The sequence below is a fragment of the Pseudopodoces humilis genome, chromosome 16 (assembly GCF_049639895.1).
Source record: "Pseudopodoces humilis isolate 2021_Gansu_Grassland_sample_001 chromosome 16, ASM4963989v1, whole genome shotgun sequence".
Taxonomy (NCBI): domain Eukaryota; kingdom Metazoa; phylum Chordata; class Aves; order Passeriformes; family Paridae; genus Pseudopodoces; species Pseudopodoces humilis.
Window position 1 is genome coordinate 7199038 of NC_142215.1, and position 288358 is coordinate 7487395.

At 48.4% G+C, this 288358-nt stretch overlaps 3 protein-coding genes across 8 annotated transcripts; 1 reads left to right on the top strand and 2 right to left on the bottom strand.

Annotated features, from left to right (window-relative positions):
* Window positions 1-9600: 9600 nt before the first annotated feature.
* NTRK3 (neurotrophic receptor tyrosine kinase 3) lies at window positions 9601-213760 on the bottom strand. 6 transcript variants are annotated; one of them, XM_005521588.3, is made up of 18 exons: window positions 213229-213760; window positions 180344-180418; window positions 178835-178906; window positions 160635-160703; window positions 153276-153433; window positions 150866-151008; window positions 150152-150293; window positions 147724-148020; window positions 144319-144342; window positions 143442-143512; window positions 141613-141715; window positions 99890-100078; window positions 49298-49428; window positions 45112-45284; window positions 41084-41327; window positions 30292-30366; window positions 12886-13044; window positions 9601-10031 (listed from the first exon to the last, which is right to left on the bottom strand). In XM_005521588.3, the coding sequence occupies exons 1-18, from the start codon at window positions 213474-213476 to the stop codon at window positions 9846-9848; spliced, it is 2559 nt and encodes an 852-aa protein (XP_005521645.1). In that variant the 5' UTR covers window positions 213477-213760; the 3' UTR covers window positions 9601-9845. The 6 variants fall into 6 exon arrangements, with proteins under 6 accessions (XP_005521645.1, XP_087919227.1, XP_087919225.1 ...); XM_088063101.1 differs by lacking the exon at window positions 213229-213760 and adding an exon at window positions 205493-205537; XM_088063099.1 differs by lacking the exon at window positions 213229-213760 and adding an exon at window positions 202000-202116.
* A 64891-nt stretch (window positions 213761-278651) lies between these two features.
* Window positions 278652-281151, bottom strand: MRPL46 (mitochondrial ribosomal protein L46). The gene is made up of 4 exons (XM_005521775.2): window positions 280942-281151; window positions 280392-280584; window positions 279701-279874; window positions 278652-279099 (listed from the first exon to the last, which is right to left on the bottom strand). The coding sequence occupies exons 1-4, from the start codon at window positions 281134-281136 to the stop codon at window positions 278849-278851; spliced, it is 813 nt and encodes a 270-aa protein (XP_005521832.2). The 5' UTR covers window positions 281137-281151; the 3' UTR covers window positions 278652-278848.
* A 2-nt stretch (window positions 281152-281153) lies between these two features.
* Window positions 281154-284879, top strand: MRPS11 (mitochondrial ribosomal protein S11). Its single transcript, XM_005521587.3, has 6 exons — window positions 281154-281248; window positions 281387-281497; window positions 281734-281823; window positions 282535-282664; window positions 284020-284085; window positions 284518-284879. Exons 1-6 carry the CDS (start codon window positions 281202-281204, stop codon window positions 284623-284625), a joined length of 552 nt encoding a protein of 183 aa, XP_005521644.2. The 5' UTR covers window positions 281154-281201; the 3' UTR covers window positions 284626-284879.
* Window positions 284880-288358: the final 3479 nt, after the last annotated feature.

Here is a 288358-nt window from a genome sequence, read left to right on the forward strand (position 1 = left end):
TCTTGTAGCATTTCTCTTTCTCCTGCTGTTCTGTTCCTAATATCTGTTCAGTGCCTCTCACTATCTACAGCCTTTACTGACTTCAAAGTTGTGGGTCATCAACTCCTTCTACATTTAGCCTGGAGTTGCACAAGAAAGTTCAGTTACACAGGAACAACAATTCAGTCTCTTGCTGATTTCTATTGTTTCAATCTAGCTACACAGGAATGAGGCTGGACTGGAACAGGTCACAGCCGGAATCAATCCCAACCATCTCTCCAGCAATCAGAACAACCTGCTGGGAGCTGAGTAACAGCTGAATTCTTGGTGAGAGAAATTATAGGCATAAAAACAAAATCAAATATACTCTTGTGCTCATTCAACATTTCAAAGCATATTTATAGGTACTGCTGTATGGCATCTTAAATATCGGAGTTTAAAAAGAGACTGGATCACTGCTGTTGGGGAAAATAATTTTTCTGTTCTGTCACTTTCACTATCTCTGCCCCTGATGAAAAAGGGAGAGGAAGACACTGAATTACACACCCATTCAGCCCCTGTCATCACTTCTTTGGGCTGTTTGGATAGCCCTGGGAAGGATCTGTGGAGATAAGGAGATCTGAAGGTCATCTGAAAGTCTGGAGAAACTGGAGTATGAACAAGAGAGCTGGGCAGGAGTCTGAAGCTCAATAAAAGCTGGGGATTTCTTCCTGTATGAAGTTGGCAAGGGCTTAGTAAGTGAACAGATGACTTTGCAGTCCAGGTCCTAGCTGAGTTCCTTCCTTATATTACTCCACTGTATTCTTCTCTCCCTGCACCCAAGTCCTGCTGTCATTGGGAGAAAAAGTTGAAATTTTACCACTGATGAAAATCTCTACATAGGGGAGATATTTCCACCTTACTTCTTCATTTTTTCTTCAAAGAAGACAGAATACTTGAGAATTTCTTATATTTTAGGAGGGAGAGTATCCTTCAAAAAAATTCCCAGGAATACTGAAAAATGGATCCACATTCATTATAGAGAGGTGGGGCAGAGAGCTACAGCCACCAAGGCCTGTACTTGTAATGGTCTGTGAGAAAAAGCACAGAGCAGCTAAGAGAATTTGTCTTGGGAACTGTAGTCAGTGAACCTTGGGTGGGAACCAAGTTAAATCAGCAAACTTGCTGTTGGTCCAGGATCAGAATGAGCTAAAACTCCTCTATCACATGCCTGAGACTCAATTACTGTGTAATCTCTGTGGCATAGACATCTAGGAACCTCTGTGGATAGCAGATGGCTGCTGAATGGTGAGAGCAGATGACAGATTCTGGGCAGTGCTAAACCAGAAGACCTCAAATCCTGATTACAAAATTCAGTTCTTGAGGTTAAATCAAACCAGGCACCTGAGCAGGAGAGATTCATGCAGCACTGCACAAAGCCAACACACCACCAGACATGGGAGGGCTCTTGTAAAAAGCTCCACCTCCCCTCCTCTGCCCAGCACACATTCACACATGCTGCCACATACAGTAAATAATATCAGGGTTATGTGTTTCCTGAAATATGGTTGGCTGAATAAATACACGTACAGAGAACTCTTTGTAAAACAATAGCAGAATGAGTAACAGTGCATCACTGCCATGGGAAATAAAAAGGAAAGTAACCCAACTGCAATTCAGCCAGAATCATTCCAAACCCCAAAGGTTGGCCTCTTTCTTTTTACTTTAATGTGTCTGACATTTTATGGCATCAATAATGCAAACAAAGAGGAAATCATATTTGCAGAACACTAATGCACGGATGTCTAAAGCGAAATACAATACTGATTACTTTTTAAATGAAGCCACCAGGTTTTGATGTGCTGTGGTGGTTAAATTGGTCCATCAAATTCCTTCCAAAGCAAATTCCAGTCCAAAGCAAGAGCTTGACCTTTTCTATAACCTTGGGTAGCCTTTTCAGCTGTATTCTGATTGGGGGTAATAAATGTTAGTTTGAAGGAATCTTCCTGATGGGTTGAATTACAGAAATGTCACAATTCCTTCTGAAGATGAGGGGAAACTGAAGATATGTCACCTCTTCACAGGCTGTACAAAACCTTTGGCAAATATAATGGTAAGCCTGCTATGAAGAGCTGTGGGTGAGAGGAGGGACGGGCTCTGAAAGAGATTTCTAGAAGTACTATTGGGATTTTGCCCTTAGGGCTAGTGGTTGATCTCTTCAGCACCTGATAGCTTTTCTCTTGTCTAGAATCTCCTGCAGATGACTGCAATGTCTATTGTATAGAGTAGGAAAATAAGTGTATGAATAAGCAGGTGTGAAAAAAACAGAAAGAAACTTCTCCTTCCTCTTCTATATTTTTCTTATATGCTAGTGGTTTGGTTTGGTTTTTTTTTCACAAAGTGAATCTCAGAGATGTATCTTAAGAACCACAGAAAGGATTGTCTCTGCCAGCACAGAAGTGAAGAAGCTGTTGTGGTCCTGCCTGGGAAATCCCACTGCTCAATCTCTTCTTACAGCAAAAGACAGAAGGACTTGAGGTCAGGCCTATGCTTTCAACTTATCAGCAAGAGCATTAATTTCCAGAGCCAAGGGGCTTCTTTTGCAATGTCCTCTGACTTGCACTGAGTTAACTGTGTGAATTGCTTTAATTCATGCAGTTTTGGTGTGGTGGGCAGCGTTCATCGCGTGCCTGTGTGCTGGTGAGCAGGACTGGATGCCACCATCTCACATCAGCTGGGAGTTTGTTTGCCATTTAGATCACATCTGATCAGAGCTTTGTGTTTGGGGATTGTATGTCTTGGAGTTAATCAGTGCAAGCAGCTAATTGCCAGTAGTTAACTAACTTTTAATTAGGACTACTGCTGGCTGGATACATGAAGGGAGCTGTTTGTCACTGGCAAAAATTTCAGCCTTGTGATGTAAACTCTTAGGGGAATTAGAAGGAAAAAATATAGGATGGAGCTATTGTCACTTTAGCACAGCAGATAATCAGTTTCAGCAGAACTGACCTGGATGAGGTTGGAGTCACGCTTTGCTGGGGTCAAAAATGATAGCGGCTGCTCCCCGACCCTTTCTCCTGTGCAGAAGGGTGGGACACTGTGGGCTTCAGCTGGGATTTACAGGAGATACCCCACATGCATTACAATGAGCTTTGCTGTAAAATTCACTGCACAGAGGTTAATCTAGATGTCAACACTGCCTGACAGCAGTGAAATTACTCCGGGGCAGTGCTCCTTCTGAAGTCTTAATATAACAGTCAATTCCATCCTGCCTGCAGGAAATGAAAGTTTTCTGCTTTGTGTGCGGAATCATCCGGCGCCAATTTTCTCACTGTTTGAAGTCCAAACTGTTTGTGGTCTCGGGATTCACCTCACATTAAGACTTTCACTTCATTTAAAAACTCTCCTAGTCAAGTCCTGAGAACTGCAAGGACAGGAGCTGCACAGGGAGAAAAAGAAGAGGGCATGGAGGGAGAAATCTGATCTTACCTACCACATTGAAATCAAACAGCTTCACCAGTCCTTCACGCTCAGTAAAGGGAGGGAATGCAGAAACTCAGTTACCTGAGTACCAAGCAGTAAAGACTGGAGAGGCTGAAAGCCAGCAGAGAGCAAGACAAAGCATGCAAGAAGACATTTGGACCTCCCAGAGCTACGATTTTCTTTAGAGGTATTTCAGCCCTTCCCTGCTGGGACCTTGTCCTAAGCAGCAAGTAGTTCAGCAGTTTAAACTCCTCCTCAGAACAAGTGTTCCAGTTTTCAGCAGTGGGATCAGTCACTTGTGCTGGGAGGGAGAGCAGTTCCTGTGGAGGACTCCTGACAGTGTGGGGAAGAGATGGTTAGATTTGTGATGCCTCTTTTCTCCTTGCAGAGATGCTGAAATTGTGGGAATAGCAGAAGGGAGGAGGAACAAATGGTCATTCCTTTAGTTTGAAAAGAGCTGTCAGATTGAGTCCATGAGAAACCCAAGCCACCGACACAAAACTGATCAGCTTACTTAACTGTTGGGGAAAGCTGGAATATTTTGTCCTTCCTTCTCTTCAGTCTCTTATCTCTTTCCTCAGTTCAGTTTTTCAAAATTGCAAGCAATAGGACTCAAATCACTTCTCTCAGGGAGCAGTTTCATGTCTCAGTGTTGCATTGGAAAGGAAAAAGAGGCACAGGAGAGATGGAATGCTCCTCCATTACTCCCAGAGCAGCGACTGACGTCTCTGCCTGTGTCATTTATGACACTGCCAGCCAGAACAGATGTTTTGAAAACACCTACTTTCTCCAGGCTTGAAACTCAATATCTCTACTTTCAAGGACAGCAGCAAAGGGAGAAGAATTTTTAGGATTTAGCAGCTTTGTAAACATTAAACAGGTACTGATGTAAGAGACACTGTGGTGGAGGAGTAGAGAAGGTAGCTTAGTGTTAAGCAAGTTTATCCACTCCTGAAAAGCAGAGCTGAGAGGGGAATTTTCTCTTCTTCTATGTTTGGTACTCATTTGGAGACACCACCTTTATGCCAAGGCTCTATGAGCCCACCATCCATCAGAAAGCCACTGAACATGAATGGAGAACAAAACTTTTGGGTTGCACCGAGATACTCCTGTGCAACTCTATGTGAGTCTTGTAGCAGAGGAGCCCTGTTGATGTCCAGAGCCTTCCAGCTATCAGAGGAACCACCACAGAGTGGTGTCGTAGCCAGGATCTCCTTTTTTCCCCTTGTTCATCACTGCCTCACAAGCATAGGACACACCTAGTGCTGTTAATGAAAACATTGGGTACAAGCCATGGCTGTAGTGCTTCAGCTGATTCCTGGCCAGATCAGGAAAGGATATAGATACTCCCTGGGGAGGAAGGAAATTAGAAAGATTTTTTAAAAAACTTAAGATGGCATGCTGAACAAAATAATGTCTTCACACAGACTGGCACACGAATGAATGCTGATCAAGTGTTCCAAACTACCTCTGGGTTTGGGGGCTTGTGGTGACTGTGTCTGCAATCCTCAACCCATATCCTGAACTAAGGAAACCTATACATTTGAGTTCTGGGAAATAAGATCTTTTCACATAAAAGGAAACAGCTCATAGAGTATTGTACTTCTGTCTGTGCCCCTGAAACAGCATAACATTTCAGCCCTTCTTTTAATTGCATTTTCTTACAGGAAAAAAAATCACAGAAAAGCACAAAGTCTAGTGATTTGTTTCCCACCTGCATAAACAGTCTCTTGATTTTATTGTTTTCTGCCTTCTTTTTAAACCAGCACTTTCCCAGCTTTATAGCTAACTTTTCCTGAAGCTGCAGTACATTGCCATTTTCTTTTGTTTTTGCTTGTATCCATTGTGCTACTTAAACTTCACCACACTCCCCTAACCTGTCTTTATTTCCCAACCCAAGATACTTGGTTGCTTTCTAAAACCAGCCTTTCCCTTTCCTTGGCTCCTTTATTCCTCCACATATTTTCTCACCTTGTTCCACCCACTCCTGGGGACAAGCAAACAACTCAAAGCTAACGTTGTCTCTCAAGCAAGCAGCCTCTTTAAAGGCATTCCACAGTTTTCATATTTGTCTGGGCAGATAGTTCCCAGAGTCACCCGCCTGCAATTCAACACCCTGCAGACCCAAGGATAGGCAGTTCAGACTTTTTCAGCCCCCTAAATCCACGTACTGAGGGACATCTAAAAAGGCCAGATGGGCAAGTTTTGCAGGAGACAGGATGGACTTTCAGTCTGGCAGATCTCTGCATCTCTTCCCCTTGCTATATTTCAGCTTCTGTCTTGCAACCTGTCAGACTGGGGTGGAAGGAAGAATAATGGCAGGAGAAAACAAGCCAGGTCACTGATGAGACCCTGAGGCTGAAGCCACATTCACTGCCTGCAGTTTGCAGCCCTGGCACAAAATTTCCACCTGTACCATGCACCAAAATAGCACCTTCACTTCCAAGAAAGCATCATTTCAGTGACATCCTTGGGTGACTGAGTTGGTGCAAACAATTTTAATTTTTAGGGAGCAGCATGCAGCTGGGACAGGACGACCCTATTGTCCCTTCTCAGCTGTGCTCTGGCTGGTGTTCCTTCCACCTCCCTTTCACAAGTCCCTTGAGAAAATGGCAGATGGAAGAGGCTGGGGGGTGGGAAGGTCTCTGGCCTGGCTTGCCCCAGAGCTGGGTGAGACACGTCGGTGTTCCCAGGCAGCAGGGATAGCTCTCTGCTCTGAGTAGAGGCAGGGCATAGGAAGTATCTCTCTGAGAAATAAAGAAGCATGAACTCATTCCTCTTTGACTCCAAACACTCAGATGTTGATACTCTGTGAGAGTTTCCCTCAAAATCTGCTTTTCTTCCCCTCACATATAACCCCATCGCAGAGCCCCTCTTCCTACAGGGAAGATCACCAGTCCATGCTGATGGGAAGCTCTCTTCTGCTCCAGGAAAGGTGCTTCTGGAAATGAGGTCTCAGGGTGTTCACCAGGAATGCAGCACAGCTGCTTTCCCTCTTCCCCTCCAAAACTGTCATGCCAAAAAGGGGTGCAGCAGTTTCTATTTGAACACAAAGCAATCTTCTCATCGCTCCCAACAAACCTCCATCCAACGACAGGCCAAGTGGACCAGAGCAGTAACAGAGCAGACATCATAGCACAGAACTGCAGCTTATCCAGCTCTTCTGAGCAACAGTTCACAATTAACTCTGACAAAAGGACCTTTCTCCAAGGCAGTCACTGGTGGGGCTAAGAGCAAAGCAGCCAGAGCCTGAGCATTGGTCTCAGCCACTTGCCATCTTCTGTGGAACCCATAAACTCTCCTCACAGGCCACCTAATCCTAAACATGCAGCGAGGCTCGGTGTCACACTCGGTTCCTGAGCTCACCTCATTGTGACAGTACAAAGAGGTGGTGAAAGGGACAGGGTGTGGTGCTGGGGAGGAGGGGAAGGAGGAAAGAATTGAGGGAAGGGAGCATGTGGCTGCTGTGCAGCTGTGACAAGAGAATCTCATCAGCTGGGAACCAGTGTCTGTAGGTGACTTCATAGTGTAAAAGCCCATGATGTTGGCCAAAAAATAAATGAGAGCACGGGAATGAGAGAGAGAGAGAGAGAGAGAGAGAGGGGTGGACAAAATTGTGGCCTTGCACAACCTGGCACAGAGCCTGGAAGCCACATGAGCAAGAAGCCACTTGGGGTAAGGGACAGGCTGCCCCAGAAAGGGTTTTCTTCTGGAGATGCTGGACAATTAATAGCCATTGCCTGTTCTCTTCCTGTGCTGAATCTCCAATCCTTTCAGCCAAAGCAGCCTGCACAAAAAGGGAGCCAGGCTGGGGCCAGCAATCTTTTAACCAGTCTTTTCCCCTATAATAATTGGACCTAAATAGGCAGGATATCCTCTCCCAAAAGAGCAAGATCCTGCTATGGAGAGGCAGCATGGTACAGAGATCCTGTGTGTGAACTCCTGGTGCTGGCCCACACCCTTGTCCATGACCATGCTGTCACTGGTGGTGCTGTGAGCACCTGGTGCCTGTTCAGTGGCAGTCTGCGCAGTCTGTGCAGGTCCCCCAGCACGAGTCTGTCCCACTAGCACAGATCTCTCTAGCAGCCAGAGGAAAGTTGTGCCCTTACTCCCACGTGGCTACTGCCACCCATCATCTCCCACCCCAGGCTCGCACTGCTCATTACACAAGCACAGAATAAACCCACAGCTGCTGCTGCCACCACAATCCTCCTTTAGCAGTGTCCCCTGCCTCTATCTGAAACCATCAGACAGGTCATGCCAGTGCCATGTGTGAGAGATATTGACTGTCAGGAGACATGGGGGATGGGGAGAGAATGCAAGATCTTCCCTTTCAGTGCAAGCCATAACCAGCCACCTATCTCCCCCTGCATCCTGGACATGAATATTACTCTGGCCATGGGGAAGGAGCCAAGATCCCTTCTCTGTCCCCTCTTCCCCCATTTGCATTGCCTTCCACAAGTGCCATATCCGAGCAGGCTATTTTTGTGCTGGCAGTTGTTGCCTTCTCAAAATTGCCTTGACAATGCCTGTGCCGCCCATTCCCTGCCTCCTGAGAGCAGCTGCCAAGCTGAGGTTCCCCCTCATCCTCCATTATCCATATGAAAGAAAGGCCCAGAAAGGTTTTGTATTCTCGGCCCGGTCCGGACAGGCAGGATTCAGCATCGGACTGAGTGTTTCCCCAGGTCAGGATTATTTTCCGCTCAGGGAAGATCGGCCACAGCGAGGATGCCGCTGTCTCTCCCTCCCTGTCCCCAGCACCCCCTGTTGCTGCCTGTCAGGCCCTTCCCCTCATTGAGATGCAAGGCTGGCCGCTGCGGCCATCCGCTGAGCCGTCTGCTCCTGAAGGCACCTTCCCCTCCTTCCCCCCTCCTCCCGGGGCTGCCTGTGGAGCTATTCTTCAGCCTCTGCATTTCACAACAGCTCAAAGGCAGATGCATCAATCCTTTCAGGGGATGGGGACGTGAGGAGAATGGCAAGGGAGCTGCAGGCAGGTGTTGGTAGGTTCCCAGCCATCTCACAAGCCTGGTCCCCCTCCCTGTCCCCCGCTGGCTTGTGCCTGAGGCTTGGGCTGAGGCTTGGGGCAGGAATGGGGAAGGGGAGAGGATGTGGGGGAAGAGCGCTGGGATGTGCTGACCCCACAGACATGCCCAGCAGGGTTGCAGGCACGTTCCCAGCTGTCTGCACCCTGTAGCGTTTCCCCCATGCGGGGAGCAAGGATCCAACCCTGCTCACTAAAAGTTTACACCGGGGGCCAGTTTGGCCCTGGTACAGACAGCTGAGGGCAGGGGAACAACCCCATGGCCACCAACAGCCATAAGGGTGGCAAGGAGTGGGGTTGTTCCTCCCAAAGTGCCCTGGGCGAGCAGCACTCCTGTCTCACACACTGGAATGGGTTGGGGATGATTCGGAACCGGGTCCCCAGGACCCCCCCTCGGCTCCCAGGCACAGCCACTTTGGTCCCGCTGCTGTCCCAGCCCTGGAGCAGCCGGTTCGGGGCAGGGGAGGGCTGGGGCAGGAGCCTGCGGCCTGCGGGAGGGCGGCTGCTCCCCGGGGTGTGTTTTACCCGTAGGTGCCACAATCCTTTGACTGTGTGTTCGAAAGCCTTGAGTCTATACATTTAAGAATCAGCAAATTAGAAAAATTGTCCTGAAATGTTGGAGGGAGGAAAAGGGCAGGAAGGCAGAAAGGGATGAGGGTTTGAGAGGAAGGGAGGGAAGGGAGTGGTAAAAGAGAGTTCATCCAGGGGCACTGCCCTGGCTTTGTGCCCATCACCTGCGGGCTGGCAAGGAGGGAGGGAGGCAGGGACAAAAAAGGGAGGACTGATTTCACACATTCAGTGCATATCATACAACCAGGGCAAGACTTTCTTCCTGGGGCTCCTACCCAGGATGGCATCACTGCCATAGCCAGTCTAGAGCCCTGCCCAGCGCCCGAACCATTCTCACAGCAGGGTTACATTTCACTGCTTGATTGCTCGGGGGAAAGATACCTTCTCCTTTCTTTCCCTTTTTTTTTTTTTTTTTTTTTAGTTCATTTTAATTATATATATATATTTAAGTACTTTTTCTCCCTTTTTTGTTTCTTTTTTTTTTTTTTTTTAATATATAGTCTCACAATTGTCTGTAACAGCAGCTTCTTTCTGTATTGGTGTGGAAGTTATATAGAGAGAGATATCTATAAATATATATAAGCCAAACTGCCTTACAGGTTGTTGTTCTGTGGGATTTTTGTTGGTTTGCTTTTTGTTTTGCTTTTTTTTTGTTTTCAGTGTTGTATGTGTAGCAGGCACTTGAGTTTATATGAAGATGTTTGCTTGGGAGCTGAGGGGCAAAAGGTTTGGGAGGGGGAGAGGGAAGGAAGGACGGGAGGAAGGAGCAGGGACTTCCAACAAGTGGCCACTGCTAGCCAAGGATGTCCAGGTAGATTGGTGTGGCCTTGCCCAGAGCATGGAGGATCTTGTAGATCTCCTTGATGTTGAGCCGTTGCTGAGGTTCCCTCTGCCAGCAGCCCAACATGATGTCGTAAACCTCCTTGGGGCAGACTCGGGGCCTTTCCAAAACTCGGCCTTGGGTAATGCACTCAATGACCTAAAAGAAAGAAAGAAAAAAAACCACTGAACACCAGCTGGGCTGTTTATGGAGGATGCCCTGTCCCTGATACTGCTTGGCTGATGTGGCACCAGGTAGCTAATGGGAGCGCTGAGAAGCCAAATCTCAGATCTGCACATCCTCAATGCTCACCTGCTTGTTGCTAATGATAATTTTACCACAAAAAGTTTGTCTCCAGCTGCACTTTTTCAGATCCCAAAAACCTTCCCCATTTGACACCTACCTACCTCAATGCAGCCTCCAAAGAGGAGGTCACAAGCAAATGAAATAGGTTTTAATTTATGATGTCAGTATTTCCTGGTAAATGAAGAAGGAAAAAAAGTCTTAAAATCCCCAAAGTACAGTAATATTTTGCACAGCTGAAATCATATTTTTCTTGTCTGAAAACCAAGAGTCCTTTCCATTGCAAAGCCCAGGAGAGGTGTATAAGGAAGAGTTCAGAGCATCTTTCTCTACATAGTTCTCCTCTTTCTTCCTCTTTCTGACATAGAAAAGCAACTAAAAGAATGAAATTTCATGTCAAATCACATCTGTGAAGGAGAAAAAAAATCTACAATGTTATCACTCTGTTTTGGGTCAAATTGGTGCTGCTAATGAGAAAAATGTGAGGTCCTGGATAACAGTAAAGTCTCTTTGGAGGGATGACATTGGAAAGGACTCCCCTAAGGGTCCTCTCATGTATTGTTTACTGGAAGAATGAATGAAAAGGAAAGGGAAATATGAGTTTCCAGAGAGCTGCTATTACTGCCTGGCCTCCTTGTTTGGGGTTGATGAGTCCCAGCATTGCAGCGTGCGAGCGGCCTGCCACGCTCTGCAGATAAACACCAGTCCCAAGCACTGTGTTGAGGGAAGCCACCCAGCAAGAGGGGTTTGGAGTTTATCATTTATGAATAGTAATGGTCCCACCACACAGCTCAGGGGTTCCTTATCACTGTGCTGTTTGCATACAAATACAGAGGGGAGAGATTAGGACCCACTGAAAGTGAGGAAAGCAAGACACAGCATGAAGAGAAGCCTGAATTGCCACAGAGCTGCTGGCTGCTCACTTTGGGGGAGGAGGTGAATTATGGCTCCTGTCAAGACATCCTGGACATGCACAGGAGCTCTGTGCTGGGCTCTTTCTCTCCAGGGAAAAGAAAAGGTGTAGAGGGAAGTTAATGGACTGGCTGAGTGGTGCCCTGCCTCATTCCTCTGCTCACAGTGGGTTTCTCCCAGACTTGGAAAAACCTGCTGAAAATGCTGTGGGGGTATGAGGGCATGCAGGTGGCACAGGAGGGACTGGGCATCCCAGCCTTGCCAACGCCAACACCCATCAGGGGAGATGCTAGGCCAGCCTGGTGCTTGCTCCTGGTCCAGTCCTGGCAGCCAGGAGCTTGGCACAGGCTCATTGACCTGTCCCTCCATGGGCTCTGCCTCTCCGTGGGGCTCTGGCACTGCATCTGGGCTGCCCCAGGGACTTGCTCTCATGCCACACCATCCATGAGCTGGCGGAGGTCTGCAGCCACATAGGTTCTGCCCATCCCTCCACAAACTGAAAAATGAGAGCTATCCTGGCTCCCTCCCACCAGGATACGGTGGTCAGCAGGCAGAAAGAAGTGGATACACCAACAGGTGAGGGAAGGATGATATTTTATCCCAGGGATGGTGGCAAACCAATACACCCTCAGGATTAAGAGTGGCTATTTTCAGCCCTACTACCCTGCAAAGGAAACTGAGGCAGAATGCCTGGGCAAAGCTGAGCTGTCACACTCCAGCGTGCCTATTGCCCATGTTCAAACTCCACATGCCCATTTGTGTGTGTTTGTATTTACTCTCGCAGGGAAATGCAAGAGCAGCTCATTAAACAGCGTGACAAATAACTTCTGTCGCTGTCGATTCCATTGTTTGTGCCTCTAAAATGTTTGCGTGTGCTACTTTGGGATATACAGTCAGGCCCCATTGAGCACACGAATGGGCAAGTATTAGAGCTGTAAAGCTACACCTTGGATTTGCCATCTCTGCAACTCACTTAATTAAGGGATCTCTATCCAGAAAGCAGAAAATGCACATTTTTCATTACAAAAGGTGAAATTTCTGAAATCCATTAGATACACAGTAGGATAAAAATGTTCAAGGTTCCCACACACTGCTATGTCAATGCATCTTTTTCCTCTTCTATAATACCTCCTGCTATTCCAAGCAAAAATCTTCCAATGCATTTCTGCTGATGTGCCTCAAACCTCAGCAGTGACACCCTGCTAATCCCAGCCAGCCTTCCCTCAACATTTTTACAGTGCAGCCCTGTCCTGGTGGGCTGCAACTTTTGTTAGTCAAAGAAATTAGAAAGGCAAACAAGCTCCCTGAGTTCCACCCTCAGTGAACTGGGGCAAACCATATTATAGATACCCCAATGGCAAAATCTCCAAGGAAATGTGCCACATGCAGTACATCAGGCTTAAATCAATTTCTCACAAACTGGAGCCTGCAGTAGGAGCTTTAGCTACGAAAGGAGAAACCAGGGGAAATTCAAGGCATGACTTAGATCCCAGCAGTAATTTGGGTATCCCCAGTTCTGGCAGCACCCCGAGAGTTTATGAGATGTGACAGATACGTCAGGAACTTAGCAGCAAGGGGCTGAGGATTAGCGAGTACATGGCTTTGGCAGAGCTCTTTGATTCCTGCAGGCCTCAGTTTTCCCAGTTCTTAAACTGAGATAATGACATTTGTCCTATGGCTTCACCATGGGGGTGGCAAGGAGGGGACCATCCACGTACGAATTTCTTTGCAAACAACCTGGAAAGGAGAGATGGCAAAAACTACAGTTTTCAGCTGAGGTGTCTCAACATTGTTGTACCTCTGTGTTTGAGAGCTGGAACCAGGGCTGCTTCCCATATGTGAAAATCTCCCAGAGGATCACCCCGAAGCTCCAGACGTCACTCTCTGTTGTGAATTTCCTGTACATGATGCTCTCCGGAGGCATCCAGCGGATAGGCAGCATGGTGTGTCCTCCAACCTGGGTGAGGACAAAGGCACAGGGAAATCTGAGTGGTGACAGTCCTGAGGAAGGGGTCACACAATTAGATCATTGAGTCAAGCTCCTGGCCCTATGCAGGACACCCCAATAATCACACCCTGTGCCTGAGAGCACTGTCCAAACACTCCCTGAGCTCTGCCAAGCTCAGAGCTGTCAGCACTTCTCTGTGGAGCCTGTTCCAGCATCTGAGAACCCCATGTCAAGTCAGCTCTGATATGATGTCCACAATCTCAGGGCCTCCCTGGCAACTACAGCAACAAGGAGCTGTTCCAAAAAGCTGGGCTGGCTCCTGCCTCCCCCACCACTCATGGGTTTTCCCACCAATCCCACCTGGTTAATGTGAGGCATAGGGAGTGAAATGTATCAAGATAAATTGCATCCTCTCTGCCCAAAATGGGCTGGTAAGGCAATCAAATGCAAAATGCCAAGAACATACTCCAGCCCTACAGTCTGCTGAACCTGGACACAGAGCAAGAGTGGTCAGCAAAACATTTCAAGGCCTCAATACTCTGAGGCACCCACCAGAAATACAGCATGAGGGCTGTTCCTCTTCAGAAAGGTTCTCTATGCCATGCACAGGCATCTGTGCATCACCTAATTGCATGAAGGGTTTCGTGCTCAAAAAGCTGCTACAGACCTTTTCAGAGCGCATTCAATATGTAAATGACTGCAGGACCACACTGCAAATATTGGTCTGTTGGTAAAGAACAGGCTCTTATAGGCAGGGATATGCCCATCACTTAATGGAGGAGGGAAAGCCAGCCCCTTGGAGAGTTTGGAACTAGGTGTCTAAAATTGGAGTATGCCAAGCCAGGGAAAGGCGTTTCCTCAGGTAAGTCAGCTCTTCTGCAAGGCACATGAATCCAGCAGGGGCACAGGAGGCTTGCAGGATACATGCAAACAGTTCCAAAGCAGATGGATCTACCTTTGGATTCACTAGAGATTCCTAAACAAGTTTCTCTGAACAGCACAAGTGTTTTTCTGTTCTATCCTTCTGCACAAGGAGCTCCATCTGTGGGGAAACAGCTAATTGCTACGACCAGCCAGTGCTGGAAGCAGCAGGGCTGCAAGTCTCCACACTTGTTTCTGCTGAGGGTAAAGTGTCTGAGGCTTTAGCGGTGATAAGAAAAGTGCTTTTGTGGAGCTGCTTGGAAGACTGCTTGTCTCATTAGGGACACCAAAAAAGCAGTGCTAATAACTTTGTAGCACTGCAGCTGAATCAAACAGGCACAAATCTTTCTGGTCCTATGAAGGATGAGGGGAGATGGTATCTGCTATCCAGGGTTCCAGCATATGTGTGCCTATTCCAAGTAATGAGATTGTTACGCTCGCTCGGATGGAAACATTTCTTTTACAAACAAAAGCTCTCCTCTGAGCTGCCAGTTTTTCCACAGGTTTCTTCGACTGATTAAAGCAGAACTAGTGTGGGGAAGGGTCAGCACAGGGACATTGCAGTGCTTGGAAGCAAGAGGGAGGTGTGTTGGAATAGGGTGTGAAAGGGGTAGGATGCTCAGCTGGCTTTCTGCATGAAGGGGTTCAGATTTCTGTGGGGTTCGACAGAATTTAGACTCAGGTTTGCAGTGTTGTACTCAAATGGCTGCAGACCAGCCCTTTCCTTTACTCTGAAACAGACCCTCCCTCAAAAAAGAGGATTTTTAAAAGTCTTGGGGAGATCTTTCTTTCCTAAGTGCAGACCCTTGAAGATAAAAAGCTCTTTGCAGCTCCACACCTCCTGTTCAGGGGCGGCTTGGCTGGTGTGTTCTCAGCTTGCTGCTCTGAACTCCCAAGAATGTTCCACTGTAGTGGAAATGGAAATATGCTTTTCTTTGTTTGTTCCTTCAAAACCCTGGCTGCAAATTTAGCTCTTCCCTACATTCCCAGCTTTTACAAGTTACTTTCCCCTTCTTGAAAAGGGCTCTAAGGAAATGTTATAAGCAGAACAGGACATACATCAAACTTGATTGTTGCAAAAACTGTTTTGTGCTAATGCTTATTTTATTCTCCTTTAAGTAGCACTAACTCTGCAGTTTTCCAGCAATCTCAAAATGATTACTTGTTGAAAAGGTCTCTACATGTGCAATATCCTGAGTCTTGCAGGATCATTTGTGATTACAGGTAGTACAATGCACTGAGCACAGTTAACTCCCTTTTGCACAGCTCTTAGAGCAGTTCAGAACGTGTGAACCAGGCCCTCAGCTTACACAGACAGCATCACAGCAGCACTGCTCCAATGGGAGGGTCCTGATTTACACCACTCGAAGATCTGGCTCTGAAAGCAGAGCAGAGAAGCCAGTAATGCCATCTCAGTTCTAATAAGCTAAAATAAAGTCAAGGTCTTTGGTCTCCTCTAGACACACCCTGGTGAAGATCTGCCAGCAAAATGACATACACAGTCAAGAGCTGTCCCAAGGATGTGACACAACCCTGGCTTAGCTCATAGGTTGAAGTTCAGGAACAGCCAAAGCATTCCTCCCAGCCATGTGAGACACAGCTTTTACTACAAATTAATCTGGTAATAATTAATAATCAAATCAATTTGGGGAAGAAAATTCAAACAAGCAATGCCCAGAAATCTGTGGATCCCAAAACACAGCCCAGATATGCTCAAAGATGAGAAGGTGTTCCTTGCAGAGGCATCTTTTGCATCTTGAACAGAGTGCCACATTTTTGAGAGCAAAGATAAAGCCTTGCACTTACCAGCCATAAGCAGAACAGGCATCAATTAAACTCCACCATAAACCCACTCCAATGTCTAACCTAGCACATAAGGCTGACTATTACACTTTAAAGGATTGCCTTTGACTATCCCTTACTGTTTCCCTTGCAAACTGATTAGGATTAAAATTCCCATTTCACAGATGAGAAAACAGATGCAGGAAGGCAGGGAAAGGTCCTGCTCTGAAGCTGTGCAGTAAGTGAGCACCAAGTCCTCTTGGTCTGCAGTCAGCCATACCCTGTTATTTGGTGATGTAGCAAAATGATTTAGAGCTGAGCACAGAGGGATTGTGCTAGCGATGCCACAGGAAGCAGAGTGTGTCCAGGGTGACAGAAATCCTTTGCATAATGTGTGGTGATTGTGAGCTGGGTTCTGCCACTGCAGACTGGCACGTGATTCCCACAGCTACATACTTGTTTTACAGGACCAGCCATTGCCAGAAGCATAGAAGCAAAATGATGCCATTAAATCAGGCTGAAAAACAGGGTGCTGTTTTCCTCTTGCAGTGCCAGCCTAGAAGGCATATCCTTGGCTTTGGAAATAATTATTATGCCTTTAGGGGGAAGGTGAAAGTTTATTTCAGCCTCTGCTTGCTTAGAGCTGGGTCTAGCAGGTTTCAGAAATAAGTGACCATGCAGGACTGGTTTTGTTAAGAGCATGCTACTTCTGAGACTCCTCTAAAACAGCCATGTCATCTTCCCACACCATCTTCTCCATTTCTCTTGGGAGCTAGGGATGGGAGAGCCCTGCTAATGGGTAGGCTCACCTTCCCCAAGGGTAAAATGTCCTGAAAGACTGGCATTACAACATCTCCCCTGAAGACACTCCATGGCTTGGAAGAGGGCTCTGCTTGCAAGCAAATAAGACAAGTAAATCCTCTTCTGCTCCTCTCTTTAAATCCTATGATGCTGCCAAGCTTGCCCTTTTGCCTTGTTATTTTAATGCTTCACAGACCTGCAGACTGGCCTCTTTATCCCATTGCCATGGCTGTCTAGCTTTGTTTGACATTTTTAGCTAACTTTCTCTCCCTAGATCAACACCCCATGCCCACACTGACATGTTATTCCCACTGCTCAGCTCTTTCTGTTCACAATGCTATCCTGGTAATAAATAGAGCAATCAGTGCACATCCTCCGAGCAGCCAAAGTTTTCTTCTTCTCCATTTCAAGATAGCAGTATCACCTACTCAATTCCATCCCTGTGTAGTGGCTGCTCCCAAGGGCATAGCCTGATCCACAGCCCTGTTTCTGATACTCCAGGGCACCTGGCCCCTGCTCTGAAGCCTCATTACACATCCAAGCCCATGGACTTGCAAGATAGCCAGCCACTCCCTCTGAGCAGCTTATTGCTGGATTAGATATGAACCTCGAGGAGCTGGGGGAGGTTCATGAAAGGCCAGCATTAATGGCCATTAGGGAGAGAGATAATTACTTAATGCTAGTACAGAACTTTGAGGATGTAAAGCTATATAAGTGCTATATACAAGTAGTATTATAAGGCTTGAGGTTTGTCTGCTACCAAGGAAAGCTGGTGTCTGGGGGAAAAGTTCTCCTTGTCCCAGCTTTCTGAATGACATTCAGCTGATTAGGAAAGGAAAAGATGACATGTTATCCCCCTGTGAGTCTGACAGTACAGCAGCAAGTAGTGGAGCAGCAGTGTTCAGCAAAGACTGTGCAATAAATCCACAGTTTGGGCCACCAGCAGAGATAACCTGGAAAACAAAACCTGAGTAGGGCTGAAAAAGCCTCATGCAAATTTAGGGCTGTTGGGAATAGAGATACTAGCACATTAAAGGCAACTTTTGGTGGGAAGCATTGTTTTTCCCCTTCCCAGCTCACATGCCAGCACCAGGTCTGTAGCCCAAAGCAGATTCAAAGGGGATCTACTGAGCCATCTTTTCTACACCCACAGCTGGAAGGCAGCTCCATGGATCTCAGCTGAGAATGGGATTTGGTCTCCAGCACACTCTTAGCCTGTGTCTTATTTTTCTTTTTGTGCAGTTTCCGTTGCAGTGTTGAAATAAAAATCAAACCAAACAAACCCAAAAAAACCCAAAACGCACCAGAAAAACCACTACCAACAAAAACAAAAACCCAGTGCTTTTGTTTTCCTTGGTCACTTGACATTTGCTTTCCAAGGTCATTTGACACCTTGCCTCCTGCCTCTGGCACACTTGATGGAGGCTCTGCTCCTGCCTTGGGAAGATCACAACAACCACTGTAGATGTCTTTGTACTGTGCAGCATTATTTGAACTTCCCATTTTTGTGCGGGAAGCAGAGACATTTGAGTTTGTACAGAATCACGTAGCAGTAGTGGAGACCTTGGTAACATTGCTCTCCAGGAAATTCCACTCAACCCTTAATCCACTCAGCCTAGTGATAAGACACACATTCTCTGATGCCATCTCTGTTCCTGCTGCTGTAGGTAGGGGAGATCTGGGATCTTCTTTCATTGCAAGCCTGGATGCCATCCCAGGCTGGACCACACCAAATCATATGTCCTTTAGAGCTCAGCACTAGGAGCTGGGTGATCCAGCTCTGAGCCTTCCCCCAGCAGCCAGCTCTAAGTCCCCATCAGGACACACTGATTGCTGCTGAAGGCAGGATGTGGTGTTAATTCAGCAGCTCTGGACAGCCTTGTATGAAAAAGAGCCACAGGTGGCTCTCAGGGTCATCTGGGAGGATGTAAGGACAAAAAAAAATAAATAAAAGCAATGAAAGCAAGAAGGAGGAAATGCTGCTCTGTTTGGCTAAGCTGAGCTCTTGGAGAACAACAAACAAAACTGCTGTAGATAGTGCCTTTGTGAGTCAATGTTTTGTCAGTCCAGGTTGGGGCACAAGGAGATGACTTCTCAGGGTGATGCAAAGAGCAGCACATGCTCCTGGCTGGGGATCCAGGAGGAGACACTCCTTCCTTGCCTTCAGCCTGGATCCAGCTGCACTGAGAAATTTTTCAGATGTGCCAGTATTTTGCTGCTGTGAGTCCTGACAGATTCCTGGGCACCTTTTACAAAGCAGAGGGATTAACTCTGACATGCCAGACAGAGCTGAGCTTTGCTGAACCTTAGCTGTCCCCACTTCATAGTTTCAATTGTCACCTTAGTAGGCTCTTAAGTACCCAAGTTTAGATCAGAGGTTGCTGAATTTAACTTCAAATTATGACTGGATGTGATTCCCAAGTGCTTTATCTGTAATTTCCTTTCAGTTTATCCAGGAAGAAAGCTCCTAGCTATATCTAAGACTGCACCATTGCCAGAATTACCGTGGCCTCCAAAAATCCCCAAGGTGTTCTCCTGATGGAAAGGCATCGTGTGTTAGGCCTGCTCCAGCCCACGGGCTGAGCCTCTTCTAAGCGATTCAAAAGCCACCAAAGCCCTGTCCTTGCCTTCACCTCTCGTGCCTCTGCAGTCACTGCTGTCATAGCCAGTGCTGAACGTGAGATTAAACAGCCAGCAAACAACAAAAAGCTTCCAACAAACTTTTCAACTTGCTTGACTGTGTTCTCACCACACTCCACTCTCTGGGAACAGCAGATGTGATCCTCTCACAATTCTCAGTGGCTACACCAACCATCTCCTCCACTGCAGGCTCTGACAGTGCCACAGCAAAAGGCTGCCTGCCTGCCTCCCTGCATGCCAGCAACCAAAGATCTCACAACAGTTTTCTAGGCATTTCTGAGATTTACAGAATGCACAAAGCAACCTGGAGCTGTTTCTTCTACTTGTGTGGAGCTCTTCTGTGTGTCCCAGTCTTACCCAAGGAAAGGGACATGCTGTTGCCTGCTGCTAGAGGCAAGGAGATTGGATTTACCCAGAGAGAACACGGGAAAAGGAACCGAATGTCCCTGCCATGAGGTGATGTAAGGAGCCAGATGGACTTGTTCAGGAGCAGGAAACACAGACCAGGCAGGGTTAATGTGAAACCAAGAAAGGGGTGAGAGCTTCCTGCTGTCAGTAGGACTGTTTGGCAAGGGACTGTTTGTTCCCCCTAGATGCACATACTGTGTTTAAACATGAGTCTAAAAATAAAACCTGCCATTGACATTGTTTTTCCTTACTTCATTTAACAATCTAGTTGCTTTATGACCTGTAATTCTGAATCACGTTGAATCAAGCAGTGTAATTTGCAAACAGGGACATCGGCCTTTTCCCCCCCACACCCCTCGTCTCTGCTCCACTGAGTGTGTTTTAATCCCACGGTTTTCAGCATTCCTAATGAGCCATTAACAAGCTGCCAATTACTTATGCAAATGAGGGAGGGCAGACATGGAGGGGTGGCTGTAGCTAGAGGTAAATTCTGCTACCTCAAAACGGTCTGAGATAAATCACTGCTGCTCTAAGAGCTGCCTGTGCCCAAGAGTCCTCTCAGCCACATTATCGACTGTCTAAAAATGCCAGAGGTAATGCAGAGGATGGTTAAGACAAGGGGAACAAAGTGAAATTGCACATATATTTTTAATTATGTTTGCCAATAATCTGCTTGGTGTGCCCCTTACTACAACTCACTCTTCATCTTTTCTTCCCAAAACTCAAAGCAGCTGCACTCGCTGTTTGGAAACAGCTGCACAATCAGCCTGCAGAGGAATGGCCATGTTCATCTGGGTGAAAGTTCCAGAAGCCATGATCTCCAACACCAGGGTATAAACTGTGAGAAGCCCCACCCATGCCTTATTCAGCTGGGAGGCTGTGGGATCAGAGGAGCTGTAGTTTGTAAAACATGTGGTGAAGAGGTCAGCAAGGCCACCACCAGCTCCTAGCAAGTCCTAAACCCTTGTCCTAAGGGTTGCTGCCAGAGCCTTCCCAGGTGGAGGAGAGGTGACCAAACTGATACTCAGGGCCACCTACTGAAAGCTTCTTGTGGCCCAGAATGGCACAGCCCCACTCTAGGAACTCATAAAGTGGTAGTGCTGAGGAAGGGTTCTCTGGTCAGCTTCCCAGGAGACCCTGGAGTTCCCTGCTCAGCTTGGGTCTGTGTGTGCAGGGTGGTGGCCTCTGAAGTCCTCTGTACCACAGACACATGATGGGCACACATCATGGCTGGTCAAAAGCTACCTTTCTCATGGTCACTGCCCAGATAACAGCAGAGGCTGGGAATGCCACTAAATCTATTTGGACTACAGCCTCCAGATAGTTTGTCAGGTACCTTACAGATTTACCAGTTGTCTCCACAAGGCTGGAGACCCTTCCACCAGAACACATTTTCTTAGGACAGGCCTGCTCAGAGACATGTAATACCAAGAGACGATGCAGCTCTCTGCTGGTTCCAGCTTTAAAGGGGATCTGGAGTCTGCAAAGACTGCTCGTGCCAGCAGAAACTGCCCATGAATGATCTTCATTATCATTTCTCTGGTAATGCTACAAAAAGTGTTTAAAAGCTCGAAAGCTAATTAGATAGAAGTTAAGTTAAACCACCATGATGTAAGCAACATGTCCATCAGGATTCTGTTCTTTTAGCGATGCAGAGAATGAAAATCAACCCAGTTTCTGGCTTTGGGAAGGAGGAAAAATATTTGCCCAATAAATCTTAACCTGGTGGTATAAAAGCCAAGTCTGAAAATGGCCTGAGAAATGTAGCTTAGGAAATAGCAGCAATAAAGAACCTGCATGTGTGATCACTCCATGCTGAAATGCTTTCAGATGGGTATCTCATCATCTCCCTTTCCATCGTGCCTCTCTCTCTGTCCTGCCAGTGCCTCCCCTCTGGGTAACCAGCAACACTCGTCTTTGTCTGCAGCCAAAGCCATTCCTGACTGAGGACTCCACAAGATGTAGATAAGGCTCCATTACTTCTGGATACTGGATTATCAGTGCAACTGCCTTAGCATTAATCATGATAATATTCAAAATTCATTAGGCTAGATTGCTTGGAAATCTATTTCTTGTTAATGTCAGATTCGCTGAGCATCAGCCTGGCAGCATACAGACAGAAAACTGATACAAGCCAGGGCATGCCACCTCTCTATGGAAGCATTCCCTTTTTTCATGTGTAGCTAGACTGTGATGTGGCAGCTCTTGCCTGGTTTGTGTTGTGTGAATCTTGTCAAGAGCAGTAGAACACCATGAGTACACTATGCTGCCAGTTTGTTGATCAAGGGACAGCTACAAAAATATATAGCTGCATATATAATATACAGTTAATAATATATACAACATATACCATGGAGTTTTTAAGGGGAAAAGCTGGACAGTCAGATCTGCACCTACAAATCGTAATGGTTTTGTATCTAAAACCTGGACAAGCAACCCAGAAACTTCTATGTACAAGCATGGTATGGAGGTATAAAAGTAGAAAGTATTTTAAAAATTAAAAACTGTTCCTTGCTTTCCTGAAAACATGCAGCACTTTAGATAAAACATGGGGCCTTACTGCTTTACCAAGATGAAAATCTTTCAGGACTAAAATAGCTGGACATTTCTTGTAGCCAGTTTCATGTACCAGTTTCGGATTCCCCCAAACAGTGCACTTCCTAATGGTCTATTTGGCCCATTTAAGCATTTTGGGTATTGCTTCCTTCAGGTGTGGGTTCTCACCCTCCAGTTGAACAGTGGTTTCTCAGCAGGGAAACATCACAGAAATGTAGACCAACATCAGAAGATACATAGTCTTTGTCTCCTAATGAAGGTAGTGCAGGCACAGATGGCATCTCAGATAAACACGTTGAAAGCCGTGTTAGAATAAAGAGCTCATCATCGGAGGCTGCAGTGTCACACCTTCTAATGATGTGATTAAACTCCTCTGTGCTGGTGGGAAAGCTGTGCCAGCTCCAGCACTGCTGAATGAAACGCTGCATTTCACGGCAGGGCAAACCCCAACCTGCACCCCCACCCTCCATCAGTCAGAGCACTGCAGAGACACTGGGGATGGTGATGTGCATGGCCAAACTTCCTGAGACCTCCGCTGGGGGAAGTTGCCATGGATATCTCCCTTCTGTGCCTGCCTCAAGCATCCCTGTCCAAAGCTGGTGTTGCAAGCAGGGGAGAGGCTGCAGATGGTGACAACAGCCCAAAAGGGACAGGCACAGGAGAGGACAGTGACAGCACCTGTGTGAGCACCACTGTCATGGGGGAGCAGCAGTGGCACCAGGGAGGGGAAGAAATAAAACCATCAATAGCCAAAATGGTGACCTGCAGATGGAGAGGCTGGGGTTGGGCTGCAGGATTCTGCTGGAAAACAAGCTAAATTTTAATAATTTGAAGGAATCAAGCTTTGCATTCTCTTCTGTATTTTTCCAGTTAAGACTTTCTGAAGTCCCTCCGTTCTCTATCAAGAGAAGTTCCATCCATTCTCTATCAAGTTGTCCAGATGCCCTTGAGCAGGACAGAGTGCTGCAGTCCCATGCATTTCAACCACTGTGTTAAAATTCTTCCTCCCTGCTTTATTTAGACAGGAGCGTAAATAAATAAGCAAACCCACAAACACAGGAACCTGGTTCCCAGCTGCCATTAGAGCCCTCGAGCACTAAGTGGCCATCACAAATATCACCAGTTGCCTTCCGCTCCCCTTCCCCTGCAGCCAGCCAGACCCTCCACCCCAACCAGCCCTGCTGGGGCCATTGCACAAACCCAGCACCCGGTAGGACACACCTGACTGGTTTTGCCCTAATATAGGACCTGCTCCAAGACAGTCAGCTCTCCAAACAGGCCAGTTTTCCTAGAAGAGTCCCTAGACACCAGCTCTCCATTAGGGTTAGCCACAAGCGGAAAGACGGAAGGAGAAAGTGAGTCTAGAAAACCGCTAATGTTCTGCAGTGTCAGAAAGGATGAATGACCCCTGCAGACATATGCTGAGCAGACAGGACAGTCCTCAATTATGTCACTGCTGGAGCACTTACTTCAAGGATAAATGTGACTACAGATGCTGGGCTTAAAGCCTTGGCTGCTTTTGCTCCTCTGGATAAGCCTCTCTAGTCCAGGAGCATTAGGGGTGTGTGTGCACTGTGCCCCTGCAATGACACCTGTCTGCCTAGGAAAAGCCTTTACAGGAGGAGAGTAGGGCTGAAAAAACCCCATTAAATTTCATTCTTCTTCCTTTCCTTTGTGAGAGCAGGCCCTAAAGGATTTGCTAAGGTATTGATGGGTGCCAATCCATATATCCCAGTGAACAACCCACAGCCTCCCTCAGGAAATCACAAACAAATCTTGCCTAGACAATGGAAATTTCCTGCTTGCCACACTGATTTTCCTCACTCTCATCCTCACCACGTTATCCCTGTGCTAACTTCTATATACTTCTCTCAACATTTTCTAGCCTTCAAGCTCACAGCTTTGTAAATATTTGCAATCAGGTAGCACATCTCCCCACTCTGGTTGTTCTTAGGACAAATTATTTACATACATACAGCCCTTTCTATGCTCAGTAATCAATGGCTTCACACTGTCTTTGTTTCTGCCTCACCTCTTCAGAAACTGTTGACTATATGGATGCTCTTTGTGGGGCTGAACTGGGGATGTGTGACTATGTAATGAAAGAGAATTTAAACTAATGATTGCTCTGGAGACACACGCTTTGGTCTTTAACTTCGTGAACTTGTAAAGAACTTGGGTTTGTTACATGGAGGGCTTCAGAACAGCATTTGTTTCACTGGCTCACTGAAAGCCAGAAGTTCTAGGGAGCTGCCACTGAAAAGAGACTGTGCTTGGCTTGAAGAGGACATGGCTCATAAAGACAAAATGCAATGTGGCCTGGGGTGGGTACAATCTCACTTTACAGCACTGCTTGCTGTATATTGATCAGAATGAGCTTGGAGAATCAGAATTAGCCACTCAAGAGATGCAACGAGCTGCCATTGAAATTTCCGCTTGATAATGAAGGGCATTTGTCATTCTTCCAAATGCTCTGTGAGTAGATGTTTGATTTGGGCGCACGTGAGAAATGGAGGAGAGCAATCTGGAGTAAGAGGCATTGTCCTGATCCTGCAGCATCCTCCATGGCTCCATGAACACCATCTCATGGGATGGTCATGGGACATGGAGAGGGTCTCTGGCTCAGCAGAGTCCTTCACCACTGGCAAAGCTGTCCCTGGTGACACTTGGAGAGTAAAAGCCTTTTGTCTTTCAGCCACCTGGCACACAGAGCTCCCTCACAACCCTCCTTTCTGTTTTGGCTTTCCTGCACTTCCTAGACAAACTGCTCTGGGGTTTTTCGCTCCCTTTCTCTGACAGGTACAGGTGGCCTTGCTAGCCTCTCACTGCACCTCCCCCAGCTTGAATTTAAAACTATTTAACAGCCTTAAATGCACCTAATGAGGCTTCAGCCTGCACTTTGCTGCCATCCCTCTGCTTCTCTGGCACCAGGAGGAAGAGTGGTTTGGAAGCCTATCGCCAACTTCCCTGCGTTGGAGGGCTAATTACACAGTAACTGGTGACCTCGTAAGTACAGGGTAATCTGCTGTGTAATACCAGGGTAAATGATCCCAGTACTCCTGTCTTTTCCACTGCAGCCTTCCACAGAGATGGAAGTAGAGCCAGTTAAAAGGTAATTAATCTTTGAACCATCTGACACTCACCCAAGGAGGTGAGGAATAACCAGCAGAAGTCCACTGGCTCTGGGCAGGACAAGGAACTCAGGAGCCACTGCTCTGGGAGTGTTCAGTGTCACCTGGCCTCTCCAGGAGCCAGCTGCCAGGGACACTGGGAATGGGCTGCTTTCTTAGAGCTGGATGCAGCTGTCTCCCACCTGTTAGGCAGCAGTTATCTGGGGAGACAAATCCAGAACCATCTGCAGGAGGAAGGGGGCACCAGGGGCACGTGGATGCCTGAGGGGAACAGGCACCTGTGCTGTCAGTGGAAGCAGGATGGAGCCAGAGGTTTCGAGCATGATGGGGATGAGCTGTCTGGACCACTTCCTTACCCTCACTGCAAGGGAGGTGGGTGTGAACAGCACCAATGCTTTCCTCTGAAACCATCCCAACCAGCCAGGCACAGACCCTGGCATTCACCCTGCAAAACTCCAGGAAAATCAGCCAAGAGATCATTTTCTCCCTCCCCACTGTGAGATACATTTAATTCCCTCCCATTCTAACAGCCTGCTGCCCTGGGGCTGGGGGCTGTATGTCTGGCCCCTGCTATCTTCATGGCAAAAAAAATATATTTGTATTCATTTCAGACCCACTGACATCATTCCCTCTGAAGACCTGCAGTTTTTTATGGTAAGCACAGTAATGATTTTCAGATTATAGACTAATAAAATATTTTAATTTGTTCAGCACATTAAGATGGGCACTATATGATTATTATGACATTTAAATAGTGCTTTAAAAAAAAAGAAAAAGGAGGATGAGAGGGTCTGCTTGCATTTCTTTTCCAAGCATAAGCACTGAAATAGAAACTTAAAATCCTACACGTGGGTACCTGATACCTCCCCTCCATGCCTGTTTCACTTGAATACCTGCCAAGTTAAATAAGCAAACATGAGATTGCAGTGTCCTAGTTCCAAACCCACTTTTGGCAAAGGATCCCTCCTCTTTAGTCACTCTGGCCATGTGCAGCAGTGGATTGAGCTAAGCAGCACCTCCATGTGCCATTGGGTCACAGCTGGGCTGGGTCATCACTCCTCATGGGTAACACTGAGTTTTTACACTTGAGCCTGTACTCACCAATTTCTCCCCCTGTCCATTCATTGTGCACTCAGATGAACTGGGCAAATCATGGGTTTAGAGCATCCCATCATTTTCATGGCATATAATGCATGCTGCAGGCTGCTGCACCAGCCACCTTCCTCTGCCTGGGCAGCACTAGCATGGTTTGGAGTCAATCAGACTGCACTGGACAAAGCAGGGGCATTTTGCAGGGGGAAAGTTGCCCTTGAAGCACCATGGATTGGTTAGGCTGATAGCTCTGGAATTCCTCTCCTAATGTGCAAAACAGGACAGTGAAACTCCACCCTTGGAAGTGCTCAAGACCAGGGTGGATGAGGCTTTGAGCAACCTGGTCCAGTGGAAGGTGTCCCTGCCCATAGCAGGGCACGGGGACTAGATGTCTTTAATGTCCCTTTCAATGCAAACAATTCCATGATTCTGTGAATTCACTGACTTCTCAAAAATGCTGCACAGGTAATGGCTCGTACAGTGAAGCTATAAATGGCAGGGAAAAGCCTGTCAGCAAAAGGAAGAAAATAGCCAAATGTTGAGCTCAGCGTTAGTTACACCTGGCAAGAGAGACAGAGGGTTACACAATGAATATGATGGTGAAGAATAGCAAAAAGCTTCCTTTGTTCTGTGAGTACTTTTGCCTTGTTCCTCACCTGGATCACTCAGGCTTAACGGCAGGTGATTATGTGAAGTCTGTTCCACGAGGCAGAGGCAAGAGTGAGCTCAGGCCTCCCCATTATCATTACCCGACCTTGCAAATTCTCTTTTGCAACCTCAGCATTTTTTTGCGGCGAGGATTTCTGGGTGGTTATTTTAATAAAACTGTGTTAAATTTCTTGCTTCTGTGCCAGGTACCTGCTGTTTAACAAATGGGCCATGACTAAGCATAGACTGGAAATCAGGGGCAGCTAGGATTTAAAGCAATGAGACTCTGGGACTGTCTTCTTCCCCTTAGGAGCACATTTAATAGTGGTGCTTGATTATGAAAAGGATAAATCTGATATGATTGATGCAACAGGGGATTGGGTTTGATGATCCAGGGAATCCCTTTCAGATCTCTTTACTCCTAATGAAGTAATTTTTCAAAGGAGTTTTTAAGGGTGTGGTGGGGATGCAGTGTTGTGCAGATGGCAAACAGTGGTGAAACATGTAGGTACCTGATGATGATTAGTGAGTCTCTATCCCCAGATTTAGCCAATTCTCATCAACAAGAGGGTGGAGCAGTTCTCTTTTCTGGTTCTATGGATCTTGAGCAAACCAGACAGAGGTGGGTGCAAGGATCCTACCTCCTTCCTTCTTTGCATTTTCCAGCCACTGAGGACTCCCAAAATTCACTCTCTGTGAACCCATAACTCAAATGTCTCAGCTCACAGACTCCCTACATATTGCTAAGCTACTTACCTGTTTTCCAGCATTGTAATGACTGTGTCCCTTGCAATCTTATTTTCATGTGAATCTCCTTGGTGAGCACGAACAGGGATCACTCTCTAACAATGCCAATCTGAGCCACAGAACTAATTGAATTTCCTATGGTGGCAGAGGACATCAGTAGCAGGGAAGGGACCTGCAGCACAGTCCAGGTCTGGGATCTCACTGATGCACTCTTCTCCCTGCACCTGGCTCTGCTCTCCCTTCAAAACAGGCATAGCAGAGCACAAAGAAGTTTTCAGCCCAAGCATTCACAGATCTGGGATTCCCATCCTTCATCAAGCACTCAGGGGTGAGCTTGGGGCTTTTAAAGGTACAAGGGCAAAGTTTTTTCAGAACTGATGCCCAGGGAAAGTTGTTCTTTTTTTCCCCTTAATGGTTTTAATTCTTTAATTCCTACTTCCTAATAAGATAGAATGCTGTGATTTCTGCAGGATTAAATGGTGCAGGATAAGCTAAAGGAGTTTACTAATCAACAGGCTTTTAGAACTGGGAAAAAATAATTTAAAAAAAGGAACAGGGTGGTAGATAATAGTGATGAACACTTCCCCACCATCACCTGCCATGACACTGTAGCCAAGGGGAGGCTGTTAGTGCTGGGCATGGCATTCTGATAGCAAATAAAAATGATAAGTGACAGGATAAGGCTTTCTCTCTCCAAAATGTGGTTATTCACAGATGTGAATTTCTCCAGGGCCTGATCCTGCGAGTAATACCAGGTGTAGCACTTCTGTGCTCCTCTGGCTTCCCCAGGGATTGCTTGGAGCAGTGAGTGCTAGGCCCAGTGGCAAGTGGTTGCAAGATCAGATTCATAGTGTGCCAGGCATTTTGAATGAAAAGAGCTATAAAGAAGTCACATATTATTTTGTCACATTGCAAAGGTCAGCCCCAGTATCTGTTCTGTCGTAAGGACATGATTCAAAGGCAACAAAATAGTGTCAGGGCACAGGGGAAAATAATTTTTTTAAAAACTGCCTTCAGGGCCAAGGATACAAAATTACATCAGTGCTTAGAACTAAATTCCCATCCACACCCCACAATTCAATTTTGGCTCAGAAAGGCATAAGTGTAACAAAATCACCTTTCAGTGGCAAATCTTATCTGCTGACATATCCCCTGCAAAATCAGCAATATCTGAACTCACACTCCCATTTGGTTCTAGCAACAAGTCAGGAGGTGCCAGAGCCTTGCTCTATCACCAACCCCTGGAAGGATTTGCAAGATCCACTCAGGTGCTGTAGGCATTCTCTGGAGCAGGAGGAGTGGTCCTGACACTCGTTGTGGGACAGCATCACCTGGCGAGGAGCAAACAGCTCCCCTCACAGAGCCACAGGCAGGCTGGGGTAATGACCCAGGTGATTTATCCCATATTTGCCTACTTTGCAAATATTTATGCTCATCTCTGGGACTGCTGGCACGGGGAAGCTATTTGGAAATAAAGTGTGGAAGCCATCATGTTCCTGCCTGAAACCATGGTGGGTCATAACTGCTCTGTGCAGTGTCTTAGGGTGGGTTAGCTCCATCCACTTACAAAAGAAACTCAAGCAAAGACTCCCCAACTTTCTGGATCAACAGAGCTTTTCCTTGTGCTCCAGCAGAAAAATCCCATAGGACAACCAAGCTGCATATTTGCTCCTCTCTCAGGCTCCTGCAGCTCAGCCTTAGCAGCCCTGCAGCTTTCTGAAGGAGGCTTGTGACAGCTGGGGACACTGAGCTGAGGGTCCTGCAGAGAGCACCACAGGATGCTGGCTTTGCTCTGAGGCAGGGAGGGCAGGGGGAACAGAGGTGTCACCAGCTCTCAGCAGGCTCACACAGCTCATGTGGCTGCCACACCCTTGGCAGAATCAAAGTCCTTTGCTCTGTCAGAGCTTCAAACTCACAGCAACCCCTCACTGCCTCTCCTCTGGCCGAGGGATGGGAGCAGCAGTAGGAAGTGTTGGGTGACATCCACTCAATCCCAGCTGCAGACACATGGTCAGACACCCAGAATGTGTCCAGACCACACAAAAGGCATCAGGACTGGCATGTGACAATCCAACCACTCAAATGGTCTGGCCCTTGCCAGTTTGACTGTCCAAGCAGCTCTTGAGAGGACAACACAGGTCAGGGACAGTCCCAGTGAGCAGTGAAAATGCCACCCTGCTTGGAGGCATGGGATATTTTAGCTGCACAGAGACAAACCATACTGTACTTGCTGCCAAGGCCAAGGACAGCCCACACTGCCCACTAGTGCAGACACAGCCTGGACACCCACAGAGGAAGGTGGCACTGAGGACTTCTGCATTCAACCCATATTATCTGACCATCCAGAGAAGCCCCGGAGAGTGGTTGTAGTAGAAACGTGTGCAGTTCCCATCACAGCCAAGAGCCCCTTCACTGCCAAACGCACAAGACCCGACCTATTCCCAAAGCCACTCAACCCCACGAGTCATTTCATGCCCAAGCAGCACCAGTCCCCCACTTCCAGCTGCCCCAGGGTTCAGGATCCACTCACTGTTGCAGCTGCCGACGGTGCCAGTCTCTGTCGCTGCCACGCTGCGCTGAACTGGCCCTTCAGACGCGGCCCTTCCTGACAGTGAATGGGTGAAAACAAGGGAAGGAGACAAACAAAAGAGAAGGGAAGGGTGAGAGAGGGAGGGAGGGATGGGGGGGATGAAGCAAGGGGACAAGAAGGGAAAGGGTGTGTCTTTAACTGAACCAAAAGTCTTTCGCTGGCTGCAGCATCCCAGTGCTACACAACCTTTGCTGCGAGGGCATGGCACAGGTGAGACCCTCTGGCCCCTGTGAGCACCACCACACAATCACCTGCACCAGTGCAGAGACAGGGTGAGCTGGGCAAGAGTCAAGGGGGACTCAGCCTCCTGAAACTTCTCCTTGGACTGTGAGGCCACATGGAATGGTCACACAGAATGTCATCCCTGGAGGGACTCAGAATTCTTCTCCAAACAAGAGTAATTTTAGGATGCTTGAGCACTTCCTCTGTATCTGGTAGTTCAGCATCCTGGTTCTTGCCCATTGCCAGCCCTCCTGGGCACGGTGCAGGGACTCATCTGCCATTGCCATCAGAATAAGGCCCAGGCCTGATGTCTCCACTGAACAAGCTCAGGCCAGCCAGAATTAAGGGTATTGTGGGCCAAATGTCCCAGTGAAGTACTTTGCACATCACCCTACCCTGGTCCAAAAGTCTTTGTCCCATCAGTATTGTCGCAGGTTGGGGAAGAAAATACCTGATCTCACAGCTTCAAATCACCCACAAACCTGCCAGCACTCAGAAAACTGAAGTTTAAAAAGGGACAGGGGAAGCAAAATTCTGGGGCAGGAAACACAGCACTACATTTTCTTCTGCATCAAAGCAGGAAAGATTTGGGGAATAAGAGAGAGGAAAAGGGGGTAGAGATCTCAGTGGGCACATTAAGAGTAATGACAGGCATAAAGTCTGCTGACTTTCCAGTGAGATGTTTGTGTTCCCACTGGGACAAACTCCCAAGATGGAAAGGCAGTTGGTGAACACAGTGGTTTGGGGGTACACTTCTGGCTGTGCTACTGAGGAACTCAGGCTGAAAGCTGCCTGGGCAATACCCAAAATATGGCCTCAGGGTGTGTCCAGCTGGTCATTGCCCTGGGCACCTGCCCACCCTGCACCAGCAGTGGAAACTGAGCTGCTGAATGTAGCTGGCAGCTCATTCTGCTTGGGGAGTTGCCCATTGCATGACTGACTCACCTCCTTTCCCAAAAAGGTGGAAAATGTGGGGGGAAAGGCTTAGAAAATTGTTTCATGCTGGTTGTTTAAATTGCCTCTGTGTTACAGTCGGGGGAAAACAAAAGGAAAGCCTATGCATAAAACTGCATCCTAAAGCCAGCTGTGGCAGAGGCACGGACGTTGGAAAGAAGCAGAGCAAATGAAGTCATCCAGCAGAGGGGAAAAAACATCAATATAATATAGTGCAGAACAAAGCAAATTCTACCTCAAACACAGAGCTGAAAGGGAAACATCTCCCTCTGTCAGATCTATTACCATGCATTTATTCCAATAACAAATAACTAACCTGGAGAGTAACCCAAACCTGATTTATTTCTCCATCTAAGTAAATATGTAGAGGCAGCTGAATTTGAGTGTAAAAACCACTGATCTCATATGCTTTTTTATATATGTTGGAAAAAAATAGGAGTGAAGTTTCTGCCCTGCTGCCAGGGGATGCTGGCAAAGCATTTGAGCTATAGATGCTGTATCTTGTCACTAATGACTGCAGGGAACTAAAAGGGATTTGGATTTTATAATGCTTCACATTAATTGATAATTTGGTCTCAGAATCCACAGTGGAACAGAGGATTTGTTATATTGGATCTGTCTAGTGGCCCATAAAATCTGGCATCTTGGCTCAGTGATGCTCAGAAAAATTATCACCCAGCATATCTTTGCTTATAATGTTTTGGCCAGTCCTGTAAGGACCATACAGCAGACCGTCCCTCTGGCCTGCACAGCAAACATCTCCAAAACCCTGAAATGTGGCTTTGGCAGGGTTCTCTCTATGTATTTGGTTTTGTTGGTTTTGGTTTTGTTTTTTTTTTTTAAAGGAAGAAAGAAACTCTTTAGCTACAACCTTTCTCAACAGACACACTGCTGCTTTAACTCTTGGTCTCCACACTCCAAATAGAGAGGTGAACTTGTGTTTTCAGAAGGCAAACAGGAGCATGGCTGAGGCCAGGGTGGGGAGATGCCTTCTGCTGAGCAGAACACTATTGATTAGGCAGTATAAAGATTTCCCTCACTAACTCCTTTAGCAATCTTATCTTGTGTCGCCCACATAATTGGATGGGGAAGAGAGAGGTGGAATCACTTAAGTGTTCAAAGCCCAGCACACACTGAGGAAAGATTCCCATTTCGTGTGTGTGTGTGCAATTTTGTGCATCGTTGCCCCTTGACTGTACATTGAACACGCTCTCTTTGACAGCCGAGCTCTAAACAGCCTGGGTAATAGAGCTGCTGGCAAATAGGGGCTTTCTCCATCCAGCTGGGGGAGAGAAGGAGCTCGCTGGGGCTGTGACAGAGGCAGGACTATGAAACTGGGGGGGATCAGGAGGGGAAAGCCTGGAGAAACTCTGACCATGCAGGAATCAGCAGGAAAAAAAGAAAAGCAGTGGTTTCCTTCCATGCAAGCATCTTAATTAGGGATGTTGATGAAGATACTTGCATTTTAATTTTTTTAGGGAGGCCTTCAGATTGTCGTGAAGCAAAGCATAATTTATCCATGACCTCACTAAACTGGCTTATAACTACTCTGCCTCCAGTTTCTTTGCTGATCACACTGAGGTTTGGGGTGCTCCCCACCTTTCCTGATCAATGTGTCACCACACAAAAGATCTCCTGGCTGCACCCATGGTAAAGGAGAGCTGAGATCATGGTCCTGCAGGTGGGAAGGCAGGAGGAGCCCAGTGGCCAGCTGGGCTGCAGTGAGGAAATGGATTTAACAACCTAGACACGATGAGAGGGGAGAGTTTTACATTTGCAAGTTCCAGTCTCTCTGGACTCTAAGTGGCAGTGCTCCTCCCAAAGCATGAATAGTTCACAACCCACACTCTTTCTGGTCTACCTGTGCTGGAATAATGAAGCTGGAATAATATGCTGGCATAAGGTTCTCTACCATCTGCTCTAGCTACAGTTTAATTCTGTTTAAATTTAAATGCAGTTTAAATTTTTATCCACCTTGGTAATACCAAGAACCATCAGTGCCTCTGACCTACTATGTACAAAATCCTTCCTTGTTTCTGGTGGCAGCACAGTGAAACACATTTTGGATGGATCCCCACCATGGGACAATCTGTCTTGCTCTTTTCCTTGTCTGTCACAGCTTTCAGGCTAATGGGATGTTCCAGGAGGGGACAGCAGGAGGAAGCGAGCACACTGCATGCAGACAGCCTCTAGCGGGTGTTGGGAACCACAGTTGGACAAAACAAATTAAAACAGGGGAAAGAAAAACAGTTTCACAGTCAGGGGGAGGGGAAAAACTACTCAAGGATGGATGGGGATCACAAGCAGCTTCTCTTGCCTCTCTAGATCTGTTGGCTGCAGCCAAGGAACACTGAAAATAGTTCCTGAAAGAATCCTGCCCTCAGTAATAAAGTTTCATGCAAAGAGAATTGCTTTGAAGGAAAGGTCTCCTGAACTTCCCTGCAGGAAATTTGCTATTTCAAGTTTTTACAGCAGAAGTTATAGGCTTGGGTAGTTTGGCTGCATTGAGAAACAAGCCCAGCTTTCTGAACTGAATTGACTCTAACTTATGGGAATGGTGTCAGTACCCCAGTGGTGGCTCCAGCACTTGACTGGTTACTCCCAGGACCCTCCCCAGATCCCAGGAAAGCAGAGATCAGCCAGGACAGATTTTTAGAGCAGCCAAAGTCCAGTCAGCCGGGACAAGGACTGGAAGAATCATCTCTGTTGAATCCAAACCTCTCATATACATCCTCAGGTGTTTTAGGTTGGGAAATACTGAACAACAAACAATTCCTCCCTGTTTGGCTACATCTTTGACCTCTGCAAATGGAAGGTTAAACACCATCAGGAAGCTAAAATGAAAGGCTTTGAACTCCTAGCCCTCTGGATCTCAGCCTGATGTTTGGGAGAAATCAAAAGCCTCAATTCAAATGCCTCGGAATGGGGCTGAGCTTTGACTGAAAGATGGTAAGTTTGATAAACTCTCAGTAGGTATGTGATGGTTTGGGGGGAACACGGGGATTTAGCTGGAGGTCAGTGTTTAGGTGAATATTGAGACTGCATTAAACAAAAATTCGGAGCCAAATGACTTGCAATGACAGCAGCAACATACCCCGAGCAGGAGAAGAGGTGAGCGTGGAGGTCAAGTACCAGAACAGGGAGTTTTTATTTCCCAAAAAACAAACCGCTCTTTTGTGCCTGTGCTTCAAAGAAGATGTCACCAGATTGTGAGAGCTCTTCACCTGCCACATCCCTCTCATTACTGGAATGAAATAAATGGCAACAGCATGAAAACAGCAACTCAAGCAGGAGAACAACAGGTAGACATTGAGAAAAAGGGGAGGGAGAAAACAGGGTGCGGATGCAGGTCTTGACAGGGTGGAGAATTAGGGCAATTACCGTTTCTGAGGAAATGCCAGGAATACAGCACAACCTAATTTCCCCAATTAATTCTTCTGCACTTGAGCTGCTTTGTGTGAAGGGCTCTTAAGGTTTCAAACAGGAGGAAAAAAAAGACTCAACATTTGTTTTTCCCTCAGTGCAGAAATGGGGAAGTGTTGAAGGAAAGTGTCTGGCTAAAACACAAGATGATGCTGTTACATCTTCCTTTCAGGAGATAAGGAGCTGTGCCACAAATTCAATTTGCAGAGGTTTTTATAGGAGCCACAGAGATATCAAAGACCAGCACATTCAATATCACACTGACTTTTCCTGCACGCAGAGCACACCAGGACAGGCACAGAGACACTTCACCCACACACCCACATCGAGCCATTCCCTCACCTCCCCTCTTTCCAAACCCACTGCAGCTGAGGAGGAATCTGGTTCCTCTGCACCCAAAACCCCAGTCAGGGCAGTTGTGAGGCATCATGGCATGAGCCACCCACGCCTGAAGAGGCATACAGATGTCATCTAGGGGGAATGATGGCAATAAGAACAGGAAAGAAACAACAAATCAGGGGTTGGGGTGATGGGGTACATGAAATAAAGAGATGTTGAGAAGGGCATGTAATACTTTCAAACACAGGCTCTTGCACACAGGAAGGCTGTGGCTCTGCTTGGCTGGCACATCTGTATCAGTCACATCTCCAGGTCACTATGAGACTATTTTTGCCCCTACTCTTGTAGGTCTGACAAAGCAAGATATATTTCCAGAATCCAAGCTAAGAAGGATTAAATTAAAACACTTTTCTAAGTCCTCTTCCTAATACCACATACATTTATAGATGTGAAACCTGTCCTAAAACCTTCCCAGAAAGGATGGAGAGAGAGCAGCACATCACATTTTCCACCCCAGAGAAGGGCTAGAAGAGGAAAAGGCAGCACACAGATGCCTCTGCACAGCGCTGAGGTGCTGGGAATGGTGCTGATGTTGGGAGCTGAATGTGACACACACATTGTACCTTGTACAAGAGATCCCCCAGCGTGGCCAGGGACTGAGCTTGCTCTCCCCCACCCATCAGCACTGAACTGAGCCTGAGGACAGTCTGGGTGCACAGTCTGGCTCACTCTCTGTCCAGAGCTGACTTACAGCCAGTGTACACTGGGTCTACCATAAAACCTGAGAGTGGCAGCTTATTCTCCTTCCCAAAGCAAGGCAGTACTACATCCCAGCTAGAAATTCAGAGGGAGCTTTCCTCCCCTGTGCCTGCTGGCATTTCCCTTAGCAGGTGATGGTTCAGAGCCCCAGCACACTCATCACAGGGCTCCATCCTGGTGCTGACAGGGCTGGGCAGCAGTTCCCCTGGGCTGGGATCCACCTCTCACGCTGCACACACTGCATGAGCTACACAGCAAAACCACAAGGAAAGCACCAGGGGGCTGACAGTGGGTGCTGTGCAGCTGATGGAGCCACATGAGCTCTAAGGGGCTCTGTCAAGCCTGCACAAAAAAGCAGTCGGGAGAATACAGCTGAGCCTCTGCAGTGTTCAGAGCAGCAGTGATGGTGTGATTATTTTGGAGCCCTCTGTCCAGAGGACTGTGGGTCAGACTAAATCCAGTTTCAATGCAAGGTTTGTCTGTTAGTCTTATCTACCATGCTGGATGAGCCTCCAAAGGAGCACGACCCAGGCAGTGCTAAATCTCAGTGATCTATTGCACACGTGGAAACTCCACTGGAAAAATAACTGGCTGTATCCATGAGAAAGAAACCAATCTTGAATGGCAGAGGAAAAGAACAAAAGTAAGAGATGGTTTAGATGGGAGATGGTCATCAGAAAGCAACCTTAAATGGGTACTTAAAATTATCAAGAATATGGGGGTTTTGTTGGCCATTTTAAAGAAAGAGAAGAAATAAAATGTTTACACAGTAAATCTTCATGCTTCAGAGGAGGAGGGATCGCAGACTTTTTAAGGAACATTGACCTAAGGCCAAAGTGATATCAGAAATGTTTTGGTTCTGATGGTCTGAGGGTGTGAGAGCCAAGGTTCATGGGAAGAGATATTAATCTTTTATTAAATCAACTGATACAACAGAAAATAACAATAAAAAAGAAGAACTCAGGGTTTGTGCGCCTAAAATTCATTCTTTCTCCCCCTTACAACAATATTGTGTGTTCTATTAAAAGATATTACTTCTTCCTGCAAACCTTGTTTCTCCCAAATCCAAACAATTCTGCAGAATGGTGAGGACCCGGAAAAGGGAGCATTTTTGTCATTATGTTTATCTCTGTATTGCTAGAAATAAATTTAAAAAAAATTAAAATAAAGTATTTCTAGGGCCTTTTTCAAGTCCTGCATATGTCTTTTTTTTTTTTGACAAGCAGGTGTGCTCTGCATGATGAAATGACCAGGAGAACACTCAGGACTGACCTCTGTGAAAGGATGGAGCTAAATCCCTGAAAGGTTTCAAGCCCAGCCCAGGATTTGGAGCAGGATGCCAGAAGAGTAGGACAGAGGAAATATGGACAGAGAGATGTCTTCATGAGGTTTAATGTCTACAGAAATCCTTCCTCTATTTAGCATGTGTCTTCACTGCTGATGTCCCACCCACGACAGGACATCACCTTGGGAGTTATTAAGGAGTCTTGACTACAAATTAAGACTATTTTCTCATCTGAAAATGAAGAAATACTGCCCTTTCCCTGGACAGCCGCCATGTGATTTTTGTTTTGGAACTGAATTACACATTTTGGGGGAAAAATGGAAAATTATCTGGGTATTACTGAAGCTTGGGTGGGTCCAGAGCCACAGAAGGGCTCAAACCCCAGTGTGCAGGGTGCAAGAGAAGCTGGGGATTCTGATCTCAGCCCTGGTGGTGCCCCCAGCTCTGACAGTCCCCCACAGCCTCCGTGACATCCTCCAGGGCAGCACTGGGCAGCACCTGTGCCTCGCTTGCTGCAGTGTCCATGCCACCCTCAGCTTGGCTGAGGCACAATGTCCCTGACCTGCAGCGTCCCACCCCCTGCTGTCACAGTCCTGAGTCATACCTAGAAAAAATCGCCTACTCACACAGTTTTTCAGAGAAAACAACAAGGAAAATGAAATCCGCCCAAACCTTTCCTCTCCAGCATGGATATATTCCGTCCCGCCTTCCCACAGAGACCCACACCAAAGATTGCACAGCACGTTACACAACACAGCACAGAAATGCTTCTTCAGCAACCCCGCCTTCCCTCTTCACACAGAAGCTGGGCTACTTCTCCCTGTCTCCCCAGTTCCTCCGCTTTCCACTCACATGCTGTTCCACCTCTCCCCACCACTTCCACCTCCACAACCATTTTCTGTCCATCCTGTCTTCTTGAAAGGAGGTTAAAAGGCAACAGTTGATGGGATCCCTCTGTGATGCAGGAGGAAAAGTTCATCTGTCTTCAGGCAGAGGGTGGAGAGCTTGCAGAGAGGGGGAACGAGCCTCTCTGCTGTTTTTGTTACGCAAATGTTTGTTTTCTGTATCCAAGTGTGTAAGAGAAAATTAAGCAGTTCACCTTTGTTAAAGCAATTTTGCATCCCACAAATGCAGGAGCCAGATGGTGTACTTTCTTTGTCTTAAAAGATTAAAAAATGGGAAAGAAAGGAAATGGCTAGGAACAAATCCTCAGCCTGGAACACGGTAATACATCCACATACTCGGTTATCCAGGCTTGCAGGGCCTGGGCAGGAGCCAGCACAGGCACCCAGCAGTCTGAGGCCAGGCTGCTTGCAGAGCCCCAGTCCTGTCACTTTGTGTCAGCCTGGCAGTGGGATTTCTCCCTGTGTTTCCACAGGATGACAAATTACAGCTTCTCCCGGGGCTGCAGCTTGGACACACCAAGCAATGTTTTCTAGAACCAACTGAAGCAGAACTTTCCCCCAGGTCCCACTGCTGGCAATGGCAGGCTGTCTAAAGGGGAAAGCTGCCATCCACAAACCCTGGGAAACAGACTGGGAAACTTCACCAGGCAGATCAAAGATGTGACCAGGGACAGCACTGAAGAGTCTGAAAGTTCAACTCTTCAGCCAGATCTCCAGCTTTCACAGCTGAGACCAAGGAGCAGTTTGGTTCTCCCACTTGAGCTTCTTTGCTCATATTCTGGGAGGAGTGTGGCTGGGCTGTGGCTGGAGGAGGGATGAAGGACACCTGGCCCCTGGAATTCTCTTTGCTGTCCTGGGGAGGCTTCCCAGCTCTGTGACTTTGGCACCATTCCTTCTTTGGCCTTGGGCAAGTGATGTAAACCCTCTGCCCCTCATGCCACCAGTGTAAATATGGGAAATCAGAACCTTCTTTTGTTAGAAACCTTCTTTGGACTTCAACAGAGATAAGGTCTACATGAACTAGCTTCATGATCAAAAGTTTTAAACATATTGAGAATAAGTGAAAACAAAGAAAGGAAAATCAGCTAAGAACAAAAGGCTGTGGTGGTCTGAAACTCAGCTCTTGCTCTGGTCAGTAGGTGAATATTGGTTACTACTTCAGTCATACCTGGCAACATGTATGCAGAGAAAAGTTCACTAAAGAAACTTAAGGACACTGCATGAGACAGCACAGAGCAGTCCTCAGCAAAGCACTTTGCACAGACAGGATGAGGGCTACAGGACACAGAGAAGACGAAAAATCCCACGACAATAAACTGGCCTGTGGAGATCATCTCAGCCCTCCCAGCTGTGGCAACAGCCTGCAATTTCTCCCCTTGCACAGAGAGCTCTTGGTGCTGCAGGAGCACAAGCTCTGCTGGGATTGTCTCCAGCAGTGTGACACTGCCTGTGGTTGGGGCAGGATTAACAGGGCTGAAGGGAAGAAGGCAGGCAAAAATTTGGGTAATCATACTTGCTGCTTCTATCCTCCTCTGGGCTCTTCTCTTTTCTACTTGTTCTTTCCTGAAGTTTCAGCAGTAATGGGACCACATCTCCTCTTTCCTCATCACTGCCCAGTAGCTGCACTGAGACCTTTTCCCAGCATGGGCTTTTCTGCTGCACAGTGAAGACTTCTCACTGGTTCCCTCACTGGTAATTAAACCCAGTGGCAATCCAGTGTTCTGGCCTGGGAGAGGTGATATGTCTCAGCACAAAGCTGATCACATTTTCCCAGCACAGAAACTGCACTTGGCAGCTATTACATAATGAAAACTCCCCGAGTCAGGTAAGATAATAGACCACTCCTTTTTGGGCAGCTGGGAGAAATCATCCTCAAAGCCAAACATACATGTTGTAAGCAGAAATAAATCAGCTTCTGTGCAAGTATCAGGCTAGAAACCATGGCTCCCTAGCCTGAGAAGCCCTTCCCTGCTGGTGGATGGTCCAGAGACAAACTCCTACTCCAGTGTGCTGCAAACATTTCTCATATCACATTTCTCCTGTAGCTGGGAAGGGAAACACACTCTTCTCTTCCTGGAACAACACACTGCCATCAGGCAGGCAGGACAGTGCAGACAGGTACAGAGGGAGTGTGCAAGACAAGGGAACAGTGTGAGCACAAATCACAGGAGAAAAGGCTGAAAAGGCATTCCTGGCTCATTGAGTCTCTCCCCAGAGACGAGTACAGGATTAGCCTCTAAACCCAGGCGTTTTTATCTAGTTGCTTCCTGAACTTCTTTAATGACAGGCTCTCAGCAACCTACCCCTGGCAAATTATTCCATTGTTTAAATGATGACCCCGCTGGAAAAGAAAATGTTCTGAGGTCAAACCTAAATTGACTATTATTTCCTCTTCCATATTTTATGCACTTATCAGTCAGTCTTTCAGTTGCCTTCTCTCTAGGTCCCTGTATTAAGTTTCTTTAGTCTAACACCAGAGGTCACAGCCTGCAGTATTTATCATTTCTCTGGATTACCTTTAATTTTTCAATGTCTTCAAAAAACAAGGGATAAAAATAGGCAGTGAGGATGGAATGATTTCAGAGCCATCCAAAAGCGTGTGACTGTGTGCTGGGGTATCACAGAGTCTGTGTGTAGGCATCTGCATGGGTGTCTGAACTAGAAGCACGGCCAGGACTGAACAGGATTAAGGACAATGGTTTAGGGATGCCTGATCAACTTCTGTGCACGTTTCAATGAGGTAATAACAAAGTAAGTGAGCCCAGGGGTGCCAAAAACGGATTTACTGTAACATTTCCTATCTACCTTTGCTCTGAGCATCAGAGTGCCACTGCAGCTGCCTTACCCTGTAGTAGTCAGTGCTGTAGACATCTCTTGACATCCCAAAGTCTCCAATCTTCACCAGCAGGTTGGCTCCAACCAAGCAGTTCCTGGTGGCCAGGTCTCTGTGGACAAAGTGCTGGGAGGCAAGGTACACCATTCCAGAGGCGATCTGGCTAGCGATGTGGAGCATCTGGGATAGCCCTAGCTCCCCTTTGGCTTGTCGAGGCTGCCCATCCACGAGGATCATAGCATCTGGGCCGTGTGCCCTGTGGGGAGGAAAAAGCAAAAAGCACAGAGTTGGGTGTGTGAAGTGGCCAGGAGACAGGAATCCCACACAGTCACTGTTCTTGCTGGATGGGGACCAGCCCCCAGCTCTGCACTGTGAGGATGGACACACAGCTCCAGTGGCAAGGAAGAGAGAAAGGCTTAAGAAAAAACAGGAGGTTGAAGGAACATTTGCTGGGTGAGTGGGTGCCATTTATCCTTATCCTGTCCTGTCTACTGCACACAACCTCTTATGGCCACAGATGGAGGCAGACTGCCAGGACAGACTGCCAGGACAGACTGCCAGGACAGAGGGACCACTGGCTTGAGGAAGCCTAGACACTTTTCTCTGGCAAGACCTCTGCAAAGCTAATGAGCATCCAGGTATTTACATTTGCTCCAGTTAATTCTTATACTGTTGAAAACCCCCAAAGGCAGAGATATCACCCCCTTTCCTTCCAAAACTTCTGCTACCTTATCTCTTTATCTATCCCAAATAGCCTCCTCTCTTTTCCCCATATCACCAACAAACCACTCCCTGATCAATACCAATACAGCCAGAGATCACAGGAAATGTTTCAGAAGAACATAAGCAGATTCCCTCCTCTAAAATCCCTTTTTATGTCCCAGAGGTAACACAGGTACGGTGAACTGTGGCAGCACAAGCACATGGATGTCAGCAGGTGCAGAGAACACCTTGGGCAACAAAAGGAAATATTTTGCTGAACCAAGTGCATCGTAAATGCAGGACTTTAGGTCAGTCTTACTCCTGTTCTGTCCCTTTTTTGTCCCCTTCTTTGCTGTGTGCCAAGCTTTTCTGTCGTGCTCCCTTTGTGATGCTTCTATATTGGCAATGTGCTGTTATCCCTGCTTCAAAACTGCTGCTGACCCAGACAGGAAACAAAAGCTGGGAAACCATTAACTAAAGGAAAAGGGGGAAGTGATGGGCACCCTTATGAGCAGAGAGGGATGTGGTCACTGCAGACCCCGAGGCAGTGGGGGTTGTGCCAGCCTTACCCCACACCCAACCTGTGGGCACACTCCCACACACACCATTCCTAGGGATGCCCCCTGGAAGGCCAGGCCTGTATTTCTACGTGCCAAGACCTTTTCTATCAGTATTTTCTGAGGCAGGACACCACCACTGCAGCCTGCCCTGGTGCAGACAGCAGGATCTGTTGTGGCACCAGCAGCGTGGTGGCCTTGGGAGGCACCAGGTGCCATCCCAGCAAACACCACCACTGGCCCAGCTGGTATGTGCTGATCCTGCCACACCAGCTAATGCTGCAGGCCACTGAAACTCTCTGTCCTCTGGGAAGCACACAAAAGTCTAACAACACTGAGGGGAATTTATTTATTGTGCTTTTCTCTAGGAAGCTGGGTCTAAAGTGAGCCTCTTCCATTTTACTGCTTTTCCAATTTCTGCAGTTAAACTAGGAAAAGTCCATTTGAGTGTCTTACAGACTCCCCGTGTCCCTGGCCTCCAGTGGCTGGGAGACACTGTCTCCTGCTGTGGGCTGGGTGAATTATTCCACAATAAAAACTCCTGCTTGCTGAGGGATTCCAAGCAGCTCTGTATCACCAACCCTTCCTGACTCCCTTGCAGTCCCCATTCCCCACCAGCAGACACCTTACCTGACAAAGTCCAAATCCTCTTTCCATATGACCCCTTAGGCATTCTGAGTGCCTTTTTGCAGGGTCTAAGCTCCCTTGTCCCCAAAGCCATCTTCCTTTGGGACACAAAGGGTTTTCTCACTGCCTACCACACTCCAGCATGCAGGGAAAGGAGCACATAGCTGCTTTTTCCAGGGCTGCACAGGAAGGAGAAGCTGGCAGCTAAACACAGCTGGAAGATGAGAAGCTGCAATCCCAGGGACCACACACCTGGAAAAGTTTCTTTTCCTTCATAAAGGCCAAAGATAATACAACAAGCTTTCTTTTCCAGTGAGACTGGAGATTAATTTCATCAGGCATGAGTGTTTCTCAGACATGTCCCAAGGAAAGGCTGGGACATGGGAGTGAGTGGTCTGTGGCTCCAACATGATTTCAGCCTTAGGAACACACTGCTGAGTGAAGCAATTCCATCAGGCATTGGCAGTGGGCACAAGACATCTTTCTGAGGCACTGAGAGAGCCTGTTTTGCACTATACTCTTTGGGAGGTCAGCTAGAGCAGTGAGAGAGGTTGTTCCTCAGCTGTAATATCTGACTCCTCTAGGGGAATAAGGTTGCTGGTTCTGCCAGGAAAAAGGATAGGTCAATTTTGAGTTTTTCTTTGTGAAGCACTTGAAGAACAGCATCTCTCGCCCTCTTTTTCAGACTGCCTGCCTTCAGCACAAGGCTGAGGCACTGTCCTTAACACTGCACCACCAATCTGGGCTAAAACACCCCTTCAGCCCAGCTCATGGTTTCATGCTGGTGACAGAGTTCAATCTGCTGCTGCTGGGAGGTTGCTGAGACCTCCAGGCACCACTAAAGAGGGTCCCAGGTAACCAAGGCTGCTCCCCTTTCGATGTGGGTCTGAGGAATTCTGTAAAGCCAACAACCTTCACTTGTCTTACCTTGATAAAGATGTCTTGGATCTATCCAGAGCTTGAGACAGGGACTGAGCTATAAAATCCTATTCAATCTACCTACAACCATACCAAAATAAGGACAAAAATCAATGTGGGAATGTTCCCAGCTCACCCACTGCCCTGCAAATGCCCCAAAGAAACTGGGGAAAGGTTGGTACTACTTGGCAGAGGAAAGAAGAAATCTCTAGGATACTTCCTTATATTCTTCTGGTGTTGGTGATTGCTTAGAAGTGAAATCCTCAGGGAAAAACTTAAGTTTCCTTGTCAGAAATTGTGTTGGTAGAAAAATACTCAGTGAGTGTATCCCAACCCCAGATCTAGACCTGCCATGCACAAGATTCTTGTTCCTCCTGCAATCATATTCACACTTAGCAGTCAAAACAGGAAAATATCAAGGGTCCAATTTTCTAAATATTGGGAAATAAAACTACTAATTATTTCAAGAGGTAAGTACCACTCCACTTGCACGTAGGTTTCAGAGTGGAATCTCTGTTCTGTGGCAGAAGAGCACCATAAACATCCTCCCACAGCTGCTCCCTGGTCCTTGCTGCTGGTGGATGCAGAGCACACAAATGATCTGCCTCAGGCTGATGAAATGGTTGAATGATGATGGGGGGCACTGGGGGCTCTGGCAATTTGCATCTCTCTAGAGACAGAGAAGGTAATTACAGCATTTATTCAGGCCTTGCCTGACTTCATGAGGAGCCCGGTGCCACAGGTTAGGGACTAGGGATCAGGGATGGATCCCACAGGCACTGCCTGAGACTCCTCCAACATTTCTCAGGTCTTTTCTGAATGCAGGAATGAGAACCAGTGACCAGTAAATGGGCAGGACACAGATCAAAGACACCAACAAATTTCTCAAATTAATATTTTGGTTCTTGTGCTGTTGAAGCAGGAGCTCAGTGGCCAAGGGAGTGATGACAAGTGGCCTTCCTGCTTCAGCAGGACATGGCTTAGCTGGGCATGCAGGACTCAGAGCTGCTGCCAGCTGTGGCTTCATCTCCTTCCATCCCCACAGGGCAGAGAAGGATCACAGCCACGCTTCCCGCAGCTTCAAACTTGCTGAGGTGGGAGACGAAAACCCTGCTTTCCACAGCTCCTGGGATTACCCAAGAGAAAATGTTGGGATAGGGCTACTGAAGCCCTGAATCTGGTGAGTACCATCACCAGCAGCCCCACAGCACCCCCTGTGCCCTCATTCCCACATACCTGAGGAATTTGTTGAGGTCACCGTGCTTCATGTACTCGAAGACCATGATGAGCGGGTCGCCGTCGCCGCACACGCCGTAGAACTTGACGATGTGCTCGTGCTGCAGGTTGGTGAGCAGCTCTGCCTCCCGCTGGAAATCCTTGCGGGCTGCCAACGTGGGGTCTTTCAGAGCCTGCAATAAGGGATGCAGACACGCACAGAGTGGGCTCAGGTGGGGGAAAAGCCAGAACAAAGGGGTCACAGCATCTGCGAGGAACTGATGAGCAAGGGAGGGGAACCACTGGCCCAGCTGTACTGGGAGGGCTGGTGGCACCATGTTAGTGTTTTGTTCCTGTAGCTCCTATCCCATGGGTTCCCCAGCTCCTTTCCTAGGCAGCAGCAAACATGCCTCAGAGGGTAATAGCTTCCAATTATTCCCAGCTTGGGCAGAATTTATACTGGTGACCTAGGGGTGAATGGCTTCATATCTCATTATTATTAAATTCCTGAGCCAGCCAGTCCTTGCTATCCGTCTTTTATTTTGAAATAGCTGACTACACTGCCTTTATTCAGAAGATGGATTTGCCTGGCTGTGCAGTTATTGTGTGGATTTTTCAAACTGCCTCTGAAGAAGGACACTGTCAAGTCTTTTCTCATAATTTTTAAAATCATGTTTTTATTCCCTGCTGTTTATAACAGCTCCCCTGGCAGACTGATGCTGAAATCAGTATCCTTATTGAGAATATCTCATCTCCCACAGTTTGAGAACGCCACTTTGCCATTGCAAGGCAACTTGCAGGATGCAGGTGATGTGGACCAGCCCAACATTGCAGAGCTGCCATGAAGATGTTGCTGTGGCTGTAGCTGATGATAAGAGAGGATTCTCCAGGGCTGGGTTCTGGCTTGTCTGTGCATTATTGTGCAGTTGCATTGGAGAGTTAGCTTGGAAGCAGCTTGTTATCATCTCAGGGTATCAAGGGAGGGAACTTGATAAAAAAGTTTAAGTCCAGAACATTTGACAAGATGAAATGGCCATAAGAAGCAGCGAAGTCTTTGCAAACATTAAGAAAATGAAGGGGCTGGTGTTGAGTTGCTGGTTCTGCATCATATTCATCATATCCTCTGCATCCTCCACATGCCAGGAGTTTAGGACCAATTCTGGCTTTAACTGTGCAGCCTGACAGGAGCTGAAAAGGACTTGAGTGCTGAAAAGGACTCAAGGAAACTTGTTCCACCTGTCCTGTGTTGGTCTGATGTGCACCAGTTCCCCTTCAGTGGTGGGGGACACTGGGCAGCTATCCCCTTACCTACACACAAATATAAAATATACCTGTTCCCTTCCCTGTGCCTTGAACCTCCCCATGCAGGCAGCAGAGGCGGCCTGAGCAGCTGCAGGCTGCAATTTATGTGCAAAAAGGGATGCTAAACATCAGAAAGCTGCACATGGAGAATGGGGCCCAGCACTCTGTTACTGCACCTGGGCTGGCTCCAGAGACTCCTCCAGAGAAGGTGCTTTTCCCCTTGGAGCAGACCTGCTGTGGGGCTTTTCCCCAAGCCTTAGGACACTGCCTCTTCTGGTTCTGCCCCCAAACTGCTATTCACATGGCATAAATCTATTTTAATTCTTTGCCCTTTGAGATAGCTTGACTAGAGATATTTAGATGAATGTTAGTTACATGGTGCAGATGGCAAAGCATCCATCCTCATCTCAGGCACCCGATTACTTTTAGTCATTTAATATCTTCATAATGTTAATGCCACCCTATTTGACTGCAGGAAAATAGTCCCTTCTCCCATCACTCTTTTCTCCCCCTTTTTTCTGTGGTTGCACATAATATTTCAAGCTGCAGTGAGTTTAGGTTTCATCTCCTTCACACACAATAATTTTTATAAGGTGTTAAGATCGTAAGTTTGTTGATAACACACACCAAAAAAAAAGTTATTAACCCCCTCTCCTTTACTAAGTTAGCACAGCCAAGCATTTAGAAATGAGGGAGCTGGTAGGGATAGAACAGGGAAAGAAGACCAGGACCAAAGAAAGAGAAGGGATATCTCAGTAAAATCAGTGGAATGCCTCTCCCAGGAAGGTTTGGGGTGGATTTCTTTGTGCCTCCATCACACAATTCTTCCATAGCTTCTGCCAAGTCCCTGAGCATCTGCAGGTTGCAGCTGTCACCACAAAGTGCCAGTTGTTCCAATATTACCTGGAAAATCCCCTCTTCTGCAGCATCAGGGCCAGGTCTCCACAAAGCACCATGTGTTTATTGCTGCAGGAAGGCTCACTCCGAGTCAGGTACCTGCTGTCCATGGAAAGAGAGGTTGGTAACTCCATCCTTCACCTAAAGCAGGTCTCTTCAGCTCAGTTTTCCTGCTTCTGCATCTCCCCTCTGCAAAAGGGGATGATACAACCCCTCCCTTGCTGGGAGGCTGTGAAAATGGGTACATTCACATCTGGGGAGGTTCCAGCGCTGGAGTGATCCCCACAATGGAGCAGCCACAGAGAAATAAAAAATGAGGTGTTCAGAGGACATGCCCTGAGCACAGCCCCTCTGGCATATCTAGTATTTGACTTTGTCACCTTAACACTCTGCTGGATATAGTGTTTGTGCATTTCTTAGGATGCTTTTAGAAGCAAGCTGAATAAAACAGGAAGCTTGTCCATGCCTTCACATCAAAACTCAGATTATCTACAGGGCTGCAACCTTGAGATCTGCTAAAAATCTGAGTCCATTTAAGCAGGCAAGTAACACAGCCCCTTCCTTTGGCCCTGGGAGAGAGTCCCTGAGAGCAGGGCAGAGGCAGGCTCTGGGCTGTGGACTCAGCTGCCCTTAACCAGTCTGTCCTGCTGCTGCCCTGAGCTGTAGTGACTGGGGAGGTAGTTCTCAGCCTCAGTTAGGGGCATGAGATCTTCAGGAATTGCAGCCAAATCTCAACTTAATATGTAAAGCCTTTATTCATGTCTTTTTTTTTTTTTTTTTTCCCTTCAGACTTATAACGTGGCCCAAATTAGAGGGATTTTTTTCCCTGCCACTCCTAGAGCTGGCAAGAAGCCAGATTCCAGGGCCCTGCTCCAGAGCTGGAGTTGTATGATCTTGCAGGATGAAAGGCACTCTGGAGATGTAAGCTCATAGTAGCAATTAACAGAAACAAGTTTGGATGCTGTTTCTGCCTACATGCAAATGAAACTCTGAAGAGACTCGGGAGCCAGGCTTGCTGAGGGATGGCTGACACTGATAGGCAGGTACCAACCCTATAATCAAACAATTAATCATGTGGGTGTCTTCATGTCCTCGGCTTTAACCAGTCTCAGAGGTGAAAGGTGCGATCTTGCACTTCACTGCCGGAGCAAAAGGGGACAGCTGAGCTAAAAAAAAAGCTTGAGCTGCCAATGATTAGAAAAAGTCACAAGTAACTGGATGCCTGCAGCACTTTGCAGAGTGCTGGAACCTTTTTCCCTGTAGAGCATCGGTTCAAATGCAGACCTTGTTCCAAGGAGTTAGGAAGCAGTGGTTAAATCCAAGGGATTAAACTGTGTCTCTGCCAACTGGTGCCACTTGAGAGGAGAGCACAGTTCTGCACTGAGTACCAGAGCCACACTGATGGGGCACAGCTCCCACGAGGAATATCACAAGGAGGCAAGCAGCACAGCACAAGCCAAGCTGAACTCATGTTGGCTTAAAATACCCAAAACAGGAGCAACCTGTGGCTATGCAAGCAGGAGCAGAGTGGAACTGAGCCGAGTTGCTTTGCCCATCTTGCAGCAAATTGATCCCAGAAAATTGGCTCATCATGCTTAGCTTTCATTGCTCATTTTGCTGAGGCCTTTTTATGTTTCAGCTTCTGCATGTTACACGAAAAGATAAAATCCAGAAGGAGCAGGGCCGCAGTGGCTGCTGGAGGGAGGTGGATCCACACTGTGCTGCTGCATGGGAGCTCAGGGCTTCCAGACCAGCCTCTCCTCCCTGTCTGTCTCCTGGCTGTGTCAGCAGGAAGGGAGGCTTTGGCACTGCTGAGAACAGACAACCTTGAAGCGAAACACTGAAACTTTGTGTGACTAAGTGGATTTACCACAATCTCCGGCATCAGATAAATCTCCACCCCTGGCCCCCAGCCCTCCCCTGCCTCCCTTTCCCACGCAGGCTCATCCAGTCTCGCTTCACTGGCCAGCCCCTGCCCTTCTCTCTGCCACTTTCCCTTGGGATTTACCTTCACTGCCACCAGCATTTTGTCATTGGTGGGGCTGAGGTTGTAACACTCGGCCAAGAACACCTTCCCAAAGGCACCTTCTCCCAGCTCCCTCTTCAAAACGATGTCTCTCCTCTTAATATGCTGGACATCTGTTGGAGGGAGTGGAGGAAGAGGGAGAGGGTTGAGGGAAGAATGAATCAGTGTTAATTCAGTGAATGGAAAACAACTAATTCAATTTTCTTGCAGGCTGCAAGGGAACTGAAATTGCTTCGCAAAAATATCTGCAGGGATCTTTTTACCCACCCACAGAATGCAGCCATCTCTGTGATGGAGTTAGTCTCATGCAAAACATCTGTGAGGAAAGTACTTGAGGTTTATCAGTTCTCATGACAAGCTCATGGCAATCTCGTCCTCAGGGAGAGGAACCTTCAGGGCAAATTCTGCTACAAAGACATGAATCTCTTTGGAATGATCCTGGAAATAATCCATCTCCTGTGAGATGTAGCAAAGGTCACATCCTTCCAATGAAAGGCCAGGTGAGATTAGAAGGTCCTGTTGAGTTTTGCATTTCAACTGGGATTAGTTTAAACTCAAACACGACAGAGTTTTGAGGCTGAAGCTTGGCAAGTCCAAGCATTCCCAGGAGGAGGAGGAGGACCAGTGACCCCCAGGCTCCTTAGGGCATTAGCAGGAGCTGCCTGGAATTGTTGAGTACTGCCCCACAGCAGGACCCTGACCCTGCAGCCTTCCCCTGCACGACTCTTCCCTCAGAAAGGTCATCCCAGGATACCATCACTGGCACAACAGATGAACTGAACCCATTAGTTTCAATGATCCTTTCCACTGACATTTAGGACAGCGAGGACTGACAGAGAATAGCAACTGAGGATTCAGGAAGAATCACAAGAGCAGTAGCTTTTAATTTACCAGAGGTACAGGAGGCCAGTGAAAATTGGTTTGCTCAGCTAACAGGTCATTCCTAAGGATTAAATCTGCCCAGACACCAGGCACCTAGAGGGGCAGGGAAGCGACTGTGGGATATCCACTGACTCTGTGCTGTTATTAAATGCCACAGGTTGCTGAGAGAACTTGCTCTCTTCTGAGGGAAACACTGAGGTACAGCAAACCTCTAAGCACCTTTCTGGCATCACAGCACCCTAGAACTCCTCAGCAATAAAAAAAAAGTTTTTTTAGTGCTTGGAATGAACTGTAGAAGCAGTTAGAGATGCATGGCCACCCACCACAGCATTTTCTGGAGGCACAGCACCCAAAACATCATCTCTGTAAACTGTCCTTCAGCAGAGCTTTCCATCACCCTAGCGATCTGTGGCAGCACAGAACACTCCCAGAGGTCATGGCAGGCTGGTGGAGAGCTGTGCACTCTTCTCCAGAGCTCAGTGAGCAAAAGCTGATGGATGAGAGGTCTCCTCAAGCAGAGGCATTATGTGGGACAGTGCCCTCTTTCTACTACAGTGGGATGTTCATAATCCTGAATCTGGACCACTTTTGAGCCTTTTGCATCTCCTCCTTGTGCCACAGGAGCTGTAAAGGCATGTGTCCCTTAGATTAGGTGCATTTCCCTTGGGACACTGCTGATGAAGGAGGTGGAAGTGTCTAACTCTGGGTTTCAGACTGGCTGCAGGGACACATCACAATTTGCCACCAGCTCCTGCCATCAGTTCCTGCTGCCCAGGCCCCGAGCAGGCACCTGTATCACCCTGAGAGGCCACGTGCCTGACAACAACACAGGTACCACTTAATGCATCAAAAAGCCAATGGAAGACAATCATCCTAATGGCTTTCATGCAATTAAGCTTTTTAATTAGGAGCTCAGAGGCAGGTTTATGGAGCTGCCATCTCTGGGCCCTTGGCTTGCTTGGGAAGACGGATGCTGAGAGACTGCACAAGCAATGGGCCTTGTAATGAAAGACACCTCTCTGGGAATTCTCATTGACCTTTCTTAATTGTTCAATAGGCTGAAAACTCTTTCTTACCGATATTAATAGTATTAGTAACATTAAGGCACAGGTTGGTAGGCACATCCAAAATGACTTTGGTTTTAAACCTGCAGTGGCAGCCAGCGAGAACAAATCACATGTGGACTTCTCCTTCTCCACCTGGTTTAGCTGAGTATTTAGTGAGTACCTTGAGAGATACAACTTGTTGAAATGTAAAGTGATGCACTTGGGTGAGGAAACTCCTAATATAAGAAAAGCTCGAATGACACCAATTTACCTCAGAGAGTAGAGGAAAAGGGGTTTATCCTCTTTGTCTTGGCAAGCATTTCTATAGCACTACATTACCTTGGTCTTCCTGTATTGACAAACCACTTATTTGCATTCTTGGTCTCACAAATAGCAGCAATCAAGAAAGATGTGAGGAATGATCTTATAGTAAGAGGAGCCCAAGGATATTTTTAAAAACTCAGAAATGTAGCAATTGCAATTGGATTGTCCCATTTGGTGTGAGATGAAGTTAAACAGGAAAGTGTCTCAGAAAAACCAGCAATACTGTTTAAGAATTTTTGCACTTCTGATGAGCAACACCATGAGAACTGAGGCAAACCTCTCTTTCTAAACTCTCCAGGGTCTTGCCCAAAATTTTCAGCTCCCAATTTTTCCTCCCAACAACATCTTAATAAATTAGCAGACATTTCTGAGAGCTGGCATCCAAACAGTGTAATTACATCTACATTATTAAAATAATATCCCATCTGTCTTCGAGACCAGATTTTACAGCTAGTTGTTAAGAGTCACCTGAGAAGTTTCAGGGAAAATTTATATGAAGAATTAAATGTGGTATTGTGGCAGACAAAGTTAAATTGAGGGAAAAGCAATCCTTTGCAGTGGTGGACTTCGGCAGCACTGTTGGATTTAAAGTTAACTTGGGTGGTTATAAAAATAAAAGGGTCATGAAGTTAAGTAGTTTGACAGCAACCGGACAATCTTAATGTAGAATCAAAAAAGTACATTTGCTGATCACAATTTCTCTCAACCTCAAATAGCCATAAATTTTGCTTCATAGTATTTTAGTCACAAATGGAATAATAAGTAAGCTATAATAAATGGCTTTTTCACATGCTAGAGGCCTAAAATAGTGAAGTTTAGATCAAATTCTTCCTTTCACGGCAAGATCAGCGCTATGATTAATTCTGACCCACCGTAAAATACAGGCTTTAACCATAAAGCAGTGACAAAGCCCCTCGGCACGGTGTGGCCAGCAGCGTTATTGCGCTCACCTTGCACCTCCGCGCCCGCCCGTCCCGGCTGTAACTCATGAGGAAGGCCAAATAGCCATGAAAGATGCTGTGCTGCAAGGGCACCTCAGAGGTTCATCTGCATAAATCTGTTTACCTCCTCCTGGAGGAAGCGGAGCCCTGTCTGATAAACAGCTGGTGTTTATTTGTTTTAGGCAGGCAGTGCTGTGTTAATCTGTCTCAGCTGTGTTGCAGTCAGCCCTGTAGACAAGGTGTATGCAAACTGCCTCTCCCTAAGTACCACTCTTTTTATTTTTTTCCTCCCCATGTACCATTAACTTATAAAAACAAGACAACAAGACAATTCATGAGAAGATCCTGTGCAGAAGCCACAGCAAGACCTGACAGGAAAATAAGGAGAATTGACAGCATGATGTGAACTCATTCAAAGCCATGCTGTACCTACAGGAAGGATGTGAGTGCCTGACACTGAAGTAATTCCACTTTACAATAAAACATCTTCCAATCTTTGTTTTGGGATCATTATGTTTCTTCATGACACAGAAGAAAAGTTGGGCAGATTCCCCACCTTTATTTTTGTCCATCAAGATTTAACACACAGAGAAGGTGTTTCAAACTTTTGCCTTCACTGTTGTTCTGAATAGACCCTTAATAACATCAGAAGGCACCTGACCTGCAGCTGGCTGGAAATGACCTTAACTCAATGATGGCACATGGGGGTAAGAGCATTAACAACAGTCTGGGACCCACTTTTACACATGGCCTCCAAAGCAGAAAGTTTCCTTTTCTCTGGAAGAGTCAAGGCAGAAGGGTAGCAGCTTTGGATCTGCAAAGGGATCTTTACCTAACCACCTCTGAACCTTTTGCAGGACAGCTGACTTGATCTGTGCTTAAAGTGAATTTTATCAGAAAAGTGGCTGTCTGAAAACAGAAATTTCTTCCTCCCCATCACCTGCTCCCATGTGTCCTTAGTCATGTCTGTTCCTCTCTTTGAGACAAACACCTTCTAGTTTGCTAAACTTGTGAACCCAACAGACCCATGGGATACTGGGCAAGAAGAGAGAATAGGATTAATTCTGCTTTTCTCATACATCAATCCACCATGTCCCAGTAGGTCACTTCTGCACTGGCCCTTGTGACACTGATTTTTCTGGAAAAATCAGATCTTTTCCACTTACATCACTGTTTCAATGCTTCTTCTCCCATCTTTTACTCTTATATTGCAGAGTCTCTTTATCTTAGGGCAAGGTCAAGGTAAAAAGACCCTGACTCAACCTCCAAATTCCAGGTAGAGCATATGGAGCTGGTAATAGACTGTGTGCAATGAAAATATCTTGTTTTGAATAACCACTTTTCAATCACATGAGCGGATATTCAGGAAGTTGTATGAGTACATTTCATGAATCTAATTTTCCAATTACTGTCTCATTTCTAAATCAGTCCCGGGCATCAGATGAAGAAGAGATAGGTTCAGTGACACTGCAAATTCTGCATTTCAAATTCCCATCACAACCAGTATCTTTAAAACCGTGGTTTGCTAATACTCTTGAAACCTGGATGCACATGATTGTGTTTGGACACAGATGACTACAGCGGGCAGAAGATGGACAAATCAGGCTGAGAACAGAGTAAACCATGAGCAGTGCCAGTACTTAAGTTAGGGCAAACTGCAGAACTACCAATGCTGGATCATTTACACCAGGTCAGTTCCAATTGTTAAATTAATTAATTTCAATTAATTCCTCACATCTTTCAACCCCCTCAAACAGCAAGCAGTCTGTCTTCTTGTATTTCTAGTGGGTTTCCTGACCCTGGACTATTAATTCACAAACAACCTGTAGCTTGCTGGTGGAATAGAACAAAATTACATTTTGACAAGACATTTTCCCTTTTGCTGTCCTCTTTATTGGAAGATTCCTTTTCAAGCCTAGAAAAGACCAATATAAATTTTCTATAAATTTTTATTCTCCCCCAACATGTGACCCTATTTTCCCTAAAGGTAGGTCCTTTCCTGCACCTCTCCATCACCAGCTCCTCCCTCCATTTGCTTTTTCACATCACAGCATTTCTTCTCTCTTTTTCTTCTTCTCTATTTTTTGCCCCTCTTACTGTCCAAGCCCTGTTTTAAAACTGACTTATTTTAGATCTGTTTCTAGGGTATCCTGATTTGGGTCTGATCCTAGGCTCTTTGTAGTTATGGTCTTGATTTTCATAAGCTTCTAAAACCTCATTTGCATTAACAGCGCTTTATAAATGATAACAACAATGACATTTTTCAGCAGTGGCTGAGTCATTTGCTGTAACAACTAATTTATGCCAAGGAATTGTGTCTTTTCTTTCTACATAAGTTGTCCACAAAAAGGTAGCAAAGTTCTCACTTAGTCAATGTGATTCATTCATTTCTTCCTCGACACTGCTGGAATAACTCTGGAGAATAAATGCTGCACAGCTCCGCCACAATTAAAATCACATAAACAAAGCTTACAATTTACACTGGAAATCTTGTCACCACGATGTGTAAGTGGCAAGCAGAGAGCCTTTCATGTCAGGCAGTCAATCACAGCCTGGATGGGAAGCAAACGTCTCGATGAGTTACCCGATGTACCCGATCAGAGCAGAGCACGTGCATTGGGCAGGACCATATCAAAAAGCTCTGCCACTGGAGGGCTGGCAAGGCATTCTCTCACAAATTTGTCTTACAGAGAGATAAGATAACAATAGGCAAGCTGCACAGAGCCACAGTTTCCCTCCTCACCCTGTGCAAATCCGTCAAAGTCAATGGAAGATATTGATTTCAATCATGGACTCCTGTGAAGTACACATAAACAAAGGGAGAATCAGTCCCACATCATTTTAAAAATGGAGACATAAACAGGCTGTTTCGTATCTCTGCCTGGACTCCAAGTAGGTAGCCCTTCACTTCTGGTGGCTTCTGTCCCAGCTTTGACATGAGCCACCTCTGGGAAAGGGCCCAGGTACACGTTCCAACAGCTTGGCATGGTGCCCAGACACTGATTCTTTGCCAAGTTCCTCTGTAAGGCACCCTTCAAGGACTTGGACTCAAAAAAGTCATGATTATAAGCACCAAGCAGTTCTGATACAAATCATAGTGATTTATGTAAAGCATATCTGAATCTTTGGGAACTTGGTGGAGCAACCACAGCCCTCAGCTCAGCAAACAATTGTACTCCTTCATAAAGACCTTTAGAGAAAGCTGGTTTATGTTTCTGCAGTTCTTTTAATTTTCTTTCCATCTGCTTCATTCCTTGGGAGCAGCACAAGGCATGAGTGCAGATCCCAGGTGGGAAGGAGGCTTTATTGCTCAGCTGACCCAGCAGACCCAGAGCTAATGCACTACATGCTGCTAAATGGACCTTGGTAAAAAATAACAGGCCTTGACGCATTTAGCTGGACATTCTTGGCTAAAAGAATTATCCAGTTATACCAATCTACACCAGGAGCTAAAGTTCAGTGCAATTGAGCTCAGGAAAACAGGAGAGGAGCAACCTCTGCATGCCAGATCTTTGCTGCTTTGGAAATACCTGACATCCACCATTTCCAAGCACGCCTCTGGCAATCAGGACATCACAAGCTCCACTGGCTCTTGCTGCTGCAATAGCAGATGGAGAGGAAGCCCTGACCCAAAGCACTGCTTTTCAGCTTCCAGCTGACCCCAGCTAGCCCTGATTTGAGGGAGAGATGCTGTAGAACAGCCCTCAAGCTCCTCAGAGGGGTGTGATTTGCAGGTAGTCCAGTGACTGGATTAGCACCCCCTGAGCTGCAGCACCAGCTCCAAAAGCAGCCACACAGAGACCACCGACAGCAACAGTACAGTGCTCTTGGAGCTGAAGGGAAATGGAAAGGGAGTGTGTATGTGTGTGTGTGTCTGTGTGTGTGTGTAAAAGAGATGATAGAAAAGCAGAGCACAGGCACCCCTTAAACCAACAACTCATCAGAGGCAACTCCAGAGCCCACCAGGCTCCCTCACCAAAACACCCTGACAAGCACCTGGAAGCAGGTGTGACATACTTACAAAGTTTAAACCCAAACCAAAGCAAATTCTCATTTACTTTGTGAAGAAAAAATCTGAAAAATAGTAAAGTTAGAATGCACTTGGCGTCATTCCACTTTTTCAGCAAATCCTATTAAACAAATCACTTTTTAAGCAAAACCTTCTCTCTCACCTTAAACTACCTGACATTCCTATAAAAACAAAGCATAACTTCAAGCCCTTCTCATCCATTTCAGTCCCATAAATCTGGGTACAAACAACTCAGCAATTATTTTATGAAGAGAGCAAAGTGTCCCACAGCTACTGGGTGCTGAGCATGCTCTGCCAGGAAGCACAACACTGCATAGTCCTGCAGAACCAACAGTTATCCTGGGGAGATCTAAACAAAAGGAGGTAAAGCAAGAGGAAAGATCCTGGGCGTGATGCCCGCAGCCTGACAATGACCACAGCAGCAAAAGAAAGAACCCTTCAGCACATCCATGCCTTGCACAGCAGTGGGCTCTTGCCTTTGAGTCAGAATCCACCTCCTCCTCTTCCTGCAGATTTATGACTTTCTGGAATTACTCAAGCAGGAGTTCATATCAGCCTTGATCCAACAAGGTAAATTTCTTCACCTGAGCTGTTGTCAAAGGTTAAAATGTCCTTTAGTATGGAGACTTTGAAGACTTTACCAAAAGAAACTGAATGCTCCCAAGGCTCCCTGTGGCTGTCAGGGTTGGAGTTAGGCAGCAGGCAGCTGTAAACAGGTTCCCAGTTGTGCCCCAATCTCGAGTTGTGCTCCAGTCTCTGCCTCTGCTTATTCTACATGTCAAGATCCTCTCAGGTTGAGACAGTCACTCTGGTCCCCATTGCTCCTGTCACCTCTACAAAGCCTGGGGACAGGTCCACCCTGTCCTTGCCAATGTCTCTGCATGCACCAGCTCCTCCTCAGCTGGCTCCCAGGGGAACCCAAACACTGCTGATGGAACCAAAACCCTACTGACATTCCAGGCAAAAAGACTTAAAAACCATCCAATGATTCCCAACATCGTCTGCACCTTCTCAATTTCTGGCTGACACTAGGCTGGAAGGATAAACTGCTTTTTCAGCTTCAGCAGCTTCTGCCTCCTCAGACATCCAGCACCAACTTCTCATCCTGAGGGGACACCTAGGCTCTGCCCTTTGCACACGAGGGTCAGCAGATAGCTGGCATCTTCTGAGGATGAAGGTTATCAAGACATGGGTGGAGAGGGGAAAGGAGAGGGCTGCAGAGGGCTTTGCACTGGCTGAAATGCCCAAGAGCCCCATGACAACATATGACAAAAGGGATCTTACACAAAGCGTTGTCCTCACTGATACACTCCAGCAGCCCTTGGAAACAGAGTCCGGGGTTCTTGGCAGGGTGGGAGGAAAAGGGAAAGAGAGAGGAGAAGGGAATCTTTCTGGTGAACATGTTTTCTTTCCACCAGCCAGGCCCCTAGGTCCCCTGCTGCCAAAGCACTCAGAATAAAGCATTAATTCAATACCACACATTTAATTACACATTATTTGAAAGTGAATTTATTTAACAGAGGAAAATAGTCTTCAGAGAGCATCTGCCTCCTTCAGACTCGTGCGTCTGCAGGGAGGGGGGGCTTGGAGAAGAGATAGGAGGCATAATGGTTTGTTTTACATCAGCAGCTATTGCTGTTCTGTTCATCCCTTCAAAAGAGGAGATTTTAAGGAGATAGAGTTGTGTTTTGCAGCAACTTACCAGCTGATTTGATTTTCCAGCTAGTTTTCACTTGATTGGAAAATGCTGCTGCAGACAGATACCACTTGTCTTTCTGTTTTACTATTTTCCAAGGGGAAGGAAGGATTACTGGTGGAGGGTTGGAGGGGGATCGGCTGCTCCTCGAGGGACCACGTGATAGTCAGATTTCAGGCTTAAGGCTTTAACAACACTAATCAGACACTTAACAGCATCCTATTGCCGAGATGGATAATCAGGAGAAAGCGGGAAGTGACCGGGTCTCAGCAGCAGCCTGGCAGCTTGGAGAACATCTCCCAGCAGGAGCACAGAGCTTGCCTTCCACTCCCAGGGGCTCAGGGCTATGGGCTGCCCCAGCCTGGGAGCTGATTCATGGCCCTGCGTGTTACAGGAGGGCTGGGAGCCGGGCAGAACCTGCTTTCAGCAGCGCTGAGCCTCACGTCCCCCCAGCCAGTGCTCCAGTGCAGGGATGGCAGCAGGCTGCAGGGGCTGGTGCAGGCTGCAGGCTCCCTCCATGGCTGAGCTGCTGCAGCCGGGAATGAGCTCCTGGCTCCTTTGAAGGAAGGAGTTTGCTTGCAGTGAACTCAGCCCAAACTTTGGCCTTTGCTGTCCCCTGGCACCCCCACAGTGTCCCAGCAGCCAGATGTCACACACAGCTGGATTAACTGGTGCCACATGAGCCTTTCTCCCAGCCTTCATCCCTGCACTGGCTCTTCCTCACGCTCCTTAATTTGGGAGCAGCACTGAAAATCTCCCTCATCTTAGCAACGGCCCTGATTAGACAGCATTCCCCTTCACCCCAAGAAGACACAAAAGTGTGCCAGGCACCACCACTGCTCCCTCCAAAAGGTTCCAGCAGAGCTCAGCCCAGCCTGTACTGACCCCCACAGCAGGATGTGTCTCTGGCAGACATCCCATGGTCAATCACTGCCCTTTTTGGCCTCAGCAGCCAGATCTTGCTGGTGTCACTCCCAGCAAGTGCTGGTGCTGGTGTCAGCACCAGCCTCAGTGCACACCCCTGCAGATGTTGCAGCATAGGGTTCAGGTCACAGTGTTAAGCTTTTCCTTGTAATTTTGAGTATTTAGGGGGTTTTGATGCATTGTTTCAGTGTTGTTCAGTTGCTGCCCTGATTCACAGTTTGAAGGATCTCGCCCGCACCATAATTGCTAAAAAATTACAGATAGATTGAATATGTTCTGGAAAATATGTGACAATTAGAAGGCTGGCACTAAAGAGAGAGGTATGGTTTGGAAGTGGTTCAGACTAAAATTGTGATCCCCATTGCAAAGTCCGGAACAAGAACTGACCCCAAAGTTGGGTGCAAAGTGAAGAAGTATTTTTAAACAAAGTGCAGTTTCCTCCAGATGTGGAAGTGCATAAAGACTTCCAGAAAAATCTGTTGTGACAGAATTCCTGGACCATCTCAAAGCAGAGAACTTGGCAAGAGGGCCTTGTGTTCTGCATTTTCCAGCTAGAGCTCCAGGCAGGTTGGAAGTGCTTCTGATTGCTGCCGTCCTCACCATCATCACAAAGAAAAAAGGAAAAGGACAATTTTGAAAGAAATGTAGCTTTTTTTTTTTTTTTTTTTTTTTTGCATCTGTAAACTTCAGTTAGTAATGTCATTTCTTGCCCCATACCCAGTCATTTTCCCACCAACAACTTGGTGGCCATTAAACGAGTGGCTAATGCTGCCAAACCCATGGAACAAGAGAATTACAGAAGTGAGGCCATATGGAGCAAAAACACGAGGTGTTGAAAGACAGATCTCAGGCCCAAGTTATGATTTTGTTAGAAAGTCTCTCTCCAGTTTGCCCAATTTCCATCTCTCTCCTTCCTTCCAGCCTCCTCCAACTCCCTTTCTCTCAGGACCGACACAGGAGGTGTTCTCATGTCTGTGGCTTGATGAGGTGTTCCCTCAGATTCCCGTTTTCCTAACACCCCAAATGGACCTTGCTCTGTCTTGGTTTCTGCCTGAGGTTTCCTAGGATTTCTCCCTGCTTGTTCTGTCTGCACATCCCTTTTTCCATCTCCAACTCCTCCTGCAGAAGGAAACCCCTGAAGGAGGAGTAATGTGAGACAGCTCTGCCTGCTAGGCTCTAAAATTACTGTGGTTTGGGTGATTTAGGCTATTGTTAAGAGGCAGCAAATTATGCAGAGAGGGATAAAGAGGAGGAGGATCATACAAAGAAATTACTAATCTGATGGGGAGAGCAGCTGGTCCTCATTTAACCCTCCAGGTCTGTGCATGATTGTGCTCCTTTGGCCTGTGCCTGAGTCACAAATAGGAATGAATTTAGTGCTGGTGCTCCTGTGAGGCTGCACACCAAGAGAAATCCACTTTTCCTCCAAGGTTCCCCTTGCTGTAGAAATAAAAAAACGAAAAAAAGAGGGGGGTAACGGCAGAGCAGCTCTAGATGAGAGAAAGGAGCCCAGCAGCACCCTGGGTCCATCCTGCAGAAGAGGATCCCTAAAGGCAGCAACTCAGCCGTGCATCGACTCCAAAGCTGTTCCACGGGGGGATCCAACTTGTTTCCCACTGGCTGTGCAGAGGCTCTGTCCAGCCAGCACCACCTTCCCCTCCTTGGCAGAAACTGCTCTTTGAGCAGTGAGAGGTGAGCCAGAAATAGGTCTCGTGGCTTAGGCTCTGAGAATCCCTCATCACCAGGAGGTCAGCAGTGTTCAAGGAACCACATGCACTTGTTAGAGCATCCTTCCCTGATGGCACTGCTTTACTCCTGCCCTTGTTGTGGTTATAAAGGGGAATCCATCTTGGGTTATTGTCTCTGGCACTCCCAGCACAGGGAGAACACAGGGTGATAAAACAATATATATTTGTCCATTTTTCTGTCTGTCATCCTTCTGCAATGTCTCACACCATTATGAACCAGATGGTTGGGGTGAATTTTCACAAAATCCAGCAGAAATTTCATTGCAAGAGGGGAAAAAAAGAATCCTGCAGTCTTCTCCTGTGGCCAGCACCAGAGGAAATATACCCAGTTAATTTTTCTTAAAGGCCCTGGTGAGACTCAAGCAAACATTCTGCAGTGCTGGTACGCCTCAGAAGACATGATTAATTGCAGATGGTGAAAAGGTGCATGTTCAGCTTTAACTGAATGCTGTTTGAGGACTGGATGATAGTTAAGTTTGTATTCAAGGCAACCTATGAAGATCTTCAGCTACAAAATCAAGATATTATATATATATATATATATATACACACTTTTTATATATCTCATATATGGCTTAACATCTTAAATTTAAATGTGTTAGGAAGTTTTACAGCAAGAACATACTGCTAGTGGAAAGGACCAAAATCAGCAAAGTTTCTGGGGAAAGTGGGAAAGAGTAATACTGTTTTCCAATTACCTGAGGATGCAGAGGCATAAAAAGAACCTCCCAAAGCTGGCAACAGCAATTTGTAGATGAATATATGTGGGTGATGCTGCAGAGCACTGAGTGGGGTATAATGGTGGAAAGATCTTCAATACCTTTAGTTGTTTCTCCTCTCTAGCCTAGGACAGGTCTCATTTAATTCAAAAATACCTTGAACAAGACTATATATGTTGCATTCCTGAACTGCTTTACCAGCATCAGATATTGGGGTGGTAACATGGCAAAATGAGAGGCCACTAATCCAATCTGTCAATCTCCCTACAAATCCTGTCTCCTTATTGCAATCTGAGCTTGGAAAGTGACCCCAAATTCAGCTTGTGTTGAAAAGGTCACCTTGAAGTCTTTTCTTTATCAATCAGAGTTTAAAGCAAGTCTCTTAACCTTTTCCCAGGGCAGAGATTTTTTAAGCAGGTAGTGGGAAAACCTACCCAGATCAATATCTGAGTGCATATGAGCACCCAGAGTTCAAAACTTCACTCAGACTTCTTGCATTTACACAGCCAGGCTGCAATTATCCTGCAAACAGAGCTCACATCAAGTCATCTGAGGTCTCCAAACTAGAAACTGGAATTGTAGAGAGAGAAGAAAAAAATAAAAAAGGAATGAAGGAATGAATAATTACAGAGCTGTTAAAAATCACATCTTCATTTCTGGAAGGAGTTCAACGAACAAAAAATTCCTATGCTGCCCAGTTTGCTTCATTTATCCTTTCTTAATGGATAGTGCTGTTTCCCTGTGGAGTAAATTGCAGTGTCTCTCTCTGCTTCTCTTCTCTCTCTAAGGATTCCTCTCTCAAACACGCCCCAAATCAGGAGAGGCTCTGGGTGTGTTTGGGACCTTGAGCACAGTCAGTGCTGGTGAAAAATCGCTCAGTCCATGATGCTACAGCAGGAAGGACTCTGGTTCCTGCCTTCAGCATTTTCTTCCAGATCATTAGCAGACATCAAGAAAAACACAGGTGATTAACAGTGACTTCCAGAACACATCACTTTCTACCTCTTTCCAATTGGAAACACTTTTAGCAACTACTCTTTTCTGTCTCTTGCTCTTAGGGCAGATTTCTACACGGGTTCTTTGTTTTGTCGATGCATTTGTCAATGTTTCCACCCCTAGTCATTTATTTCAGATGCTGGTCCTTGTCACATGCTTGTGGAACATCTCAGTGTACTATATCCTCTGAATTTCCCTCAAATATAGTGGCAGTGGGCTCAGAAAATGCCAACAGATTGGTTGAGTGTGACCCACTCCTTCAAGTCACTTTCTTCACAGAGCGTTGCTTTTCAGGTGTTCTCCCACAACATCCTTTAAAGTTTAACAAGATTCCCAAGAATTTCCCAGAGCAAACACCAAACTCACTGGTCTGTCTCTTGTCCCCATTATGTCCACCACTTTCCAACTCTCATTCATCTGCCCAATTTTAAACAGGCTAATTAAAATGTCAGCAAAGAGCTTGGCAAGTTGTGTGCCAAGGATGTGCTCTCCATCTGTAGAGGATGCTCACCTGGTCCCATGCCCCTGAACACCTGGTCACTCATGTGAACTCTTCGTCCTCCATAAAGTTAGATGCAATTTTGGCAGATGAAAAATATTTAATAATCCTTCTCTCCTCTTATCACTGATTTAGTGATAAGTGCTATCAGTCTAAGTTTTCCATATATCACTCTCAAGATAAACACTTTCTCCTCCATGTCCTCTATACCAGATCCCTGTTTTCAGGGATCCTCAAAACTCCAAACCTCTCCTGGATGTGAGGCCAGTTTTGTTGTCTCTGAGGTACTCGTGTGCAAAAGGACTTTCCTGCTTGAAATAGACCCTCAGCATCTGTATGGCTGCTGCTTTCCATCCCTTTGTTTTCTCCTGGATTCTGCTTCTTCCCCTCTCCTTTCACTGTGATACTTCAGCAGTGCCCCATTATGGTCTCAGTCTCTTGCTTAGCTAGCCTGGTGTACGTCAGTCCCATATCCTGCCTTTTATTATCTTTATTTTTACTAGAGTGAAGCCTTCCCAACTGTGTCTGAAAGACCTGCATTAAAGCCCAGTCACCTTTCTTCCACTCATTTTGCATTCCCTGTAAGCCAGCTCTCTGAAAAGCCACTGGTTTTTTGTGGCTGCCCTTTCTGCAGACCCTCCTCAGCACTTCAGCTCCACAGGGAATATAATCACTTCCATTTCAAGTGTATTTATTACAGTTGCTCAATTTTCTTTAATCTGTCATTTCTCCTTCTCCTCCCCCCACGACTGCTTTCTTTTCATGGAGCTGTGAGTGCACAGAGGAGGCTTTTACCTCTGACCCTCGCTGCCTGCTCCAGCCCATCCCTGCGCTGGCTCACGCTGTGTGCCTGGTGCACGGATTATTGCTCATTACCGTGTGGCTTAATGAATATGCTGTGCCCTTTGCAAACAAATGCATGTGTCACAGACACTGCTCCCACTGCTGACCCCTTGGGACTAATTGAGGCAGAGAAGACAACACTTTCAGGCACAAATTGCCTGTATCATCAGCACTGAGAAGGAAAGAGACAGAGAAACTCTCCAAGGCCTTTCTGAGAGAAGGAAACCTTAACAACAGAGTGCCCATGTCTGCCTGAGTCTTGTAAAACAACATATTTCTGGGCAGGGAGAACAATGTTTTTATGTAGGGGATGCATGTCCCTCCAGTGACAAGGCTGAGTGCAAAACCACAAGCATCCCTTCAGAGCTGGAGCTGTAAGAGCCAGAGAAGCCCCAGCTGACATGAAAACCATCCACATGCCTCCCCGTATGTAAAGCTGTGTGAGCACACACCTCCCGGGGTTTAATTGGTGTATTAATGTATTAAAGCACAGACACAAACAAACAGGGACTGCCTTCATAAGCTACAAAATCCTTGAGTACATTGTAATTAGCTGGGCTTGTTAAACCACTTAATAAGCAATAGATAGCATGTGCCTGATGTCCCTGCGTCTTGGCTCAGAGGGAAAGACAAGCAGTTGCTTAAATATGAAATGTGCTCAGTTCTTAGATGAATCCCAAGAACTGTTCCCCTGACATAGGGAACTTCTGCTCAGGACAGACACACCTGAGACCAACACCAGGGTCACTTAATACAGTCCCCATTCCTCCCCTTGTGTCCTGTTCCCACCAGACAGCTCCCAGGTTCTGCCAAGGAAAGGTGGGAAGGGCTGGCATTGAGAAACAGCAAGTCATCACCGGGATTCAGGCTGTGGTCACCCTTTTCCCACTCCCTGAGGAGTCCCAGGAAAGGGAAGAAATCAGCAGGGACACAGCCAAACCAGGCAAGACAACTGTAGAGTTACCCAGCTCTCCTGAATGCAAATGGGCAGTCAGAGCTTTAAATTTATCCCAGATTCCAGCTTACTCCCACAGCGCTAGCACCCGTCCATGTGCCCCTGTGCAGTCCAGCTGGCTATCCAGCTCCAAATTTAACTTTTCCCAGCACATCACCACGCACAACTGCAGCTTTCCGAGAGCGGGCAGAGAAGCTCCCTTAAACACCGCCTCCACCCAAGTCCACCACAGGGATTTGCAGCTCTACAGCTATTCCTAGATCCCAACTGGATTCTTCTTTTCATCTTTGTTCTGCCTCCTATTCTAGTGCTGAACCCCAGGCCTGCTGCCTTGGAGCTTCCTCCAAATGCTGCATTCATCCATTTTTAAAGGTGACCTTCCAACTTTAAAGGAAGTTAGAAAGCCTCACTGTCTTCATTTGCCCTCTCCTTCTTTTCAACCTGCTCTTTATTATGAATTAAAAAGGGGCCTGAAAGGTTTTCTCTATTAAAAAATAAAAGCTTTAGAAAGAGCACATGTTTCCAAATCATTTCTCTCCCGGTTTTTGCAGCAGATGTCTTGCATGTCACGGTGTTTGCTTGCTGCAAACTATCAGCTGCCAGCCCTGACACTCTGACTCGGACACTTACCTGACCTTGTGGGGTGTCTGTCACCCCACCAATGGTCACTCTCTCCCCATTTCTGTCACTGCTGTTTGGCAAAGCAGTGCCCTAAAAAGTTCTGGGTGAAAAATAACTTTTGAGTGAGCAGAGTTAAAAGTGGGGTTATTTTTAACTTGGACAATACCAGATGCCCAGGCTAGACTGTGGCCTCATAAGCTCTTGTGCTGGCACAAATGAAGGGCAGCAAATAAATGAAGTCCTCTTTATTTCACCTTACTGCCAAAAGTGCATTTTACAAGCCCTGGGGCCATATAGCAATGGAAAGGAAAGGTGTCTCCAGCCCTGAGCAATAAGATTACTCTTGCTAATAAATTGGTGACAGTAATTAAAAAGGAAATAGCAAAGCAACATAAGAGCTTCCAGCTGCTGCGGTACAACATTTTGCCATTTAATCAGGACAAGCAGAACATGAATTTTTACTGTAATACAACTGATATAGGAAAGAAAACCATGATCTTATAAAGTGAAAACTCAACTTCCAGGCCTTCTCTTAGATTACAGAATCAATCAAACAACAACAGCAAAGCACAAAGAAAATAAACCAAACAACCAGTCCCTCTTCCTCCCTTTCCACTCTTTTGGCTGTGAGTTCTGCTCCTATCCAGACAGGTTGTGTTGGCTATTTCCTTTTGCCAAGAGGTCAGGACACCACAAATCACCACCATACAGCCACACACTCTGAATTTAATCATCAGCATTTGCCTCCATCCAAGAAACCAGAGACATGTTCTGAGCTAAGGACATCTGCCTGCCAGGCACGAGGCTCACACCCACAAACTCATTTCATGCTGACCACCGAGTGACCACAAGTGAGCAGGAGCCCTTATTCACAGCTGGCTTGTGCCACACCAAGCCTGGAAGTGTTTGGCTCAGTCAGAAAACACCCAGCCTCTCTTCCCAAACCATTCAATAACCCCTACCTGACACTCTGCCAGACTAAGTGTTAATCCTTAAACCCTGCTTCATCCCATATTATCCCTAGGACTCTTTCATTCTCCTTCCAAGTCAACATGTCTATGCTTTCCCTGACAGCCCCACTGTGCTCTCACATACACTTTAGCTCTTCAAAAGCCAACCATCAAGCTGCACAACAAGGGAAGCAGATGATTATGCTCTTCTACAATTATCTACAGAAAGTAGGTGAGTAGTTCAGATTTTTAGGAGAAAAAGAGGGCTTCCCAAAGCAAAGGCAAGATTTCAAGGAGGTACTGCCAGGTCAAGTTTGAGTACAATACATAATGGAAGGCTCCTTGCCTCGCCTCACAGACTCAGCCTTTCCTTGGCTCTGATGCTCAGTTTTATCTTTGGGCAATGAATGATTCATGAAGTTTTAAAATATATATAATCTATATCTCCTAGAACAAAGAGTCTTTTTTTCTGGGGGTTTAAGGGAGCAGGGAGCAGCATGTGTGCTGACTGCGCTTGGGCTTGGATGTCCTTTGGGAAAGGACCCTTGTGGCTTCCTGCTTCTTCCCAAACCCAAGCAGCTGTTCTGAGCTTAAAGCTGAGCTCTGTGAGAGACCCCAGCTCAGTCTCTACAACACGGGGATGTGCTGCTGAGGGTCTCCAGAGCTGCTGTCTGGAATCACACCCAGCTCAGAGCCAGGCTATTCTCATCCAGCACTGGCAGTCCCAGTGTATGGACACCGTCAGAGGACTTAAATCATTTATACAGAACTGCAGGTGGGGAAGCTGCAGCAAAAACCTCCATGTCACAGCCTAATCCCCTCAAGGCTTTGCCATCCCAACCTCCAGTCCTCTGCCTTGGGCTTTGGATTTAATTTAATGAATGTGTTTCTTTCCTTGGAAATCCAACACCACCTTTCCATCATGAATATTTGATTCCTACTGCACATACAAACACAAACATACACACCCCCTGCATTGTGATCAGCAAACATCTACTTACTTCTCCAAGACAAGGACACCACTTTGGACAACTCCAAGGATGTTATGCCAAAGGCATTTCCTCTGCAACTGAAGAGATGACCATCCTCTGGTTTCTTGTTCGGGAACCTAAGCATGGGGCTGGGTGAGATCTGGTGAAAGCTCCAGCCCTGGGGACCTGTTCTTACTCAGAAGGGAGCACGGGGAAATGAGAGGTGGAGAGGTTTCAGAGAGGGAGGGCTGGAGTCCTCAGTGGCTCATGTCCAGCAAGCTGTGGGATGCCTCCCTCCCTGTGCTGACACACCAAGAGCCCAGCTGGATGACAGACAGCAGCACAGTGCTATAAACTAAGGACACACATATGCCCCACAGGGTTGAGCCAGCCCTTCAAGGCATCACCCAAATAGATTCCTGTGCAGCCCTTTGATTTCAGTGGCCCTTTCGGATCAAAGAGCCAGATTTCGGTCCGTGCTGTATCTACAGCTCATGATCACCACATTTTCTTACTCTTTGAGTCTTAGATGTCTTCCCCAGAAGGGACAGTCCTTACTTATTTGGGTGTACGTGGCAATATCTTTTATACTCAAGAGTCTTCTTTGTTTTGTAAGGATGACTCTGTCTTTTTGGTGAGAGATATTCATCTTCTTTGTGAGACTGCTATTGATATCATTCTGCCTTTTTATTTTTTTCTTTTTTTTTTTTTGAGGTTCATGCCAGCACCACTGAATCCAGATTAGGAAATCTGGCAAAACATGAGATGCTTCACACATTACAGCCATGCTGAGAAGCTTAAGGACCTACAGCGAATGTTACCCAACTCCCAAGATTTCACTGTGAGGTTAACAGGATTAAACTGAGCTCAGTCTAGTTTTAGGATGATACTTTCATCCAAGATACACTGTCAGGGATTTTGTTACCTTCTTCTGAAGCCATGGCTGTAAGACCTTCTGTTGGGATTGAGTGGCAAGCATGTCATATGGCTGCAAAAAACACTTTCTCTCTGTGTTGGATGTGCTGCTGGCCCCAGGCAGGAGGGTTAAGGCATGCCACAGCCTTTCTTTGCTGATTGCTAATGAAAATGAGAGACTGGCACTATCATCAAGTGGCCACCCTTGCAGTTCTGTGCTCTCAAGTTTTCTAAAGGAGCCAACAGCAATGCCAAACACCTCCCACAGCTCTGCCATACCTGCTGGCATTCCGGCTGCGTCCTCCGTCGCCACACCTGACCCAGGTGGTCAAACAGGGACAGCCGTGGGTGTTAACCTCGGTCTCCAGCAGCACTTGGCTCTTCTGGTTTTCCACTCCCACACAGTGCCAGACCCGCAGCATTTCCAGCCAGAAAAGCCCCTGCTTTCTCCTGAGCAGGGACTGACAGTTTCCCACTGATACTGTCTAATGCCGTCAGTTATCATTGATGCCCTTAGAGCAGATCCATCAAAATAATTCCTGCTAGAGGTCTGAATCCAGCACATCACACACAATAGCTCCCTAGAAGGAAAAAAATGACACTTACCTGTCTTTAAGTGAGGCCCTTCTAAGTCACCTGCACCGTCTGTGTGTGGTGAGATGTGGTGGCTTTGGGGGACTCGTACCTCTGGAGTTGCTCCAGCAGTGCTGAGCACGTGACTGGAATTTAAACACTTGAACTTCCAAACCCTCTGGGACCACCAGATAAACAAACGTGTCCGGGAAGCACAAAGCAAACCTGCAGCCACCTTCAGAAGCCTACACAGGGCTGGACCAGGCACTCTCAAGGAAGAAGTGACCATGCACAGCTGCTCCTATCATCCCTACATATTGCCTGACACTGATACAGCAAACCCAAAATTCTCTGTCAACACAGAATATCTCTAAAACTGCCAGGCAACAAGGCCTCATGAGGAAACCTGGGCAGAGGTATGACCCTTCAGCCTGGCAAGACGAGCTCACATCAGTGATGTTTGAAATGTGCATCAGCATGATGTCACCGTGCGTGCCTGACAGCAGCACCAGGGGCTGAATCCTGGCAGGACCAGGCCTTGGATACATCGGCTTGCAAGGCCAGGAGCTCCATCTCTCTTGTATCAGATGTTGCAATATACTCCACCACCTCACCAGCCTAGTCCACGGACTGCAAGCATCCCTGCCTCTCCCAATTATCTTAATAAACAGCCTGGACACATCTATGACTCACTTAAAATAATGATGACCTGGCCACAATCAGTTTATTCAGACATCCTGGCAGTTTACCGAGCCTAATGCAGCTCCAGTCTGGCTCTCCCTGACTCTTCATGAATGAGCCTGACCTCCAGCAGTGGCTGCTCTGCCATCAGTGGATGGAAACTCACACACAGGTCAGACACAGGCTGCTCCCAGAATTCAGACTGGAGCCAGGAAAGCTACTTGCTCTGAAAACGAGCTCTTAACTGTTCCAAAGGCCCAGGCAATGACAGTTTTTCTTGCCTGCAGAAAGACCTGTTGGGATGATACTAATCCCAACATGAAAAAGAAACATGGGGTTAGGGGCAACCCCAAATAACAGATGATTGAAGGGTATCTCTGCATGTTACATTTCTGACTACCTGTCTGAAACATTCACTCACCCAAACCAAGAGAAAAACCAACACCCATCACACAACATGAATATTTGAGTCAAAATCTTGGAGAAAAAAGGCCAAATACTCTGAAATAATAAACAAATACTTACAGAAAGTCAACTTCTCTGCAGGAATCAGGCACAGATCACAAATGAGTCACTAACAGCAGAGTAAATCATTTAACCAGCACTTAGAACAAATCCCTCCACTTTGTATAGAACAACCAAAATTTATTCCTGCTGATTAGTCAGCAGTTACACTCACAAGTTCAAAATAATACCAAAATTCAAATGTAGCTGTCTTGCAGTTGCACTCTGCTTTACTGCTGGAGAAATTATCATCTTCTCTTCGCGAAGGAATCCTCCTGCAGTTATTTACTGGTGTGTGGGTTGGGATTTATTCTAGCTCTGTGGCATCACACCACATGCTGGCACCACCAAGGAGCCTGCCTGTCTTAAGGAAAGTAGTGGTGACAACACTGGAGAAACCACAAAAGATAAAGGCAAAGCAAAATGCACCACAACAGCAGAAGATACACTGCTGCTTCACCAGGTAAAGCACCTTTTCCACATGTGAGTGGGCAGGTCTCCTATCAAACTACACCCACACCTTCAAAGCAGCCATATGCACTTCCCCACAGTTTGTCACATTTTGTTCCAACTGCTCAGGCCATGCAGGCACTGGTAAATGCATGGTTAACATGGACTCTTTGACTCATTGCACAAACAGCACCAGAAGTACTTCCAAATGTTGAGAAAATGAAATCACTCAGCATTGATTTCTTGTGTGCTCTCTCGCTGCTGCTCCTCCAAACCTGTGGTTTTTAGCTTTACTACTGTGTCTAGGCCTCTTTATCCTCTGCTAATGCCAGGCTTAACCCTGAGGATCTGCAGCTTTTCTGGTACAAATCAGAGCAGAGCAGTGATGCACTGCTGCAGTTTGCTGAATCAGCAGAAGCAGCTTCCTCTGACTCCCCACAGCTCCCAGGAATTCCCTGGACAGCAGGACACAGATACAGGGAAAGAACAAAGACCTGATGGTAGAAAGAAACACCAAACCACCACCTTCAAAACAAGCTCAAGCCTCTTGGGAGAGAAGGCATGGCTCCTCAAATGCACATCTAAATAAACAAAAGAGCAGCAAAGAAGATCAGGACTCAGTGCAGTGTGGATAAGCAGCTGCAGAAACTCAGTATACCCCAATCATGACCTACAGCATCCCACACACCAGACACTGCCCTGCAGCAAGTCTGAGCCCAAGGTCCCACACAGTGATTCCACGTGGAGAGAGCTGCAGTGCCAGAAACACAGTGCCCACCATGCTCCCTCCAAGCAGGAACTAAAAGAAACATGACTCCATCTTTTATAGTCAAAGTACAATGAGCCAAAACTTTGTTTCTCTGCTTATTCACACACTCTACAAGACCTGAGGAGGCAGGGTTGTGCTGCTCAGGAGGAGCTGCTGCCCTCACCCTACCAAGCCAGCATCCCAAGCTCTTTCAGTAATAACTCTTTATTTGAAGAGTAATTTGAAGCCAGAATGGGGAGAGAGCACAGCACAAAATTATCAACTGATGGTCCAGCTGTCACGAAGAGCATGGAGCCTTCACATGGGTACATCAGGCAACAGAGACAACCAAGGAGAAGGAAGAACAAGAAGAAACAAGTGCCCAACCCCTCTGTGATCCCTGTCAGAGCCCATAGTTAAACCAGCTCCTTTTGAACTGACAGCATCAAAAATATTGTGGGAACTCATACGTAAAGAGTCAGCTGCCCTGAAACACAAAGCAAAGTGAACCAAAGCTGACCATAGCAGTAGACTGAGTAATTGGCTAATCAACTACTGTTTGCAATGTTTCTGGGCTGTGAAATCTGATAACAGACCTTGCAGTAGTGGAGGAGAAAAGACAGAGCTTCCAAACCCTATGTTTGTTTCCCACACCTCAGAAAGGAAAAGGAAACAGGGATGGAATCCAATGCAGCTCAGCTGCTCATCCCTTGTGTAAGGTTATGTTAGGAGACAAACACTTGTCTCGGGCACTGCAGACATTCCTGGAAAGGTTAAGGTCTCAGCCATCACCTAATCCTGTAGAAACACAGCACCCCATCACTCCCAGAGACACACTCATTAGAAGGGAAGGTCATGCAGAAATTCACTCACAGCATCATTTTGAGACATTTGCTTGAAAGTCATGCCAGGAAGTTATAGGAACAGAAGGGTGCTGGAAAACATGTTTTTAATTTGCTCATCAAAACTCTCACCAGGTTTTCTAAGAGGGTTCCAGCACCATCCACCAATATGTGCTCAAACACACCCCCGTCCTCATGCCCACTGTCACCTGCAGGTTGGCACAGCAGCTTTTAGTTCCATCAGTGACATCTCCTGTTAAAAATTCTGAGACACAACTACTAAGACACACCCTCATGCCAAGTCCCACACACTGCAGAATGGTTCCTCTCCTCCTGGAGCATCCAACCACACGGACATGAATTTCTAATCAGGAACCTGAGTACAGCACTCACCTGTACCCCACTGCCTCTACAGCAAACACACCCTTGAAAGCTTAACATGAGGTTAATTGTTCCTGAGGAGGGGACAACAATCCAACACCCAACAGCCAATTTTGCTGGTTTTTGTCAATTTGCACAGCCAAGCAAGGAGACCTGAAGCAACAGCATGTCCTGAAACAAAAGCACTGCAGCCAAAACAATCTTTTACTGTCAAGCTCCCTGAGAGATAAGGCTTCTAGTAAAACTTTTTTCCACTAACTATAGAAACTTGTCTTGGCAAATCCTGACACAATCTCCTGCAGTACCAGCTTGTCCCTGAGAATATGACCATTTGATGCTACAAAAACCAACAGGTTGTCAACTGAGACCATTAGTAGCTAAGCTCTCAGACAAGAAAACATCTTTGTGTCTGATGAGAGTGACAGAAACAAGAGCTACACCTGAGCAATGCTCCCATCACAACTGTAAATCCCACCCTCCGCACCCGCCAAAGAAGAAAACAAACCAGACTCCCCACATGTGGACCATCTCATGAAGAAGTAGACTATAGGACATGTCATTCTGAACATTTATTTATTTTGTCTTCAAAGAAGAGGCCTGGTGCAGCTGTTTCGTTAGAAAATAAAGTGTTTATTAAGAAACTAGACATTGAACACCCCTATAGTCTCTGTGAAAAGGGACCGTCCCATTTCCCATTAGCACAGGATGATAGTTATGGCAAGATAAGAATGCTCAAAGATGGAGGAATCTCATTGACAGAAAATGAGGTAATGATTTACAATAATTAAAAATAAAATAAAATTTTAAAAAGAAACATCCTTAGACTTGCTACTTAAAGCCACCAATCGCAAACAGCCACGACTGGCTTTCGTTTTCAGCAGTGAGGAACCAGAGACTTTAATTGGTGTTAAACAAATTGAGACATCGATCACAGTGGGGAGAACTGCTTTTAATTATGTTGTACGGTCCGCAGGATTTCTTCTAAGCAGAGATGGACCTGAGCTGCAAAATTCAACCCTTCCTCTGCTAGGGTGTTTGGATATAGGCTTCTGGTCCAGGCCCACAGATGCATCTCTATGACTGATACACACAGTTGAGAGCAGAGTCCCCTGAACAGTGCTAGGGAGAGGAGACAGTTCAGACGGACAAGACATCCCCAGGTCAGGTGGGCGACTTCCAGGAGATGGGGAAATTCAGTTCAGACAAGCACCCAGTGATTCACACGCTCTGTGAAGCTCCTCCTCACTCTGTGAATCTGCAGAATTGAGGTGTCAATGGCACACGGCCGCAGGTCCCCTCTGGCAGTGCACCTCTGGCATTTCCAGCTCCGATGCGGGCAGGAAACGTTGTTGGGAGATTTGGTCATGGTTTCTGAAGCCATCCAACCTGAGCCAGGTCTCCTCGTGCTAACACAGATGCCCCCCTATGTCCATTAACTTAAAGCAATCTGCCACCATCTCTCCAGTACTCGTCTATTGCACTTTACCTTTTTATGCAAAAGAACCAGGAGAAGAAGCAAGAGAATGGAATATTCCCAGCGATATCCCTATGGGACAGCTGATAATAAAACCTCCTGGCAATCTCCAGGGTGGTTCATGCACGTCACCTGTAAAGGCAGGATGAAGCAGAACATCCATTCTGAGGCTTCTGCCCAGTTCTGGTGGAGAGGGACCATGACTCTTTCCAGTGGCAGTGACCCTTGAGGGCTGGTGATTTAGAGACACCCCTGATGTGATAAGGTCATCTCGGGCCACCAAGAAGGCAAGCAAAGCTGAGTGGCTGGTGAGCAAGCTCCTGGTCCAATATTCCTCTCTAAAGGATCTGGCCACACCTGAAGCTTTTGGAATACTTTTTGTCCTCTAGAGAAAATTTGCTTTGCTTATAGGTTATCACTGATATGTGTGAGCAAATCTGTATTTCTCATACAGGTGACATCCAGAGAGTCCAAGGAAAGCCCTGCAAGTTGCCACGAGGGCAGCTGGCTTCTCTTGAGGACAGGATGAAAGGGTTTACTTTTCCATCTGAGAGGCTTTGGATGAAGTAAGACAAAAGTGGGATAGGAGAGGGGAGAGGATACAAATATCAGCCTGAACAGGACCGATACTCCTGGTTTTGCCAGAGAAGAAGCAACAGAATACTTTTTTTTTTCCTCTCCTTCAGTCAACCAGCCTCGAGCTGATGGCTCTGGGTACGCGACTGGGTTACAATCAATCTCTAGTGGGGTGGGAGTATAGGGGAGAGCTAAAGGGGGCTGGAAAAGGCCCAGCAATGGGACCTGCGTGCATCTGATATGCTGTTCCACTTTGCTTACTGCTCTAGTCCTGGCAAGGACACAGACCCTCCTGCGCTATGGATTCTCCATCCATGCGGGAAGTCCAGGCAACTCCTCAGATAAAGCTCATCATTTAAGCAGCAGGGAGAGACCAGAGTACGACAACGATATAGTCAGATCCAATGAGCCGCTCTAACACACACAGACGGACAGACAAACAAAAGAAGCCTCCTAGAATATGTGCACTTCAAAGATAACCACACTCTCTTCCTGTCAGAGAAGTAAGATACTTTTTTTTTTTTCTTTTCTTTCCATCCTCATTCCTTCCAACATTATTTTCTGTGCAAGAACTGGGAGCGGGGCTGCCTTTGTTCTTACCAAAAGTCTTCATTCTGCTTTAGTTTCTTCCAGGCTCCCCGCCTCGGCTCGCTCTGGGAGACCTCCCATGGCGGTGCCACGTAAGAGGTGATGGCAGCATTCACTGGGTGTTGCGAAGACACAAGCTTACAAGGAAAACTCCAAGCAGGGAGGACATGACTAAAGATGTCAGTTTGGTTGGCTTGGTTGTTTTGTTTTGTTTGTTTGTTTTTTTGTTTTGTGTTTTATTTTAAAGCAAAAGTACAATTATTTACTGTGTTATTAGGATGACTCCTTTCAACTGGGTTTTAATTCTCTTTATTTGCTCTCATTGCTGCTGTTGTGCCTTGCAGGAATATTTAACGAACACAGCGACCATTGGAGGAAAAGAACAACCCTGTTATCTGGTGACAGAAAACCACAGTTTCAGTTGGCTTTAACGTGTGTACAGGCAGGGCTGTAGAGTCCTATTAGGAGGAGACCTCAATCCATACAGACCACGCTTACTGCTTCCCACCATTTTGAGGGCACAGCCTATAAACTTGACATCAGAACAGGGACTTTTAAGGAGTTTTTAAAAGCCATGACGTCCTTTGCTGAAATAAACACTGACATCCTCAACATAAATGCCTTGGTTAAGAGGTTTGGAATGTCCAGGGAGGCTTATTGGATTCAACATAATTTCTCTGAAACCTAAAGGGGGAAAAAAAACAGAAAAAAGAAAAAAGCAAAATAAAGTAAACGAAAAAACAAAAAAGAGCAAAACTAGAAAAAAAGAGAGAGATATCGACACACATGTGATTATATAAAAAAGAACCAAATGAATAACTAGCAAACGGCTGCCATTAAATTAAAGCCAAAATGTCCTCTCCAGGCAGGGCTACCTCACTCTGTCTTTCCATAAAGAACAGGCAGTCATTTCATGTGGAGCGTGCAGGCACATGTGCTCTGAGGACAAGGGGCATGCAAGAGGTCTGGACACACAGCTGGGAACAACTCTTTTCCAGAGGTTCCCACTAAGTCCAAATTCCTACCTAGTCCATTTTTCTCTAGGCAGTCAGTGAGGAATAGGGAGACTCCTTCCTGTGCCTACTTTTCTCTCATGATTTATCTAATCTGGCATAACGTTCTTGAAGCCAAGAAGTACCATTGCAAGGCTGGGGAGACCTGGCTCTCATAATCCCACAGACCTTTCTTCATCCCAGCTGTCCCATCGACACCAAACCCTGCATGCTGGAGGCATCTTCTCCTCACACAACCCCACCTCTCTAAAAGTGATCTGAAGGTTTAGGATTTACCAGAAACACTGGCCAGATGAGAAATAAAAATAAGGGGAGCAGTGATCATAGGCAAGCTCCTTCCTTCAGTCCAACAAACTTACAGGACAAATATAATGTTTTAAAGGGCTGTATCAAACATCTCTTCAGAATGTACCTGCCTTGGGATGCCCCAGCCAGGGAAATTCACTTGTTTGCCACGACCAAGATGCTCATGGCAGGATCTTGAGGATTGCTCTCATCTATACCAAATTCTCATGGGTCTAAAGGGTTTTTCTAAAAAATTACTGGGATGTCTTGTCTACATAACTGCTCTAAGATTTAGAAAATACTCCTGCACCTCATACAGTCGCAGGATCCTGAACAAATCAGCTACGTTAACTCAAGTCTGGCATCACTAGAGCAGCATGGAGCAGCTTGGATGCCATTAAGAATTGATCTCAATAGGAAGAGTACTTTCAAACAGGCAAGGAAATTTTCTAACACCAAAACTACACCAGACAGAAGATTTTTCTTTTCCTATTTCTTCTTTCTATTTTGTCTTTTATATCTATTTATATTTCTCCACTGCACTATCTTACTCCATCTGCACATCAAATACATGTTTCCTTTGATGGACCGGAGGATGCAGACAAAAGCTGTTTGTTTGGTTTGGAACTGTTTAAAATTGTTTGGGGGAAACTATCTGTATTCTCAGTGGCCCTTATGGGCTGATCCATGTGGGAGAGTAAGCCAGGCTCCACTCTGGTTCATGTGTCATAAACAAGATTCATAGGCAAATCCAAGTGTTGAAATATCATTAGTAAATGAAATGAGAGTAAGAAAGAGCTCAGCTCAACTCTCACAGTTTAAAGTGATCAGAGTCACTGGGACACAAATAAACACGGCATCCCTGAACGTCACTATTTATCATGTTTTGTTTTTCATAATATAAATATATTTTATGGCTGCTGAAGGACAGCTGGGAAAGTCTATCCTCAACAATACCGAGCATCTCCAAGGAGAACTCCTGTCTGCTTTATTTTCTTTGTGTTTCTTAGCTCTGCTAAATTAGGGCAATTTCACTTTTCCCGGGCCACAGACCTAAAAACCCACTGGGGACACACAGCCCCAGCAAAGGGACATGTGAAAGATCAGCAAGACTTAAAGCTGGGGACTCCAAGGGCTTTGCTCTCTGTCATCAGTGCTGTGTATCCCAGCTGCAGGGATGTCCAGTGCCAGCAGGGTCGGGGCTGCAGCGGGGGTTACCCCACCACTGACACGCAGGGGCTGCCGAGGGACGACGAGGAGCGTGGCAGGAGGACACCCCATGTTTCTGGAGCTGAAGGGCTGAACACACATCCAGCTGGCTTGGGAGAGCAATGCAGCACCGGTCCTTTTGGCATCCTCTCCTTCTGATTTATTAAAGTCCCCAAAGAATCTGAAAAAAAACATGCTTCTCTCCTGACTGGTTTTCTCTCTCTTCCTCACTGCTCTTTCCCCTATTGTACTGCTACCCTTAACCCCGTTCTCTTGTATGGAGCAGAAACCAACAAGGCTCTTGCTAGGCTTATGTCTTCGCTGACAGATGTGAGATGGATGATGCTCACGGAGATGTCCAGGGTTAAAATGGGTGAATCTCAACAGGTTCAGAGTTTGGATGCTGCTATGACAAATGTCATCTACCACCACAGCTATTAGCTTCTGAAAAACTGCCTTGGAAATGTCTTTAAAAATGTGGGGGTTTTGCTTTACTTTTTTTTTTCTTTTTTCTTTCTTGTCAAAAGGAAAAAATAAAAAGGAGAAATATAAGTGTTCAACTTCCTAGAAGGAGTTGTGGAAATTTTAAAAACAATAACTTTTGTGGAGTTTCACATTTGTCAGTGCCAGCTGGAAAATGGGAGGAAAAATACTGTCTTTGACATTGGTTGTAGATTTGTAGGGAAACTCCAACGTGCAAGCCTGAAAATAGTAAGGAGGTAAAAATCCCCACCCTGTAGATTGAAATCAAAAACATCTCTGAAGACCTACAAAATTGGGAAGGGTCTGACATACTAAACTTTGTGCTACTCCTAGTTCTAGTGATATCACTTTTAAAATTAAAACATAATACTCTCTCTACTAATAGCCATCGTATGGTAGTAGAATAAATGTATGGAGAGTGTTGGAGAACAGGGAAGGAGGAATGAGCTCAGATTTGCTGTGAAGCTCTAACAGCTTGAGATGGAGGGAGCAGATGGGGCATTTCTCTAAGCAGGCTGGATGGATGTGGCAATGAAAGGACAAGAAAATTGAAGGCAACCAAACCATGCAATCAGTTTTTGTCCTCAACCCTGGCCATCCACTTAGTCCTCCAGATCTATCTTGTGTTTCCCAACACCCTGGCTATTGGGTTTTGTCCACTCTGCCTCATGCCCCTACCAATCCAGCCTATGGACAGTGGAACACACTTCCTCCACTGAGAGAGCAAAACTAAGGAGAAAAAACAGATATTTTCAACCTGCCTTCCCTGTGTGCCTTCTGGTAAAATTGCCACTATTCAAACAGAGCATGCTTCTAAGACTTTGGAAACCTGAGGCTGCTCCACATCACCTGAGAGGAGCAGCAGGGATTGTGACTTGGGGAGGCAAGGGAATGACGCAGAAAATGATGCACTACTCCCCACAGCATCCCTATCTGCCACAGCAGGAGTGGTGCAGACCACTTTTGAAACCCAGGGATGGAAACTGCTTCTGAAACAGCAATATAAATTGCTGTGAGAACGGACGAGAAAAGCAACGGGATGCTACGTAACGCCTGGCAAAAATGGGTTAAACAAAAATAGCAAATTAAGGGAAACAAGCTGGCCAAACACAACTCTGCTATCCACGCAGCTCACATTAGGCAACAGAGATTTGAGCTCTCTTCTGAGTTACAGCAGAATTTATGATATAAAGGAAAAGCAGTAGGAGACTCCAACAACAGTGTACATTTTATCTTTCTCTATGCACAGATATAAAGCATGAATAACATCAAAGAAAGCATGAAAACCATCAAGCCTGGCCCACATCCTGAGCAAAGGAAATAGCCATCCCTTTAGTCAAAGTCAGCACTGCTGTGTCTATATCTGAGGGGTAAGCAACACAACAACCCAGGTTTCCTGTCATGGATGGGTTCATCTGCCGGGCCAGGAAACAAAACCCTCTCTTTTCCCTTCCCCTCACAGCATGTAACACAGTCAGATGCAACCCAGCCTAAGACCTCTCTTGCCACAACAAAGCAGGTCACAGAAGCTCAGCAGAAACACAGTGAGGCTGTCCCTGATGCTCTCAGCTGCAGATAACCACATCATCTCCTCTCCTGTCCAAGGTAAAGTCAGAGAGCCCAGACCTCCTCTCATTTACACCAGCCCAACAGTGTTGGCCACAATGGAGAACCTCAAGAAAATTCAGTCCACAGATGAATTTCACACTGATACACAGACATCAAGCAGATCTTCAAGCAGATTACACCTCTTCTTAGATTAGAAAGGATCTGAGAGCTACAGAAATTCTTACAATCCTTCATTTTCATGTAAACAGGATCCTTATTCCCCTCCATAGGAAATTTTCCATGTCCAGCAATTCAGTCCACTGTTTTCATTTTCCATGGTTAAACCTTTGGCATAAGAGTCTCCCACTTTAATCAATGAGATTTGTCGTCACAGGAAACCTCTTGGGAGTGTGCTAGATGGAGCTCTAGCTACAGCTTGTGCCATCTTCTTGTGCTTGTCCACAACCCAAAACCACAAACAGAAGCACTGGGAGTGTTTTGGAGGGCAGGGAAAGGAAGAGATGGACGGAGAGCAAGAGAAAAATGGAAGCAAATGGATCCAGAAGGTCCCATTTCCACATAAATTTCTCTAATGTTTGGCTAGAGCAGAGGAAGGGGTAGGAGAATTCTGCAGGCACTCAGTGGCCAAACAGCTTTTCCTTGGGGAAAGGGCAGCATTCACAGCTTTCCACGGGGTGAACTCTTGAAGACTTTGTAGGATTCACTAAACCTTTGGTGGGAGGAATTCCAGTATCAGTTGTGTTTCCACCGTTGCCACCACTATCATAGACCATGTCCTTATTAGCCAGGATCACCACTTTGTTTTCTCTGGAACTCTTTCATGGATGGAATAGTTCCAAGATACTAAATGATGTAGCCTGATAGCTCAGGAGGCAGAGCTCCAAGATTCCCCACCAATCCCCCTTAGGAAAAGCCCCAAAGTAGGAAAGCACTTAACAAGGTATAAAATGAAAAATAAGAAGGAAAAAAAGAAATCTATTTAAGACCAAGGATGACAGAAAAAAAAAGAGGCTATTTTCAGGTCTGAGATGGCCTGTGATTTGAGCCAAAGCTACCCTCCTGACCAGAGGCACAGCCAGTGCTTTTTCTCCAGCCTGCATGGAAGTGAAGCTATTTAAAGCCACTCAGAGGCCCACTGCATGATGGAAAGCAGCCAGATCAGTTGGGCCTCATCGGTTTTGTTTTTGTTAGATTGAAGCCAGAGTATGTGAAATGACTTGTAAGAGGACCAGGGAAGGGGGAAAGGCTGGGCACCCAGCAGTCTCGCCCATGACACGCAGAGCTTAGTCTCTGCCTCATTTAAGTGGTAGTGGGTCACAGAGAAGATCCCTGAGCAAGGAGAATGGCTCTTTTGTCCCCTGAAAGACTCACAGCCATGCAAAGGCACGTGGCAAAACTCTCAGGGGTTACAGGTCAGCCATGAGAACAAGCTGCAGGAAAGTGTTTGTAAAGCTGGTGGTAGCTGACATCGTGGGCATTGTCCAGCTGTTGCCCTGTCTCTGCCTCTCCTTGCACTGAAACATCCAGGAGCCCTCTCCTCCACCATTCTCATGGCTGGGAGGGAAAAAAAACCTGTCTCCCTGCCTCCACAAGTCCCCACTTCTCACCACTGTGCGCTCTCACTGCCTCTGCACTCCACAAAGCCCAAGGGACCTGGCATGAAAGATCCCATCCTAGCAAGTAATACATCATTTTCATCACTTTGGTTTTCAAATATATTCTTATGTCAATTTTTAATTCTTTTTTTTTTTCAAGTCAGCCCTCAGAGTGCTGCCAATTTAAGCACAGTGCACAGTGCTACAAAAGCTTCTTATTTCCACTTTGCCTGACAGGTATCCGTGTCCCTGTGACACTGCCACCGCTCCCCAGCTGCTTCAGATAGCAATAGTTACCCTAAGCATTTCACAGAGTTAATGAAACCACTGACTAATGTGCCCAGAAATGAATATCCACTGGGAAAGAATCTGGTTGGGCTCGTGTTCCTTAATTGCTGATTAATTCCAATTATGGTACAGCTGATCCACCAGTACCACAGATCACCACATCAAAGAGCCAACCAGTAAAGGAAGCCCCTGAGTTAGAGCAGCAACAGCTCTGTTTCAAACTTCTTTTCAGCTGGAAAGTGCTTCATAAACATTAATTTGTTATGCCTCGCTCATTCCCTGGGTAGGAAGGAGCTGTTCTATTTATTACACAGGCAGCAAAATGGTGGCACAAAGCAGGACCACGTTTTCTCCAAGGTCTCCCAGGGAAACAATGACAGTCCTGAACGCGCAGCAGGGAACAGCCCCAGCTCCAAGGCTCCCATCCTCTGCAGGAGCTCTGGGCTCCAGAAGGGGACAGAAGGACCTGGTAAAGCCAGAGGGCTGGGAAATGACAGCAGACACCAAGAAGAGACACAGATGGTGGACAGGATTGCACACAACTGCTGCAAACTGCAGCTGGGACCTCCCCAGCCCAGGCAGTGCCAGGGATGCGCTCCTGCTCTTCAGGGGATGGGAGGAGCTGATCAAGGCCCAGAATAAATCCTTGCTTGTTCAAGTCTCTTTACTCTGCCATCTGCTCCAGCAACACCTTATGTCATCTAGAAAGGCCAGAGCTACCCTCCAGGAAGCCCAGGAGCTGTACAAGCCCAAGAGTCTGAAGTGTCAGGAAGAACATCCTGTGGGAAAACATGATTTTGTGGAGTTTACAAACTGAGCTTGGAAACTGAGGAGCGCAGGAGATCTCAGCAGGCAAGGAAGCACCGAGCACTACAGAGGAGCTGTAAATGGGAACAGGAAGAGCTGAGGGCTAAAACACAGCGAGAGCAGCAGGGAGTTTCGAGGAACAAGGTTTTGTTGATTTTTTTTTAGGCTGTTTGGATGCTGCTTTGTCCGGAATTATTGTTCTTCATCTGTGTCTCTCCAGTGTTCCTACTCCACTGATTGCTTTGGAAATGAAGCTGCCACCACAGCTCTTGATAATTGCCCCAGTAGATGGTTCTCAAAATAAGTTGTCTTCTGCACCCTAGTATGTCAAAGGGTGTTATTACACTTCCCAAGGGAGAGCTCCAGCTCCAGATTTTGTTTCGAGAACATGTCTTGGTATCTTCTCAGTATTTCACAAGCTCTAAAACACACACCCCAGGGCACAGGGAAGGCTGTGCTCTCCCAGGGGAAGACAGAAAAACATGAGTTTATGCTGATACTACAGAGCTCCTGTGGGACTATTTGGATAGTGCCAACCAAACGAGTGTCAGGTATTTGTGGTGCCCGTCATTCTGCAGAAGGGGCTTTGCTCCCACCAAACACACATTAAATACGGCAGGTTTTTGCAAGAGAATGCATGAAATGCCTGAAAAGCCCCTTGCAGCCAGCAAAGCACTGATGAGGCGAGTGAGGAGCCCTGTGGGGGGCTGCTGCTGTGCAAAGAAACCCTCACTCCACCCCAGAGCAGAGAGTGAGCTTTGCAGAGTGGGGAAGATCTGGCACAGCAGGGCAGCAACTCAAGATCTGAGCCCAAAATGTGTGTCTGCTGTTTATTAGGGGTCATCATTCAAAGGAGGGAGGAAGGACCAGGAGACCTTTCTGACAAGCTTTTTCCAGCAAGTGGTCTAGCTGTGAATTTTTGCTCAGCTCTGAGCTTAACAAACTACACATCTGCCAGACCCTTCTCTGCCCCAGTTTCATTCTGGGTCTGCAAGTACATCTCCCTCTCTCCCTTCTCCCTCTCACATCAATTCACCTAAATGCACAAGGCATTTAAAGCACTTGAGCCCAATCTCATTTCACACCACGTCACTCTGTGTAAGCCTTTGTGTGTCTGCCCCACTTGAGGCATTGGCATGTGCTGATCAAACTTCAGCAGAGATGAGGGGCAGTGAAGGGGCTGAACTCACAGGCCTCCAGATGGGGAGGCACTGCAACATGGAAAATCCTGGGAACATGGCTATCCAAAACCTGTTTTCCCTCCACTGGAGGCTTTTATGCTTGAGAAAGAGGAAAACAGCTTTGCTTTAAAAATAAGGAAAATAAGTCTTTCCTCTTCTCTATCATCTATCAACAAAAATAATGCCTTCCACCACAGCTAGGACATCTTCCCCTCTATTTTAGCTGTTCCTTGAAGCAAAAACTCCCCATACCATGGCTAACACATGCAAGATCACTCACTTCTAACAGCACCTCCATATTTGCACATGCAACTAAATGTGAGAGATCACAGTGCACAGCCCAGAATTCAACCTCACTCCCAAAACCAGCCTGTACACAGAAGAAACCAAGCTGAGTGATGCCAAAAGTGCCAACAGAAAGCAGGGAGAGTGTGCACACAACCTTCTGCGTGTGGGGCACGTGGGATGGATGGGAGGGAAGCGTGAGAGGGAAGCAGAGAGTGATGCCACAGCACAGAGCACGTGGCAGGGAGCAGAGGAGTGCGGGAGAGGGGACAAGAGCTCCAGCTCACACGTGTGGGGCCGAGAGCACAACGCTGCTGAACATTTACTCTCACATTACAGATTTAATGGCTTTTAACAGGAGACTTTGTAAGCGATCAGGAATTGGAACAAAAGGAGCTGGGGGAATAATTATCCTAACCAGGGGAGCTAAAGAACATGGCAAAATCTGTGCTGAGCAATCATGCTAATTAAAGGCACCCAGAAGAATCAGGATAGAAACGCCAAATGGTTTTCACTCTGCTGCCCTAATCCACTAACAGCCTCGGCACTTTGACTCCCACCAGCTGTGGGAAGGATGGCTCTGGGTGAGTTGGTTTGTAGCAATAAATGACAGAGATAAACAAGTGACATGGGGGGGGAGGGCTGGTCCCCTCTGCAGAGGAGCCTGAAGCGATGCTTGGCCCGCCAAACTGAACAGTGGCTGCTTTGCACCCGCAGCCTGGGAGAGGACCAAATGCTCCCACAGCCTCCAGCTGAGCAGGAAAGATCCCAACATCCTTCCCAGAATGCAGAACAGCTGCTGGCAACCAGCAGCATGAGGCTGAATGCAGCCACAGCCACAAGGCTGGTCCTTTTGGGCCGCTCAGCCCCGCTGAGTGACTGCCTCTGCAGGGAGCTGTGTCACACAGCTCAGCACACTGCTCTGTCCTGGGATGTGCTCCCAGTGCCACACCAGAGCTCTGGCAGCACTGATATGCTGCTCCCTTGGTTGCTCAAGTCATCACAGGGTTGGGTCTGCTCAGATTTGGCTTTCAAAGGTAAGGACATCTATGCAGGAGGCATCATCCTGATCTTCTAATGCTTAAAATTCCAGCTGGGCTTCTTGCCATGCTAGCATCAGAAAAGCAACAGCTAACACTGCAACACGGGCACATTTTCACCCAGAAATGTGGAGAGTTGAGAAGTGTCCATGTTGTAGAGGAAAAATAAAAAAGAACACTATTGCTCCAACAGACCCAAATAAAAATTCCCATGCACTCAGCTAGTGTAAAACCCAATCAGACTCCTCAAGGAGCTGCTGAGCCTTGGACTGATGGGGGTTTCAGGGGAATATCTTCTTCAGATATGCCTGAAGTCCAACAGTACATCACATGCCAAGGTAGATGGGCGCAGAAACACAATTAACAGAACAAGACACAGAGTGGTGAAATCACCCGCTGAGTACAGAGAAGTCTCTCTCTGTCCTTCCCAACCTCCATGAGAAGGTTCTCCTCAGATAAATGCTTGCGTAAAATGTGAGTCCCTTCTCCCAGCAGTGCAGCCACCACTGGGTTTTGTTGCAGTCACCTGCTTTGGCACAGCATGAGAGCTGTGCTGGGGAGGTGGGGAGGCAGAAAAACCAATGCTAGCAATTGCCATCAAGCTTTCTATTTAAAAAAGGGTAGGTTTTTTTGTTAATCAACAGGTCCATTTACATGGAGCAAATACCTCTGTAATGGACACCCACAGGATCACAGGCTGAACTATTTGTGTGCAGCATCTTTTGATTGATTCACCCTAAAGATCATCAAGTAAATGAGAGAGGATGTAATACTTCTGCAGAAAACATTCCACAGCGGATACATTGATTACAACACTCAGCCAGCTGCCGGGTGCCAGCCTCTTAAAGAGATTTCATATTTGATTCTCTGATTAAATATTTGGAAACGGAGGAAAAATCAGGTCTAGATTTGTGCTTCCTTCATGGAAACTGGGATTCTTCCAAGGAGGATCACATGAGTGACCGATGTCCAGTCTCCCCCTCACTTCCTGTCCTCAAGATTTACAATTCTATTCCTTTGGTCCTTGCCCAGCCAGAGACCACTGTCACCCACTGCCTGGCCTCTTCCCACTAACTCCTTGGATCAAGACAAGAGAGCCTGTTTGGTGGCACACCTGGAGACCTGTTGATTTATTCATTCAACCCCTATGTACATTTTGCCTACCAGTGCCTCTCTGACTCCTCCTCTCTCACCACAACAGATCCATTTTCAATCAAGAGTCCAACAGGACAAGAAAAGACAGGGCTGAGAATGAGGAATACCCTGAGATGAATACAGAGCCAGAGAGTTCAGGACCCATGAGGAAACTAGCAATGAAGCCATCAGATGAATAATTTGCCCCAGCAGCAATTCCAGACAGCAGGGATGGAGCCAGAGCTGAGAGCTTGTGCACTCTGCAGTTTGCAAAAGCAGGTTCTTTTTCCACAGACCAAATCCCAGGCTGACACCTCCTTTATGAGCTGCTGAAAAACACCATTTTTGGGATGAGCTCTGCAAAAACACAGTGACACTTCCAGTTTATGAGCAAGCCCTGCCACTGCTCACCGAGCCACAGCCTTGGAGCTGTCAAAGCCAAGCTGAATGAGAGCAGTGGGGCCAGGAGACTGCTGGCAGCTCTGCTGAAGGGACCTGCTTATTTGACATGCAAACAAACCACAAAGAACTGAGACCAGACCCTCCTTCTCCCCTCTGAGCTATCCTAAATTACAGAGGCAGAAAGCAGGTGAGGGGTCTTTGAGGCACGTCAAACACAGCAAAGGACCATCTAGCATCTAATTGGAGGCAAAAGGAGAAAGCTGAACTCACCCAGGGCCCACAGGGAGACACAACTAACCCTCCCCTCCTGAGATAAGTTCCATCAAGAGAGCGTCCAGCCTGCTGGATTAATGACTCCTTGAAGCTAATCAGCAGGGCCAGCACCTACAAACGAGGGCCCCTCTCTGCTGTAGCTTCCAGCCTTTCTCCCCTTCAGCACCATCAGGAAAAATAAATAAATAAAACAAGCCTGCAGGTCCCATCCAAGCTGAACTCCATGGGACATTGCAGCCAGGCAACAAGGTAAGTGCTGCAGGTATAAGCTTGGCTGTGGATTCTGGGCTCCTGCCTCCTCTTCCCTTCTTTTCAAAGAAAATAAAATTGAGTTTGCATCGACTACTGGGAAAATGAGACAACATTATACAGGACACGACCCTCTGCAATCAAATTAGGTCATTGCAACACCACAGCCAGCATGGAGTATGCAGCTCTGATAGGGGATAGGATCAAGGAGAATGATTTTATGCAGTAAACATTACAAGACAAAAGGAAAATTAATCATATCAAGACATCCATCATAACTAGAGTAAGAAATAAGTTTGGAGTAGCACAACAAGCAGCACTCCTGTCTCAGGGCTCCCCTCCCAAGTCTTTCCTGTGTCCCCACTCAAACTGGCCTGACACTTCTCAGAGCTGCTCATTATACACATGGCAGAAGTTGGGAAATATTTTTGACACTTGCTGCACAGCTTCCTTTCACCCAGAAGCTCTGACAATTTTCAAAAGAGTAAAGCCACTGTTCACAGAGTTTCCACCTGTGGCCCACAACATACCCAAGGGTGCTGATTTCAGGGGGCTCAGATCTGTTTAGATACAGGACCAGGTCCAGCAGCAGTCCTGTTCCTCACTGTACCAGGACTGTGGGGATGTAGATGTGGAGCCTGGGCTCTGTGCAACCTGGGGGGTGAATTCTGCCACCCCAGGCTGGTCAAAACCCAAATCAGCCAAACTCCTGTCATGCCAATTTCGCCACATCAGGAAGAGGAATATGCACCCTGTATATTCATCCTGCTACATGTGGGAAGGAGGACATGAACCTTCCTAAACTCCTATTTACATAGCAGTCCATAGCAGTGGTTTCCCAACTGCATAATGAGTACATTAACTTCAGCTAAGCCAATTCTCCAGAGATGAAGAGATGGAAAAAATAATCGAAACAAACTGTGATAGAGTTTTTGATTAAGCAGCTGATGATCAATAAAAGTTATCTGTGGGGCACAGAGTGTTAATGAACTACCATTCCTGTATCAAAGAAACACCTGAGCCCACAGTCCCTGCTCCACACAGCCCACAGAGGTCAGCAAGACCTGCTCCTCCTGGTCTGACAAGGGCTATGGAGTTCACTGGTCTCACCCCTCCTCATTCCTGTTAAAAGGGTGATGGTGGAAGAAGGATGAGAAATAACCTTAAAGCAGGATGTGGCTAGAAAGAGAGGAATGGAAAAGGTTAACAGCCTGACTCAGACTTGAGGTGCTATGTTTGGGGGTAAAAAATAAATTGAAAAGGCTTTCACAGCCTTCTCAGACAGCTCCATTTATTTAAAGAGGCCTTGGAGCTCTGAAGCTGTAACACCAACACCTTTACAACAGGGAGCAAGAAGGACCAGCCAGTGGGGCTACCAGCTCCCTGTCACCAGTGATGCAAGGCACAAAGTGACTCACACCACATCCTGTGATTGCTAGCCCTTTATCCTTTCCCCCACAATGTCATTGTAAAAAAAGATGTTAAATCTCCATAGTTCTTAATATCTCAAATTCATCCCCAAAGATTCTAAAGCATTAAAGAGTGGACTTTATAGAGAATTTCTCATAATAACGTAGCCACCTGTTTAACAGCACACAGCAGTGAGGCTGCAAAAGGGTTTCAGAGAGCAAGTGGAAAGGAGAGCTTCATATTAAAGCTACAGAGAAGAGACAAGGCTCAGATCAGCAGACACATAAAATATCACTACCTCCGCCTGAATTTAGCTATTTCACTGTAACTAATCATTTTGCTCTTCCAGAAATGTCTGGAGAACTGTTAGTGACCACAGGGAGCTGCTAGGATCTTTGTATTACATTTCCTCCAAAAGTTGCCTCCTCTGACAGCCCAGCCCAGCCTGCCTACAAAAGGGATTTGTTTTCCCAAAACCCACTTAGCCTTCCTGTCCTTGGAGGGTCTAGGGAAAGCTGAGAAAAAATCAGCAGGCAGGATACTCATTCTGAAGTGTCCCACAGGGAACAGAGGGGATGAACAGCACATTAGGATTTCTCCCCCAATTTCTCAAATTCTCACGGAACTGGGGTTTGCAATCGTCCTCTGCAGAGCCCATGTCAAGGCAGATCATTAATACTACTCGACACCAAGGATCTCTTGTATTAAAAAAGTACAGCAATTACTTAGTTCAAATCTCTATATTATTCATAAGATCTATATCTAGCATGGATATGGTATTTACACTGCTATGGGGAAATGTAATAAATAAGGCAATAAGCGTTTCCTTCCTCCAGGTCAAGATGAAAGTCTGCATCTTAGAGAGCAGTGCTTTCCTTGGGCAGCCAGGCTCATATCCCAGCCTCCCTGCCTAATTCCTGCAGCCAGGAACTAAAGCCAAGTTGAAAAATGACTGCTCTTCCCCTGAACCCAGCACTCGGGTTCCAACACATGCCAATACAGCCAGCCAGGAGGCAAAGCCTAGGTGGAAGGAGACCTGCAAGGAAGGTCTCTTCAGAAGTAGTCAACAGAGCAAAGAACAACACATTTAGACTGTAGCATGGACCCCATGAAGGAGGAAGGGGAGAATTTGATGTAAGCTATCTGGAAAAGAGCAGGAAGGGTTCATAATTGCCATTTTCTGGGATCATAATATGCAGCTGACAGCTCCAAGGATGTGTTTATATATCTAAACCCCTGACTCCAGAAGACTGGCTGTGAAAGGACTTCAGGTGGGGACTCATAAACATGCAACATGGTCCAGTGGGCTGAACATGGGCCAGGCTGGTAGCTGTCAGCAACCTGGCGTGACCTTGAGCAAATTGATGTCTTCCCAGCTGCCTCTCCTCATCCATAAAATGGAGATAAAGATGCTTGGCAGCCCCTTGATGGGCTGGAAGGAGAAATGCCTCTTTCCAGGAAATAGTGGAGATACAACATGCCAGCTTACTTCTCCTCAGTAAAAAGGGGATAAAATATACCCCATCCCTCAAATACTCAGCTGCCTGCTGTGCTCTCAGTAATGTTCCCCTGACATTTGGGCTCTGCTGGGATCTGGCACGAGAGCAGAGCAGTCCCACCCCACCCATCTCTGGGATTTGCCCAGAATTTATTTTTAACACATCCTCAGTGCGAACATTTGTGGTGGGATTTGTATGAATTCATGCTGATCCCTGACTCTGAGCTCGTCTCACCCTGGCTGTGCCAATAGCCAGGACTGTCAAGAGAACAGACGGCACAATCTCCCCCCACGCTTCACCAGGAGCCTCACATGAGGCAGACCCAGGGCCTCCTACCTCATTCCACAGGTAGGAAGGAGTCTTTGGGCAGCCCCCTCAGATGGAGCCCTTCCTGCTGTCCAGGGTAACTAACTTGTTCTAGAGCATAAGGCATGTTAAACAGCCCTAAGCTGGGCTTAAAATGACATTTCAAAACCATGCAGCCCCTTAAAGAAATAAGTTCTTTATTTCTCTGGTTCTGGAATGTGAGCAATGGGACAGAGCAGAAGCCATGGCCCATCTGAGAGAAGACTTGGAAGATTGGGCTGTAACTTTCTGGTCTGCCAAGCCCTCAGGTAATAGCTGGAAACACGAGGTCCTTGCTCTTGCTTACACCTGATGGCCACCACCCCCCTTGCTCAATGCTCCTCATCAATTACAGCACAGAGACATAAAATGACTGATACTTTTAATACAAAAGGCCTGTCATTTATTTATTAGCTGGTGACAGGCCCTGCAGTCCAGGATGGATGCATTATAAATCAACTGCATTTCTAGCCATTAAAAATTCATCCAATTCATAATGTAGGACGCCTATAATTTCCTTATTAGTGTTGAGTGTGAAGGATTTTTCTTTCTCCTCCCTTGGCTCTTTGCTTTCCCAAGATCTTGCTCATCTGAGGATTAGCTTGGCTTAATCCTGCAAGAGGGAGGTGGAGGGGTGAGAAGGGCTGGGAGAAGGGAGGCAAGAACTGAAGAAATTTTTTTCCAGTGTTTTCTTCTAATTGCAATTTGCCATATATACTTAGGAGACTTAGCTGTCTCCTGTCACACTTCTGGGAGCGAGATAAACTGCTTGTCCTGAATTTAACAGATGTTTGTAGGAGAAAAAAAAAGTTCCTTTTTATCTCACAAAGGTCAAAAAGGAGTATGGTGGCTGGACAGGGAAGGATGATGTAAAACCTGTTAAAAGTACAAGTAAGATAAGAACAGGTGTCCATATATAATAAACCAGTGCATTTAAAATAGATCAAACATATATATGATATTTATGTATAAAAATAGGTAGGTATAGTAACCTTCAGACTCAGTGCTCTCATTCAGTGAGGAAAAATAGGTTAGTAGGGCTGAAAGAAAGGTGTGACATTTTTACAGACCCACAGGGGCGACCAAAACTTCAGGTGCTGCTGCAGCACCAGCAAAGGAGCTTGGAACAAACATCAGAAAAAACTGAGTCTACATGAAACTGTAAATCATCACTTAATTTGAGTACTGCATCCCATGTTGACCATTCTTGGCTGCAGACAGCAGGACAGCCTGATCCTTGGTGTGGCACACACAGAAATGTTCATGCTTTCACCAAGTCTCCGTTTGTTCCCACCTCTTAAAGAGATGTATCCAGGGAGGGGCAGGGAGAGAGGGCTTGAACAGATTCAAGGAAGGCTCAGCACTAGGTAACTTGCAGTGTGTTTAGGAATGAGTGTGCAGGAATCTAAAAATGGATTATGCAATAAACCCTGCCTTAATGGGAGACAAGCCCAGGCATTGAGAGCAATCCTCACATGCTGTGACTCCAATGTACTTTTCACCTCGAGACGCTTACAAACAAATCTTACATCAGCTGCACATGGAAATGGGTTTGCTGAGTTCTCCAATGGGTACGTTCACCTCAGCAAATCACATCTTGCTCAGCAAGGCCAGTGCTTTACTCTCCCCCATGCTGGAAAACAGATGCCTCAGCTCAGGGCTTTGGGAGCACACCAGCAGAAGTGGTGCTGCCCTGAGCAGCAGCACCTTCCTTCATCCTGTCTGCAACCACTAGCAAGAGCAAGACAGCAGGATGTTGAGGTGGACTGGAAGTGTCCAGCAATCAAAAATGACAATTTCTGCATTTTTGTTATGTGAAGCAGTCGTGCTCTGCTCCACCTGCCCTGTGCTGCTGGGAGCCCTCCCTGTGTGCCCGCCCCATGTCCTCCGAGCCAGCCACCACACAAGGCTGGGAAACAAAAGCCTCCATCCACACAAGAAACGCTTTAGGCAGAATATTTTTTCACATGGGTCTTTCCCCGTGTTTCAGGACTGAATGGGATGTTTTGGGCTGTTTAGCCCAAAAGCAGCACTAAGCACAGGTTTGGGATTTTTTTAACCTCTACTGATGTGCAGATTCTCTGCCACATTCTGGGTTGTACTTCTTGTCCCACAGGGCAGCACTAAACTAATAATGTTCCTGCTGTGTGTGCGGTCATGCAAAACTGCTCCCACTCCTAAACAACAGCAGCTATTTTTAATTAGGAATCACAATTTAACCAGACAATGAGCAAACAATGAGAGCCTGCAATCTCCAAACCAGAGAGACACCTCCTGTCTGATCACAGTGAGGTCCCATGCACTTACAAGAGATTTTAAACCTGAAAAAAGCCTGTGGAGACTAAAAAGTCACAACACCATGTCCTTGCAAACTCTGGGAACTCCTGGTTCCTTCAGGGCTACTCCATGGCCAGGTATCACAGGCACATCCCCTTTATCCCAGGAATGCAAAGGTACCCCAGCTTCCAGACACTTTCCCAACAGCCCGGCACTGTAAGCCACAGAGAACTCATTCAAAAGCAAGACAAATGCTTAAATGAGGGCCAAAAGAAATCAATACCACCACTCTGCCCATGCACACATACACACACACACCAGCTATTTTTACAGCGACACACAGCAAAATTTACACAATCAACGAGCCATTAGGAGGACACTCTTGACAACTGGGCTACCTGAGCCTGCAATAGCCCCAGGCTCAGCACTCTGTTGCTACCTCTTGTCTTGCAGGGATGAAACCACACCCATGAGGAGTGCTGGCTGGTGAACAGAGCCCTGCTCTCTGGCACAGACACCTCCTTCAGGTTTAAGCACACCACAAATGGATAGTGGGAAGCACCAAAACCCAGACGCACAGCTGGTAACAGAGGGAATGTAAACCTGCTTCTATCCCTGTTGTGTCCCACTCCTCTCACCCTGCCACAGTGAGTCTGGAGTTGTGCCAGACCAAGGGTGAGTGGACAGGGACAGTGGAGGGTGTGTGTGGAGGCCAGGGAATGCTGCAAGAGGAGTGGGGGGTGTGAGCCCCTGTATGAGATGAGAGGGCTGGATATAAGGTGGAATATCAGGGTGTACATACACATCCTCCATGAGATGCTGCATTCTTGGGCACTCCGGTCCAACCCAATTGATGCAGGGATGAGGCTGCCAGGCAAAAAGAGCAGCCTGCTGTACTAGAACCACTCCAAATCCAGTAGGAAAACAGGTCAGGACCTCCTCTCATCTGGCTTGTAAAATTCTTGACAGTTCACACATCATGAGCTCCCTTCCTGAAATTGCCCCAGGCGATCCAGCCCTGCTTGCTGGCCCCACCGACACCAGGATTAAACAGTCCAGTGGAGATGCTTTTAGGCAGAGGAGAAAGCAGAGTTTTGTATGGGAAAATACTTCCCTGTCAACCCCTTGATGTCTGTATTCAGCAGTATTTCCACCTCCAGAGCAGTCTCTCTGCAGGCCAGTCACCATTAACAGCCCAAAGCCACATTCTTCTTGATTTAAGGGTTTCTCTTCCTCATGGATCTTCATCACCAATGAATCATCACTCAGCCAGTGTCACTTCCCCACGGTGGGGCTGGAGCCTCCTGGACCCCTTTGATCCTGGGTGTTGCTACAAATATCTCCAGTAAACACACATTAAAGCAACAGAGAGTGGATCTGAAATCCAAACAGCAGCAGGAGGTGATGGTCTTGTGCCCAAACCAAGTCAGGTGCCCATCCCATATAGAGCAAGCAGGGACCAGGAAGAGCCACGCTGCTTTTCTTCCTCATGGTACAACCATGCAGACAGCATCTCCAAAGCTGGCTGAGGGGTAAGATAAAGGCAATGGATCTTGCCAGCCTTTCCAAGACATCCTGAAAAATACTCATTTCTGTGGCACCATCACAGCAGCAAGGTCTGAAGTGTGAGACTGCAACTCAAGGTGCAGGTGCAATAGGTGGGATGGACACTCCACTTCTGCAAACATAGGCTGGTCTTCTGGAAAATGTGGATATTTCTTCCACTTGCTCTTTCAGGGATAGAAGAAATGATGCAGAGCAGAAAATAGCCCCAGGCAGGAAAACTGAGAGGTGGGAAGGTTGGATCAAGTCCCACTGTCCATGGTATGTCTCCTGTTGGTCAGATGTTGCAGCCTGGGCAAGGGGACAAGAAGGTGTTTCTGGACACCAGGGAAGTTCAGTTGTCCTCTGGTGGGGAACAGAAGCAGTAATTTTGGTTGCACACACATTTCTTCAGATACCTACAACACCTTCTCTGGGAACAGCCAGCCACAGCCCACAAGGCTTCTTCAAAATCCAAATCTTTTGCAGGATGTTCACATCAACACTTGGAGCTCAGAGCAGTTTCTATGAGAGCCAACAGCAAACCAGAAGGGAGGGAAATTTGGAGGCAGAAGGTCATTGCAGAGACCCCCAATGCCTTCACCTGTTGGCAGCTGAGCTCTGAGGTCAGGGCTCTTCCACAGTCCCCAGCCACAATCCATGCACAGTGAGGAGACACAGCACAGAGTAGCAAAACACACATAAATGAGTAAACAGCTACTCACAGGTCCTCGTTAAAACCCTTAAAATACCTCACATGAGCTGAGTGAGAAGGACAAGACTGTAAGACCATGAGAGCTCCAGCACAGAAGAGTCTTCACCCACTAGTGCCTACTTCAGAAGACTAATGGGAGCTGGGTTCCTTCTGGAGAAGAGTCTGGGGACTTCATTTTGGAGGAGACAAGAGGAAAAGAATAGTTTGGAGAAATAGCAGAGCTCTGTGTGAGGGACTGAAACCTGTAGAACCCGGCCCCAGGTTGGGCATGGGGAAGCAGAGTGCTGCTGTCACTTCACCCTGCACTCCACATTTATATTACAAAAGGAATATTTGACAAATTCTCTTATCCCTGGAAAAAAAAAAAAAAAAAGGGAAAAGTTTCTTTGCCACTACCAACTGTTTCAGTTTTCTTTTTTAGGCAAATAAAACTACAAGCACTTATGACTTCAGTTTTATGTTGTTGCTGTTTTTGGCAAAAATGGGACCGTGAACTGACCGAAAATAGAAATGCTGCATACTTTTTCTCTTCCCATGCCCAGGATGAACAAAACACACTAGGCAAACAAAAAAAAAATTAGAGTGCTAAGGGTAAATATCCTTTTCATTTTAGATTTCGAGATCTATTGAAAGCAGAGGTAAGAAAATCTATTTGTTTAAGAAATATGATTTTTATAAATGACCATGATGTTCCTTTTAAGATTCACTGAAATACAAGATAAAGACAGGGTACTGAGTGAAAGAGTGCTGATGGCACTTTTATTGTGTGATTTGCCTTGTTTTTTTTCTGAAGTACTTCTTTTTAGCCGATTACCATGTATTTACAGTTAGTGTAATTATATCTAATTACTTAATTAGCATGAATACGTGTAATTACTAACTTCGAATATGTAATTATGTCAGGGCAGCCTGTAATAAATGAGGTTGGAAAAAAACCCTCATTAGGACTCTACGAAAGGACGGCTGCTCCACCCGTGTGGAGAATGGATCCCAGTACCCAGACTGCGCCAGTCCTGGAAAACACAGCCAGCTCCAGTCATGGCTGGCAAAAACCTTCCCCAAAATCAAAGAATTTGCCCCAAAAGTCCAGCTTCAGAGTACTTGTTGCAACTGAACACCCACTGCTGGGACACAGGGGAGGATCTGCCCCCAAAACAAATTTTCTCCATCAGGGTTTGGATTTTTTTCTCCAATTTGTGTCATTCTCCAGAAGACCTGTTTTGTTAGATGAGAAATACAAGGAAACCGAACAACTCCAAAACTGTGCCGTGGCATTTGAGTAAAGCTCAAGAGATCAGATCCAAGAACAAATCTGCATCTGATGCATTGTGCTTAGAATTAATTACTACTTAATTACTATTATTAAAGTAAAACAACCTTCCAAAATGTTTCGTCTGAAACATTACCAATATTCCACCACAGAAATCTTCAGCTACTCATAATTACAAAGCTTGAGTTTTGAATTCAAATCCTGAACTTCAAGAGAGGGAGATAAGGTAAGCTGCTGTTACTGCCAAACCTGCCTCGAACAAACAGCTGACTTCTGGCCACAAATGTGGGTAGACTGGATCATGTTTTACATTACCAAAATCTCTGACCATAGGCTGATGTTATGTTGTCCTAAACTCTCATCCTCATCACTTTCTCTGCCCATTATGCCTACCACAAGTCCCACTCTTCTCCTCTGATCTGTTTATTTCCAGATATAGAGGTGCAAACTCATCACAACCTGTTGCTCCCCCTGCTGCTCTTTGCCAAGCAGGTATGAACTTGGTTTCCCTTCCATGTGCACAAGATCAGGAGAAAAAGTCAGTTTTAGCCTATTCTTCTGAAATCCACTTGTGGTTGGACTGTCCACGTTGCCAAACTCTTTCCTTAATGTTCCAGGTAGAGCCAAGGAGAGCTGAAGCAAGGACAGGATGCAAACCTGGTGCTGCCCAGCATGGCACAGAGTTACAGCACAGAGATGGGGGAGCATCTTCTCAACAGCTAAATGCTCCAACATGGGAAAACAGGGTAGTGCTGGTGTCTTCCACGGCTCTTTGAGAACCCCTCATCCAGGAAGGCAAAGAGAATTCTCAGTCAAGCTTGTCCCACCTCTGCACTCTGTCAGGCAGTAACAGAATAACAGAAAGAGGATAAGACAACTGAAAAAATCCCAGAAAACCGGAAGTGAGGGCTGGCTCCTGTGCCCTTCATCCCATCTACAGGAGGACAGCACATTCCCAGGGAAGAACACGTCTCTGTCTCCTTGAGGACACATTAACAAGAAGATCCCATGGGACAGCACTGCACAGAGGGAGCGAGAGGCCTCCAGCTCCTCAGGCAGGGAGCTGCTCTCCATATTTCAGCTGCAATTCCATTATGCAGAGCTAAGTGGCTGGGAATAAACATCCGTCATCCCTGTGTGATAAGTGATGCTTGCTAGTATGGAAGGTGACAGAAATCTATATCACATCAATGTACTATTAATACTGCATTAAGCATATAGAGTTTGCTCCCCTCGTTGCAGCACGGCGATGAGCATCGGCATGTCCTCGACCCAGGCAGCATCCAAGAGCACAGGGATGCTTGCAGGAGGAAGGAGGGAGAAAAGCTTCATGTTGGAGAGGGAAAATGCTTGCTGCAGATGTTGCTCTAGCAACAGCTCAGTGCAAAGGAGAGATGCTGGGTGTCACAGAACACCTTTGCTCACAGCTGGGCAGCAGCTCTGGGGGAGGTGGTGGCAGGAGTTTGTATCTGCACAGGCTCGGCTGGGCATCAAGGCACTTCCCAGCCGAGAGGAGCTCTCTTTAGAAGTGACAGCAAATGGAGAAGTGTTTGTGTCCAAGCTCTGCACAGGGGGAAAGTAAAACCCTCCAGCATGACAACCACGGGGAGAACATAAGCAACAAATATTCTCCAGCCCAGGCTTATGTTGAGTAGAGCACATCAGATCAAATAAACCCCTTACAGCAAAAGCTCCCCAAAGCATGGTTAATTTAATAGGTGAATTATGAAATTTTCCAGCCTCAAGCAAAGCCACCAGTGAAGTCAGAAGTTTTGACCAAGTTAAGGCCTGGGGACTAAAATACAAAATATACACCAAATTCAACTCTGCCTGAGGAGTCAAGGACTGGATTTTGCCCCATGAAGGACAAAGATATCTAAAAAAATTAGGGTTTTCAACCTGCAAGCACCAGCTGTACTTTGCCACTTATTTTACCCCAATGGGAGTACCAGTGTTATGGGGCTTGGTTTCAGCCCCATGGCCTTGAAGTCCTGGAAAATCTGGAGCATTCCCTCCTGTGCCACCCTTTGCAGGAGAAGTGCCTCCAGATGCCACCCAAGCGTCTCTGTGAGCCCTTCAGATCCTACTCACACAGCCCCGTGAAGCTCTGAGGTCAAATCCTGCTGTGAGTGACTTCCCCTGCAGCCCACCCAGCTCTGACAAGTCCCACAGGGCAAAGGCTCAGAGCAAAACTTAATCCTTCGAGGTTTAAGCTCTGCTACTGCACAGCCTCAACAGCACCCACGTCTTGCAGTGGTCGGCGTGCAGATTAAAGAGATCTGAGACAGCACAGGAGGGAAAGGAAGAAAAAGTAAAGCGGGGGAGCCCTCCCTCCCAAGCCATCAGAGTTTGTAAATCATTTTGAGATGAGGTGCTATAAGAAATGTAAAATATATAATTAACAGCACAGAAAAACCACGCTACATTCAGCTTCTCCACTCCTGCTTAATCACCGCCCTCCTCCTCCCCTCTCTACAAACAGACCAAATTTAGCACATTAAAATGAAAATCAAGGGGAAAGCCAGGCACGTTCTTTGGGTACATCCCATTGCTCTGGCAAGTGAAGGATGGTGCTAAGGGCTTGGGCACAAGCCAGCAGGACCCATGAGGTGGCACAGTGGGGGCTGCCCGAGGGATGCCTCCATGGGAGCAGCAGCTGCAGCTCCCTTTCCCCTGATGGAGGAATGGAGGCCAGGAGCAGCATGCTCCTGCTGAGCACTTAATGCCACTTACTGGGAGATGGGTCTTCTCCCTCTTTTCAGGGTCTGAGTTCTGTCTCCCGCACCCATGAGTCAGCAGCAGCCAAAGGAAGAGCAGAGGTGACATCTGCACAGCACTCCCTGCTTCTGGGCCACAGACATCGCCCAAGCTGAGGGCTTTTCACCTTTTGTTTTGCAGGATTGTTATTTTCCCAGTTCTTCCTAGAACCAGGACACACCAAAGTGATGTGCAATAACAAGAGAGGAATGTTTCCCAAATCTCCTGCATGGCTCAGTTTGCATCTCAGAGCTGGTAAGAGGCCTGGGAGAGCTCAGCTACTGCCTGTGAGCCACATGCTGGGGAAGGCTGCATCCCACCACTCGTGTGGGAAGTGGCGCAGGACTCCCAGAAAAGCATCCTTTTACACAGCACTTTTCTTTTATGCTCAGAATTTAGAAACACAAAGTGGAGAGGGCCACTTGATCACCTCCTGCTAGTCTAATAAGCCCAGTTCATGACCCACATTTATACAGGAAAGATGCAGAAGCTTTACAGAAGCCCATAAAAACAAGACATCCAGCATCTAAAATTCCTGGAAACAAAGACAGCTCCAGGCATCTGCCACACCTATGCCCATGTATCCTGAGCTTCCCACTGGCCCTTTGGGGAGCCAAAGAGGCAGCCCCATGACTGGGAAACTGCTGGAGGAGGAAGGGGAGGCAGGTCTTTCCCCAGACAAGCAGGGGTCACATCCATCCCCATGCTGCCAGGGGGCTCTTGCTCACACCTGGGACCTCAGCTTGGAGCTTGGAGCTGATGAGGAAGAGCCCGGCTTGGAATGGCACTTTCAGGCAGGGGGGGAAGGTGACGGGTGGGTGGCGGAGGGAGGGTGAAGGGAGGTGATGGTGAGAGTGGAAAGTCTTTTCTGGAAGCATCTACATGTATGTTGTGATTTCTGAGACCTGAGATTCACTTTGGTTTCTGGACCATACCAAGACCCACTCTCCTCAAAAACCTCCTTCTCTTCTTCCTCATCCTCTTAACCTCTTCCTCCTCGCCCTCCTTCCCCCATGCCCCCAGCCCATCCCTCCCCCCTCGGGGGGCTGTGGCCGGCTCGGGCACTCACACGTGTCTGGCTTGTGGCAGTTGTGACCTTGTCGGAAGTACTGGGGGTTCTCGATGACGGGGATGCGGGTCATGCCGATCACCACCGTGTCCGGGCCGGCGTCCAGGGACGAGGGCGTCGTGATGCCATGGTTGATGTGGTGGAGAGGGCTGGCTGAATCCTCCTCTCCGCTGATCACTGCCACGGGACCTGCAAAGAGCACACACATCCGTCAGGGACAGCAGAGGACGGGGGATCACAAGCTCATGGATTGTTGCAGGTTGGCAGTGGATCACCACCAGCCTGTCCTACCATTCCTGCTGGTTGTCCCATCCCCAGGCTTAGTTTCTCTTTCTTAGTAGCTCACAGGGTAGGGAAGATGCCTCAGGTTTTCCTTCCTGGCTTTGAGGTGCCAGACTAACAGTTCTGAGGGGTTAAACAGCTACAGGTGACACCACATCAGAGATGGGTCATGCAAGAAGTCCTCTCCTAGGGCTGACATGAGACAGCAGCTGCTGTGGTGCCTGTATACTCTGGCATCACAAGCTTGGCAGAAATCATAACCAAGCTTAGACTGCAGAAACATCATCCCCAAAGAATTAGTGGACCTCAAATCCATATTTGTGATGCCTGGTGCCCATCTTTTTGCCCTCCTGCAGCTTCACCTGGGCAAACTCACTGAGCCCTTCAGTCAGGCTTATGCCTACAGGGCCCCGCAATGTCCTGCTCAGCTCAGGCTCATTCCCACCGCCACAAATGGCAGTATCTTCCCCTTACCCTCCTGACCCCCAAAAGTTCTCAGCACCATCAGACAGGCAAGAAAATGAAGCAAAGTAGTCAGGTATGAAAGATGGGAGCAATGGAAGGCTTTTATCCCTTATGTTTTATTTTGGTTTTAGACCCTCTGATACCCTCTGTTGCAGCCATTCCTGCTGCACTGGTGTTGGACAAGGTAGGGACCACAGTGAAATCTTCCACGAGACCTTTTTAATATTTTAACATGGGAAGAAAATCCACACTCAAAAAATGACACTCCTTTTTCTCCTGCCTGGATCTTACCAGGGACTACCAGAAGCTCAAGTAAAAAGGAGCAGAGATGCTGCACTTAGGCTTTGAACTTATTCAGAGAAGCCAGCCTTTTACCCACATTGCATAAAAAATGTTCATCTCCCATCAGTAATCTGCTTCTAACTGCACAATTACTTTATTATATAGCACTGGCAACAAAGAAGGGAGTCTTCAAGCCATTTTACTCTCCAGAGCCACTGGGAGAACGAGGTGAATGCCGGCTCCATGCAGCCATTCTGCCTGCATTAATCTAGTCTAAAGGCTGCTCATTTTTGGAGCTTCAAGTATTGTTTGTTCTTCCAAGTGGGATATAATAAAGTTATTGTGTAATTAGCAGAGTCTTGGCAGCTATGACAGGTGTTTTAGTCACGAGGAAAAATTCTTTCTCCCTTTACTGTGAATTCCTTCTGGCAGGTTCTGGCTTTTTTAACATTACTCCCCGGGCCCGCGTGACTTTCCAGCTCTTGAGGTGCAAAGGCAAAATTCAGCTCTTGATGCAAGATGCCTCTGTTGGGACTACACACAGCATATTTCTCCAGACACAAAAAGCCAATGGGCAATTTTGGTTTGGATGACTTTTGTTCCTTTGCAATGTCAATTCATTGCAGACAAACCAGGATGGCTCAAGCTTTGCATGATGTGCACATTCCTTCAGCCACACCCTGCACTGCTGGCCAGCCCAGCTGTGGTGGGAAGGGGAGAACTCTGCATTTTAAGGTGCAATTAAAAAAAAAAATCATCATAAAAAAATCAACTGGTATAGACTGGTGTAAATAATCTGAGAGAAGACCATAAAGATCTCCTTTGTGGAGCAGTGGGAGAGGATATTGAGGGCTAACTGCTCTCCTTAAGAAGACAAGGTGTTGCTTCAAAGGACAGCACCTCATCAGGCAAGGGGATGTGAAAGGCCTCTCTGGTGAATGATAGGTTGGATGAGGCTCTGAGCAGACTGGTCTCATGGAAGGTGTCCCTATCCATGGCAGGAAGGCTGGGCTAGCTGATCTTAAAGATCTCTTCCAACCCAAACCATTCTGTGTTTCTGTGTGAAGGAAGTTTCATTGCCCTCTGTTCTGAGAGCAGAAACCACACCTTTGTGACAAGGAGCAAAGAGGATGTAACCAACCATGGCACAAACACCAGGCTGACACAGACTGCTGAGTATGTGCTTCTCAGGGACCCACAAAGCCCTGCCAGCATTTGACCCTTGTTGTTCTTGCTTGCTCAGCACCTCCTCATTTTTAGGGAGCTCAGATCATGTCCCTCTAGCACAGGCAGGTTAGAAGGACATGGCTACATCTAAAAGAGCAGGGGACAATCCAGGAGGTTGGGGACTTGTGAAAATAAGCATAGCAAGCATCTATTAGCAAATGTTCTTGTGGCCATTTGCCTGACAGTAAACAGACCCAGAGTTTGCCCTTCTTTACACTCCACAGTTTTTTTTTTCTGTGGTTTACCCATTAAGAGGACTTTCCTCATGAGTTATGTTAGTTTCATGTCCCAAACATATCCAAGACCTTTGAGGCAGGAGGTAAGCACATCTCAGCTGATCCACAGCTGCATTCCCATTTTCCGATGAACATTATGTCCTGTGAATGGACTCAGCCTCTGAGTCATTCAGCTCAGGTTGATGTCACCAAGCCTATCCATTTACAAGACCTACCAAGCCTCAAAAGCCTCAGAGTTGAACTCTGATTCTCCATCTCAACCCCTTCACATTTCTGCAAAAATAGGAGACCCCATGAACTGCAAAGGCAGAGGCACCACAGGGAGAACACAATGTGTAAAGTATATTCTACCCTTGTATAGTCCAGGGACAGTTTATTGCCTCCAACTGTATTTCCAGGTTTTGAAAAAAGCTAAAATAAATCACATTCTCAAGAGTCCTAAGGAACACTTACAATGGATTCACTGCATTAGCCTTTCAGCTTTCCAAAACATTTCTGTTGATTGTAGGCACTGATCTGACATGGCCTAGAGCATATAATTCATCCCAATATCTTCCAAGGGATATAATTTAATTAAAGGCAATTTTCAGTTGAGGACTTCTCCATGTTTCTCCTATTAGGCTGTGGGGTTTTTGGGTGTGGTTGGGGAGTATAAATATGGACAACATTAATTCTTAGAGCCACAGTCATGCCACTTTATCACATTAATTCTCTCATTTCCATCTATTCTGGCTGGTCACTGCTGAGATCCAGTTCCCTCTGAGCCCATGGCCCCTCTGTTGTCACTCTGAGACTCAGACAAGTGCTGGGCTCACTGTGCAAGCCTGAGACAAACTTTAAAAACACCATGGATATCAGAGCCACCAATCACTTTTATAGGTGTGACTATTGCCCTGACTCAGAATATACTCTGCCATTAGCAATTCCTGAAAACAAAGCAGCTACCTAGACTTCAGATTTTTAAATCTATCTTGACAATAGCATATATTTTTTTTTCTTTTAAGTAGGAAAAGAAGTTCAGTTTTCTGATATGTAATGCTGCTGAATGGCTTTATTTGGAAGAATTCTCACTGGTTTTACCAGTGCATTTTCCAGGTAAGTTTAAAGGAAAAAAATGAAACAGAAAAAAAAGAGAGTACAGATTTTAGAGATTTAGGTTTACTTTCCATTTGACAGGGCAATGTGCAGAAAGAGATAGAAAAGAAGACAGTTTTGCACAGTAAAAATGTATAATAATAGACAAAGGGTAGCTTAGAGTAATTCCTAATGTACCATCCTGTGATTTAAAAACATTATATAAAATATTTCAGAGCTTTTCAGAACACTGATGCTGTTTCTGTGAATAACTCAGCCTGTGTTATGGACAAACGTACTGTGGATATTAACTATAAAAAGGCTCTATTTGTTAAAACTTTAAGTCCATGTCCATTCTGAGCATTGAACCCATTACAGCTGTACTCTGAAAGGCTCTCCCCTGGCTCTCCTTCCTTCCTTCCCTCCAAGCAGGGCTCTCAGCAGCCAGCAGCATCCACATGGTCTGTGAGGACACAGCTGAGCAGCTTTCCACACTAAGCCCATGCAGTTTTCCTGACAAGGAAGCAATGCCAACAGCAGTGATGGAGGCACTCCATCACTCCTTTTCCCTGTGAGGAAAGGCTGGGGAGATGCTAGGTCTGCCCAGGGTTACCTCTGAGTGAAGAAGCAGCCACTGCCAACCTGCCCCTTCACAATGCCACTGTGAGAGCCAGCCACAAGGACCTGGAAATGAGGACCAAATTCCTCAGGTGCTCACCAGAGAGCAGTGAGGCAGCTTGGAAATGGTACTTTTAGAAATGTCACAAGCAGCAATTCTGTTCTTTCTTCCCTCCCACGTCTCCTCTACAGCAAACTCCTCTTTCCCAAGAAAGACACCTCACTCAAACACCACCATTCCCAGCCTCATCTCCACCCTCTGTTCTCCCCCAGCTTCCCAGTCAGGCTACACTCCATCCATCCATCCATCCATCCATCCATCCATCCATCCATCCATCCGTTCATCCCAGCAATGTTCCAGCTCTTCTCACTTTGCATCCACCCTGATATTATCATCTCTGTAAACACTCCTCCAGATTCCCCCAAAATCTCTGCTTTTCAGAAAATCTCTCATTCTCTGCTCATTGCTGTTTCCTCTGGCTAAAATAGAGTTTGGCTTGGTGTTTACCTTCACCTCCCTGTTTATCTGGAAGCTCTGTGAACAAGATATAGCTTTCAGTCCATTTCTGTGAATTGCCTGGCTCGTTCACAGTGTTATACAGACAGCTTGTTACTTATGAAAAATAAAGCAAATAATAATAGTAATAAATAGCTTAAGGACCCTGTTTGTACAATCATATCATAGTGGGAAATTATTTATCAAGGCTAAGAGCTATACTTTATGATAAAACATGCTCAGAAATATAGGGTACTTTATAAATAACCATAGATTAGAGAAGATAATGGTCACTTCTCACACATCCATAACAGAATGAATGCCCCAAGGCAAACAGGTGAAGAAACAAAAACTCCAGCTTGGCATCACAGTAACCTCCACAAAGCAACAAAAGTGACTGAAGGTGAAGAAAACATGACCTCTAAGGGAAAACTGAAAGAATTATGCTTTGTGTTCAGAGGAGAAGACTGAAGGGACACATGATAACAGCCTTCAAATATGTAAAAGGTTGCAGCAAAGAGAAATATAATAGCTGTTCTCCAAGTCCACTGGGGATAAAACAAGAATTAATAGGTTTAAATTGCACTGAGGGAGATTAGAGTTTGAATGTTCTCCCTGATGCCTCACAGTACGGCTGGTTGAGCACTGGAACAGATAACCCAGGGATGCTGCAGGGGTTCAGCCACTGCCAGGCTGGGAAGGGAAAGGTTAAAGAAACTTCTTTCAAGGACAGCTTAGCTACAGGGAGTGATGCTGCTCAGCGCCCTCACAGGCTGCAGCACTTTTTACCTGGAGCCAGAGCCCTCAGCATCTTCCCTTTCTGTTGTTCCCAAAGAAGCTCCGAGGAGGGACCTCTCCAGTGCTGCAGACCAGGTCTGGGCAGCATCACAGGCACTGTGGGTGTAGCACTGGGTCAGGATGGGGCCACGGTCTCCAGTGTGGTTTCAGAAAGGACAACTCCCTGCACATCCCAAGCCAAGTGCTCAGGGCAGAAAGTGAGTTTCCTGAGGCAGAGAAAAGTGATGCAAGTGCTCAGGGCCTCAGGGCAGTCCCCTCTCCCCACCCACACCTCTGGGAGCTGTGGTGCAGAACACCCTTTTTTGATCAAAAATGATCACTGCAAGAGCTAATTGTGCCATCTCCACTTTTCTTTGTAATATAAAGGAGCCATATAATTAACCTACTTAATTAAGAACTGTATATGACCCATAACTAGAAAAAATAAAATGCTCTCCTGGTAAAGTGGGTCACTATGCATTGTATAGCAAGCACTGAAGCAGACCTCATTAAATTCCAATATATAGTATATAAAATCCATTCCTCCTCTGACTCCAAACCCCTGTTGGCACTTCCATATTTCCCCAATCATAGTCTTAAATTCTGTTCTTCAAAAGGTTCTATCACTTACTGGCAAGCAGATAATTCCAAGGCTACATCTCTCAGCCCAGCTTTACAACTCAGAGCTATACACACACACATGAACAAGGGTAAAAAATAACCTCAAACTTCAGCTTATCAGGAAAACAAACAAGTTTAAAAAGAAACTTAAAAAAATTACCAACCTTTTGTTGGAGCTGAAATCAACCCACACCCCAGGGCTGATCTCTGCACCAGCAATGAGGGGAACTGAAACTCATAAAAGAATAAGCGAAAGCACAATAAATACAATTAAAAATCCAGCCATGCTCAGAGCAAGATTGCATTTACTGTCTCATAAAGAGAGCCTCGTCCTTTCAGGCAAACAAAAGAAAATCAATTTCTTAATTTTTATTGACAGATGTGGGCATGGGCCCAAGGCAGTGCTTGGTGCCTACTCAGGGCCCATTTGGAGCCAGTCTGACACAGGCTCCAGCTTCTTCTCTGCCCTCCTACAATGGAAAACAGACACTTCTCACCCCCAGAGTCACCAAATCCAGCCACAGGGTGGTCTATCATGTGGCATCTCTTCCCCTGAGCCACAGCAGACCCCTCACTTGAATAAAACAATGGGCTTTATCCAGACCTCCTTCCTAATTCCAGCACTCAGCACCTTCTTTGTCGCCTTCACCTCAGCTGTGTCCAAGCAGCATTTTCCACATCCATACAGCTGAATTCCATCTCCATGTCCCAGATTCACCCCAAGCTACCCCTGCATGATGCCAATGGACCTGGAGGGCATTGCTGCATGGCTGGAACAGCACAGCCCCTGCTTGAACACCACTGTGGCGGCTGAGGAGCTTCCACAGGTGTCAATCCCTTCTCTGCCATAGCTCAGGGTGCACAGACTCTTCCACCAGCTTTTGGGGAAACAGCACATATAAAAAATCAAATCCTTGAGCTGTGCAGGCAGATGAAGGCATCAAGAACATAAATCTGAACTCTTAAAGGGATACACTCCAAATCCTCACCTTCTAGTCCCTCCAGTAAAGAAAGCAGGAGCAAACAGCAATCCCTTTTCCCTTCTCCTCAACAACATGGTGGGTTTGAGGTCCTGATGATCTTGAGGTGAAGATCCCTCTGAACTTTAGCATAAAAGGAAGGGACAGGCCTGGGATCTCTGCACCCACCACTGCTTGGGTTGGATATATGTCTCTTCCCCCACTTGCACCTTCCAGCCCCTTACACATTGCAGATGCATTATCATATAAAAATGCTGTCAGATCCGTTCTCAGTGGGCGATCCCTACACAGGCAATCCTTAAAGCACTTTCCTTCCTGATGCAACACTGCCAAAATACTGCCATTTACAGAAGCCCCTTTCCATCTTTACATATTGACATTTCCTTCTGTCTCTGATTTTTTTCAGGTGATTGCAGCAGGGAGAAGGCAGCTCTTGCTACAAAAGGGGTGCACCAGGGTAGAGGGTCTGCTGCCCTGTACATTCACCCTTCCCAGCCTCCAGCCATCCTGGCAGTCCTCTTTGGAGCATCAGTCCATCTGGTGTAGAGGATGTCCAAACCTCCCTCATTTCTCCCATGTCCTTCCCTTACCCACTCCTTCTCAAGTTTATTTATTGAGCTTAGACACCAATCCTATAAGCACTCACACTCAGGATTGGAAACATTAAGATCAAATAATATAAAATATAAAGTCAATGCATATGACAGCACAAATGCATAAATCCAGCAGAACAAGAAATAGAAAATGCTTACAGTAAAAATGGTAATACAATCTGATAATTAAAAAGGGTGGGATGTGACAAGCCAGAGCCATGCATAACAGCAAAGACAGCCGGCACTCGCAGGAAGGCAAAGCAGGAATTTTTACATCTAGGCTTAAACTCCAGCCCAGTCTTACCAAACATCCTCAACTCATAAAGTGTCTGACCAAAAAAGCAACAGCCAACAGGCCACAGATAACCAGAAGAATATCTTAGAACCTGCAATGCAAGGATTTGCTGATGCCTGAGGGATTGACAAGCCAATACCTATTCCCATGCTGTTACATACAGGCACTGGGAAGTTGGTTCATTTGCCAAAAGAAAAAGATTTTCACTTCTGAAATCAGGTGAAACAACTAGAAAACTGCAGGCAACAGGAGAGGAAGAAAAGTCTATTTTATTCAATTGTCACTGCAGGGAGGGAGATAATGTTTAGTCTGGCAGTGCTGGTGCTGGCATTCAGACCATACCCAGACACCTTCCACCATTCCTCCCACCTATCTTCTCAAATTTTCTGGTAGCAAGCTGTTTTTTCCACTGCTGGGCATGCATGTTCCCTGCAGGTTGTGAGGAGGAGCCAACTGCAAACCAAGCATCCATTCTTGCAGAGAAACCTCCTGTGATGGCGTCTTGGCATGCCAGAGGCAGCAGCAGCAGAGAAACTCACACCTCAATAAGGCAGGAGGAGTGAGCAGGGACACCAGGAATGCAGCATCTGTGTGTGGCCAACATCCCTGCACGGTCCTGCTGCAGCCCTTCTGCCCCAGCCCCAAGATCAAGGTCCAGGAAGGGCTGGTGAGACAGGATAGGTGGCTGTTGGGCACTAGATGTGGTACAGTACATCAAAACAAATCCCTGTTGCTTTATTTTCAATGCATAAAGCCATCATTCCCATCACTCTCTAAGGGATCAGCTCCATTTGAAGACAAAATCTCATTTCCCGCCCCCAGGTCCCCATCCAGTCCCCTCAGTTCCAGAGCTGAGAAACATCCTGCCTGCCCCAAATTGCCAGCTTATTGCCATTCACCTTTCTCTCCTCTTTGTTCCTCTTGAGTAGATTTGATTTTTTTTATTTTTTTTTTACAAGCAAAGTCACCAAGCTGTCACCTCAGGGGCACCTTGAACTCCGGAGCAGCACAGGCTTTACAAGGCAGAAACCAGGCAGTGGCTGGGCAATGGCCTCACCAGCCTCTATTAATCTCTTGGCTCACTCATCCCTATCACAGACACACCGTAAAAATGATATAAGCATTTCATTCGAACGGCGCTGCAGAGAGATTGGGAAGAGCATGGGGCCAATTGATTTCCAGTATGTCTGCTCTTTACCTCCAGGTATAAATACAACAGCAAAATCAATCGGAATAACATCATATCAGCTTTCTAATCTCTTCTGTTCGCAAGACACGCTTTATATACTGCAGCATTTCCTACGGCTTCTCCACAGGAGGCTCCAGCACCTCCTCACCCCTCAAGCCGGGCACGTGCAGCCGCTTCCTCGCTCCCGGCCCCTCCTGTGACTCGAGGAGCTGCAGGTCCAAGGCACAGGTGTCCCCCTGCTCTGTGTGGGAGGTGTTGAGAGATCTCCCAGGGAAATGTGCCGTGGCTGTGGAAGAGCAGCGCTCACTGAGCCCTGGGTCAGGTCAGTGCTTGTGAAGGGAGATGCTCGCCCGCTCACGCCCCGCCACGATGGACGGCAGCTGGACACTGCCGGGCAGCCAGGCATGCCGGATCCACTGAGGGGGACAGTCCCACTGAGTCACACAGCACATGAGAAAGGCAGCTGCAGTATCTGCTTTCCTCACACCCTCAGGACCCCATGGCTGGATTTACCACACGTGGCCCTGGTGGCATTTCACCTCCCCATGAGCATCCAGAGTGACACCACACAAAGAGCAAACCCTGGAGCAGGGCTGCCTGCTCAGCACCAAGCAAACACATTTTCTTTCTGCATTTCCAATTTATCATCAGCTTAAGGCTTTTTATCCTCTCTCCTGGCCTCCAGCCACTGAAGAGGGGGACTGTGACAAACTGATAAGCACTCCCCCCAAGCCTTTGCTTGGGTGAAAATGCAAATGCACCGTGAGAATGAGGAAAGGGCTGCCTGACAAGGCGTCAAGGGGTCATCTTAAGCAAACTGCAGCTCAGCACTAAAGTGATGCTTTGCACCACCTCAAACCAGACCTTGACAGAATAGGTGCCAGATGGAGAGAAAAGGAGAAATGGTTTAATCATAGAATCACAGAACAGTTTGGGTTGGAAGGGATCTTAAAGACCATCTACTTCTGACCTCCCAACATGGGCAGGGATATCTTCCACTAGACCGAGTTGCTAAGGGTCCTTATATCCTGACCTTCAACACTTCCAGGGATGGGGATAAGCTACACCTCCATCTATTCTGCAGTACAGATGGCAAAGCACATGGTGTGCATTAAGGCTGTGGCAACTGCATCAAAATCAACACTGTGGTCAGCATTGGGAGAAAGCTTTGGGATGAGTTATCTAACCCACTCACTGTGGAGTTCCCTTAGCACAAGAGGGCCCCCGGTGATATTTGGCAAGGGGGTCACTGGCAGCTCCACCATCAGCATGTCCAGCCTGGTGCTGGATCACTGACCTGAGCCAAGAGCGTGATGCTGCAGGAGCCTGACCCTGTGCCAGGAAATGCTTAAAACAGTGAGAACCACTGAAGGCCTGAAAGTCAACAGCTGGGACCACTACTGTCCTCCTGCTTGAGGCTTTTCCTGACCTTTGCAGAGACTGATACCCAATGTTGATTAATAAACACCATCCATGGAGCAAAAGCCCTGCCAGCAGCAGCTCTGCAGCACAAGCCAGGGCAACAGAATATGCTTCACACCAGCCAGGACCACTGCAGCCGAGGACAAACATTAGGCGTGTTTCTCATTAGCTCTGAGTCCACCAGCTGCCTCCATTCCCCTCCCACCACTTCCCTTCCCATGCCTTGGCCACTGCAAGATCAGTTTTGGGTCATCTTGATCCACTTGGAAAGCTTAGCTGCCATGAGAGCAAACCGCTTGTCCTCTGGCTCCAATCTTTTACTGAAATTAGTGCCAATGGAAGTGTCACTATCAATTTCATAATGTTATTGGATAAATGTAAAACTGGGCCAAGTCCCATATTCCTGACAGGCCATCAAAGAGGTGGGGATTATGGGTAAGGAGACAGGCAGCCCTGGCAGGAAAGGAAAAGGCTCCAGATCAATTAGCCTGACAAGGCTATCTTGCAGCCACATCACCTCGTTCTGACACCAGCCCCTTCTCCCCGGAGCCCAGCTGCCCCTGCACCAGAAAGGTTTATTTTCTCCAGTGGTAACCGGAGTCCTTCCAAGCCCAGGGAGCTGCACATCCCCTCCCCAAATATCCAATTTATAAGATTCTCAAGACACTGAGGGATTCTGCAGTCATAAAAAGTCATTAATTTTCCTTATTTTGGTTTAATATTCTGTTAAGCTAAAAAAAAGTTAAAAAAAGAATCAGTCATTAAACAAAAAAATGCCTTACTCTGCATTGCTCAGAGGTTTCAGATGGAAGGAGCGATCAAAATGTAAAGTACCTGGCACAACACATGTTTTGTCTTTGCTGTGTGTTTTTCTTCTTGGTTTCCTTTCAAGATCCTGCTTGGACCATGAAACTAAACTGGTCAGTACCATCTGGTTCTCATGCAGTAATTAATAGTGCTTGTAATTTTTCAAACAAAGATAGTCTTTGGTTGTAGCTTTTTTGGTCAACTTTTGACCTTTTTGTTTTGAAATGGAATTTTTATGAAAACATTGAACAGCCATCAAGGCTGCGGATGCCAATGGGTTCACTTCCAGCAGACACCTCATATGTCCAGTCCCTGCCAGCAAGCAGGCGGCTGCATTTACTCAGGATGCAAATTTGTAGACCCAAATCTAAAATGAGACTCGTGATGTTTGCTTTCAGGCCAAAAGATAAATCCGTTACATGGTCAAAAAATAATAAAAATCCTTGCACCCGTAGTTTGCCTCAGTTCATGCATGAGGGCAATGAAAATTTAAAACTTACACTTCTCAAAAAGTAAATGCACTTTTTTTTTTTTCCTCCACAGCCCTCCTTGAGATGATCTCCAGCAGTGGTATCAGTCTCTCAGATTTATTCTATCCCAAGATAAATAGTGTGTTGCTTACAGAATCAAAACGTATTTAACTTGTATAATGGTTTAAATCCCGAATCTGCTCCCATAGTATTATGAAACTCTTCTGGAATATGAAGTCCACATCAGAAATATCCACGAACAAATAAACAAATCCTTCTTCCTTCGTGCTGAACAACTGGGAGAGGAAGTAAGGCTGGGATCTGGGTAGTCCTGGTGCTCCCTAGCCCATGATACTCACATCAATAACAGTGTTGGGTGTGTTAGGCTTTGCTACAAGGCCCAGAATCAACAAGAAATGAGTTTTGGAGGTCCTTACAAACTTGACATCCTAGGCAGAACTGATGGGAAAGGAACCAGTACTTTTTGTCTCAATACTTTTTGACTAATAACAACTGCTGCATCGATGCACTGGTGTTTTCCAGGATGTCATGCCTTTCTCCAAAATTTACAGCCCCTGGTCATAAAAGTGATGGTTTTGTTTAAAAGTCACAGAAGTAGTCCCTGGAGAAAGGCTCTGAAATCACAGCTTTCTGGGGCCTGACAGCTCATTTGTAAAGTGTCGCAGTTTTGGGGTTTCCACTGGCCTTGCTGGGACCCTCATTAGTTTTGAGAGAGTTTCTGTGAACAGGGAGATAAAACAAGCAAGGAATAAAAGGTTGGGAGATGTGGAGAAGGATATAAAACAGTTCCCCTCTCAGAGAACTTGCCGCATTGTCGATCCACCAGCCCAAACAACCCCTCTAATAAATTAGAGAGTGATTCATTGAAATGGCTTCCTCTGTCCCCATACTGACAGTTAATCTGTAATTCAGATAGATCTGTCAGAAGGCAAGGGTCCAGCATACAAAATAATTAATTCCTCCAAGGTCTGGAGATATTTCCCTTTCTAAAGAGCACAGCACACTCCCCTCCTCGCCAGTGAGCTCCAGGCATGGACGTGGCTCATGTTGGAGGTCGGCGAGGAACACTTCACGCATTTCAATACAGATGCTCACAAATGCATCACCTGTCACCTCAACGCCAGGCTGGCAGTCCTGGGGTGGGATTTGTTCCACAGACCTTTCAAGGAGCTTGCCCTGTATCTCCCAGTGCCTTCCTGCTCCCTCAGCACCCAGCCAGAAACTCTTGGCCTCCTGCCCCACATCAGCCTGACACTAACGCTTTTCAAGACCTATTTTTCTGCATCAAGAGTGTAAATCAACAATTAAAACAAGCAGAAATGCAGCATCTACTGATTCTGGTTGATAAAAGAGCAGCTAGTGCCCAACATGAGTGTGGAGGTTGGGGCAGAGCACATCTCATGTCCCAGCTTCCCAAAGAGGAGTCACTCCCAGACCCGTCTCTGTCTTCTACAACATCAGGACAGCCAGGACAGTGGCCTTCCTTCTGGCTGGAAAACAGCAGTGAAACAGAGCAGCTTGGGAAAAGAAACAAAGGGTGGGAGTCAACCACATGGACATGCTGCAGTGGGTGGTTGGGGAACGGGGACAAGTCACATGAAGCCCCATGTGAGACCAGCAGCACCTGAATGTGGTGCCAGCCCTGGAGGCAGGGCAGTCAAAACAAACACCTTCCTTTTGCCAGGAGAGAGGCATGAAGAAGAGGAAAAATATTAAAAAGGACTCTTAAGTGGATGCAAGAGATTCTGTATCACAGTAGCGATACCATCATGGCATGGTTGGCACAAGCAATGGCCTGACAATATTAAGTGACATTAAGGAAGGATCTTCAGATTCAAATCTTTCTGATTCTGCAGATTCTTGCAGCCTCAGTCACCAGCTTTTAAAGCATGAGTGCATAAGAAACGCCACCAGCCAAATCCCTGTCTCCCTACACATATTTCACATCCTTCTCCCAAGATATTTCATCAAAATCCCCAAGGCAGGTGGGAGGGAAGCTGCCTCACGTTAGCCTGTGAGCCACGAGGGCAGAGAAAGATGGGGCGTTCGGCATTTACCTCCATGACTAAGCGCTGTCTCCCTGCTCCACACTCCGTGCCCCCAAAACACATCCCTAGCTCGACAGCTTCGTAGCTCGCGACAAGTGACACAACAACACATCCACACTGGGAAGCCAGACCTGAAGACATGTGGAGGTCGAGTGACTTCTCCATCTGCACCACCAAGGGAGCAGAAAGAAGTGGGATAAACAGCATCTTCACCCACAGCGTGGTAAGGAGGCGGGGAAAAATAGAAATGTGATCTTGCACAAGGCTGGTGGGTTTCTAGTTGAGGGTAACACGTGTCTCCTGAGCATCAGGCCAAGCACCCCTTGTACAAAGCCCACTTCGGGCTGCCCAGACCCTGCCAAACCCACTCCCAAATTCACCTGCTTAGAGGCACCCATGGGGCTGGTAACAGCCCACAGACCGTGGCTCGAGTGTTCAGACAGCACAAGCAGGCAGCTGGAAGGCAGCACAAGGCAGGGAAAGCTGTGGTGGTGGGGGCTGCTGGACCACAACCAAGTCCCTTTCTAGAAGCACCTATCGAGTCTCTGCAAAAGTAGTGGAATGGAGCCACTTTTCATCCTACCTCTCAAGGAAATCATCGCTGCTGTTACGCAGACACAATTATGTCTCCAGAGCCTTTTAACTGCAGCTCTTTAGAGATGAGTGGGTTGATAGAAATCTATTCACAGGACTGACATCGCTTGGCTGGGTAAGGACACTGCCACTGAGTCAGTGGCTGGGGAGGGATCACAAAATAAGACTGGTGATGAGGGAAGTCCTAGGCAACACCAAGGCAGTGTTTCCTGGGGGAGCTGCCTCTATAGTCCCTTGACTACAAAGGTGAGACAAATTTCTCATTTTATTCTTCTAGAAATTTCTTTCAAAGAAAAACAAAATAATAATATTGGAAAGCTGCCTCCTTTCCTTTGGTTCATGTACTCCCCCCCTCTGGAGGGGCCACCACTCGGAGATGGATGGCTGCACGTGCATGTCACAGGCAGCAGGGCAATTGCAGAGCAACATAAGGCTGTCTCTTCCCCAGCACCCCAACTCTCCTGGTAGCCCTAAACAATGCCAGGAGCACATGGCAAATGAGAGCACATGGCAAATGAGAGCACAGGAACACAGCTTGGCCATCGGTCTCTTGGTCACCTTGCCAAATCTGAGTCGGGAGCAGAGGGATGCAGGAAGCTCTGACTGTGGGACCCTTGAACTGCATTGCAGAGCCCTCTCTGAGCTTGGCAGAGCAGCCGGGGGCTGCTTTATCATATCCGCCATCTGCTTGTTTGCTTTGCCATCCTCTGCTCCTCCTGGCTATGCTCACAGACTCCTACCTGTTCTCCAAAAGCTTTGCTGGGACTCAGTAAACAAACCACAGGCAGGGACAAAAATAGGGAGGGGAAAGGCAGGGAAGAGGGGAATAGGGAAGAGAATCAAAATTTAATTAAAGGCACTTTTGCTTCAGGACCTTAGAAAATTTACAAATTCATAAATCACTTAGTAAATGCCCTGAGCGGTTGCTACACCAGGCTGCCTACCAGTCCCACCAGGAGAGCCATAAAGCACGAGCACAGAGCTCGGCAGCTCCCTCCTTCCACCTCCACCCTGCAACATCAGGCAACCTTGAGCAGCTTGTCAAGCCCGTGACAAGTGTTTCTGCAACCAGGAGCTATCAATCTGCAGCCCCATTAGCAGCGGTGCAGGGAGCTGCTCGTTTCACCTGCAGCTGTGGCACAATGAGAGCTTGGAGAAGGGTTGGGAGTGGGAGGACAAAAGTCATGGCAAGATGGGACGAGAAGACCCCCAGGGTATTTTGCTGGAAGCACACAGTTCTTCAAAAGCACATTTTCTAATGTGAATGGCCAAAGAACCAGCATAAACCAAGAGGTGGATGCAGAGGGACTTCCGCTGGCCACTGACTATCTGAGGGCATTACAGAGAAAACCCAGCTTCTGGTAATCCCAAAACAAATCAACCCAGCCTCTTCTGCCACAGCTGGGAGGAATCTTCACCAGGGGATTCACGCATGCTGTGCAGCCCCAAAGTATTTCTCACAAGGACTACAAAGATAGCGAGCATCTTCTGCTAAACAGAGGCAAGAGCGAGCTGCTTCCCCGCTTTCCTCCTTCGGCACGCGGCGAGGAACAGACTGAAAGTCCAGCACACGGGGGTGTGCACAGCTCTGCTATATTTAACAAAGCTCTCAGTGCAGTCTCTGGCACTGTGATGAACCAACACATCTTTGCCAGTGGCCTATCAGAGGAAGGCCTGGAAAGAGAGAATAGGGAGAATTTTTAACCCTTTACTCAGAACTTTGAAGGTGGGAGTGAAGACTTTTCTCAGCAGTGTGGTCAAGACTCAGCCCTCCCTGCTAAGAAGTGGGTGATTGGTAAAATGGTAACAAAACCTTGCTGGCTTTCCTTCAAGATGGGTATCAGTGGCTGGGAATGGAAAGTTTATCACACAGGAAAAGACTGTGACTTAACAAATTCATTTTCCAAGCGATATGATTATCTAAATTGCAACCAGAAATATAACAAACAGGTTAAGAGAAGCTTTCAGAATCACTCAGCCTACCACAGGCTATACTTTGAACTGTATCAGCTATTGACCCAACTAGTAACACCTATTTTTCAAGAGACTGAGTCAAGTGGGTTAGATCAGTGTTGGTTATACCAGGAATCTGGGACAGATAAAGGGTCATTCCAGCAGGAAGGTGAAGACAGAATTGCTTTGAAGATGCACAACCCACACCAACCTTTGCCATCTCTAAAGACAAGCTGAGCACCCAAGTTTTTATAGAAAACTGCAAGAATCTCACGTCTCCATTTAAGCAACTACAGAGCTTTTGTTTCAGGTCGTGAGTAGAAGAAAAGGAGCTGAAAACTGAGGCAGGAGTATCTAATGGGAAAATGCTGGGAGACAGCCAATTCTCCAGACCTCCCTAGCCAAATTCTCCAAATCACAGTTTGAAACACTCAGGACAAATATAGAATGTTTGAAAAAAATTCTTAACACTCTACAAAGGAAGGGTGTCAACAGATCACTCTGAGGTTTTGCTTTGTGTTTTTAGATCATCTGCTCAAGGACAAAACCCCACTCGGCAGCAGAGGCAGCACAACAGAAGCCATGGCATCCATGAATTCCTGAGCACTGGAGGGGCACAAACAGCCACCAGGGCTGGTTCATCCACAGCTCAGATCCCTTTGTCCTGCTGGAGCAGAAACCACAGGAGCTCAACCAGAGGCAGGTCTGAGTCGGGCTGTTTTCATAAATTGATCTTCATGATTTTATTAAGCTCTTTCTTCCAAGGCTGCTCTCCAACTTGAAGATGCAATGTTTGAAAAGCTGCGGAGTATGGAGACTAGCAATCAAGTTTTCACAAGAAAAAGCAGCAGCTTGCCATGGTAATGACTCCTCTGGCAGGAGCACCAGTGAAGGGGATGAAGAGTTCAGAGCAGGATTCGGGCCAAAAACTGCTGTGTCTCCTGTTCTGCAGGAGTATCATGATAACATCCATGTCTGTGGACTGGTTGTGCATCCACCTGCTTACATAGTTATTTACAGTATCAATGTATCCTTTTATTTATCTAAACAGTCTCTCACTTCCATTGCTTTTCCTGCAAAGCTATAATATTTATCTCTGTTTTAAGACAATAGAGCTACATTTTCCCACAAAATTCCCAAAGCAGGGCAGTTCCCAGGGGACAGGGCTCCCTTCTCCCATGTCCTCACTGCAGCTGAGGGTGGGGTGGGATGGGGATGGAGATGGGACATGTGCCCACAGGGCAGCAGTGGCTGTGGGAAGGTGGGCAGGCAGGAGGACTCATCCCTGTGTGCGTGAGGATGAGTGTGACAGCAGGCAGGGTTCAGGCTCAGAAGTGTGGAATATGCTGCCACAGGGTATTTCTTTTTCAGTGTAAGCTGGGATGGCAGCTAACCCAGCTTTCTCCTTCTACCTGCCTAGTCCAATCTCTCTCTTTCCACAGCACTGTGTACACACAGGAATGCACAAAGCTGGCAATGCTCTGCTCTCACTCACACTCAGATAACTTTGCTGGGGATGACCATGCCTGGCACCTCTCAAGGTTGAGCCCCTGTTTTTCCCTGCAGTCAAGCTCACACCTCCTATCATCACCCCTTGTATCACCATTTCTCCAGTGGGCAGCAAGGGCAGATCTTTAAGGAGGCAGCAGCAAAGACCAACCCCCTCACCAGCAAAAGCAACGAGCATACTCCAAACCCACAGACAAAGAAGGTGGTGCTCATCTCTGCATCCCCCCCTCCTCTACTTGTGGCAGTACCTTCTGCTTTCTCCTTCTCTTTTTTCCCCTTGAAGAGTGAAAAAAATGCAAATAGGAGCTTATAAATTATCAATTCTTGATTGATTTTGCTGAGAAAAGCACATAAAACAATCACACAACAGAGGAGAAGAATAATTTAGCATTTCAAGTGGGGATTGGTGATGTTGCTGAGACAGCTCTATGCAGGCAGAGCATTCTCAAGCCACCCAGCAGGATCTCCCCACTCCAGTCTCTTCCTCCTGTCCTTTGAAAACATACAAACAAAGCCATAACCTTGTCTAGCAGATGCCTCAAAACACAGAAATCTGCATTTCCATTAGCAGGACAATGCCCTTCTGAGACAGTTGCTTGAGAGTACACACACATGAATGCAGCTCCATGCACACAGACTTTCACCAAGATCTGGTGGTTTGGCAGTCCAGGATGGAGCCACAGCCTGCAAAATTCCTGCCAGCAGGACAGTGACTCTTATGCATGAAGGACTACAGTTTCAGCCCCAGAAGCTGGGCACTGTTATGCAGAGCTGTTAAGAGCAAGTCCTTGCAATCAGTCTGCATCAACAACTTGGCACTGCAGAGGGGTCATGCAATTGTTGTCCTCCTGTTCCTTAGTTGCATACTAGCAGGTATTTTGGAGCTCTTTGCCACCTGTGAAGTTTAAAAAAAAAATGTTCTCTCAAGTGTTGGCTGCTCCAGAGTTTTTCCAATATCTCATGAAAACTTTCTTCCCTGTGTGGGATATCGGAATCCTTTCCCAAAACTGGGTGATAGCATCACCCCACTGCCTGCCAAAAGGCTGTACATGTCATGCTTCAACTGTTTCATCCAGATTACAGCTGACACCATATAATGTTCCTCAGCCATTCATGCAGCATTTAGTGTCTATGGAATTAGCACAACATCAGAGCTCAAATGCTTTCCAGGGCAGCCACATGGGGATAACCTGCAAGTCAGAGGCATGAAAGAGCAAAACCAACCACCCCACTCCCACTGGTATCTGGGGACTGAGACTCTCCAGTGCCAGTGTCTCTGCCAGTGCAGACTAAAGCAAAAGTCAGCTGTGCCTGGAAGCAATGATTTAAGGGAGAGGAGGAACAGGAACAACACACCCACAAAGGCTTTGCTCTCTGTTACAGCTCCAGAAGCTCTACAGGTGCTCAAGGTTCCTGTTGCAACTTCTGCTCATAAACCACCACCTTTTCTTGAGTTCCCCTCAAATGTCACCAACACCTGGAGCAGTGCAGAGCACTGGCCAAAACCTGGTGATAGAGCTTGGGCTGAACATGCACCACCCAAAGGTATTGCCTGTGACCCAAGCCATACTGCTACAGCAGCACTGTGTTGGGGTTTGATGCATTTGGGGTTTTTTTCAATCCATTAACTTCTTCTCATCCCTTCTGTTCCCTTTTGGCCACAGAAGCCCACTGTGCTAAACAGAGGAGTCCAGTACCTGGATCCTGGATGTAATGGAGTATCATTTAGCGGGCAGTAAAGACTGCTCGTGTTTACCTCAGAACTAAACTTCAAATCATCTGGGATGATTCCAAGAGTTTGGTTCTGAAGAAAAGAGCATTTTCCACACTGTCTAAACTTGACTTACTTCTCTTCTTGCCTTTTACACAGAGTGATTTTATTTCTGATCACATGGGGGGAAATATATATATTATTTAGAAATTAATAAAGAAGATGCTGAAAGAGGTGATGGCTTGTGGATGGGAAATTATATTCCTTCACAGCTGCAGTAATGATCTGATTAGGATCCAATCCCTCCACATCCTTCGTGCTAAGTCATCTCTACAGAGGTGAAGTCGCCTGAGGGTGAGTGATGGAGGGAGGGGGATGTGCAGAGGGAGGCTCTGATACAATGTGATACCAAAATAATTGTGCATTTGCCCTCTGGTCACCTTACAAAATGAGAAATTTCCTTCAGCATTGAAGCAGCTTTTCTGCGTATTTTGGCAACAATATCTTTTAAAACTACAGTTTCATTGCTCAACAATCATTTATGTTCATATCTGGATCCTCTGCATGAACTAGAAATTAATCCATCCTTTTTGATCTGTTCTTTCCCTTCTCTCCCAAACTTACCACCTTCCTTACAAGTCTGCCTTTCAGCTCTCTCTTGCTGCTGTTTCCAAGCTGCGTAGGAAACCAAAAAAAGTGTGCCAGCACTGCTCCACCAAGCCTTATTCCAGCTGCCTCTGGCTAGATTTTCAGCATATAGTAAGAAGAGCCATTTTTTTCCCCTTTCCCCTCTTTTCAGAAGCTAATTTCCTCTGATCCAGATGGCACTCTTATCCCAGACAAACTGCTGGGGAACTCTTCACCATTAGCTGCCCTCCTGAGGAAACAGTCCCCCCTCCTCATGCATCTGGGAGCACCTCTGATCCACAGGCAGGGTTCAAGGCTGTTACTGCTGCTGGGAGGCACAATCCCTCCACCACTACAAAAATAAATTCTGGGTTTTTTTCCCATTCCCTCTTACTTTCATGTTGACTTTTTTTTTTTTTTTGCAGCCAAGGAAATAGAGCCCTAAAGACGATACAAGGACAGAGAAAGTAGAGCAAAGGAGATCAAAGATTCCAATTTACTCTCCCCCATCCCTTGTAGGAATTGAAGATCAGCTGGCAGTAAAGCTTTAATAGTAGTATTAAAAGGCAAATAAAGGGGATTTTTTTTTTTTACAATGAACAATGTGACAAGCACACAAAAGTCACACATGCAGGACTCTGCCTGTTGACACCCAAAAGGAGATTTCTTCACATCTTAGACACAAGGACAATCACTGTCCAGGCCATGATAGCACCTCCAATACCTGAAAAACGGGGAGCTTTGTGGGGGCTGTAGGTACCCTTTGCTTCAACTCCAAATGGATAACAAAGGGGACAGGGAAGCTTGAATTGTGGCTGATCCAGGTCTCCTAATTCACCAGCACCTGCATTTACTCAGACATGGGACTCCCCAGGCCAGAAACCTCAGCCTTGCACAGCTCCCATGCTGCCAGCTCCCAAGGCTGCAGGCTATCAGGACAACTCCAGCCCTTCCTCACCCCCTCCCAGCAGGAATATCATCACACAGGTTCAGGAACTGTTAAAAAACACACCATTAACTTGTTTCTGCAATTCAGGAATTGGGACACTGCACCAAAGGGAACCCCAGGCTGAGCTGCAGACTTATGCAAGCTAAAGCAGCAGAGCACAGCTGTAATTTGTCATATGCCACCTAGAACACAGCTCACACAGCCAAGATGAGTATTTTTTAGAGGCAGTGACATAGAGTAAAACAATCTCAGGCCCAAGTGACTTCATGGCCAAAGATTATTGGGTGCACCGAAATAATCTTGGAGGGCTCTGCTTAAAGCAGCTCTGATATGAGAATAGATTTTCTGTGTGCAGTCTCTCACAGTCTTTTGGTACCAAAAAGAACAGATTCAAACATCATGACTGTGGCAACACACCAGGGAGCACAGGGCAGCAAAGGCTGCAGAACAGGAACAGCCTCAGCCCCAGAAACCTCCAAGATCTGCTTTTGTTTTCCATCAACACAGAAATAAATCATTCCCCGTGCCTCTATCCACACACACCATCTTTATTTTTTTTTGCACTTGCTGGTTCAAACTCAGCCAAATTCATTAGTTTGGGTCACGTTTATGGATGACACATGCTGTACAGCCATGAAACAAAAAGCAAGCTTGGCTCTTGGGTGCAAAACATTCTTACTGCGTCCACTGCAGCTGAGGTCACAAGAACAACAAATTCACTAGAACTTAGCTGGTGCATACTACAGCTTTGTTTCCAACCACAAAACATTCCTCAAAAACAATGTCCAAGAAAGTGCTGTTGCTCTTTAAGCATTATGTTTCCCAGGGGTAAACATTGGGTTATTGAGTGTAGGGAAGATGGGGAAAAGCTTTTGTTCCTGTTTGGGGATTCATTTCGCTGCATTTCTTTCCTCATCATAAGTTATGTTTTTACTTATATTTTATTAAAGCATCTAGAGGCCTTTGGGAGTAGATGCCCAGGAAAAGAAAAAAAAAAAAAAAAAAAAAGTTAAATGAATTAAAAATCCCCAGCAGGATCAGGATTGCTGCCTTCTGCATGTGGATTGTTGAGACTCAAGCCAAGGCTCAGCTCACCCCTCTCTCTCCCTAACCCTATTGCCTCCCCCTGCACCATCAAAAATCCCCAAACTGGTGTCCTCTCACCCCTCTCCTGTGGGCTGGTGCCACCCCCAGCCTCTCTCTGCCCCATGCCACAGGTCTGGGGGGTGAGACAGCACAAACCCTGATGGCCAGCACAGAATCTCATGCTCTAGTTTACATCCAAAGCTGCTTCATGAGTTCAGACGCTCCTTTTAATGAAGAGATGAGGGGAAAAACCTCATCTCCTGCTGCTGAACACAGCTGAGCACAGCTCCCTCCTCCTGCCCCCTTTGCAAATTACCGGGATATTGTCACTAATTATCAGGCTCAACAAGTGAAATTGTGCAATTTGCTGCAGTCACGCTGGAGAAGGGATGAGAAAAGTGGGGCTGGGAGGAAAGGGGAGTGTGGAGGAGCCCGTGGGGCAGGGAGCCATGGGGCAGCCCACAGGGCCAGCTCCTGGCACAGGAAGGGGTCCTGCTGGCAGCACTCTTGTGTTTGCATTTCAGAGTGTTTGCTTTTTTTTTCCTGCTTGATGTTTACTTCAAGCATTGCACTCTGAGGGCTTATAAAGAGGATTAAGTGGTGAGGAGGTCTCGCAGAGTTAGGAGGAATTAATCAAGCGGTAATCAGGAAGGAAATTAATCTGAAGAGTTAATTAATCAGCCAAGGCAGGGAGACTGCAGCCAGTTGTCCCTATCACACCTTCCAGGTTGTTATTTCGTGCAGCAGCACAGCAGCAGGGAAGGGAGAAGGCAGCCCAGGGCTGGGTGCCTGCTCAGCCACCCCTCCACACTATCTAAGGAGAAAAGCAAAGCCCAGCAGGCCCAGGAGGTTTCCATACCCACATCCCCCCATGCAGGGACCTCAGTGAGGACGTCTCCACCCATGTGACATGTGGTGAGCACTTGTCATCTCCCCCCCTGCCCCCAGAGCAACTGAAAACTTTCCAAAGGCTACAGCATCCATTTCAGAGACTCTTGCATGCTCCAAAGAGGCAAGAACCTCTTTCCTTTGGAAAAGGGACCTAGATATGCAGCCTCCAGGTTTTTGATTGCTTAATTGATTCTATATACCCCATGTTTTCCTTCCAGCATCCTGAATAGTCCTTTTAGTTCTTCATTGTTCAGCTCTTCTAAATATGTACCACTGGGGATTGCTTCCCTTCAATCTGGTCTAGCTGCATTTTATATATTTAGTTTTTCTTTTTCCTAATCTTTTTTTACAATACATTCCCTGCAGAACCTTAATCATTTTAGTTGCTCCTCTCTGAATTCTTTCCAAAAGGCATCAGGCAGAGTGTTTTGCAAATTTGTTCTCGTCCCTTCCGGGCTGCATTTTGACTAATGCCTGTTTCCCTTGTGATGAGACATACCCCAGACAGGCTGAGTGATCAGAGATGCTCAACCTTCATCACAGCCTGAAGCTGGGAAGAAAACTCCCCAGCTCACAGGGGCTGCAGCACGATGCATCTTTGAACTTAAAAAACCCAGGCTGGTTAGCAAAGACATCTGAAATCTCATTAATTTCACTATTATTATTATTATTATTGTTATTGTTATTGTTATTATTATTTTTATGCACTGAGTAGACATTTAAATTTTTTAATTGCCTGGATGTGGATAGGAGTTTCAATTGTGTGTTTTATGGACTGCAAGCAGAGGTTCATCCCTACATGCTGCCTAAACCCACAGGATTTACAGCTGGTTTGGCCCAGGTCTGCTCAAACCAGCTCCTTCAAGGCCCCTTCCTCAGAGGGCAGCAGGGTCCATCCCTCCATGTGCTCACCCCATGATCACTGAGATTCAGGATGTGACAGAATCATTGCAATAGACCATCAGCATTAAATACTGTGTTAGGTACACAACCTTCTTCCACCTAAACTGTGCCAAAATAAAAGGCAAAAAGTTGCATTTCACAGGAAAGGACCTGTGGGACTGAGAGGTGAGGAACCAGGGGTGGGACCTGGGGCATGCAGAGGTGAGGGGTGACTGGAGAGAACCCAGCTGCACTGAGGATGCTGAGTGGGGTTACAGCTGGCTACACTCAAAGATCTTCAGCAGCAGAAGGCCCCAAAAAGTGGCTAAAGCAGCCTCAGCAGAAACCACATCCTCTCCACAGCTTCACTAGCCACTAAAGCCATTAAAGCATTCATCCTTGTCATGCCATTCCCTTCACACCAGTTTCACTTCCAAGGTCAGCAGGGAAAGGCTACCTGCTCTCCTTGAGCAATTGCCACCCTTGAACAGAAAACTCCCATCACCCAAGGCTGTCCCTCCCCCTAAACCATGAACTTGTCTCTTTTTCTTTTTTTATATGATGACTATTTATACACATTCTCCAGAATGAAAACTCACCTCAACAAATAAAGCTGAAAAGGCAAAAAATCACTGCTCTTGCCTAAAACAAAGCTAAGTGTCAGAGTTTGGAGGGAATGGTGAGATGCCCCTGACACATGCTCATTTCTGGTTATCCTGACCCAGAGAAGCAGCTCTCCACAGATCATTCTGTACAGGGAAAATCCTGCTCTTTTCTCACCTCTCCCACACTGCCTGTCTGTAAACAGCTGGATCCATCTCATTATAACTCACTTCTACTGTGACTGCTGATTACAAAAGATTGATTTTAATAATTTATAGCCTGCCCAGCACCACAGCATTCTGGCCACCAACAGGTATCCAAAAAGGTTCTGATCTGGAAATCTCTCCATTCAAAGCCAGAGCTTCAGATACCTCAGTAATCAATGTGTCTCGGTGTGGTACCCCAAGAGCTGAGAGAAAAAGAGATGCTGCTGCTCCTCTCCACACTAATAACGGCACAAAGAGGGCACATTAGCAAATAGCAGATTCTTACTTTGAAATCCCCTGCCCTCCTGCCTCCAGCAGAGACTAAGGAGTGAAGATCTAATCCCTGAGGGGGGTGCCACTGTGTATTGACTTTAAGGGGTGTGATGCTTTTTATTCTGGCTGTTCAGGTGGCAGTTTAAAGAAGGAGGCATTAAGTCCTTCCTTAGCATCTAAACCCACTGCAGGAGAGCCCCAAAGCATCACCTGAAACACATCCCTGGGTCCCACAGAAATGTATGGGTAAGACAGAATAAACTGAAAGAATGAGCACCGTGCACATACACACAAATATGTACGCTTGGATATAAATATGCTCAGATAAATGCACACCCTCTAAGATGATGCTATCAAATACATTACTCTCCCAAATCCCTGCAGAGCAGTAGACCATCTCCAAGGTCATATTAGCATGGAAGCAATGTAATTCCATTACCCAGCCTCCTTTTCCCTCTTCTAGTTTTCTCTGTTGATGTTTGCTCTCTTAATTTTAAACACCAGTCGTATATCTTATGGCCTAGCCTGGGACCACTTTGCTCAAGTGGCAGTAGTAAACACATGCTTAATTCACTCATTCTCCAGGAAAAAAAATAAAAAAAAAAAAAAATCACAAAAAACCCCACAAAAACCCAAAAGGTAGTTTTCCTGCATGAAATACCCACATCAACCAGTGAGACGATCGACACAGAGCATGCTGAAGGGTGCCATAACTAACTTGGGCTCAGGGAACAGCCAGAGCACGCAGGGTGGTATCAGAAAATCCACACATGCTGCTCTTGTCAGGAGAAAAACATCCAAGGGGCTGTAGCTCAGCTGCCAACAATGTGCTGTGTGAGCCTCCCAGAGCAGGGATGCAGTTCAGAGCTTGCTCTAAAGGGTGTTGGCCACTTCCCTGGGTGAGGAAAATTCTCCAGTCAGAAAGCTGGAGCCAGTGCCTGACAGCAGGGGAAACAGGGCAGGAGGGGGGAACAGCCAGCAAGGCAAGTTCCAAAGAGAGAGGGGATGGAGGAGAGTGCAGCAGGAGCTACCACAGCCTCTCTGCCCCATGGGCAGTAGTACTGCTCACACAAGCCCTCTGCCACCTTTGGCAGGGAGCTTGTCCTTCACAGCAGAGAAATAGAGAGTTGGGCCCTTGGGGTCACACCACACAAAACCTCTTGGAAACCTGGCTCCACTTCTCCAGTCCACACCCTGAATTCCCCCTTGCTGGACACCATCCTCCTCTATGCACCAAAGCCTTTCCTAACCCACCTACAAATCCTCCTGAAGTTCAGGCCATTGCTCTTTGTCTATTCATCCTCTGAAAACATCTCTAATCTCTCATTTTTACCTTTTATTGCCTGCAGAAGGCTCTGATAATATAACCTCCTTCACACCTCATCTCTTCTAGCTGACACCATAACAAAGAAATTTAATAATAACAATCTCCAACAAAGAGAGCAGTAAAGGAGCACAGGAAGCACTTTTCTCCAGCAGACACCAGAGATCTGCCAGGAACATGCATCTCCAAAGACACTCAGACCTCTTCCAAAACTCCTGTGTTCCACTTTGTGGCAAGGCTGTGCTGACTGAAGGCCATGCAGGAGGTCAGGGCCAAGCAGAAGGTCAGCACTCACACCTGCCCTTCAAAGGAGAGGCTCAGCACAACATTTCAGGATGCTTTTGCCCTCAGCATGCTCCATCTTTGGGTGTCTCAGTCTTTTACCAAGTCTAATGGACAGTCCTGAGGCTCATTCTGCTACCAGAGGTGAGATGTAGCTCCAAATGCTTCTGCATCCACCTAATGAGGTGCCCCCCACTCCTGGGTGGCTGTGGAGGGAGTCTGCAGCTTTTTGTCTCGTTAAACCTCTGCAAACCTACTCCAACATCAAACTGATGAACTGTCCAAGGCAGACTTTTTAGCAGAAGATAAATAAAAATCCATCCAAGGTATTTTAGCAGTCTAGAAGGCATCACTTCTACCTGGCTGACCCTTAGCCCCTAGCATGCTCCAGCTGGCTCATTGGTCTGCTGGCCACAGCAGGGAGCCTGTCACAGTCCCTGAGCCTGTCACAGTCCCTGAGCCTGTCACAGTCCCTGAGCCCGGCTCAGTCCCTAAGCCTGGCTCAGTCCCAGTCTTCTCATCAACACTGTGCAAACTTACCCACTGAGTTACTGTGAGTAAAGCCCTTCTTCTCCAACGAAGCACTTTATTAAGTACCATCCCCTGCTCCCATCATACACACCCCAGCACTCATTAGACATTAAACCCAGGATTGACGAAGGATGTTAGAGGAATTTCAGTAGGATTTGTCTATTAATTCCCCTTGCTACTTTTTAAACTCCTATGCTTAGAAAAATGCTGGCACATATGTACTTCTCAACAGGTGGCCAGTAATGAAATTATCTGCCAGCTGCTTTCTCAGTAAAGCTCAGCTAATCTGGTAAGAGGAGCACCCCCAAACAAACAAAAAAAAATATTACTGAGATGGCAGGTCTCAGAGCTGCTGTCACAGCTGATGGAGGCTGGAACACGGGTGCATCCTTGGGTCCTCACTCCTCCAGAAGAGCACACAGAGCATCTCCCCACCTCCCAGCCCACATTTCCCATGTCTGAGGCAGAAGAAAAGGCAGAGCCACAGCAAAAGCCTGATCTGTGCATTTGTGATATACCCCACTAACAGGAATAAACAACCTCAGACAGATGAGAACTTGTAGTTCCTTTATCCTCCAGGAGCCAATATTTACTAGAAACATTTCCCTCAGCCTACAGCTTCTAGGAATTTACAGCTTGATAACCTGAAGATTTTACTTGGTACCACAATGTGTTTGACCCCCTGCTCTTCAACAGCTGCAGCTTGAGGCATAAGCACAGAGCCTGCAGTGCTTCTGCTCAGTCAAAACACATGCAGGAGCATGCACTCCTATTTCCAGGCTCTAAATGTACAAGTTCAAATTCAAATCTTCAAACTGTGATAATTCAGGAAGGTACTGAGTTGTTTTTGTTGAATCTGATCTGACTGTAATGCAGACATGAGGTTAAATAACTGCGGGCTTCCACACAGCTCCCCCTGCTCTGCACTAAATTTGTGTATTTTGCATTTGTTCTACCCCTTCTTAATCAAGACAGTCATACATACCTTCTCAATAATTTAATCTGACAGAACTGTGATGGGCTGTGTATCAACCAAGCCTCTTTATCAAGACAACATCTTTCAGTAAAACTTTCAAGGACTGCAGCCTGCAGAGTGGAGCCACATCCGTGGGTAACACATCTCCCATAGCTACTGTCTTACTAGACCAATAAAAGAAATTAAAATTCAACCACCAACCTTCCATCTCCCACACCACTAACCAAAATGGGAAACACTTCCTGCTCCCTCCTCTCCCCAGCCTCCTCCAGCCTTCCCCATTCACACCCCAAAAAAAGCCAGAAGCACAGCTTTCCCTCCTCCTCCACTGATCAAGACATGCCAGCATGCCTAGGAAATCATTAGTGCAAACTGCAGTCAAGATTATTTATCCTCACAGAGCCTGCCCAATGGCAAATGGGAGCTCCAGCCACTCCTGGGCTCTGAAGCTCCATGTAGACAAATAGGCACTTACCAGCAGCTATTAGCATCTTCATAAAGCCCCTCCCCACTTGTATCTCCCCCCTCCATGCCTGTGCTCCACGGGAGAAGAGAGAGGAGTTTCCTCCTTCTCTACCTGCTTTGGTAAGTGTGACATGAAGAATTTGTCCAATAAGTGCCTGGACTGCTGCTTTGCCTCTCCCTCCTCCTTCCACACATCTATTTCTTCACATCTCCCTGCCTGGAACTTCCCAACATCTTTGTATGTCATAGTGCACAGCAGATACTGATGTTGCAAGGGCCATAAAACCTTCAGCATCCGTGTGCAGCAGAAGAGAGTTCAGAGGTCCTGAAGCACACAGGGCCTTATATGCCAGCTTAGCACCAACTTCTGATAGTAAAATACCTGGAAATGGGTCCTGGGAAAAGCACTCAGGTGCTGAGTTCAAAACTTAAGGCTCTCCACAAAGAATAGAGGGTGTTAGAGGATTCTGAATTTGCACAAAATCCTGATGGTTTTGAAAACCACAAATTTTTGTTTTGTAAAAAGAAATTTAATGGTAAAGCCTGCTCCAGGGAAAATATATACATTTTTGCCACTGGTTGGAAACCAGGATTCATCCTCAAGGCATAGTTTCAGACAGTGTGTTGCCTCCCTGCCTGCCTGCATCCAGGAAGGTTTCCAAAGGCAGGTATCAAAGCAGAGCAGCACAGCAACCAGGAATTTGAACTAATGTACCTTTTGCAAAAGGAGAGCTTACACAGCTTTCTGCAAGCTGTCTAATAGCAGGTAAATAAATGCCAGGTTTTGCCTCAATGAAATAACAAAATAAGGTATTAAAAAAAGAGAGGCATCTGGCAGGCATTCAAAGGCCCAGTAGCACATCCTACTAAAATACTCAATCAACAAAATTTAATAGCACCTCTCCTCTTCCAGCAGAAAAGCAGAACTTCATTCCCTTCTGGCAGATTAATACAAAGCCTGCCCATAAGGCTGGTCCCAAAACCCTCATCTGAAACTGGCAAAGCTCTGGCAGGAGCAAACCCAAGTGAGAGACCCTTTGCTGAAACATCCCAGAACCCAACACGGATTCCATCCTTTGGGATGCATTTAAGAGGAAGTGACTTTTTTTGGTGCAACCTGATCACAGCGAGTTCAGCAGAACTTAAATCACTGCCTTTACCTATACATATCAAAAGGCAGGAAAGTGCCTTGTTTTACCCTTACAACTTCAGCTTTAATATGCCAGAGTGGAACACGTGTGCTCTGCTGATGAGGGGTTTTGGCACATGCTGACATCCCATTAACTCCAATATCACGTTAACAGACAGCAGCAGCCAAGAGGCATTACTTGAAATCTTTAAGCAGAGAGAATAAGCCCAAATCGCTCCTAAATACACCAGCAGCATAATAAATTTAGATAGAAAAGAAACATAGTGAAGACAATATGTTTTGTTATTAAGAACTAAATAACAATATTTTAAAAAAGGAAGCAATAGCTAAAATCCAGCTGCCCTGCAGCAGGAGGGTGGAATGGGATTTCTGCAGACATTCAGAAGTAAAAGGCTGTATCTAATTTCAATTTCTATCACAATTCCTTAGATCAAGGAAGATTGAGAACAAACAGGATATAGAAGAATTAATACTCCTTAAATATAATTAAAGCATAAACCAAAATAAAGTAATAAAAACAGAGAGAAAGAAAATTAAATAATGGCTAAAATGGCTAAGAAAATTATTACTGTAAAATTCAGCAATATTTCCTTTGTCCCACACAGAGGGACAGACCTGAGCAGGATACTCAGAATAACACTCAGCAGCCCAAAAGGCATGAAGTCTCATTACCAAACACTGCAACCAATTTAATTCCAGGCTGAGAAACTTGTCAAGAAGGCAGAAGCTCTTTAAATCTGTAAAGGCTTTTCCCTTTTTATACACATATATGCATAAAACTTGTATTTGTTATCCTAGCTGGTGTGAAGAATAAATTAATAAACCCAACTTTAAATTTATAGTGAAAATCAAAGGAAAAAATTATTTAAGAGGCTAAATGATAGTGGAATCAAGAGGATGAAGCAGTTGGTCTATAAAAACAAATCATGCTGAACTACCTTCAATGCCTTATTTTCCCCTGATTGAATTACAAAATTAGTCAATGAAGACTGTAATATATTTGATAATGTCTCAGAGAAAAACTTTCTTGAAAAATTAATTCAAACTGGCTTGGATATGAGCGCTTTCATAGTAATATAACAGTAAATTTGATTTACAGTGCTCTTCCCTGCTAGTGCCAGTCTAGGTGGCATAACTATGGCAGAGCTTTAAGCCAGTCTACAGGGCAATATGTGTCTATTTAAGGGATCAGCTGGGACCATCAGAATTTCTGAAGCCACTGCTGATAAGAGGCCCAATGACTGAGCAGCGCTGGTTCATTCCCACCAGCTCAGCTGCCTTCTCCCAAGTCAAGAGGCACCAAAGGCACAAACTCACAAGAGCAATGCATCCTCAGCCAGCAAACATGGGCAGAAGTAAGAAAACCAAGACATAAACTTCAAAAACATTAAATTAAAATAAGTCTTGGACTAAACCACCAATTTACTGGGAGGCAGGAACCTGGAAAGCAGTTAATGTCGAGATGGGCTGGTGATGCCCACGGGCTGCAAACGTGTTATGAGCCTGCAGGGGAGCAGGACAGTGGGACCACGCTCTGCACAGGGAGGAGGTGTCCTCATCCAGCACTGGGGGACCAAACCTGGGTAATCCTCAGCCCTCCTGGGTGCAAGGGCAGGAGACTCCCACACACCAGGGAGCTTCAGCAAAGGGCAACAACAGAAAAACAAGATGGCAGTGCTGGAAGGACTGGGCTGGGATGAAGGAGGGTTTGTAACCATGAGCACTGCAGGAAGAGCCAGTCTCAACAGCCCCAGGGATGAACATCCAGGGGGATGGGATGTAAAAGCATATGGTGAGTTAACTTAAATAAACATACTGGTTAGGTCTCTGGCAGCACCCTGCCCTGCCCCTGGGTCCAGAGCACCTTTGGTGACCAGCTCAGAGACTCTGCACAACACACATCCTCCTGACAGCTCTGTGAGAGCAGCCAGTTCCCCAGCACTGCACCCCACCAGTAGAAGGAGTGTTTGCCCTGCCCTGCTGTTCCAGAGACCCTTACCAGCTACTCAGGCCTGCTGCAGCATCCTCCTGTTTTACCCAAAAAACAAATGAAAAATTGTTAGAGAAATGAAGAAATCAATAAGAAGAAATATTGATCCTAGACCACTGTTACCTCAATATTATATAGGTGGGGTTTTTTTTCATATCATTGCTACAGCCACTTTGGATAAAGACATGCTTTGCTTTTTGCTTTATGCACCTGCTGACTGGGGAAAACTCAGCTCTGTTTTGCTCTTCCCAAAGCAGTGACCCAGTGGAAGCACAGGAGCTGCAGGTCAGACTCAGGGCATCCCTGGATGCCTGGAGAGGGTGCCAACAGGCTCCTGAGCAAGACATGAGGAGATGTGGCCGGCATGTCCTGCACTGCTGTGCAGCCTAGGAGAAGGAGAGGCAGCAATCAGCCCATTGGGATGAGGATCTCCAGGTCAGATTCCCATCTCTCCTCTGCATGGTGAGAAACGTGTCTCAGCCCCAGGGCAGCAGTGCCTTTACCTGCCTCCCCAAGTGCCAGCTCCACTCAGTGTAATGATTATTAAGGCCTGTCAGCAGATATGGAACCAATGGACACAGCTCCACAGGCGAGTGCTTCGGAAGCCGCTGTGACGGGCCTGCTCACAGGTTTTCATTATCCATCTGGAAAATTGGGGATGTCACCAGAGTTTTTGGAGCACTGGGATGAAATCGTCTTGTCAGCAACCAAAAGGCCAGTTCTCCCCTATCCCAGCAGCTGTCTCAGCACTGCAGGCTCCTGCAGGAGGAGAAGGACAGGGATGAGCTGGGGAGCCCCTCTGGCTCTGCCCACCCTGGAGCTGCTGTGGCACCATCTCAGCCCCTACTGTGTGAATCGCACTGTGAAGGAAAACCAGAGTGAAGGAAAACAATGTTCTCCCTCTCACACTAATTCACAGCCTCTTGTCTGACTCCTGACTGCGTCAGGCTGGGAAGAGCTTGCAGTTTGCTGGGGAGGATGAAGCATGAGGTGGCGTGGAGAGAAGATGGAGGTTCTTACAGGTTGTTTACATGGAATGAGAAGCAAGCCAAAGAGTTTTTAATCCAAATTCCACCAGACATTCCCTTTTCTCTGCTGTAACTGTATGATTTTTCACCCTATGCAGTTTTTGAAGCTGTGCACTCCTTTAGTTTGAGTGACATCGAAGGCAGATGGGGCAAAAGCACCTGCCCAGAGACTGTGCTTCTAAATGGGCATCTGATCTAACACAGCTTTCTCACGTTTTGGTAGGGAAAACCCCTTGCTGGTCACAAAGTTAGCAAGATCCAAGGGCAGCCAGCAGAGCCACAAAACCTCCCCAACACCAAGGTGCATGAGATGCTGGGCTGCAGTGTGAGGGTCTTCATGTGAAACAGTCCCTTCTAGAAGGGGCTGATAGCTCCTGCAGGTGCAGGGCCAAAGCAGTGAAGCAAAGCTCCTCTGGAGCTACCAGGTCCTAGCAGATACAGGGAGCAAAGGGGCTGTGAGACACAGAAGATGCCCAGCTCCAAGTCCTTCTCCTGCCACAAGCCTGAGAGCCAAGGGGAAATCTGCAACACATCCCAAGTGTGGAGCAGAGCATGTTGGCAGCTGACGACTGGGCTGGGATGAGTTTTTGTGGCTGTACTGGGCATTCCCAGCACAGTGCCCCTCAATCACCCTGGCAGCTGCTGTGTCCCACACACAGAGTCCAAAGAAAGCCCTGTGGCCAGTTTGAGTGACATCCTGAGTCCCTTTCCTGAACCACAGGTTCAGCCAGGCTCAGGGGAACAGACTGTCCCTCTATTCTACTACATTATCCAAGGCTGTGGCATAAATTGAAGACCACTGTCCCAAACAGAAGCTGGATTATAACCCTTGCTCCTCAGACATAAAATATGAGACTCCAAATGTGATTTATTTCTCCTGTACACAAAATACTACCCAGCTGTTTTTGTGTACAGGCATTATCTTCTGGTCCATTGATTTTTAATAGCATGGCTGTAGATTGAAATTAGATGCCTGAGCATCCCACTTCCATCAACAGATGCTAAATAGTGGTGCTGCTGACGGAGGTTTTTGGAACTGTCCTGGACATAGACAGGCTCTCTATTGCACCACAAGAAATAGAACTTGGAGATGGAACAAGCCTATTCGATCATCAGATGCTCCAGTGCTCTCTACAATTTGCTTCCCCAGTGCTTTTGCCAGTCAAAGCTTGAACAGCCCAGGTGACAGCTCTTATCCATCCCCGTGGGAGTTTATTCCACTGACTCTGAATTTCTAGGCACTCCTTCAAGCACATTCATCTCAGGTTCAAAACCAAGCAGCACTTTTCTCTTTCTTCTCTCCATTTGCTTTCACAGCTGCCAAAGGTTTCCCTTTGCCAATCCTGCATTTACCTCGCAGTCACCTGTCTCTTGACAAAATGCAAAGCTCTCCTGCTCCAGGGTTTAAGGACAGGGTGACAGATCTCTGCATCCCTGGCTAAATACCACATAAATGAACAACAATCCTACAGCAAGTCATGAGGAGGAAGAGGTGATAAATTCAACAGGGACATTCTCCCAGAGGGCAATTTATCAGCATTAGCAGTAGCAAAATCTTATTCAAAGAATAACTGGTCAAGTGCAGGAGAGACAAACCATAATTAAAATATTAATTAAAGTCCTCTGGTTCTTCCAGCACTGCCCTGCACCTAATTAAAGCCACATCAGAGTTGGCATTTAGTTGTCTGATTGTTGGCTGCCTGCAGAAAGGCACACGAGAGTGCAAAGGACACACAAGGTTTGTGGAGATGGTGGGTCTTCATCCGACTTAGTCATATTGGTTAAACAAAACAGCTTATCCTGCTGCTGTATGTACCACCTGGTCTGGAGATCAGCAGAATTGTTCTGGCTCTGTGCTGTCATTCCAGCATCTTCCTCTTAAGCAAAGCCATGTGAGGGCAGACAGACAGACACCATCAGAAGAAGCAGCAAACAGAGGCTGGAGCCATGGAGGCGAGGAAAGGGCAGGCAGGAGCAGCAGTGCTGTGCAGAGGAGCCCTGTGAGGATTAGCACCTCTGCATGGTCCTGGGGGGAGGCTGCTGAGCTGACTGAGCCTGGGCAATCTCACAGCTGTGGCAAAGATGGGTGCAAGCTGTTGCATGAGGACTTGGGGTGATGCAGTTGCTCTGGGATGGTGAGTGGGTGAAGGACATCTTCCCAAGCCTGTGGTCCGAGGGAAGAAGCCATGGCTCACTCTCACCCTGTGGAAGACCAGCACGGTGCTACAAGGAGCAGCACTGCCAATTGTTACTGCTTTGCTGGTGGAAAAGCCAATGCTCTGAGGTTGGAAAAGGGACGCTTCAATTTGAAAAAAATGCATTAAAAAATAAATAAATGCCAATCTCTTTCCAGCACCTTAGCTGAAGCAGAATCACAGGTAAGATGAGGGTCAGTCATGCAGCTTTTAACAGCTCAAGGTGAGAAGTGTTTGTGAAGGTCTGTCAGGAGATACTGCTGATGCTGAGCTGCCCTGGGCAAGCACCAGCTCTGCCATGGGGCTCCCTCAGGAGCCAGGGTCAAGCACCCAGCCAGGGACTGGAGCAAACACAGACACCCTGAGTGAGGGAGGTCATGCACAGGGAGGAAGAGCCTGCAGGAATATGGTGTGAAGTGGTCTTGGGGTTTCTTGGGTCACCTGAACACCACTGATATTTTTTTATTTTTTTTTTTCTGCTTTCAGCAGTGGCCTAAAAAAGACACCTGGGTTTTGTAAAAGCAATCGAAATAAATAATGGCTGGTCAGTGCACTTTACATTTCCTTTATAAATAACCTATTAATACTTCTGGGAGTGGGAAAATGTTTTATTTCTAGATCTAAATAAATCCTGACCTTTTGCTAACCGTTTCTCCTGCAGGGTCATTCAGTGCACCTGTCCAGCCAAGAGTGGCTCCCTGCTCCTTCAGGCAGCACCATGGAGCACTGTCACCTTCCAAGCCTCCACCAGACCAACACCAGCTGTGACTGAGGGACAAGGGGTGTGAGCATTTAACTGCTGGAGTGAGAGTGGATCTGCCTTTGCAGAGAGGAGCAGCAGAAGCCTGTCACAGTCACAGCACCTCAGGGGGCAGGTGGGATCTCTCAAGGGTTTGCCAAGGAACCCAGGGCTTCATGGCACCACACCAGTTACAGACTGCATGGCACAGCAGAGGGTGAGACACTCGACACAGAGCCATTAAAGCTGGAAAAGATCTCTTAAGATCATTAAGTACAACCATTAACCTAGCACTGTCAGTTCTACCATTATACACATCCCTAAGTGCCACATTCACATGTTTTTTTTAATGTTTCCAGGGACAGTGATTTCACCCCTTTCTTGAGCAGCCAGTTCCAATGCATGACCACACTGTCAGTGAAGAATTTTTTCCTAATATCCTATCTAAACCTCCCATGGTACAACTTGAGGCCTTGTCCTCTTGACCTGTTGCTTGTTACCTGGGAGAAGGGACTGACACTGACCCCCACCTGTCTACAACTTACTTTCAGGTACTCATAGAAAGCAATATTCAGCAGCTCAAAGAGCTTCATGCTTTATCACCTTGAAGGCTTTAAATAAATAAACATAAAAATAGCACAGCTTGCACTTCAGCAGAGTATAAACAGGTATTTATAGAAGGAAGCCCCAGTGAAACCACATGCCCTTTCAATCCACTTCCCAGGCAAATAAACCCAAGTAATATTGAGGAGTAGAAGTATATCAAGGGTATTTGCAAACAACCTGAAGGATACCAGCAAGGAGAATCCCTGAACTCCATCAGTCCCATGCAGCTGCTCTGCTCAGATGTTTCAGGGACTCAGCACCTCAGGGTTCTGCACAGCTCACACCCAGCTCAAAGAGCACAGCAGCAATGGGTTCCCATTTCCAGCCCATTGCTCTGGAGAGCCATACATCCCCAAATCCCTGTAATTAGCTGTGGCTGCTGATATATGGCTGCTTCTCTGCTGTAGCTGTGCCAGACTGATAGTACTTTGCTCTTTCTCTCTGCTCCCATTACATGGCAGGCTCCCAAGAGGAAGGAATGAAAGGGCCCTGATCACAGATTTCTCCTGAGCAGCTAACCCTTCATGTGCAGGCTCTCCACGCTGCAGAGGGTTTGTTCATGCCTATACAACAAATAATCAGGGGGGAAAGAAATAAAATCAGTGTATGACTATAGCCAGGCTTGGCCAAGGAAACATGGGTCAGAATTAAGCCTTATCTAAAAGGCAGGCTCTGAGATATATATACACACACACATATATATAGATATAGATATATATTCACCCCCCCCTTTGAAGCTGTAGCAATAATTACATAATGAAAGAGAAGAAAAGAAAAAAAAAAAAAAAAAAGAAGAAGAAAACTAAACAAAGAAATTAAAAACCCAAATCAACAAAAGCAAAAAGCCAGGCACCCAAGATATGTTTGCAGGAGCTGCTCCTCCTGAATTGGAACCCTGAAATTGTTCTGCAATCAACTCAGCGGACAGTAACCATCTGTTTATGGAAAAAAATGTTAATGGCCCCCAATCATAATCAAATAGGCAACTGCTTTAAGTACCTTTTAACTAACACTAAATTACAATGGAACAGCTCTGCAAGTATTTCTGACATCCACATGCACATCAGCAGTGCCAGCACTTTGATCAGGGCTATTAGAGCAAATATCAAATAAACTGATAGCAATGGGATTCCTCAAACATTACAGAAAGCATGGGCAGTATTTGTTTACTGTTCATTTGGTTCCCCCCCACCTCCTTTGCTGTTTCTGCTTATTCAGAAAGAAAACACATCTATGCATGTGCACACATGTGCACAACCACCCACCACAGCAGACCCCGTGAAAGCCTGATCCCTGTGTTTTTCTGTCCAAGGCTGAGCTTCCATATGAATTCGGCAACGCCCAGAAAGGCCTGAGGCATTTTTATCAGCAGGACATCACTTGAGTTGTCATTCTACTAAGTTCCCTTACGTCCATGATTCCTGTGAATCATCTGTGTAAGTCCTTTTCCTTCTCCTCTGGGTGGAACTGGCCAGCACATCCAGAAGCTGCAGCACAGAAAGGGGAAATCCAGGCAGAGCTGTGCACACACACTTGTATGTGTGCAGAGGCAGCATGACTACACCTTATTTCTTTAGGAAATCAGATGAAAAACAATCCACTCTTTGCCAGCTGTAACTAAGTCTGAACCATTAGCTGGCACTGGTTCCACTCGAGGAAGAAAACCTTGTTCGGACAATGGAAGTAGTTTTTAATCTCAGCCTGGAAAACAGTTAATCTCAGCAAAACTACAAGTGCTCTTGTCTCTAGATTTTCTCTAGCACCCTTCTCTGCATATCTCTGCTAACTCCATTTGCTTTTTACAGAAGTTGTGCAGCAGCAGGAATACATCACACAGATATGCATGAGCACACATCCTTCATCCCGAGGCACTGCAAATGTAACAGAAAACAAGTAAAAGGGGAATATATTTCAGTCCATCAACCTAAGTATTTACAGTCTCCATCACTGTTCCATCCAAATATTTTGTATGCCCCAGATCTTTTCTGTGCCATTATTATTCTTTCATGAAATTTAATTTTTCTTAGTTCTGGGACTTGCATGTGGCTTTTTTATTATACTACAAAATTTCATTTCCTGTCATCTGCTGAGATTAAACTTGGATTGGAAGACGCTGCTTACAAGGGTTGCAGTGACAAGCCTGATGCCAGGAGGTGAGGTGGGCAGTCAGGGAAGGAGGGACACTGACCCCAGAGTTGGAGCAAGTAGCGACTGAGAGCAGGATATTGGGCTCCTTATTCCCATGTGGTCTATCCCATCCAAAATAAACACCCTCTTGGGACACAGAGTAAACCAAAGGACTCCAAATTTCAATTTCTTGCTTGTTAAGACCCTTTTCTTTTTCTCACACTAATGCAAGGCTTTAAAAAAGCATCCCAGCCGCCCCTCTGGACACAACACCCTTCAGCAAGTGGTTGCATTTCTGCAAGTTCAACGAATTTCAGTTTTAACATTCATTTTTCCCAGTGGTTTTCCCTCCACTGCCTCTCTGTTGCTCATGCAACACCACTTGCCACAAAAAGGAGCTTTGTTTGCCATTTCCCTGCCGCCTCCACCACCCCAGCTCCAGTGATCTCCCTGCTCCCCCCAGCTGCCTCAGCCCACCCCTGTTCCCTCCCGGCTCCAGCAGCCAAAGCCGACAGGCAGCCAGAAAGGGGATCTGACCTCCTCCATTCCGTGTTAATGAATGCCCTCTCTGGAGGGATGGCCTGGAGCCAGGCTGGGCGAGCTCAGCTGAGGAGCACAGCGCGTCAGAGCCGCTCTCAAAGGAGCTTTTGTTGGTGCCAGCGCTCCAGCCTGGCGAAGGCGCGCTTGGCTCCGCGGGCTTTCCCACCGCTTCGCTGCTGCTGGAGCAGTAAGGGGCTGGCTCTGGCAGGACTGTGCTGCAGTGCTCCCAGGGAGTGCTACCAGCCAGAAGGAGACAAAGGTGGACAGGCCATCCCCTCGGAGTCCTCTCCCAGCACACGTCCCTCAAGCCGCAAAGAGTTTCTCTCCAGCACAGGCAGCTGGGATGTTGGACACTTGGCAGCCTGGTTCTAAGGCTGGTGGGCAATCCAGCAGGCTGGCCCAGGGAGCCTTCCAAACCCAACATGACATCCAACTTTGTCAGTCCACGTTCACCTCTCTCTAGGAAATAAACCATCTGCTCAACACTAGGAGAAGCAGAAGGAAAAAGATGTAGTCAGAAAGACTCATGAGGTGTTTTAGGTAACATGTCCAACAAGAGCACACAATGTTCTGCATCTGACAAAATCAACAGGAAAAACCTGCTCCTGCAGGCCTGCCAAGCTGGGATTTCAACAACAAGTGGCAACATATCAGCTGGCAACAAACAGCTCCTGAATCAGAGATGCACTTGCCCAAAAAGACTCAGGGTTTGGATTTTTTTTTTCCTTAAGTAAATGATAACACACTGGGTGCCATAAAGGATGCCTCCTGCCCAAGAGTTAACTGAGCAGAGCAGGGTTCAGGCAGTGTGAGTAGGCTATAGTGGTGCCTATGACAATTGTGACTTAATAATCTCCCTCCTTTTGAAGATGTATTTGTCTTCTGTCAACTCCATTTCTCCAAGCAAAGCCAATAAAACTTGCAGAAACTTTGCAGGGTTGTGGTTACATATCAGAATTGGAAGAAACACGGCATGATGAGGAGGAAAGATATTTCTAGCTAAACAATTTTGCCTCTATTAAACTTCACACACAAGGGCCCGTCACAGCACCACTCTGGTTTCTGGGAATGCAGAATATCCACTGACAAACTTATCCAAACACCTCTAAACACGTACACACATCTGCTCACCAAGACTCGTTACTCACATTAGGCTCACTTCACTCCTCTTTGATTCCTCAAAGGGTCAGATGTTACTTTTCCTTTTCATATCTGTATCTCAAAGCTCCATCAGTGGCACGTGCCCAAGCACTTCCAAAGTGTTCTGAAAATCCCTCCAGAAAGCACATAACATCATCCCAGTTTTACAGATGGGGAAATTAGAGCAGAGACAGAGGTTAAGACAGCTAATTGCCTATGGCCACTAAGTGAGTCAGTAGAAGAGCTGGGAATTGATCCCAGGAACCATGTCTTCCATTCCTCTACTCCACCCACCAGTCAGTACACTCCACCAGATGGTTCTTATCATTGGACATATGGACTAAATATTCCTAAGTTGGTGTAGAAGATTCACTATTTAATTAAATGTCCTGTCTTCTATCTCCATAGGATGCATAGGAGAAACTCCAGCCAGAATCCCATCCGGACCCACTCAGGAAATGTCTACGTGAAGAAAACAAAACCCTAGGGAAGTGCAGGGAATATTCCCAAACCTATCAACCTGCCCTGCAACACAGACCACAGCAAGCCCAGGAATCAGGCAGTGACTCGAGAGCCTGGGGAGTCATGAGCCTCATGTTTGTCAAAGCCTGGCTTCAAACAGTGCATGCATGAGCCACCAGTTAGGCTGGGAACTACTTTGTCATGTGAAGGCTCTTCCTTCAGCCTTCACCGGGCACCACCAACGCTGCCCAGCTGGAGATACCAGCAGAGTCACAAAAAGCAGATGGCACAGAATCATCTACTTCTGGCATTGCCTCTGTCACATCACAGAGCTGGTGTCGGTAGGACAGAGACCAGCTCTGCCTGGCAAACATCAAACGCCTTCTCACCTCCCAGTCACTATCAGTGACACTCGAAATAAATTTCTCAAGCCATTATTCATGACACAGCGGGGGAAATCTTTCATCAGAGAGTCATCAGAAAGAGACCTTCCACACCACTGCCTTCCCAGTATGGACATAAAGTGAGAGCAGCATCTCGGTCCCCACTCACAGATAGGCACAGAGTGGCTGCACCTGCATTCCCATCAGAACTCAAACCAATTTCATGTCTTCTGGTCCCCCCCTGCACACCCTGTGCTCTGCAGCCAGTGCAGGGGGAGCCTGTGCACCACCAAGTCCATAAAACAGATTTCACCCAAGACCATGGTGTCCTGAACACAACGCAGGGCTGGAGGGAGCAGGCTCAAAGCTCTGCTGGACAGCCTGTAGATCACACACATCCACACTTCTGCCCACTCACAGAGGCGAGAACCACCAGCCCACTTGTCTCCATTACTCTCTCAACAAACAGAAGAGGACTGCATTCCTTTTAGAGGGCTTTGCGTTGTAGGAATAAAGCCACAACACCTTTCCACGTGTGCTACAAGAGCCGGGCAATCCTGGAAGGTGCCTCCTGCTCGGGGAAAGCGACTGCACCTACCTTTCATCCCAAACTTGGACCGCCGGCCATACTTGTTGATCATAATAAAGAGGACGACCAAGAGGACACAAGCAAAAGCTGCCAGCCCAACCGCTATGGAAACCTGGAAGGAAAAAGCCTTAGAGTGAACACAGAGGAATTTAGGAGTCTAAATCAGAAATACAGCACCTCATTGCCCAGTTAACCTTTCCATAGGCTCACACCAGCTGCTGCAGCCCCGTGGATATTAGCTACGGAGGAAACCACAAGCTAAAGCAGCAGGCCCTGGCACAGCTTGGAGGCATTACAGGCTTTTTGCAGGACTGGGAGGTCTGGGATCTCCCCATCAGTGATGCTGTTCTGGCACCAGTTTTCCCCAGCCTCTCACTCCTTATATCTGCAGGGAAAAAAGACCTCTGCTCCAATGCCTGGGCTCTCCCTTCATGCATCACATCCCAAGCCTCCATTTCTGACATCACCTCTTTGCCATGACATTACAACACTAAAGCTATTCAAAGCTCAGCTGGGAACACAATTCTGCCTCCATCCAAACTTCCCTCAGGTCAGAGTGAGGGAAAATAACACAACACAAAGAGAAAACAGAAGAAATTAAGTAGAACTAAGAAGTTTTCCCCCATAAAACATCTGAGTTTTTCAAAAGCCTCTAACAGTTCCCTATTTACTGTAATTTTACTAGTAAATATTTATACTACAGCAATGTCCAAGTCCTTCACTGGAGCTGTGGTTACACTGTGGCAGTGTACAAGCAGGGAGAGAAAACCTCCTTGCCCTAAAGGGTTTACAATCCCAGGCTTATTTTAATATTTATGAATATTTATTCGTTCAAGTCTTTGCTCAAAATACTTTTATTGCATTGATGTAAACAACAATTTCTCTGGCATGTGTCCAATTGTTCTGTACTGGGTCTTGTGATGCATTTAGACTTTGCTTCCTTTTACAAAACTGTATTCTGCTATAATAGAAAATACATCATTTAACCAAGAAGAAGTAATTTCATTTTGCAATCCTTTTCCCCGTTCTTGATACATTTGTTATGATATTTTTAATTTTTATTTTACCACACTCTATTTTCATCCCCAGCTTGTTTTCTGTGCTCTATATTTAATAATCAGTGTGCATTATTACTCCAGCCTCACTGTTCAAAACTTCCACTTCAGTTAAAGGAGGTTTTCTGTTAGATGAGAATTGAAACCAGGGTGGACTGAGTTTTGCTTATTCTGTTGACACCTCAAGGATTTCAGTATCTTAAAACTTTCACAGAATCAGAGCAATTGTGTAACATGCTAATTTTTTTCTTCTAATACTTATGCACGCTTTTTTTTTCTTTTTTCTAACGGGGTTCTGCAGAAGAAAGACAATGCTGAGATCTGATAAGCCCTAGACTTACTTTCCTTTTTCATTTTAGGCATGTCCTGCACAGCAGGAGAGAGGGCAAACAGAATTGAACCAAACGAAACGCAGGTGCCTCACCAGGCTAAGCTTAACAGATCAATAACAGTCCAAAACACACAATTGCCTGTTTGTTTGTTCTCTGGGTGCTACTTTTTTAGAGTGAAAATTCCTGACCCTGCCAGCAGAGACTTCACAGGATGCCGTGTTTTCAAAGAGTTCCCTGGTTCCACACTGCAGACCCAAGAGGATCAGATGGTTTGTGTCAGTATTTTACCTGCCTGACACAAGCCACAAAATTCTTCTGATTGCTGTCAAGTCATAAAAGAGGAGATTTTTCCTTGCAAACATCTCAAAACAGCAGAGAAATACAAATACTGAGTCATCAATAACAAGGAATGAATGCAAGGCAGTTCTGTAGAGAAGAGACCAGGACTCACCCCAAAAGTGTCCTCCTCTGGTTTGTGGGTCACAGTGATCGGTGGGGTGGGACTCACTTCATAATCACCGACTGAAACCAAAACACCAAAGACAGAAAATTCAGTGTGGCTCCCATGGGACTCCCAAGGCACCACCACATTCCAACAGCAGTGCCTGGCCTAATGAGATTCAGTTCACCCCTAAAAGAGGCTGCAACTTTCTGTTTCAGAAGGCACAAATCAACCATCAGAGAGTTCCCTGTGCACATCAGCAGAGAAACCACAGACCAGCTCTATGCTGATGTTGGTCCAGGCTCACAAATGAGAAACATTTGGGTGCCTGGTGTCCTGGAATAGGTTCCCACCACCCTTGAATCCTCTTCTTAGTTTTCTGAAATCTAATGAGCTAAGTGGGGTTAAAACACAACTGACTCCAGCAAAATTTGATCTGAAGAAACAGAAACTTGAATGCTTTTTGTGGTGTGTGATGCATGATGTGTTTTGGGGGGTGGAGGGAAGAATCTGTTGAAGAAACATAACCCAACCAAGTGCTGCTTCTCATCCTAGCCCACATCAGAGAGATGATGTTGTTGGGGACAGCCCAGCCTGCATGAAATTAAGATCCCTTTTGCTACACCACAACCAACCCTCATTTCCTTTGTAGGACCCTCTTCGGGAAGCCACTAGAGGCAGATGAACATCTCCTGGTCTCATGAGACTACTGAGCTGATCACAAGCTCCCCAACAATCTTTTTCATGCACAGGGAAACCAGGCCTTTGCACAACCTCCACCAACCTGCTTCTGGCTTCCTCGTTTTTGCTATGTAAATCCCAGAGGGGAGGGGGAAAACACAGAAACAAACCAGCCACAGTATTGAAAAGGCAAGGAGACACTTACTTGAGACAAAGTTGTCCGTACTCTCTGTGGAAAGGACAAAGAGAAGCAACACAGTTAGCAGCACAGCAAAGGGAGAGGGGTCTCCTTCCCCACCCACCTCAGACATACTTCACCACCCCAAAGAGCCCAGGAAACCAACTCTTGATATTTTTTCCTCTTGGGCAACTGTTCCTGGAAATTGCAGTGCATGTGCCAGCAGGAGATGCTGGAGGTCAGGATGGAGAACCTTGGGCTGAAAGAGGAGGGGAAGGATGCTACTGGGAGGCGAAAATGGAGAACAAGTAGCACTTCTGAATGATTGGTAAACAACCCTGCTTGCAGCAGGCGAGCAAAGCTCAACAGACACACAGGGCTCTGCAGGATGGAGGTAGAGAAACAAATTTTGCCTTGCATGGCAGTGTGCACCCATGGATAAAATCCTTCAAGGATGAGGACCAGCTCCCATGGAGGAGAGCCCTGCTTGGGGCTGGGAGTTAGAGGAGGCCTCCTCTGACCTGCTTTTCACGAGCCACTCAGAACAGCTGATAGCTTCTGAACTGGACATGGAGGCTGTAGCTGTCCAAGAGCTGCCTCTTGCCCAAGACAACCACAGCAGGCGCTGCTGTCAGCCTGCTGACTGCTCCAGTCTATTCTGCAAAGCTCCTTCAGCTCCAGGGGTGGCTGAGGCCCCAGACAATGAGGTCTAAAGCCCTCGGTGACACTCAGTTTACACAGAGTGACAATCACTTCAGCTTCCAATTCACTCGCCCGTGGAAAAAAGCTGAGCCCGATATTAACTGGAGTTTACACAGCTTTGCTGGCAGAGGGCTCCTGGAAGGATGCTGAAACAATCACACTGCAGCATGGGTGAGGTTTGGAAGGGGAGTTAAACAAACCCCAAGTGACAAACACGGCTTTCCAAACCAGGGCAAAAAAAGTGAACAAATATTTTTATTTTAAATCAAGCAGACAAGTAACTTTCCTTGGCTTTTTCTAGCAAGAGGAGGGAAATAAAAAAAAAGAAAAAAATATTTTATTTGGAGGTGTTTTCTTCTTTATTAAGGCAGAGTCTAGTAATAAAATTCTTGCTGCTTCTACATTTTTCCCTTTCTATTTTGCTCTGCTGGACCAAGCAAATTCAACAGAAATGCACAAAAAGGTGGTTGTTTTTTTTTTTATTAAGCCCTGTTTTTCCAAGCATAAAAAATAACAAAGAAATTTCATCCAACTTGAGTTCTATGAGAAGTTTCCAAAAAACTGAACACTCATCACAGGTACATTAAGCTTTGTGGATTAAATAGAGAGCTGGTAGACTGTGGCAGAGATACCAATGACAACATGCAATGAGATTTTTACAGAAAATGACACAAATCTGTCCTGGGAGCCACTGCCCTGCAGCATCAGAGAGAAGGCAGATATGGCATGGAGCTTACATGTCCCAGATCCCAGCTTCAACAGCACCTTGCTCCTCTCAGCATGGAAAGCAGTGTGGCCTTTTACCAATGAGAGGTTTTTGACCAGGGAGTTCTAAAATACATGGTCATAAGTCCTTTTCTATGCTTACAGAAGTCTTCTAGGCACTGTGTTTTCATTAATTAATTAAGACTAATAATCTCACCCTGGGTAGTGACAGTAAAGCCTTTGCATGTGTGAATTGCTGTAAGCAACAAGGGGCTTGAATGAGCCACAGGGGAGCCTTCAATGTGTGGCATTTTCTGAAGGAATTTACCTTCAAATAGGAGATTATAAACGTCAGCTGCAGTGAATGTATACGTCAGCTGTGGCAGTGGACGAAGCAACAAGCTTCAAGGAAAGTAAATTACATCCTGCATTGGCCTGACAGGGTCTGCCAGGGTGAGGGATGGCTTGGGACTTTGGATCAGAAGAAATAAAGGAAATGGGTCAGCTCCTGCTGAGAGATGGTTTAGGGTCAGTAAGCACCCCACACCAACAGCACATGAGGCTTGGGTGGAGCTACATTCACAAGGTAAATATTTTATATATATTCACACAACCCTATTTTCCCAGAGCCTGCAGCACAAGATGCTCCTCAAACATCAATGTGCTTTTCCACACCACAGTGTGGCTCAGATCCCTTTCCAAAATCAGCTCTCCAGAACAGCGTATCTGCCCCCTTTCCTGCAGGTCCAGCACCTACTTAGGAGCTGCCCCATTTCACAGATGGGGAAATTGAGTCACAAAGGTGGGACCTGAGAGAGCTGAGACTGCAAACCTGTGCACCTCTCCTCACCCACCTACATCTGATTAGCTCTTCTGCCCTGACAGAAGGAAACATAAATAGGTCAGATAGTCAAACAGGGCAGCATCCTTGAAGTCAGAACACAAATTTTCCACTCCCATCCATATCAGCTCATTTGTTCAATTGTCAGATCTTCAAGGCAGAGATTTGGGTTTGCATTTATGATATTTGACCTGCGGGAAAACTCTGTGTACATATATGGTGTGATATAAATAATAAATGAGAGTACCGTTGGTATTTTGCTATATTTAGCAAACGCCCTATTTTGCTGGATTTTCTTGGGCTGCAGGGGCCAATTTAGAGCTGCCACTTTCTCATGGCATCATTCCTGAAGGCAGCACAGATCTTAACTCCATGATGGCCAGTGTGGTGTTGCACTGTCAGGGAACAGACCAAGATGCTTCTATGGAGCAGACAGGCCACCACAAAAGTCTTTCCGGCACTTCCCAGAGATAGATCTTCATGTCCTCAAATGCTTTTTTTTTGCACTTAAGCTGTGAATCACCAGGGAGTACAACAGGGAATTCCAAGCAATCAGTTAAGAAATCCCAGCAAACTGATGCAAAGTGACTAATTGAGCTGTCGCATCTTTTGTAGCCCTGTCATCCTGGAATTGCACATATTGCATTCGGAAAGAAAACAATCCTGACACCGCTGCATCCAGCTTTAATCATTTCACAAATGCAAGCTAGAAGTGAAAAAACCAAAGGGACAGCCTGCATCACTTCAAAGGCTTTCCCTTTCTATAGCTTATGACTACCACACAGCAGAACACTTTCTCTAGAAAAAACTCAGCAACATCTTTGGGGCACTCAAAAGGGGATCCAAAATAATTGGCTAAACTCACATCCTATTCCCACTGAAATTCCTAAAGGTCTTTAAAATAAATAAATAAATACACTGCAGAATATGCTGCAAAATAAAATTATCTAAACCAGTTAACACCTCTCCCAGCATCAAGGAGTTCATATGACAGCAAAGTACACTTGTGTAGGAAAGTCACACTGGTCAGAAGAGGCTGCCAGGGGTCACCTCTTCCAACCTGATATTCAGACAAAGCCAACAAGGGTTGTCAAGGCCTTGTTGAGGTGCAAAGATTACTGGCAGGGCCATAGTAAGACCTTTGGATCGCAAGGAGCCCTGATGAGATAAACTGAATATCCTACCTGGAAAAGGCTTTTCAAGGAAGTGTCCTTTGATAGTTTGGTTGGCTGAGCCCAGCTGGTTGGTAGCCACAATCGTGTAGTTGCCATTGTTGTAGTGAGTGGGTTTGTTGAAGAGCAGGCAACCCTCAGACACTTCCCCTTGTTGGTAAAACTCCATGCGGATGATCTCTGTCTCGCGGAGGACCTGGCCGTTGTGCAGCCAGTGAAGGGTGGGAGCTGGGTTCCCATGCACTGCAAATGCAATGCAGTGGTCCATGTGTAGCACCGGCTCCTCCAGAGTAAGGATGCGAGGGGGATCTAGCAGAGAGAAACATGGCAGGCTCACAGCAACCTCCACCCAACGCCACCACTCTGTGCACCACGGAAACTACGAGCATTGAAAACCTCCACAATCACTTGTTCCTTCTACTCTTCCCGTGGGTGGCTGTAAAGAAGCAGCACTGTCAGGAGAACCACTCCAACCCCCCCTCAAAGGAGGGTCTGAGCCATGGCCAGGCCTCTTGGCCTTCCAAACAGGGGTATAAATTAAAGAGAGGGATGGAAATTTCACCAGCCCAGAAACAATTACACTTGAACTGGCCAGTCCACAAATCTACTGCTGCTCTCCTTCCCCCAAGGGATCCTGGGGAGACTGCCTGCTCCCATTAAGGAGGACATGGTGACGTAGCACTGCTATTTTACACATGTGCAAGGTGCCTGTGGGAGGTCTCCAGTCACATTGAGCAATTCTGGATTGCATAGCTGTGGAAGCAAACATCTCTCAGAGACTGTCTGTCCTTGGGGGCTTCGACTGCCTGAATATCCCAAAGGAGCTCTCACTCGCCGAACAGCCTCCAGGGGTGTTTTAATTAAAGGGAGTAGAGTGGGAGAGGGATAAGAAAAGCAGGAACTCCACCTGCAATTTATTGCATATGCATTGTCTTCCCCTTGGGACACACCAAGAATTCAAATGTTGCTCTGCTGTAGCTTCTGAAACCCCATTTACAACGCCTACACATAAGGTCCCAAACCCCAAGGCTGGCAAGGTCTGAACTAGAAGAACAAGTTTTGTGCAAAGATACATGACACAAAGATGTGTGTCTTCCCTAAAACTCTCCTTTTCCATCCAGCTGCAAAGACAATCCATTGGACACCCACAAAGGAGGAAAGCCAACATACCAACTCAGACCCATCTTTGTGAGAAAAGACAGTGAATTTTTAAGCCAGTGAAGGTGACAGAAGAGATGAAGGTGCTGAGCTGGTTGGAGCTCAGCAAAATTCTCCCACCAGCGCCCATCTACCCTGAACCACACAGTCGTGTCCCAGCCACCCTCTTTCGTTCACAAGCCCAGATTTGCATGTGGCTTGTTCATATCTTCCTGGCAAGGGGATTCAAAACAGGCAGCCACCTACACACACAAACCCAGATCTTTTCAGTGTGAAATTACAGCCTGAGTGATGGCTCTGTGCAACAAGAGCAAGGGTAGCAGAATCTGTCGGCAGCTTAGAGGATTTCACAGGTGAAAATAAGCATGGGCATGCTTAAGGTGTGGAGGAACAGATGCTAAAACACCGTGCAAAAAACACCTGTCTGCTGACCAGTCAGCTCTGAGCTGGGCTGAACTTTAATTACCCCCATCCTTCAATCCATCAATAGCTCTTACTGGAAGGAAGATGAAAGTAGTAAAGCAACACACAGCATGCATGGGTTTACCAAGAGTAGCCAGAATCCCACAAGGCTCTCTGTTCTACATGGCAAGGTTGGAGGTGGGGAACAGATTTTCAAACTACAGAGTAAGGGCAAATATTACAGACACAGCAAAATATAGCAAATCTCAGCTTCTTGAGACCACAAAGCTGTGTAAACTTCCTTTTAAGGTCAGGGTTTTGTTATATTAGAAAGCACAAAGAAAGTTGAGCTACTTGCAGATAAAAGTGAACAGTTCAAATTTGACACGTGCACATTTATATGACCTTTGCAGTTTAACTTTGTAGGATCTGACCTGAGAGGAAGCATGAACATCCCTAAAATTAGTGGCAAGTTTTAAACTGTCTTTAGCAACGGTGCCATTGAACCTCTCACATAGCATCTAGACAAGAAACTTCGTGTTTGTTAAGAGATTTTGGGTCCCTCTATGGCTTTCCTGTAGTCTATTGTATCTTCCAAGACACAGGCAGGAAATGCACCACCACCACTGTAGCACTGCTGCTCCTTCCCCACTCTTGTGCTCATTTCTGGATTAATGGAAGCATCAGGAAAGCAAAATTACTGACATTTGAGAGAGAGAGCTGCGTGAGGATCCACCTTTGTCTCACTGTGCTCAGCTCCTCCTAATCTTCACCCACAAAACCAGTATGAGACAAGCATAGCAAGTGCTGTGCATTCAAACATCTCCCAGGGCAGCCCCTCTGGGCTCTGTATGGACAAGGTCTCTCCACTGGTACTTACAGTAGACAGTGAGGAGCACACTGGCATTGCTCATCCCCACCACGTTCTCAGCAATGCAGGTAAGCAGGAATCCATTGTCCTCGCTGGTGACGTTCACCAAGGTCAAATTGATGGCATGAACATTGGTCCAGTTGAGGTTGGTCTAAAAATCCCAGAGAGAAATGCAGACAGAAATCAGTATCCGGTGGCTCCTTTCCTCCCCTCTACCGCCCTCAGAAAAGGAAGATCGCAGTTTCTGTGTGAGGAGGTCTCCAAAATCCAAAGACAGCTGGGATCTGGGTGAAGGGAGGTATTTCTTCACCTGATCAAACACACCATATCTTGTAAGAGGAAATACTGGGAAGGGGAGACCCATGGCATTGTAGCATTGATAAGCATGGCCAGCCTCTAGAAAATCTTACTTAGCTATTGCAAACAGGTAGTTTCACTGGAGTTCCATCAGAGGACACATGAATTAATTCAATCAGGGAGCATTGAGCTCTGAAACTCTCATTTTCGCTTTCCAGCCATACAGAGTAAAGGTTTTGCTCCCTTCTGGGAGTCCCCAGCTTCTCATGTGGACAGAGCATGGCTTCAGCTTTCCTTTGGGTACAACAATTTCTCTTTTCCCATACCATCCACCTGAGCCTGCATGCATGGACCTGGGAAACCTCGGCAGCTGCTTTGCTCTTGCCACACTGGGCACAGGCAGCCCTGAGGTGTTGCAGCCCCTACCTGGTGGGTGTTGATGGAGTGGAGTTCGGCCACTGTCCAGTCCACGTCCGGCAGCGGCGATCCTGAGCCGTTGCAGGTGATGACAGCGTTCTCCCCTTCCCGCACCGTCAGGTTCACGTGGCTCACACTGATCTCAGGAAGGTCTAGAGGAGCCAAAAAAAAACACTCAGGTTTGGGGCAGAATTTTCTACATCCAGCCACAGGAAGTGTGGACATAGATCCCACCAAGGTGTTTTCCAAACCAGCCTCCAGCACCCTGAGATGCTGAGCATGAGGCAACAGAACAGCTTTGCCCTACCAATAAAAGGAGGGGTGTTGGACAGGGGAAAATGTAGACACTGGAGATGTGCCAGCTGAGCAGACCTTCTCATCAGCTTTGAATCCAAAAGTTGCTGTCCAATTCTGGTCACTCTTCCTCTCACACAACCCCCGTACCCATCTCTCTACTCCCACGGAAGCTGCTCACAAGGGCAGTCACCTGGGATGAGAAAACTGTGTGTACTGGGAGAGGATCCAAGGCATCCCCACCTCCAGGGACAAGGCACAGAGCACTCAGCATTCCAGGTGAAGAAAGTGTCCCTCTAATTTATAACAATCAAGAAAAGACAACCAAGGATGTGTCCTCACATTAACTGCAGCTCTCCTAATAGAAGGTGCCCTTGTTCTTCCTGGGTGGTAGCAGAGGGAGTCACTGATTTATGGTGGCTCTGATTTACACCAGTTCCTTACTCGGTGCCACAGGCACCAAATATCCTTGCAACATGAAACAAGACAGCCCTGGTTGCAAGAAGGCCAAAGAGTCTTCTTGAACAGGGAAGGTTTTCAGAAGCAAACTGAGTAAGCAGGACAGGTGAACCGACCAGTGCCCCATCCCATCACAGGGCAGCAGCATCCACCATGCCAAGGCAAAGATGGGGACACACACCCTTTCATGGCCATCAGAGAGTGACACCAGGAAGGAAGGAGCATTGTACCGACTGGGGGGATGCCAGAAGAAAGAAAGCAGCAGTCAAGACCTGGAAAAGCTGCATAGGCAGCAGGAATAGAGGAGAGGGAGATGGGAAGGACATGTGTGGTCTTCCCCAGGCTGAGCTGGTATCAAACATGGCCACACCAAGCCATGCCTGCCCTCAGCACCAAAGGACAAGGATAAATGTGGTCTCCTTACAACAACCCTGGAGTCTTAATGCTTGAACAGAAAGACTCCTCTGGAGGAAAGCAGACCACTCTGCCTCCCTGCTTTCCAGGAGTTTGCATGGTCAGAGGAGGTGCTTACCCTGCACACCAGCATGTTTTTACTCCCAAATCAGCACCCTGCTGTCTCCTGCAGTCTAATGCCACCATTGACTGAGCCATCTCTCCTCCTGCCCCTGAACCCTAAGGATTTTTTTTGGTGGTGTTTAATCCTTTCATTTTATTCATCCCATGTGGGGCGGAAATTACAGCACTCTCAAATCTTTTTAGTTCATCCACACGAAGGCACATTTTGGCCAATTTCCAGAGCTTAAAGGGACAGGGTGAGCTTGGGGGAAAAGAAACAAAACTAACCAACAAAACAACAAAAAAACAAGTCATGCAAATGCAAACGTGAATGCTGTTTGTCTACTACTGTTACAAGTAACAAGCCCAAATCCCTAGTACAGAGGATGATTACAAAAAAAATAAAAATCTGGTTTTCCTCCTTTTTTCAGCCTGTGAGTTTGACAGCTGCTTGTGTACAGACAGTTTAATTGCTCTGTGGAATGTACATCTCTTTTTCCTTACTCTGCAAAGGATGCTTTCCAGTAATAGCAATAGCAGAGCAAAACCTGACACCAAACAGGCAGCTGATGTGTGAACAAGGTGAAGGAAAAAGGGATAGCTATTGAACATGCCTCGTGTTGCTCCTGGGGCTGCTGGACTCTTTCAAACATCAGCAGGAAATAGAAAGAGATATAAAGTCAATTCTGGCTCTTCCCTACAGATATGGGATTTCAATTGAAAAATAAAACAAAAGAAAATGAATAGAGACATGTATTTCCTAAGAGTAATTACAAAAGATTCAGTGGCAGTGTCTTTTAACAATATGCTGCTTCCAGGATTCGTTAGGCACAGGAAGATCTACATGAAACAGCTCTTTTCAAGACATCACACAGACTCACTACAGACATTTTGTCAAGCAGCAACAATGCAGCCAAGAAAATGCCCCAAATCACCCAATATCTTTCATAAGCACATTAATAGCAGCCTCGCATTTACCCAGATATTCTATTTTTAATCTGCAAACTATCCCAACCAGCTTCAACCTTCTTGTTCTCAACCACATGGTGGGATCCTGCTACATCAGGTTTCCAAAATAGCTGAACCTGAGGCGCAGGATTGGACAGGGATCCCTCCTGGCCTCCCTCATGTCCAGCTCAGGGATCCTTACCACACTGGGTGATGTTCATCTCCTTCAAAGTGATGATGGCTGCATCCATGGTCATGCAGTAGAGATCCTGGTACTGCAGGTTTGCCTCACTCTTCTCCTGCCAGAGCTGGATCCAGCGGATGTCACAGCTGCAGTTAAAAAGGTTCCTCTCTAGTCTCCTGCAGGCAGAGAGAGGTGAGAGAGGATGGTGGGATAGAGAAGGATGAGCAGAGCTGTCACCTGGCTCTGGAATCTTCTAGAAGGAGGGCTACCATGCACATGTAAGAGCTAGAGTCTTCCCCATTATCTGCCTGGGGTCTTCTGGCACTTATTATTCCTGTCTTTTCAACAGTCACAAATCCATGCGTTCACACAATCTCCTTCATGAGTGCCCACAAGGTTTTACATCTCCCAGGGCAGCACATGCATGCAGTCACTGTTTCTCACCACAAGATCTGCACTACTGTGGCTTGGTCCCACTGTCACCCAGAAACCCAAAAGAGTCACCCCTCAGCAAAGGAACAGAGAGTTCTCTACTGCCCTAAAATATTGATTTACACCTTCAAATCCCACTTCAGTGGTGGTCCTAGACTCCGCTGGGCAAAGCACAATTCAAGCCCCCACAAGCACTCAGAGAACCTGGCAGCTCTTCTCCCAAGTTCCTTGTACAGACACAGGCTCCTGGTGACCCAGAACACAAGCTAATGTGCAGGGGAACATGCATTTTAATCAAATCAATCAGCACTGTGCTGAGACCCTGCTGACCTGGCCAGGAGAAATGGAGAAAAGCACTGCCTTTAATGTACTTCATTTAAACCACACTTACACATGGTTTATATACCAGGAATGTTTATTATAATTGATTTTCCAACCTATTAACCATTTTATTTACATTTTAAAAGCTCTGCAGGTCTCTGTGGACATGCAAGAAGGGCAAGTCCCAGCAGGGAGAAGAGCCCAGGGCTCAGCCAGGACTGAGTTACCAAAGATATCTGCGACAATAATTTGAACAAAACTAGGAGATACAGCCTGAACAAACAAAATATCTCCCCACACATCTGTAAAGCAAAGGAAGTTGGGATCAGCAGAGCCAGCAGTGCCAAAGATGAGCTCAGTCACCCCAAAACAGAAGGGCATCCCCAAAGGTCAAACCATTGCTCCACATGATATCTAGATCCCCCATCATACGGGGGAAAGCTTTTTTCCTGCTCTGTTCCATGTGTTAATGCAAAATTCATGCTTGCTTTTACAAAATTAATTCCACCGACTAACAGGATTTGGAAAGAACCTTCCAAACATCTGCAGCTGCTGTTTTGTCAATACAGTGCTGCAAAAGGAGGAGCTGAAGGGGTCTTCTGGTAGCACCCAGGCTTTCTAAACCTGAGCCCTAATGATGCCACTTTGCATTTTCAAATACATCAAGATGTCATCTGACTTTATTTTTTTCCTAGAGCAAACACTGAGTGAAGCTGCACTCTGTGGCTTTTCATTAGTTCATTTCTTTCCCACCAAAAGCACAATAAACCTCTGTGACACAGGTACAAGGCTCAGACAAGCAACTCAAAGGCCAAAGCACTAAATTTAACAGGCCAGAGCAGATTAGCGCAGTGATTTGGTGGGATTTGAGTGATGAGACATTCCCTGCATGCTCTGACAGGTACTGCCAGGGCTTTGCACAGGCTTTTACATCCTCTTCTACATGACCATGAATCTCCTTCTCAGGAGCCCCCCCAGAATCACTGATACCAGCAGGACATGGGATGGCATGTGGGTAAGAGCCATGGAACTGGGACCTGGCAGGGAGCTGGGGGAGCTCAGATGCAATGGGGGAGGAATTCTGCTCCCCTGCAAATATCCTCACAAAACAAGGCTGCTGGCAGAGCTGCTGTCCCAGCACTTAAGGGCAGCTCTGTAAGTAATAGACAGCAGCTTTCCCAGCTCATTGCTAATTCATGAAGGGCCATGAATAATCCAGGAGCCACGGGCTTCAGGGCAGAACTTCCCCACAACCTGCCCCAACACCGGCGATGGAACTCGCTCTAATCGAGACCCCCAGAGGGGTTTTTGCACAAATTAACTCCCCTCACAGGCTGGATGTGCTGAGTGCCAGGGGCAGCTGGCACAGCTCTGCGGGCAGAAGGGGCACATGTGTGCACCCACTGTCCCTAACATGCATTGCTAAAGCATTCCCAGCATGTGGAAAATTCCCTTTCCTCCTTGCTTGGTGCCTTGCCATGCCAGCCAGCTCCCCAGAGATGTGCATAGGGAACTCCACACTCACACTATCCTAAACCCATCCAAAAACCTGGACCTCCAACTCACTCCTCAGACTTCTTCCCTTGCAGGGACCTTGCAGCTGCTTCCAGCTCTTCCTCTCACTTTTCTGTAAAACACCTCCACTACCTATAACCCCCTGCTTGTGGACATAAATGCACCTTCTCTTCCTGCATGAAGAGAAGTTTGCTCTTTGGACAAAACACACTGTTGGACCAGAGGACACTGCAGTGTGCAGCAGACCATGGGTGCAGCAGCACCCCAGTGAGAACTGAGACAAGGGGCTCTTTGTGAGACACATCCAGCACAACTTACTCCTGGAACGAACAAACAAACCCAAAGGGCAATTTTTGCATGCAGGCTGCAATTGTTGCCAAAGCTTCACTTGGCTGCAGGCACTCAGGAGCCGTGCACACCCCCACACCTTCTTCAGCCCTCCTTAAAACTGAGAACGCCTGTGAGAAATAGCAAATATCACAGCCTCACGGGAGCTGGGCTCTGCACAAGCAGAGCTGCTCTGTCACTCAAGGAGCTCATCCAAAAAGGGGCTGAACCTGCACCTGAGACAGAGCCACCCACCAGCACCACCAGCAGAGAGTGACAGTAGGGTGTACTCAGGGCACAGCCCCTTCCCTAAACAGGCACACTGTGTTTGGGAAAGAGGAAAATTGTGCCAATCATGCCATGAGCTGTCATTTGATGGGACAATGACCCATCAAAACTGAAACCCTAGAGCATGCAGGCATCAAGACAACTCTTCAAAAGTGATGCTGCTGGTGCCTGGTTGAGCCCAGCTTTGCTCCCTGCAGTGAGCTGTACCCACTGTCTCCCAAAACTGTCTGGACAGCCTTCATCAGGGTGGACCAGTGTGGGAGACAGATGCCATCAACACTCCAGTGTATTCTGGAACAGGCAAGGATTTCACACACACACAAGCAGTTTTTTCCAGACTAGGCAGCTGAATGAGACACACACCCTGTCCCATGTCCCCACTCATCAGCTAAAGCAAAGCTGTCTGCAGCTAAAACCTCTCAGAGGGCAGCAGAGATCCTTGCCACACTTCTCCTGTCTGTTTCAATTCACATAAAATTCCTGCCAAGGTTTCATACTCTTACAATTAAAATGCTCTTCCTACCTTGGGACTGAGGCCACTTCCCTAAGCTTGACAAGCAAAAAGCGCTCGGCAGAGAGGGAACAAAATCTAATTTTTTTATTCCTATTAATTTCCCAGAACCAGGGTTTCTCTTGGTGATCCAACCAAAACTGTTATTTCTGAACCCCTGCCAGAAGGGGCTGGGATAGAAAGGGAGGGACTGGGGCAGGGAGTGGTGTGTGCTGTCTGACAGCCGGCTCAGCTAATGCAGAGAGCAGGCAAGCACCCACTGGCCACAGCTCTATTACTGGGACTGCTGGTGGTGATAAGTTTCAAAGCTGGAGGCACAGACCACGTTAAGTTGGACTCAAAACATTAACAGAGATGCTGCTGTGCCCCATCCCCTCCAAAGCCTCTTGCTGTAGCATTGCAGAAGTGTACTGCAGGGCAACTTGGCAGGGACTGCTGGTATTAGAAATGCTGATGGGTCGGGCAGAGCAGCAAGATGTTCAGGACTACAAGGTTTTATACAACCAAAGACGTAATTGGATCCAGAGTCTTAGGTCTTTCCGGGAAGGAATTTCTTGAAATGTCAGCTCTAAGCTCTCTGAGGACATGACAAAGGAAGCCAAGGACATGACAGAGGAAACCAGCTGTGACTTCTGGATAAGAAAAGCTCTAAGTCCAACGTTTATGAGCTGTTGCATGTGTCAGATGCTTTCCTGCACACACTCAGCTTCAGACTTAGGAGAGTTGTGTGCTCATTAGTCTGAGCCCTGCTGGTCAAGGTCAGCCTGTGCCATGGGAATTAGGACTGGAGTTACTGGAGACCATTCCAAGCCTTGTTTCTAGCTGGAATGAGTAAGAGATAATATTCTCTGGAAATGTGCCTCATTTTTGCCATCCTTTCTTCAGTGAGTCAGCAGGGGAGAATCTCAGCTCTGTTGAACAAGATATTCTTCTTTAAAGCAATACACGTTCATGAGGCTGTGATGCCTTGGATGCAGCCAAGCAGCAATTTCAAGCCCCAGGTTGCCATCCACCTGCCCAGTACTCTTCTGATCTTTACTCCTTGTTGTTCACTGTGAGTGGCTTTGTCAGGTCTCATGTTCCTTGGCAATCTCCAAGTCACACTCAGTTGTAGCTCCTCTCCTCCCGGCACCCTCCTGGAGACCATCCTCCCACTGCTTCCCTCACCACATGCTCCACTGCTGCCTCATTGTAAGCCACGGTTTTGGCTTGGATGACTTTCCTTCCTCTGGGTCCATGATTTCCTGATAGCACAAGGGCACTGGAACTCAGCATAAGACATCTCTGGTGAGCCTCTGCACCGAATTGTTCCACCAACCCTCCACACAGACATAACCCTCTGGAGAAGAGGGGACTCTTTCCAGCTTTTCTGTGTTCCTGGAGTCTTCTGGCCTCTGCACTGCTGTGCACAAACACTGCTGCTCAGCCTGCCTTCCTCAGGCTCTGCATCGGCCTCTGCTGCTCACCACCTTCTCCCTTTCCAAAGAGTTTTGGCTCAATTTCAAGTCCTTGGCTGATGTCAATCTGCATCTCCCTTTCTAGCTTTCACCAGCGTTTCACACTCGCTTTATGTGGGCCATGTATTCCATCTCCCTCCCAGGTTCTGGAAGCCTCCTTGGAGCTTAGTGTGCCAAAAAACTGTCTCTTACTCACCCATCCTCTGCATTTCTAAAAAAAAAATAAAAATACAGTATTTCCCACTTTTGTGCATCCATTAGTAATTTCTCCCCATCTTGGAGATCTGCTCTTCCTCACCAACAGGTCCCATCCTAGCAGTCAGGACCACAACCACCTCACAGTAGGTAACATGTCTTTACCTTAATTCCCAACCTTTTTATATGAATTCTAATTCAGAGCCCATAGCTCATGCTACACCTCTGTGCTGCCTTCTTTACAACAATTCCAAGGTTCAGCATGGCCCCAGGAAGGACACTGCAGGCACATCCCCCTGCCCCTTAAAAACTGACATCCCAGTGCTATCAGATAAAATATCCTTCTCCTGTCGTGTTTGGGGAAGAGCACCACCACATTTTTCTGGAAATCTCCATCCTAGCTGTGCTTATGAGGATGAAGGGTCCTTACTTACAAGGAACTCAGAGGGGAACATTTGTCAGGAAGCACCTAAGGCAGTTCTTTAAGAAAAATGAACTTGACCATGCTCTTACTCCAGCCCAGCCAACAGCAAGGCAGGCCCTTTTGTAGGTTTAAATTGCTAAATTGCTATGTTTAAATTGTAGGTTTAAATGTGGGCAGGCACATTTGTAGGTTTAAATTGCTAAATTGGAGCTGGTGCCAGAGTTTGGTTTGCCAAGACACCTTCCACAGCCTGAAGCAGGAAAGGTTCAGCTGAGGCTCCTGCCCCACACCATGCCAAACCTCTCCGTGGGACACCATGGACGACACACACCACACCAGCACTGCTTTCCCACCCCATCATGGCTTCCTACCAACCAGCCCTGTGATCTCCCACATTTCTTTGTGCACCACTTCTTTTGCTCACAGGGGTTTCTTATCTCCAAGAAAACCGCTCAGAGCACAGCTACAACTGGAGCCAAGTAATTCAGCTCCTTCCCGCTTGCCACACTGCAGAGTGCTGGCCCCAAGTGACTCTGCTGACACCATCCAAAGCCACCCCAAGCACACCAGCTCCCTGCCAGCATGATCATATCAGGCCAATACAGATGTATTCATCAGGTGAAGTATCCTTTGCTGCCCAAAAAGCAGGTTCTCAATTCCCTTTGTGCTTGGTATTGGTATTTTGAGCCCAGCTGGAGCTGGCAGACCTGGGACGTGCCTGAAGAAACAAAATATGACCAAATGAAGCAAAAGCACATAAAAACAAGTCCCTTTGGAAGTATTCCCATTAATCTGCAGGCTCACCATTACCCCAGGCCCTGCAAGTACCTCCAGCTCAGGACTGCAGCCCCATTTGCTCCTCCACTCTTGGGTCTCTCTTGGGTAACAATCATCAATCTGAGTTTTGCCAGACAGTGCAACGACAATAAGTAAAGGTCTAAGAATACAAATGACTCATGCTATTAAACTTGAAACCCAAGCCAGGCTTGAAAAATATTTAGAGCAGTAATCAGCAAGGAGACAAATTCTGAATTCAGCATTTTAACTCTGCAAGCCAAATTTCCCCATCAGAAGGGCGTTTCTCCATTTTCTAATATCACTATTAGTATTTTTCATTTAACAATTTGACAGAAATAAAATACACTGCAGTAACACCGGTGATAACACACTTACTCCCACTTGAAAGACTGTCTTTATTCTTTCATAAGTCACTTCTAGCTTACAGCTCTATTGATCATGGGTGAGGATGAATGGAGCTTCCCAGAATCCTCTGGGACAAATCCTACATATATATTTTTTTATACCCACCAAACAACTATTTCTAAAATTCAACAAAACAGGTCATCAGGGCAACGTTCCATTGATTTTGTGTCCACTTATTCTTCAAGCACGATGCTGAATGCACTATCAATAATTCAGCAGGCTGAAGGCCACCAGTGCCCCAGGAGACACAGCTGTATCATCACCTCCCACATCAGAGCTGGGAGGTGTCTCCATTGCTAGAGAGAGAGGGAATCATGGGCCTAAAAAGCAGTCTTGTAAAGCATGTGCGCCAGCTAAAGAAAAGCAGTTAGCCCTACCCTGCGACAGATGAGAGCAAGTGTTCGAAGAGATTCACTCAAAATCTGGCCAAGTATTTCTAATGTGCTCCCAGAGTTAGTCAACCATTTACTACTCTGAGTATGACTTGTTCATCATCCCAATGTTAATTAGCCAGCTGCTGTGAAGTTAAAAGAGAAGCAGTTCTGCTCTGGTGCTCCCATACCCAGGAAAGCCTCCCAAGGATGTTGCTGCCCACTGGAGTTTTAGGTAATTATTCACTGGCTTCAAAATAGCTCTATCTGGAAATTGTTCCTCCTCTCAGCCTCCAGTCTTTTCCCAGGAGATACCCCCAGGGTGGGACTTACAGTTCAAAGAGTCGCAGTGTCTGGAAGAGTTGCCATGACAGAGTGGTGAGCCGGTTCCCGGAGAGGTCTCTGAAAATTAAGGGAAAAAAAAAAAGTAAAAAAAGTAGTCACTGTAAATAATTCTTCCTGCACATGGCCCTACCACCTCCACAGAGCTCATCGTCCTCCTCAATGGGGAGGCTGTCAAGCAGTTTAAAACTCAAGTTCAGATTTCATAATGAGAGATTTTAATGAGGACAAACCCAAATGAAAGTTTCTCATCTCTTTTTTTTTTTTTTTTTAAGAGGAAAAATGATTTATATCCTGCTGCAATGTTAAGAAAAAAAAAAAAAATCCAATGTCTGATTCTTACCCATGAATCTGGAGCTCAACCAACCATAAGCAAAAAGAACAAGTCTAATTTCAGAACTTCAACAAAAAATTAAGTACAAACCTCACGTTAAAAATAGTAACAGCCAGGTTCAAATGACAGCACGATGATTACCCAAGGTGTTATCATATGATCTGCAGTAGCTGTGTGTTCCAGGTGTCCCGGAATGGCTGTGTGCTGCTTGCACCCAGGGGTACCACAGCTACAGCAGCCAACAGCTCCCCATCCCTCTCTCCATCTGCCCAAACTTGCAAAAACATAAATCTCATCTACCTGGGAGAGCTTTGCAACCCAGCAGACATTTCTCTTTAGCTGAAAGCCAGAGAGGATGAAAGAATGTAAAAGGAACTGGATTAATAAATACAAGAGGAAGAAATGTGTCTGGAGCAGGGTGAGCAGATGGAAAAAAGCCCCCAATTTCTAACAGCACAAAAAGATGGTAATGAAACACATTCTGTTGTGGCCAGCCTTCCCAGGGACACCTGGCCAGCCTGAGAGCCACCAGTCAAGTGACCAGCCCATGGGGTGAGCAGAGGAATGGGTGATTGCAGACTCTGGGAGAACCCCAAATGCCCAATCTCTTCGCTCGCCTCCAAAACACACAGAAGGTGCTGCCTCACATCCTTCACCAAATCCATCCCTGCTGAGAGCCACAGGCAGGCAGGGCAGCCCCTCTGCCTCAGCCTGGCCCACGGGGAAGAGCCATGAAGAGCCAGAGGCATGAATCACCTGAGGTTCATTCAACTCTGGGCTGGCCAGAGAGGAGGCATGACCTGACACAGCCCAGTCATGCAAGGCCCAGCCCCCAAACCCTGTCTGATTTGCAAATAAGTGCCAAAATCAAGAGAGCAAACCCCTGAATGGCTCCTGCTGGCACAAGTCTAATGCACAAGGATTTGGAATGACAAATTCATTTCTTCCCTTACACTGAGTTTCAGCAAGGGGAAAGCAATTCTGGTCCTGTCCCACCTGCACAGAACTCTGCAATTAGGAGTGGGGAAGCTGCTCACACAGCAAAGCATTGTCCCAAAGGCTCTCCACAAGCCTGGCAGAAGAACAAGCCCAAACACAATGATGGCACAGTGCTGCCTTTTTAAATTCTGGCTCTGCTTCACATCAGACTATCCCGCTGTGGGAACCACAGCAAACCACAGGTACCTCATTTCACATGACTGTGATCCCACCATTCCCACGTCTCTAGGCAAACTCCTTCCAGTCTCTGATAAAGACTGGCAAAAAAGGCAAGTAAAGCTAAGCAGGGGGGAAGGAAAACATTACAAGACTCCCGTCTTTATCTACCCCAGCGCACTGAGCACCTGGAAATTTTGCAAAGACAGATGAAAAGTGGGAGGGGAAGGAGCAACTCACTGTTACTGAAAAGTGAGACAGAAAACTCCCTCCCCCAGCCCAGGGAGAAGAAGGAAGCGTAAAGGGGATGCATGAGAGACAGCGAGATGTGGGAGAGAGGCAGAAATGCAGAGGAGGGAGTGAATCTCGCTGGAATGTCCTTTCTCAAAGGTCATGTTTTGCTACATTAGGCAGAAATGTCAAGAGAAAATTGGATTCTGAAAGAGAAGAGGAAAAACAACAGGCTTTCCACGCAAATAAGGGAATCAAAAATAGCATGATCGTGTTATTACAATTTAGGACACAGAGATGGAGAAAGGATACATCCTCACTAATGCAAGGGGCTTTGCCAGGCAGATGTGCTCCTCTTCTCATTTCCCACAGTGCCTGCAAGACAACTCCTACAACCTGCTCCCTCCCCCAGACAATAACCCATTTGGGAGAGAGGAGATGGGTCTTCCCTTGCACACATCTGGCAGGAGATTGTGTTTTCAAAGGGCAAAGCCAGTGTTTCATCTGACCTGACCATCAACTTCTGCAGGGCTGGTCAGGGGGATACACACCCACAGCTCCGTTCCAGATCAGCCTGGACACACACAGGGAGGAACATGCCTGTCACTGGAAACAGACACCTTGGCTACTTCAAAACGTCACAAAGGTCCTTCCTCAGGCTCAGAGACAGACCTCAGCACAGAGACTGAAAGGAGCTGCACACAAACACACATTAAAAATACACCATTTCGGTCACAAAAACTCCAAAGGTCACAGATGCCAGGACTGGGATTCCACATGCAAAAGGGTACAGCTACTGACTTGTGCTGCAGAAGACAGAGCTCCTCCAGAGAAACTTCACTGCACAGCAGTGATTTCTCCTCAGAACAGACCCATCCCACATGCTGGATGGGAAAGGTTTCCTGGGGAAGGGAGCATGTGATTCTGTAATTAGAGATGGAATCACAGTACATGCACACGAGGAGATTAAATTATGGCTCCACAGGTGAGGCTCTGAGCTCCAGCACTTTGTAATTCCTGTTTAGTGCTTGCAAGGCTCCCCCCAGTCACAAATTTCAGCTGCACACACCAAGTTTCACAGTGTTCTGTACAGCATAAATGGGGAGGGTTGGGAAAATCAAGGCACTCACATGCAGAACATCTCACAGCTCCAAATCAAGGCCTCTCAAAGGCTCATTCCGCCTTTCTAGGGCATTTCCAAGTCTGTTGCCACCTCCAAATCCCTGTTACTGGAGTGACAAGAGCCCCCATCCTCTTATGCTGTGGCTGGGCAGTGCCAGCTCTCTCCTTCCTGGCCCATTTCCTTCTCCCTCCTAGCTGGCTGAACCGCACTACTCACTGATCTCCATCCACTCCCAAATATTTCTCAGCCTCAATTTCCTTACCCATGCCCAAATTTCCTATCATCTCCACTTTTACACACTCCCACACCAACAGCAGTGTCCCAAGAAGAGCTGCTACTCCTCTCCCTTACTCATTCCCAATCCTTTGCAAAACTTCTCCCCTCCAACTGGACCAAGAGCCATTCTACTGACCTAAGACATCTCTGAGCAAAACCAAGTCTTCCAAAAAAAAATCTGTCCTTTGACAAGATTTCTTTCCCTCCACAAAAGGAGGGTGCAAATATTCTGTAACAGCAGCATTGCCAGCATTTTCTAGCTTGAGCAAAACAGCTTTTTCCCAACCTCCCTTCTACCTCCTCAAACATTTGAGAAAGCTCTTATGTGAAACTAGAAAGAAATAATAAAAAATAGAATCAGCCAGGAGCAGACACCCAACACAGAAAACTTCAGCCTGAGCAATTAAAATTTGGCAGAATTATAGGAAAGTGGAAGCAGTCCTGTAGCAGTGTGCCAGACAACCTTTCTAACAGCCTATGCATCAGCTCCACCTGTAACAAAATACAGCACATCACACGTCAAGGAAACGCAGGCAGAGTGAAGCAAAATGCCTTCCCTGCATATTTCTCAGCAATGAACAGGAGCCTGTCTCTCCCAGGACAGATCTGCCATCAGCACTTCTGGAACATACTCAAACTGCTTCTTTGCCATGGGACATTTTCTCCATCACTCACAAGATGCTCTTTTCCATGGAGACAGTCTCTAGAAGTAGCTGCCAGTCTGCTTTTGCCTCCAAAAGGAGTTGAGGAGGGAGAGAGGGTTGGATAGAGCTCACCTGGACCCGGGTCCAGGGCAGAGCCACCCAACCCACCCTTGGCTCAGGCTCAACACCACAATCCTCCTGCTACAGCAGCTGTGCTCCCAAGGCTCCTGCTCCCATCCCCACCAGCACCTCACTGCACACCTCAAGGGCAGGCTGGTACCACCGAGTGACAGCCAAATCCCAGTTCTTGCTCTCTCCCTCCATCCTCCTCCTGCATTTGAGGAGGGCACACGCCACGTCCCACACACTCTCCCACAGCTCCTGCAGGCACTGCCAAGACCTTGCTGGTGACCAGAAGGGAGGGGAGGTGACCTTTGCCATTTTGTCACAGCATGAGTGACAGATGGGGCCAGGGAGTGCCCCATGGAGTCCTGAACGAGCCCCTGGCATTAAAAAAGGGATGGGTGAGGGTGGAACGAAGAAGACTCCAGATCTGTGTGGACCAGAACAAGTGGACTTTAATGCAAGAGGAGACAGCATTTTTTCTTTTCCCTTAATTACCCAGCAGCCAAAAGTGTTTCCACTATTAAAGCCATTTTTATTCAGCTAAATTAAGCCAGTTGCCTCATTAATGACACCAACAAGCAGGAGCCCCTGTAATTAAACTGTAAGTTATTTTATGCAGTTCAGCTCAATGCAATGGCAGAAACACTGCTGCTGGGGAGGGACCCTGTGCACCTGTCCCTCCTCCACGCAGCTCCATCCTCCACTTGCCCTTGTTTCCAAGCTGACACATTTATTTCTGCATGGGAGAAGTTTTTCACACATTTTAATAACATGTTGCCACTATGAAAATCCTGACTGGGAGGGCTTAACTTCCCAGAGCAGCTGGGGCTGAGGGAGCATGAGCCTGGCAGGAGTGAGAGGAGAGATGCACATCCTCAGCTGCAGTCCCCAGTGCTGGATATGCTGGTGGCACTGCATGTGACTCCCTTGATATCTGGACACAACAGGTGCTTCCCCATCAGCTCACAGCTCACTGAAGCCTTAGCTGGGTGCTGGTGGCCACAGGAGAGGAGAATGTCACAGCCCCACATGCTGCTGTAGGGGCAGCTCGTTCAGGCTTCGTATCTGCAGCAAGTTAAGCTGCTAAAGCTTTGGGTTTGAACCAGAGAAATGCTGGAAAGTCACTCTGGGGCTTGCTTATCCCTGCCAGATGACTCCAATGACCTCTAAAAACACTGTTACACTCCCCATCACCCTCCCTGCCCTCCCCAGCCCCCTCCCTCCTCTTCCTGTTTAGTAAGCAGCTTTGCTCATTAAAGGAAAAAATGTACTGTCCTCCCTTAATGAATGTGCTAAAATTACCCCAACAAGTCCCAGAAGCTGTGGCAGGACAGGCCTCCCTACAAATCAGGCTCTGCAAATATTAGACTCAATTGGAATCTCCAATAGCTCAGCCCCAAATCCCAGCAGGACACACTTGAGATAGCCTGGAAAAGGACCAGGCACTGCCAAGTGCATGCAAGCCTCACGTGCCTGCAAAGCCGAGTGAGCAGAACAGGATGTGGCATTAAACTGGTCAGCCTGAGATTTCATAACTGCCAGCAGCTCTCCTGGATTTGCTCCCTGCTCAGGCTCAGCACCAGGACACATATATTGGTGCTGTGGAGGAGTGAGACAATTATCAGAGGTCCTCAGCCATGGTCTGGCATTACCTACAGCTCAGTTCTGCTCCTTAAGCAACACCCAGGGCTTCTCTGACCCCAAACAGCAGAACCAAAAAGTCTCAATCTTTCTTTGTGTATTTGGGTAGCAAAACTTTCTCCTGTCCACAGGTCCTGTCCTGTACCTTGTAAGGAACATGTCACACAGCACGTGCCATGACAATCATCTCATTCCCCACAGACAATTTCTTGTTCTAGGGCTAGAGTCAGAATCTGCAATAACTTCCCAAACTCAGAGCACCCTGCACCAGAGAGGAGAGAGGGATCATCGTGGGTGACACATGAGAAGAGTCTCTGCCATTCCACATGCACACCACTGGTCCTGGAAGTGAGGTACTGGAGAGAGGAACCACCAGCCCCCTCCAGATTTCTCAGCTGCAGGACCCTGATTTTCAAATTCACATTGAAACAGGGCTGAGGGAGGTGGAAGGGGCTGCTCTCCTGCATTGTTCTTTAAACAACAGCATTAAAAAACAAAAGCTTCAGAACAAGTGGGAAGGAATTAAGGCACCACACCTCTGTCACAGGGCTCCCACAGCCAGTGCCAGCAGCACATCTGTCCCATGCCTCTCTTCCCAGTGCCTCTGCAGTGCATGTCCTGCTGCTGCCTTCAACCCAGCCCAGCCTTTATTTTAAATGCCATCTCCTACCCCATGTCACTTCCACAGCCTCTAAGTCATCTCTTCTGAGGCATCTCCTAGCTGCACAAAGCTTTGTCCAGAGACAAATCACCCCTCAGAGTTTATTGCTGCTCAGAGTTTCGGTTCAGCACATGGTACAGATGGGAAGGCGTCACCAGACGTGGGTCACACTGTCCCCTGTGCTTCGAGGCAGATCAGATGCAGGGATCTGGCCCTCTACACTCATCTCGCCCTTGTTGTGTGCAGTTTCCATTGCTCTTCTCCAAAGACATCTGGACTCTCAGAGGACTTGAGGAAAGGTTAAAAGCTAGGTCAGCCCTGCAGTTGTTTTCCCTTTGGCTGCCAGCTTCCCTGCAGGGCAGAGTCCAGCAGCATCCACAGAATAGGCCAGGCTTCTGCTCAAGGAAAAGAAAAACCAACTTGCAATAGGCAAGAGCCCTCCCCCATAGCTGCCCTCCTACAGCCAAGAGGTCCTCAGGGCTGCACTGCCCCCACCTCATCTCTTCTGTCCCAAACTGCTGCAATTCTAGATCCATTAGACCGAAATATTACAGTACACTGGGCTTTCCTCCTGCTCTGGCAAACAGAAGGAGATGTGTGCTGGCTGAGGACAAGGGCTGCCAGCTGCCAGCTCCAGCAAGGGGCTGGGTTTATCCGACCCTGTTTGCTTCAAACTGCATTGTTCTTCAAGCTGGGAACAGAGAACGACTGGGGAATGCCTCCTGCTCACAGGTTTCCAGTGAACCCAGAGCCAACCCCATCTCTCTGTGTGAGAGAAGAGCTCAGAGCTGTGGCAAGGCACAGCTTGAGGAGATGGCATGGGAAGGAGAGAAATGCCCACAGGGCATTTCCCAGCATCTCTGAGTACACTATAATTGGACTTGGATGATATTAGAGGTTTTTTCCAAACTTTATGATTCTATGAACATCCTTGCAGCAATAGGGACCAGTGCTCATCAGAGGTACCACCCAGCTGGGAGTTCACTCCAAATTCCCAGGCAGACACTGGAAAAGCTGGACAAGGTCCACACAAGAGCCTCGATGCCAGCTCATCGAGCACAGATGTGTTGGGACAGGTTCTGGTCCTCCCTCTTCCTCCTGAACGAGAACTGCGATCTCAGCTGCTAGAGGGCTCTTACATCAAATTTATATTAAAAAAAAAAATTCAAATACCCACACCTACTTGGATGCCCAGAAAGCAATGAGCCTTGAATAACCTCAAAGGGGTTAGCAAAGAGAAAACTAACAGCTGGGCCTGAGCCCCAACTTTCCTGATTCAGGGAGGGGTGCCAGAGGTTGGGATGCACTGGGGATGGTACCAAAAGCTCTGCAGGGCCTCTAAAGAAAAAAAAGGGTATAAATACAAAAAAAAAAAAGAAAAAAGTTACCTATATATATATACACACACATATATATATATATCCAGCAATAGCAAAACAACAGGGCATACGGCAGGCTAAGCTCTCGGCAGACTCTGCTAAATGGTTTCCAATTAATTAACTGATTACATGATAGAACAGAAGGGGATTCAAGTGAGTGCTGTTGACCTTTAAGAATAATTAATATCATCAGGATAGCAAAACTCGTCCAAGAAAAATAATTAGGAAGACTCTAATATTGCCTCCAAAGCCACATCGAAAGGGGTGAGGAAGGTTCTGGTTAATTCAGAGACACAGTTCCCACGTATTTCCTAGCAAATCCATTTCTCCCTTACACTTGCTTCCGCCTGCACATCTCCCACACACACGTGCTCCTTCCCTACCCCAGTCAATCCTCCCTCTCCAGATCCATTTCCCTGTCACCTCTTCTACACCCCATCCCCCTTCCACTCTCCATTTCTTCCCTAAAGACTCCTTGCTCTAATCCCTCGTTGTAACCTTCTCTCTCCAGCCTGGCCCCTGTCCCTGCCACAGACTCATCCCATCCCCTGCTCCTCTTTGGCCAGCCCAGAGTTCCATTCTCTGCCTTCCTGCACCTCAGGAAGAAGCCCTGGTCCCTCCACAAAGACATCAATGTACTTTTTATCTCCAGTCAGCACTGGCATCTTCATAGGCTGACAGAAGGCAAGCGCTACATGTCATCCCAAAAAAGCCCTTCCCTGCTTTTCCTCAGCAGTCAAATCCATCACAGTCTGGGAAGCAGATGTAAGAGATGCACAGCAACAGGAGGAAGATGGGAAACTCGTGAATCCCATTGCACCTCACCAAGCACATGAATGCTCCCATCTCACTGTATTTTCCTTGCTTCTCCTTTCCCAGTTTGCTTGGCCCCAACGTCATGTTGGGGAGAGGGGTTGGAAAGCCAATTAGCCAAGCAGGAAATTTGTGCTGAGCTTCTCAGGGAAGGTAGCCTGAACACACTAGGAGCAAGATTACATGAGCAGGCAACATTTCTTGTGAGGGAAATGTGAAAAAATCCAACCCTGGAACGAAACCCACCTTCACAGCGAATAAATAAATTTCCTCTGCTGCTTATTATCATTAAAACTTCTGTGGCTTGACACTTCACTAAATTATAGATAAAAGGAAAAATGGTCTTCCTGAGCTCAGAAAAGCAGGCTGCTGCCAGAGCCATGTGTTTACAGCAGCTAATGAAAAGAAAGCCTGCCATTAGCCTGCAGCACTCGCCCCACCTCGGCGGGGAACAGAGCTACCTGCACTCCCAGCCCTGGGAGCAGCAGCTGGGCACCACGAGGGACCAGAGCTGGGGATGGGCAGGGGCAGTGGGCCGGCACAGGGAGGTGCACACGTGGGGAACCGAAGGGCCCATGCCATCAGCGTGCCAGCAGAGATGGCAGCTGCCACCTCTCAGGCTGCACGGAGCCTCCTGGCCGCAGCGAGAGGTGAGGCTGACATGCTCCAGCTACTCCTCATCAAATGACACAAAAACACTCAGCCTGGGAGACAGACAGCACCAAGCAGGACCTGCCAGGCTGCTGCCTCCCCACCATGTCCGTGGGGTGGGCATGGGGAGCAGGGAGACAGCAGGTGAGGGACACACCTGAGCACAGGGAGGAATCATGCTCTGAGAAGAGACCTGCCTGCAGCCACACGTGAGCCGTGGCATGATGTGCCTCCTGACAGCCCAAGGCATGCTTGGCTGAGGGGGACAGGGAACTGGTGGTGACTTCATCCAGCCAGAGCCCAGTGAAGCCTGCTCGCTACACTCCACACTTATAATCACTCCCAAAGCAGAAACAGACTTTGCCTTTGACAGTTAGTCAAAATAAACAGGAATGTCTGCACACAAGTTACATTTTAACCATTCTTCTCAATACATTATGTTCTTAAAAAGAAGTATCTTTTGCTGGTCACTGTGAGGAATATTTTCAAAAGAAAAGACTAACCACCACAAAGCACTGAGTGCTTCGGAGTGCAGCAGTCATTCCTTCATTATTCTGAGACAGCAAATTACCCACAATTATCAACACGCACAACTGGATACAGCAAACATTTAGCCAAAGCCCATGGATTGTGGTTGCAGGGAGGTTGGATGGCAGATGTCCTAGAGAACTACTCATGTGAGAAACCCCCAGACAGCACCCGGCTAGTGGTGCTGTAAAACAAATCCATTCACACTGCAGAGCACAGCCAGTGCCAGGAATCACTGCAGCTCAGAAAGTTAGTATCCACAGAATCTTAGAGAGCTTTGGGTTGGAAGGGACCTTGGAGATCATATCATTCCAAACCCCCTGCCATGGGCCCAACACCTTTCACCGGCTCAGGCTGCTCAGAGACCCATCCAGCCTGGCCTTGAGCATTTCCAGGGATATTGCAGGTATTGCAGCTGTCAAACAGGCAGCTGGGCAGGCTAGCTGCACAGCAGGAGAGGTGGAAGAAAAAAGACACTGCTGGCAGGGAAAGCAGCCTGGGCACCCCACAGGCAAGCTGCCACCCGTGCCTAGAGCCAGCTTGCAGCCAGGACAGCACAGGCACCCCGAGAGCCAGGCTGGGGCTGGAAGGTGGAGGAGCTTGTTCCAAGGGAAGGGCAGGAGAGGCAGGGAGCACACTGCAGGCTGGGCTGGCAGGGCGGGGGAGCCGGGAGGTTCCAGGACAGGCTGGGTCAGAGGCCAGGCGGCTGCGGGGAGCGGGGCAGAGCCGCAGGGACCTGTCCGTGGTGCTGAAGAGCCCGCGGGGCGCAGGGCAGCGGGCACGGCCCCAGGGACACCCGGGCACCAGCGCAGCTCCCTGCCGAGCGTGGCTTCAGGCAGGCTGGAGAACAGCAGGCATGAAACACGGTCATCCTCAGGCAGCAGCATGGCTAAAGACACGGTCACCCACAGCTCCCCGGGGAGACACACCTCTGGCTCTCACTGGCAGCCCTCTAAACACCCCAGCGTCCGACGTAATTCACACCTCATCCCTTCCCAAATACAAGGGAAGGGGTTGGTGGGAAACTCCACCCTTTGACCAGGGTTCTAATAAAATTTTATAATTCCAATAAAACTCACGACTGCCTAACTTATGACATTTAAATTCCTGCCTTGTCACACACCATCATGAATTAATGTCCCATCATTCATGCCCTGTCGTATCTTATTGCTCAAATACCATATGATTTTAATGTTTCTATTTTTCTGCCCTGGTGCTTATTGCCAGTATATCAAAAAGGGAAAACCAGCCCTGTAATCATACTCTTAGTAAACCAGGGTCATGGAAAGAAAAATCCCAGGACAGATAACTTCTGTGGTCACTTAACTTCCACTCATGCTGCCGTGACTGTTCATTCCCCCAGCAGCTTTCAAGCAGGTTTCTATGTCCTCAGGTACCCCCTCCCAGGGAGGGTTCCTCTTCCCTCTGCAGCCCCTCTCACACTGGCAAGGGCAGGTAAGAAACGCTTTGCAGTGCAGGGTTTGGGGAGGAAGCGAGAGGGACAATCAGAGACTCTTTCTGGAGCCCCTCCCTGACGCAGTGATCTCAGAAGCCTGGAAACAAAAGCCATTCCTTGTCATGCCCAAATCTCCAGAAATCAGCTCATTCTGTGCTAGTGGTGGTCCCTGAGATGTGGTGAGCTTTCACCAAGGTACAACTATGTCTCATTTTCAGGATCACATCCAGGAGGAATGTTGTGCTTCTCTTTCAGGGGGAGCTCACCACAAGATATCCATCAGGCCATTGTTGCACAGCAAAGATTAGGTCAAAGGCTCACTCCCCCAAACTCACCAACTTGTCTGAAGTTCACATTTTACTCCAGTCTTGTAAAAAAACCAAAACAAAAAACACTAAAAGCCTCAACCAAACAAAATATAAATACAAAAAACCCACATCCACATACAACAAACCTCACATCATTGTAGGAACAACTTCATTTTAAACATTCCCAGCATTGCCTGCAGACTTTTTTAAAGAGTAGATGGGAAAAAACAGGACCTTTTCAAAAACCACAGCTGCCCATTTCACATGTCAGTCAAAAGACAATTGATCAAATTTCAGAAAGGGAAATAACTCTCACAATGTAACTGGAAAGATCATCTCAACATTTCAAAGGAAGGAAGGAGAGACAAACCCACAGTAAGATCCTGAGAGCCCAGGTACTAGAGTGGTAGACATTACACAAGAATCTAAGTATGCAAAACTTATTTGTGACAGAATTACTGTAACTCATCTTACAATGCAACAGCATCCCACAGCTCAAGGCCAGGTTTCATTAGAAATCATACAAGGTATTATGCCCCAAACGCATCAAATAAAAGCAGGAAAAATAAACGTTATTCCAGGTTTTAAGATGGGGAACTGAAGCAGGACAAATCTTGGCACAAAGCATGAAGTGCTTGAGTTGGAAACTCTCTCTCAGGTCCCACCAGAGTACGTCAGTCACAAATGAGCGAGTCAGTCACAAACTCACCGCTCCCCTTCTATCACAGTACAATAAACTCTCCACAGCCAAGCAGGGCAGCCTGCAGCCAGGAATTAGTTACCCAGCCCTCTGAATGCAGGTCAAATCATTTCAATCCAGCCTGAAGGGAAGCCACAGTCCTGCAGGGAACTGGTGTCTCCTCTGGCCTTGTGCACAGTGGCTGGTAAAATGCAGGACCTACCTCTGCCACTGCAGCAGAAGGAACAGCAGCAGCTAACTCTTATCAGTCACCTGCGGCAGTAACCTGGGAATAAACATGCCATCAAACCCCTGCTGCAAATTAGCATATCAGCAAAGACCTGCACTACACTGGCATCCAGGGGACAAAGCAGATGGGGAGCAGAACAGGAAAGTTTATGGAAGCAGAGATGTTACAGCTGTTTATTTTAGTGGCTGTGCTGTAGGCATGCCCAGAATTTGATAGGGCTGGAGACATAAGGGGGAAAATGCCTCCCTATGTAAATCAGAGCACAGTGGTTTGATCTTAGAAGGGACTGGAGCAGGAACATTCTTAGAGTACAAATGGGAACCAGAAGGTACCCAAGCCACTGCCTGCTTAGAGATAGTAAAGGAATATTCACCTAATAGAACTTACTGGGGCTGCTTAAATCTTTCTCATATGTTTTATTTTGTCTATATTCATGGTGAAATTTAGCTCTTATTTAGGAAATGAAAAACAAAACACATTAAACTTTCGAAAGGTGGTTTAGGTAAGTGCATTTTACTCCACCTTCCCAGTGAACTCAGAGCTCACACATTGTCACACACCGTGCCCGCTGACACACACGGCCCCGTGAGGCTGCATTGACTCAGGAGCATGGATGGGAAATCAAGGCCAATTGAAACACAAGACTTGGGTTAGGAGGAGACTGCCAGGATGGGTATGACAGCAGTGCAGTGGTGAGAGGACAAAGCAGGAAGAAACCATCAGGGAGGAGGCAAAAGGTTAATAGGACATCCAGAATCAAGTGGAGGGTTGCAGGCAGGCACAGGGCCTGGAACTGGTTATGGAAGAGAGCAAGATAAAGAGAGTTTAACCCTGATTTATATCTAAGAATGGGTCTTTCAGAGCAAGACAACAGATTACTAACCACTGAGCAGGGGAAAGTGACCTTCAAAGCATCTGATACTTTATTTCTGTATTTAGTGTAATTTCTCAATCAAACTCCCAGACACACAGAGCAAAGAAAGTGAAGCTTGCCAGCCTTGCAGAGGGTTGCCTGCAGCCCTCTGAAAGCACACAGGTCTCAGTTTCTGGAATGCTACTGGTCCTGTCCTGACACAGCACTGAAGAGGGCAGAGGGTAACTCACCAACTTCATTCTGCCTCAGCCCCCTTAATTTTCAGGGGATGCATTCTTTTGTTTTTCCTGTCTAAACCTAGACCTGTAACATTACTCTGGGAATCCCCATGCCAGAGCTACAAACTACATTCAACACCAAGGTACCAGTTCATCTGACACTACACAACTGCCTTGAACCAAACCAGAACACTGAAGCCAACCCCATCCTCAGAAAACACCACAACCTACAAAGGACATTCTGGGAAGCTCCAGCTTAATCACAGCTCAAATGTGCCCATGAAAAGAAGCCCATGGATCATCCAGCTCAGTCTTTCAACAGGCAAAGCATTGAAGATCCCTGCAGCATTCCTGCCAGCACCTTCCAGTTATTCTCCAATCCTCATTTTGGGGAGAAAGAGACCAGCATGATCACACAGATGAAAACACCTGTGAAGCTGGTCATCTGACCACACCATACTCAAGAAACAATTACAAACAGCATCTTTAAGACCTTTGGGTGAAGACTGGATGGGAAAGCTCGATCTTTAACCCTGTCCTCACTCTGGTAGACAGCACTGAGAGTGCTCTGATAGAAGCTGTGTTTGGGCTGGCCCACAAACTAATTTTGAGCATGTATAAACCTCCAGAAGACAGTTTAAGAAGAGCCTCTGATGCAGACAGAAATGGCAATTATTAATTTTCTAAATAGAAATCTGACTGCTTAAGCCTTATTTAAAAGCATGCCTGTCTCTGTAATTACGCAGCCTTAATTTGTTTTCTTTACTACACAATAAATAAGGTGTGCACAATTACCCTCTGCAAATACAAGGCAGTGCCTCCTGACTGGCTGGTTGAGTGCACAGCCGCCCAGGAAAACATTCAGAGGGAATCACAGCCTCTTAAGTACCTGCTCCCAGGAAAGGGTGACTCAGGCACTGCAAATATCGACTGGTCTGGCTGCAGGCACAGCCTGCTGGGACCCTGCTCTCCTGCATGCACAGCTCTCCTGTCCCACAGCCAGGGAAGGGCCTGTCCTCCCCCCATGCACCAATTCCTGGTGCACTGTGAAGCTCAGTTCTCCTGTGGATTTCCCAGTGCCTTATGAGGAGCATGCTAATGCTGAATTCTTCCTTACAAGGCACTACAACAATTCTATTTACTCTGCCTCTGCCTAGTTTCATGATATGCGTAGGAAGTCAATAACCTCACAACTTGTAACCCTCTATCAAGTTCAAATAAATTGGCCAAAGGTCTCCAGTGTCATTAGGAGGACAGAGAGAGTGAGAGCATGCAAGTTTCTTTCCTCACTAAGCTAGACACAGCAACACAGTATATATGTACTCAGATGGTTTATATACCTCAAATTTAGGAACCATACTATCCCAGAGTTTTCTTGCACAGCCTCAAGCTAAAAACTGGGGTTTTCTGTCAACACAAACATTTCCTCTGTTCAGCTGCATCACCTGCTAATACTAACATCTAGAAACCTTGGCTACAAAGGCTCAGACTTCCACAGCCTGGACCTGTTGGTCCCCACATCCAGTGCATGAGATTGCCCAGGACCATCCCTGTAATAGCCAAAGGGCTGTCAAACAAGCACAGAGATTGGACCAGGAACCTGTCAATGCAACTTCTCACAGTGAGAGGATCTCAGGTAAGGGACACTGGAAGATATCCAGATCAGACACAGTCAGCACCCAGCCAGTATTTGTTTTAGAAGGACTGAACTGTCTCAGCCCAACCACTAGTAGAAGAGGTAGATCCATTCTGCAAAACCCACTGTCATATTTTGAACTGTCTCTGTATCGGTGATAGGCTTCACATCACCAGTGATCAGACAGGCCATGGAACCCTAATTGTCCTCATTCAAGGAGAAGGAAGAGGAAACCAATGCTATTTCTTGATTCACACCTCTGGCTCACAGTCACCCACCACTCCTCCACTGATTTTGCCGGCCTCAAGCCCCTTGCACTTACTACATCTAATTTCAAACCTTGAAAGGACAGGCATGACCCTGCCAGGCTGCACTTTGGAGCACTCTGAGGTCTATCACTTGAGCAGCTGAATGCTGAAAATTCCCTTCATGGGTTTCCTGCCTTTCCTTCCTGACTCTGTGATGGGGAAGGGGGGAAAAAACCAAGCCAAGCTTCACCCAAACCCTCACAAACCTGAGCTCCTGCAATTAGAGCTGGGATAAGTGATCTGCTTGTGATTGCACAGCTGGGGGCTGAAGACAAGCGCGTGCACAGAGGAAGGGCCAGAAATAGATGTTACTGGGAGAAGGCAGAGCTATCTGGCCCATCTGAGAGGAGGAAACCCTGCTGAAAGGCACTGGGAAAAAACTCAGTTCAGCAGGAAGTTTCAGTTTAACCCAGGATGGGAAGGGAGGCATGTGTGGGGTGGAAATAAGCTTTGGAGACCTCAGAATTTGTACTTCAAGTGAAAAACTGCTCAGACCCAGCTTGTAACACCCTGCAGAGGTCCAGCCTGGGGCCCACACCACCCTGTGCCAACCCTCCCTGGCAGTGAAGACAGTCTGTCATTTATAAGACACATTTGTCATCTTATTGACTCAGCTCCACCAGCACCCATCCAAACAGCCACCAAAGGAGAAAGAAAACCAGAGTGGCAGTGAAAATGGGTAACAGTAACCCAACAAGCCTTAAGCACCATCCCATGGTCCCAGCCCTGCACACCACCCATCAGGAGAGGATTGGGACAGTATCCTTCACTCCCATCCGCTACAGTACCTGGCTACAGCAGCCCAAGACTTACAGCAGAGTGACATTTCCATTAATCCTTTTATCCCTGGCTCCTACGTGCAGAGGCTGCAGAAAATGTCAGGCCTTCGAGCTGAGCTCCCAGGGAGGCAGAGCAACCAAGGAGGCACCTTGATGTGCTGGCAGAGCGCTGAGGCCATGGAGGGGATGCCAGGTGGCACCAGGCACCTGCCAGAGCCTCGGGAGCCACCCTGGCTGCAAGGGAGCAGTGGCATCATGGTCTGAGAGCCTTTGGGAAGCAGCAGGGAGTCACCAGCTCTGCAAGCACCAGGTCTCCATCCTCGACTGTCGGCATCCCCCACGGGGAACATCCACACTGCCAAGTCACAGGAACAGCATCAAAACCCACTAGCAAACACCAAGCAAATAATATACTTACTCGCCTCGAGCTCCAAAAGGCAAGGAAAGAAAGATGTTAAGAACATGATCAATCTTACAGGGCCCAAGCAGTAAACAAACACATATTTCATCACCACGTACCAATCCTAACTCTTGACAGAAGATGGATGTGGGGTTTTTTTCCGCTCACAAAAGTAATTCCAAAAGACAAAAACAAACACTTTGGGGAAAAGCAGCAACAATTGCCTGTGTACACATTAATGGCACATTCAGCCTCAAAGCAAGCATACGTGGCCTTCTAAACTCCTACGACATCCAAACTAATTTCATCAGGAATCAAATGTTATTCATTTTATCTGCTAGATACATAAACAGCAACTGCACAATTGACAAACAACCCTCAAAAAAAAAAAAATCAATTGAGAGTGGTTCAGAGAGAAAGCTTCCCAAGAACAAACAACTACAGAAAACACAAAACAAATGCTGCAAATCAAAATAACAAAGAGCAGAAATCAGGAATATCCCAGTGGTCAGTATTAACGAGGGTTTATTATGAAGATATGCAATTCTTTAAGCTCAAAAAGGCTCAGTTCATGCTCACAATGCCCTCAACTATTCATGCCCTTTTCGTACTGCAGATCTTCTATTTAGCAAGTACTTTACTGTCACTTAGCAACTGTAAATGGTTTTCCAAAAAGGAAGCTTTTGGGGTTTTTCAGTTCACATCATCTCTGAGCAGACATCAAAAGACAAATCTATCCCTCTCTGCAGGTCGCATCCATCTCCTTGCCCCAGGAACAAGTCTGTATCGATGGCCCAGTGCACCCACACACTCAAATGGATGCACTTTTTCACTGAAGAAGCCACTAGCACTGCTTTCCAGAAAGCAGGGATAAACACAGCCTCCCATTCAGCCCATCAGCTCCTGCCCAAGGCCAGGGCCTCTCACCAAACCCTTTCCACCTTTCATATCTACAGTGGAGCAGAGAGGGCTTTGATCCTAGACACAGTCACTTGGACAGAATATTTCAAGCCCACGGAGCACCTTGGACAGTGGCCTGAAATTCAGGCTTTGCTTTATCACCTTGGGAAAAGTAAATACACATCTAGAAAAGAAACCGGTGCCCTTGGCCTCAGGGATGTGGAAATTCCCCGTGACACCACTCTCCAGCTGACAATGCCATGGACACTTGTGCCATGTCCCAGGGTAACAGGGCTCCAACCTCTCCAGCACAAAACATCCCTACCCCGTGCCCACTGCAGACACCAGTTTAAGAAGTCAATAATTAGCAGCAGAGCTGGCAGCCCCATACCCAGGATCTGTGTCAGAAAAGCGGCCTTTGGTTAAAAACTAATGAGCAGGGCAGGCTCTGGCTGTGTGCTGGGGCGGGGGGGGCTGTCCCCAAACTCCGCAGAAAGAGAAACCTGCAGCAGCCCCCAGGCTGGTGATGATGCAGCCAGAGCTCTTTAAAGTGGCCATCAAAGGTAGGCCAGTTTTTAGGAACCCAAACCCCCAGATTCCCAGCAGAAGCTCTCCCCACCCTGCACTGCAGCCCATTCCACTTCTCTGTGCATTTTGCTTTTCCATCTCCTGCCCTTTCCCACTTCTGCCTCTCTTTTCCCCCATCAGCATTCCCCTTCCCTCTCCTTGCTGTCCCCCACAGGCACTTTGGGAATCTGCCTTGGGAACCACATTTCCAAAGGGAGAAGAGGCAAAAGGGGACAGGAGGAGCTGGCACTTACATGTAGTGCAGGTGGGGGTTCTTGGCAAAGGCTCGCGGCTGGATGTTTCGTAGTCCTGAGTTCCTGATTGTCCTGTGGAGAGACGCAGAAGGTGGCAATGGAGTCCAGGCAGACAATTGCTCTAAAGCCCTGCTCAGTGCACCAGGTGTGCTGTGACTCCAGCCCCACCATTCCCAGGAGGAACATCACTCCCAGGGCAGCCTCAACCAGCCACAGAGCTAGAAGCAAAGAGGAATTTGGGCTTTTCATCTCCCTCTGACGTGGTAACACGGCCCAGGTTCAGTGTGGAGCAGCTTCTGGGAGAGGCTCTGCTCCCACATCCACCAAGGTTTGCTGGGGGGGCACAGGCCACCTCCTCTCCTCTGCTCTCCCCACATCTCCACAAGCAGGACTGTGCAGAAAACCTAACCACAGCAAAGTCCTCTCCCATCTTCATACCCAAGAGGAAACCCTGCTGCTTGAAGCTCTGATAAGGAAGGGTATTTTCCATAGGGAATTCTAGATCTTGAAGGGAGAAGAATCCTTTCCACAGCCTACTTTAGAAAAGCTCTATCAGAACTGTGATACAAGGATATTGATAGGATTTGTCAATACTCTCAAACACATGGTGTGACTATTGGGGATGGTCCTTTGCAGGGCCAGGAGTTAAACTTGATGGTTTCTGTAGGTCCCTTCCAGCTCAGCAAGTTCTGTGATTCTGTAAATATCTGCTGTCTCTGCTGCTTTGTTAGGTGAGGAGAGAACAACAGCCAGCTTACAAGAGTTTTGTGTGTTAAAAGTGAAGCTTGCTGGAATTTGGTTACTGAGTGCTCAGCCCCATACAGCTCCTCCAGCCCACATGGGAGCTGCACTTACTGTAAAGCTCCCAGTGAAACACATTATTAGTCTCTGATTAGCCCTGAGCAACACTCTGCATCTCACATACACAGCATCCAGGGCACTCACAGATCCAGAGGATGTAGGAGGGGGAATTAAGAGATTGGGTGGCATCCTTGCTTGGCCAGGCTTCCTAAGAATATGCAAAGTCCCTTCAATCCCTCGGTTTCCCTTCCACGACACACAAAACTGACCTCTCTCCATGCTCAGAGAGCTGTGCAGGGAGATGCAATTCCCTTATTGCACAGCACCACCATGATGGTAACTGCACTAAACGAGGACCAAGAGCCCAGAAATGAAGGATTGGTGGAGACAGCTGGAATTTTACATTGTGGGGCTGGAATGAGTCAGAGCAACACATAAGCCCAGAACCAGAACAGCAGGGGAGAGGAGAGGTCAGGGCTGATGTGTGTTGACAGAGCTGTCAAGAGCTAGCAATCCTCCTTCTCTCAGACCCAGCCAAGACCAAAAAGCATTTCATCTCCATTTTGTGGACTCCCATAGCAAAACACAGTAGATCCAGCAGCTTAAACTGGCAGCATGGAGGCTGCAGAAGGAAGGAAGCTGTGGCTCTGCTGGAAGGAAGGGGCTGCCCAGGCTCATTCCCCTCCCTGATGCACAGGACATACTCACAGCCTCTGGAGTCCCGTGTACAGCTCCATGTCAACGGCGTTCAGTGTCTGCAAGTTCTTCCAGTTCTCTATGTGTCTGTGGAGAAGAAGGAAAGGCTCAGCTGTGGCACAACCAGATGGTTGCTGAGCCCATGCCAGGGACAGCACACAGAGGGAGGATGCCATACCCTACCACCCAGCCCCATTCTGTTTTCCCAGCATTTTGGAAAAGTCGAATAACATGGGTTTACCCGCAGTTTCAAGCATGGAATGTGCAACCAAGCCACTGAATATCCTTGCCCAAGTCATTGCCCCTCACTGCATACATCAGTGAACAAAGACACAATTGAAATGGGTCATGCAAAAAGAGTGAAAGCAAATAAAACCTCTCTACAAAAACTTAGAGCCTAAATGAAAAAAAGTCATATATTTATCCAGTCTCTAACTGGGTTGGATAAACAGGGTCCTGGTCTTTGCTGGCTGGAAGCGCTGCTGGCAGGAGAGCACCAAGCTTAGTTTGGAAACATTGCCTTTATTACAAATTCCTCAGTCGCCTGGGGCAGTCTGGCAGGTATGTTATAGAGAACAAAAACAGAAATAGATCTGTCACCGCAGGATCGTTTTCTGTAAATATTAGAGGCGGGGGAAGGTGACAGATCAGCAGCCCCAGAGAACAGGGTCCCGTGTTACCGGCGGCACAGGAGTGATGCTGGCAGCAGTGGCTGCCTGGCTGTGGCCACAGGCCTCTGCTGAGAGGCTGCAATGCTGTGTGGTGTGAAAGGAGTTCAGTCCTCATCTCCCAGGCAGTCTTTGGACAGTTATGGCTTTCTCCCAGATTAAACTCAGACACCGTCCCACCAGAAACACAAACATTTTCAAGAGGGTCTTTTCTGAGAAGCAGGTGGAGGTAGTCCTCTCTGAAAGTCAACTGAGACAGGGAAAACCACCTGGCAGGTCCCCTTGGACAATATGTGAAAGAAGCCCAACTTCGAAGTCTCTGAACACCTGCACCCAAGCTCACGTCTGCCTTGATAAAATAGTTGGTGTTGGACTTTCCAACACCAACTTTCTTCTGGTGATGGATTTTCTCCAGTTCCCTGGAGAGGAGAAACACCTCCAAGTGATGAAGGGCTGGAGTGATGAGAAAACACTGAGAACTATCCTGTGCTTCTAGGCAAGAAGGTTGCAGGACTCCACATGGTGGTACAGAGGGTGAGCAAGAAGAAGAGGGATCTTAGACCACTGATAGAGCAGTCATGGGCGCCACGAGCTCCTCCTCCAGCATTTGCTATGCCTTGTGCTTGCACAAGAACTGATGAATTGGCATGAGGGAAGTACATGGACCTACTTGAGCCACACCCCAAATAACATTCAGCTCAAAAAGAAGTCAAATACAAAGCCTGGACTAAATTTCCTTATATTTCTCTGCTCTCACCACGCAATCCAAAGCAGAGACCCACAAGAGTCACCTCTGCTTTCCACATGTTCCATAATCTGTCTGCATGCCCAGAGGGGTTATTCTAAGGACACAGCACAAGCTCCCAAGTGCTGCTGCATGACAGGCTAAGTCACAGTTCATCCCCAATGCCCTGCTCATCAGCTTGGATCGCCTGTGTCCCAGACAGAATCAGAAACAGGACATTATTACAGCCACTTTGTGTTCCCTGCCAATGTCTATGGCCCCTGTGAACAATTCCAGAACAAAACACAGACTGGGAGGAGTCAGTCAGGAGATCCAAGAGCTCAGTGAAACCCTTTGGAGTCAAGGCAGGGCTGCCAGCTCAGGCCCTGGGCCACAAGACTGAGCAAGGCTGGAAACACAGGCTGAAAACATTTCCCACCAAATCCTACAAAGCAAAGTGAGGCTCCTCCAAGAGAAAGGAAGAACATGAGAAGGAGGAATGGGATGATGTTGGTTTACCACCAGGTCAAGCTGAAGCTTCAGCATCCAAGCAATGACCTTCAGGGGGGGATGGAACAGCCCTGAGCCAGGAGTTATGGAGCAACCACAGCTGGGAAGGAGGCGGCGGCCAGATTGGCTCTTGTTTTATTGATTGTGTTTGCTAAAAAAGTCAAGGTTATTTTTGACCTGACACTCAAAGCCATGTGGGCAGCATTCTAGAGGAGACAGAAAAAGACCTGAGCTTGTTCTCAGTGACATGCCCAGGCGTGAATCTCCTATGACTCAGCACAGGTGTACGGGGGTCCCCATGGCAAGCCCCCCACCCTCCCAGTGAGGTAACACTAGACTGTAAATACAGCTCCACAACCTGTATTCCAGCCTCCCAAAGCCCAAGAGCTTCCTGAGCCAGATATACTTTAGTTCATTATTCAACAAAGACATACCACACCCACGGAGAGACAAGAGAAAAAAAGCAGTGGAAAAACACATGCACACACATATATAGGATAATCCCCCAAAGCAGCAGCTGCTTTATGTAGAGTGCAATGCAGGGAAATAACAATTAGTTGCATAGGTCAGCAAGGGTCTTCGAGTCCTTTAAAGTACACAAACACCACCCTTCTCAGAGTTTTGCAGAAATGTTTTTTCCCCTTTTCTGTCTGATTTCTCAACTTAGCATTAGTTGTAGCCTTGCTCCTAAAAGTGACAAATCAGTCTTGGTTTACAGGCACCTCAAATATACACCAGGAAAAATATTTTCTTTGCTTCCCTATTGCTTTAGAAAGAATAGTGTAACTTTGCACTGGCTGGGTTACCTGAACCCTTTTAAAAAACAAAATAGAAATGCATCTTATTCTGAAAGCTTGAGGAGTCAAGCTGTGATTGCAAAATTGGCAGTGGCTGCACAGGAAAGCAAACCAACCAAGTGGAGAAACTCCACCCCTGAAACTTAAGTCCCTCTCATGTCCTTCAGTATCTCAACTAGCTCCCCTTCTTTTCCTTCCAGGGTTTTGCTTGCCCTAGAAATTTTATATCCTCCCACTTGCTGCCAAAGACTGAGACCTTCCCTCCTCCTCTGCCTCGGCTCATTAACCCAGCAGGAACACGGGTGCCTGGTTCACACCAAATACAGCTGTGACAGCCCCCAGCCCTGCCCTGGTCTCCTCAGACAGGTGTTGAGCTATGAATTACAGTCAGTGGACTACAGTTTATTCTTCCCTGCACATCTCTAAGTACATATTCCTGTGGCATTCCTCAGTTATTACTAAAGTAAACTGCTCTTCTGCAGGACCCAATAGCTTCAAGAACATTCACAAATCCTCACCACATGCAGATCCACCTAGACTCATGTCCAGCTTCTAATTGAGACCATATGAGGTGCATCACTAACACAGATGATGTTGTTCACTTACTTTTTGGGTGGAGATTGGAGGGTAGGGTATGTTTGTTTAAATACTCACTTCCTTCTCACACTCCTTGTACATTAGAAGGGTCCAAGTCCCCTTGCTTGCACTGCAGAACTGAATTACACCACACTTTCTGCAGACCAAGCAAATTCCACCTTGGGAGTTACAAGGCCTTTGCCCTCCCAACTCAGACTGAAACAGTGTACCTCTCATTCCTTACCCAAATGTACTCACTTGCATTTTACATCCATTTTCTCTTGTGTCAAAACTGCTTTTGCTTAAGCAGCTCTTTTTCTTTCCTGGCACTTCTTCCTCCCTCCTTTGCAAGCAGGAGCCAGGCCCACCCAGCTATCATTTACAAGCTACATAATGCCAGGTCTCTTAAGGCAGCACATCTGTACCTGTGAAGTGCAAGGCAAATTGTCTCAAGTGCCCTGAAGAGACACTAACTCAGGTCCCAGAAGTGATGCAGATATATTGCTCAGGCACAGTCCTGGCAGTGAGGTTATTTTGCTTCTGATTTCAGACCCAGCACAACTAATGCTCACACTTGGTGATCAGTGCAAGAACCACCACAGCGACAGACACATGGGAAATGGTTATCTATTTTCTTTATCAGCCTATTTTATGTCCCTTTTCCTTGGGTAAGAGTGACCAGAAACTCAGAGCAGTCTCCAGGAGATCTCACTTGGGTAACAGCATGAGCAGCTCCCAGGTTACACTGAAAAAACCATGAGTGGCAGCATGAGATCACACTGGCCTTTGTAACAGCCCCATCAGCCAGGAGGCTTGTGTTCTCCCCATTAGTAAACACTGCACCAAGCATTTCTACCCAGCAGGTCATTTCCAACAGACATGATTTTCTAGCCAGTAGCAAAAGCCTTGTTACACCCACATTTATATTCACTCCACTTGGTATTGCGGTGTCTCTTGGGTTTGTTACTGCAGCTCTTCCCACTGACCACCCTCAACTGGCTTTGTGTCCCCACAGCTCCAGCAGAAAAGCAATGAGGACACTCCTGCCTCTTTTGCAAGCATCCTCAATAGAAGCATGAGCCAGCATCACCTCCAAGGAGCCTCAGCAGTTCTCATCCTTCAACACCTCCCACCATGACTTCACCTAGCACACCTGGGCCAGGCAGTGTCTTCTCCAGAAAAACAAACCACTTGTAATGTAGTGCAGCATCACATTAACCTCTAATCACAAAGTCATCTCTGTGCTCAGGAAATCAGCTGCCTTTCCAAAGGAAGGCATAGGCTTAGCCTGAGAAAAGCTAGCTTTAGGACACCAGCCTCACACCTTATGTACCCACAGACATGCTTTACAACTTGTTGAAAGCCTTGTAGGCCACTGCAGTCAGAGCAGTGGTCAATCCCCAGCTCTGTGCTGTGTCCCAGTTTACAGCAAAGCTGTGAAGCGTGAAGCCCTGTTTGTCAGCTCAGCAGCCTGCAAGCATCTAATCCCTCTCCTCATCTCACAGATCCCGTGTGGAGCCAGCAAGGCAGCCAGGTGTCTCTGCCCTGGCATCACACAGACAGAGACCAGAGACCTTGCTGACCATAAGGTCACCACCTCACAGGGTTTAGGTAACAGCAGGTCTTGAGAAGTGCCAGGACCTTGTCCTGCTGGCTGGAAGGGGGCTGGTAGCCAACAGACCTGTGGGAACAACAATCCCTTTCATTCCCAGGAGGAATGCTTTGTCTGACAAAAAGATGACAAGCTTGTGTCATCTTCTTGAGTCTGCACAGCTTCACGTGCTTCCCTTCCAGCCCAGGGCCAGCACAGCAAGGGAGACTGGAATATCCACTGGGATTCCAACACAGGCTCATTTCACCCCACAAGGCAGAGCTGAAGAAGCAGCCTCATTTACCAAGTGATTAACTTGAGGCTACTGAATGTGTCTGGCCTTCCTTCAGCCCCCTCGTACAACAAGGATAGCATTTGTCTCATCTCCCTCAGCTTTTCAAGCATTGTGGTCAATAGCTGAAAAAGGCACCCAAGAAGCACCAAGTATTACCCAACATGTGTACACATGTGTTCCCTGGATCTGTGTCTATCCCAAACTGGAGGGGAGCAATTTTCCCAAGGATACCATCAGCTCCAATCAGTGCCCAAGCAGATGACGTGTCCCTGCTGTGCAAGTGCCACCACTTGTGTTTAGATACTGTGTGCCAGCAATTAGGCCTCACCCCAACAGACACACAATTATATAATATATATATGTATATGTATAGGGAAAACAAGCAGAGCATTTGCCTCCTCTCTCTTGTAGTGCAACAGGAAAATTAATTCGTCACCCAGGCATATTAAACCTTGCAATCCAGACAGACACATTAGCTTTCAATTACCTGATATGTTTAGCATTATAAACAAATCTCCTGGCATGCCAGCTCCAGACCATGCAAATGGGAATTTGATTGCAGCAGGAATAAAGAAAATACATGTCTGAACCCTTGACCAGTAAGAGCTGCCTCCTGCAAGAAGAGGTGCTGCAGATGTTGGTGGGAAGCCCTGAAAGTTAGTGCAGGTCCCACACAAAGCCAGGGCTAAGCACAGCCATTGTGGCTACTGCCAGCTCCTTTTATCCATCCCTCACACCCAACTTGAGGCTGAGAAAGCTATAAAAAATATCAAACATCTTTCACAGTATTATAAGGCACTTATCACATAATTTAATAACTAGAGGCACAAAGGACTTGATTCCCTCAATATGAAATTTATAAAAGTGAATTGGTAACAGAAACTTAAAGGAAAGTGGAGCTGAATAGAGACTTACAAGGACAACATTTTCCCCATTTAAAGCAGTCTTCCCCTTCCCAAAAAGCATAGAAAGGTCACCCAGCAGTGGATCATTAAGGATAATTTGAGGTCAGTGGGAAAAGGGGGGTAGAGAAAGCAAATTCAGCTTTGCAGAAACAATTATGAGCATAACCCCACAGTGTAATTGTGATTCGTCAAGGTAACAATCATAAACCACCACGGAGACACAGCTCCCTCTGCTCCGCTCTGCTGCCAAGGTCATGTCGGGGTACGTGGGTGCTGCAGAGCGGGACAGGGCTGCACTCAGCTCCCCTCCCATGGGCCCAGCCACATCCAACCCAGCCATCCAAACCAGACCCTTCCAGAAGGGCTGAGCAGAGGAGAAAGTCCCCAGTCCCCAGCTGAGGAAGATGTGGGAACAATGCTGCTCCCCACAAGCCACTGCACAGTGGCATCTCAAAAATCTTCCTGGAGAAACCCAACTGCTAGACACAAGCGAGTCAAAGGACACAAAGCATTCAGAGAGGACTCCCCCACAGAACACTTTCCACATGAGTCCAGACAAGTTTCATTTCCACCCCAACAGCATCTACCTGGGCCCAGGCTGGCCAGGAGCATCCACAGGGTGCAGAAGAGCTGCTACAGCTGCAGTGTCTAAAAAGATTGTCATATGGAGACACCCTGCCATGGAAGATGCCCAGAGAAACAGCTTTAAGCTACCCTGAACAGGTTTGGTTTCTTTTCCCAGGCTCTGCCCTTATTCCATCCTGCTGGCACCCACAGGGACACACAGGAGCTGGACATAAAAAAAACAGTGCCAGCAGCACCAGAACCTCATGCTTTGCTTTTGTCCCAGGGACAGGAGATGCTCTCAGGGTGCTCTGAGCCCTGTGTTTGTGCATTCACCAGTTTCCTTCTATGATCTCCTCGAGCCTCTGCATCCCCCAGCAGCTCTGGATGATGATTTATGGAGCAGAGAGCATTCCTTTCAGGGACAGTGTGTCAGTGTTACTAGAGGACAGCAGGCTGCCTGGATGCAGCATGGACAGATGGCCACTGCACACAGGAAGCGGTATGTTCCCATTAGCACACGCCACATCCACAGTTTCTCCGTGGAGGGAATTATTCCCAGGCACATACTTTCAGAAGGGAAGAAATAGGTGTAAAGTAGTATAGCAGAGCTGAAGAAGTGCTGTGGGCAGCAGTACAGCTGCCACCACAACAAATACCTGCCCCAATATTCCATCACTATTACTCAGTCCAGGGTGGGAGCAGCCCTGGGGTCCCAAGCAAGGACTGAGGTATTCAAAATCATTCCAGTGCCGAAGAAATCTCATTTTTCAGAGACAAGCAGCAGTGCAAAAGCCTCAGGAAGAAAATCCCAAGGGCTGCAGCATCTCCTGCACAGGGAAAAGGTTTGAGGAGACAGTGCCCCAAAAACCCCCTCTGTGGAAGGGCTCCAGCACCCTGCCCACCACCTTGGCACCTCCCAGCTCCTGCACACTCCCTCCCAAACTCTTTCTTATTTATTCCCACGACTATCTGACCCCTGCACAGTCCCAAACACCATCTAGAATGAGAAAGCATGAAATGGGATGAGCAGTTTTGTCCTGCAGACATGGATATAAATACACAAACACAGACGCCTTGGGTGAATCATCACTAAAAGTGAGAGTTCACTCCCCACCTGCAGCGCTCGCCAAAGCTCACTCTGCTTTTCCTCAGAGTGGCAAAACCAATTATACTTCCCCAAAAGGGCATTTCTTCCATTACTCTCTGGCAGGAGAACCTACACAGCCAGTCTTCAGTGCCCAGATAGGTGCTTCCCACTGTTGGACATGGATCTGGGGGACACGGAGCAGAGACTCCTGGCTCAGGACTGCTAACATCAACCTGTGCGTGTGTAATCATACCACATCTCCAAAACAGCCATGCAGCTGGCTAGGATAGGAGAGCAACCCAAGGACAGGAAAAAGAAACCTTCCCCTGGGAGTTTTACACCACACAAACCTCAGGGCAAAGCAGCACCCTTTGGGCTCCTGCACCCATCTAAAGGAAAAGAGCGCCTGCTTTTCAGCAGCTCTGCAAGCACCTGCCATGCCAAAGGAGAGGATGCTTATCCATAGGATTTTACATGCAGGGAGAGCCAGAAGTGTGCAGCAGTTTGTGGTCTTTAAAGATCAAATGGCATTTTAGAGAGGAAGCAGCACCCTGGTCAAAATCGGCTTCAGTAATCACATTCTGCTTCATTAACCCCTCCTTGCAACTTCAAACTGGAAGTCAAATTCCCTCACACTTCCATCTACAAACAGGTCTGGGGCTTTTCAGAACCTGAACTATAATATTTTTTAATATATACCTATATATATATGAGTGTGCATATATATGTAAATATATATATTAATATATTAATACAGGCACAAAAAAGGCTGCCAAGGTCTACTCCAAAGGCAGCTGTTTCTTCCCTGAAGAGCACAGTGCCTACACACATTAGTAAGACAATGAGATGTACTAAAGGTACACCTAGAGTTCAGCTTGGCAGGAATAACTCCTGGTAAAAAGCAGTGCCAAAGAGCATGTGGTAGAAAGGACACCCCCCCAAAAAAGACACAGGGCCTTGGATATGGTCAGGATAATATTCTGGTGGAATGTAGTAGCTCAGCTGGGACCCAAAACGAAGCACTATCAGCCACATGCACTCATTGCACTTCACGCTGTGCTTGAAGACAGGAAAACGGATGGAGGAGGAAAAGGAGAAAATAAAATCTCCCACAAACTGGCTGTTACTGTGATGGATGGCACTGGGAATGAGGAGGCAGGAACAAGAGTCCAGCAAAAGCAGAATGAGAGCCAGGAACAGGGCTGTACAAGTGCCATGGCTGGAGGGGGCTGCAGTCCTTAACCCAGACCTATTGCCACCTACCCACACAAACCCACAAGCACACTTCCCAAAAACCACAGCCACCATGTGAACCTCATTCCAGGAGTTTTACATCCTTGTGATCTTCATCTCTAACCCTATTTTGATGTAGATGTACGTGTTTGGGCACCGTTCCCGTGCCTGGATCCTGAAAGCAGCACAGAAGCCGGAGCCTGGAGCTCCAGCCATGGGTGCCGAAGGGTGCCTCAGCCTCTGCACGGTTATGACCATCCAGCAGCCAAATCCAGGGCCCTCCCACAGTCCCTCATCCTGCTTTGACCTCCTCTGCTCCCCCACAGCTCCACAGAGTGCAGCTCATCCCATTTCCAGCATTCCCACACACCCCAAACACAGGGAAAGCCACTGGCCAAGAAAGAGGAGGGGAGAGACAATCTTTCTGGACTTGGATTCTGCTCCTGTGAGGCTGCTGGATTGTATTTTCTTTCCCAAACATCTCCCAAGGAGCCTGAACTCCTCCAGCATTTTGGCTCCTCAGATGTTTATGAAGCTCAAACAAGCAGGCAGCAATGCCCAGCTGGGCTGGCCACAGGCCAGGCTCCCAGCCTCTGCCCAGGCCAGCCATGGGGAGGGTCACTCCAACCTGAAAGGAGACTTTCCAAGGCTCTCATTACCTCCACAGCATCACAGATCTTCCTGCTCAGCTTCCAGCTGCTCCCCATAAAGCCAAAGAGCCAGATAAATTCTCCATACAGTTTATTTTTGAGCCAACTGCTGTGACCTCCCGAGGCTTGTATCTGCACTTCAAATAAATCACAGCCAGCTCTGCCCACCCTCCCCAGCAGCAATGGAGGGGCTCCTCTATCACCCAGGAGAAGGCCTCAGTCCCCTTTTCCCCAGAAAAAAAACATGAAAATAACCTTCTCCCTTCCCTCCAATAAGCTTTTCCTGCAAGGGACACACGCACACACAGACTTGGCCCTTATTGCAGAGGTGTAGGAACAGAAGCATCGCTCAGGAGCAGAGGGATGTACTCATTAAGACGTGGTGAGTCAGAGCTCAAGGCTTCTCAGGATAACAGGTATTTTGTGGGAAGTCAGCTGGCTCTGAAAACCAAAAGCAAACCAGCATGCCTATAAACATGACACATGCAGGGAGGGGAAGAAAGGAGAGCAGGGAGGCAACAGATATTTTAACAGCTCCTCTCCCAGCATTCTTTGTTCTTAGAAATGTGAAAAAGCACCTTGCAAAAATCTTATAGAAGACCCTCTGATGGCCAGAGACACTGCTAACCAGGCTGTTGTGTTAGAGCTGATCCAGCTGCACAGACAGCAAATCCTGGGATGGTTTCTATCTCCTCTCAGCACTCCATCTGCCATTCCTCTAGATAAAGGCATAGCTGGACTATGGAGAAGCCTCTGCTTGCCTGGCACCTTGACTTGCAGCTTCTCAGCACACCAAGACCAGCCTCCCTCAGCCAAGCCCTAGCCCTTTGCTCACCATGGGCACCTCCTTGACCAGGCCAAACGTGGGGTGAAAGCCTTGAGCTCACACTGTCCAGACACAGAGCTGCTGTTGGGCTGCACTGGCTGCTAATCAGATAAGGTTTGTTTCACACCAGGAGCACGGCAGGAGGACACAACCTGGGTTACTGCAGTGTGGTCAACATGTGGCAAACCTTAACCCACCCTGACACCCCCACCCTGCACTAGCAGGGTCTCCTTGCACCATTTGAAGATGTTGTTCATCACTGGGGCTTGGCACAAAGGTTTAAGGCCACAGCAGTGACACGTAATAACATCCATGAGACGAGCAAAAATATGATAGCTTTGTGCTCCTGAAAATGAGCCTCCTGCTGCTGAAGGATTTCCAGGAGGCTGGCATTAAACTGACAGGTATAAAATCTCTCAGGGGTGTTTGAGGATCCAAAGGTCCTGCTCAGTATTAATTGAGGAGAGGCAGGGAACAAGGAAGTTACAATGCACCTCCTGACATTGCTTGCCCTTTCACCACTTGCTCTGAAGATGTGTTTAACAAGACACATGTCTTTTTGGTGCCATTGAGGGTCATGGAAGAATCTTGAAGCCAGAAAGCAGATCATCAAAGTTCCTTCAAGGAGATATTGTTCTTTTATTTTTTGTTTGTTTTTGTAAAGAATCCTTCAAACTTTGTTTCTGCTCCTGGGCAGCTGGAGGGCCCAAAGGGTCCCAGCACCAGCCCATCCTCAAAGCAAACTACCCGAGCCCAGAGGGTTATCAGCAAAGGAAAACTCACTCTGCACAAAGGAAAACTCACTCTGCACAAAGAATACAGACATTGTCTGCCCCCAGAGCAGGCAGCCCTCTGGGGAGCGGGGCTGGCTCGCGCACAGCCAGCAGCTGCTGGGCTCCAGAACCCACACCGTGTGCCAGGCTGGGCTTACTGGGGACAGCAGCTGGCAGGGACAGCCCTCCTGCAGCCAGGATTCAATCCCACTGTGGGGACTGCAATGGGATGGAGAAGGACTGCCTTTGTGCTCCCCCCTTTGCAGCTGGAGAGCTGGGACCAGGTGTCACTGACCTACACTTCGGTATCACCCCACACTGACCTCACTCGCAGCCTCCCCACAGCCCACCAGCCCCTCAGACACCTTCAAGTTTGCCAGGAAGACAGACCTGCCCAAAGTCCCAAAACCAGCACCAAAACCACAAATATGTCCAACAGCACTGGGTCAAGCCATGCTCTGATCTCTCCTGCCACGATGCCAAGGCTCAGATTCAGCCCCTGGGATGGGACACAATGTCCCCGTGCCAGGCTTGCACCTGCCACTACATTACCAAAGTTTTCTGCCCCAAAACCGTCATTTACAGCCCTTCCAGATGTTTTGCTGGCTCTTGGTGAGGGCAGGAGACAGAAGTGAAGGAAGCAGGATGAGGACAGAGGGGAGGGCAGGGCCTAGAGCCAAAGCAGCTTTGGAATGCTACAAGGCCAGAAGCTGCAGCTCTGGGAGCTCCTGCTCCCCAGGACTCTGTACCCTACAGGAGGGCAGGAACATGTGTAAGACATTCCTGAGTCCCACCTGAGCTGGCACAGCCCCCAGCACCACTGAAATCACCTTGCTGACAGTGAGCACAGTGATGCCACCAGCTTGGGAAATGATGCTGTGCATCAGCAGCTGCAACATCCTCCATGGTTCCCCTGAGAGCAGCAGCACATGCTGCCTCCACACAGCATCCAGGCACACTCCTGCCCCATCCCAGCCCCAAAGCCCGGGCAGAGCTGCCCCATGAGGGCATCTCGACCTTCCCCAGCTGTGCAACGAAAGCACCAGCTCCCATTTCCACGTTTTGGGCTGCCTGTCCCATGAGGTCCCACACAAAAACACAGAGACAGAGAACTTCTGGGTGACAGGCTATTCAGCCCCACCCACCCCCAAACACTGACCAACAGATTCTGTCCATAATGGTTTTAAGCTGGGTTGGTTTTGGTTTTTCACATCTTTCCCCTAACTCCCCTCTGAAAAATCCTGTAGTTGCTATGGAAATAGTCTCATCAGTATGGGTGGAGCATAGCAGTACTGGCCCAAAGCTCCCTGTGGCTCCCAGTTGACACCAGTTCCTAAGATCTGGCAGCACTGGAGGTCACTCCAAGTTGCACAGGGAATACCTTGAGCTTAAAGCAATGCTTGGCACTGATGGATGGGTGAGACCCATCTGGGAGTTGCCATTCACCCAGGGATTAACAGGTTAAAAGGATAATTGAGACACTCTCACACTGGCTAAGGGATGAGAAGGTTATAAACAGCAAAAAGCTTCAATTTGCCCCAGCAGCACCCTGACCTGGAGCAGGAGGTGGCCACAGACAAGGGTAGCAGGAGCAGAGCTGAGCTTTATCACTGGCCCTGCCACCGATGGAGCCTCCAGGGAGGCTTCTCCTGCCCGCTCTGCACTGCCAGCGCTGACATGAAGCTAATCAGCAAGCAGGGTGTGAACAGCAACCATCAAGCGCTGTGAAGAGGGCTGGGAGGCAGAACAGAATCTTTTCCATGTGGCAAAGAGAGCAGCATGCTGGGCAGATGCTCCGTGCTCACCCACCTCACACGCCGAGCCACCCCTTCCCACCCGAGAGCCCCGGCTGCACAACGCTCAGGTTTGACACCTCAAGAGGGACAATTGACAAGTCAATTCCTTGCTGAAAACGCTGGCAGAGCCCTTGCAGACGATGGATTATCCTTTACCACTAGAGCTTGGAGCAAGGTCCCCAGGCACCAGAGACCAGCTGAGTGGGAAATGCATCTTCTCCGTGGCAGTGGGCAGCAGCACCCCGTGCACAGCGAGGTGTCACTGCCGTGCTGGCAGAGGCACTGCAGCTGTCACCAACCACAGATTTAGGGTAAGTGCCAGGAACCCCCATCTCCATCACCCCACCCAGCTGGGAGAGAGGGAGGATGTGATGCCTCAACCAACGGTGTGGACACCTCCTGCCTCTGGCCATGCTGAGTAGCTGTATTCAACCTGCTGGCATCTGTCACCTTGTCACCAGCTTCAGCCTGTGACAAATGACAGCAGGAGGCTCTCCTAGCTGCAGAATGCAAACCAAGGTTTCAGCCACTACCAGGGATGTCCCCAGCCATTCCCAACCAGAGATCTCATCACTAATGGCAGTTTCACTCTGATGCAAGCCCATGCTACAGCAAGGAGCTTCCAAGCTTCACGGTGGGCTGTCAGACCACCAGACTCCACCAGCACTCCTGGGGGATGAGCACATGTGGAACCTCTTTCACATCATCACTGCAAGCTTGGCAATGAGCAGGTCACTGATGTTTCCCCAAGCATTTGTCTCCTGGAGCAGGGATTTTCCTACCCTCAAAGGTGATGATGCCACCATGCAGATCCCACCAAGTTTTACCATCCTGCCCCACCAGCCCTCCACAACACAGCTGGAGCTGTCACACAGCACATCCCACCCTCTGCTCCCAGGCCTGCCTGGAAAGGGGGAATCACACAGGCAGCACCAGCACAGCACCAGGAGCTGGCACATCCATTAGAGGCACACATTACTGGTTCCAGGGTGGACCTGAGCACAGCACAGAGCACTGCTGGATCCTGCATTACAGGTGCATGACCCTGTTCAAAGGACTAAAGAGCAATTTGCACCACCAGGCTGCAAGGTACACATCTACACATTTACTTTGGGAACATCTCGCCAGATCCCAAATGCTCTCCCAAATGAATGCACTCAAGAGAGACTTTTGGGCTTGAGCTGTTATTGAACCGTCCATGACTGGTCAGAGATGCTGCAAATAATAGAAGCCTACGCTCCAGTAATTGTTCTTTCTCTCCCAAATTCAGCAAGTTCAAGACAAAGCAGAAAGCAGCAGCCAAAATGCCTCCCACCCCCTGTCCCATGCCCAGGGTGTGCCGTATCTTGCTCTCTGCTGGCAGGACTCTCATTGCACCAACCCAAAACACTTTGCTCCACAGTTTTGGGGAGATGTTATTGAAAGAACATGCACACAAAGCTGCCTGCAAAGCAAAGGCACTCTACAAAATCAACAGAGACCTGAATCAGCCCCACTTGGGCCAAGGACAGCAAAAACAGACAGAAGCCAGGGGAGCAGGCAGCCACCCGTGACTCTGTGCCACTGTCACCTCCGAGTCACAGCACTATGCCAGAACATATCACCAGCCCTTCTGCAACACCTGCAAAGCTCTGGGTGACAGACAGTGCAGCCCCAGCTCCCACAGTCCCTTTATCCCCTGTGACCCAGAGATAACCTCAGCAGTGCACAGGGACCATCCCATATCACAGAAAACAAACACATACCAAGCAAACAACTTATCTCCCATCCCACAGCAGAACTTTCAGGATGCCTTAAGATGCAGTTCCTCCAACATCCACATTTTCTTTACCCCAGCTTGGAGGCTCCCATCAAAACCTCAGCAGCACAGATGCTTTGGTGAGGCCCAGTCAGGCCTGTGGATGCTGCTACCAGGAAGATTCTGCTATTAGGCAGCAGAGCAGAATTTGGGGCTGACTCCTGGGGAGGGCACCCAGGTGGCTGCCTGGGCACACCCCACAGCACCCCGAGATGCCCAGCAGAGAGCTGTGCCCATTGCCTGCATAGCAGCACAACACCTCAAATAAAAAATCCCCACAGCCAGCACAGTGAATAAGATTACAACAAATATAAACTAATGATACAGCTGTCAAGACAGATTAGACTGCACAGTGTAAAAAATTGCAGGGCTGTTTAGTCACAACAATATAAGATTAATTTATCAATACAGCTTATGTGGCACTGGAGAGATAGCAAATTGAATAAGTGAATCTTTTCTACACCTTGCTCAAGGAGGGAGTCTCAGACCTGATGGGTGCGTGGGGCTAGATACCAGTAAGGATCCACAGGCTGCAAACACCCAACAGAGCTGGTTTGAGAGTCCAGGGGGGGCTGCACCTTCATCCCAAGCTTAGGGGATGGCACATGGCCGCCCCAATACATGGCTCTGCACCCTATATGCTCCTAAAGGTGCCCACCCTCCTGCAGTACCAGACTGGAGAACGATGTTGCCAAATCAAGACATCCAGAAGCTGCTGCTGCTGCAGGCAGGAGCCTCCCAGAGCCTTTTCCATGAGCTCCTCCAAGTCCAGCATCACAGGAGTGGAGCTGTTTGTGTAGCCTCACCTCTCAGCTCTGTCCCAGTTACAGCGCGTACGTGTGCCGGTGCACACAGGAATCCGAGCAGCATCCACAGCTCTAACACAGGCAAAAATATGCACAGCCACAGCCACCCCTTGGGGGCTAAGCCCTGGCAGAACCAGGCAAGCTTGCAGCCCTGAGGACATCTCTCATGAGTTCCCAAAAAGCAAGAATCCAACCCAGAGGTCCTCTGTAGGTGATTTCCTATTCATCCCACAGCTTCTAGCCAAGGACTACAGTGTCTGCACTGGGCCCACATCTTTCCAGATCTCTCATGTGTTGTCTTCTGTGGGTTAAAAGATGTGCAAGTAAGTAAATAGGTGCAGTGCTAATGAGCCAAGGTTTCGATCTGTGAAGGTGAGAGCAGAGCAGCATCTGCCAATATGAAGGAAGCACCCGTTTCTATAAATATTGAAATCCGGTAATTATCATCATTAGAACTAGTTGTGATTTAGCCATAGCTCAATCCCAACAAGTAAGAATGGCATTTATTTGCCACAATTAGAACAGCTAAAAATACCTCCCAAACTTTGCCTGGTTCAGCCCCATCCCAGCAGGCTCAGCTCTGGGCAGGGAGAAATGCAAAGCAGGGGAACACTTGAAGGACCATGCAGGGCTGAAAAAACCCTGTGGTCTTACAAGGAGACCAGGACACCAACACAAGGCCACCCCATCTTCTAGGAGCCTGTCATGGAAGCTTTGTTCCATGGCTTTCTCCCCAGCTCTGGTCCATCCCAGCTAACTCCTGCCCCACCACACTGGCTCACAAGGGTGGCTGTTCCCTCTGCAGAGCACCATTCCCTCCAGCAAGCTACGTTTTCCATACCAAAGGTTTCTTTGCAGTTGTATCAAAAGGCACACATTTGCTTTAAAAGGCAAGCAGAGAAGCCTGGCTCAACCAAGCCATCCCACTGGCAGTGGGGGGCAACAGCCCTGGTGGCATCCAGATGACCAAAACCAGCCATCACTGCCAGCCACAGGTTCCCTCACCTTGTGGGAACCCTGCAGTTATACCAAGAGCCTCCAAACACTCAGCATGCTTCCCAGGCCCCAGCTGAGTGTTGAAGGACTCCTAGAGCTCAGCATTCTGGTCAGGCAGCTTCATGGATGAACCTCCTGGAAGACCTCATCCTTCCCAGTTTGTCCTCCAGACAACTCCTCACACAAAATCCTGTGAGCAGCATCAAGCTCTCCTGTCCTTCCTCTGCAAAGTCACCAGAGGGTCATCAGCTTTCCAGAAGTTTAAACATGAAGGGACATGGCCATCTTCCCTTGGGGACACATCTGCATTCCAGCTGCCACCAGCAGTTTCCAAGCCCCTTCTGGGATGATAAATAAATGTCTGTGAGGTGCAGATAAATATCTCAGGAGGCAGCACCTCAAAGCAGCTACAATCAGCTCTCAGCTTCCCATCCAAGTCCACGGTCCAGGAAAAAAATCCCCATCGACAGACACAAATCACCCCAGGCCATCTCCTCCTGCTTGTTCTGAGACTCAGGATGTTCCCTGAGGAAACGTGCCCAGCTCCCCCGGTCGGGGATGTTCTTTCTGACAGTCACGGTGAATATTCTCCCTGCTTATCCCATAATATCTGGAAAGGGCCGTGAAATGGGAGCGGGGGCGAAGGCGCTGAGGTGCTGCTCCCTGCCAGGTCCCAAATGTCCATCCCAGCCCCACTGGCCTCCACCTGCTCCTCCCTGAAATGCCTCCAGCCCCAGGATTTCTCAGCCCCAGCCTCCCTCCGCCGGTAATCCGACCCCTCTGATGTCTTTTTCCCCTGCTCTGCTTGCTTCTGAACTCTCTCCAATTTGTCAATATTCCCATAATAAGGTGCCTCAAACTCAGACCACATTCCTGGATTTTTATGGGGGGTTTTTATTATTATTATGGGGCTTTCTGTTGTTTTGCTTTGCATTTTTTTCAGTGAGAATAGCCAGGTTGTAGCTCTGCTCCCACAGCTCCCCCTCTCCCCAGACACAGCCCATCACTATCAGTTTAGGGCACTAAGCCAGTTCTCAGTCCATTTGGCAGTGTGGTATCCAAGGCAAACTGAACTAATTTTGAGAGTAAGATTTGGTGAGACACTATATCAAATGCTTTGCTAAATCCAAATATATTAGGATTTCCACGTTCTGCTCAGCCACTAATTTTGTGATTCCATCAAAAAGAAAAAGCAATCAGGTTTGTCTGGCAAGATTTATTCTTTCTAAATCCCTGCTGTTATTGCTCATGCTTTCCTTATCCTCTAGTGCTTCACTTTCTTAATACTGCAGGACTGGAAGCGTTTGCTGGAAATTTATTTTTGCTATTTATATGGATTTTGAAAATCTGCCTCTGCTCTCCTCCGCTGCCCCCTGCCTTTCCCACTGCTGTTTAGCATCCCTGTGCTCCCAACAAACACATCATCTCCTCCATCCTCCTCCCGAAGGCAGAGCACAGCAGCATCATAAGGCCAGTGCTAATACACAGCTCAGGCACAAGATACTGGAGAAAAACAAATTTTAAAAAATGTTTGGCAGCAGGAGAAAGGTCTGAAGGAAACACCCAGCTGGGTCAACCCCAGGTCTATTGCAGAGCATCACCAGGAGTTAATATTAATGCCTGAATCAGCCATCCTGAGCATCTCCACGTTTTTATTGCAGATTTTCTGGCAGCCACACTCAGGATGATCAGGGAGAGTTGGACCACAATGACACAGGTCGGTGCCTTTCCATGTGACACACACAGTCCATGCTGGGTCAGGCCAGCACTTCTGTAAACCAAACCCTGAACACTCAGGCAGTTGAGGAGCCCCTTCAGGCCTGGGACTTGCAGAGAAAGGTCAGGAAAGGCTGCACTCCCCTGCTCTAGGCTTGTATCCCAGTTTCCCCCTCATACCTTGAGGACTGAGGTACTCAAAGCCACATCACAAAGACTCAGATCTCTTGCAGCATTTTCCTCCCCAGTGAGCCAAGCAGGACCCTCTGAGTCCTGTGTTCACACAGCAGCTGTTCAGACAGCAGCATCCCAAAACACTCCCATGGGTGACCCCATCCCCACTCTGCCTGTGCATCCACTGCTCTGTGCTCCCTTGGCCTCTGTGGGAGCTGCTCCTGCATTTCAGGGCATCACTCACTCCTGCTCATTAGGAGGAAAAAGGCATCTGTGTTGGAGTGTCACTGCTTTCTGCTCACCAGGGTTTAGAAATACCCAGTAACCTGTACCCCAGTAAACCTGCCTGTGTGCCAGCTGCCCGACACCCTCGGGACAGCCCAGCACACAGCAAAGCAGCAGCACCTCCAGCTGCATCGAGGACAAGCTGTGAGCTCCAGACACAGCCTTTCCCACAGACACTGACACTTCCCCTGGCACATCCCAGCACACCCAGGTCATGGCACTGAGCTGAGGTTTGGCTTTCCCACACCTCCATGGGGTCAGCTCGCTTACAGACCCTTTGCCTCAGCTCCTACGTGCTGTTTTGGGGGAAAAAAACACAGCATGGTCATCCCAGCGACTCAAGACTCAGGAACATAGCATCAGCATCCAGCAGAAGCCCGGGTGACAATTCTCCATTACACAAGGAACCTCTGCTGCCCACAGCTCCTTCAATGCCCTCTGAAGGAAGCTTACATAGGGGCACAGTGAAGCTAAGCTATGGCATGACCCCAAGCACTCAAGGGATAAAAGGAGATTTTCACTTTACTCCAGCTATTTTTACATCTCAGAAACGTGTCCTGGGGGACCAGCCATCCCTAGGAGCCCTGCTGAGGGCTGGGATACCAACACCCTCCAGTTTCCAGCCAGCTGGCTGCAGCCCAGCTGAGGATGACAGCCCAGCCCTGTTTACAGCACAAGGATGACCTTCCCCACAGGCAGCCAGGAAAAATGTCCTCCACCAGCTCCCACTGGCAAGTGAGTCCTGAAGGAGCTGGTGGGAGGGTTAACCCATCCTGGGACAGCTGCCCTCCATCTCCCCATCCATTCCCCCAGCCTCACCAGGGCTCGGGATTTACTGCACAGGCAGAGCAAGGGGGTCGGCAGTGGAAAATGAACGGGGACAGAGGATTTACAAGGAAGGTCTGGATTCAGGGGAGGCAGAGCAAAGCAGGGGGTGATTTACAGGGTCAGCAGCAATTTACACAGCAGGTAGCTCAGGAGAGACAAAGATTTACAGGGGCAGGGGAGAACTGCATTTTATGGGTCTTTATTAGGAAATGAGCGCCTCCTTCCCCTGACCGCTGTGACCTGGGGAGGGATGTGGGAGCTGATGGATCTCCAAAGAGCCTCCCTCTTGTTCTGGAGGTCACAGACAGGCCTATCCCAGCATGGCTGCATTCTGCAGCTGCTTTCTGCTTGGCCACAACCACCTCTGGGTCATTCCAGTGTGTCCTTATCCCACCACTGGCCCAGGGCAGTGTCCCGAGGGCAGCCTTGGTGGTCAGTGCCTCCAGGGAGGCTACAAACAAACCCTCAGCCATCTCCTCCTGGAGCTGGGGGCCCTTCCTTCCCCCTGGCAAGCCCCACAGTCCCCCCCTGTTTCTCCCCTTGCCAAGGCTCCTTCTGCCTCTGGGCCAGGGCTGCCAGGCTGGGGACAGGTGGGCAGAGTCACAGTCTGCTGTCCCTCCTCCCTGTGCTGGGGACACTGAGCCAGCCCCAGGGCCACCAACACAGACACACACGAGTCACCCACTCTCCAGTCCCGTTTTCCAGCTGCTTCTGGCAGCCAGGGGTTGGGGTCAGCCCCACACGTGTGATCACTTTGGGCAAGCAGGTTCTTTCCCTGTCCCACAGCATCTTGCCCCCAGCCCTGAATTGCAGCAGGGCTGGTGAGGGACACACTCTCCAAGTACACAGTGAAAAACCTGAGGGGTGGCAGCATGTTTGGATCTCCAGCTACCACACATCTCCCAGCCCTGGCTGGGCACAGAGACACAAAGGTTACACCTGGCCTGCTCACACCTCACGTGAAGCAAGAAAAGGAAAGAAATAGATAGGAAAAGTTGTCCCAGCACAGCAGCTCCACCCTGTTGTGTCATCACCCCCCTGGAGCACACCATGGCTGGTCTCTGCCAGCCCAGGAGGTGAGAGCTCAACTTCATGTCCAGGAGTGAGCCAGGACACACATCCTGCTGCCCCCAGCTCTCCCCTGCCACTGCTTCCTGCCAGTGGTACAAGGCACAGGCTGCCCTTCCACAAGTGACATTTGCAGCACATCATGGCCTGGGGACAAGAGCTCCAGCCATGCCAGCAGGAGGGTGCCCCCAGGTGACATGCCAAACCACACCTTGCATGCTCCTACGTTTACTCCCCAAAAAGGGGCTTGCAAAACAAGAAGTGGAGAGGTTGATCCCAGAAGAGGCAAAAAAAGGGGAGAATTTGCTCAGATGTTTCATCTCAGTCTCATTCTCCAGACACTCCTCTATTTTGTAACAAATACAGGAAGACACATGCTAAGCAGGTGCAATCCCTGCAGGATTGCAAACCCCAACCTCCTGCAGCGCTGGGCTGCTCAGCAGGATGAGCAGGGGTGCAATTAGACTCTTGCCACTAGGAGAGAGAGGGATGGAGGGGAACAGCTCCAAGCACTGACCATAGACACACATGAAAGCATTGAGCACTGCCCAGCCCCAGCATGGCATAAAAGAGGTGAAAATAAAGTTGTGAGCAGCCTACACAAAGCAAGAGAAGTTCCTCTCTCTCAGCCTGGAGAGATGCAGCTTTGCAGCTCAGACAGGTCACACCGGGCAATATCCCAAAGTGTAGGAGCCTGAATAACATCCCATCATTTACAGGACACTCTCACAGCCCAGCTGATCCCACAGGTCCTCAGCAGAGATACATGGGCAGCATCTCAAACAAGCTGGTCCCTTTATCCGTGTTAAACTTCCAGAGAGGCACAATAGCAACACCCAACCCACATCATCACCAGAACCACAGAGAACAGCAACACCATTGCCCCCCTCCCGCTCCCCCAAAGTTTGACTAAAGCTCAGGAGTATCTTTGCTTTTATAAATCTCTGCCTTTTAATGATGGCTTCAAGGCTCAGAGAAAAAAAGGCCCATTAAACTCACTGAATAAGTTAATGGGGCAGAGAGAATCCATTTCAAAGCCACCCCAGGCTATTTTCCTCTGGAGCTAAAGCCTGAATAAGCAAAAAGGAAAAATTAAAACTGTACAGTGCTTTGCCCATAAATAACCCCCAGTGTAATCTGCTACCAGGCAGGCCTCCATTTGCAGAGATAATAGGATGCAGATCAGTTGCAAACCACCTCCCTTTGCAGGGACCACCACCTTTTGATTGCAATTAGCTGTGCCGAGGCAGGAGCCTCCATCTCCTGCCTGTCCCCTTCCACCTGCCTGGGCAGGAGGGAATGACACATCCTGCAGGAAATGCCAAAACCCAGCACTTGGCTCTGCAATTCCCCAAAACCAATTTTCCAGGCACACACCCCTGCTTCTCTGCCCCATTTTCCCCAAGACATCCTGCCCCTTCATCCCTGTCTTCTCCCCCTTCTTCACCAGCAGCGCTGTGGGTCCATCCCTCACCCATCAAGCAGAGCCCACACACAGCTGCTCCTCCCCAAACACTTAAAAACCAAGTGCATGTCCCAGAGAGGAGAAAAAAAATTAAAATCCCTGTTTGTAAAAGTTGATCCCACTAGACACAGTTTGTTTACTACTGAATATTTAAAGATGCTAATTAGGTCTCCAAATAAATAAATCTGTGCTGCCCATGCCCTTTGGAAGGCAGGGATCTTTCCCTTGGGGTCAGAGCATGCTGGGTGCTGGGCAGTCTGCCTGGGTCTGGGGACAAGCCTGGGGCAAAGCGTGAAGATCCCACCACCATCCCTCTTGGAAGGAAGGGCTTATTGGCAACGCCAGGCTGGGAGCATCAGCCACCTCAGCCATCCAGTCCTGGAGGAGAGCACAGGCAGAACAAGGCACAGAGAGGAGCATTTCCAGGCAGGGGTGCCCACAGCAGTTCCTTTTAGCCCTAGGATGGGATCTCAGCTAAAAGCAAGGAGCCAAGGGCTCGTGCTCCCAAGGGCCAGAGGATGAGCCCAGAGCGCTGGGGGTCACCAACACACATCACCACAGCCCAGCACCACACCAGCAGCCAGGGCTGCTCCAGTGACCAGCTACACACACTCACATCCCTCCAGCCACCCAGAGCCAGGACAGGCAACCTTACCTGAGAGCATCCCTGCTCCAGCTCCTCTCCTCAAAGCCATCATGCAGCATCTTGCAAGGGCGCTGCCTCCCTCACACACAACCCCGACATGTCAGCACCCACAGCTCAGCTCTTCCACCTGATAGCTCTTCAGCTTGCTTAGGCTCTGCCTCTCCTAAATCCGCTCCAGCTCTATCCTGCACCTTGCCATTAACCCCCACAGTGCCAGTCCTGCAGAGCTCCTTGTTACCCCTCCCTGCCCAGCCATCATCCCTGCGCCAGGGATGCCCTGCCCGCATTCCTCAGGCTCAGGGTTTGCTTTGATGCTCCCAAGGAAACCCTTCAGCATCACCCCCGACCTGAAATGAGGGACACAACACTTCCCAAGGGAGCTGCTCTGATGCTGATTCAGCTCTGTGCTACTCCCCTGCAGAGTGTGGGGCAGACTGTGAGGCTGGAAGCACCGATGTGTCCAGAGCCCATGTGAGGCTCAAAAGAGGAAATAGACCCCAGTAAGATTCAGCTTCTCTGAACAGGCAGAAAGAGAACCCCAGGAGGAAGGGATGCTCTCAGCAGGCCAGGGAGCTGGGAACATACAGCATCCTTGAGCCTGTGTCCCACTGAACTTTGCTTGCTCCACAGGCTGCTCACAAGTGACTCAGGGGCTTTCACTTTACTTTTCCTGGGATTATATTTTGGCTGGGTGAGCACAGACAAGGCATGAGACAGACAAAGCCAGGATCCACCTCACTGCCCCAGGAACACCCATCCCTGTACTGGAGGAAAGAGTTTTGGGGACAAGAGATATTTTGCCAGACATACAAGTCACAGAGCTCCCCACAGGCAATCCCATCTGTGCTGGGAGGGACACAAGGGATGCCCAAGCTGACCTTGCCTGCCTGGGTTAGGAGCAGGCAGGAGGAGGGCAGGCAGCCCAAGGGAGCATTTGCACAGCTGGATCACCAACTGGAGAGCCAGGACTCCTTGTTCCCAGCCCAGGTCACTGCACAGCATTTCCATGGAGAGTATGGGATGGGGGATGAGGTCAGAACTGCTCCAGGAGCAGAAGAAAAGTCAGCAGCTGCAGGCACCCGAGGTCTCCCCCATGTGGCTTCATGTCCTGGCAGGGTCAGGAGTTGGAGCCTGGCATTTTTGCAGCTCAGCTGAGCATTCATATTCTTAATTTATCCTGGCAAAACCCTGAGCATGCAGGGTCCTCAGCAGCACTCAGATTCCCAGCATCTGTTTGAGCATTTCCACATTAACGTTTCCTAGTGGGAACCTCCTGGTGAGAACTAGTTAAGGGACAGCCTTGCACAACCCAGAAGGATGGGGACCTCACCATGCTCACATCTGCTCCTACCCACTTCTCAGTCCCCCAGGGACTGTTCATAGCTGCCAGCAAAGGCACCAGTGCCCCGTGCCCCTCCCAGCACAACTGAGCCCAGCACACAGCTGCAGGAGAGCTGCAGGCAAGAGGTTGCTTGTGGGTAGCACTTGGGCTCAGCCCCTCCCTGCAGCCTTCCCTGGCATCCCAAGACCATTTAGTTGTCACTGCCACAAGCACTGTAGTCAAGAATAAACACCCCGAGTTGCACATGTGCTATCAAACTCACTTGGGAATCCTTCCTGACCTCCCTGCTCTGCTGCTGGGAATTTTGTTTTTAATTAAAAAGGCAGTTTTTACTTCGGCAGAGCAGAGCTGGGGGTGATGTCACACGCAGGTACAGGAAGGACACAGCTCCATTATCCACCATACCAAAACAGTGGGTGGCAGCTGGAGGAAAGCTGGCTGTACACATGGCTCTGGCTTCTCCTTCAGCTCCTCAACTGCTACAGCACATGAAAACAAGCTAAAAATACAGCACATATTTTCCTGGTGCCACCCTTCCAGGCAAGCCAGGCCTCACACAGAGGGGAACAGGGAAGGCCCCCCAGTTCCCTGGGATCTGGAAACTGGGTAGTACATGGGGGATGGGGATACCCAAGCACACAGCACAGCAGGGTTGGTGGAGTAGCCCTGTGAGCTGGGCATTGATTCCAGTGCAGTGTTCCAAGGATACTCCAGAGAGATTTTAGTCCCCCTTTCTTCTACTGAAGTGGAGCCCTGGCCCTGAGCAGTACCATGGCTCTAACCCAAGATCTATCACCCACTCCCCAACACACACCCACCCAAATGTTGCCTCTGCCATGATGCTGGGGGTCCATTTGCTGTTTCATTGCAGGACCACAGGGTGTCACAGCCTTTCCATCATGCTGGCAGCCCTTGGCAATAGCCAGCAGGGAAATATCCAGCCCCTCTTTGGCCCAGCTGCCAGGGAAAATTAGATAATCCCAGGAGCTGAACATGGAAGATGTTACAGGGTCAAGGCCAGATTCCTGCCCTCACTCACCCTTGCTCTGTCTCACACCAGGCTCTTCTCAGCCTTCCTCCCTTGGAGAAGGACATGTGGTCTCTTTAGCTCTCTGACCTCCATCCAGCCCATGCAGCAGAGGTTTAATCAAAGGGGCAAATAATATTTTGCCTATTCTGGAGGCACTCAGAGACAGCTCTCAGCTTGTGTCCTCTTGTCTCTGCCTCCAGGATTTCTCCATGGACCTCTCTCATGTCTGCAAAACACAACAGGACCCATAGAACAGCCTTGTTTATCCCTCCCTCTATGCTTGGCCTCTCCCTAAACCCTGGCCAGAGTTGGGTTAAAGGATCTCCATCCTCACTCTGCCTCTTGCAGGCCAGCTCCACCGCTGTTCCTGCCTCAGCTCGCCCATCAGTAGAACAGACAGAGCTATTGGAGGCTTCCTTGTAGGATCAGAGCCAGAAGCTGGTCATAGAGGGCAGGCCATGACCCCAGTCAGGCACTGCTTGCCCAGCAACACTTTCTCACCGCATGTGCTTTTGGCTGGGCCAAAACGGTCCAAAAAGCTGCAAATCACCTCAATCCAGACACGCTGGGGCTGTGTCTTGCAGCAGTGGTGGAAGAGCTGTGGGTAGAAGGGTGCACTGGCCACATTCTCCCACAGCAGCACAGAGAATAAAGCCATGACCCAGCAACCCAGCCGGGTCCAGGGACCGTCCGACACCAGTGGGTGCTCACACAGGGATGAGGATGCCAAGTCAGGGAGCAGGTGAGAGCCCGAGAGGGGTCCAGCAGCACGGGCACCTCTGCAGAGCAAAGGCCTTTCGGTGTGACAGCGGTGAGCCGGTCCCCGAGCCCCGCGGCCCCCGGCGCTCCCGCACCCCGCTCCGGTGCGGCCCTGAGCTGCGGTACCGCGCATCCCGCATCCTGCATCCCGCATCCTGCACCCTGCACCCTGCATCCTGCATCCCGCATCCCGCATCCCGCATCCTGCATCCTGCATCCCGCATCCTGCACCCTGCATCCTGCATCCTGCATCCCGCATCCTGCATCCCGCATCCTGCATCCCGCATCCTGCACCCTGCACCCTGCATCCTGCATCCCGCATCCTGCACCCTGCATCCTGCATCCCGCATCCTGCATCCCGCATCCTGCATCCCGCATCCCGCATCCCGCATCCTGCATCCTGCATCCCGCATCCTGCACCCTGCATCCTGCATCCCGCATCCTGCATCCCGCATCCTGCATCCCGCATCCCGCATCCCGCATCCCGCATCCCGCATCCCGCATCCCGCATCCTGCATCCCGCATCCCGCATCCCGCATCCCGCATCCCGCATCCTGCATCCCGCATCCTGCATCCCGCATCCCGCATCCCGCATCCCGGAGCCGGGCTGTCTGGCGCTGCCGCTTGCCCTCTAGCGGCACAGCCACCTCCAGACGGGAGCAGGGAGCGGATGAGCCGGGATGCGCCGGGCAGAGGAGCCGCGGCTGAGCCGGGCTCCGGCCGCCGCAGCGGGGCTCGGCCGGGCTTTGTGGGACATCCCCGGGGCTGCTCGTTTGCTCCTGTGCCGACAGCCTCAGCCCGGAGCTACTCCTCTTCGGGGGATGACGGGGACAGCCCGGTGCAGTCCTGGCGCTGCATGCCTGCTTCTCTGGAAGCTGGAGAACCGTGTGAGGTGAGCGAGCTGCTGGTCTGCATCTCCTCATGCGGGCACAAAGTGCTGCGATCTCCTGCCAGGGCACAAAGCGCAGCCTCTGAGCAGGGAACTCGCCCACAGCACCTCCTGGATGGCAGTGTCGCTGTGCGCCCCTTGGTGCAGAGGGGAGAGCAAGAGGGTTTGGGGGAGAGCAGAGCCCACAGGCTGCTGTCAAACACACCTGCTCAGAAAGCTCAGAAAGCACCTACACAACCTGTAGAAACCCCCTCTGCAGGAAACGCTGAACTACTGCTGTTCCACAGTGCCTGGAAATAACACTCCGAGTTACAAGCACTAGTAACACTCACTTTGGAAGCCTGGCAGGCTTAGAGCTTGGTTTATTTCCCACTTGTCAGCAGCCCCCTAATGGGATGCACCAAATCCATCCATAAACTCCTGGACAACACCAAACAGGGGCTCTTCACTGAGCAGGACAAGGCAGTGTGCCAGGGTGGCACTGGGAAGCATCACCAAGCTCAATCTATCTGCAGGGCTCCCCAAAGGTGATCCCATGGGACATCTCAGGGGCTGTTTGGGGGGTTCACTGAGAGGGCCCCGCACTGCTGGGTGCATGGATGATCACAGGGCTGTGGGAGACCTTGAGCAGCCTCATGCTGAAGCACGTGAAGATGCTTTGCTTCACAAGGGTGAGCTAATAATGTAAGGCAGACCCAGAAAGCTTTCCCTGACTAAGATCTACAAAAGCCCTTGGACAGAGGCAACACCACTCTAAGGACAACAAGGCATCTCCCTCCTCAATCTCTTCTTCCTCCCATTAAACATCTGTCCTAGACCTGAAACACCTCTGTATCACCTCTCCAATTATAAGGAGACAAGCCATCAGTCAGAACCAATTTAGACCTCCCCAAAACCTGCAGGACATGAGGACCTGGGACATGTCACATGCACCCCAAAACCATCTGGGCCACCAGCTCCTCCTGTCAGGCCAGCAGCTCAGGCCCCATGTTTGGCTCAGAAAAAGTCTAGGAAGTGCTGGCAGGCACCAAAACTGTCTCCTTCCTGAAGGAATACCTGACATCACCTGTGCCCGGAAAGTGCCTCTCTCTAGGATTGGTCAGCAGAGAGAAAGACAGTAAGAGCAGGGCAAGGAGCCAACAGCCAGCCCACAGGAAGGGGGGAGGATACAGATCAGCGCTCCTGGCTTAAATCACCTCTATAGCATCAAGACCATGTATCTCAGCCCAACCCTTTGTCCCAAATATCTCTGCACCCTTTTCTGTCCTCAAAGCTTGGTGCTGCACCCGCCTCCCCCATCCTAACATCCTTCAGGATAGATGCTCTGCATGAGCAAGAGCCCTGCAGATCCAAGATGGATTGAATTAGGGACCTTTTTGATTGTCTCTGGAGTGCCAAAGCCTCTGGGACCAGGAGATGGGAGGCTTTGGGAATGCAGAGCCCTTCATCTCCGGAGAGTAGTAGTACAAGAGGCACACTGGGCACAACGTGGCTGATTCCCAAAGAGGACAAAAGTTTGTGCCTATTGTCTGAAGCAGAGCAATCAATAATCTGAGCATCACAGGAGCCTTTCTCATGGCTGTTTGGGTCACCAAACCAACTTCTGCTCCCTCCAGCCCTTCCAGGAAGAGGCCTGCCCTTTCTTTCTTGCCTCCTTCCCAGACAGGGGCACGCACGAGCATTCCCTGTCTCAGCTCTCCCCGCAGCAGCAGTGAAGGGGTGCTGCTGTTCCGAGCACCCCCTCGCTCTCCCCCTCTCCACATGCTCCCAGCTCCCGCGCAGCGAGTGGGGGCTGCGCTGCCGCTCCCCCCACGGCTCCCAGCGCTGACGTGGCTCTCCCACCCCCGGCCAGGCCCACGGCACAGAGCGGATGCTGCCATGGACCGGTGGGACAGATAGGAAAGAATGAAGATGCTCTTCTTGCCTATGGAGGAGAGCAAGATGCTTCCTCTAGCCCCTGACAGTGAGACCCAAAAATCCTGCTGTGCTCCACAACAGTGAGCCACCTCCTCTTGGGTTGCTCCCAATTCATCTCACCTTGTTGAAAGCAGCTACGAGCTGCACAGATACACCCTGAATATCCACCTATTAAATGTATTTTACCATAAGAGCCCCCATCCTCCCCTGGTGAGGCTGGGTAAAGAGTGAGGCTTTCTATACCAGGGACATCTCCCTACCTCGAGGGAGCCCAGGGGTGACACACGCAGGCCACCACCGCCTGCCTAGCAGCATCTCCGCAGTGCCATAGCAACAGCTGAGAAGTAGGGAGGCCCAGATGGCAAACTCCTCCGTCTGTCCTTCCCCACGCACGGTGCCGGCGCACGCAGGCGCTGCCCACGCTGCCAGCGGGGTGAGTCCCCGGCCCGGCCGCCCCTGGCACGCCGTGCCCGCTGTCCCCCCGGCACACGGCAGCACAGGCGAGCCCCATGTGGCAGCCAGCCCCCCACGGTGCCAGGGCTGGGGACCCGCGGTGACAAACACGCCGGCTGCTCAGCAGGCAGGGATGGAAGGGGTTCTGTGCCACGGGAACTCCGGGATCAAAGTTCCGCCTGTGCATCTGGCCTTGCGGTGGGTAAAGCCCCACGTCACAGGGGTGAGGATGGGTTGGGGGAAGCTTGGACATCTCTATAAGTCACACCTGGGTGGGGACACAGCAAAGGCCACCCAGCTGCACAGGAAAAGCAATGGCATGGACATACCCCAAAGCCCACGGTGCCCTCTCTTGAAATTGAGAGGGGGAAGTTCAGAGCATGACTCCAAACTGGAGCCTTGTCAGCCAGGTCCAAGCTGCCTCTCTGGCTAGACGGGCTGCTGGCATCTCACACAGGGATCTGTGTGCAGGTTCACATCTCCAGGGATGCAACCCACAATCAGGTACGTTTCTGACAATGCTGGGAAAGGGCAGAGGGACATCAGCCAACCCAGCTCCTCCTCGTCCATCTCAGGGCAGGAGGCTCCTGCCTTTCCCCTGCCTCACTACTGACCTGGATTTACAAAAAGGTTGTGTGTTACTGTCCCCTTCAGCCCAACCAGGGCAGGAGCCACCCCAGCCCTGAAGGAGGATGTGTGGGAAGACAGAAGCACCAGCAATTGAAGCAAAGGCCATTCCTTTGAAGGGTGCACCAGGAGGCTCAATGGTGGGGTACCACACTCAGGGCACCCATAGGGCTGGCCTGCCCCACCACCCTCCTTGGGCAGCACTACAGGCTGGGTGTCCCCTGTTCCTCTTCTGTTGTCCTCGCCTCACGGGGTCTCATCAGCCACTGAGAAGTGATATAACCCAAAACTCCTGATGGCTCAGCCCCCAGTGCAGGGTTGGGATGGGCTGGCATGGAGGGGCCTTGCCCTTGCTCCAGGGGGTAACATGGACAAGCCCTCCAAGATGGCTCACACTGGGTTTTTTTAGCCAGCTCTCTGAATGGGCTCTGGCAGTCTTTCATCAACAACACTCAAGCTCTGATTTGGAAGCTGAGCTCTCTTTTGGACCTGAATAAGGCTCTGCCTGGTCACAGGGTTGTTTCACTACCCCACACTCCATTTGCTTTTTCGCCAGCAACAAGATGGAGCAGCGACCACCACCTTCCCCAGGGCCTGTGGGGAGGTTCCAGCTGGGGCACTGCATCCCTCAGCCACTGGGCCAGGACTGAGCCACCCCTGCTCGCCCCCAGCCCAGTGGGAGAAGGTGCTTTTGCCCACTGGCTGCCCACAAGCTGCCTAACGAGGCCAAGTCCCCGGTGAGCATGGCAAGCAGGGGGAAAACACTGCTCCTTGCCCAGCTGAATCAGACTCACATGCCAGGAGTGATTCAGCGATGACCAGGCTGGGCTTCTAGGCACCCTCACCCCAACACCCATGATGTCAGGGCTGGCAAGGGGAGGCCTGACATCAACCTGAAAGGGTCCAGGACCTGATGCCTCCTGCACAAGAGCATGAACATGGTTCAGCTCTTGCTCCCAGCAGTGACCCCTTCTCTGAGAAACATCCCTGCCACGTAAATCAACCCTCTGCTCCCATAAGCATCCCCTATAAACCACCTCTGTCTTCCCAGTAAACACAGACCCTTATGGAAAGTTTTCATTCGTGCTCAGTCTCAGCCCCTGAGAGCATTTTGGGGTTCACCCCAATCCTGTCCCTCAGCCCTCCCAAGCCCAAAAACGGAGGCATGGGTCCAGCAACGATGCAGGGGGTGGAGGAATGTGCTTTGCCCAGTGTGAAGCAGAGAAGCATACAAATTCCAGCAAAAACTGGCACCTTCTTCTCCTTCCCCAAATTAAGAGAAGCTCCTTTCCAAAAAAAATACCCAATATCTTTTTCTGGAGTTGTCCATTTGGGTTTTTTTTCCCCCACTCCTTTTTACTGACTGCTTATCAGCATTTTTCATTTTCAAAGCAGTAAAGACATTTTCTGGGCACAAAGCACTGGTGTAATACTACCTCTCACAGCAGTTCAGATGTCTGTGCATCTGACAACGCACAGTCGCTCACGCTGGTGGCTTCCAAACCCTTCCCAGCTTTTCCTGCTGCTCCCTGGCCCCCAAAGGGTTAAAACTAAACCACAACAAACAGCGAGCACAGGGAAAAAACACGAGTTTCTCCGACTTCCCCAGCATCACCCTCATCCCTCCAACACCACAGGGAAAACACTCCAGCACCACGACACAGGATAAATATGGGGCAAATTGGAAGGGGAGCGTTGCATTAGCTCCCCCCATTTACTTTCCCCATTCCTGCTGTTTTTATGGAGGTTTGCTGGCAAGGGGAAGGCAGGGCTTGGGATTCAGGGTCAGTGACCTGCTGAAAACCTGCTTGGGCATCTCATGAACCCGTAAGCAAGCGGGGAAAAGCATCTCCCGTCATCTTTACCCAGCAAAGGTGATGAGCAGAGCTGTGAGAGGCACTGCAATTACTCCATGGCTCTGCTGCAATTGCACTGTGACCAAATAAAACAGCCTCAGGAAGAGACCCAAAGCCCTCTCCCTCCATGCAACCGTGCCATCGAGGTGAAAAAAAAAAATAAAATAAATAACCCTCCATTACTCATTTCAAACCTTGCTGCATTTAACTGCCAGAATAAAGGATTCCACCTCTTCTCTGCTCAACTCCCACTGGCAACTTGCTCTGGGGGCTACATTTCCCTAAATGCTCACATTTCAATTAGCATTAGAATAATGAAATGGCTCAGAGTTCATCTCACCCAAAAATGTACTGGAAAATAAAGAGCAGAGATTGGAAGCAATGAGGAATTATTTTTTTTTTTCCACACACACACACAGAGCATGATGGATTCAGGAGAAGGAAATATATTCCTTTCTCGACTCCACACTGATGAGATTAACATGGGCTTTGCTAACTGCCTCTCCAAACAAGGATAATGCAACTTCAAGTTGATTTTCCAGATAAACAAGCATGCAAACAAACGCAAAGTGCTCAACTAAAAATATCTCGCTGCTCCGATGCTTCTCCCCACCGCCACCACCCCGAACCTGAAACGCACAAATCCTATCGCGGCACCACGACGAGTTACAAAATTATAACAATGTGAATTAAATAAGCTACTTAAGGGACATCTCACTGTCCCATTTTTTTTTTCCTCCTCTTAAAAATGTGAAACCGCAGACCCCCGGATACACTCAGCCAAGGCAGGGAAGCGAGCATTTTCTGATGTAGTGATGTAAAAAATAATGACATTTTAACTGGATACAAAGTCTCAAGAAAGAGAAAACAGCCAGAAACTTGCTTTTCTTGCCCAATTTGGGTAAATATGTGGCGGTGTGTGGCTGTGGCGTCCCCGTTCCCCTTGCAGAAGCAAACAGTTAAAGAAAGCAGCAGCTTTAGCATCTTTGCCTGCTGCTCGCTCTCCTGCTAAGGAATCAGATCTCATTTACTTTATTCCTCTTAAGCCTTGGCCAAACTGTTGCTGGGCTTTTTATGGTTTTTTCGGGGGGATGGGGTAAAGGAAAAGCCAGATCTGCATCCTGTGCCCGGGGAGCAGGGCTGAGCCCAGACAGTGCAGCGATGCCGGGGGCACCTGAGCCCCGCACGGGCAGCCCAGCCCGCACCCTGCCGCGGGAGGGGAGCCCTGGGGGACCCCCACTTACATGGAAGTGATGTTCCTTGAGATGTCCGTGATATTGATGCTCGTGTTGCCATTGCTGCTGCCTGAATCCTGCCCTTCCAAGAGAGGGAAGAGGTTCCCATCATCCGGCTTCTTGCAATTGATGTCTGTCTTGCTGCAAAGACAATTAGCAGGGCAAGCCAGCACCGAAAGCAGATAGTCTCCCCAAATGCTCCAGAGCAAAAATACCCTCCAGAAAGTGCACTTGGTAGGGCAAAGAGAGACATCCATCTCCGATTGCTGCTTCTAAAAAAGAGGAGGAGGAGGAAAGGGGGGATGGAGGGAGGGGAAGGGGGGGAAAAGGGGGAAGGAAACAAAGACAGAGGGAGGAAAAAAAAAAAAAAAAAAGAAAAAAAAAACAACAACAACAACAAAACCTCAAGCGATCAGCTGCAAAAATCCTCCAGCAGATGAAATCATGCTGGCAGCTGGCTGGGAGAGGCTGTAATTCCCGCTAGGGCAGCGGCCGCGGCCGCGGGCGGGGATGGATGCATGCCGGCCCGGCCGCCCGCCGCTCCCGCAGCCGCTCCGGAGGATCGCAACGGGAGGCTAGGGAGGGAGGGAGGGATGGGAGGGGAGGGAGGGAGGGAGAGAAGCAGCCGGGAAAATAAATAAATAACAAAAACGGTGCGAAAGTCACCAAGTCCCACCTACTGGGCAGAATTAAAATTGACACACCTGCAAAAAAAACAGACAGAGGGAGAGGAGGGGGCGATCTCCCCTTCCCATCTCTTCCCTCCCCCGGCCTGGCCAGCCCTGCTGCGGCGGGCACAAAAAGCAGGGGAGGAGGAGGAGGAGGAGGAAGAGGTGGAGGAAGGCTTGCAAAGAGAACCGGGCTCCGCAATAAAAAGGATTCCCCACCCCCCTCCCTCTCCGCTAAAACCAGTGCAGGAGGAGGGGGAGAGAGGGGAAAAGCCCCACTGCTGGAGCCCAGCTCAGCCCCGGGAGCGGAGGAAAAGTTGAAGCTGGGGTTAAATTTGTGGTGGGGGAGAGCAGAGGGGCTCTGGCTCGGCTCCTGCTTTCTCAAGCTCTTTTGGAGGACGATGCTGCCTTTCGCTCGCTTGTTGGGTGGGTTTCCCCCCCTCTTCCCCCAACCCGGACATAAGGGTGGAGAGGAAAAAGAGATTAAACTGAACTGGAAGAGAATAAAAGCCAGTGTGGATTACAGCAATTTAAATGTGGGGTTTTTCTCTTCTTTGGAGGATCCTAGCAAGAGGCAGATCAGACGGCTGGGTGTGAAAAAAGCGACTGAAGAGCACCCAGGAAGGACTTTCCAGAAAAGATGCAGCCCCCAGCCCCTAAAAAAGGCATTGGGGACCGAGCCAGCTGCCGGGAAGCGCAGGTAGGAGCACCCAGGGTCGGGGCTCCCGTCCTCCCTCCCCTGGCTTCCCCCTTCTCTCCTGCAGCAGATTCTGCAATCAGACATGCAAAAAAAAAAAAAAAATCCTGAAAGAGGAAGACTGAAGTGTTGAAAAGGCTGAGCTCAGAGCGCCGAAATGGCATCAGGAGAGCAGTGAGTGCGAGCTGAACAGCAGAGCGAATTAAGATGCATGGTGCATTTTTGGCAAGCACAAACCCAAGCAGATCAGAGCTCTGCTTAATTTGCTCTGCTTTTCCACAGCGCTTTTCTGCATGCCTTTTTTTATTTTTTTTCTTTTTTTATTTTTTTTTTCTCTCCCCAATAGTTTCATGTCTCTGCTCCTCTGCACAGAGACACAGCAATAAAGGGATGGTGCTGCAGGCAGGAGCACGGGCAAACAGAGGAATTACAGGTGTAGGGCTCCACATATTTCAAGGGTCTACTTCTGCCAGGCACAGGGCTTTGCACAAGGAGGAGAGACAGCACTGGCTGAGCCAACACCTTCAGACTCCCTTACACACCCAGAGCCATCCTGCTCCAGAAGGGGCAACAGGATTTGGAGGGAAAGGGGAAAAAACTCCACACTGTAAGGATTTGTAGCTGGGATTCATGCACCCTCTGCAGGGAGCCTGTCCCAGTGGGACACAGGCAGGGCTCCTGCTCGGGCAGGTTCTCACCCACTGCTGCCCAGCCGCCTCAGAAGCCCTGGCAGTGGCAGTGGTGTGCAAGGGGCTGCTCATTCCAGGGCATCAGTCCTGCTCCCACGGGGTCTTCTGGGGTGCCAGGCAGCTTCACCAGCGTTATTCCCACCAGGGCACCCCAGGGGAAGCAGGTGCATTGGGCTAGAGAAGAAATATTGAGGTGGGAAGGCTGTTTTCTCCCTGAGCCCCACCTCTTCTGAATGACAGAAGTGAAGCACCTAGAGCAAAAGAGGTCACTGGAGTGTCTGTGACTGCAAGAGGAGCACAGGAGAGAATTCTGTAGATTCCCAGTCCCATGAGAAGCATCTCCCAACCAGAGGCACCAGAGAGGAAAACACCCAGGCATGGTTTCTACTCCCTGCCTCAGTTTCCCCACCTGTATGAGAGAGATGCCATTCTTGTGGTTCAGCCCTGTGAGCAGACTGCAGAAGACACTGATGGAGGGTACCATGTCACATTGCCCTGCCCATGGGGAGCACCAGGCACCCCATAATGCCCAGTCAGCATGAGGGCTCATCCCCCAGCAGCACAGGGATCAAGGATGCCACACTACCCCCAAAACCAGCGCCCAGGATGACTCCAGGGCTTCCTTTATACTGGAGCTGGTGCAAGGTCACAGGCTCTTCGTGGCACTTGACATCAATCACTCCATCACATGTAAAACCAGTGTGAGGCCATCAGCATACCCTGGCACGTCACCACAGAGTAAGTCATGGGTGGGGACACATTCAGGGGGCACACACCACCTTGGGGACCCACTGCAGCCCTGCAACACAGCAAGGCTCTCTTCTGGGCAGATCAGCACCAGGACCTGGACATGTCACCTGCAGGAAGCCACTGTCATCTGGAGGTGCCAGGGCGGCACTGCTTGGCCAGGACTGCACACATGAGCACCCTGTCCCTCTGTCCCCCAGGGCATGGGGTCACCCCTTGGCCTGGAGCAGAGTACAGCTGCTAACAAAGCACAAAAACACTGAGAGGTTTTCAGGTCCCCTGCAATCCAGTTACTAGCTTTGCCCTCTGCTTGCAAAGCCAAGGTTTAACTCACAGAAAGTTGGGGAGGTCTCAGGTGGGCTGTCCTGGGTGTGGGGGACACAGGAGCCCACCCACCCCCATGACTTTCCCACCCCACTCTGCCACCTGGTGTCAGGCAGGCCCTGCTTCAGCAGCTGATGGGGAGGATTTGTGCCAAGCCGCCTCTTCCTCTGCCACTAACAGATAAATCTGCTCTCACCAGTGGCCAGGCAAAGTGGGGGAATGGGATGAGCATCCAGATGGTGCCCGAGGGCAGGTGGAAGGTAGGCAGGAGAAACTGGGGGTTGTTCATCCTCACTGGTGCTGGCTGCCAGGGGGATTGGTGAGCTCACTGGAAGAGGACTGCAGTGACAGCAAAGTCCCTGCCACAGAGGGCAGATGAGCCACCACCCCTCACCCAGCACCAGAGCTGGGTGGCCCCTGGTCCTGCTTCCCTTGCTCATACCCAGCACCCCTCACGGGTGCACGGACAGGGAGGAGATGATGACCAGCAAGGGCAATTCTACCATTTGCACCCCAGACCCAAGAGAGGACAGGGGTAGTTGGAAGCTGCCCATGGTGGGAACACATCATTCCTGCCTCCAGCCCTGCCTCCATCCTTCACTCCTGTCCCTGTGGAAGAGGGAGGCAGGAGCAGGGCATGAGTGATGGGGCTGTCAGAGCACAGAGATGGTATCTCAAGCAGAGGCCTTGCCGTTATTGCTGTGAGGGATGCTGGCAAATTGCTCTTTCAAGAAGCATCTCCATGAAGAATGAAATCAGTGCTTCCTGTGAGAACTCTGCCCCACAGGGGATTGGGGGCTGGGTTTCCTCTGGCCTTTGGGAGACTCCAGAAATGCCATGAGATTTTGGCACTTGGCCAAAACTAAATCCATGTTCCTCTGCAGAGAGCTCCCCATCCCAGCTGCCCTCTGCATGGGGACACAAGCTGCTACCAAAGCACTCATCCCAGACGGAAGAGCAGGACTAGGAAGTGCCTGAAGACCTCCTGACCACAGACAGAGGTGAAGGCAGCTGTTTGGTTTTTGGTTCTTCGCTTCCCACCTACAGAGCTGCCTTTAACCTCTCACTCTCAGGCTGGCTGTCCCCTGGGGACAATCTTTCCCCTTGCCATCCAGCATCACAGGTAAAGGCTGCCCAAAGCACTGCTTGCCTTCTGAGGCCTGCAAACACCACAGCCCCTGGGGGCATGGCCAGAGAGAGATCCGTGGTCCAATATCTGCTCAGTCATCACAAGCTCTGACATCCACTCGAGCCTCTGATCTCCGTATCGATCCAGCAGGCCCGCGCTGAGGCTCGCGCCGCCCCTCTCCCTCTTACCAGAACACCACTCCTGCTCACTGAAAATGATGAGCTGACATTTTCCTAGCCCCCCTCCCGTCCAGAAGGAGCTGCAGATCTGCCGACAGCAGGACCACTTTGCACACCTCTGACAGGCAGCCAGCCCTGGGCGGGCAGCAGGGTGCGAGCTCCGACGGGAGAGGGAGGGACAAGGGATTCGTGCTCTGCCTTGGGAATTCACCTGCAGGTTCACATGCCCCTTTACAGAGAGACCCCAAAAGCTGGAGAGGGTCCAGCTTGCAGAGTAATGCCCAGGTGCTTGTGCCAGCTTTCAGGGAGGGATGTCAGGGCTGGTTTGAGGGCACAGCATCCACCATGGCACCACTGAGACGGACTGCAGGAGGAAAATATGAGCCCCTGCAGAGCCAAGAGGCATTTGCCTCTCACCTGAGCTGTGCAGGCACGTAAGCATCAAAAGTGTTGCTCCCTGAAGAAGAGCTCCTTGTTCCCACCACCCTGGGAAGTGCTTGGAAGAATCTTTTGATCTGATGTCTGTATTTGCTTTGCAAATGCTTGGCAGGAGGACCCTTCTGCAGGAGGGAAGGTCACATCCTGAACTGGGGTCAGCATGGCCCCAGGAACCTGCAGGAAGAACAGCAGGAAGGGGGCCAAGGAAAGGTGTGTGGGACAATCATTTTTGGGCAGTGACAGCTGTATGATGAAAGGTGAAGGTCTCAGCTCAGGGACATCTCTAGAGAGCAGCCAGTGGGAGTAGGCTCCAGGCTTAGGTTGACCTTGACCATGCTGTGGACATGTGGGGACAAGGGCAGGATGAAGCCATTCCAGATGATGTACTGTCCATAAACTCTACAAGGCTGATAATAAAGTGTAGAAAAAAGCATCTGACTGAGAACTGTTTGCTCAAATTATCAGGAACAAAAAATCAGGAGAAAACATTCAAGTGATGTCTAAAGAAACAGCCCTGTCACAAAGATAGCAAATATTGCTGTGCTTGCATTCAGTGTTGGGACCTGAACCAGTCTCCCACTTAGGCAGCTCCTGAATTAATGTTCCCAGCCAGGGAAAAGGTCTGGTGGTGGCTGCAATGTCCAAGAGGTGGTCCAGGGAGGATGTCTGCAATCAATTTTTTTTTTTTTTTAAAAAAAAAAAGACTGAAACGGAGGTCTTAGAAAGCCCAAGGAATAGAAAAAAAGAATAACGTGGAGCTGATTATAGCTGCCATCAAGGAATCGAGGCAGTGCTTTGATCTGGCAGCAGTGCTCAGCAGAGCCGGTCCCTCTCCAGCCGCAGGAGCATCCTGAGCCCAGGATGGGGGAGCAGGGGCCAGGCTGGAAAGCCTGAGGGCAGCTGCTGGGAGAGGAGCAGGGGAGGGAGCTGCAAAGGAGTCCCAGGAGGCACTTGAGACGGCCATGCTGCAGGCAGATAATGGGAATTACAGTCCCAGCATTGTTGCTCTGATGTCCTGCCATCTGCACCTCTCTCGGGGCATTTTACACTCAGAGCCACTCGCCCGTGGGCACCAGTCAGGAAATCCGTGATGTGAGTGGCTGGGATAGGAAGTCAAAGACACAGCCCTTGCCAGGACAAAGGAGCAGAAACATCCATCATGTTCCCCCATGATTTTCCCCAAATCAATCTGTTCATTCAAAAATCCCACATTCCTAATTCAGTCTCTTAACAGACAACTGGAGTATTTGGGACTGCAGTGGGGTCACAGTGCCTGGAATATCCCACACTGCAGGACCTCAGTGTAAGAAAAATTGTTCTAGATTTTAAAATTAATCAAAATCAATTGATTATTTAGGCCACAAGCCTTCAGCTTTTTTTCCAAGCATGTTTTTAAGAACAGCAGGAAGAGCTACATCCATGCCAAGTCCTTCTCCCTTGCACTGTGAGGTTCCACCCAAGTATCCTGATCCTCCAGCCAGGCACCCACACCCCTGGGAGCTTCCCTCAAGAACCACTGCCTGGTTCATGGAAACCTAGGCTGATGCTGACATGTCGGGGTGGAAACTGTACGAAAGGAGCAGTGTCCATGACACACAGCTCATCAGAGAGGTAGCAATGCTCATCTCGGGCCCCTACCCAGCCGCCAGGTTGAATCACAGCTCACTGGAGAATCGATTCCTCCTTGCCCTGAGCTCTTCCCTGCACACAGGCAGAGGAACATGTTCCATATCCCTATCCACCCTTGTGAGGAAGCTGAATTTCTTTAGAATAAGCTCCCCAGCTTGTTTATGCCTCCAAGTCTGTTACTGAACTTTCTTCCTGGGGAGTTTGTTGGATGCCAGAGCAGGGTTAAGCAAAGAAACTAATATAGTACAACTCTTCATAAAACTATTGACCAAAACATTTTTGTAGGGTGTTGCTTTCCCAAATAAATCTGGTGAAGTTACTATTCACTACAGCAGGGTAGGGAAGGCAGCTTTTACTTAATATCCTTTCCAAGCATCAGAGGGATGAGGGACTTGCAACCCCCAGAGCTGACTGAGGAGATGGCTGTGGCCCCAAAGGGGCATCACTTCAAAACTCTCTGCTATCTCTCTCAGCCCAAGGATCAATTGGGACAACAGCTGCTTGAAATGGTTGTTTGGTCCATCAGACAATTCAGGAAACCTTGAATCACTTTAAATGTCTCCTCATCCCATAATGGGTGCAAGTGAAACATCTGGTCCCACTCCCAAAACACCATGCAGGAAGAAGTGACCATGCCAAACCCAAAGGAGCCAGGACCCACAAATCCTGGCTTAGCCAGCAGCCCTGGGCTGAGCAAAAAGGATTCTGCCCCAACTACTCACCTCACTCTGGAGAAAAGCAACCAAACACAGGCTGCTGGCCCTCAGCAGCTGGTGGCATCTGTGTTTTCCTTCTTTGATGCCTCTCCAGCATCACCTGAAAGCTGGAGCTCCTGGAGCAGAAGGTGACAGGCTGGCAGCAGCCCCAGCAGCAGGACTGTGCCTCCGAGCCCTCCTCTCTGGGCACTGCCACACTTGTTTCTCGCCATGGGTTTTGCAGAGCGGTTAACAATCCCGCTAATGCAGCAGCTCATCTCTCCCTGCCCAGGGATGACAGCAGCTGGGGCTCAATGGCATAATTGTGTTCTGATCCCCTGTGCCAGACTTCCTGGGCACACACAGGGAGCTGACACCACCTTACAGGAGGGGCCTTGCTGTGGGGGAAGAGCTCTCAGGAGCTCACCTGGGGAGAAAGAGGGGCTTGGAGAGGGCTCCACAGGAAAGCCCTTTATTGTTCCCATGGGACTGGGCTAACGGGGTTAGCCTGGGAGACCCTGGGCCACACGGGTGTGTGGGTGGGATTGCTCTCAAGGTGGGGCACAAGGTCCTCAGGTCAACCCCCTAACACTGCCCTCAGCCCCCTGAGCTGCAAGGGGAACGGAGGGCAGGAGCCTGGTGTGTGAGCTGTGGCCACGTCCTGCCAAAGTGTCTGCAATAAACAGATCAATAATTAAGGGAGGATGTACATTAGCCTTTGAACACACTCCAGGTAGAGCTTATTTTAACCTTCCAAGGCAAGTGTGTGGGGTGAAGCAAGGTGGGGGGCCTGCAATGAGGCTGCAGGAGGATGAGGTATGGATTACACAGGAAAATGGAGGATCAAGAGCAGGAGGACAGGCAAGTTGCAGGATTAGGGACATTTGTGGGAAGCAGCCAGCTGGGGGAACCATAGGGGGCCAAGGAGAAGAGGGCTGCAGGCATTTGCAGCAGCACATAAAATAATTGCAGTGATCTCTCGTGTCATTTTGGCTGGTGACAGGCACCAGCAAGGTCAAACTCGAGATCCCTGTGCTCATCTAGGACACACTGCAGAAAAGGAAAGCAGCAGAGGACACCAGCAGGCCCTGAAGATGTCTGGGCACCTGTGTCATATTGTTCTTCACACTGGCACCTGTATCAACCCTTCTCTGACACATCTTTTACCAGCAGGGAAAAGCCAAAGCCCGAGGTCTCATGGTGCAGGTAAATCTGAAAGGGATAAGTGCCCACACCTTTCAGCCCATGGCTGAGCAATTCTCAGCACTGAGAAATTCTCCCATCACCCCACCAGTCTGAAAAGAGGCCCTCCCCACCCTTACAAAGGTTGAGATGACTTATGCCTACAGCACATCCAAGCTTGCTTGCCACAAGCTTCTGCACTTGGGCTAGTGCTGGAAACCACACAGGAGCATCAGCTAATGTGGAACACAACCCCCCTTCTTGGTGGGGTGGGGTTCCCAGAGCCCATCTGCCCATTCCCCCCTCCCCTTGCTCAGCACCCGCTCCCCTGCCAGGCAAGGAAAGTTTGTGATAGCCAAGCACATCAGCTGTGAGCCAGAGCCCTGCCAGCCATGCTCCAGGGAGCTGGGGAGGCTCTGGGAAAGCCCTGCAGAGAACTGGAGACAGACCTCTCCCAGACAGAGCTGATTTGGTCCCCAGTCTCAAACAATGGAGAGTTTCCCCCCAGCAAAGAGCTTCAACAATGAGTAACTATCAGTGAAAAAATTGTGATGCAGTTCAGATGAGTAAAATAAATATAAGTGATTAATGACTGATTAAATATTAAAGGATGGCTTTGTTTTTTTTCAAATACACAGAACATTGCACACATCTGAAATCTGGAGTGGCCCTACAGGTGAAATGACCAAGGAGACCTGAAATGACACCAGGTTCTTCCTGGTGCTGAGGAGCATCTTGATGGAGACCTCTGCTTCCCACCATGACAGAGCTGGGTCCAGCAGACATCTCATGTGCAGATTATTCAAATGGCATTTCTACAATCAAACAGATAAGCTGAGCCTGCAGACCAGGCTGTGCTGGTCTGACCTGTCTGGGTACAGACCTGGCTGTGCTGAGCAGGCAGATTCAGCAGCAGCTGTTTCATCGTGCTGAAGGGTTCCCCTCACTCCCTCACCTCCTGCAGTGATGTGCCAGAGCATCTCACCAAGTTATGATAAATATTTCCACCTATTTCTTATTAACACTGGCCAGAAGAGAGCTCCTTCTCTCACTGGTCGTGCCACAAGAGACAACACCACATCCCAGTCAAAACAGCAGCAAAAACAGCTTTTGCATAGTCTGAAGTCCAAGTCCCAAGCTCAGACACTGAATCCCCAGGCTGAGCAACCAACAAACCTCCATGCAGGGAAAACACATGAAGAGTTCATGGTCATCTCACAGGCAATTTGCATTGGGATGAAAAAACATATTTTATTATGGAATAATTCCTTCAGCACCTTCCAGTTCTTTGCTCCAAAATCTTGCCAGAGGGGGCTGCTCTTAATCACAACGCCCTTCATGGTTATTACAACTGAGTGAAAACATTGTTCATGGTGCTAACTTTATTTTTTTGGTAAGGAGGAGTCCAAGAGACAGCACACCATCACACATGCATCAGCCCCATCTCTGGAGAAAACTGCTGTCCTGTCCTGTCCTTTCCCCTGCCTGGCCACAGCCACTGCCCAGGCAAGGAGAGGGATGCTGCTCAGCTAAAATCCTGATTATTAGCAACTCAAAGGGAAAGGAATGAATGAGTGCCAAATGGCGAAGGATAAAATCGGTATGGGGAGAGCTGTTATTTAAGCTTCTGAGCTCCGGGGTATTACAAACATTGGAGAGCAATGAAATAAAAATGATACATAAAGTGACAACATCATCATGTCTGTATAACTGACGCCCTTAGCAGCTGTTTGGTCTGAACAACAGAAGTAAATCCAAATCTGTGCCCGCAGCCCAGGGCTGTCTGGCATTCCTAAGGGGGCACTTTGTGATCAGAGAGAGAGGAAATTACAGGGTATTTTTGCCAGCCAGAGAGTTTTTAACCTGCTTTGGCCACCATGTCCTGGAAGGCTGGAGGATCACGTAGTCAGCAACCAGTCCACAGACTTGCACACTGAAAGTTCTGAAAGAGGCTGGGTCTTTGCTGCAGGTGGAGGAGACCCCGAGGGACATCCCAGCAGCTTCAGGGGTACAGTGGGGTACAGTGGGGCTCCCTGGGTGAAGGAGCCAGCCTGCTGCCACGGCCAGACCTTCCCTTGCAGGACACATTCCCTTGGCCAGCCCTGAGTCAAACTACACAGGCGATGCTGAGGACAGATCTTGCAAACCAGGAGTGAAAACACCAGGCTGGCATGCAAAGTGTCCTTTCTTTGCCTCAAGGCTTCCTGACACTCTCTTATCACCCTTTAAAACTTCTCCACACCAACACGAAGCAATAATGTCCGTTTCTCTCTATCGGTGCAAAGCCGAGGTAAGTTTTTTCCCAGCTTTCTACGCCTCTCCAGCATCTCGCCTCCTGTTGACCAAAGCCTGGAACTTTGTCGACCCTCCCAAACCTGTCTTCAAGCTGTTCCTCACTGCCAGCCCCGCTCTGCATCCTCCTCCCCGGGGCTGTGTGGGTACCACTGTTGCCACCGGTGGCGGCTCGTAGTCACCAGTGTGGCGGTGACTGGGTCCCCCCGCAGCCGCCTGGGGACAGGTGGGGCTGCGGGATGTCCTGGCTGGAGCCCGAGCGCTTTGGGAGGCAGGGGACACCTCGGAGCTGAAGCAGCGGGTTGCGGGAGGATGCTGCAGTGCCGGGATTCGCACTGCCACCTTAGGGAAAGCCAAAGAAATGCTGAACCTGCGAGCGGGAAGCGCTGGCACTCTCGCCTTGGCTGGAAGAGCGAGCAGCTCCGGCGAGGCCGAGGCAGGTTTAACCTCCCGGCAGCTCCGGAGCCGCGGGGGGAGCGCTGAGTTAACCCCGCTGCATTAACCCGGAGCTGGGAAAGCGCCGGCCCCGCTCCAGCGCGGGCAGGAAAAGGCTTTTAGCACAGCCCAGCCATTACTGCACCATGGTTATGGGTGTGCTGGAGGGAGAGGAGCAGCCTCCAGCTCCCACAGCACCGTTTATCCTCCCGGAGCCGCTCGGGGATGCGCTGACGGGATGTGCTGGTGTAGAGCGAGGCGGTACCGGAGCCAAACGAGGCACCAGAGCCGGCACCAGGGCAGGGAGTGTGATCCCAGTGTCTGTCTGGGGCTGGGGTGGCCATGCTGCATGGGGACAGGGAGGGGACAGAAGCCCTTTCCTCCTTGCTCGCCTCATCATGCTGCTCCTGAACCTGGGAAAAACCAGTATGGCCTCCATCCCTTCTCTGCCCAAATTGCCCCTAGGCAAAATCCCCATGGCTGCTTCCTTGGGCTTTGCCCACCTTCTCTCACCCCTGCAGACCCAGGATGAGCTCACAGCTCACAGATCTACCCCACAGGGCCGTCGTTTTCTCCTACCCTCCTGCTGCGCCCAGCTGCCAAGCAGGAGAGATGGGGAAGGAAAAGGGGAAATTTTTGCCTCTGAGATTTCTGAAGGAGAGCTGGGATCAGTGATGCTTTGAGAGAGGAGAAGGGACAGCAGGAACAAAGCAGGAGGGGCAGGGATGCAGAGTGTGGGATGCTGACAGCGTCACTTGGGATGGGATGGGATGGGATGGGATGGGATGGGATGGGATGGGATGGGATGGGATGGGATGGGATGGGATGGGATGGGATGGGATGGGATGGGATGGGATGGGATGGGATGGGATGGGTTCAGGTGCTGCAGGGCAGGGCAGACACCTGCCCTCTGGAGCATCAGGTCTGCAGCAGTGGCTTGGCAGCACAAGGAGCTGCTGACAACCACATCTGGAGAGTAAACATAAGCCAGTAGAAGAGAAAACCTGAGAGCATTGTCTGCTTTTTGCTGCACCTGCTGCTTTCCTGCTTTGGGAGAGAAAAGGAAAGTCCCAGATACAGCCACAGACACTTCCGATGTCACAGGTTTCTCCCAGGCTCTCCAGAGTTCCTGGATTTTAATTCTTTCCACCTCCTCCCAAGTTCTCACACACATCTCTCCCAGTGATGCTCAGCTCCCACACCTGACCCCAGCTGAAGATGCAGCACAGAGCATCTCTGTGGTGGGTGGTTACACTGCACTTCGCCCACTGCAAGTGTTGGGAGTAGGGAAGAAGAAGAAAGGAAAATTAAACCGAAGCAGAAAAACACCCTTCAGGCTCTGCCTCCGTTTCTGTGAAACTTCAACTAAGTGGCAAAAAAATGAGGAAAGCAGGGGCTTTCCCATTCTGTTCTAGACAGGGTCCAAAGTGGGGAGCACAACAGGCTGGGAGGGCAAGAAAAAGGCAGATGTCACCTCATAGATGCCCTAAAACCTTAACCCAGGAGTACTGGGAACCAAGAGAAACTTGCCTAAAGCCTCTGTGTAAACTGCAGGTTAAGGCAGGTTTCCTTGGATACAGGGAGCACTCCAGCTGTTTAGCAAATGGCCAAGAGGAAACTCCAGCCTTGCTTTACAAAACAGGCAGGGACTGATGCCACCCTCTTCTGGCTGCTGGGGAGCTGGGAAGAGGATGCTCCAGGGCTGGAGGCATAGCTGGGTGCTGACTGCAGCTGGAGGGGACACCAGCATGGGGAGGATGCTGATGCCTGCTGGGCTGGGATGTAGGAAATATGGGATTGGGCTCTTGTGCTGTGTTTTTACACTGGTCCATTGCAAAGTGCCATCTCTAGCGAGTGGATGAGGAAGGCACAGCTTTAGTGCAGTGGGCAATCCATCCACGATGATGAGCAAGGTTCCTCACAGATAATTTAGTGCCAAGGAGGGTGCACCTGGAGGTGCTGAGGGATTCTCCCATGTCTGCACTCACATCCCAAGCTGTGTCCCATGAGCAGGCTTGCAGCACCTGGCAGCCTGTTGAGCTGCCTGGCCAGGAGCTGTGTGCAAAGGAGACTCACCAGCAGCATCCTCACCAGGGTGGTAGAAGGGGTTTTTCAAGAAATTAAACAAGTAACTGGGGCTGGGAGAAATCTCATGAAGAGACACAGCATGCAGCTCTGTTCATCACTGGAAACATGGATTGCAAGCAGCTCCCATGGGAAACACAAGATGGAAGAAAGAAACCCCTGCATAAGATAAGGGAGCAGATCTGTTCTTCAAAATCCACCTACAAGCCTGGGCCCCAAGTTCAGAAGATGCCAAGAGACATAGATCCAATGGGGAGTTGTTGAGACAGTGTTGGCAATCCAGGGAAAGATTTTCCATATCCCTGTGTATCTGTGGCAGCACAGCAGATCAAAAAGAGCTGGCTGGAAAAAGGAAAATGAAACTCAAGGAGTGTTCTATTTATCTGATATAGCCCTTTCTTCTGTTTTAAGCTGATTATTTTTTGGACATGGCTAAACTGAGACAAGGACAATTCTTCATGGGAGATGAGACTGCCACTAGGACAACCATCCTGGTTATCACTGAAGTGAAATTTGGCCAGCCTTCAAAACAAAGCCAATGTGGCTGCTTTAATTAGAGGGAGAGGATCTACTACTGTGCATGTCCCTGATAGATGCTCAGTTAATACAGTCCAGCAATTCTTGGGACAGTGACAGAGAGCCCTGGTTGGGCTCCCCCAGTAATTTTTCAATTCTGCTGCATCTTTGCCTTCGCTCCATCAAGTCATCATCAGGCAAACGCTGGGAGATGACACCAGCAGCAGCACAGGGGAAAGCAAAGCTTCCACGTCAGTGCACATGACTTGACAATGCAAATAGCTCGGGATACACTCTGCATGAGGATATATTATTAAGCAGCAATAAATGAACAAATTTCCCGTACTCGCCTGGTGGGTACAGGAGGGAGGATTCAGGAAAGGCCCGGGGAGCTGACAGCCTGGATCGCTCCCTTCTCAGCTTGTCTCTATCGAGTGGCTCGTTTGCTCTGGGTATTTGAAATCAATTCAATTAACATTCTTTATGCATTCACGTATAATAAAATAGGGACAATTAAACCTAATAAAACTCAGGTAGCTGTGTCCTACCCTCATTATGCCTTCTTGTTCCCCTTACAGCCTCCCAAGAGAGGCCAGGGCACATCTGATGGATTGAAATGGGGCAGGGTCAGCCCACACAGCCCTGCTCTGTAAAGTTCCAGATGTCCAAAACCCCACAGAGAGGAGGTGACACACACCAAGCTCCCATTCCTACACTGGCTCTGAGATAGCCCATGTGCAGAGGTGGCCTTCAACCTTGGTGGGGCAACTGGGGAAGGTATTGAATAGGAGTCTTCCCTATTACAGATGGGCCCAAGATGAACAAATGTAGCTAAATGGAAGGTAAACACTTGGCTGTATTGAAGTCACCTGGGAGCTCACCATGCCTCTGAGGACTGGAAGGTGCAGGGAAATCCCATAATCTCCTTTAGAACTCTGGCCCTGATGCGAGCTGGCAATAAGATGCTCCCAGTGTTGTCACTAAAGAAGTGGGAGAGGCCAAGTGTAGTCAACAGGCACGGCCATGGGGAGGTCTGGGTCATTGCATGGTGCAAGTCCAAGGTTTTAACAGCTGCAGTGGTGAGATGAAGGAACAGACCCTTGGATGATCTCCTCTCAGGGTCCACCCACCAGGCTGGAGCATCTCTCACCAAGAGAGTATGTTGTGAACACAGCAAAAGCACCAAGGCCACATCAAGTTGAAAGCAGGGTTAAGGACCCGAGAAGTTAATTGGAGAGCACTGCATTTCTCCCCCAGAACTGGATGAAGAGTGTGTGGTTATGAGCATGGCCATCAATGAACCACAAAGCCTTTTAGCATCCATTATTTGCAACTGCTGCTGAGCAAACAAATGCGACCACATCAGTCACCGAGCCCATCCCCAGATGAAAGCTGTTCACATCAGCCGATGCCTCCCCCCAGGAAAGAAGAGCTGACCCTGAGGGAGTGTGGTACAAATCCATCCCCCTTTCCCTTCTGTAGACTTGTCAGGAAGAGACAAAATGGGGTGTCTCACCCCACCTCTCTCAATCATGTTCCCTTCAAAGGGGTCACCATGATCCTTGAATGATCACCGTGGGCCACGTCTTCCTCCTCATATCAGCTGAGCAACTCTCACTCACGGGCAGGTTTGGGGGATGTGCACACTCCCGCCAGATTCCTGTGTGCAGCCAGCAGTGTGGAACAACTGAGGACCCCAGCGTGGGCACCAGCTCTTAGACATCTGTGTGAGGACCTTCTTTTCAGCCCCACATCACCTCCCTGATGTAGAGGAGGTCCAAGGCTGGGTGCCAGCCCAACAGGGGTCAAAAAGGAGGTTCTCCTGGATGGCCAGGGGAATTTGGCTGGCAGCCTAAGGGTTTAACTGAGCAGATGCTGGGCTGCCTTGGCAGAGCAGACAGTGAAGAGTCCTGCAGGTGCCTCTTCCCAACCGCAGGCCTGCCCTGGCTTCAGAGAGAAGGCTCGTGCTTTGCCAGACACTGGAACCCCTGCACCCCTCCACCTGCTTGCCTGTTTATCTTCAGGCTGCCAGCCAGGATGGTTTGTTTATTTATTTTATTGGTCTTTCTTTCTTTTCTCCCCCTTCTACTCCTCTCTCTTTTCCCTTTTGTCTGTTTTTTTTTCTTTTTTTTTTTCTATGAGTTGTGCCGCACTTCTTGGTAAAGCACTTTAATCCATTTTAATGCCCCAGTTCTGCTCCTCAGTGACAGCCTGGTGGTTACTCTAATGCGTCCCGCTCACCTCGGGGTTACTAATGAGGTCATGGCAAAGGCAATCTCCAATCTGAATAATTCACTAATCAGATGCTGCAGACTCCAGTGGTAAAATTTATTTCTGACACCTAAAACAGCAAATGGGTTTGTGGACACCGACGCGTGCGCACAGGCCCCACGCACGCTGCTCTCTTTCTTCAGAGCTATTTTTGGTGAGCTGGTGCTGTGCCATACATTTAATGATGGGTCTCACCACAAGGAAGACGATCTCATGCCAAGCTCGAGGCAAGGAGGAACTGGTGTGATGGGCAGATGTGTTGGGCATCTCCATGGATTGTCTGACCGAGCGTGACAAGACAAAGATTTGGGGACAAAGGCACTCTTGCGCCGTGTGCAGACACTGTCTGCTGCCAGTTTTCTCCTGGCCTTAGCCTTGCCTGTCCAAAAACCTGGAGAGACTCATCATTGATTCAGGCACGACCTAGGGAGTGCTAGGACTAAGCACTAGTTTTAGTCTTTTATGTCTTTATAGCTGGAAAATAACAAAACCACCCAGTCTGTGTAGGGTTTGGTGCCGGCATTGCTAATCCCTGCTCCCTCTAGGACCAGTCTCCCAGATCTCCTGTCACCTCTGCCACTTTATATTACCCAAATAACATCACCTGAGGTCCCTCTTTTCCCTTTTCTGTATTCAAAGCAATGCCCATCACTTCTATGTATTTCAAGAGAAGAAATAGCAATAATCCAATTAATTAGAATTGTTAATAATAAAAGTCACAGGGTGTCATTAATAATAATTAGCATTTCCTATCCCTAGAGGACACAGCAGTCTGAGAAGTGTTGTTACACACCTGATGGATCCCCATCAGGGGGTTCATGTTGATAAAACCTCCCCCTTTTCCTTGGACCTGAATCAACACTGCCTCAGCAGACAGAGAGAGCTGGAAAGCCCTGGGAGACTCCACTGGTGCCATGGAGGGCTGTGTTTCCCTTGGAACTGCAGGTCCTCCTCCTGATGGCTCCTCTGCAAGAGAAGGAAGGAAGGGCTGGAGATGTTTGGGTGGCAAATGGCTCTGTGGATGGGAAGTGCAAGGGCTGGAGGGAGATCAGCTCTGTTGAGAAGGATCTCACGAGGCATGGAATGGCTTCACCTCTTCCAGCTGGATTTGGGCTGTGCTGGGCTGAAGGAAGGGTACAGAGCTCTTTCAGAGAAGAGCAGCTCCCTGTCAAAAGTACCAGCTGAAATGCTCTGAAACAGGGCAGTGAAGAGATGGCAATGAAGGTGGACACATGGAGGGGCCCATCCAGGAGTCCAGCTGAAGGAGGAATAACTGCTAGACCTGGCTGCTGAAATCTTAGTCCCAGCCAAAATGTTTCTTGGAAACGAGCTGTTTTCCACAGCCGGGAAAGGTGAGAGGACACGAGGGAGAGGGTCTGCAGATGGAGCATCAGGGATATGGGATGCTGAAGTGTCCAGGAGGGAAAATAATTCAAGCAGAGAGAGGATATGAAGCTCTGCTCCCCAGCCCTGAGCTATGCCCTGCACACCAGCCCCGCTCTCATCTCTCAGTGCCTGAATATTTGCTTTTCCTTGGAAAAGAAACAAACAACAGAATCTGAGAGTGGTGCTGAAATCAGCTTTCTCGTCCTGTGGCCAGCTCTGGTAATTACCCAGCTAAGTGCTGGGCTGTGAGGGGCTGTACAAATGATCTGTATGGTTTGGCACATCCTCACTGTCCCAGAGATCCAGAAGATGATGTTAATGGCAAAGCCCATGAACATTGGCTGCAGAGGAGAGCTGGCTTAGTGGGGATCCCAGTCCTGCAGCCAGGTGCTGAAATTTCACGTGCAAACTTTTTGGATAACCCATCCCCAGTGCAAAATGCTGCCCTGCTGTGCAGAGCAGTGAGTGCCATGCTGGCAGCACAGGGGATTCATGTGTTACAGGGAAGTGCAGGTCCTCCTCTGATTTGCAGGCTTCAGAGCAGGTCCTGACAGAGCCAGTGGGGTTCCTGCCCCAGACACTCAGAGTCCTGCCTGAGGAGGAGCTGCTGGGTGGTCATGGAGCTCCCACCCCCTGCTCACAGGAAGGGTCGAGCAGGGGCAGATGAGCTCATCCTCGCCAGAAGTCACCCTTTGATGTCCAGCTGCTCCCCTGGGTGTGGGTCACATATGGCCCAAACGCAGAGCAAACCCTAGGATGCAACTTGAGCAGGGAGGGAAATTCCCTTGCTGCTTCCTTTTGGTAACGCTCTCGTGCTGACCCCTTTTTGCAGTGGCGCTTCAGCAATGCCTCATTTGATGGGATGAGGGAGCAGGAAGGGATGAGGGAGCAGTAAATCCAGGTTCAAGGCGAGTGGCTAACACAGTGTGGAGCCAAAATGGCCTGGTGATGAAATGTCTCAGCACAAGCAGTGATCCAAAAAGGTGTCATCTTTTCTAAAAAAAGGGTGCACAGCAAAGCAGCGTAAGCTCCAGCCTGGCTCTGGGGAGGAGGGAAGTGTGTGGGGGACAACAGTGTGAGCAAAACGAGGCAGGTAGGTACCACAAGTACAAAAAGGTGGTCAGAGGGAAACCTCAAGCCTTGGAGAATCCAGGGGAAACAACCCTCACCAACTGGAGCAGGGTACAGGGGCCAAGAGAGCCTCCTCTGAGTGCCAGGCACTGCCAGGCTCCCCTCCCAACTGCTGAGCAAGATTATGTGATAAATGATTGCATTAGTCCGGACAGCTTCTCATTTTCCTCCAATCTGGCCTGTCTGCCCTCTTAGCACAGGGCTCCTGATAGCATTTCTCCCTCCACTGACTTCATTTTTCCTGTTAGGTTGTCAAGCTGTCCCAGGGAAGAAAGGAGAAGCATGGACAAGGCTCTTACTGTCTGTGCTCTGAGAATGTCCTGTGCCTCTGCTGTCCCCAACCTCGATGGCCCACCCTGAGCAGGTGCCTTCCCACCCTCTGCTCATCTTCCTTGGAGACACCCCTGGGCATTGCACATATCCCCATCTCAGCTCAGGAGACAATGGTTCCATCTGTCCCTGACCATGCCAAGGTTGTCATAGAGTTTTGTAGAAATTAAGGCTAGAAGTGCTTTTGCAGGCACTCTCTGGCTAAAGAGTTATGCACTGGTAACTATTCTGGGGGAAAAGGCTCATGGCTTCTGTGTTGGGGTGCACAGATGATCCTTAAGAGCCCTTCTGAGTGAAGCAGATGCTCCTGTCCTGGTTGATTGTTGATGGAGGGAACAAAACTGGCAGTGGGAACCAAGCCAAGCTTGTTCTGGTACAGCTCTCTTCTTTTCTGTACAGCCTGCCTCATGTTTCTGCTGTGAAGACAAAATGGGAAGGTTGGGGGAAAATTAGTTTCCATCAGAGTCTGCTTTGTGATGTTCAGCTTGGCATCCAGGGAACCTCCCCTCCTGGCACTGGGCAGCCCTGTGGAGGGGAGATGGTGTCTCCAACAAAATTATAGCTCCAGGGTCCTGTGATCCAGACCAGGAACACTGCTGGGATGAAACATCCCCATCACCTGTTGTATCTCCAGTTCCTCCTAAGGCTTAGAGGGATGCTGGATGAGGAGGTGGGTGAGCTTGAGGCTTGACTCGATTTGGGGGAGAGGAGAGACACACAGCCAGAGCTGAGCACACAGGTCTCTCCTGGGTCCTTCAGACTAAAAAACTAATGATCCACATTATTTTAACCCTGACCCCACACATGGAGGTTTTTGAAAAAGCCAGAGTTTGAACTTGGCTCAAAGAGAACCTGTGCCCCTACAGCAGCATTGCCAGTCAGTACATGCCAAACACCAGTGTCTTCAAGTCCAAGTGTCTCCCAGGTGGAGATCAGAACAGCATGTGGAATAGGCCTCCTCCCTCCTAATCCCAACTATGTGCTCTGCATCCCTGTTTCACCATTTGCCAAAATGCCACACTAATAATATTTTCACGCTGTGCATGTGCTCAACAGAAGAGATGAGCTGTGAAATCCTTGGGTGGAAGATATCCCATAGCTCCAATCCTCTCACCTGAGCAAAGCAGCACTGGAAGCAATGGTGCTGGTACCTGCAGCACCTACAGCATGTTTCTGTTCTTCAAAGCACTTTGCAAATGTGAGATAACTATCCCAACCCCCTGTGAGGGAGCTGGGGAAGCCTAATTATTCCTGGTAACAACCACCCCTTGTTTTCATTTAGCAATGGAGAGAGAAGGGACTTTCATGTCTTCTTTTCCCCCACCAGCCCTAGACAACATTCCTTCACATTGATATGAGGGTTAACAGCCATTTGTAATCATATTAGAGAGGTTTAATTCCAGAGAGGCTCATTCCCTGGACTCACTCCCCTCCCCTGCATCGCAATGAGCAGATCAAACAGCACCAGTTCCGATCTGGAGATCGATCCAGGACAAGGGGAGCACATCCATGGGCTGGGAACACGGTGCAAACTGTGGCCAGCATCCTGCTCCACCAGTGGAAATCTTTGCAAATGTCATTAAGGAAGGGCTGGATTAAGATCTCTGTACCAGTGAGCAAAAGGATGGCTGAGGTAGAGCTGCAGAGCCAAGGGATGGGGCAGTTGAGGGACCTGGGCTGTTCCCACTTTAATACTAGTCCATGAAAAGTGCTGAGCTCAGTAAACATAGGGGATTTTGGCTTTCCAACCCCAAAGGGGAAAGCTACTTCCCCCACATGGGCTGGGAAGGGCTGTTGGGAAGGGCTGAGGCAGGATATCAACTCCATGTGCTCATATTTCAGGTTTATTTAGGGTTCAGGAAAGAGGCCAGCATGTAAAAATAGGTAAAAAAATGCTGATTTTGTCTTCAAGTACCTTCCCTGCAGCCCTTCATTAGACACTCTGTTTAGCTGTTTACATGCTAGATTGGTCTTTTTATTGAACTTGTCAATATTTGCATTTGCACCTTTGAAGTGGGTGAAGCTGGGATAAAGTGGCAGAAATCAGGAAGATCTGCAAAATTTCCACATGGCTCATCTCTCCAGATTCAACAGATGAAATATAATTCAGGAGGAGAAAAATCTTAGCTGGAGCAAGGGGTCAGCTCAGAAGGAAGATACAGAGACATAGAAGATGTCTGGGAGATAAATTGCCAGATGTGGGCTTCCCGAGGAGCCAGTGCTACAGTGAGGCTCTGCCAGGAGATGGAGAGGTGGTTGTGGGATGCCCTGCTCCTGCCACAAAGAGCTGGGAGCCACAGGATGCAGCTTATGAACCCTGATGCAACCACCAAAACGTGCAACTGCAAAGCCCCCCTGCTCCTTCAAACCAAATTTTTGCTCCTTAGCAGTCACCACTGCTCCAGCCACATTGCTCCCTGTGTTGCATTTTTGGGAGCTGCTTTTGGGGTTTGACTGCGTTTGGTGGCTGCAGAAAGCACCAGGCTGGGGAGATTAGGGCACCATAAATGAATCCCCCAATTGCTCCCTGCTCCAGCCTGCTGCAGGAGGGGGAGAGGACTCCTCTGCAGAGACAAGATCTCGTACTTGGTGGTGCACAGTTATTTTCAGATAATTAATCTCTCAGAATAAGGAGGTATCAGTCACTGCAGGTACTGAAGAGGTGTCAGACTGATGTTCACTGGCAGCAATTGCTTTACCTCTCCTCCTTGATGGGGGGAAACTGAGGATCCCCCAGTGCTGCCATTCCCTCCCTCAAACAGTCTCTCCTGCCTCTCTGGGGATGGTGTGGCAGGGCCAGGGCTGGGCTGGGGGCAGGAGGTGCTCCCCAGGCTCCTCTGCTACTGCCTGGCAAAACTGCACTGCTTTTCCATGGGACACTTTCCCTCTCCCTGCTGCAGTTCTGGGATGTGCCCTGCCCAGACCCTTTGGAGACATGGGTCTGGCTGGGGCCTTGTGGGGCACAAAGACCAGTTCTGCTGCTAAAGAACTACATCAGCCACTTATCAGCCTCCTCTCTTAATTCTTTCAGGCACTGCTTTCTCCAGTTTTGTCTTCTTTCCTGGTTGAAGAGAGGCAAGGACAAGGTAAAGGAGGGATCCCAGGATCACAGTCCGTGGTCTGCAGGAGCTGTGCTAGGTCAGAGGACCCAGCAGACTTAGTAAGGACACAACTAGTTCTCTACGGCAATGATTTCCTCTCCTGAGCTGGCCAGCTCAAGGGCCAGTCATTTCCCTTGCATATCCATGCTCTCTCCATTCTTCTTTCAATGCTTCCTTCACTCTGGAGACCCATAAGACTCAGCACTACTGGGACCTGCAGTCCCGTGGGCACATCTGAGCTCCTCAGTGGCTTGTGAGTGCACTCCAAATTCTTTCAAACAGGGACAAATCCCAGTCAGATATTGAAGAAACTCACTTTACTTCTTATCACATGCCCCCAGAGTCTCTCTGGGACCCGTGAAGTCTGAGTTTAAGAAGACAGAAGTTGTCATCAATGAAAAAAATGTTCCCATCCATTTTCATTTAGTGCTCTGTCCCACAGGGAATGGCTGATCTGCATTTTCAGAGGGACACAGGCCCAGTGGACCATGTAAGTATCAATTTTCCAGAGTGGGAAGATCATGTGTAATTACAGTCCATGCCAGGGTTTATGGCCGTGGAGAATCTCTCCAACACTAAAATGCTTATGAAGTTGTTTTGAACTTTGTCCGGGAGGAAAAGATCCAGAGTGAGTCATTCCACCCTCCTAGCCCCTCTTTCTGCTCCTCCAAATACCAGGTCACCCCATGCTCAGGGCTAAGTCTTGGGGGAAGAGTAACCCAAGCAGTAAAAGACTACAGATGCCAGAAAAACAATGCAGGACTTTGCCTCCCTTCTCCCAAACCATGTGTGAAGAGCAAGAGCCTGAGCTGAGACTCTCCATGCTCCAAGACAAAACTGCAGCTGCAAGGATTCTTTGGGCTGAACCATATCTATCAAGCCCTGAATATAAGCAGATTATAAAACATCTCCAGGGTCCTGGATTGGATGGAGATGGATCCTAGGATCTCTTCTGTTATTTTTGCTGTACTTTCATCACCAATATTTTGTCAGGAGGAGCTCAAGGAGCAACCAGGCAAGTGGAGGTTTGCTCCAAGAGATGCAGATCCTCGCACTGGTTGCTTCTGGGAGACTTGACCTCAGGTGTAACCTGAGTCAGCCTTCACTGAGTTTGGTGCAAGCAGTGTGGAGGAGGGCAGAGCCATCTCCAGGAACTCAAAACCAGCCCAATGCTTTGGCTAAACTGTGGCCCTTTGGGTGCAACTCCCTACTCACACACGTCCTCATCTTTCATTAAGAGAACTTCTCTGTGAATCGTGGGGAATGAGCCACGTGAGACACCAGGCAGTCTCCTGAGAAACGTTCAGACTAAATCTAGGCTCTCCAGTGAGTCAGTAGCAAAGTAGGTGAGAAAAAAAAAAAAAAGAATGCTTTTAGAAAAAAAAAAAGTGAGTTGATCTGAGAGAAGAAAAACAAAAAGCCCTCAGAGCAGACATTTAATAGCGTGGTCATAAAACAGTGGCGTAAAAAAAGGACTAAATGAAATAACAGGATTGGTGCAATGCTTTCTTATTTCTAAATCACTGCCCTCCTGAGGCCTGTAAGCACACACGGGGGGAGTCCACCCAAGCCCACCTGACCAGCCAGATACACCTACACTCCTCCCTAATTCCCCAGCCCTCCTCCAAACGCCTCCCCAGACATCCCACCCGCAAATGGTGGGACCTCTGCAAGCCCAGGAAGTCTCAATGAGGGAACACTGGTCAGTGGAGCAGCCATGGTTTCAGATGGCCCACTTGTGTCATTCCCAAAGAGTTACCTCCATGTAGACACTCTTTGTGGGAGAAGAGAGATTTCCCTTCCAGAATAATTACTCCGCTTGGAAGCACACTAATTAGCCTGGAACAAAGTGGCTTGAGTGTCCGCATGGGGAGCTATTGTGGAATAGCTTATTCTGTCAGAGCTATTCTGGGCAATTTCCTTTCACAAACAGGCCATGAGATTTAATTTTCCTTCTTTCTACAAACAGATGAAAGGCCTGTGCTTACCAACCCCAAATCATCCCAACCCTCCTTGCCAGGAGCAAGTGATTGGTGCAAATTGTCCTGAATTCTCCTGTCTTTGGGACTCCTTAAATTCTTTCTTTCTTTGTTTTTTTTCTTTTTTTTTTTAATTTTTTGTCTTGAGATGGGGAGACATAAATCAGGAAGATTTACATCACCAGGACTCTGGACTTTTTCCAAAGGGTGAGGTCTAACTCAGCATAAATTAACCCGAACAATGGCAAGTCAGGACAGTGTTCTGAGCATCCCATGAACATGCCAAGGATTTATGCAATACATGTTTGCCATGCAAAAGAGAGAGGAACAAAAAAACCACCAGTGCCAAGAGGATCTGTAAACAGAAGTACCCTCTCTTAACTCAGACTGCAGCTTTTCAGGATATGCATTGTGAGTTTCATTGGCCTGTAATTAAATTCACCTTTCCCCAGTTTATAGGATGGCAATGAACGAGGCAAGGGAGATATTGGGTGAGGAGAAAAAAGCTTGTGGTGCTCATGGTGTTGGAAGGTGGAAGGACACTGGGGACTGCTTTGTGGAGCCTTCAGCACTCAGGTGCCCCAGTGATGGGGAACACCAAGACAGACCCACCTCTAGCACAGGTGTAGCCTCCTCACCTGGCTCTTCTTCTGTCTTCTGTCGCCAATTAATTTTCTTCATCTCCCTTCACACACAGCAAGCCTTACAGACATGGAGAGGGAGAGCAGACTGGAAACACAAGGGCAGCTTCACAGCAAAGCAGAGACATGTGGGAAGAACCCACCTGCTGTGGGAGACAAAGCAGAGTGTGGCTTCAGCTGTGGGTCCAAAAAAGTTTGGAAAGCTCGCAGGCAGGCCTGGGGTGTCTGGGGACACCTGGGACATGATGTGTCAGGGCTCTGCAGGGACAGCCAGCCAACCAAAGGGGGAGCAGGGGATGAAACCATCCACTTTCCACTTGGTTAAAACACCACCACTTTTATTTCACTTCTTCTCAACATCTGTCCCACTTTGTGACAGCTCCCTTGCTTAAAAATAAATCCTTGGGGAAAAAAAAAAAAAAAACAAGGGAAAAAAAACCCAACTCTGCAATTTGTTCCTCCAAGCTGGACTGCCTTTCTGGCCCTGATTTTATCAGAGTGGAGACAGGCTGTCCTTGCAGAATGATTTTACCATCTTGAAAATGATTACAGAGCTGCACAATGCCTTCAGCTCACCATGTAACGATATTTTTATATGCTGTCTCATTAGATCGCCACCCTGGTTGAGGATGTTTTCAAACATTGTCTCTTCATGGTCGGTGTAGCTCAGTACCAGGAATAGAGTGATGAACTGGAGGGAGTTCAGAGGGCAGCAGCAATAATCAGAAATCTGATTTACAAGGAAATGTTAAAAAGGCTAGAGTGGAGAAATGAGCATCCACCCACAAAGATGGGAAGGGCAAAAGGCAGGTGCTGGGGAAGGTGGTACCTGGTGTAGAAAAGGTAAAAAAGTAGTAAATTAAAAAGCACTGGTGCATTCCCAAAAATGTTTTGTTTTCAGCAGATCTGCGACAGATTCGTGGAAAGAGCACTGCAGGATGGACGGGAAAACCCAGCTGGAAACATTAGGAAAAAAATTACCCCCTGGGGAATAGTTCTGCTTAAGCAGAGATGGAGATTGCAAGACTTCCCAGTCTGCTTCTCCTCCAGCCTCAAGGCTTTCCAAAGCACTGCTGTCCAGCAGTGACAACCAGCCATTAGTGACCTGAGTGGCCACTGAACCTGTGCTCAGAAGGTGACAGAGCTCACTGTCACCCCCTGGAGCCCCCTGTTCCCTGCCCCAGAGAGATCACACCACATGCCTGAGTGAACCGACAGTATCCCTGCAAAGAGAGCTCGTGGCATGACACACTCTGGTTTTTTCCCCTTTATAAATACATATGTTATAGCAGGGCTGCACTCATGAGCCAAGAGTGTGATTAGAGGAGAACACAGTGCTGATTATGGGTTAATTAGTGAAGTTAATAAACTGCCTGTAGCCTCGTTTAGGAGAGAAACTGTATTTTATTAAACAGAAAACAATGAAGACCATGGAGAGGAAGAGGGTTTTTCTTTGAGAGGTTGAAACTCATCCCCTGGGAAGGAGGGAGAGAAAAGGATGTCCTGCATGGATGCAGAGGGGTGCTGGTGACAACAGCAGGTGGAGGGTCTGAGTTCATCCCTGCTCATGCCCTACAACCAGGCTGGAGGAGCAAACTGGGGGAGCCACAGTGGGGAGAAAGCCAAAATCACTCTGATGAGAAACATTATCTGCAGACATGCTCCCCAGCCACAGCTAAAGGTGGGTTGGGACCTGGCAAGGAGAGCATCTCAAAGAAAAACCCCAGCAGGAGCTGAGGGCAGAGTCCTTCTGATGCTGGAGAAAGGAAAGCAGCTCAGCCAGATGTAGCCAGGGCAGCAGAGTGTGTGAGACAACAGGCAAGGGACAATCCTGCCCAGGGGGAAGAATTAAATTGTCTACAGGCCTTGCACAAAGCAGTTCTTTCCATTGCTTATTTCTCTCTGAATCAGATGTTTAGAGGCTTCTCTTTCCTTCCTTCTTTGTTTCTTTCTTTTTTTTTTTTTCAGTAAACAAGACAGAAATCCCAGAACCAGCCTTTGTCTTCCTGGTGATGGTTTTGCTCTCAGACTTCCCCACAACCAGGTGCCCAGGAAAAAGCCAAGCAGGCTTCACCAAGCACTTCCCACAGACCTGGCACCCAGCCAGCCTGGCACCACATCAACCCCATGGGTCTGGTACCTGAAGCTCAGCACTTTTGTCCTTAGCTCAGCTGTGGGCAACTCCCCTTTCCCCTTCCTCCCTGTCATGATGGGAGCATACGTGCAAGGCTCTGGCATAAAAATAAATCCCCTCCCATTGCATTCCAGTGTATTAATAATGACATTTAATAACTTCTGCCTAATAGTCTCCATATTTGTGTGGGAATCTGTGACACATGGAGGACTGGACATGCTTTCTCAGCACACGCAGCGTGGTTGCCCCATATGTCGTGCATCTTTCAAAGAAAAGGAGGGGGACAAACAAACAGCATTCTGGAAAAAAAAATAATGTGAATTTTAATTAAATTTCATGTTGCTGATAAAATTAGGGCTGACAGCTCTGGAGATCAGGGTCTTCTCGTTCTACAATGGATATAAGCACCAGATGCTCGTGGTTATGGCCAAATCCTGTCCTGGAGGGTCTGAGGACTTTGCTATGTGTTCATCACATCCTCATCCCTCAGCCACTGCAGTAACCAGGAGCAGGCTGGGGTTACCCGAGGATGCTCAGCTCCTGAGGGCTGTGCTTTGGCCATGCTGAAGCCCCACGTGTGGTCTGCTCCACGTACAGACAATAAACATCGTCAGGAGCCAATGTGCATCCCAGCAGGGACAGCCAGAAGACACCCTGTGGGTCTGCTGAGCCCATTAACAAGCTGGATGGCCATCAAAAAACATCCTGTGCTTAGGAAAACACAGAGAGAAGTCTGGGGACAGCCCCAGACGGGTTTCCTCCACAAGGATGGAAGTCTTTGATGTCTCCCAGGGTGAGCACTCATGGGCTGCTGGGATAGGGTTTCTGTGCCAGGTGCCCAGGCTGGATGGGGAAGGGGAGTCCTGAGAGGATCTCAGGTGGAGATAGTGGAAGGGAAAAGCTGCTGGAAAGGTCCCTCTATGTCAGAGCCATGGGTTTCTCCTCCTTGAGCTCTTTCCATTTGCATCCTTGCTCCTCTCAGCTGGGTTTCCAGCATGGGTTATACTTGGGTTATACTTCTGTCTCTGTTCACCAAATAATTAAAAGCACTCACTTAAAAAAATAGCAAAAAACAAGCAACCTAGAAATCATTCAAAACTGCTCTGAAGTAACCAACTACAGCCACAGAGAGGCTTTGATTCACAGCCCACCACCTTGGGTTTGGCATGAGGGAAAATCATCTTCCCCATGTAGGTGCTCTGGGATTTTTGTGAAAGCTGGAAACATGTGTGGCTCTGCCCAGAAAAGATTTTTGGCTCAAAAAGGTTGTAATAGCAGCCACAAAAATCCCAGAGCACCTTTTGTTGTTGACAACCCAAAGTGACTCATGGACTCCCAGGACCTGGAGGAAACCACCCCTCCAAACCATGCTGCCCACCTAACCCTAATGATCCTGGGGACAATTTTGTCTCATAAACTCCACACGTTTCCAGCTACTGAGAACTTCCTGTACCATAAGTAGGTGATGCTAGAAATAATAGGGGTAGAAATGGTGATGGTGCTGAGAGAGGTTCAGATCTGGTGATTCAGAGGTCTTCCTACAAAATCTTTCTAATTGGGCATCTACCTAAGCTGCATTCCCTGTCACACAAAGCCATTGCTTAAGTGAGGCAATTGCCTTTTTATTTTGCTGGTTATTATTCCTCACTGCAAAAGTGGGGGGGGAAGAAAGCTATCACTCTGTGGTTTTTATCAGGTTTCATCCACTCTGCCTGATGTTCAATAAAAGAAAACCTATCTCTGTTAGAGATGAGTAGCCCTTTACAGAACAGTCATTGCCTGCAAAGTAACCTTTAAGCACCCGGCTGTCTCTTAAGTTAATGCAGGCAGAGGATGGAGAGGAAGTTACAGTCACTCCTGTATGTCTGAAAATGCAGCTATTTCTCTTAAAATTCAGCAGCCAGCCACACATGCTTTGATTGCTTTTGTTGATGTTGTTGTTTGCAGTTTTCCTGAAATCACTGTTACCTTTCCCCTACCCAGCCACACGTCCCCACGCAGACAGCAGGAGAGGAGGGGTCAGCCCACACCTTGGGACCAGTGTCGTGTCCCCTTGCACCACTGATGCTCAGAGTGGGAACCCCTGAACCTTCCCTTCTAGCAGCTCCTTCAGGAGAGTGCAGAGGGAGCCAGCAGTGAGGGTCTGGGCAGAAACAGGGGGTGTTAGAAGAGCTGTGTCACTCCAAGCCCTTGGTGTGCTGGTACTCACCATCACAGCAGCTCATGCTGAGTTGTTTGTGCCCCTGCACATCTCTGTGTGTGACTGTGGCAGTCAGGAGTGGCCTCGGGGTGACAACCCATCCCCTGGGACAGCACACAGCACCAGGCTGGCAATCCCATCCCACCAGGAGGCTGGGATCTCTGAGTGCCTGCACCTCCAGACTCATCACATGCTATTCCTAAGGCTTGCCATGACCATCAGCTCTTCCAGCGAGGGAAATTCACAGCCAGGCTGCCCACATGGGCAGGGCTGGAGTCAGTCTTTATGGTGGGGCCATGTTAGAGCCTTTGGAGGTCTTTGGCATGCAGGTCTAGTGAAAGGTGTCCCTGTCTATGGCAGGGGGTTGAAACCAGATGGTCTTTAAGGTCCCTTCCAACCCAAACTATTCTATGGTTCTGTGATATCCCTTTGGCAACAGAGATGGTTCCTGCTGTGCCACCCTCCTTCAGAGGCCACCTCCAAACTCAGGAAGGAGAGAATTCAGGATAAGGGGCTGCAGGACAGCCAAGAAAGGACACATGTGGGTCACCCACTGCCTCCCTCCAGGCACATCTGTCCCCCCATGCTCTGATCCACATCAGCAGGAAGAACCCCCCACAGCTCTGCTGAGAGGGGTGGCAGGGCCCAGCCAGTGAATAGACACGTGCTGGAGGAAACCTGAGACCTCCCCACAGGGCTCATGGCACGGCTGCATCCTGTGTTAGGAGATTTAGGATTTAGGGTACCCCTGGCACCCACTGCATAAGTGACAAGCAGCTGTCAGCAGCTTACGGGGGTCTCCGGCTGCCTGCAAATTTCTGCATTAAAGCTGTAAGCTCTCATGCCTCACTTGGGAGCAATAAAACGGGATAGGGTAGAGGTTGTCGTGATAAATGGGGCATAAATCACACCTCCCCCTGCTTTTCCCCTTCCTTGGGGGGAGGTGGTGCTGCCAGAGCCTTTACCAGCCCTGCTTCAACATGCTCAGACCAGTCTTCTTCTGCTTGTGCAGTCAATTAGAACTTCATCAGAAATCAATTTGTGAGGCCCAGCTGAGATGTACCTATAGATCAGGCGATGCCAAGTGATTATTACACTAATGGAATATTCCATTGATTAATTGAATATTTAAGTCCTGAAATGTAAGCCCCACTGTCTTATCTGTGGCTTGTTACGGAACTGAGCAGCAGAGGTGTTGCACCAGTGTGAGAAGCCAACCTTGAGACTCACTTTTTTGGGGCAAAAGGCAGAGAATTTGGTCCTGGTCACACAGTAAATATTTCCACCTCTTTGGTAGACTCTTCATTCATACAGAGGCACTCTTCTTTCTTGTGACAGCAAAAATAATGTCCTACTTTTTCTAGTACTGTGGGCTTGGACAATTCTGACTTGGATGTTGTGCAAACCATCACTGGGAGATGGGTGAGAATGTCCATGGGGAGTAAGAAACACACCTACAAAAAAGCACCTGCAGTAGGTAAGGAAGTTGAGAAGTGTGGGGACCCCTCTCTGGGCTCCTCCCCAGGGCTCTCCAGCTGCCCACCATGGCCAGGCAACACGCATCACTCCTACCTCTTCCTCTTGTGCAGAGCTCTGAAAAGTTCAGCCTTTCTGCAGCAGCACCAGCTTGGATGGCCCAGCCCTGTCCCAGGGTCGGCATTCCCAAGCCCAGGGAGGAAATCCTCAATGATTTATTTCACTCTTTACACACAAGCAGATGTCAGGACTGCAGACCATAGTCAGCAGGTCAGGAGGGCCACCCAAGGGCTTTCCAAGCTCCTCTTACCACACCCCAAGAGCTTTTCCACTCCACCAAAGCCCCAGGTGTCCAGAGGGCAAAGGTGCCCAGATGCCTCCTGCGTCAGGCTTCCGGATCCGCCGCACGGAGAGGGCTGGGTTACTTGTCCCGTGAAACACCTGGTTAAGTGCTTTGTTGGATGAAGGCCATGACAACCGAGAGAGAAACAAGGCAGAGATGGGGGAGAAGGGAGAGGTGGGAGTGCCAAGTGGAAGAGAGGGGGGGCTGCACCTGCAGTAATCACCACCAAAGGGCCCAGCAGTGGGCTAAGGAATATTATTCCTAAATGGTGGTGTGTGAATAGCTCAATGGAGCTAATTAACTAAATTAACTAAATTAACAAGAGAGGGTTCCAGGTCTCTGCATAGAGCTCCTGCTCCCACACCAGACACTGAGGTCTCCTTTCCCACCCCAAAGAGCACTGGCTGCCCATGGCCAAACCATGTTGGGTGCCTGAGGGAAGAAGGAGCCATCCAAACCAGAACAGTGACCTCCATGGCAGATGTCCAAAGGCTTTGGAGAGCCATTTTCTTTCCTCCCAGTGGGTTCCAGGCATCTCCTTGAAGGCTACAACAGTGGTCACTGTTTTCAGACAAATCATTTCAAGGGTGAAACTGGATCCTTGTTCCTACCTGCTGCCTCTCTTCAAGGCCTAAAGCAACGACTGTCATAAAACCATGGGAGGCAAGATGCACATGGGCTTCCTATTGTTCCCACCTTCCCTTCTCCCTGTGCACAGCATCTTCCTGCCCCAGGACTCAGAAATGACCCTGGAGCCAGCCAGGCTGAAGGGAGCACACAAAGGACAGGGACCATGCCTCACTTCTGGCTGGAAAAGATCAGATGTGCTCTCTGCACCTCGGCTTCACACCAGCATTTGCACTGGCCCTGGTCAGCCCTGGTTTCCAGCATTGTCCCCAAAGTGTACTGAGGTCTTTGTTCTGGCCACTGGCAGGAGAAGCTGCTGACATGGGAAGCAGAATTCTTTCCCCTCTTGGTGTGTGTTTTTCTGAACAGGAAGGTAAAAGTAAATGGAGAGGAAAAACAAGTATTGATGGAAGAGCTAGAAGGAAGAAGAGAGATTTTCATCTCACAGAGAGATCTGACCTTTCAGTGGTAGCTCCAAGAAACCTCTAGCAAATGTGCTTTGCTGGCATTCGCTGCAGGTGAATCATAGGGAGTTTTCATCCCTTCTCTCAGGGGATAATGTCTAGACATTAATTAACTTTCAGGTTCTGGGTGCCTCAGAGACCTGAGGAGTCTAGAAACCTGAAGTCAGGGTCCTTGGTGTTTTCTCAAGCAGTGGATCTGTATAGAAGCAGCATTTTCCCTGCTCAGCAGCCCCTCTCACCCTCAGCAGGGCCCTGCAGCGGGATGTGGTTCTGCAGCAGCCTCGTGCACTTCTCGTGGTCTTCAGGCTTTAGCTGGAAAACCCAGCAGACTTGTTAAAGCAGCACGGAAAGATGGGCCAGAAATGAAACACATTCCACTGAGTTTGGGTTTGTGTTTGCAAGAGAGAAGAGGAAAGTTCATCTGTGCTGGTGTAAAACCTCCTCCCCTCCCATAGCCATGAGGAGAGCGGTATCCAGGCTGCCTTTCCCCTCAGAGAAGGCAGTATTCCAAGGCATGCTGCTGAAGCCAGGGGCCAAGGGGACAGGCAGCAAATGGGGCTGTGCTGTTCTCAGGGAGAAGTGAGCTGCAGAGTGATGGAGATCCCATTTTATCCTTTTGGCCTTGCGTTCCCCTGGACTCTCCTTAGCCAGAGGGATGGGGAGGCCCATGGCAAAGGCATTACAGCAGGAGTGTCTAAACACACACGAGGCAAGGCATTCAGTTTGTCCAGACATATTCTCCATGTCCTGCTGTGCAAGGAGCAGGAATCTCTTTGGCAAGCCCCAGAACACAGCACCTGGGGCACAGGGCAGCAGGAGCAGCCCGGGAGCTGGCAGCACAGGATGGCTCATGCAGGGTACCACAGCTGGTTAAAACAGCAGCCACTGCTGAATGGGAAGAACAGATAACACCACCAGAGTGGGGTTTGTTGCCCCACAGCAGAAACACTTCTTCTGTCCAGGTAACCTCAGCTACAAACCTCAGCGAGAAAATGGGAAGAAAAAATGGAAGTATGAAACTATGGCATGAGTCGCAGGGAGATTTCAGACTGATAAATATTTCAGGCTGACAACTATTCCTGTCCTTGAAAGTTCATCCATCAAACTCTCAGCAAGGCCTTCACATCCCAGGACCATAAATACTAAGACCTATTTTAACTGCTGCTTTCATCATGGCCAATACCAAAGGATTGAAATCAGTTACAGATCAACCTATATCCTCATGTACTGTGGTGTAATTTACTGCACCTATAAAGACTATATTCAAATATACTTCTGTTTTAATTATAGTCCCTGGCTGTGCAGGATCCATTTCTGAGCTGCTTTTACCTTGTTTAAGTCGGATTCCACACAATGATGACAATTCAGAAACAATGGCCACATTAGTGATGTAAACAGCCTTGGTCTTATGTGCAGAAAGAGTTTTACTGTCTGTCTGTGGAAGGAAAATTTGATCAAAAACTAGGAAAATCTGTTTGCTGTCAGGAGAATAGAAATTCTGGCAATTTGGAGCTGTGATACTCTCCCCTTCTTGGCTCTGATATAGTTTCTAAATGATGCTGCAGCTGCATCTGCCCCCTGAAATGGGTATCACAAACTCCAGTGGGCAGGCATGGGTACTGCTCTGGTTTTTCTACAAATTCCAGACTCACAGGAGACTAGTGGGACTAGTTTTGGGGGGATATTTGACAGCCTTCTCCTCAAAAGCCCTGAATTTTTGGGTTGCCCAGATGGTCCCTGCAGGATGGAGCAGAACCAGGAGCCTCTTGCTCACAGTTGGAGGGAAGCACAGAGCCCTTCACATCCCTGTTAGCAATGGCCTACAAGGATAAAGGGGGAAACTTGCTCTGCTCCTTTCAGTCCCAAGAGGAAATTTCATCCCCAGATCCTTACACCAGCCCCAGACTTCGACATCCCAGTGCTGAGTAGCTGCTGGGATTCTCAGTTCCCAGCTCCAAGCACCATCTTGATGAGTAGCTCTTTAAGCAGAGCCATTGCCTACCGGGCGCTCTTAAGCCCATTTCATTCATGAATTAAGTCCCTGACAGCCCATATCTCTATGATCAATATGTTTGTTTATTAGCAGCAGCTGCTGTGTTTTAGCAAAACGGGAGGACTCCAGCAGGAGCAGCGTGCTCTAACCGCAGAGCAGGGCTTGGGATGGGGAGGAGAAGGACCTCCTGCTGGCAAATGGGAGCTGGGCTGGATAAGATTTCACACTAATGACCCTTTAATTGAAATCAGTGCTCAGGACAGATTGTTCAGCTCAGGGATATCTGCACTGATGGCTCCTGGTTTGGCCACTCCTGAGATGAGTCCATTAACTCGGCAGCAGTGAACAAAAGCAAGAGAAAAGGACAGTGAGGGGCATCCATCTCCAGCAGAGCTGATCTGCACATGCAGGGAAGCCCAGACCAGCAGCTGGTGTAAATGGAGACCTGCACAAAGGGAGAAGAGGGTGTCCAGCTCATCACAACTTGTGCTTCTGCTTCCCTGTGTCTGCTGACCCCAGGTGGATATGGCCACATCTTCTTCACTGGACAGGATTGTCCCTATATGTTGGTCTGGTGACTAGGAAGGGAAATCAGAACATTAGGGTGTCATCTCAGCTCCTGGAGTGACCTCAGCCTTCACTTGGCATCTGCTCCACCTTCTCTCAGTCTCACTGTGTGGATGTTGCAAGGCAATAATATCTGCCCACCCCAACACAGGGCAGGCAGGAAGATGGACACAGCAGAGCAGAACAGGAGCTGGAGAAAAGGGAAAATCCTGATCTCCTGTCTCCTTGTGCAAGTGGCAAAGCAGCCTGGGATCCCTTTTCATTTTGCCTTCCCCTGCCGTAGTCTCAAGGCCAGCACTGCTCAGGGGCACAGGCAAGGTGAGCTCTCCCCAGGTTGACCCCACCCATCTGAGAGGGGTCTATGCCCTGTAAAACTGAGACCCTTCCCCACTGGGCAGGCTCCCTGGGAAGGGCAGAACATGGCTTTCCTCCCCACAGACCCTGGGGAGCTGACAAAAGTCAGGATTGGCAAAAAGTCCTGGAGAGATGCAGAGATGCTACACAAGCATGTCTCCTGCTCTGCATCCACCCCATTCCCAGTCAGGAGGGAACATCCCTGTCCAGGGGGAACCTTTGTATCACAAGGTTTACCATGGGACAGAGAGGATTAATGAAACCCAGGCTTGTTAGATGTAGGCAGATCTTTTGGGCCTGTTTTGTAAGTGGAAATGTTGATGTGTGTCTCTTGCAATGTGAAGAGATGTCTGAGTGCACAGAAAGGAGGGTTATGAACCTGCTTTGAATGCATTTATTATTCCCATTAATTACTATGCCTGCTAAAGAGGACCAGCTGTTCTAGGAGGCTGTGGTACCAATTTATCAGGAGAAGATTCCAACAGAAGTCGTAGAGAGTTTTCCTCTGAACTTGGGAGGATGGAAGATGGAGGGTTTTTAATTAGAACTTGTTATTAATGGGAACGTAGCAAATTAAAAATAGTTTCCCTCCCCCCATTCCTATTATATGAAGCTCTGATCTCAATTAGAAAGATCAGGGACTAACCATTGAATGGGAATTACTGAGATGAAAACTGATTGAAAGACAAAAAGTCACAGACAGACACATCACAGGGAGAGAATGGAGATGGGGAGCAGCAGGACCAGGGAACAATGAGCAGAGGCTGCCTGCAGCTGCCGGGCATCAGCACAAGAGCTGCGGGCTGTCTGCCTTCCCCTGCAGTGAGGACACCCTCCCAGGGCTGCTGCCAGCAAGGGCTGTCCCTTCTAGAGCCATGGCAGCTCATCTCTGAGTTGAGCCTTGAATGCTGGGCATCAATGGTACTCCTGTTTTGTGGACTTGGCAGAGTGGGACCCCAGGGTCTCTCCTATATGGGCATCACTATAGGAAGAGCAGGACACTTGGGGCCATCTGGGGTGTTTCTGGTGGGTGCAGGCCCCTGTCTGCTTGCCATTGCACCTGCAAAAGTTTCCCATCTCATCTTGCCTCGTTTCCTTACCCCTCATCCTATCTCACCTCACCATCACCACATGCCCCCAGCACGTGGTTCTTCATCTCAAACTCTGCCCTCATGCAGGCTATGAACAAGGCTACGTCCTGACCCCAGCTCTCTGGTCTTGTCCTGCTGGTTCCCCAAATCTAGCAGGATGCCCTGAAGCTGCTGAGTTCTCAGCAAGGAATGATCTAATTGGTCCCCACCCCGGGAGCTGTAGCCCCCCTGTGCAGGCATTTAGTGTAGGGTCAGTCCCTGCCACCTCCGGGTGGGCAAGAGCAGGTGGGTTTGGAACAGGATTTGTGATCCATTTTGGCTTTACCAATCAGGGTGGAGAGCAGGAGCTCAGGACTAAAACCTGGGGTGAGGCAAAGGGACCTTTGGGTCTGACCAAACCCATCTCCTGCATCCCAGTGTTGTTAAAACTTGGTTAATGACCACTTAATGAGAATCTCATCTGCTCTTTTCTCTGGTCACCTGTGGATCAGAGCCCCTGTCTTCCTTCCAGCAGATAATCCATGCCATATTCCAGGGCAGACAGGGACCTTAGGTTGAAATTATAGCCTTGCTTACTAATTGCTGCATGTTCTCTCTCCGTAGGTATATCATTGCCAGTAATTAGCACAAAATCCTTTCCCACTCTTGTTAAGTTCCTGTGCTGCAGTTAAATACTCCCAGATCCCATTTAAATGATTTCAAATGCAATTCATTCTGGCTCGTTAAATAATTCCACAGCAGTGTTTGTCGTTTTCTCTCTCTGTTTTCCAACAGACACTTTCTCCCAAGAAGAATACAACTGAGGAAGGGAGAAGGAGGGGGAAGGGGAAGTGATATGAAAGCTGAGAAACTGGGGGTCCATCATCTATGACCATATTTTCTCTTTTTTTTTTCCCTTCTTCTTAGGCTGAGACTTCTCCTGGTAGCTGGATTTTGAGATCTAATGGCCCAGGAAGAACAGGACTCTGCCCTTGGCATGATGCACCATGTAACCAACCACAGGAAGCTGCCTTGTATTTCCTGCTGCATTTCCCCAAGTCCAGGATCCAGGTCAAGTCCAGTGGATCAGCAGGAATGACGGTCAGTGAGACAACAAGCAGGTGCTCAGGTCCAACTTAGATTTTCTTGGGGACAACCTGCCTGTTCCACATGTGTTTCTCCCACTTCCATGCCTTATCCCTTCTTCCCTCATCTTCTTTTCCTTCCTGCACCATCCACCTTCTGTCCTACATCTCCTTGCCGCTGGTCCAGCGCCCTACAGCACTGCCCATCTCTCCTAGAAGATGTGATCTGTACCTTGACTCCCCTGGCAGGAGCAGGGGTAGTGGAGGGGGAGGCCAGCACAGGCAAACACAATCCTCATGTTGTCCTTCCCCCAGTGGCTGGATGACATCATCTTTGGGTTTTGTCTCCTGGTGGCATTGCCAAGTCTCATGCATACACTGCACACTTCCCAATACTGGATGCTTCCCTTAAAGCCCCAGTTCATGGAGACAAGTGATTCAGCAAGACTCTCAGCTTTTGGCTTACACTGAGGAAAAAAAAAAAAAAAAAAGGAAAAGTTCTAGTTCTTGTGGTTGGGGAAAAATAAATAAAAGCTGTGAGTGCTATTTGAGTACAACCTACTGGTTAGAGAGCCAGAAGGCAAGTGAAAAGAAAACAGCACTTAATATCTTTGTTTGAATTTGGAGACCAGACTGGCAAACTCTGAGTGTCTGGGGTCAGCAGTGCAGCATCTGTTGTGCCTCTGTGCTGGAGAGCAGGTGAAGGACTCAGGCTCATCTTCTCAGGCAGATCTTTGTGTCTCCCAGCCAGGACTCTGCTCACTACAAGGATGGACACTGCAGCAGGGCAGAGTCCATCAGGAATATCCAAAGTCCCGCTACAATTTTAGTTGCTTTCTTATTCCCTCCTGTATCTGCACGAAAGGCTGCTGCCTGCTAAATTTGATGGCTAGTCCGTTCCCTCACAGACAGTACCTGATGTGAACTGCCTGGTAAGTCAGTGGCTTTCAATCCATGGTCCTTGAGACCCAGAGGTCCAGTGACCGCAGGGAGTTGTGAAAAGGTTGCAAAGAAAAGTAATTTCCTCTGTGACATTCAACAGTCCACGTCTGTGTTGCTGCCAGAAAACTTGTAGTGGCCCTTAAGCTTAACAAAGCTGAAAGCCACGGTGCTAAATGCATTAGGGATCCTGTGGGAGGGAAGGTGGAAGAACAAGAGAGAGCGCTGTCAACAGGATGGGAGCTGCCAGACTGCCTGTCAGGGAAAGAGGAGAAGGATACGTGAAGCAGGGATCCACAGGGTTCAAAACTTGACTTTGTGTTTATTCCTGCGGGTTTTTGTTTGTTTATGCCAGAATGAGTTTCAAGTGAGGTGCGTGGATGATCTCCTCAAGCTTTTCCAGGGTGGGAGAAGAAAACAAGGAGTGCTCACAGTTAACAGTACTCTTGAAAGGCTTGGATGGGAAATGTGAGTTTGGTCAGAAGGGATTTACACTGAAAGGGGTGAAAGCAAACCAGAAATGTCACAGCAGTGTTCATGTAGTTAAGTTTCCTCCTGAAAATCAATTTGGCTAGCCACAAGCCTCAGACTGGGATGCCAGCTTATTCCCAGGCAGACATGGCATTGCAAGGATGGTACTGAAAAACACCCTCTATAATAAATGGGGTAATGTAAGGGAAATCTCTGCTTGAAAAATGTGTGTCCCCATCTGTTAAACAATATTCAGGTGCTTCTGCATTTACGCTTCTTCCAGATTTATGCAGCGATGGTTTTAAAGGCAGATTGTCAATGAGAAGAACAGATGGAGGGAACAATCCTCCCATCCAAGCTTTGCACCAGAACTGAAGAAGTTTGTAATCTGGTTCTTGTTTACAGAGCCAAGGTTTCAAATTAAGCCCCCTCTGGTCTGACTGAGTAGCTCAGGGAGCCATGGGCCTGAGATTCTCCTGGTTTTACTTACTTGTTTCTGCTGGTTTCCCATTAAGGGATATTTTCTAAAAGCAGCAATGGTGTCAGGGATTTTTTTCCTCATAGGCACACACTGAACATAGGCCAAAGATTACAGGGCAGCAGACCCAGAATTTCATTTTTTCCCATAGACATGGCAGAAAATTTTCCAGATGTCTGAGCCAGCTTCCTAAGCTTCAAGGCCAACTGGTGAGCAAAGTCTCTTCACTACCCTGAATCTTTTGTCAGCATAAAATTTGCTGTAAAATGAGAAAAGTTATTTCATGGAAGAAAAATTATACTCAGTCATATCAGCACCTCAGCTCCCAGTCTCTGTTTTCTGTATCTCCATCGATATCCAAAGGAAAACAATGTAATTGTTAATTACAAACTGTTTTGAATGCATGAAAGAAACTATTTCAGAGCTGGAGCCAGCCAGAGGCAGGAAAGCTGAGAAAATGATGTGTGCCGAGTTGCTTTAAAGGGCAGAAAGTCCCTTTGTAATTAAAGCTGATGCAATCATTGTAACAGACACAAGGTGGAAACATTACCTTGCTCAGCTTCCCACTTGTCTCCTCTCTGCCTGTTGGGTTTTGCTTTGGACTAGGTGGAAAATGCTGAAATATCAAGGGAGTGCTTTGCATTTCAAAGAAGTTAATGCATAAGTGATGTTGTGATTCATTAGTCATCTATGGATGTATTGGAGTTCCAGGGTCCACAGCACTTACTGAAAGCCAGTGCTGCCCTCTGTTCATCTGTTGGCAAATTGGGGGTGCTCAGGAAGAAAAAGGCCAGCTGGAAACTGGCAACCACACCCTGGTGGGAAATAAAACAGAGCTGGAGTTTGGTGCAACAGCTAATCCTCAAAACATAGTTTCTTTCCCTCACTCTAGATGATCTTTTTAATCCCACCATGATCCAGCCCACCATGGGGAAAGTAATCCCAAGAACCTGATGATGTATAGGATGAAAGCAAAGCTCACAGCTGTAAACAGAGAAGTCCAGATGTAGAACATGACTAATGTAAAATATAAATAGGCACAGAGCAATGTGTGCAGAGTGTCCCAGTGAACACTGGGCAAGGCAGGAACAGGCTCTGATGCAGACACACACACACATCTGGTTCTCAGGCCCCTACAACAGCCTTGCTTTGCCTCTGCCCTGCTTTCTCACCGTCACTAAGCCAAGCCCTGCCGGGGTGCTCTGCTTTTCCCTTTCCATCCATCTCCCAGACACACATCAGCAACTCCATTCATGACCTGGCCCTTCCCTCCTGGGCAGCTGCAATGCTCCCAGGGTGCTTTTTCTACTCCATAGGAGCCATGCCATCATCGGTGCCCTATAACGGAGGGCTCAGAGTCCCCAGCCGGGCAGCTCCCTGTCCCCTCTGGCTCCTGACACAAGGAGCGGGACAGCCAGCGGTGACACCGTGCCAAGCCGATGGCTGTCCCTAGGACCGCGGTCCCTCTCCACATTGCGGCTCTGTTCCTCCTGCCCTGCTCGCAGCCCTCCTCCTACGGGAGCGGTGACTAATGCTGATGGCAGCGCTGCGCTCCGCACGCACCGGCCCGGCGCCCGTGGGAGTGCGAGGGCGAGGGAGAGCGCACGGAGCGGGGGGAACGCGAGTGCCGGAGTGAGAGACGGGCTGCAGGAGCCTGCCCGTCACACCGGGAGGCGGGGACAGCCCGGCCACCCGGGGGGCATCCCGGCTCCTCTCCGGGCACAGCAAGAGCGCGGGATGCAAAGGGATGTCCAGGTGACACTTCCTAGTGGGATGTTGTTCCCAGAGCTCACCCAAAGCCAGTGCGGGCACAGAGCTGGAGTGCTTCCAGCTCTAGGCTCACTGGGAAGATGGGGATTCTCTTACAGCAGGCGGCCAGGCAGAACAGCTGAGACGCTTCTGGGATCTGCTGTCCCCTCATGCTGGTACCTCGTATCATTTCTGGCAGCCGTGGATGGTACCGGGGGCTCATGTGCCGCATCTGCCCGCTTTTTCCCATCCTGCCGTGCTCCTGCCATCCGCACATGGCCAGGGCAGTCCTTGTCCCTCTTGTCACTCCCATACACCTCCTTGTCACCCAGCCGGCTGTCCCGTGGGGCCGGGCTGTCCCTTAACCAGCACGGTTAAGCATTCCTCTGTTTTCCAGGCACGTGGCTGTTTTTACGAGCCCATTTAAGAGAGGAGGAAGGGGCGAGCTGCCGGCGTCCCGGCGGGCTCCCAGCGCTGCCGGCCGCATCCCGGCGAGCCGGCAGTGATGGGCTGGAGAGCGGCTCGGAGAGCACAGCAGCCCGACAATGAGAGCCGAGCTGGCTGCGAGCGCTGCGCTCCTCCCATCGCCACAGCCAAGCCCACACGGGGAGCTGGGAGCGCCTGGTTTTCTCTCTTCCTCAGGGAGACCACAGTCCCTGAGACCCTGGAAGGGTAGACAGCGCCAGGATCAGGCCAGGGAAAACCTATCCCTCCCTGCATTCCATCGGTGGTTGCTCCAGCAGAGCTATTCTTTTCCCTGCCCTTGCCCTGCTGGCTGGGTCCGAGCCCCACTCAGGGACACCATCCCCGCAGTAGAGAGGAAGGACCAGGCCTCCTCAGCCAGCTTGGAGGCTGGGAGCCACTTAATTGACTGAGGATTTTAATTACCTGTGCACTGGGTAGAGCCCATGGGGAAAAGTGTGATAGGCAGGCGGCTGGGCCAGCAGGTACTGAACAGGGAAGGTCATTGCTGAAGGTTTTGGGAACAATATTATAGAGTGTCACTGAAATGCACCTGACACGGGCCATTCTGCACACTGTGCATCCACAGGAAGGTATGAACCATCAAATGGGACCCTCTTGCACCTTTCCTTCTGCAAACCTCACCAGGCAGACCCTACATGAGGCTGGAAGCACCACCATGATCATCCTGGCAGATTTCCTGGGCAGATTTCTTTGAAGACTGAATGGGGATGCCGGAAGGCACAGGGCACTGACAGATAACTTGGGCTGGAGAGGAAGAAACACTTCTGCTTGTTTGGAAGGGAATGGGAGTGGCAGCTGTTGGCAACTGAGGGCAGTTAACTGTTGGACTTGAAGGTCTTGGAGGTCTTTTTCAACCTAAACAATTCTATAATTCAAGTTCATGTTACCAGGCAGGTGGATTCCGTGGTAGCAGCTGTGGCCCTCCCATTTATTAGAAGAGCTTTGTCTTCATAGGAAATGGGGATGGGGAGGGATCCAGAGCACAGAAGGCAGAAATAGGGATCCCTCACCCAAATCCTGCCCAGATCTCACCAGAAATGTGCTAAGGGACAATAGGGACAAATTTTGGGATGCTGAAGGTGCTCAAGACTGTTTGCAAAGATTCAAGGCGTAACAGTCAGCAAATGTCAAGGCTGCAGAGCAGCATCCATGTTGGCTTAGAGGATTTCTCAAGGCCTAAAGAATCCCCTCAAAAGCCCCCAGACCTCAAATCCCATCGCTGACACCATGACCAGCACTGGCAGGTTTCACTACCTAGCAGCAGTGGTGATTTGTCACATAAACCTCATCCATTAGCAGCAGGATGAAGTCCCAAACAGGAGTTTTTACAGAGGGCTCTAAGCAGGTTTTGGCACCTGCTTTTTGGATCAGAAACACAGTCCTCGCAGGCAGCTCCAACCATAAAAATGGATGGGAGAAGCAATTAGTGCTCCTCAGTCTTTGGCATAAAAGCGCAGATAGAGGAAGAAGAGACCCTCAGCCCAGCTGGCAAGGACAGAGCATCTACTGAATCCTCCAGCGCAGGTCCCTGGGCTCACCACAGCCTGTCCCCTCAGCCGAGCCCCCCACCACACACATCCAGCCGTCACAACAGGGACACATTTCCCAGGCAGCCCTCATCTGGAAGGACCTCAAGGTTTTTGGCAGCTGCTGCACCATGGAGCATTTTCCTTCTATGTGAACGTCTCCATTCCAGGAGAGCCCACAAACAGCCGGCAGCGGTTTCGGCGTCGGGGCGGACGCGCGCTGGAAGGCGCTGCCTGCCAATTCAGCAGTGTGAGTGCATCAGAGGGGGCTGCTGCAACAGAGAGCTGGCCAAGTCCTGCTTATCTGATCTACCAACATCCCTGATCACAGCAGAACCACTTCAGGTTTTTTTGCCAGCTGATGATATGAGGCTGAAATGAAGATAAATGAGAGCAAAAGAAGAGAAATCCCTTCTCAAAACACATTTGAATGCAGGATAAAAAGCAACCCAGTGACAAGGGCTTCTTTTTTTCTTCTCCCCAAACTTTGGGAACTCGGATGTGGGTGTGAATATCACTTTAAGGATTTATAAAATGACACATGGCCTCACCTGTCAGCATGCCAAAATCTGAATGTCGGTTTTAATTACACCGAATATTTTACTTTCTTATGCAGAGGCATAATCAATTATCTTATTTAAAGGCATTACGATAATGTGTGTGTAAAATGGAGCCATTCCCTGTATTGCATTAGATTCTCTAATTATAGGAGAATGTTTGGAGCTAAAATGTCAGCCTGTCATCTGGCGGGTGTGTAATTCATGATCTGCATTTGCCGGCACGGATGGAGCTGACAAAAATTGTATTCATTCTCTTCCACTGCTTTGGCCTCAAATTTGCCTGGCCTGGAGGTGACAAATCCCACCCTGCCTCCCTTCTGGAGCACAGTGAATCCATCCCACCCTGTGCCGGGGGGATGATGCTGTGAGAAGCTGAGTTTGACAAAGTGTTTTCTGTCGGTGGGTGTTTCTTAGTTGGACCTTGATGAGCCTGGAGAGAGAGTGTGGGGTTACATACCAAGCTCTTGGGCAGTGGGGAGCTGTTTGGATGTGATCATGAGCTCAGCAAATGCTTCCTCATGTCCCACATGGCGGGAGGAGACCGAGGCATGAGCAGAGCTGGAGGCAGAAGACAGAACCCACCAGGGACTTTTCAAAACAGCCTCATCTGAATTACGAATAATGAAAGCCCTCCAACTCTCAGTTATTAAAGCAGAGGGATTAGATAAAAATAGTGTGCTTGTTTCTTGGGATCTTAGTCCTTTCTCTAAGCATTACCCAAGTGAAAGCAGTCTGGATGGCTTCAGTGCCTGTTTTGCAGGACAGTTCCTGATCGCATCCACGATGTCACTTCTAGGTGGGCAACCACACAGAGGGAAGAGAGAAACCTCTTTGTCTTGGGGCAGGGGCAAAGGGGAGATTGGGGTTTTGGAAATTATGAAACTTTATCAGTAAATGAGAAACACTGCAGTGAGATTGCTGTGGGAGCACTGAAACAGAGACCATGATCCCTGATGAACCCTCATGGGGTGAGGGGCAGCAAGCATCTCCTGGAGGTGACACCTCCGCAGAAGCAACCCATAAGGAAAGTCCTGAAGAAGGAAATGCAGCTGGTGGCAGTGGCATGAGCCTAAGGGACAAATCACACAGGGCAGTGCCACTGCTGTGTCCAGCTCCAGGCAATGTCACCTGACCTCCCAGTCACCCAAAAGCAGACTCTGTAGGACCAGACATGCCTCCTGTGCTGTGCCACGGGCTGTGGGCACTGCAATCTCCTGGCCTGTCCCTGTGCCCCAGATTTCAGACCGGGCCACCCTCTGGATTTCCTGAAGTGACCTGGATTGATGCAGCAGAGCAGGATGTGGGTCACCCCAGTGCTTCCCACATCACTCATGCCTCCCCAGCCCCAGCTCCCAACACTTCCCTGCATGCAGGTATCCTAACACAGCCTCATCCCGAGGCTGCCAAGGATCTGCACGATGCCATTAAGAGGCTTTATTAAAAAGTGATGCACCAATTTAACACCTATTAGCCGGCACGGTGCCCTTTAACGGCACAGGGGAACCTGCAAATGGAAGCCCCAGCTCCCAGCAGAACCCTAAGAGGCTGAGTTTAACTTTATGGCTCCAATTAGAGCAACACTGAAGCAGTACAGACGCTGTGGATCTATTAACACTGAGCCCATCCCAGACAGGCACTGGCCAATGCCAACAGCAGGCAGGAGCGGTGCTTTGCCAGCTCTGTCCAGGCCACCACAATGCCCCATCCCCCCCAAAGGAGACATTTTGGGGAGCTCCTAGGGAAGGGATGGTGTCAAACAAAGGGTAATCAGGGGGAAAACAGGCTGAACCCATCCCTGGCCATTGCTACAATTTGAGTTTCCTGTTTTAGGGGATGTCACCAGCTGGTAGGATGCTAAGGCAAAGCAGGGGACTGACTCTCTGGGTCCCAGATCTTACTTTGGCCTGGATGAGCAGAACCAGAGTGGGAGGGAGAGCAGCTGCCTGCACACACGGGTTGAAGATGTTTAAAGCACTTGGTTGTTCCGGGAGTTTTATAGGCTGCCTTTGCCTAATAAAGTAATTTTTGAGCATCTTGCGTCACCCTAATTACTCGTCACAGTAACGAGGCACAGCCCTCGTGTGGTGTGCTCCCTGGCCCAGGCAGGGGCAGGCACAGCCGGAGGGAGAGACAGTGGGATGCACGAGCCTGCAGGGAGGAGGGAGACTTGGCGCCGTGCATCCCCACCCTCAGCCTCTGAGCTCATTTCCCCGTGCACCTGCTGGTTCCCATTTCCTCATCACTGCTCCCCAAAGCAATGCACAAACACCTCGGGAGGGCCCCTCCTGCCGGGGTTGTGTTGCTGGTGGAAACCTTTGCCAGCTGCAGGGATGGGAGCAGTGTTTCAGCAGTGCTTCAGGATCAGAAATGCCCCATCCCTGGGACAGAGAGATGTCCCCAGCCCTGAGCCACTAGTGCTTGCTACAGACAGCTGGGGAAAGGCAGGACAGCAGCAGCAAGCAGGTCCTATTTTGGATCCTCCAGCAGCACATTTTTCTCTATGCAAACCACCCATGGGACTGCAGTCATGCCACAGCAGCTCCTACATGCCCCAGGGAGCAGCCACTGCCCACATCTCTGCCTGCATGGGCAGAGGAAGCAGCACAGCTCCCTCTGAAACTTTCTCCTGCCTTTCTCAGGCTGCTGTGAAAGCCCAGGAAGGATCTCATTGCTGCAATTTTCTCTCTGTGCCCATCACTGTCTAAGCACCCAGCGTGCCTCCACCAGCACAGGCTGTCATTTCCTCATCATGAACCTCTAACAGCTCTTTTTTACTCTTCATTCAGACTAACAAACAAACAAACAAACAAACAAACAGACAAACAAATCATTCCAGGCCTTTGTAATGAGAGGAAAATTAGTAGCAGGTGAAAGCAGATTTTAATGAGACAAAACTGTTCCCAGCATAGCCTAGGAACAGCAATTCCTTCCCCACCCTTTTGCTCTTCTATGGTTTGAGTGGGTAAAAACCAAATTAGCTTGGGGGAGGCATAAGGTTTTCCTGAGCAAAGTACAGGTCTAACAGAGAGCTTGTCCCAGGTATCTGTGTCCTCACTTGCTCCTTGCATGGATTCCCCCATCATCCATCCTCTGTTCTTCATGGACTGAATCCAGTGCTGAATTCATGTGCAATGCTCACAAAGTGGGAACTTTTCAGGCCGAAAACCAAACTCATTCTAGTTCAACATGAAATGTTTGATTTCATTCCCACATTACTTAACTTGTGTTTTATGCTAAATGAAATTTTTTTTTTTTAAGAAAGGAAGAACAATGGCAAGCACCAAAACCCCAGCATTTGGGAACAAAGAGTCTAAAGAGTCTCAAGTTTAGGTTCCGGAGAGGCTAATGAACCGCCTGGATGTGGTCACAGGCTGCCCAAGAAATGCCTCAACTTTGAGCCAAACCAGGGTGTTTGACTTGAATTCATTAGTTCCTTTTGTTCCTCTTGCCACTATTTTCTCTGCATTTGTTTACATGAAGAAAATCCCCCCCTTTCCCATTCCCCAGCTCTCCTCACATATTTGAGGAACATTATAGGATATTTATAGCTCAGCTGAGCTTGCTAAATGCCTTCTTCTAGGAAAATAGTTAATCAGACAGTCTATTTTGACTCTTTGTTTATTCTCCCTTTCCCATCTGCTCCTGCTTCCATTGCTGGAAGCTGGGCACCACCTGAGTGAGAACGGGCAGGGGTGCACGGCTCAGTTTGGGGAGGTCTGGCTTAGGAAGGAGCAGCACGTGTGAGCACCAGCTCTGCCTCTGGCTTTGGGGACATCCCTGCAGTGCCACTGCCCAGCAAAATGTCCTTGCTGCCACTGTACACCTGGGTACAGCAGGGAGCTAAGCCAGGCTCCAGCCAAGCCAGGACTAGCAGAGCTGAGCACCCCACCGATGGGACAGCCCAAATGGGAATAAAGGGACTTGCGAAGAGAGGTTTGCCTTACTCCAAGAGAAATCCCAGTCACGTGGAGCAGGCCTGGCTGGAGAACAGACAATGCACTCTCCCTGCAAGAGGGACAGCAATGTTTTAGCTGACTGCACCCATTCATCACACACTGGGCAGTGCAGAGAGGGGAGGCCCTGGGCACGCAGGGCAACATGCTGCTGCCACCCTGCCTGGGAAAGAGCATCCCCCGGCACAGAGTGCTTCACTGCATGGCTCTGCTTTCATTGAAAGGCTGGCAAAATGACAAACTTTGGTGAAAAATCCTCATGCCCTCAGGCTGCAGAGACAGCTGTGGTGCTTGCAAAGCGGGAAGGGGGATGCCTCTGGGAATCCCACAGCGACACAGTAGGAACAACACGATGTGGGAAGCCTCCACTTTTTCCACCAGAGATTATTCAGACAATTTCAAAAAGGTGGCATGCCTGCCTGCTCCCAGCCTCTTGCTGTCCCCAGGGTAGCTCTGGAGCCACATCTGTACCAGCACATCTGGCAGGTGTCCCTCAGAGCAAAAGCTGTGCTCATCACCTGAGGACAGACTGAGGTGTCCCACCAGTCCCTCTGCACCCAGCCTATGGCCACAGGGCCAAAAGCTCCTCTGCTCCCTTTTCTCTTAATATATAGAAGGAAAACATCTGAGATCACTGCAGTTTTATTGTCAGATTTGGCAGCCTTTTCATATTTGCTTGGATTGAGATATAAATTGAATTTGGTTTTCTCCCAATGACTCAGGTATTTGTTATAGGAATAAGCATGTGGTAATGGATTAGACAGGGAAAGATATTTCTCTTTCAGGCGTGTGCACAGGGTGGTATTTACCATGACCTGTCCCACGTTTTCCTGCTGTGGCTTTGCATCATCAATGACTTTGCAAGCACCTTCCCCTCACCATCTGGCCACAGCTGGACCTGAGATTCTTTTCATGGCAGACTTGTGCATCTTTCCCCAAATTCTGCAATGTTTTAGTGTGGAATAAATTTAACCAACAGTGAAGTCATTTGCTAAGTCTGCTCCTCACCCGTATCCTTCCCTCTTCCCCAGTTGCCATCAGTCACTTTGCTGGAAACAGTGCAAAGTGTTTCTGCAGCTCCTCAGCTGTGCCTGCAGCCACCTCCCTGCCTGAGGAACTGTCAAACTCCCTTTGCCTTTCCATCTTCCATTTGTGCAGGCCAGGAATGGCACAGGACACTCTCTGCATCCCAGCCACATCCTTCCCACCTCCCTGCTCTCAGCAGGGCCGCGCTGCACCACCAGCAGACCTGCAGGGACAGTGGAAGGGAAAAGGGCAGCATATGTGGCATTAACCCCTGGATTTTCCCACCAGCTTTGGCATTTCTATGTTTTCCATCCCAGTATTGCTGCTTCATCCGTGGCATGGCACCCCTGGTCTTCCTCCAGTGCCACCTGCCCACCTGGGGGCAAACAGAGCCCCCCAAATCCCAAGCATGTTGCAGGCAGCAGAGCCCAGCTCTGGCTCCCCAGCATCCCTCCTTTATGGCACCTGCAGGAAGCTGTCATGGCAAACACATAGGAGGATCCTGCTGTCCCTGGCACTGGACAGGGATGTGGGTCATTGCAGCATCCCTGAAGCCACAGCACACTCTGCAGGCACTCACACCACAGTACTGACCCCAAACCCTCCACAGGTTCCTCCCCACAAGTGCCACAGCCTTCTCGAGCCCCAGCACTCCACGTGTCCCCAGGGTTGGTGGCACTGGGCTGCAGGGGAGTCTGTGCCCACAGCCCAGCGGGTGCTGGGAACAGGGGCCACGCAGAGCCTGGTCCACAGACACCAGCAGAGCCCATCGCATCCTCCTCCCACCTTCCCCAAAAGCTCCACTGCCCCACTGCACCCCCTCTTTGCAAATCAGCAGGCATTCACTGCCTGCAGCCCCCCCTCAGTGGGGTTTGGCAGCTGAGGGCAGCTGCTGCAGGGCTTTGCCCCTTGTGATGCTCGTTCCAGCTGCAGGGCTCCAGCACGGCACGGCTGTGGCTCCGCTAATTCTATCAGCATAAACATGGTTTATAGGGCTGCCACTGCAGCCTGTCAGCTTTTCTAAATCACCCTGTGCAATGGTCTCCATCCCTCAGCAGAGCACCAGCCCCTCTCCTGAGGTCAGAGATGCCCAGAGATCCCCCTCAGCAGCAAACAGCACCAAAGGAAAGTTTGTGACAGGCTGGAAGCATCAAGAGAAGCCTCCAGCAAGGAAACCTCCACACCAGCCAGAGAGCAGGTCAGCCCCTCCACACCCTTGGAGCACAACCTGCAGGGAAGCATTAAGGGGAAAATAAAATCAAACAAGCAAGCAAACAAAGCCCTCAGAGGAAAGAAAATACAAGCTACACAGCCCTATGAAGTGAAAAAGCAGAATAGCCACAGAGCAAGCTCCCCACCAACCCAACTGCTGCCAGTAGCTCCCATCTGTGAGCATTTTGGTGGTTTTGATATTTGTTTTATTTTGGTTTTGGGGTTTGTTTTGTTTTGGTTTTTTTGTTGTTAATACTCTGCCCAGTTCTCCCAGGACATGCCTAGTACCTGTTCCTAGCCTTTGGGCAAACACCGTTTTTTGAGCTTGAGCCCACATCAAGCTAGACACGAAGCACCAGTGGTTCCTGACCCCCACACCAGGCCCAAAAAGCCTGAGGGACAGTGGTTTCATCTGCAGTGGTTTTCATCTGGCCCAGCTCTTAGGCATCTCCCTGTCCCAGCACCACACATCCCTGCATGGGGAAGGAGGCCAGAGCTTGCCAGCATGCAGCAGCATTTCTGAGCAGAGCTCTTGCAACACTCCCACCCTTTCCCACAAGATGGGCAGCAGAAGCAGCCACAGCACCCCCACCTCGCAGGGAAGGAGCCACGAGGCAGACAGAGTCTCTGGGCGATGCAGCACTGCAGTGCAGGCTGCCAGGAGCCAGCCAGGACGCTCCTGAGGAGCATCCAGCAAGCCTCGCTAACGTGGAGCCTGGTGTGGCGGCAAAGCCTTGGCTGTGATTCCCACTGGGAGGGCTGATGGCCAGGAGAGACACCAGGGTGTCCCAGGGCTGGACCAGTCCCACCAATGGCTGCTCTGGGGTGACTCTGGATCTCTAAGGAGGCCCCCCTCCCCCCAAAAAAGTGTGAGTGGTCCCAGGAGACAGTGAGGATGATGAGGGCTCTGGGGAGCGGGGCGCTGGGGAAATGTGGCTGGAACAAATCCACGTAGGGAAACGTGGGATGCCAGCTCGCTGCCTGAGGGTCTGAGCCTCCAGAGACTCGTGTGTGGGGGGTAAAACCCACTGCTCAGCTGGCACTCGCTGGCAGAGGCGGTGGGGTCCCCTGGGCTCCTGCATCCTCTCCGCTGGAGTCGCACACTGATGGAGCTCAGCATCCCCTGGGGTCCTCCGTGCTGCTCCCATCACAGCCTGCATTGCCCAGAGCCTGCCACCTTCACTCCCAAGATCTGTCCCAGATGTGGCAAACTAAACAGCTAAGCCAGCAAAGGGACCTCATTGCTGTAGCAGGGCCCCTAAGCTGGCCCTGTCCACCCCTTGTGTCCCACCTGCACTGAGCCTCTGCTCAAGCACATGTGCCTCTCACAGATATTTAAAAATAGAAATAATAACAACCTCCTCTCTTTCCTGCTTGGTTGGAGAAATAGCTTAATTAGTTAATAAGGGGTTTAATTTGTTGTGTAGCTGTGTGAAGAACTTGCAGAGGGCAAGCTGAGTCACTAAGACCAAGCAACGAGCCTTAGAGGTTGGCTGGGGAGGAGAAAGTGCCCCAGCTGTGACCAACCATGTCCTGCTTGGAGATCCAGCTCTGCCTCCAGCATCACAAGAATTTCCAGGCCAGGCTTGAGGATCTTCTCTTGGTGGTAAACTAGCTGTGTCCAGGGGGAAAAGTTGTGGCAAATCAATGTTTTTTGTTTTGCCATGTTAGCAGTGCAGCTGGATCTTAAGCAAGAGTCTGCTGCCCTCAGACATGGGGGGCTTCCCTCCTCTGCATGGAGGTGTGGGGTTCCCAGCATCCCCCTGGGATTTCCCCTTTCCTCAGGAAAGGCAGGAAGGTCACCAGAGGATGGCTCTTTATTCCCACACACTCAAACCCAACAGTAGGAAAGACATTGGCTCCTGAATATGGATTCCAGAGTCTCTCTCTCCAAATTCTCTGGGCTTGCACATCTGTGAACACTGCCCTTATCTCCTGTGCTCCTGTCCCAGCTGCAGAGGCAGGACCTGGCCCCCCAACACCTCAGCAACTGTCTCAGCAAACTCCTGCCTGATCCAGAACAACCTGGCAATTGTTTATCCACAGCAACATTCACAAAGACATAAAATGGATCTTTCTATGGAGTCACTGACATGCTGCAGAAGAGGCTTCAGCATTCCTCATCCCCAAAGCTGGGGCGGGGGACGAGGACCCTGTGGTGGCAGCCAGGATGTTGCAGCAGGCACAGCTGTCAGGAATGTCCTTACAGCCCTGGTTTCTGCTGCATCTTGTTGAGGGTGAGCTCTCTCTTGACCCACTGAGCACCAACTGATATCCTGCCAAGGGCAAGGGCCAGAGCTGAGCTGCTGATGGAGTCAGAGACAGGGAAGGCTCCTGTGGTCCACCAAGAGCCACACTGGGAGATACTGGAGGAGCCAAAGGATTTTCCCCAACCATCGAAGGCAAAGCCACAGCAAATTTGCCTTTCTTCCCCCATGGCAGCTCTCTGCATCCAATTTGGGTGTCATTATAGGTAATTCCCTGCTTGATGTCTCGTCAGAGGTGGGGGAGGGAGGCACCATTTCAAGAAAAGACAAAAGGGCTCTTTCTTTCATCAGCATTAACCTCAGGCAGCTCTCGAGAAAAATTCTGGGCAATTAGTGGAGCATAAGAAGATTTATAATTGAAATCTAGTTTGTAGCACTACAGGCAGCTCCCTCGAAAGACATTTCTCAGAGACCAAAAAAAGGGGGAAGAAAATAATAGAGAGACAGAGGGGGAGAGGGAACTAGTTAAAGAGTTTTAAAATCTTGCTGAAAACTCCATTTAGTTTAACATTGTATGATAGCTTTCATAATTCAGAACAAAGTGCAAAGCTCTTTAATGAGGCCATTAATGACCCTTTAATTTACTCCACCAGGGCTGAATTCATAAAACATTTATGTTCCATTTACACAGGATTTTCCTGAGACTGTTCGGGGCAAGTCACCATCACAGAGCAGGTGGGATGAAACAGAGGATTCTTCTTTTCTGTTCCCACTCTTCTTCACCCCAGCACTGAAGCTCCACATGTGCCTTTTAATTCTGCCAGAGAAGCTGCAGGGACTCAGGAGGGAGCAGAGCCATTTTTGACTTTTCTACATGGTAAACAGATGCAGAGTGCTGTCTTGGATTCTGCTCTAGGAACAGTGAAATCCTTTTTAAGATTGAGCTGTGGCATCGACAGCCAGCCTTAGAAAACGTTTTTAGAAATCATTACAGCCCAGCTCCAATTCATTACTGACTTGTGATATCAGATTTGCTCTTGGGGCAGCACTGTTGAGAGCATGTAGGGAGATATAACCCCCCCCAATCTCTCCAGGCTGCTTTCCATGTTTGTGTGGTGATGGGGAAAGGCTCAAAGAACGCAGGTACAGAGATGAGTGCTGAGGAGGCTGCTGCTGACTGCTCTGCTTGCTGGTGAGGCTGGGCTGGGCTGGGAGCTGCTGCCAGACTGCTGCTAGGGGTGGTCACTGCGATGGTCTCCTGCCATCTCCTGTCCCTGCAGCTGTGGGAAGCTCAGAGAGCTGTCAAGGACACATAGAGCAGCACCCTGAGGTGAGGGTGGGGTGGTTCCTCACCTCCATTCAGCACTTCCTGAAAGCCACAGGAGCTGCAGGTCATGCTCCAGTCTGCTTGTCCCATGATCTAAACTAAGTTATTTGTCTCTCCATGTTTTTTCTTTTGTTACAGACTGCAAGCAGGGAGAAACACCTAGGAATGCTTAATTGCTTGAATTGGCTGGAACACCTCTTTTTATTTAAAAAAACCTAAACAACTCTTCCTAGTTTATTCCAAAGGTCTCATTCTCATTTCTTCACTAAATGTCAGTTTCTGAACATCTTCATATAAAAAGAGCCATTAATCATTGCAATGAGGTTCACAGCATCTTAATTTCACTTTGACCAGCCTTCTCAGCTGCTTGCTCAGCTTCAGGACTGTTAAACACTTCTCATCTGCTTCCCTCTGCAGTTTTGAACTAAGCAGGGTTTGCTGCAATAGCAAACAAAATACTTACGGCAAAACCAGGAGGACAGAGATGCCAACCCACAAGAATCAGCCCCTCAAAAGCCTCTGCAGAGAGAGGTGAGGAAGATGCTCCAAGGCTCTCAGCACAGTAAGAAAGTTGGAGCCTGTTGGAGAACATATCCACTCAATGTTTCCAGCATATGTAAATAACAGCATTTCACATCTCAGTCTGTACAGCTGGGTCTCCCTGCAGCTTGTGCCTGGCCAGGTGTGGGGACACAGGCTCAGGGGAAGCTGCACTTTCCATCTCACTTGCTCCCTGCCCCTCAGATTCAGGTTCGGTTGTCATTCTCCTTTCCTCTCTTCCCCCCTTATTTGCTGACGCAGGTTGGAAACCTGATGGCCCATCCAGGTACTGACACTGCCTGTGTGGGTGCAGTTCATGAGTCACCCTCCTCATTTCACAGCTAACAGGGCTGCTGACACTGATGGCCTCAGAAAGGACACATCAGCAGGAGCATCAGAACCTCTGAAGCCGTATCAGCACGCATCAACAGCAGGTTGTGTGCACACTGGTTTGTTATTGTAGGGTCTCTGGTGTGCACTGGGTTCTACACACTGGGTTTGTGGCTGCAGGGTCATTTTTTACTTTAGGGGAAAGAAGCAGAAAGGAAGATTGTTTGACCTACTTGGATCATTCATGCAGAACTGTTTTGCAGCATAGGGTCAAGTTTGTCAGAACACTTACATCACAAGAAGAAATTATGGCCAAAAGAAACTTTAAACGTGTTCAAGGAAAAAATAACAAAACCCCCGCAGACACACACTCCAATGGAGAGGAAAAAAATGGACATTGTTTTTCAAGTATTTCAAACTATTTTGGAATCTCAGACTCAAAAGTGATCCAAGTTCTAAAGGCACCAGGACCCCGACAGGACAAATAGGAAACCAGTCCCAGTTCAAACCTAAAGTGCCAGCGAAGTTGTGTTGCAGGAGATCAGTGAATGAGAGGGGAGGGAACCTGCAGCAAGAAGAGGAGGTAAAATGGAAGTGGCTGCCCAAGGGACCAGCACATCTGGCGGCAGCAGGTGAGGAGAGCACTCGCTCTGAAGGGATGCTCTCCATCCCAGTGCAGAGGTGGGATATCCCATGGTGCATGAATTTTGTGGACCACAGAGGTAGAAAAAGTCAAATTTTCTTGCTGAAATCACCCACAAAGGGAGAGGCAGGAGTTCTAAGGGGAGCCCATGGATGGTGCTGGCTGCCCCCAACACTGGGATCATTGCTGGGATGCTGTGACAGCTGGGAAAGGACCACATCAGAGCAGAACAGGGACATCCTGCTGTCCCACAGACCTTCCTGCAGACCTGGATGCTCCAGGGGCTCTTCACTCCCTTTGGCCCAATAAACAAATAGCTCTGGGCAGCTCCAGGAATAAGCTGCCTTAGTTCAATTGTTACTTGATTTCCAGAAACATCAATGCAAGGATCCCATCCAAACTGAACCCTGGGTTGTTTACTAAGCACAGGCTGCCATTTAGTTAGAAACACATGGGGTCTTATTACGTTTCCCTGGGAAAAAAAACAAAAACAGTGGATTAACTAAAGGGAAAATATTCAGTAAAAAACAAAACTTGTACACATAGAGGCTCTGAAATCTCATAACCACTCAATTCCCCCCTCCTCCATCCAAGTTTCCTGCTCAGCACAACTCTACTTACAAAGACCACTTCTAGGGAAGCTTACAGCCAAGTGCTTGGGTTTGCTAAGGTTCCACACACTGACAGTCAAGGCTTGCAGGCTATGAGGTACAGGCAGACTCTTGAAGCTTTCCACATTTGCATCAAATTCTTTACACCTCCAGGTAGCTCACACACCTCCAGGGCTCCCAGAGCTAAGACCTGGCAGCTGCTGTCCTTGAGGACATGCAGTACTTGAAGCCAGCAGACACACCACCCTTATGAGGATCTTTTTGTATTTCAGCTAAAACCAGAAATGCAGTTTCAGCCACACTGAAAGACTCCTGCACATATATCCATGAGTGACCCAGCCTCTTCTGAGCAATCCAAGATCTCTCTCCACCATTACAGCTGAGAGCATCCACTTTGCTGCTGCTACTTTAAAATCCACAGGACAGGGCAGCTGAAACACTAAAAGCCTCAATGTGATCACTTTGACAGGCCCAGGAGGTGGGTCAGTGCTCACAGGGTGTCTGTCCTACTGGTGGTGTTGATGCTGTCTGAAAATCAACGTGTTTTTGAGGCAAACCACGAGGTACAAACAGGAGAGGATCAGCAGGCCTGTAGGAATGCCCTGGTTTCCTTTGTACAGCTGCTGGGCCTCCTAATCAAGACTATCTGATACAGTGATGTCATGCTGGTAATGGTATAACTCTATATCAGCCTAATGGCACAATTGGTTTACAAAAGGAGCAGTATATGCAGAAATACACATTCATGCTTGCTAATCCTTCATAAGCCTGTAATCCTGATTTTCTTTTCCAAATAATAAGTGCAGATCTATTAAGACCCTATCACTAGCTGCATGCAAAATTCCCCTCTTCCTGCCTGGAATCTGCAGTGTCCCCTGCACGTGGTGGGGCAGGGGGTGACGTGCCATCCCCACCAGCTCACAGCACCCTGGGGTTTTTCCTTCCCCTGGACCAGGGGGAGCACATGGAAGCAGCCACAGCTTTACTGCCATTCACCTCCTTTCTGGAGGGTCTGAGGATGCCTTCTAGGGGGGATTTCTGCATCAAAATGAAATATATTTATCCAAAGGCATGCAAACAAACAAGGGGATAACGAGCAGCGCTTGACAGCTTCTTCCATCCAGTCCCAGCATCCCCTTCTTGCCATTTGTGCCCCAGCACTGGCAAATCCCCACCTCCACCAGCATCCCCAGCCACAGACAGCTACTTCCCAGGAGTCTTGGTATCAAACAACATTTCACAACCATCCTCCAGCCCCTTCCTACAAACAACCTGGAAATAACCTTTCCAGGAATGACAAAGTAATAGTCACTAATTACACAATTAATTTATTCTTTGGCACTAATAAAAAAAATTATTTTGTGTTACAAAGGATGAGAAAAAAAGAAGAATCTAAGAATTTATTGAATTAAAGCTACAATGTATTGAAAAACCAAGTAATTGCAATGATACAGACAATGCTGAGATTGTATAATTAGTAATTAATTACCTACAGAAATTACACTTTCTTTTCTTTAAAGCTATTAATTTTTCTTTTTCTTGCTTTTCTTCTTTTCTTTTCTATTTTTTTATTTGCATGCTACTGTCTTCAGGGCACACAAATCATGGGAAAAAAATGGTGCATGGCACAGCAGCTACCATCCTGGTTCTGTGCATTTTTACCTGTGGAGAGGGGTGCTGTATTCTCACCTTTCCCATCCTGATCCCCACCGAGCAGCAGTCACAGAACTCCCTCCCTGGTTTCCCTCTGCCTGTAACAACTGCTCTCCACACCAAAAGTCCTACAAAAAATGGGCAGCAGAGCAAATTGTGACTCCAGCCATGAAGAGCCAGCCACTGGGCCAGAGCTGACAGCAGAACAGCTACAGCCTTCTGTGGAGGGAGTCAGGGCACAGACTGTTAGCCCAGTGCTATATATATATATTAAGCTTATAAGTCCTGATGTTAACCAATGTTATATATATATTTTAAGTATTCATGTATTCACAGCCATAAAGGCCTTTTCTCTACTTGAGCTAAATTGTATAACCGTGACCTATTGTCCCAGAAGGCTTTTTATTCATGTTAAATGGGTACTGAGATTAGAGTGCTCCTTGGTAGTAGGTACAGAAGTGTTCTGGAGGAGACAGGAGAAGATGGATGGTTGTATTGAGGCTCAGCACAGAAACCAAAAAACAGGAGAACCAAGTGGCTCTGCAGCCCAGCTGGCTTGGCATCTGAAAAATCAGATGTGGGGTTGGAGTTGGGGACAACAGTGGCCAGCACACACATGAGGATCCCTCACCACGCTCCAGTCCCATCTGTTCCCTGACCTGTGAGGCAGGTGGTGCTGTCCATGGGGATGGCTCTCAGGTGCTCCATGCTGCACCTCTGAGGGCTGTCCCACCCTGCCCTGCCCCTCAGGGACAGCACTGCTGCTCTTGCTGCCCCTGGCAAACAGCACAAGTGCTCGCTGGCTCTCTGGCAGCCAGGGAGCCTCCAGCCCCACCACTGAGCACTGATGCACCCTGGCAGCTCCCAGTTAATATTCACAGGGAAACAAAACCTCCCTGGAAAACTCTGCATCAGCATCCTGCACCCTCATCCCTCCCAGCCCAGCCAGGAGATCACTGCAAATCACTGCCAAAAAACTGGCAGCTCCCCTGCTCTGATCTTAACCTTTATCCAAGGCCAGGGAACCCCTCTGGCTTTGAGTCTCATGGTCACACAGGCACAGGCAGTGAAATGTTCCTCGTCCGTCTGCTCATTCCCAGTGCGTGCCAAGGACAGGCTCCAGCTCCTCAGAGACACGTTACCTCCACATTGTCTGGGGAAGAAATCAGGACAAGGCAGGCCTGGGTGCTGCTGCCAGGATGCACGGTGACAGCCAGGGATGCTGGTGTCCCCTCACTGGCTGTGACACTTCAGTCACTCCGACACAGTCAGGGTGGAAGCGGCAGCGAGCTGGCTGCTGGCTGTTACACTGGTGCCAGATGGTGGATGAGATTAAAAGAATTTGATTTTCAAATAATCCATAAACCTGGCTGAGCTAATGTCGTTTCATATGCATTATCTTGTAATCCCAGGGAAGAGAACGTTTCAGAGCAAAGAGCCTTATTCTCCCTCCCTGCAAGGACTCTAACAAGCTAAAGATAATCCCCTTTTTGTTGGAAGGTACTTACAGAGGACCTACAACACCCAGAGTGTGGCACAGGGGCTGTGGCTCTGTGCTGGTGCCTGGGAATAGGACAGCACTCCACCCAGCACAATGGGTGCTGTCTTGTCCTGAGCTTCATAGGGGTGGGAGCAGCACACAGCAGGGTCCAGGGACATGCTGAATATAGACCCCTGGCCAATAAAGAAGTGATTTTGCCATTCCCACCTCCTAACAGTGCATGGGAGCACACGCTGCTGCATCACTGGGGTAGAGTAGAGTATACATACATTCTTCTAGGTGAGTCCACTTTTTTGTGTGCTTTTGGGGACAAGCCCCAAAGCCCAACCCAAGTAAATCAAAGGCATGCTATGCCAATCTGGAGAGAGGATCAGGCCCTCCCTAGTGACAAAGCCCCCCAGCCAGAGTCTGGTGACCACCCTCCCCCTCGCAAGGTGAGGGACAGCATGTGGCTGAAACCTCAACACCACCCTCTCCAAAGCAACTGCTGCACAACTAGGCTAATAGGAGATTCATCCTTAGGGATTTCTTGACTTCTCCTTGTTTGCGTCAAACACACACAATCACTTTTTGCCTCTATCCCTATTCCATATGGATGTGCCCCTATCCCTCCCTAACCCTTGCACAGTGCCCTGGGCAGACCTCAGCACCTGCCTTCCATCCACTCTCCATCCTCGGATGCTGCCTGCCCGCTCCCTGCCTCTTTTCCCTGCCCTAGAAGCTCCTCGGACTCTCCTGCTATTTGTCAAGCCTCAGTGCAGCACAGACAACCATCTGCCAATCACTGGGATCCTTCAACACACGAGGTGCAAGCTTGAACTCTGCAGTTAAAAATTGTTGATCCTTATTCCATGCTCCAAGTTCCCACGCTGTAGCATGAGAGAGCTAGAGCAGGAGGTTCTTTAAAAGGGAATAAAAATCCACTGAAAGGATTTCCCAGTCACTGCCTGCCATCTAGTGACTAGCACTGAGCTGTTTCACTGGCAGCAGGCAGCATCCATGTCCATCCTCGGGGAAATTTAGCTCTTAGATTAAAGCCAGCAACATTTGAGCATCAAGCTCACAGCACTGATATTTCCCCACCATGCTCCTCACTCTGGGCCAGAGCCAGGGAATGGGTTTGGAGTCAAATAGCCGAAATCCTGGTGGGACCTATCAGGGAAAACAGCATGGGAGTGAGGAGAGGCGATGCTGTGTGCCTGCCTGGGTTGTGACACAATGCCCAGCTACAAGAAGCTAACTAAATACAACACAGCTTGACTTGCTGCAAGCTGCTGCCTTCAAGGTCATGTCATCGTCGTCAGCAGCTCCGATCAAAGCACTGCACACAGGCATTGTGTGAAGAGTGCCACAGACAAGCTAAAAATAGGGAGACAAATGGAAGCAGGAGGGAAAGGGGTGAAGGGTGAGGCTTATCAGCTGTGCAGACTGAAAACTTAGAGAAAATCAGGAAACAAACAAAAGTAATCAAGAAACATCGACTTCGTGACTTGGAATATTCTGGTGCTTGGACACACCTCTGAAGTTTCCCACCCAGTTCAATCCAAGGGCAACCACTGCAGCAGGAACACAGTCCCTACCAACCCCTTGTAGCCTGTGATTTTGACTTTGTCTTCAAGCAACCTCGGGAGCTGATGCTCTCCCTTCCTTCCTTCAGCAGGGATGTTCCTGGTATCACCTTAGGGGGTGTCTGACAGCTTTCTGTTCCTCTGAAAGGGCTCAGATAACTACCTACCCACAAGGGCAGGAGAGAACAGGCAAGACAGGTACAGCTCACCATAATCCTATTTGCAGGCAGAGAAAATTAAGAGATATGAAATCCAGAAATATCTGGGACAGGTAATGTGCACCTTGCTCACTGCCTCCTGCCTCTGCCAGCCCAGGAGCTTCCTTCATTCCGGTGGTCTGCTGCATCACATTCCCTAAGGAGGGACAAGATGGATGTTGAGCTCTGAGTGCTGCTGGTGCAGAGGCTGAAAAGTGGGTCCCCATGGGTGCCACCCCCAGCAGTTGCCTGTCCCACCCCATGAAATGGAGCACTCACTGTCCCCTCACACAGGGCACTGGTGGGATCAGACACCTTGAATGCCCAATTTCCCTCCTCTCCAAACCCCTTATGGCTTGGCTGCCCACTCCCCAGCAGATCCCTCTTTCCTCAAGCTCATCCAACATTTGCAGCCCGTACCACTCGGTAGCAGCACAGCTTGGGAAGCAATTGCTGCTCTGCAGAGGGGAGCTTTGGGTCTGACACAGATGGGCTGCACCGGGCATTTGGAGAGGGCAGGCGGGGCAGGGCAGCAGCTTCTGAACATGCAGAACCAGATTTACTGATTAGCACACGGCTCCGATCTCCCCCAATGCTTCCAGAAAAGCAATAGGCAACATTAACAAAAGGATTACTCAGAATTCAAAAGCAAATGGGATTTGTGACCCATTATATTAACTGGGGACTGAGGAAAGCTCTACAGAGAGAGAACGCTGCCGGCAGGTCACCAAACCAATTATTAAGAGCTCACAGTTCACAAAACTAGATATATACACACATCAAGATAAATTTCTATTTGCCTGCAGAAGCAGGACACTGGCTGAGCCACCTTCCAAACCCAGTATAGTTTTTCTATGTGCTCATTAAACCTGGATTATATCTAGATTTTTTCCCCAATAATTCACTCACCCCACAGGTTTAATGCTGAGGAATACCATTTGGGAGGGTAAAACCTGAAAGGAGAAATGTAATGGTATAATTACTTTGATAGATGAGAGACAGCAGAAATCAGGCAGGCAGCAGCAGTGCAGGCCCATGCCTCATGTCATGATGTCCCCAGTCTCCCTCTGTCCAGATGCTTGAGAGGAAGAGCAGGCCCTCAGAAGATGATCTGCCTTCAAAATTAGTTCTCACCTTAAGCTCCAACAGAGTTCAGCTTAAACGTCAAACTGTTAACTGAAAAATCTTTTCCTGAACTTTGGCATGAGTTAATTATGAAATTGGATGTTCAGCAGCCAGGTAAAGAGCCAGTTGCTGGCAGCACACAGTCCTGCTCCTGGAGTGGGCTGTGATGGTGAGTCCTAAAGCCTTGCCTTCTCTCCATAAAGGCTTCATTGCTGTGCCTTGTTTTTGAAGCTTCATTTTAATATTGCTGAAAGACCCTTCATAATTCGATTGAGAAATGCCCCTGGGTCTTCAAGCATTGCCTATAAAGTCATGACAAAGGATTTTATACCCCACAAGATCTGTTAGGGAAAAGTAGCCTTAACAGCAAGGCTGTAGCTGGAAGTACCTGAAGGGGGTTCCTGCTGTCAGCATTTCACACTCACCTCAAAAATTCCTGGCTTTCCTTTTTTGAGGGATTGCTGTCAAGGATTGGGTAGTATCAACAAAGCTTCTGGGGAAATTTGACCCTGAGCACAAGTTTCCCAGAAGCACCCCTTCTTTTATATCCATTCTTACTTTTGCAGAGATTCACTCAAGCCTTGCCTCCTAACTGCCCCACTCTGTGTCTTTCCAATGTGCTGGTTATACCAACCCACAGGGGCTTCACAAGCAAAGGGAGGAAAAAGGTGTCCTGCAAAACAAAAGGATGGGATCTAGTCCACTGGTGTCACTGGTGACCTCAAGCAGATTTCCCACACAACTTTCTGCTGGGTTTCTGGGCTGCCATGAGCAGAGCAGCCCACACTGCATCCCCTGCAGGCAGCAGAGCACAGCAGGAAAGGGCAGCACCTGCAGAAAATTCCAAAGAAACAGATCCCTTCCAACGCAAGAATGGGAGCTTGAACATAAAGGCAAAGGGACTGATGCTGCTGGAGAGGCTTCATCCTCCAGGACAGGGAGTGAGCTCAAAGGCTGCTCCCTGGTACAGCACAATTCCCATCCTCCCTGAGCCAGCTCACTGACTGCCTTGCCCTGGCAGTCAGGGATGCCTCAGGATGCTACCTGAACCCCAGCAGCTCCCCCTGCTCATGGTTGTATTTGGGAGAACAGCATCTCTCCTCCTACAGGTTTTCAGAGAGCAAGAGGTATAGCCTGTGGCCCCAAAGGCCTCTCCTGGCTCCATATGTATTTATCTTCCCAGTTTTGAAGCCTTTCATTGCTTGGGGCCAGCCAGGAGAAGCAAGACAGCAGCTTCCCATTATGTGAGAAAGCGTGAGGTTCAGTTCATGCTGCATCACAGAACATATAAGCAGGTGCTGCTTAGAGAGCATCAACCCCCAAAATTTACACAGGCAAGGAGGGATATCAGCTAGGGAACAATTTTGTAACAGTAAAGGAAAACTATCTGTGAAGCTAAAAAGTGCTTTTATTAGGACTTGTTCTTTCTCCTCCACTGGAGGGGAGTGCTAGTATCAACTTGCCACAAAGGAAACCTTCAGCTCTCTCTTCTAACATGGTGGCTTAAGCAATGGCTTAGATGCCAGTGCTTTAGAATGCAACTACTCCTTCCATTTGTGTCTGCTACTGGAGACTTTTAGCAACAGCTGCTTGACTGCAGGTCAGGACATCTTGAGATGCTTCCTTCACTCTTGGAGAGGGAAAGGATAAAGCTTTTTGTGTATGACTCTCAAGAATGGAAGCATCTTATGCCAAAAATGGCTTTGAGGAGCAGAATGCCTCTGCAGGCTGAGCAGTCAGGAGCCTCCTCTCCGGTGTGTGCAGTCAGGAGCGAATAACAGCAGCACTGATCTTACCTTGGACTGCTTAGATAAGCCTTACATTGCTGCTCTCAAAGTGAGGAGTTACAGGTCCTTTCCAAAACTCATCTCTCCAGTGCACACTTCACAGGAGAGCTCTTCAACTGATCTCACAGTGCCTTGCACTGAAGAGCCACAACAAACTCAGTTTCTTTCCCAGGCGCCTGCTGCAGCCTCAGGTTCTGGCAGATAACTCATGTCTTGCCTTTGTCAAGGTGAGAAAAACCCTCCAGGGTTTGGGTGCAAACAAGCTCCAGCCTCCTTCAACACCCAGACAAACACTCTGGTGGTTCTCCATCACGTTTGCAAGGGGAGGGGAGTTTTGTGTTTCATGTTTAGCAACAGTAAAATGTTCCCCCTGCTCTTTGTGCTGGACAGCAGGAGGCACACCTGGCTGCAGCAGCTCTCACACAGCCACCACTCCATAGGCTTCTTCTACTCTCTCAGAAAATGCTCTCAGGCTTTGTGCTGCCCTTTCAGCAGTTACCAGCAAAATATATCCCACCAGCCTGCTCAGACTTCTGCAGCTCTGAGTATGGGAACAGGTTCACACTGAGTGAAAAGACAGCCTGCAGCAACCAAGTTCCCAAAGCAAAAGAACAGCCTCAGTGACCTGCTGCAGGAGTTTGGGAGTAGAGGAAATGAAAAGACTCAAACCATCCTCCAGGATCCTCCTGCCTTCCCTCTCCCCAAGGCTGGGGAAGAAAAGAGACCACATAGAACTGAGCCCCTGAGTTGCAGTGTCTGTGATTGCATCAACTGGCAGAGTGGCTTTAAATAAAATCAACAACACAAAAAATAAAAATAATTTAAATAAATAAATAAATAAAAATTTAAAAGGTGCTGTTGCCACACAGGCTGCAAGCATGAATTTTTGTTTCAGGCGATGAGGAAACAACAACTTCAGCTTTCAGAAAAGACCAAGCTTCTCCTGTAAGAAGGTCTGAGGACAAGGAAAAAAATATTAAAAAATGAAGGATGCTGTTGATTCTGACCTTTCCACTGCTGAAGGAACTACACATCTCTCAGCACAGACAATGCCCAAAGACTTGCAAGCTTGAGTAATCCAGAAATAGGAATTGCCTGAGTCTGAAGATCAGCAAGGTTTCAGTACAGCCTTTTCTTTCACTGGTGCTCTGTCTTTTGGGAGCAAGCACAGATTAAACAGCATTTTCTATGCTTTCAAAGTTCTGTTCCAGCAATACAAAACCTGCCTTGGTGTGGACAAACAGGGCAGATTCCTTAGCTAAGGGTGTGCCTTAAGCCTGTGGCCACAAGGGCTCTGCTGCATCTTCTGGAGTCAGTGACAGCCTGAAACAAGAGTGGCAGAGAAAACCTGCACTGACTGCACCCATGCCCCGCAACAGCAGGGGCACAGCCTGAGGGGAAGGACTCACCTCCCGCTGCTGCAGGAGCTTCCAGTCCTGGAGAAGGCAACAGGCCTCCCTTCAGCAGTGCTGACCTCAGAGAGCAGCCAAAAACCTGCAGTCTTTCAGGCACATGCTCTGCTCCACTCTTTACTTCCTCTTTGCCACTGCTCTCTGCTGCAGACTCAGGCTCCTTGCCAGGCCTGTGAGGATGCTTCCAGGAACCAAGTGTTGTTGGTAATTTGTGGCAAACCTGCAGCTCCCAAACTGTCCTGCATCAGAAAATAGAAGGTTGCTGTGCTACCATTCACCCCAATGGCTTGCACAGTGATTAAGGGTAACTTTAATTTGAGGCCTGGAGCTCAACAGCTCTCAAAGGATTGATAAAATACATACAGCAATCTCCAGTTCCACCTCTGGAGGCTGAACTCTCTCTGGATGATTAACGACGGTTATTTCCTCCCTCTCTCCCTGCTGCTGGAGGAAGCTCATTCCCTGCAAGGTCCAGCAGCAGTCTTGACTACTGAACAGCAACATTTACAATCAGAAAAACCTCCAACAGAACCAGCCACATAATGTGGGGCTAAGACAGCACCACATAAGCCCAGGATAGATCTTCTAATAAAGAAATTGGTATAATAAGGTCAGGTTACCTGAGGCAGACCCAGCACTGCTGGTTAGAAGTGCTGGCCTGATGCAGTGGGAATAGGAGCCACGAACTCCTTAGAGACACCTGAGGCTGCTCCCACGAGGCAGCAATGCTAAAGCACCTTCCCCTCCCAGGAAAAATGAGCCTCACAGCCCAGAGAGCAGCTGCTGTTGCTGTTATCTTTCCTCAGGGTCTGTTGCTGTAACCTGAGGCTCAAAGGGGAGGCAGTGTGAGCAGGAAGGCAGCTGCCTATTCCTCATGGATCCTTGTCCTCCACAGCCACTGTGCATCACAGACTCCAATCCAGAGGCAGCTAACACTAAAAGTTAGTAAGCTGTGAATATCCCTACTTACATCTCCCCAGAAACCCACCTTGTCCTGGCTGGTGTTGAGGAGGGTCTGTTTCCACCTGGACACACAGATAACCCTTCAGTGCTGCTCTTATCAGGGAGCAGATTCCAGCAATAAGAATTTGCTATAGCAAGGAGAAACTCAGAGGCTGAGCCTGTGACAGGAGTCTGGAGAGGAAAGCAAACCTTCTGGGTACCACAGCCCCAGGGAACCACACTCTTGGGAGAGGAAAGGATCACAACATGCGTTTTCAGAAGAGGTGGAGGGAGGAGAATTCAACAAGAGCAAAGAACTCCCACAGGAAGGCTTCATTTCCAAGTATAGATTTTAATATTTATTCAGTACAGGGCCAGTGAAGAGAACTGGGAAATAAGGCAAAGGCAAATTATCCTCCAGAGCCCAAGTGAACATCTCATACACACAGACCATGCAAAGCAGCAGCTGTGCTCCTCCCTGGAGCCACGTCCCATATCTTCTCCATCTGCTGGAACACAGACCACTGCTTTACAAGTCCAGGAGGAATCGATTGACTTTCCTCAGGTATTCCGTCTTCAGGTATTCTCCTAGCTCTTTCTTTGTGACCCACAGGTAATCTGCCTTCAGCTCTGCCTGGGACAAATCACTGCTTTGGAGGAAGGCTTTGAAGAAGAAGACTTTGGCTCCCATGTTATTCTCAGTTCTGATGGCCCTGGGGAATTTATACTTGTAAATCCCGTATGGTGCATTCCCCAGCACTTTGGCTTGAATGTGATCTCCTGCAAGAAGACAGGAATGCAAGAGAAAGACAGCAAGGCGTAAGAACACAGAGCAACAATAACTGCTTCCCTGTATAACAAAAACACAGCATAAACCATTCCTTGTAAGTGGTTCAGACTGACTGTTCCCTCTTTGGCAGAAATACTGACTACTGTGAAAAAACTGTGGTTTTTTTCTCATGAAAAAACAGTTCATTTGGAGACCAGGGAGTCCTCTCAGAGTGGGAGAGGAAGGAAGGGAAGGAGAGGGTATCCAGCTTTGCCAATCTTGAGTGAAAAGCAAGAACATATGCTTGCCATCATCACCCATCTGCCACAAAAGCTACTACAGGGCAACAAGAGGGAAAGACAAGCCCAAAACAATCCCAGACATTCAGGGGTGTATTGTGATACCCCAAAACCAAGCCACGATGGCCAGACATGGCACTGCTGCTGCTGGCAGGCAGAGATCCCAGCTCACAGTGTGCCAGCCCTTTGCCATGACATGCCTTTTCCCAGCAGATGGGAGAAGATTTCACTACAGCAGATGGCAAATATCCCTTAGACAGGGCACTGGAAGAAAACCACTGGGACAAACAAGAGGGAGAGTCAAGCTACACACCCAGAAATGTAGCCATGGCTCGCTCAGCTGTGCTCCGCAGTGTCTCTCCAGGCTGCCACTCCACTTGAGGCAGGAGCCACAGCTCCTGGTTACCAATTTTCTGTTTCACCAGAAGCATCAGGTTGCTGTCCAGCTTCCTGTTCAATGACGTTCGATCGTTGCTTTTATCAGCATCTGCCAAAAACCAACACATGCTGGAAACAAAGTCTCCTGGCAGTAGGCTCTGAACCCCTTGATTATCAACCCTCTATGCCTCACACACAATACACAAATGTGGATACATAGAATAAGACAAAAATCTAGACAGGGATGCTCTCAGTCACTCTGGAAGTCATTGAAGGAGTCAGCTGCTGTTTTCCTTTCCAGAAGGACTCTATACTAAGCAGCCTGGATCTCCACCTTCACAAAAATCAACAAGAGCACTAAGCAGAGCTTGGAAACCAAATGACCAAATACTTCTCTTGTCTGGAAACCACATTTATTTTCATCATTTTGCCCTGGTGAACACACATTTTTGCAGCATGGGAACACAGATTTCCCTACTAGGCAGTTAACTGCACATGTGCTGCCACAGAGTCAAGACTCTCTTTAAAACAAATGAAAAACAGACCCCAAAATGCCTTCCTTCTACTGACTTGCACTCTGGCAAACAATCTGAGAGTTCTCACCCACCATGAGGTCCAGGCTGTACCTGTTACCCGCGGGGCAGCTTTGAATTGCAGAAACTTCTGCTCCCACTTCTCCTCCAGGTCTTGAGCCATGATGACAGTTTTGCCACGTGCTTCATCCTCATCATACAAGCTTTCCCTCTTCCTCTTGAGCTGCTCCTCCTCCTCCAGCTTACGGATTTCATGATCTGAATAGCAGCTCTTCTCCAGCTCTATCTAGAATAGCAACATAAAGAATTCTTAAGCCACAAGCACTATAGGTATTAGCAAGCACAATTAAATAATTTCCAACTCAGCAGACGTAAGGCAATGGGAATTTCCCGAGGCTGAGCAGGGCGTCCCTGCTTGCAGCAGGAGCGTGTTACAGGCACATCAACACCACGGAGGAACTCCATGGGAACACCACCAACACCCACGAGATGAGGCGCAAATCGCATGCAGAGCGTTCGGGGAGCAACATCACCCACGGTGTGCGCAAGGCCACCAGCCCCTGATGTTCTCCCCTCATGCCTGAGGGCGCCATTTCCCCATCAACACCCCCAGGCAGACACACACACACGCACATCCCTCTACCTGCTCCATGAGCGCCACCATCTCTTCCTCCTCCTTCTCCAGAGGCTGCGTGATTCGGGGGAGCCTCAACAAGCACATCGCCCCAAAAAGCCTCCAGGGGCGCCGCGCGGCTACGCTACAAACCCCCCGAGCGCTGCCCGCCGCCCGCGGCCCCAGGCGCGCCGCCATGGCCCGCGCCCCACAATGCCCCGCCATGTCCCCTCCTCGCTCCCGTCGTGCTCCGCGCCCGCCGCTCCCCGCCGCGGGTCGGGGCCGCCGCCATGAACGCGGCCCTGGCGGTCGCCGGGCAACGCGTGCTGGGCTGGGGGTGAGCGGAGAGGGCGGGATGGGCTGTGGGGAGCGGGGGGACAGCGAGGGGACGGCGGGGAGGGTTCCCCTCGCTGCGGGGTGGCCGCTGGGGCCTCTGTCGCTCACCCCCTCGCTCACCGGCCGCTGTCTCCCTCAGGGGCCGCGCCGCCGCCCTGTGCCGCGGGCTCCGCACCGGCCCCCCGAGGCTGCGGGACGTGGCGGGGGCGGCTGCCAAGGAGACGGAGGAGCAGAGCGCGACCGAGCAGAGGTGAGAGCCGAGGCCAGGCCGCGCCGGGAGGGCGCTGCCATCTGCCGCTTGCTGCGAGGTTTTATCGCCTTCGGTGGGTTTTCAGCCGAGGGAGGGGAGGGAGCCACTTCACTCAATCAGAAACTCAGCTTGTGTTTTTCGGAGGCTTGATCCCTTCGTTCTTTATTTCGCGATTTGAAATGAAACTTCGTAATATTTAAAGAGCGAGGCCTGATAACTCTTGTTTTGCTCCTCAGCTCTTTAATCCTGCAGAGGAACTCTATGAGATGGGATGGCAAGGTTTATGAAGAGGTCCCGATAGCTCACATCAAAGCAACTTACAACAAGTAAGCAAATGAGCTGCTCCATTCCTGCTCTCGTGTGAAATGAAAGCTTAGAACCTGGGGTTTGGTCTGTCATCATTTTGATCTAAAGGCTCAAAGAAAGGCAGCCAGGGGAGTGGTGTTCATGGCTGTGAAAATTATACTGATTTAAACCTCTGTTCAGGGAGCATAACTGTCCTTGGAGTGTCTTAAAAGCAATGAGATTGTTTTTATGCATTTTGATTACATTCTGATATGAATAATCAGATGCTGATAGTTTTAACAGCAGGTTACTTATAGCCCACTGCTCTAGCACTGTTTCTGTACATGTGTTGAAAGAATTATCCTGTTCTTCATGAGAAACAGTCATGTTTCATCAATGATTCCTCCTGTGATTTGGTATGCTTAAGGCTCTTCCAAGTTCTAGAAGTGTTATGTGCAATTTTTTTTTAATAGAAGATATAAAATGCAGTGAGAGGTAGTTGTGAAAGGGCCGAGTGGGATCTGAAGTGTACTTAAATAAAGCACACCCTCTCCAGAAAGGTTCTGCCTGGGTCTGTAAGATGACCAGAAAGTCCCTGCTGGGTGGTCTCTGCAGTGGGTTTAAGTGGGATACTTTGGAAGGGAGACAGAAGCCCTGCAGTCAGCTATGCCTATGTAAGGTGAGTGAGAAACTGGAGAATAAAGATCTGTTCCAGTTTGCTTCTTCTTCCCTTTTCCCCTGTCCTTCTGCAGCACCCACATCCAGGTGGTCAGCTTTGACAACCGGCCATTTTCCCGCACATCCTGTGGCACAGAAGGCTTCCAGAACGCCAAGAAGGGCACTGCCATCGCAGCACAGACTGCAGCCATGGCAGCGGCAGTGGTGAGTCCCCAGCCGTGATTCCCACCTCCAGAGGGGAGCATTGACTGCCTGCCCCCATACCTGGGCACAGGCCTGGCTTGCAGGCAGCCCTCCAGAGCTGTTCTTTGGTGCTGGAGCAGCGTCCCAAGTTTCATTTGCACACAAAGTGTGTTTGAAAGAACTGTTAGAAATGCCCTGAGCGTGAGCTGAGCTGTGCAGGTTGTGATTGGAAATGTGTGATTGTAACTTGGAGCCTGTCCTTTCCTAACGCTGGTCTGCATAGGCTCCTCTTTTCCTAAGTAATGAACATTTCTCAGTCATTTGGGGAATGTAGCCCCTGAATCAGCAGCAGTTCAACTTTTGTACCAAAGGGGACTGAGAAGTAGCTGTAGTTACTGTCTGGATATTTCATACCTACACTGCCACAGAACTGAGCTCCAGCCAGGAGTTCCAGTCAGAGAAAGTGATGTTCTTGCACCTGTAGTTTCCAGCTGCATATGGTTTATTGTAACTCTAGAAAAAGCCATGTGGGCGTCCAGGTGGAAGAGATGAGGCTGGCTGTGCCACGGTCCTCATTACAGCAGAATGAGGCAAGGTTAAACTGAAAATCCTTATCCTAAATTAGGTGGAACTCACTCCAGCCTTTAATGCCAGAGGAGTTTGGTACCACTGCTGGCCAACAGCTTATTGTGGTTGCCTCAGAGGGATATAAGAACATCTTCACTATTAATCTGTGCTAGTTGGAGCCTGATAATAGCTGCGTAGCTGTGCTTGGAGAGATTTATTCTGTCACTGCTGAAGTAGTTAGTACGCTAATTGCACCAGAACACAATGAGAAAGAGAGCCAGAGGAGTTCCTTCCACGTGGTGGCAGCAGGGCTGTGCTGTACAGCAGTTCTTCATTTCCAATTTGCAAGCCCCTAGAATTTTTGCACTGGAGGTGCGGGCTCCTGCACAGCAAATCTAAAGCTTGCCTGCTCTTCTCATTTACCCTCCAGAAAGAATCCTCTGCTCACAGGGGAGAAGTCACCACATTAGAGAAACAGCTTAGAGTTAGTCCTTGTTAGTCCCTTGCCACTTCAGTCATGTATCCATGGATATGTCCTTTTCTGCTCTGGCTTCAGGTCACAGATAGTTTGATTTGAGAGCTTTCCCTGTGTGCAGAGCTGACAGTCTAGCACAGAAGTTCTCTGGAACTGCCATGGCCATACCCCAGCTTCCTTTGCTCCTAGTGTCTGCAATAATCCCCATATATGTCTTCTATATCTGTTACTACTTAGTCTCTATTTTTACTTAAATACTATTATGAAAATGAAAGACACCAGGGGAGCCAGAGTTTATGTCAGAGAGAACACTAACCAGTTGTTCTTTTCACAGAAAGCACGTGGGAAGGGTGTATTACACGTGAGAGTCATGGTGAAAGGACTGGGACCAGGACGCAAAGTAGGTGTTGGAGTTTCTTTTCCATACTTTATTTTCCCAGCTATCATGCATGTTTTCTAAACTCGGGCTGGTGTCACTTGGTTTTTCTGAAGCTGATAAAAAGGATTCCTCACCCAAGTGCCCAGTAAAGAATTTTTAGAGTAATTAGAATTTTAGAGTAATACCATTTTGTAGCTAGAATAAAAGCTGTATTTGGCACTTCTTATGGTTAAAGTAGGAAAATCAGTGGGAATGTTCAAGAAAAGACTAGAACAGTTAAGTTTAAACTTGGTTTTCTGATATGAATTACTTATTTTTAAGAATTACAAAATGAAAAGCATTGGAACATTGGAAGTTGGTTTTTAGATGGAGGACAAAACTGTTTTGCCCTGAATTTTTTCCCTTCTCTGCTGTTCTGTGTGTTGATAACTGTCACCTGCTGTCTCGTTGCAGGCTGCCATCAAGGGGCTGACGATGGGAGGTTTGGAGGTCATCTCCATCACCGACAACAGCCCGGTCCCCCACAACGGCTGCCGCCCACGGAAAGCCAGGAGAGTGTGAGGGGCAGAGCAAGGGACACACAGCTTTCAACATCAGTTCATCAGGGACTGAGTTGAGTGTTGCTTCTGTGACAGATACTGCAAGGCCACTCTCCCTGGAAATACTTGTTAAGGGAAGCTTGGAGAGACCATGCTGAGCCTTAAAAATGCAGGAGGTAGAAGCTGCTGGTGAAAGCAGGAATCCGTGTATTCCCTTAGTGGGAAGCCTCTTGTCTACAAAGTTTGTTGATTAAAATGTTGGTCTTTTGACAGCCACTCCTGCTGTGTTTGCAGAAGTATTTTGGCTTATTATTGCCTTGCGACTGCTCTCTTCCTCTTACCACCATATGTGGCTCTTGTCTAGCCCTCCATGCCATTAGTGCCCTTGTCAGGCAGGAGAGCCTGAGATCTCGATCTCCTTGTAGTCATTTGTAGTAAACAACTGCACGGGGTCAGGTCATTTTCCTTCCCTCTTTGTCTCACTGTTCACATTGGGAAACAAGGCATGGGGTAAGTCTTTCCTTCCCCCTGGCTCACAGAGCTGTGTGTGCTCTCTGAGAGGCAGCTCTCCCTGTTGACAGAGCACCAGCCTGGATCCATTCCTGGCAAAGATCTGTTGCAGTGCTTTGTTTCACCCAAGCTGTACTGACCTGCCACTGCTCTTGGCAAAGGAAAGCACCGCTCTTTCTAAAGGGGCTGCTGGGATCATGCCAGGTTTGATGCTTGCAGTCTCTTTTGCCCTGCCTTGTGCGCCACAAACTGGATTTTCCAGGGTCCTGGGGAAAGCAGGCAGGGGTTAGTAGGCCCAAGGAATAATGAAATGCTGCCAAGGAGATACAAAGCACTTAAATCTTGAACTGTACCTCTGTGTATCCGCAAGCAGCAGGAGCTTGTTGTGGGTCTGTGATGTATTATCGCTGTCCCAGCTCCATCCAGAATTCCTGCCAAGGAAATATGTCAGGAGCATTAAACAGGGAAGGTAACAGCAGTAACTGACTACAGGATTGATTTCCTGGATGGCAGAGGCACAGTGCCTAGCAAAGGGCATCTCATTGGAATCCCTGCTGCCAGAGAAGCCCTGGCCCTATACAACGTGCTCTGGGCAAGTATTTCACCCGTAAACATGGTGTATTTTAGAGCAGCCAGCAGTTCTATTGCAAATGCAGAATCTTCCTTTCTATTATTTCTCATTCTGTCATTCCTCTAGTTTCTTAAATTGCATAGTTAACTATTTTCTTCCTCGTTAGAGAAAGGGTACCATAGCAACAAGGCAGTGAACCTCCTTCATGGGGCTGAATGGCATACGGCAGGTTTTGAAAGAAATCACTCTGCTTAGAAAAGCCTGTTGAGTTACATTTGACAGGAGAAAACAAGATTCAGACAAAACTACTTTTCTGAATTTGAAGGGAGGGTAGGTGATCTTAAAGGAAGTTCCTTGAGCTGTCACAGATTTGACAGTGAGGAAGAGAGGCTCTTCCATAGAAGTTTGACACACTAGAAGAGTTCCCCCCTCACTCCAGAAATACGGCTGCACTAGGGACTTAATAAGTCTTCTTAAGAAGAAGATAGCAGGTCAGCCATAAACTGCCAGGATGAACTTTCTGAGTATGCAGGTAGCTGGCTGGGGAAGGGGTGGGTGATGAGCTTACAGCAAGGCTGGGCTGGTGTCAGTGCCCAGCACAGCAACCAACCTGACAAAGGAGGGGCACCAGGCGGTGCTGGCAGATTTGTCTAACAAACAAAACAGAACACTGCTGTTCTGTACTACAGCCTGTTCATTGCATCAATGCAGAGGTGCCCACGTCACATGAAGATGGTAGAACAAATTGAAAAGTAAGATTGTGAAGAGATCTGTGGTCCTGGAATTCAGGAAAGAGTATGTGGGTGAATCGAGTCAGAAAACAACAAGAATAAATCTTCATCTTACCCGTACGTAAAAGCAAGGCTGTGTCCTCTGTAAAGGCCACTCCTTAACACTCTTGTTTTCTGGGTGTTCATGAAGGTTTCAGGAAGTCTGGCAGTGCATCACCACTTCTTGTACAGTGGGAAGTTTTATGTCCCTCCCTGTCCTGCCTATTTCTGGTAGCTACCCCTACTTCTTCCTTTGACAGTCCTGTAACACCCTCCGTGCTGGACAGAAGAGGCTGACACTGTTCTCCATGGCTCAGTGGCTGGGATCTGTACAGAATGATGCAAATCTTCCAGACCCCCAGCTCCCTGTACTCCGAGCTCCTCGGCACAGTACTTCACTTATACAGCTTTTTACTGAGACCACATTTTCCATCCACCTTCTCACCTGGCCTGATAGAGCACTCCCAAAACCACATCCTAACTTAGTGCACAGTCTGAGCTGTTCATCCTGCAGCACATCCCAGGGCTCCGGGGCAGTCAGTGAGGTGAGTGAGCACCGCTGCACAGAGAGAGGGTTCGGGTGCTCCTTCCTGCACGCACTACAGTGGAAGAAGGCTTGAAACTATTGTGGTTCATGTTGCAGGGAATTAAGAGACACCAATAGTGCTTAACGATTTCCTTACCCTTTAAATGAAACTATTAATTAAAGGCCTGGTTTTAGTCAGCCACTGGTGTTTACGAGTTCTAATTGCTTTTCTTGGCGTCTGGGTGGAAAGCTGTTTTCTGCTGGCTTGCATTCCTCCTGAGCAGCAATTACTTTATTTGTCAGTAGCATGGCCACAGCATTAGCACTCTCATTAGGGTCATATCCTCTCCCTCTGGGCTTCCCTATTGCTCTTGGACATTTTTCTCTCCATTCCCTCCTAACTTTTGATTCCCCACACTCAATGATGACTTTTTCTGTGAAACAATCTCAGAAATTGCTGCTGGCTGCAAAGCTTCATCCTGGTTCAATCCTGGCCTTTCCTGGGATTTTGCCTTCTGTTCTAAATAAATGGTCACGTGGACCTCTCTCCATTGTATGCCTGTAAATCCCTCTGTAAAACAGAACAGTCTCCTGACTTTCAGATAAAATGCTGCCTCAGGTCTGTTTACCCCTTACTGAGTGCCACACTACCTTGGGGAGTTAGACTAACTCGGTTACCCTTCCCTTGGACAGGCATGGCACCTGGTGGCCTGGAAAAATAGCCCTCAGCCATCTCCCTAATAGTGTATTATTCTGCAAAGAGGAATTACTTCCCTATCCCTAGCAACAAGCCTACCCAGAGCTGCAGCTTTATCTGCTGAATTGGTGATTTACTATTTCTTCCATGAGCATCTCAGTGACAAGAGTCAGGCAGCCAATTTGGATTCCTTTGTGAGATTTAATTAAAGCGTTAAGTGATGTCAGTGTCCTTTAACAGCTGACTGTACACACAAGCAGCCAGGGAGAAGGGGACAGACCCTGCAGTGCTAATAAACTGGAGCAGCAGGGGTGGCTTACAGCAGCCCAGCTGCAGCTGTTAAAGACATCTGTGCAGGTTTTGCTGGCTTTCCCTCTGGTGTGGGAATACCTGGCTCGAGATGTGCACAAAGCAGGTCACTGAGTAGGTGTTTATAACCCTAAAGCACACCCAGGAGTGTTGAAGAAGTAACAGTTCAAATCAGGTTATGTTTTTGCACTCAGACTTTGGCCGATAATCACGGTGCTGCTTTCATGCCAGGCATCCCCACCTAGCCCCTCTTCCCCTCCAACCTCAGCCCATGACCTCTCAAACCAAAAAGAGATGAAGGGCCCTCAGATTGTTTTTGTGCTTTCCCAATGCTCTCCTCTCCCTGAAGAGGCATTAATGGGTACTCGATGG

What these genes read in the sequence shown, in the direction of transcription:
- NTRK3 (XM_005521588.3), bottom strand. Translation starts at nt 213,476, where the DNA reads ATGGATGTCTCTCTTTGCCCTACCAAGTGCACTTTCTGGAGGGTATTT. An exon ending in ACAGCACTGACTACTACAGG is followed by an intron (nt 30,367 to 41,083) that starts GTAAGGCAGCTG and finishes ATTCACTGTCAG; the next exon opens with GAAGGGCCGCGTCTGAAGGG. An exon ending in CACCGTCGGCAGCTGCAACA is followed by an intron (nt 13,045 to 30,291) that starts GTGAGTGGATCC and finishes GTCCTCACCCAG; the next exon opens with GTTGGAGGACACACCATGCT.
- MRPL46 (XM_005521775.2), bottom strand. Translation starts at nt 281,136, where the DNA reads ATGGCGGGGCATTGTGGGGCGCGGGCCATGGCGGCGCGCCTGGGGCCG. An exon ending in AGCTGCCCCGCGGGTAACAG is followed by an intron (nt 279,875 to 280,391) that starts GTACAGCCTGGA and finishes GGTTTTTGGCAG; the next exon opens with ATGCTGATAAAAGCAACGAT. An exon ending in AGCCATGGCTACATTTCTGG is followed by an intron (nt 279,100 to 279,700) that starts GTGTGTAGCTTG and finishes GTCTTCTTGCAG; the next exon opens with GAGATCACATTCAAGCCAAA.
- MRPS11 (XM_005521587.3), top strand. Translation starts at nt 281,202, where the DNA reads ATGAACGCGGCCCTGGCGGTCGCCGGGCAACGCGTGCTGGGCTGGGG. An exon ending in CAACGCGTGCTGGGCTGGGG is followed by an intron (nt 281,249 to 281,386) that starts GTGAGCGGAGAG and finishes TGTCTCCCTCAG; the next exon opens with GGGCCGCGCCGCCGCCCTGT. An exon ending in ATCAAAGCAACTTACAACAA is followed by an intron (nt 281,824 to 282,534) that starts GTAAGCAAATGA and finishes GTCCTTCTGCAG; the next exon opens with CACCCACATCCAGGTGGTCA.